Genomic DNA, 288358 nt, shown 5'->3' with positions numbered 1-288358 from the left:
GATAATAAGGAATATTGCTGGCAATAATATATTAGAGATACAGTAGACATATTAGATAGGTTACAGACATCCCAGCTAAGTGAGTAGTAGTATTTTGGCATAGTTCTACGAGTCTTTAGAAAATCTGAATGATGCTAAGTAGAGGTGAGAAAGTACCTGGAAAGATATACAGTTGTTGGAAGTCTTTGATTAGACAATTCATTCTAAATCTATTAAGGGCAAAAGCACGGCTTGTGTATCAGCCTTCAAGATTAACCCTGATATTGATAGTGTTACCTGAACACCAAATGCTTGCTACTGACTTGCAGACTGGAGATGCACAAAGAGCCAGTTCATCAGTTAGTGATGGGATCTGTGGTTTCTTAAAGGCTCCTAGTCAATTAAGGTCGTGTCAAGCCATCCCTCTCGAGGACTAATGCAATATAAACAAATTTGGAAAGCATTTCACTGAATGAGCATGACAGAAAATAGTGATAAGTTTGGTAAACACCCAAGGTTTCATCCAATGAACTCAAATACTCTATTTGTTCATCAGATATCTACCACAGATATCCAGCCTTGGACTCATATAGAAGTAGCAGTCATCTTAAAAATACTGGTCTTCTTGTGAGCCTTGTTGTTACAGAAATCTTGTTTCAATTGATCATTTCCCAAGATAGGGATCTCTACATTGTATAGTCCCTTCCTGACAGTTGGAGCCTGTAAATATCACTTCTGAAAGAGCTCTCCCCATCTCCAATCCTTATTTGACAGAATAACACAAAAATTGTCATTTGGGAGATGGAAGTCATTTCTAGCTTTAAGGACCTGTAGAAAATTAACTTCTGAACTAACTGAATGTTTTTTATATTCATACATCAAAACTCAAGGAAAGGGACATTCAGTAAATGTTAGACATACTATATTTAAACTTATACTAGATAGTCTGTGTGTAATAAATAATAAATTAACTTTACTAACCTATGTAATTTTTTTAGCAATTGCTCACCCAAAAGTGCATTCTTTTTACTGTGTAATTTGAATATATCTAATATGTACCATGTTGTATTTTTGTGGACTTACATGTAGTGAAATGGCTGCTCTAGTGTAAAAAAAAACAGCATATATATTGTTTCACACTGTGAACCTTATTTGTGATAAAACCAAAGAAATACATTTCCAGGAAGCAACAATGTGATTAATATGACTTCCATGTCCTATATTATAGCCTAGCCTCATTTCCTCCTAACAAAACCGGTCTTTTGATGTAAACCACATCTTCCCATTATTTTCCTTTCACCCTATCCATACCTAGAGTAAACGATTTTTTATTGATTTTTATTGAGCTGTCCATTTTTCTCTGTTCCCCACCCGGCCTTCCCCCCTTCAACTTTTCTTTCATGTTTTTTGTATATTTTATCTTTTGTGTTTTTATAATAAAATATACCATGTAAGTGAGATTATGCAGTTTTCTGGCATCGGAATCATTTCATCAGGAATAATGTCCTCCAGATTTCAACTTTATGTGTCTTTCCTAATTTTCTGAGATAGAGTCATACTCAATATGTAATCCAGGTTCTCTTTAAGTTTGCAAGTCTTTCTGAGTCCCCAACTGAAGTGATTACAAGGAAATGGTATCATATCAAGTTCATGGTTTAAAAATTTTTCATATTTTTTTCTTGTGTGTCCATCTCTAGGAATCAACCTCAGAGATGCACCTGCCTTAGACATCCTCTCCTCCACTGAGGCATGACTCCAGCTCCAAAGTCCATCTCTATTGGTACACTTCTTCCCCTATACCAACACAATGGATTCATCAGCAAATACCTTTTTCTTTCTAAAATTCTTGAAATCTCCCCTCATATAATTGCCTCTATATCTTTCACTGTGGACTCCATCACTATCTGAATTGTTGGATCAGACTCATAACTAGTCTCTTCAGCTCTGCTCTGGCATTGTAAAGTCCTATTGCCGACAAAGCTCCAGAATTACACTTTAAAGATGTGAGGCAGGCCGTGGTACTCCCCTGCTGGAAACTTTCCAGTGCTTTTCATATCGCTTCATGACTGCCTCTGAGTCTGTCTGACTGTGTCTCTTGCCTTTCTCCTTGTGTCATTGTCTAGGATTAGGCAACTAGCTGTTCTCAACCTATGAGTCCTGACCTCCTCTGAGGTCACATATCAGATATCTTGCATATCAGATATTTCCATTACAACTCATAACAGTAGCAAAATTACAGTTATGACGTTGAAATGAAAATATTTATGGCTGGAGTCACCATAACATAAGGAACCATGTTAAAGGGGTCACGGCATTAGGAAGGCTGAGAACCAATGGACTAGAGTATTGTATTTTGGGCATCATGTAAACAGAAGCATACATTAGCTGCTATTTTGTGGGGGGGGCTATCTTTTAACCAGTATAGTGATGAAGACATTGGTATATTTCATGATTAGACAGACTGATGTAACAAAAATGAGGTATTGGAATATGCTTACATATACATGAAAGTATACATTCAAAATATGAAAATAGATAAATGGAATATGAAAAATAAGGAGCCTGAAAAAAGTGCTCATGTGTAGAAAAATTGGCACAGGAGATCATAGAGTACATAGCCCCTGCTCAATGCTGGATGAATAATGAAGCAATTTGGAATTACCTTATACAAATATGTTTTACTAAAGAATGCATACAATAGAATTCAGTTTTTACAATGCTCAAAACCCATAGAATGAAATAAAATTTTACACATAAATTTTCATGAAGGTGTACAATGAAATACAAGGATGAGAGCATAAAATTCAAGGTCATACTTAATTCTCTGGTGGGTAGGGTACAAATGAATCTGCGTAGGTACTTAGAAATTTCAGGCATTCAGATAATGGTCTTTCACTCTGGGTTATGGCATGCCTGGATTAATGTATTGTTCTTTGAATTGTATATATTACACTCTTTTATGCCTGGACTCTGTTGAATAGCAATAAGGTAATCATTGATGGTAAAATTTTCCTAGAATTGTGCTGTTCATTATAGTAATCACGACATACATTGGTGTGTGTTTTATTTAATTTTAATTTAAATTATATAAAATTAAATTAAATGCCCACGTTGCATTGTGAAATGATCAGTAACTCTCTATCTTTTATTGCTACCACATCAAACACTACAGATGATTTGAAAGCACGGTTCAAGAGCATTCTTATCTCCTTAGATTACATACTGTTCTAATCCATTTTTTATAAATGCAAGAAATCCAGAGCCTTTCTGTATAAAATATCTATACAATTCTGTCAATATCATTCAGTATGAGATTAAGGCAAAGATTTATTTCCTATGGATTTTTGTTGATCCTCTTTGTTAAAGGAAATGACATTAATAAATTTGTCAGGCTTCATATTTCTGTTCATTTAACTCATCAACTGCCAGCATGAGTCTGCTTATTTTCAGCTTCAGGAAGTTAAAGACAGTTTCCAGGCATGCAAGTTCAGCTTGTTGCCAACAAGGTTGTGAAAAGAATTTCATCTGCTAAAAATATTCATTGTGAAGATTTTTAAAGCTGTATTTCCTCCAAGGTAGAATGCATAAGTGAACAGTGGCCATCCAGAAATGACACACATACTGCAGAGAAATAAAATGTTCTTCTCACCTACTTTCTAGTTTTTTTTTTCTCCAAGTATACATTGCCAGTTTGAATACCTTCAATTCTAGGGCTTCAATGACTGTTTGACCATGTGCTCATGAGTTAAATACATGGGTTATTTTTTCTGTTTCTCTTGCCTCTGTGGAGCAGAGTCTGGCTTTATATTGTGGTTTCCTTTCTTTGTTTTCTACTACATGTATACTCGAATGTTCTAAACACTGCCTTCACGTTTCTAATATGATTGACATCTGAGTAGTGAAAATTTGGAAAGTGGAGTTTGGATTTCAGAACAGAATTAACTGTCCTTTTTGGTTGTTTTGTTTTGTTTTTTCAAGACAGAGTTTTTCTGTAGCTTTGGAGCCTGTTCCTGGAACAGCTCTTGTAGACCAGGAAGGCCTTGGACTCACAGAGTTCTCCCTGTCTTTGCCTCCTGAGTGCTGGAATTAAAGGCATGCACAACACTGCCTACTTGAACCGTCTTTTTTTACTAATGGATCTAAACCATGGCTTTCTGAGCAGTGCCTAGAAATCTTCCATTGGTATTTTAGCTACAAAATTACAAGCGCTGTCTATTGTTGGGTAACTTTAGATAATTTCGAGAAGAAAAGATGTGAGCCTTCAAGAGAAGATTAGATTATATTTTATCCATTGGTCACATTCTGTGAATAGCATTTAAATTATCACAAGAACCCTTAAGAGATATTAGGAAGGATTCAAAGTTAAGTAGCCAGTTACAGAAGGAGCAGTCCTGTGTAGTCCTGTGTTTAGTTACAAGATAGCTCTGGTAGGTTGCTAGCATTCCTGATAAATTAGGTGTTTCCCACACCTGAGTAATTATCATGCCACTGACAGTAGGAGTGGTGGAGTAGGAGGGATAGAGTTGCTTTCTGTCTGAGTCCAGGCCATTTATCATATGTCTATGTTTCTGTCAGTGCTTCATTTCAAAGTTATGATTATTTACTTGATCTGTATTCCTGAACATCTAAAGAGAAAAAAATCTTTTAAAACACTATTTAATAATAAAATTTATTTATCAGGGAGATATTTTTTCTGATGGTTTTACTAGAAGACATTAATTGATGCACAAACAATGAAAATTTTAAATTATTGCAAATTTTCCTAAACAACAATAAGAACATTCACAAAATAATTTCCATTGTATCAACTAAACAACAACGAAGACACATTTTGCTACCATTTGATAGTAAGTACAGGTTTGGTATTCATATTTTGAATTCATCCACTTTTTTCTTTGTTCTCATTCACTTTCAAGTCTGTGCATTATGAATGCACAGGAACTCGAAATATGGAGCATAAAGGACCTTTAATCATTTTCCTCCCCGAGTGTTGTCTGCATGTTCAATAAAGATAATTTCCTGTATATGCTCTGTGAAATTTAGATGTGTGCACATACTGTGATTAATCAACCACAAGGCCATCTAAAAGCTTTTTAAAACATTTACTCAATTTTTGTCCCAGTTCAAGTATTTTCCCCATCAAGGAATCCTAGAAATATAAGTAAAATCATCTGGTGATTTGGAAATTTTTCTGAGGATATAAACAGCTCCTCATACTGCCTCCCATAGCTCATAAGTGTTAGAAAAACCTTGGTTTACATCACGCAGAATTTGGTCCTCTCCCACTACAAATTAATATGTACAAATTCATTATAATATAATTTTTGAGCAACAGGAGTCACCCAGCCCTCATAAGTGACATTCAAGAATCCCTAGAGTCGAACTATGCATGGGTTCTTAACAAATGAAACTGAATTAACCTTTTAAAGCCAAAGAAAACCCCCCTCTGCTTATCTAAATGATTGCTTCCTTCTTGTTCCCGAAAAATACCCGAATTTCTTTCTAAACATAAGGAAATAATAGGACCTAGAGGGAACTCAGGAGATGCTAGACATGTAGTCTCTCATCCAGACTTTATCTTGTACTGATTTTGACTTTCTTACTATTGCTGGAGAGGGGAAGTGCCCAGCTAAGCTTCATCCCTCAGCATCCTCTTCTTTCAAACAGCCCTACTACTCATTTCAGACTACTCATTTTTCTAAGGTTCAAGTTGTAGAAAGATAGGATGTCAGCTTCCATTTCTCCAGAGGCTGCCTGGACAATATGTCAAATATCTCTACAGTTCTGGTTAAATGACCAACTTGAGCTGTTCTTTAGTGAGCTGTGATTGAAGTCTTTGGGAAGTGGAGGAGTGAAGGGAGAGGGGGCCAAAACTGGTGATGCACTCAGGTTTTCAGTCCCAAGATAAGGGATAACATGTGACTACTTATTCCCATATAACAAATTGTTTTCTTGGTGAAATTAATTGGAATATGGGTAAAATCTTATATGTATATTTTTGCTTAAAGTTTAAATGGCAAGCACAGGCAATTTTCCTCAAAATAAACTCAATTTTTTATAACGAACTCCTTTAGCTTGTTTTCATCCCACTGTTTTCACCTTAAATTTTATTTCGTGAGCTTTTTAAAAATGGTGCTGCTCAGAATAACTACGAGGGAAAGTGTAAGTCGGAGTATCTTGTGGCTGGAGGAAACAACAGCCATAACAAATAATACAATGAAAGTCCTGTGGCCTTGATGTTCAATCAGTAGGAACAACTTTGTTTTGTAAAAATAACAAAAACGATAACAACACACACACACACACACAAACACACACACACACACACACACACACACACACACACACACACTGTCCTTGAGCAGTAGCAGAAAATTGGAGAAGAATGGAAGGCAAACATAGGAGAGAGCAGAGCTATCTTTTTTCTATTGCATCTGTGGGTTTTGGTGGACATTTCTAAAGGTTAGCTTATCATACTTCCAAATGGGTATAATGATGGCCAGCTTCAGCCAGCATACTCCACACATAATAAGTACCCAATAAATATTTATTGATGGCAACTGGCCAATTCAAGATCAGTTTAGGAGACTGCTTCTTTTTTTTGTTTGTTTCTTACTTTCCTGCTGGTCTCCCTCTAACCAATTTTAGGTCTCAGAATTCCTTTAACTATGCTCAAGACTGAGATTAGGATCAGAATCACTACAAAACATGCTAATTTAGCATCAGCATTATGATCAGAAAAATGATTTTTTTGCAGAGGGAAACATACCATATTCCAACAACAGTTGTTTATTCCTCATATGTTCAGAATGTTATTTTTAAAAAGAAATTCTCATCTAAATATTATTTTAGCATGTATATTTTCTCTAAAATGACTCAAAAATCACATTTTTCTTTTGCATATTTACCAAAAGGTCTTCAAGTCATTATATTATAGAGATACTTACACATCAATGTTTATTGTAGCATGCTTCACAATAGCTAAGTGCAGGAACCAACCTAGGCATTTACTAACAGGGGATAAATGGAGTGTGATGTGTGTGTGTGTGTGTGTGTGTGTGTGTGTGTGTGTGCACAATGGAATATTTTTAAGTCATGAAGAAGAATGAAACTATGTTAGGAAAATATATACCATCAGAGATAATTATATTAAACAAATTGAATCAGTCTCAAAAGGAGAAATATTACATATTTTCTCTCATGTGTTATCCCTAGATTTTACAAATACGTAAAAATTAGGTACACATATATGGCACAAAAGTAGAAACAGAGGAATGGGACTGAACCAGCTACCTAGGACAGAGTAGCCTGAGGAACAAAGCTCCACTGGAGCAGAAGCCAGGAGCCAATCCGGTCCTGGGAGCCAATCCAGTCCCCTGACATTGTGGATCAGGATTGAGCTAGCAACCTGGTCCAGAGACAGCGATCTTTACCAGAACAGGTACAGGGGAGTAACCACTGAACAAGTAAGCCAGAGCCAGAGACTGTTAAGGGTCCAGACGTGAATCTGGGACCTTCAAAGGAGTAGACCTAAGCCAGGACCCCTGTGGTTCTGAGTGTGAGTCAAGGACCTCCCAGGAACTAGGTCTGAGACAGGACCTCTGCCAGTCTGGGCATGAATCTGGGACGTCCAAAGGAGTAAACAGGAACCAGAGATCTCTGTGGGACCAGGTGTGAGTCTGGGACCTCAGAGGTAGTAGACCTGAATCAGGACCTCTGTGGGTCCAGGCATTGGTCTGGGACATCAAAGGGAATAGGCAGGAACCTGGAACCTCTGAGGGTCTGAGCATGAGTCTGGGATCTCCGAGGGAGTAAGCCTAAGCCAGGTCCCCTGTGGTTCTGGGCACACCAGAGCCTGGGAATTCTGAAGCAGTAAACCAGAGCCAAAAACTTTTGCAGGACCAACTCAAAGCCAGAGACTTCTGCAGGAGGGGATCTAGACCAGGATTTACAGAAACAGATCAAAGCCAGTAGCCTAGGCCAAAGTAGGCCTGAGACAGAAAACTGCATGGGAGCAGAGCAAAGCACAGGACCACCAAAGATAGCTCCAGGAACAGGAATAAACAACAGGGTAACTAGAACTGTGACATTGACTCTACCATGAGGAACAACCATCTGAGCTTTGGGTTCATTGGCACCTAGAAGATTAATCAACAGAATCTCAGACAGGCCCAACCACACTGATTAGAGGAAAGGATGAGTAGAAAAGGTAAGAACACATGCAACAGCACAAAGAGCAACACAACACCAATAAAACCTAAACACCCTACAACAGCAAGACCTGAACAACCAAATATATAAGAAATAGAAGACAATAACCCAAAAGTAACTTCAAGAGAATGTTTGAAACTCATAAAGAAGGAATGAGAAATTCTTTTTAAAAATGGGGGAAAAGACAAACAAAAAATTGGGACACGTCAGCAAATCCCTTAAAGAAAACCAAGAAAAAGAAATCAAACATATGAAAGAAACTATTCAACACTTGAAAACTGAAATACAGACAATAAAGAAAACACAAGCTGAGGGAATTATAGAAACAGAAATCATGAGAAAATGATCAGGAACCACAAATGTAAGCATGAACAGCAGACTATAAGAGATGGAAGAGAGAATACCAAGCGCTTATCATCAGTAGAGTAAGCCGGGTGGTGGTGGCGCACGCCTTTAATCCCAGCACTCGGGAGGCAGAGGCAGGCAGATCTCTGAGTTCGAGACCAGCCTGGTCTACAAGAGCTAGTTCCAGGACAGGCTCTAGAAACTACAGGGAAACCCTGTCTCGAAAAAAAAAAAAAAGATACAGTAGAGTAAATAGACTCATCAACTAAAGAAAACATTAAATCTACCAAAAGCTTAACATAAAATATCCAGGAAATATAGGACACCATGAAAAGGCCAAATCTAAGAATAATAGGTATAGAAGAAAGAGAAGGAGTTCAACTCAAAAGCACAGACAATATATTTAACAAAATCATAGAAGAAAACTTTCCCAACCTAAAGAAAGATATGCCTATGAAGATCCAAGAAGCTTACATAACATCAAATAGACTGGATCAAAAAAAGTCCTCTCGCCACATAATAATCAAAATACTAAACATGTAGCATAAAGAAAGAATATTAAGAGCTGCAAAGGAAAAAGGCCAAGTAACATATAAAGGTAGACCTATCAGAATTACAGCTGACTTCTCATTGGAGACAATGAAATCCAGAAGGTCGTGGTCAAGTGGCATTAAGAGAATATGGATGCCAGTCCAGAATACTATACCCAGCAAAACTTCCAATCACCATAGAATGTCAAAACAAGTATTTCCATGACAAAACTAGATGTTGCCAATACCTAGATACAAACCCAGCCCTACACAAAATACTAGAAGGAAAACTCCAACCCAAGGAAGTTGGCTACACCAACAAAAACACAGACAATTGATGGTCTCATAGCAGCAAACCACAAAGAAGGGAAACATGCACAAATTAACATCACCAACAATGGAAACTAAATTAACAGGAGATATCAATCACTGGTCATTAATATTCCTTAATGTAAATGGACTCAACTTACCTATAAAAAGGCACAGACTAACAGATTGGATAATAAACAGGATCCATCCTTTTTCTGCATATAAGAAACACATCTCAAACTCAAAAACAGACATCTTCTCAGAGTAAAGCATTGGGGAAAATTATACCAATCAAATGGACCTAAGAAATAAGCAGGTGTAGCTATCCTAATATCTAACAAAATAGACTTCAAGCTAGAATCAGTCAAAAGAGACAAAGAAGGTCATATCATATTAGTCACAGGAAAAATCCACCAAAAGGAAATCTTAATACTGAACATCTATGCACCAAATATAATAGCAAAAAGAAACACTTCTAAAGCTTAAATCATACATTAAACCCCATACACTTGTAGTGGGAGACTTTTACACTCCTCTCTCACCACTGGACAGGTCAGTCAGACAAAAAATTAACAAAGAAATAAGAGAAATAACGGATGTTATGACTAAATTGTACTTAACAGACATCTATAGAATATTCCATCCAAACAGAAAAGAACATAACTTCTCAGCACCTCATGGAACCATCTTAAAAATTGACCACATACTCAGTAACAAAACAAACCTCAACAAATATAAAAAAAAATGGAATAACCCAATGTACCTTATCAGATCATCCTGGTTTAAAACTAGAAGTCATCAGCAATACTAATTCCAGAAAACCTCAAACACATGGAAATTAAACAATGCTCACTTGAATCGTCAATGAGTCAAGGAAGAAATAAAGGGAGAAATTAAAGACTTCTGAAAAATCAATGAAAATGACCACACAACATACCCAAATTTATGGGACACAATGAAAGCAGTGTTAAGAGAAAAGTTCATAGCACTAAATGCCTACATAAAGAAGCTGGAAAAATCCCACACTAGTGAATTAACAGAACATTTGAAAACTTTAGAACAAAAAGAAGCAAACTCACCCAACAGAACTAGACAGGAGGAAATAATCAAACTGAGAGCTGAAATCAACAAAATAGAAACAAAGAAAACAATAAAAGAATCAATGAGACGAAAAGTCTGTTCTTCAAGCAAATCAACAAAATAGACAAACCTTTATCCAAACTAACCAAAAGGCAGAGAAAGAAAATCCAAATTAACAAAATCAGAAATGGAAAGGGGGACATAACGACACAGAGGAAGTACAGAGAATCCTCTGGTCATATTTAAAAAACCTTTACTCCACCAAATTGGAAAACTTAAAGGAAATGGACAACTTTTTGAATAAATACCACTTACCAAAATTAAATCAAGTCGAGATAAGCAAATTAAACAGATCTATAACTGCTGAAGAAATAGAAACAATCATCAAAAGTCTCCCCAAAAAAAGAAAAAAGGCCAAGACCAGATGGTTTTAGCTCAGAATTCTACAAGACTTTCAAAGAAGAACTAATACCAATACTCCTCAAATTATTCCACACAATAGAAACAGAAAGAACATTGACAAACGCTTTTTATGAGGCTACAATTACCCTGATACCCAAACCAAAGAAAGACATTACTAAGAAAGAGAATTACAGACCAATCCCACTCATGAACTAAATAAAATACTGGCAAATCAAATCCAAGAACACATCAGAACCATCATCCACCATGATCAAGTTGGCTTCATCCAAGATATGCAGGGATGGTTCAACATATGAAAATCTCTCAATTTAATCCACCATATAAACAAACTGAAAAATAAAAACCACGTGATCATCTCATTAGATGGTCAAAAAGCTTTTGAAAAAATACAACATCCCTTCGTGATAAAGGTCTTGGAAAGAGCAGGGATACAAGGAACATACCTAAACATTATAAAGGCAATATACAGCAAGCCAACAGCCAACATCAAACTATATGAAGAGAAACTTCCAGCGATTGCACTGAAATCAGGAACAAGACAAGGTTGTCCACTCTCTCCATATCGATTTAATATAGTTCTTAAGGTCCTGGCTAGAGCAATAAAACAACAAAATGAGATCAAGGGGAGACAAATTGGAAAAGCAGTCAAACTCTCACTGTTTGGTGATGATATGATAGTTTACATAAGCAATCCCAAAAATTCTACCAAGGAACTTCTATGACTCATAAACAGATTCAGTAATGTAACAGGATACAAGATTAACTAAAAAAAAATATCAGTAGCCCTCTTGTACACAGACGATAAAAGGGCTGGGGAAGAAATCAGAGAATCAACACCATTCACAATAGCCACAAATAACATAAAATATCTCAGAGTAACTCTAACCAAACAAGTGGAAGACTTGTATGACAATAACTTTAAATCTTTAAAGAAAGAAATTGAAGAAGATACCAGAAAGTGGAAAGATCTCCCATGCTCTTGGGTAGGCAGAATTAATATAGTAAAAGTGGCAATCTTGCCAAAAAGCAATCTACAGATTCAATGCAATGCCCAGCAAAATCCCAGCAAAATTCTTCACAGACATCGAAAGAACAGTACTCAACTTCATATGGGAAAAAAAAAACAGGATAGCCAAAACAATCCTGTATAGTAAAAGAACTTCTGGAGGCATCACAATTCCTGACTTCAAACTCTACTACAGAGCTACACTACTGAAAACAGCCTGGTATTGGCATAAAAACAGACATGAGGACCAATGGAACTGAATAGAAGACCCGGATATTAATCCACACTCCTTTGAACTCCTGAATTTTGACAAAGAAGCAAAAAAAATCAAAATGAATAAAGAAAGTATATTTAACAATTGGTGCTGGCATAACTGGATATCAACATGCAGAGGAATTAAAATAGACCCATATCTATCACCGTGCACAAAACTCAAGTCCAAATGGATCAAAGACTTCAACATAAAGCCAGCCACACTGAACCTTATAAAAGAGAAAGTGGGAAGTATTGGCACAGGAGACCACTCCCTAAATATAACCCCAGCAGCACAGACACTGAGAGAAACAATTAATAAATGGGACCTCCTGAAACAGAAAAGCTTCTGTAAAGCAAAGGACACAGTCAACAAGACAAAACAACAGCCTAAAGAATGGGAAAAATATCTTCACTAACCCCACATCAGACAGAAGTCTGATCTCCAAAATATACAAAGAACTCAAGAAACTGGTCATCAAAAGAACACATAGTCTAATTAAAAAAAAATGGAGTACAGACCTAAACAGAGAACTCTCAACAGAGGAATCTAAAATGGCTGAAAGACACTTAAGAAAATGTTCAACATCCTTAATAATCAGAGAAATGCACATCAAAACATCTCTGAGATTCCATCTTACACCTGTAAGAATAGCCAAGATCAAAAACACTGATGACAACTTATGCTGGAGAGGTTGTGGGGTAAAGGGAACACTCCTCCATTACTGGTGGGAATGCAAACTGTTTCCTTTACTGGAGAACTACTGGGTCCAATAAAACTTGATTTCATGCCAGTAAACTATGATGGAAGGGAGAAAGTATTCAGATGAATCCAATTATTTTGTATGACTTGAAGTACCCTAAGCCAAGGGGAACTTGTGAATTTGACCCCCCTGGGAAGCAAAATAGAAAGTCAGCCAACAGTTTGGGGAGAATTTTCAATTAACTCATATATACTCTTTATATATAAATGAGTATAAGCTCATTTATACTCTTCATAAACTTATCCTACAGAAAAGAGGGCTCTCAACAAGTGATTATAAGCACTGAATTACAAAAGAAATGGATCTTGATTGACACTGTGATTAAAAGTGGTATTATTTTCCGGACTTTCTAAGTTTAATGACTCTAAATCAAGCCCTATTTTAAAAAAGAAAAACTGGTAAGCCTGCAACATTCTCCACATCTGGCTGTATTTCTAAGAAGGCTTTTGTTTGTTTTGTTATATTTTTTCAAGACAGGGTCTCTCTGTTTCTCTCAAGCATGTCCTGAAACTACCTCTTCTAGACCAAGTTTGCCCTCGAACTCACAGAGATCCGCCTGCCTCTGCCTCCCAAGTGCTGGGATTAAAGGCGTGTGCCACCACCACCTGGCTTAGAAGGCTTCTTCTTGCTCCCTCCGAGTAGACTGCCCAAGACTAGGGACTTTCACTGTTAAAGGTAGAAAAGTCCTGAACCAATCAAAAGGCAACAGAAGAGACACACTTCTCATTTTAGAGGAGATGAATTCTTTATTTTCCCTCCACTTGCCCCTCCTACTCCTTATTCACTCCTCTGAAAGGGTAAGGCACATTGCTTTGGGAAAGGTCAAAGGCCCTCCCTACTATATCTAGGCTGAGCAAGGTATCCATCCAAAGAGAATGGGTTCCCAAAAAGCCAGTGCAAGCAGTAGGGATAAATCCTGGTGCCACTGACAGTGGCCCCTCAGTCTGCCCCAGCCATGCAACTGTCGCCCACATTCAGAAGGACTAGTTTGGTCCTATGCTTTTTCCTTCCCAGTCCTGCTAGTGTTGGTGAATTCCCATTAACTCAGGTAGTCTGTTTCAGTGGGTCTTGACTTTTTGGCTCATATTCTCATTCTTCCCACTCTTCAGCTAAGCTTTGGGAGCTCAGACCAGTGCTCCGATGAGGTTCTTTGCCTCTGTTTCTAAGACCCTAAACAATAGAGGAGAGGGGGACGGAACTTGAATTGCCCTGTAGTCAGACTGATGAATATCTTAAATATCACCATAGACCCTTCATCCAGCAACTGATGGAAACAGAGGAGGCAAATTCTGAGATCCACATGGTGCGGGAGTTATAGGATATTGGGAATCACTTTCCCCACAGAAACACTCAGATAGGTTTGCTAGAGAAACTGCATGAAACTCTACTACCTGCTGAGAGTTGAGGAAGACAGGGGTGGGGGGAGGTAATAGGTTTGGGTTAGGGAGAGAGAGGGAGAGGGCAAGAGGCTGCAGAGAGAGGGAGGGTCTTTGATTCCTGTCAGAGTGGCGTTGGAAAATTCTGTGAAGACCTGAGGGGATGTGCAGCACAGCTCTTGGCCTGTAAGCAAACCTTCTTTATGATGCCACTTTTCATTGTCTAAGATAAGTGCAGGGACTTGCTTTCCCATGTCACTTCAGAGGGCTGCAATTTCAGCAGTGGCTTCAGGACAAGTGATTAAATCACTTCTTTCACTGGGTCCTTGCTGGCGGATCAGAGTCAGCCAAGGCCCATCACAGGTTTTCCTGCACCGTGCTTCCTAATTCTCAGGGAAAAAAAAAGGCATAAATGGCACAGGACCCCTTGAGAGTTGCAGTGGAAGGTCCTCTCTCTTTGTCCAGTTGTGGCTTCTGATGTTTCCCTTTTACCTTCGCTGTGCACCACTTAAAATTATGCTCAGTACAAGAGCTCAAAACATCCCTGCTTAAGGAAGGATGGACGCGTACACATATCTTTTGTGTGTGTGTGTGTACCTGATATGTATTATGATTTTTTTTATTTTTCCATTCAAAAATTTACACTTCCTCCCCTCCTCCCACTACCCTCCCGCTCCCCCCCTCCCCCTCCTCCCTCCTCCTCCCTGCTTGAGAGAGGGCAGGGAACCCTGCCCTGTGGGAAGTCCAAGGCCCTCCCCCCCTCCATCCAGGCCTAGGAAGGTGTGTATCCAAATAGACTGGGGTCCCAAAAAGCCAGTAAATACCATATACCAAAATTAAATCAAGACCAGGTGTACACATATCTTTGAAGAAATAAGAGACGTCTTTCCCACATTTAATTAATCACACTGTTTGCACTTGTGACTAAATGTAGGATCTCAACATGGGGAAGTTGAGAAGACAAAATAACTGTGTTTTCTAAACAGCATAGAAAACTCTAATGCAAACTTGTCAATGGTATGTGTTACTTTTTGGCAAAGTCTCAACTCAACCCTACCAAAGCTACATATATTTTGTTGGGTATTATAAGATCCTATTTTATCCCCTAGGAGAACTTCTGCAATTTGAATGAGTGGTAGAAAAGAGCTTGAGGGGGAGAGAGCAGAGCAGAGAGAGACAGTGACAGAGACAGAGAGACAGAGTCTAACGAATACACGTGTAATTGAAGACGAAGAATTTATGAAGCTTGGGACTCACTATATATGTGTGTGCACATATGTATCCATGTCCCAGCTGCCCTGCTAGCTTAACCACATAGAAACTACAATAATTAAAACACTGCTTGGCCCATTAGCTCTAACTTCTTATTGGCTAACTTATATTAATTTAACCTATTTCTATTAATTTGTATATCACCATGTAGCAGTGGCTTACCGGCAAAGATTCTAACCGGCTTCTGTCTCAGGCAGAGGATCCATGGCGGCTCCTGACTCTGCTTTCTTCCTCCCAGCATTCCATTTTATTTTTTTCCCCACCTACCTAAGTTCTGCCCTATCAACAGGGCCAAAGCAGTTTCTTGATTAACTAATGAAAACAACACATAGACAGAAGGACCTCCTATACCAGTATGTATATTTCATATATAACCTAAATATATAAAGCTATATATCAATATATCTATATCTATCTATCTATATATATAATCTTTTCAATGAACTTCAGTGTATTTGTATATATTTTGTAAATGAAGATCTACACTAGAGCAAGATGAAGTAGTTCACCTTAAGCCTGTACAGAAAAGAGCAGAGTGAAGATTTGAATGTAGTTATTGTTGCCTAATGATACCTTCAGACTCCATGATAATTGTGAGCCTGGAACATAAAAGTCCATTGTACAAAATTTAACTGGCTCTCTGTTTCGTTTTGCTTTTTCTTAATCTGTATATGTGAGTATGGGCATACGTAGTTAGGGGCCGTCCACCCTGTTTTGAGACGGGGTCTCTTGGTTTTCACTGTCTATATGGCCTGTGCACCTTTGGGACTCTCCTGCATCATCCTATTTATCTCTCCATAGAAGCACTGATACATGTGTGCACTGCTGTGCCTAGCTTTAGATGGAGTCTAGGTATCCAAACTCAAGTCCTTATGCTAGTGTGGCAAGCACTTTTCTAACTAAGCCATCGGGAGTATTCCTTTTCTTACAGTCTAAGACAACCATAAAAAAATGAAACAAACAAGCAAAAAAAAAATACCAGCCACTTGTGAGCTGATAGTTTCAGCTGAAAAGAATTCATTATGTTTTGGGAGCAAGCAGTGGACAGAAAACATGCATAGAGCAAATTTATGAGCCCAACCATAGGGAGGAGAAACAGACATACTCCTGGGCATCATTAGCCTGCAAACTACCCTTCAGTCCAGTGAGAGACCCTATCTCCACAAAAGAAGTGGTGGATAGTACTCAAGGAATGACAATGAAACTTGTACTCCAGTCTCCACACACATTTACACCGGCAAGGACACACACACACACACACACACACACACACACACACACACACACACAGAGAGAGAGAGAGAGAGGAGAGAGAGAGAGAGAGAGAGGAGAGAGAGAGAGAGAGAGAGAGAATATATCTTAGAAAACAGTCATTTATCTGATCCTGATTTCCAAAATTTTCTTCATGTTAGCCCCAAATTATTAAGAATCCTCCATAGTCCCCAAGTACTTTTATTCTAAAAAGTTCATACTCTTTTCTGAGTTCTTCATTAATCCTCACCATATGTGTCCGAGGCACCCACAGCCAAATGCCAGGCCCATTTTATAGATGAAGGATTTGGGCAGCTTAATAGAAGACATGTCAGTAACACCCTCAAAGGAGTGAGGATCCAAACCAACTGTGAGCCCAGACTTGCTGCTTTCCCTGCTGTTGCCCTTTTTATTAAGAAATGTGGTTTCTCTTGGTTTCACTCTGGTGCTTCTCCTTGGATGGTTACTAGGCAACTTGAGCTATCACAGTCTGACAGATTTAAAATACCAGTGAATCAAAGTCTAAGAAAAATGAGAGAGAAAAACCGCTTTCATTGTACACATGTTAAATTTATCCTAATTTGTCACTGCAACCAGGATCAGCTGTGAGATAAAATAAAAACAAAAACAACAGCCACCTCAAAAATCCCTTTTATGAAGCACCAAACACTGTGCATCTGATAGGCTGCATTAACTATAAGCCTATAATTGTTATAGATATCTTAGAGCACATGAGGGAAAAATTACAGGCAGTTTGCTCTATAGAGTTTAGACCCCCAAGGCACTCAAATAAATACTTGTAGCGTGTGGAAGATGATGTAGAGGGTATGATGAGAGGTCAAACAAGAGGAGAGAAATCATACAATAACCAGGGCAACTGGTCCTAGCTTCCCTGGGCTTTCAGGGCAATTTCAAAATAAGAAGGCAAAAAGGTGAAGGGAGAGGGAACAAATCACAGAGTTACTTGTCTCTGAAGTATAGGAAGGAATTCCTTAGAAGAGTCAGCATGGAAAGACTGTTTTATCTCAGATTGTGAATCCATACAGACTTTGCTGTGTGAAGAAAGTTTTGCCCTTGAGGACAGAGAAAGGTACATGATACTGTCCTGGGCTTTCAAACAGGAGTGGATCCCCAAGCCAATAGTACAAAGCTTGGTGACACAATTCTGTAGAAACAGACAGGCTCTGTCTCCCCAGAAGGAACAAGACATGGTCCAGGGAGAATGTTCACTCCGCTCTGTTTGATAATGTGGATATTTGGACCCAAATCTTCATTATACAAAAGGCTCAAATTTGCAGTTTTAAAAATGTGACACTGCCTACTGAAATGTGAATGAGATGATGCTTGTATTGTAAGAGATCTTCTTTGTCCCTTACACCCCCGTCAACTCAAAGAACGGAAAAACTATCCCAAAAGGTCCCTGAAATCCTCGAGTCATTGTTGTTTCTTGTGTTTAAACCCAGCCATATCATCTTGGAACACCATGAAAGATTATGTAATCCACGTAAAATATTTAGCATGCTGTCATATAGTAAATATTGACCAGTAGCTTAGGCTCGATCAAGGACAAGCTATGGCTTTCATTTCTTTAGAGTTCTAGCTAATGAGAGAATCCCTAAAGAATTTAAATAAGCATTGTAAGTCATATTGTCCCAGTATGCAAATAATTTCATGGTTTATATAAACCGAACATAAGACAATTAAATATAAATTATGGTTTTGAAGGCAAAAACCACAATAAGATATTGTTTACCAAAAAAACTATTTTCTTAAACCCACTGAATTGTTACAAAACCAGAGAGGTATAGAAACAAACTGCAAACATACACACTCCATTTTCTAGCAATTAGTGATATTCAAATCAAAACTATTTTGAGATTTCTCCTTACTCCAGTCAGAATGGTGATGGAGGAGTGTCTATGTGTTACTTTCATTATTAATAAAGATACTGCCTTGGCCCTTTAAGAGACAGAAAATTAGGTAGGCGGAGTAGACAGAACAGAATTGTGGGAACAAGGAAGCAGAGTTGGGGAGACGCTTCAGGCATTCGCCATAGTGAGTCTCCATGCTTCTCCTCTCCGAGATGGACGTAGGTTAAGATCTCTCCTGGTAAGCCACACCTCGTGGTGCTACACAGATTACTAAATATGGGTTAAAGGAAGATGTGAGAATTAGCCAATAAGAGGCTGAAACTATGGGCCAGGCAGTGTTTTAAAAGAATACAGTTTCCGTGTAATTATTTCGGATGTAAAGCTAGCCGGCAGCCGGGTGGCGGGACGCAGCCCCGCCGCTTCATTCTACAGAATGGCAAAGATTAACAAAACAGCTGACAGCAATGCTGGAGGAAAAGGGAATCCTCATTCCATTTTGTTAGGATTGCAAACTTGTGCAGTCACTATAAAAACTAGTGTGGAGAATTCTCAAAAAGCTAAAATTAAATCTACCATATGATCCAGCTATGCCACTCTGCAATATGCCCAAAGGACTCAACATCCTACTCCACAGACACTTGCTCAGCCATGGTCATTGCTACTACTTTATCAGTTTCTGGGAAATGGAAACAATCCAAGTGCCCTTCAACTGATAACAGATAATAAAAATGTAGTCCATATATATAATGCAATAGTATTCACCTGGAAAGAAAAACGAAAACGTGAACTTTGCAAGTAAATAGATGGAACCAGAAAAGAAGCATACTGAGTGAGGTGACCCAGACAAATGTCACATGTTCTCTATTATAGGACATGCCTGACTCCAAAGCTTCAGATGAGAGTATAGATCCCAGAGTAACGGAAGAAACCAGTAAAGCAAAATAAATAAATAAGTAAACGGACAAATAAATGCTAAATAATAAATAAACAATTTAGGGAGAAAATATCGTTTAATAAACATTAGAAATAAGTACAATTTTAAAAATAAGATGATTTATAATGAAACCAGACAGAGATGGAAACAAAACTATTCATATATATTCCATTAACAATTGGGACAAAATAACACAATAAACAGTAAAGAAATGCAGTAACAAATATATAAGAGAACGTTTTTGTTTTTTTTTTAAATAGGGTTTCTCTGTGTAATAGTTTGGCTGGAACTTGCTTCATAGACCAGACTGGTCTCGAACTCACAGAGATCTACCTGCCTCTGCCTTCCAAGTTCTGAAATTAAAGGTGTGTGTCACAACTGCCTGGCAAGGGGAGAGAGAGAGAGAGAGAGAGAGAGAGAGAGAGAGAGAGAGAGAGAGAGAGAGAGAGAGAGGAGAGAGAGAGAGAGAGAGAGAGAGAGAGAGAGAGAGAGAGAGAGATATTTTATTAAGGCACATCAGAAAGAAAAAAAGCAGAGACAACCCATGCTCCTTGACAGAAAGCCTGAATATAATACAAATGTTACTCTCTTCCAAATAACAATATATACTTAGTGCAATTTTGTCAATCAAAAATCCGGTGGGATTTCACCAGACGAAATGATTTTTAAATGCATATCAGAAATCTGGACCCATCAACGTCGTCTTATAGATGTGTGGGTGAATTTACAAAACAGAAAGCAAACAATATATGTGAGAAACCAAAGTATGCAAATGTTGCCAAGAATGCTTTAGCAAAAGTAGAAAATAGAGGCTTATTTTCCCAACTATTAATAGCAAAGATTGATATATTCCAGAAGCTTCCTCTCAGCATCTGTTTTGAGGAACTCACTATGACACAGTTATTATGATCTGTTCAGTACTGACTCATATTTCACTAAAGATGTCAGAATTTAAGTGCTTATGAGTCAGATAAAAAAACAGGTAAGGGGAAGTGAGTTTAGCTTCCTACAGCTACAGGTTCTAGTCAGTTGGGTCTCAGATGAGCTCTGGGTCCTGAATGCATTCCTGGGATCACTTCCCTGTTGCTCTCTACTGCTGCCTTTCGCTTTGGAAATATTTCCCATTGTGACCTGGTCCTCCTTCTACTCTGCACACTTTGGCTTGTTTTCCATTCGGTTCCCTTCTTGGCTTGGAAGTCTGCGGTCTGGCACTGCTCCCAGTGTTTTCTTCTGCCTTGGCCACCTTTATGCTCCATTTGGCTTTGACCCAAGATTCAGCAATTTTTTCTCACTTGCTTATCCTTGCCAGTGTCCAGAATTCCAGATTTAGTCACAGCCTCATTTGTAATTATATTGCTCCCTCCCTAGAGAAAAAAAAATGGTCTCTAGTGGATTATGACAAGTAGCTAGACTCCGAGAGATTTGAAGGCTGGGAGCCTGTCTGATTTATCAACCCAGCATCTCAATCATAGTTTTATTTCTTTTGCTCAGGCAGCTGTGGCAAAAGGACTACAGTCTGGGCTTAAACTACAGAAATGTTTTTCCTCAAGCTTCTTCAAGAAAGACATCTGAAATCGAGGTGTCAACAGGGTTAGTTTCCTTTAGATGGCTTTCTCTCCTTCTCTGACTTCCAGATGGTTATCTTCAATCTGTTCCCTTGCATAGTCTTTCTTTAGAGTGTGTCTGTGTCCTAATTTTTTAATAAGGACACTAGTAACATTTGAGCAAGCCTTGCCCACTGACCTCATTTTACCATAATTACTTCCTTAAAATCCCAATGTCTAAATACAGGCACATTCTGACGTACTAGGGGATAAAATTTCAACATAGGAATTTGACTGGGTGAGGGAAAGACCCAGTACTAGCTCAGCCATCTCCATCCAGCCCACATTTCCACCAGCTAAGGAACATGAAGCAAATTCTTTCCTTTAGGACCCACTTACCTTATTTGCAAAATGAAGAAGGTAAATTTTTGTTTAATAGAACTATTGTGAAGAAAAAGAACAATAGATATCAAAAGTGCCTGAACTATAGTTGTTACCCAATAAAATATTATTAGTATTTTTGAGGTCTCAGAACCACCACAGAATCAATAAAAGTATATTAAGAATGCTTATCAACATTAAAAATTCAAAGATACTAATTTCTTTCATAAGTACTAATTGAGCACTGACTTTTCACAACTTCCATTATTTTTGGTAATTATTTTATTTAAAGTTATCCTGAATAGTGCATTATAGAGCAGTGAATCATTGCTCTAAAGGAAACACAGAGTTATCCTCCTGAAAGCCTCTTGCCATATTTTTATCACTTTATCGATACATAACACTATTTTATGTACTTTCACATTTAAAGACACTTTATTTAATATATAACACTGATTTATTGAACTCGTGACCATCAATATGACTGAAGGAAGTTTTTCTGATTCATAATTTTTTCCCATTAAGCACATCTCTTGCACACCTCAGCTTTCTTGCACTTAAGGGTGCTAGATAGTATTTTAGCAGTTCACTTGACAAGCATTTTTAGTTTATTTAACTTATTTTACATGCTAGGCAAGGGTTCCGATATTGAACCCCGCTTTCAGCTCCTGAAACATATTTGAGACAGTGAAATTACCAACCAACGCAGAATACCAAAAATACATAAAGAAAATGAGCCATCAATTTGTCCTCATCCGGATATTTTGTTTTGGTTTGAGAATTGAGATAAGAAGGCAAAATGCCACTTTGCTCAACCTCAGGTGTTAATATGCATGCATATTTGAAGACTACTTTTCTGTGCCTCTGCACATGTTAATGAAGGACTGTGAAAGCGCTCTGAGTAACGATTTTGAAGTCCCATATAAATTTCAGTAGGTAGGTGAATTCACAAATACAGAATCCTGGGATGCTGAAGATTGACAGGATACTGAGCACTATATTAAAATTCTAGGGCACACTGAAAATAAGGTGAGTTTCTTAAGTGATGCTTGCTGTCTAGAAGGTGCCAGGGTGGTAAAGTACCAAGAAAAAAAAAAAGATTAATGAGTGACCTAGTGACTTAAAGGGTTGGCAGGGATGTTCAAATCCCATGCATTCTCTGGATCTGATACCACTTACTGAATCATTCCTTTCTCTTTCTGGGCTGGGGTGGGTGTTACCACCATCAGGGAAAATTCTAGTGAGGTCTAAGCTGAATATTGCAGTTGGTCAGCATGCTGACATGTGTCCTCTAGCTTATAGGAAGTGCTTTCATGTGACTGAGATAGAACTAGCATTGTCCCTTAACTCAAGTGGACTCTGTGAATTCTATTTCTCCTCTTCATTGTGGTGCTAACTCACATTTCAGTACTGTCGGAATGACTGGAGTTCTTCAAGATCAGAGCATATACCTTTTTCTAGGCCCATATGATCATCTTCTATCGCCTATCCTGCTGCTAAATTTTAAAACAGGAATTCTGTGCTGATGAGAGTGTGGAGAAACTGGAGCACTTACACGATTTGTGAGGACTTAAACTCATGGGGCTCCTATGGAAGTTGGTGTAGAGGTTCCTCAAAAAATTAAGGCTCCAAAGTTACAGAGAAAGCTTGTCTTAAAAAAAAAACAAACAAAAAATTAAAACTAAAACTACAACAAGGCCTACATATACCAATAGGTATACCAGTTCTGGGTACTTAATGTCCACATACCACCAAGATGTTTGTATACCCATAATTATTTCACTAGTCACATGAGCCAAGGTATACAACCAGCCTTGATGCTCATCAACAGTTGGATGAATAAAAAAATATATACTACATATATGCAATGGAATTTTATTCAGCTATAAAGAAGAATGAATAATGAGATTTGAAGAAAATGGATGGAAATAGAAATAACTATATTAAAAGAAATAAGCTAATCTTTAAAAAGTGATTGTTGAGGACTAGCAAGATGAGTCAGTGGGTAAAGGTACTTGCTATTAAGCCTGCTAATCTGAGTTCAATCCCAGTGGAAAAGACAACTGGCTACTGTGGTATATACATATCATTCCCTTCCAAGATAGATGGATGGATAGATAGATAGATAGATAGATAGATAGATAGATAGATAGATAGATAGATGGATGGATGGATAGATAGATAGATAGATAGATATTTCACATGTTTGATCTCATGTGTAGAATGTAGAAGGGTGTGTGTGTGTGTGTGTGTGTGTGTGTGTGTGTAGGCATAAAGGTAGAAGAGCTGGGAGGAGAAGAGACACAAAGTGACGCAAGAGTGTAATAGAAAAGAGGTAGGGACTCAAAGAACAGAAGTGGGATGGGAGAACAAATAACAAAGTATAGTGACATATATATGAAAATATCGTAATAAAATCCATTACAAGCCGGGCGGTGGTGGTGCACGCCTTTAATCCCAGCACTCGGGAGGCAGAGGCAGGCGGATCTCTGTGAGTTCGAGACCAGCCTGGTCTACAAGAGCAAGTTCCAGGACAGGCTCCAAAGCCACAGAGAAACCCTGTCTCGAAAAACCAAAAAAAAAAAAAAAAAATCCATTACATTGTATTCTAACTTTTAAAAATTAATTAAAAAATAAAATAACAATTTTGCCTGGCGATCGTGTCTACTCAAATTGGGAACTTGAGGGTTGGGCAAGACTGGGCCAAGGGAAGATGGGGAGAGAAAAGTGTGAAGGGGAGAACGGGGGGAGCTCGGAGGAATGGGGTGCTTGGGATATAGGAAGGGTGGATATGGGAGCAGGGAAGCATATATCTTAATTTAAGGAGCTACCTGAGGGTTGTCAAGAGACTTGACCCTAGAGGGGTTCCCAGGTTTCCAGGGAGACGCCCCCAGTTAGTTCCTTGGGCAGCTGAGGAGAGGGAGCCTGAAAAGGCCAGTTCCTATAGCCATACTGATGAATTTCTTGCATATCACCATAGAACCTCCACCTGACGATAGATGAAGAAAATGACAGAGCCCCACATTGGAGCACCGGAATGAGCTCCCAAGGTCCTGATGAGGAGCAGAAGGAGAGAGAACATGAGAAAGAAAGTCAGGACCGTGAGGGAACCTCCAGCTGGCGACAGATGGGGAAGGTGACTGAGCCCCACATTGGAGCACTGGACTGAGCTCCCAAGGTCCTGATGAGGAGCAGAAGGAGCGAGAACATGAGGGAGAAAGTCAGGAACGAGAGGGGCGCGTTCACTCATGGAGACGGTGGGACAGAACTAATGGGAGATCACCAACTCCAGTTGGAATGGGACTGATGGATCATGCGACCAAACCCGTCTCTCTGAATGTGGCCAACAGCGGGGGCTGACTGAGAAGCAAAGGACATTGGCGCTGGGCTCTGATTCTTCTGCATGGACGGGCTCTGTGGGAGCCTTCTCAGCTTGGTCGATCACCTTCCTGGACCTGGGGGGAGTTGGGAGGACCTTGGTCTTAGCATAGAGTGGGGAACCCTGATGGCTCCTTGGCCTTGAGAGGGAGGGAGGGGAGGTATGGGTGGAGGGAAGGGGAGGGAAGGGGGAGAAGGAGGGGAGGGAAGGGGGAGGAGGAGTGGAGGGAGGGGGGAGGAGGAGGGAAGGAGATGGAAATTTTTAAATATAAAAAAAATAAACCATGAGGAAAAAGAAAAAAAAGAAAAAAAATAAATAAAATAACAAACATCAACACTAACAAGGATTCTGAATTGCAGCTGTACTTGAGAACCACTAGATAGGCTTTAAACAACCACCAAAGTCAGCTTGCGTTCCAGAGCAATCTGACAGGCTTTGGTGGTGGGTTCGTTAATGTTTCCTGAGTAATGAAGCATCACTTTGTTATTTGCCTTTCAATTACAGCACATGCAGAAAAGGATATTGGTGTCTGTTGTGTTCCAAGACATTATGTTATAAATGACAATCCTAAATTTAGTTTAAAACCAGCAATACCATCTCTCTTAAAACATTTCTTCAATTAATATTTATTGTATAATAAATATGGTAATCATATAACTCAATAAGATGTAGGCTCTGTCTGCCTGTCCTATCTTGGAGTAAGAAAATGCAATAAGGATGGAATATCTGTTTAGTAATAGTTGACACAATAAATCTAAGCTAAACTCCTAAGACAAACATCCATTTCATTACCATGGTTTAAGATGAACCCACATTCCTCAGCTGGCCAGAAGATTGGTCTGGCCCCATTGGAATGTTAGGTATGCACCTGGGCTAGAAATTCTGTTCTTTTGAATAGGAAAGGTTGTCTATTAAGAGGCCCTCACTGCTACATTCTGCCTCTCTAAAGATCCTAGAATCAGGCCAGGAGGTGGTGGCACACGCCTTTAGTCCCAGAACTTCGGAGGCAGAGGCAAGTGGATCCCTGTGATTGCAAGGCCAGTCTGATCTACAGAGTGAGTTCCACGATAGCCAGGACTGTTTCAAAGTAAAATCTTGTCTTGAAGAAACAAATAAATAAACAACAACAACAAAAAGAACCTACAATCACTTAAAAATATGATCATAGATCTAAGAGCCCCCAATTGTCAAGGGTTGGGAGAATAAATGTCTGGAAAGAGATTTGAAAATATTCAAGTCAAAGTTCACTGGAAACTCTTAATGAACTCACAAGAGACTCTATTTATTGAGCTTTTTTGATTTACTAAGATCTAAGGCTGATCTCCAGAGTGATGAACCCACAATTGGCTGTCATGCCCTTTGATAGGAGGAGAGATTTATAAGAAATATTAAGTACAGGTCTGTTCTATCACAAACTATAAAGCATGTTTAGAATAATGAATTCAAATACTTTTATATTTTTACATTGTAAGACTTTTATTCAAATATTCCAATTCCCCTCCATACCCAAGAAAATCTTTATTTACACAAGGGCCCCCGATACATTCCAGGAATCCAATGGCCTAAATCAGTGATGCTTTTTCCCTTTTCTTCCTTCATTTCCTACATATCAATTATTTTCAGATTATCTATTTAAATAAGACTGTGAGGTTGAACCCAGCCAATTGGGGAAAGATGCAGTCACCATCTGAGTTAGAATAAAAACGAAGTGCATTTCCTGTTTCTCTGTGTTACCTCTTTCAAGCATACCCTCTTGATCAAGAATATAGTTTTTGCCTTGTCCAGAAAATAAATATGAAATTTAACAGGTTTTTCTTTCCCACAATATCATTGATATCTAAGTATTTACAAATTTGGAAGAAATAAAATGATGTTTTTCCCTTCAAAGAAGCAAAAACAAGAGGCAAAACAAAACTAAACCACAAAAAAAAACCCAATTCACTGTTTACTAAATAAGAGAACAAGCAGTATGATCTCTCACATGATAGTTGGACCTGAATACTTCGTGACAAGAATTTCAATGCCATTTTGTGTCTCTAATCACATCCCTTGAGTACTTTGGTCTATGACTAGAAAGAGCAAGAGAGATATAGATTTGAGCCAAACAGGATCTTTTTCTTTTATTGTTAGTTTTGTTTTTGAAAAAAGGAACATGTCAGGATCTTTGAAAAAAAAAAGAGTTCAGATCAGATTCTAAGAGGTAAGCCTAAAATAGATTTGAGTGGGCAGATGGCCAGAGTAAAGGCCACCAGGCTCTCTCTATATGACCTAATGCTCAGTCAAATGAAAAGAGCACTTTAAGTTCTTCTCAGATGGTATACTGTACTTAAATCACCCAGCAAAGGTCTTCTTAAGATGAATGAAATTTCAAGAATAATTTAGAGATCCTACTTACGGTGGTCCAAAGGTATTTTTTATTTGATAAAGAGAGTTTGATATTATTTTCTGCTGTTCTATTTGGTTGGGATACTCAGTCCATGGGCCTCACAAAGAATAAGATATGTAGCGAACTTCCAGATCCAAGATGTGATGCTGTTTGAAACTTTTGACAGAAAAAAAAAAAAAAAACCTGATAATATGGCAATAGGATCTGGACATTTCTGGCTCCCTCTCCTCAGCTGCCCAAGGAACTAGCTGGGGGCATCTTCATGGACACCTGTTTGGTTGCTCACCTTCCTGGACTTAGGGGGAGTTGGGAGGACCTTGGACTTAACAAAGTGAAGGGAACCCTGATGGCTCTTTGGCCTGGAGAGGGAGGGAGTGGGGGTATGGGTGGAAGGGAGGGGAGGGAAGGGGGAGGAGGAGGGGAGGAGATGGAAATCTTTAATAAAAAATGAGAAGAAAAAAAACTGATAGTGTGAAGAAACTCACATATAAATTTGAATTATAACCTAGGAGCTTCCAGAATGGATTAGAAGTTGAAATCAGGATAGATTAATGATATGGGTGGGTCTTCTATGTGTTAATTTCATTGGTTAATAAAGAAACTGCCTTGGCTTTTTGATAGGGCTGAACTTAGATAGGAGGAGTAGACAGAACAAAATGCTGGGTAGAAGGCAGTGAAGCAGTTACAGATTAGTAAGATAACTAGCAGATATCTCAAACTCACATGGATGACAAGTAAACTTCAATGATATCTGTAAAGACTAGATGTGATCAGTTCCCAGAGGTAAAGAAATGAGAAAAAAAAGCAGATAGGATGGGTCTACACAAAAGTGAATCACAAATTGTGGGCCTAAAGACAGAAACTAGAAAGCCAGTTTTAACTATTGGACTCAAGATTAAATGACTCTGTTAATCAAAAATGTAAAATGAAACACAAGATTTCTTAGTATTCCATTTACTAAAACAGAACTGTCATCAAGGGATGATCTGGCAGTTGGGTACCACCTGGTAGAATAACTAAAAATCCTGATTTTTTTGGAACTTTTGAGTCAAAAAACTCAAAGACCTATAAAATCTCTTAGTTGAAAAATGGGAGTGGTTGATTATCTTAATCCTGGTTGGTCTTGAGCTAAGACAATGCACTTTCTGAGTTAGAGAATAATGTAAAGAAGACTATGAAAGGAGTAGAAAGATTAGAGAACTAAGAATATTTATTAAAGCTTGCACAATGGCCTTGGTATCTTCTGGATATCTGCCATCTCTTGAAACTTGGTTTCTACATCTGCCAAATGATTACATGGTGCTCTAAAAATTACTTTCTTTTCTTTTTTGCTCCCTTTTTAAATTTTTTTTTATTGAAGATCGATTTTTTCACATAATATACTCTCATTATACCTTCCCTCCCACTACTCCTCCAAGTTCCACTCCACATCTCCTTCCATCTCTTGATAGAAAACAGACTCCCAGGGGATAATAATAAAATAAAGTACAATAAGACAAAAACTAACACATTAGAATAGGACAAAAACAAACAGAAGGAAGGAGTCCAAAAGAAAGCAAATAAACAGACAAAAACAGAGACTCACTTATTCACACACTCAGAAATCTCATATAAGCCCTGCATCAGGGAATAAAGAATGGAAAAAACATATTTAAGCAAATGGATCTAAGAAGGAAGCTGGTGTAGCCATTTTAATTTCCGACAAAATAGATTTTAAATCAAAGCAAGTCAGAAGAAATAGGAAAAAACATTACATACTCATCAAAGAAAACCTCTTCCTAGAAGATATTGCAATTTACGTTAAACATGAATGCAACAAACACAAGGGCACCCAAGTTCATAAAAGACACACTATTGCAGCTTACATTACATCTTGACCCTCACATACTGATAATGGAAGTATCACACTCTCTCAAATAGACATGTCATTTAGAGAAGAATTAAACAGACAAATACTGGAGCTAACTGACATTATAAACCAAATGGTCTAACAGATATCTATGGAACATTTTAACCAAGCACAAAAGAACATACCTTCTTCTCAGGACCTCATGAAACTTTCTCGAAAATTGACAACATACTAAGACACAAAGAAAGTCTTAATAGATAGAGGGGTTCCCAGGTTTCCAGGGAGATGTCCCCAGCTAGTTCCTTGGGCAGCTGAGGAGAGGGAGCCGGAAAAGGCCAGATCCTATAGCCATACTGATGAATTTTTGGCATATCACCATAGAACCTTCACCTGGCAATGGATGAAGAAATTGACTGAGACCCACATTGGAGCACCAGACTGAGAGCTCCCAAGGTCCTGATGAGGAGCAGAAGGAGGGAGAACATGAGAAAGAAACTCAGGACCGTGAGGGGTGCATTCACCCATGGAGACGGTGGAACAGAACTAACGGGAGATCACCAACTCTAGTTGGAATGGGACTAATGGAACATGTGACCAAACCGGACTCTCTGAATGTGGCCAACGGTGGAGGCTGACTGAGAAGACAAGGACAATGGCAATGGGCTTGGATTCTACGGCATGGACGGGCTCTGTGTGGGCCTTGTCAGCTTGGTTGATCACCTTCCTGGACCTGGGGGGAGTTGGGAGGACCTTGGACTTAACATAGAGTAGGGAACCCTGATGGCTCCTTGGCCTGGAGAGGGAGAAAGTGGGGGTATGGGTGGAGGGGAGGGGAGGGAAGGGGGAGGAGGAGGGGAGGAGATGGAAATTTTTAATAAAAAGAAAAAAGAAAAAAACAGCTAAACCTTTTGGCTGTTAAATCCAATATATTTTTCTCTTAATTTAAAAAAGAATTTTAATTCACCCTGCCTCTCCTTCATTTTCTTTTTTCAATGAGTATAAAGTATCTCATTGGACTCTTAAAAAAAAAAAGAAAAGCAAAATAACAACCTGCATCCTATCAGACCACCATAGATTGAAGCTGGATTTCAACAACAGCATAAACAACAGAAAGTTTACAAACTCATGGAAACTGCATGACTCACTGCTAAATGAAAAATGGGTTAAGTCAGAAATTAAGAAAAAATTTAGCTGGGTGGTGGTGGCACACACCTTTAATCCCAGCTCTAGGGAGGCAGAGACAGGTGAATCTCTGTGAGTCCGAGGCCAGCCTAGGCTACAAGAGCTAGTTCCAGGACAGACTCCAAAGCTACAGAGAAACGCTGTCTTGAAAAAACAAACAAACAAATAAACAAAAAAGAAAAGATTAAGACTTTCTAGAAACGAGTGAAAATGAATACTCAACATACCCAAACATATGGTATACAATGAAGATCATTCAAAGTCCCAAGTCCATAACACCAAGTGCTTACGTAAATAAATTGGAGAAATTGCATACTAGTAAGTAAAAGCACACCTGAAAGATCTAGAACAAAAAGAAGAAACCACACCCAAAAGAAATATATGGCATGAAATAATTGAAGTTGGGGCTGAAATCAACAAAATAGAACCAAACAAACCAATACAAAGAATCAATGAAACAGAGAGTTGGTTCTTTTAGAAAATCAGCAAGATTGACAAACCTGCATTCAAATTAACAAAAAGGTAGAGAGAGAAGATATGATTAATAAAATTAGAGATGAAAATAAGATAAACAACATATACTGAGGAAAAACAGAGTATCATAAAGATTTTCAAGGAAGAGTTAAAATCAATATTTCTCATATAATTCCACAAAATATAAGCAGAAAGAATATGGCCCAACTTGTTTATGAGGCCACAGTTATCCTTATACCTAAAGCACAAAGAGACCCCCCCAAAAAGTACAGACCAATTTCTCTTATGAACATAGATGCAAAAATTCTCAATAACATGCCTGCAAACTGAATCCAAGAACACATTCAAAAGAATAGCCACATAATTAAGCAGGCTTCATGCCAGAGATTCAGGGATGATTCAACACACACAAATTGATAAATGTAATCCACAACACAAATAAGCTGGAAGAAAAAAAGCACACATGATCATCTTAATAGAATCAGAAAAGGCCTTTGACACAGTTCAATACCCTTCATGAGAAAAGTCCTGGAGAGATTAGGGATACAAGAGACATACCTAAACATGATTAAGGTAGTTTACAGCAAGCTCATAGCAAACAACAATTTACATGGTGAGAAATTAAAAGCAATTCTGCTAAAATCAGTAATAAGAAGAGGTTGCGCACCCTTCTCATATCTGTTCAATATGGTACTTGATGTCTTAGCTAGAGCAATAAGACAACTGAAGGAGATCAAGGCTATATGAATTGGAAAGGGAGTATCTTTATTTGCAGATGATATGATAGTAGCCATAAGTAACCCTAAATATCTCATCAGATAACTCATATTGCTGATAAACACTTTCAGCAAAGTAGCAGGATACAAAATTAACTCACAACTTTGAGAAAATCAACAAAATAGACAAACCCTTTATCCAAACTAACAAAAAGGCAGAAAGAGAATATCCAAATTAATAAAACCAGAAATGAAAAGTGGGCCATAACAACAGACACAGAGGAAATCCAGAGAATTATCAGGTCATACTTCAAAAACCTGTACTCCATAAAGTTGGAAAACTTAAAGGAAATGAACAATTTTCTAGATAAATACCAGTTACCAAAATTAAATCAAGACTAGATGAGCAAATTAAATAGACCTCTAACTGCTATAAAAAATAGAAATAGTCATCAAAAGTCTTTCAAACAAAAAACCCAGGACCAGATGGTTTCAGCTCAGAATTCAAGATTTTCAAAGAAGAACTAATACCAATATTCCTCAAATTGTGCCACACAATAGAAACAGAAGGAAAATTGTAAACTCTTTTTATGAGGCTACAATTACCCTGATACTCAAACCACAGAAAGACATTACTAAGAAAGAGAATTACAGACCAATATCACTCATGAACATGTATGCAAAAATAGTCAATAAAATACTGGCAAACCAAGTTCAAGAACACATTAGAAAAATCATCCACCATGATCAAGTAGGCTTCATCCCAGAGATGCAGGTTTGGTTCAACATATCAAAATCTGTAAACATAATCTACCATATAAACAAACTGAATAAAAAACCCACATGACCATCTCATTAGATCCTGAGAAAGCCTTTGACAAAATACAACATCCCTTCATAATAAAGGTCTTGAAGAGAGAAGGGATACAATGAGCATACCTAAACATAATAAAGGCAATATACAGCAAGCCAATAGCTGACATCAAACTAATGGAGAGAAACTTAAAGTGAGCCCACTGATATCAGGGACAATACAATGTTATCTACTCTCTCCATATCTATTTAATATAGTACTTGAGGTTCTAGCTAGAGCAATAAGACAACAAAAGGAGATCAAAAGGATTCAAATCAGAAAAGAAGTCAAACTCTCACTATTTGCTGATGATATGATAGTTTACATAAGCGACCCCAAAAATTCTACCAGAAAACTTTTACAACTCATAAACACCATCAGTAATGTAGCAGGATACAAGATTAACTAAAACAAAAAAGATCATAGTCCTCCTTTATACAGACAATAAGTGGATTAAGAAAGAAATCAGAGAAACATCACCCTTCACAATAGCCACAAATCACATAAAATATCTTGGAGTAACTCTAATCAAATGAGAGGAAGACCTGTATGACAAGAACTTTAAATCCTTGAAGAAAGAAATTGAAGAAGACACCAGAAAGTTTAAATATCTCCCATGCTCTTGGGTAGGTAGAATTAACAGAGTAAAAATGGCACTCTTACCAAAAACACTCTACAGATTCAATGCAATGCCCAGAAAAATTCTTCACAGATCTTGAAAGAACAATACTCAACTGCCTATGGAAAAGAAAAAAGAAACAGACAGTCAAAACAATCCTATACAATAAAGGAACTTCTGGAGGCATTGCAATCCCTGACTTCAAATTCTAGTACAAAACTATAGTACTGAAAACAACCTGGTATTGGCATAAAAACAGACAGGAGGGCCAATTAAACCAAACTGAAGACCTGGATATCAATCCACATACCTATGATTACCTGATTTTTGACAAAGAAGCAAAAAACACTATATATCAAATGAAAAAAAGAAAACATATTCAACAAATGGTGCTGGCATAACTGGGTATCAACATGCAGAAGAATTAAAACAGATCCATATATACTGGCATGCACAAAACTCAAGTCCAAATGAATCAAAGACCTCAACATAAAACCAACCACACTGAATCTCATAGAAGAGAAAATGGAAAGTACACTTGAACACATTGACACAGAAGACCACTTCCTAAATATAACTCCAGTAGCAAAGACAACGAGAGCAACAATTAATAAATGGGACTTCCTGAAACTGAGAAGCTTCTGTAAAGCAAAGGACATAGTCAATAAGAGAAAACAGCAGCCTACAGAATGGGAAAAGAACTTCACCAACTCCACATTGGACAGAGGACTGATCTCCAAAATATACAAAAAAACCCTCAAAAAATTGGTCATCACAAGAACAAATAATTCAATAAAAATGGGGTGAAGACCTAAACAGAGAACTCTAACAGGCAAATCTAAGATGGCTGAAAAACAGTTATGGAAATATTTAACATCCTTAGTCATCAAAGAAATGCAAATCCAGACAATACTGAGATTCATCTTACACCTGTAAAAACTTACGCTGTCTAGGATGTGGTGTAAGGGAAATGCTCCTCCCTTGCTGATAGGGGGTGAAAAATGGTACATCTGCTTTGGAAATCAGTATGTCGATTTCTCAGAAAATTAGGAAACAACCTACCTCAAGACTCAGCAATTCCACTTTTGTGTATATGCCCAGAGGGTTCTCAATCATATCACAAGGACATGTGCTCAACTATATTCATAGTAGCATTATTTGTCATAGCAAGAACCTGGAAACAACCTAAATGCCCCTTGACCTAAGAATGGATAAAGAAGATATGATAAATTTACACAATTGAGGACGACACAGTGGAAAAAATGACATCTTGAAATATGTGGGCAAATTGATGGATCTAGGAAACATCATATTGAGTGAGGTAACCCAAACCCAGAAAGACAAGTATCATATCTAGTCACTCATAAGTAGCTTTTAGACATAAAGCAAAGAAAAACCAGCCTACATTTCACAATCCTAGAGAACCTTGACAGCAAAGAGCACCCTAAGAGCGACATACATGGATCTAATCTACATGGGAAGCAGAAAAAGACAAGATCTCCTGAGTAAATTGCAAGGGTGAGGATTATGGGAGAGAGTAGAAGGGGAGAGGGAGGAAGAGAAGGAAATGGGGAAAATATAAAGCTCAATAAAAACAATACAAAAGCACTTTCAACAAAGTAGCAGGATACAAAACTATCTCACAGAAATCAGTAAACCTCCTATATACAAATGAAAAATGGACTAGGGAAGAAGTCAGGGGAAACAACACATCTTAGTTAGGGCTTCTATTTTTGTGAGGGGACAACATGATCATGGCAACCTCTTCGTTTTATTTTTTCATTTAATTAACATACTGACCACAGTTCCCCCTCCCTCTCCTCCTGTTCCTTCCCCCACCTCCCTTTCACTCCCTCTATCCACTCCTCCTCCATCTCCATTCAGAAAGGGACAAGCCTCTCATGGGAGTCAAGGCAGCGTGGCATATCAAGTAGAAGCAGGATCCATCTCCTCCCCTTGTATCAAGGTTGGGCAAGGCAACCCTGCTTGGGGATTGGATTCCCAAAAGCCAGCTCAAGTGCCAGGGTCAGATCCTGATCCCACTGCTAAGAGACCCACAAAGAGACCAAGCTACAGAACTATCACACATATGCAGAGGGCCTAGGTCTGTCCCATGCAGACTCCCTAGCTGTGGGTCCAGAGTCAATGAGCTCCCATGAGCTCAGGTCATCTGTTTCTGTGAGTTCTCCCATCAACACCTTGACCTCTCTTCCCCACCCATACCCTGCTTGTGTAGTCCTTTCTCTCTCTTCAACAGAACTCCCCGAGTTCTGCCCAGTGCTAGGTTATGGATCTCTGTACCTGCTTCCATCAGTTACTAGATGAATGCTCTCTGATGACAATTAAGATAGTCACCAACTGACCACGACAACTCTTATAAAGTAAAACATTTATTTGGGGCTGGCTTACAGTTTTGGAAGTTTAGTCCATTTGTTATAGTCATGGTGGGGAATATTACTGCATGCAGGCAGACATGATGCTGGAGAGGGAGTTGAGAGTTCTATATCCCGATCAGCAGGCAGAAGAAAGTAAACTGACTTGAGCTTCTGAGACCTTAAAGCCCACCCCCTACTGATGCACATCCTCCAACAAGGTCACACCTACTCCATGGCCACACCTCCTAATAAAGACACTCCCTATTGTCCTATGGGGATATTTTCTTTCAAACCACCACACAACACCTTTCACAATAGCTTCAAAGAATATAAAATACCTTGGAGTAACTAACAAGCAAGTGTAATATTTGCATGATAAAAGTTCAAGTTTTTGAAAAAAGAAAGTAGATATCAGAAAATATAAAGATCTTTCATGCTCTTGGATCAGTAGGATTAATATTGTAAAAATGACCATCCTACCAAAAGCAATCTATAGATTCAGTGCAACCTCCTTGGAATAATGTACATAAAATATATTCAAATGATCACTATAGGTAGTATAAATATTAAAGGATAATTGTGTGTGTTGTACATGTGAGAGTATATGTGTGTATGTTGGTATATGTCTCTTTGTTCTATGCATTTGAACACATAATGTATTTGGTCTAACCTTGAATTTGGGCATGCTTGGGCCTCATTAACTACATTTGAGGTTAGTAGATTCTATTGACTTTTCCATAGGATGATGTTCTGATGATAAAGAGAAATCAAGTACTTTAATTAGGCAGCCCTGGATGGTACACAATTTTAACTCGCTGGAATCGTAGCCCTGCAAATGAAGTTCGAATTATGCCAAAAATGTATCCTTTGGTTTTCTTAGTACAATAGATAGGTATTGGTGACTATAGACAGATCAGAATCATCAAGTTACATTGGAAACTGAAGGAAGAATCATATGACTGCTCTTGATATGTCAGTTGTCTTGAGAAGAAAGCAACATTGATGTTGTGGTAGTTGTTCATGAGGCATTCTTCATGGGCAGCAGTTAAACCAGTTGACCACTGTTATCTTCAACTTCTTAGTACCTGACCCATACAAAGTTAAGTTCTTCGGGCATTTTATTTCTGGCATAGTTTGTGACTTTGATCTATGAGATTCTGTCCAGTGTCATTCTTTTGTCAAAAACCTATATATTTTAAATTCTATCCAGTCTTGCTGCTTGCTGAGCCCTAACAGATGATAATGAAAAGATATGAGTCTAGAGGCACAGGTCTATCACTACCTAATTGAGTGACTCTCAGCAAATTATCTTAACTATCTAAACCTTGTGTCTTCATATATAAAACATTTTTGTCCTCTTATGATGATTATGAATAGCCAATTATTGTGCTTGCCAAATGCTTGTTATGTTAGTTGTTACTTAAAATGTGATTGTTTTCATGTAGACTGGGTCTGCTCAACAGGAGTTTCATGACAACTGGTTGTTTGTTATTGCTTTTAATGAGGATGGAAGTGTCATAAAATTAAGAGCTAGCAATTATAAATCTTTAGATTTACCATTTTTTGAAAAACAGCTCATATCCACAGATACTTTGACAAGCAGTGATAAAGATGGTACCTTTTTTTGGACCACATAAGCCTTTAATTAACTAAGCAATTTGGGTAGGTTTAAAGCTGTGGCTTTGACAGCTGGATCCAGCCCATTTCTTAGCTATTGAGATTCTAGCCTCATGGCTGAGGTACCAGCTGGAGCCATGTTTATTGCCACAATTCTCTGGCATTTCAAGGTCCCTGCCACCAACAGAAAGCATGCAGTCAGCTTTTCATCAACACCATGTAAGTGTTTTGTGGCAGGACCTCTTTAAAGAGTTGCAAGGTTTTACAGCTAAAGCTAAGTCAGGAAGCCTCTCTTAAATGAGAGCACTGGCCTCTAGCAAGCAGAGCCCATCTAAGAAAATGCTTCTGCCAAGCCATGCTTAACTCTAATTTTTTTTGGTCTAGAATTACTTACCAAGCTCTGTCAGGCTTTATGTGAATGTAGTCACCCCATGTTGGGCACCATTTGCTGTTGGGGTTTCTGTCCTGCCCAGTTCCCGCAATCTTTATGTCCCAAAGAAATCACACAGAGGTTTACATTAGTTATAAACTGATTGGCCCAATAGCTCAGGCTTCTTATTAACTCTTATAACTTATATTAGCCCATTATTTTTGTCTATGTTAACCACGTGGCTCAGTACCTTTTTCAGCAAAGCAGTCACATCTTGCTTCTTCTGTGGATGGGCCAGGACTGCAGAGGAAGGGGTTTCTTCATTCTCAGAAGTCTCCTGTTCTCATTAACCGGCCTCTACTTCCTGTCTGGTTGTCCCTCCTATACTTCCCTCCTGGCTACTGGCCAATCAGCATTTATTTAAAATATAATTGACAGAATACAGACCATGGTCCCACACCAATGTTATCCATTGGTATCTATTAAAGAAACACAAATCAACGTAAGAGATTTGTTCAGAAAAGAGCTCAAAAAATCAGTTTCCAAGGAAAATGGGATGTATTCCAAAGCCAACTGGCATTTCTGATTTGTGTGACTCATGCCATTTCTTAAGGCTGCCCAATGATAATTAAAAGCCAGAGGGGGAAATGTAAATCTTTTCTATTAAGGTATAGTGACTGTAGTAAAAAGAGAGCATTACCATTTTCAGAGGAGGAGAGAAGAGCTTGATTAAATCTAAAGCAAACAATCAATTCTAAGCATATGCTGTGGTCACTTTATCCATTAGCTGCTGGACAAGAGTGGCATTTGGAGTTGACTTTTCAAGGCTTTGGCATTAGGCCATTCCTGAAGCACACAGTCATTATGGAGACATTTAATTAGTGCATTTTGCATGATTGCCTATGGACACAGGAGGAGCAATGTGCCATTTGGCCCTTTTAGGGTCAGTTGATGGCGAAAGAGGATGCCAGCTTACAGAGTCATGCTAAGTCCAATGAGGTTAGGAACTTCCTAATGCTTCTATTTTTAATACCCTTCATTTTTTGAATAGGGCATGGAATGCATTGAACACTCAGTAAAGTATCTGCTGAGATTATAAATGAGCTTTAAGGTTAGCAAATTTAGAATACTTCTTGAAAGTGGATGGTATCACTAGTTCAATTCGGGATACCTGATCCTAGCAAATGGTAAAACCGCTATTTAAATGCAAAGTTTTTCAGTTCTAGAGTTCATGCTTATTATGGTCTGTTGCAAAATTGACATGATAAACAAATACCATGATCTTTATAATTGAAATGGTCTCGCAATTTCTGATTTGGTTACCTATCTCTCAGGCCTCACTGGAGCTGTTACCCATCACTTTTCTCTCTATTTCTTAAAGAGGGATCTGTAATTTTGCCTTTTGCACTCTTACTAGGAAAGTAACACCAGATCCTGTTCTGTGGGCAAAAACGTCCCCGTTTTCTTTATTTTGTATATTGCAGGTATTCTGGCTTTGCCTTCAAAAACCAAGTTGACTCTTGGGAGTCCAAAAGATTGTAGCTTAAATCAAAAATGTAATCTGACTCTAGAAACCCATTTAACCTTACCTTTTTCTTGGTTCCCACAGTCTTGTCTATTATATCACCCTTAAGCAACCATCAGTTGCATATTTTGGAATAGTAATAGAACGAACAGTGTTTAGTTTAAATAAACATGAGAGTGTTTCCAAATAAATTGACCTACTTTTGTGATCAGTCAATAGACAGACAGACAGGCAGACAGACAGACAGACAGACAGACAGCTAGATAGATAGATAGATAGATAGATAGATAGATAGATAGATAGATAGATAGATAGATGACAAATTACATGAATTCTGTGCTATACCCTGTAAAAGTTAGGGGGAACATCCAGACTTTGCCATATTGAAGAAGCAAAGAGTGTTCAGAGCTTGGAATACTTTTATTTATCATTAATAATCTAATTTACTTGTTTTATAAAGGGGGGGGGTCTTGGAACCTGATGGGTTGTAGGAATTGAGACTAGCAAAAAAAATAAGGATAGAGGTAAGCATAGAAAGAAATGCAGAACACTAAGGAAAGAGAAGATGGACGTTAAAATTTCAAATCTAGCGTTCACTGTCTCTCTCATTGGCTTAAAAGCTGTAGGAAATGTTGAGTAAAGTTTCTGCATAATAGTTAAGTGAAAGAAGTCTTCCACCTAACTTAATAGCTATAGGTGAGTTTAAGACATGGTGCAAAGCCATAACAGAACAGAGAACAATGTGCACTCATAATCATGCCTTGTAACAGGACCTTCTCTCCAGGAATCTGCTCTTCCCTCTGTTGCCCCATATCCAGCCACAGAGAGCATCTGAGTGGGATCAATACAGGGGAGGGCTGAGGTGAAGGCAGAGGCAAAGACTCTGATTTTCCATTTGAAAATGGTAATCCTATTCAACCTCCCTTTGTCATTTAAAAATTTTGCAGGATTCCCTTCTAGGCTTTATTTCCTCAACTTTTCTTCCTTCACATCTTTAGTTCAGTCCCTGCTTTTATTTTAATGTAGCATCACAAAGAAGCTATGATTTCATTGACTTGAGTGCAATTTCTGGCCCTTCCTAAGAAGATTTCATTGTTGCTTTTGCCTTGAAACCTATTGCTTCGAAATTAATACTTTATCTTCACTGCTTTTTCTTCCGGGTGTCTTTTCTTTTTTTTCTCATTTTTTTTTATTAATAATTTCCATCTCTTTCCCTCCTCCTCCCCCTCCCTCCCCTCCCTTCCACCCATACCCCCACTCCACCCCTCTCCAAGATAAAGAGCCATCAGGGTTCCCTTCTTTTTCCATGAAATGGTCCTTTACTCTTTTTCTTTCTTTAGATAGTATTGTTAGTAAATATTTTCAGTTTTTATTTGTGTAAATGTTTCTTTCATTTTTTTTACATTTTGTAAAAGAACTTGGCATATTCATAACCTAAATCAGAAGTTATGATCCTTCAGTATATTAAAGAAGCATTTTGCTTTTACAATTTTTGTCTTGGTGGTGTTGCTGATAACTCATCTTTCCAGTTATTGTTGCATAATATTGTTTGAAAAGTCAACTCATCTCAAGGTTTTTAAATGTGACAATATTTCATTCTTCCTGAATCTCACTAAAAGTGCTAATTCTGATGGTTCAAACTTTTCATCAATTCTGAAAAAGCTTTAATCATTTATTGCATCTTAGAAGCCACTTCTTTGGAATTCTATTTCTTTAAAACTCATATTTAACATGTGTGAGATATCCAGTCCCCCGCTACCTTTGATGTATCTCCATCTCTTTTTAATATCTTTGAATACTTTGTGTCTTGTGTACTTGGTGAGGTTTTGTTTAGTCTAGTTCAATAACTGTCTCATTTTTCATATCTAATATGACATTCGAATGATTCACTAGCTTTTAAAAGTTAATTGCTATCTTCTTATTTGGTTGTGTTTTGGATCTGTTATTTCTTACTCATCACTTCTCCTTGTAATTGCTGAGCAGCTTCTATACATTTATTTGAGTTCTGACAATCTTCATCTGTTGTATCTTACACCACTCATTGCTTCTCCTGGCCCATACTTATGAGTTCACTAATATGGGTTCTGGGATTTCTATTGGCATATCATCTCCATGATAGGTTTAGTTGAAGGACAACCTTGAAATATGTGTTTGTTTTCCCTAAGTTAATCATCATTCCTTATACAGAGATACTTGAGATAGCTAACTTTGAGCAATGTTAAATGAATGTTTGGCTTGAAGTGTTTCAATGATAGACCCAGTTTTAATTAGGATCATAAACATTCACAATGTTTTTTCCTACGAGTACAAGTTGTACAGTTTTATGTTATAGTTAATGTCCAGATTCAGGTAAGTGCGTTTTTTTTTTCTTTTTTTTTTTTTTTTTTTAGCTGTATTTTTGTACTACACTGTGTGGCTCACCTCTTAAATAGACTTTCACTTTTCTTGGGTTCTAGACTGTCTTTCATTTTCCCATCTCCCCAAGGTGCCACTAAAGCTTCAGTCACAGGTCTTTGAAATCAAAAGACTCCAAGGCACTGTGCTAAAAGCATTTGGATGCTACTGTGAGCTCATGCTTTGGTGTTTTAGGGCTCTGAAAATTTCCCTTAGCTCATGGCCATTTATCTTTTCTTTTTTTAAAAAAAAGAACCACACACTTCATCCATAAATTTGAGGCATTTTATAGTGAGAGCCTTTGCAATCCATTTAATCTTTATTACTCAGTAAAAAGGCTGACGCACTAATCAACGACTGCTTCCCATTGAACCATGCTCTCTTCCATTTTTAGCAATGCTCCCTTCTATACTGAAACTCAGTGAGATACACACAACTAGTAGAACTCAGAAAAATTGAGGCTGTGTCACTTCCAGGGCTAGATTATAAAAACTCTTATATCACCACCTCTCTAGAATCACTTTGCAGTGTGCATTGTGGGGACCCATTTTTCTCAGAACTCAGCCATTATGGTGTAAGAATTCTAAGCTTTAAGGGGGAAACACACATGTGTCTCCTTGCTAGCTGTCCTGCCTGAACTTTCTTACTCAGAACTCTTCAGACAGTGTAACATTTCCATTATGTAAGCAAGCCATCTTGGAAGACTAGCCCAGTTGAACCTCCAGATTATTAAAGCTGCTGTGCAATAATGTTTTTATGCCCTGTAAAGATTTGTCACTCATATTGGTTTAATAAAATGCTGATTGACCAGGAGCCAAGCAGGAAGTATAGGCGGGGTGATCAGTCTACAAGAATTCTGGGAAGAGGAAAGGCTCAGTCTGCAGTCACCAGCCAGATGTAGAGAAAGCAAGATGAGAATGCCTCACTGAGTAAGGTACCAAGTCACATGGCTAAACATAGATAACAATTATGGGTTAATTTAAGTTGTAAGAGCTATTTAATAATAAGCCCAAGCTAATAGGTCAGATTATAATTAATATAAGCCTCTGTGTGTTTTGATGGGATTGATCATCTGCAGGACCAGGCAGGACAGAAACTTCCATTTACAAAAGCCTTAGTTGCTCTTAATATCAACTGAAGTAACAAGAACAGCAGCAACAGGGCAAAATAATTTGGTTATGAAAAGAAAGGCCAAGACAAAAAGAGGTGAGTATTATTGCTTCTTTTGTATTCCTTTTACCTGGCCTACTACCAGAGGGTGCTGCCCAAATTTGGGATGGGTTTTTCCACATCAATTAAGGGAAACAAGGCAATTCCTCAATTGATGCTCCTCATTTAGGTGAGTCTAAATTGTGATAAGCTAAAATGTAAAAACAACTATAACAACTACTAAATGAGAAGTATGAAGAAACTCTCGAATTGTCATGATTCTACTCTACCACTCCTGAGTATATACTGAAAGGAATCAAAGTCAGAATGCAATAGAAACCTTCATCCTCTTGTGTATCTCAGCATTATTCATACTAGCAAAATTATGAAATCATTCTTATTGCCTGCTAGCAGATGAATGGATAAAGAAAATGTGCTATATGTACAGTAGACTAGAATCAACCATAAAGAGAAAAGAAATCACATTATTTGCATATAATGAACCAAATCAAATAGTATCGTATTAAATGAAATAATCCACATATTCTTAAAGATAAATGTATGTTTTGTTTCATATGTGGAATGTTAATAAAACAGGGGAGATAAGAGAGAGAGAAAAGAAAGAGAGAGAGAACATGAAGGTAGAAAGGAGATAGTAAGAGAGGAGGAAGGGCATTGGGAAAGGAGAGAAAAATAAGGGAGAATAATATGGGATGTGATTAAAATGCCTTGTCAATATGTCTTATCATAATGGAACTGGCAACTTTGTGTATAAGTAAGTCAGGAATTCAAAGAGGAGGCATTTGAGAGACACAGGAAGATTCGGGGTGGTGTAAATGATACAAATGAAGTATACAAATGATGTATAAAATCTTCAAATTAAAAAAGAAAAATCATTGTTTTAAACTAGTATGTTAAAAGACAGTTTACTACAAAACAATGTGTTACTAGAACAAGGGCAGACATCCTATGTTTTTTAAATTTGCCAGTATATATTGTATGATGTTGTCCTAATATTATAGGTCACCTTGATTTTTCAACTCTCAGAAGAGAATAACTTAAATTTCCTATTCATATATGACATATACACACCTGTTAGCCACTATGTGCATATGGAAGTTGCTTTGATAATTAGAACAAATGAGTTATTTTAGATGGTAATTCTAAAAACAGTGAGAGAAAATAAACGGACATGGCCAAAAATATAGGGACACATAACACCTGAATGAAGTATGTTTATTAGCATGATGTGACAAAAAAGAAACACTTGACTATTGATGTAATTTTATTACAAACTTTAAAACAGTTAAACTTAGAAAAGATTCATTAAGTTTACTAATAACATTGCATATATAACAATTATTTTATTATAAGAAAAATTAAAATATGTGCCATAAAGTAAAAAAATAACAACAAACAAATAAAAAGCACCAATTGGGAAAAGATGTATAAGACAAAGGATAAGTGATCACTATAAAATAATGATATAAATAAATATAAATAAATAAATATAAATATAAATAATATATAATAAATAAAAATAAAAATAAATATAAATATAAAATATAAAATAAAATGATCACTATAAAAGAATCAGGGAAAAGAAACAAGTGAATTGAAAGGTTTTTTATCAATAAATGGGTATTTGGAAAGCAAAATCCAGTCAGTAAATTTATTGCAATGACATTTAGCGTTATTAGTAATCAGATAAATGCAAACTAAAATCAGTATGTGATGGCATTTAACAGTCTCCAGATGGCAAACCATTAAGAAATCTGAAAATGCCAAGTATTTGTAAGGATAAAAAGTAATTAGACTTTTTCTGTACTATGGGAAAACTGTAAATATGTAAAATTATATATTAGGTCACAACTTGGTAGCATCTAACTGAACTAGAGCTGTGCACACACTGAGATTTAACAATTCTTCCAAATATGCACCCTAGAGAGACATTGCACATGTGCAACAGAAGAAAGGCTCAAGAACATTATGCAGCATTATTTATTGTAGCAAAAGAAATTCAAACTAGAAGCAACTCCAAATCCCACCAGCAGTGAAACATATAAATCAATTGTGGAGTTCTCATTGAATGGAGAAGCAGAGCATGAAAACGAATGAATTCTTGCTAAGTATGATAACATTATATTGACTCAATACAGAAAAACACAGAAGAACACAATTTATGAACACGTTACAATATGAGTAACTGTATAAGACTTCTGGATGTGCTAAAATAACAAAGTAGAGAGAGGATAATAGGAAAATATTTAGTGCATAAATTAATGAGAAAGAACAGTGGATTAGCACTCAGTGGTTTAAAGAGGTATTGGTACCTTTCTTTGTCTTTTAGATTTTCGTGTGTGTGTGTGTGTGTGTGTGTGTGTGTGTGTGTGTGTGCGCGCGCATGTGCTACAGTGCATGTGTAGAGGTCAAAGGATGACTTTGGAGAAACTAGTTTTCTCCCTGCGCCATGTGTTCCAGGGATGAAACTTAAGTAGTCAGGCTGGTATGCAAATACTTTCAGCACCTGAGTCATCTTGCCATCCATGACTTTTTTTGGCCTATGCCATCTGTGGTTACACAAATATTTGTTTTTTTTTATATTCTTATATACAGGTTATCTACACTCCATATATTTTTAAAAGTATATAATCATCCATAATGTACCATTTTCAAAATGCAAGGAGAATACCAGTTAGCAACAGAGTTGACAAGAAATAGAGCTCAGAGAAAAAGAAGTCTGAGAGATAAAGCAAGTTCCCATGCAATGAATGAGTCATGGACACAAATGACTTTAATACTCACTATTATGGAGCTAGAAATGGGATGACTCCATCAGTTCATTTGATTTGTGCTTACTCAGTGTTTTCACATTTTAATCATAAAGTCACAGTCTATTATTCTAATGTAGTGTTTGTCATAAAGCACTTCAGCATATAACCAGGAAGTTTATGCGCTGGGTTACTTGCTATATTTTCATTCCAGATTATATGTCATGCTCTTTGGTATTATAGAGTTACTATGTCATATTGCTGATTAGTAAAATATTTGGGACACTGACAAGATCATTTTTGTGAACCTGTCAAAGTAATAATTAAAATGTAGACTGAAGAATACACAAAAGAATATTCACTTGTTAAACTTTTGGGCATCAGCAAGTTAATCTCTCCATGTGATACTGTAAAAGTATACTCCCATCGTATTATTTTCATCTTTGCATATGTAAGTCCTTAAACATCACAAACAATACTTCACCTCATTGTCATCAAAGCATATCCAGCACTTCACTTATTATAAGTGTTCATCCGTATTTGTTGGCTGGCTACAAGCGTATTAATTAGTTATATGAATGCCATCACTGATCCTAACATCTCTCCAGCTGCAACTAATTTCCAATGCAAAAGTCTTGCTCTTATTTTAGTTTGAAGCATTTACTTTGTCCAAAATCACTTTTTTTTAAAAAAAAATTGTGAATACAAATCCAGAATAGACATTTCCTGAAGTGAAACTAGATATGAGTGATATGAATGTAAACTCTTGAGATCCCTCCAGAAGAAACTTTTGTTAGGACATTACAAATAAGATGGTAATATGAAAGGTAATTTCAAATCAGACCTAGGAGAATATAAGGCATGTGATCTTGAAGCAGTCCATTTTCTTGTTATTCATTATTTTCATCTCTACAACACAGCAAATGAGGAACTTTCCTAACATAGTAAATTGTCATTGCCTTGATTTTATCCTCTAATTTATTCTCTGCCTTCTTATTATCTGCATTTCTCATTTTAGCCAATAGAATAGCAATCATTTGCCGTGAAACATGGCTGGAAATAGAAATTATTTCAAGTTGGGCACATTTGTGGTCTGTGAGCACTGAACACTAATACGTTGATGAGTTCCAGTTCTAAAATGACTTCCAAGTAATTTAATCCAGAAATACTCTGGACAAATAGTCAGTTGTCTCTTTGGAACCTACGAAAGCTATAATTTTACATTTAGGCCCCCTAGCCTTGATACTTGTGGTTCTGCATGCTGGGTATCTCTGTGCATTCCACAAACCACGGGGGAGAGAAGCAAACAGTATTTCTGAAAACAAAAGAGCATGAATGCAGAGTGACATCAGTCCTTGGCATTCTTGCCCAGTGGGCGATGCTAGCCATTGAAGACCACCTTAGTGTTTCAAAACTAATGTTTGCAGCAGCCTACCCAAATAAACATGCAAAGACTATACTTCCTTCCTCACCTTCCTGCTGTCATTCTTGTCTTCTCAGCAAATGAAATAATGGGGCTTCCAGAATACCTTTCATTTCTGATACAACTATGTAAGGAAATGCAGGACATATGTGTATGTGAGTCACCATGTAAGACAAGAGTTGCCATGACCTCTGCATGGGGTATCTGGGTCTGAGAGACAGACCCTCAATAATGCATTTGTGACAGTTAATTTTTTGTGTCATCTTGATTGGCAAGAAATTCCTTGGAACTGATCAAACATTATTTCTGGTGTGCTATAAGTATATTTATGGAGGAAATTGGTGTGAGTCAGTAGAATGAATGGGGGCCATCTCCCCTGGATACAGGTAAACAATATCTACTTGGCTAGGTATTGTCCTGCTTTGTGATATCAGAACTCCAGAGTTTCAAATCTTAAAATCCAGCACTTAGTGAGTGGTTCTCTGGGTTTTCAAACCTTTGGTCTTGATCTAAATATTAAACCATTGGCTTTTCTCATTCTACAGCTTTCTGACTTTAACAAAGTCATAGTACTGGTATCTCAGGATCGCCAGACTTTAGATGACTTGCTACCTGTTTTAAGCCTTTAAGCTCCTATCATCAAAATAAGTGATCTCACCAATAAATCACCTATGTAACCATTTACATACAAAATTATACATAGTTAAGCAATGGCAATCCCTCATAGGTATCTCATGACTTTAATCTCATGATTTATTAAATATATCAATTAATATGTTAATATTAATACTATCTCAGATTATTTTCACTGTAAAATCTATTCTAATTTAGAGCTATATGATGAGACTTTGTTAAGACATGTGAATCTTTCCCACATTTCAAGAGGATCATTTTATTAAACTAAAGTTAGCTCTATTATTCTTTGTGAAGAAGCAACATCCATCAATTAAAGATTTTATGAAACAACTTGGTGATTTATTAGTTCAAATTTTCCTCAAATACTCAGTGTGTATCAGTTGTTAATGAATATATTCTTTTACAACTCCAACATTTTCTCTTTTTTTCAAATATAATTTTGTTATACATACAATATTATCATTATTTAATTTATTTGTTTTACATACCAACTACAGTTTCCCCTCCCTCCTCTCCTCCTGTTCCCTCCTCCACCTCCTTTTTTAACCTCCATCCACTCTTCTTCTGTCTCTATACAGATGGGATAAGGCCTCCCACGGGAATCAACAAAGCATGGTATACCAAGTTGAGGTAGGACCAAGTTCCTCCCCCTGCATCAAGACTGAACAAGGCATTCCACCACCGGAAATAGATTCCAAAGATCCAGCTCATATATCAGGGACAGGTCCTGGTCTCATTGTTAGGGGTTCCACAAAAGATCATGCTCCACAACCGTCGCCAAGATGCAGAGGGCTTAGGTCTGTCCCATGCTGGCTCCCTAGTGTCGGTCCAGAATCCGTGAGCTTCTACAAGCTAAGATCAGCTGTCTCTGTGGGTTTCCCCATCATGATTATCACTGCCACACACACCATTCATAAAATCCTTCCACCTTGTCTTCAACTGGACTCCCATAGCTTGGCCCAGTTCTTTCCTGTGCGTCTCTGCATCTGCTTCCATCCAGTACTGGATGAAGGTTCTATGATGACAATTAGGGTAGTCACCAATCTGATTACAGGAGAAGGCTGGTTCAGGTACCCTCTCCACTATTACTAGTGATACCATTCTTGGACATATATCCATAGGATGCTCAATCATACCACAAGGACATGTGCTCAACTATGTTCATAGCAGCAATATCTGTAATAGCCAGAATCTGGAAACAACCGAGATACTTCTCAACCAACGAATGGATAAAGAAAATGTGGTATATCTACACAATGGAGTATTACTCAGAGGGGAAAAAAACACTAACTTTATGAAATTTGCAGCCAAATCTTTGGAACTAGAAAAAAATCATCCTGACTGAGGTAACCCAGGCCTAGAATGACAAACATGGTATGTACTCACTCATTAGTAGATAGCAGATGCAAAGCAAAGGATAATCAGGCTACAGTACTCAGCCCGAGAGAAGCTAGGTAACAAGGGGGACCCTAAGAGGGACAAATGAATCTCCCTGGGAAGAGGAAATAGATGAGATATCCTAGGTAAACTGGGGGCCAGAGGAGTAGAGGGGAGGGGACGGGAGATGGGACATGAGGAATCAGCATGGTCAAGTTGTAGATAGGACAAAGGGGGAGAGTAATGAAAGAAATATCTTGATGGAGGGAGCCATTATGGTGTTAGGGAGAAACTTGGTGCCAGGGAAACTCCCAGGAACTCACAAGGATGACTCCAGCCAACTTTCTCTTTTAAAATGGAGGGAACAATGCTCACTTTGAAGATGACTACATAAGAATTGGCTTAGTGTCCTGATGAAGGACATTTATGTATTAGACATATACCTGTCCTTTCATTCAAGAGATTGTCTCTGTGACTCCTAATACTGATTTTCCATGAACAATATTTGTGTGCAAATGTTAATAGAATGGTGATCAAACTGTAGTAACATCAGGATATTTTTATTAAAAATAGTTAGAGGTTTACAATGTGCTTCCAGTGACTTAAAGAATAGTATCAATCACACATGATGAGAAATGATTCTGTTCAATTTGCTAATAACTATAGAAAGTATATTTTTGTCACTTAATCATGAATGGTAGAAAAGTTACACTCTTCTTTGGGAAAAAATGTGGGTATCCGTTATTGTTCTGCCCCCAGAGTGTGAATAGTTTTGAAAACTTTAAAGTATTATTTACCTATTAGACATTTTTAGGACGGGTATTTGTAGAGGATACGGGCATTCATCTAAAATGTTTCTTTTAAATATCTATTTAGAGTATATTTAGATATAGAATGATATGGATTTGTCATCGTGTGTTTATCATTATATCATTATATGGTGCATCAAATATTCTCACTTTTCTGACAAGAAAAGTACAGAGTGAGGATTTCACATGCTGTGACCAGTTGTGATTTGGTGAGTTAGAAGCGTAAGAGGACTAGACTTCAGGATGTTCATTGCTTTACAAATAAGACCTTTTCAAAGCTCTGGAGTCTTACTGTCCTTGAAAGTAGAACTGTCCAAAGAGCAAAGTCAAAACTTAAAATTGAACAGCTAGTAGATGCCAGGAACTGAAAATAAGAGCATTAAACACTTGCTAATCTATAATTATCTGTGAATTTCAAGAGTATTCTACATAAAAATATTTGAAGTGATATTATCTACATGTTACACAATATAAAAATGAGACTCAGAAGGATTATTCGACTTTTCCACAATCCCATAACCAATGAGAACTTGTTTTAAGTAAATTAGATTGGTAGGCTTATAATTGTTTTATATTTCACATTACAGACTTGAGATCTGCTGAACTTGATTTCCTCTCAAATTATCACAATAATCTTAAACATGTGATTTGTAATAAGTAATTTTTAGAATTATTTATGCTTCATATATAATTATGTGTATGGTTTCATTTAGTTGGAATTTCTTTGTATACATTTAAAGTTATACCTTATTTACCACCAGTATTGTTATTATACCTATTGTCATTAGCACTAAATCTATGGGAGTGTAATAACAGATTGAATCTGCTATCTCTGTTCATCTTAAAGCTTATATAAGTGTATCAGTCACTGTGAAAAAATTCTTGGGAGAGTCAACTCAAAGAAGAAAAGGGATTCTTCTTGATTCACTGTTTCAGAAATTTCAGCCAATGGTTTTTGGTCCTATTTCTGGGATCATGTTGAGGTAAAACATCATAGTGTAGAATATATAATACAGTAAATATTCTCACACCATGGAAGAACAGTCAGTGCTCTTAACCTCTGAGCCATCTCTCCAGCCCCCTAGGTTAATTTATTGATGAGATGATCCCCCTCATGATTTAAATTCCAATTGAAGATCACATGATCCTCATGATAGAGTTTCCCACATTCTATCTTTGAACAGCACACTGAAAACCATACTCATATCATTTTATTTAAAATTTGATTGCCATTCCACATCAATGCTTAACACTAGGTAATCAAACTTGTATATTCATGAGATGGTAACATGCTTATAAATCAGACTTTGGAAGTATTAAGATTCGCTACAGAAGGAAGAGCTGATAGAGTTGGGCAGGCTGTGGAAGACCTTCTTAAGGAAGGAATCTTTAAATGTAGTTGAGCATTCCACGAGATTAAACCTTATAGCAAGCATAAGAAACTAAACATGGTTTGAGGGGGAAGGCTGAAAAAGGGACAAGATTAGGGACAAAATAAGTGTAGCCAGATTTATGAGTGATCTTCAGACCATATTAAGTAATTTTCTTGTTTTACCTAAAGGTTAGTGAGGAACCATATCATCAATTAGAGGCTATGTGTGATCAGATTCTAATTTGGATTTTTCATTTTTGTTGCAGCATGCTGCAAGTGCTTGTTGGTTCTAGTGAACTAGTGAGATGACTGAGACAGTACCATAAGGATATCCCAACTGGGGTCAGAGAAAATAAGATACAGAAAAATGGGTAGACTTGAGAAATAGATGGAAGACAAATCAGTGGGGCTTTGTGAAGACTTCCTTTGGAACCCAATGGAAAGGGCATCACAGAGAATTGCTTTGTCCATTGGTTGGTGACAGTGGAGTAGATGCTCTATAAGATCGGAGAAATTTTGAAACAGTTTATTTTAGCATGAGAGGAGTTTGAAGACATTTAGAGATATGAAAAAAATTGCCAAAGAAGCAGATGGATGACTGTGTTTTGGGGGTTTGTGTATAATTTACAGAGAAAGACAATGGTAGTTATAGTACCAACATATTGTCTAATATAGTAGAATATGAGAAGAAGTGAGGTCTTAGAATATAATTTTTAAGAAATCAAACTTTTGTAGGCCATATGTTAGACAATATGCCTGACAAGAAGATGGAAAGGGAGATATCTGGGAGTTCACTGTGTCACAATGGGAAAAACTTTGCAAAACAGGAGACCAATGATATTACATACTATGGAAAGGTCAAGAAAAATAAAGGTAGCTAAATGTTCTTTGACCTCAGATGCAAGTAATACATTGGCAAACTTGATGAGAGTTCTTTCTGTGACTTGAAAAGAATGGAATCCAAATTGGGGAAAGTTGAGATAAAGAGGGTTAACTTGATCCTTTCTAAATTACCGTTCAGATTTAAAATAACGTAGTGTCACAATTTTGTGCTAGGAGCTGAGTGTCTCTGTGTTACAACTCACAATATCTGCCTCCTCCTGGTGCATTGCATGGCTCCGTGTTTTAAAAGAAGGAATTAAACAATGTTTACTCTGGGCATCATTACAATCTTATATTTGTCACAAATCAATTTCTTCTACTTTTATCTCTACTTTACTTTGGAAATGTTCTTAAGCACATATACACACAAGCATCATATATGATTTTTCCATATAGAATAAACTGAAGAGATACATATCTGGGAATTGATTTTAATTTAGCTGAAGTACCAGGCCTGCAGAGACACAGTCAGGTCTAGAGTTTCTATGTGGATAACTTGGAAGGGACTAGATTTGAAGCTGGAGTACAGGGATGTCTCATCAAAACACACATCACACAGTTTTTTTTGTTTAAAATGAGTCAGTTTTTTCTAGGTTTAAGAATTATGAAAACAAATGTGGTGGAATTGATTTTGAATGTAAGCAGAAGGCATAGACACTGCTGCATTTTATCTCAGAAGAAGCCTAGAAAGTTTCACTGTCCGAGTGGCATAAAAATTCTGGTGAAAGTTCATTTGTAGCCTTGCTTCTCAGTGTGTGACTGTGGACCGAAGCTAATCAGCCTTAGCTAATAAGAACTTGTTAGAAATACAGAATCTCAGGTCCTGAGGAAAGCCTGCAGTGTTAGAATCTGCACTTCAGTGGTCTTCCTGTGTTTTACATTAAAAAGAAAAAGGAACTTGGATATTTTAAAATTAAAACCTACCTTCCAAGAAAGCACAGGATTCTTTGTTACTTTACTCTTATATTTAAGTCAATCCAAGGAGAAACTTGCCACTTATGAAATAAATGTAATGACAGCCGTGTATTCTCAAATCAAGCCCTGTGCTTCAGGTACTATATTTCACGGATAAAAAGCAAGTTCCTCACCCAGTTCATGGTAGAACACACATTTCCAAGTGCTACCAGTTACTATTCTTTAACATTTCCCCTTCCTTTCTTTATCAATAGTCTCAGTAAATTCGGTTAGAGATAGCAGGTTACCTGCTATGCTTTTGTACCGGACTTAGAAACTTTCATTATTTTCAGTCTCTTTAGCCAATATGGGAGAAGAAGAGCAACATTTCATTAGTCGACCCTTCCTGATGGTTAATACCTAAATTGGGGAGACGAAACTGAAAGTCTCATTTTTCTTTGCATCCTTTCTATCATGGAGCATTGTTCAAACCTTAAACAGGGCAGGAAAAGATTGCTACTGCCCCCTGCTGGCTCATTGTCTCCCCTTTCGTATTTTATCTGTGTCTTAAGGACGCCCAAAGATTTTAAGTCACTGAACAGTAGAACGAACTTTCCCAAGTAGGGAGATAGACCCTTTGGGAAAAAGAGGCTAAAGTCAAAACAAAATACCCCAAAGCCCAGAAAGGCATAACGTTATTCTAAATTCAATTGCTGATCCCCGTGAACCTCTCTCTCTTTCCTCTTTTTTTCTTACACGAAAGCTTCTCTTTGCCGAGGAAATGGACCCTCCGTGTCAGCACAGGACTCCGCTTTTCTGCTGGCTTCCACTGACCAGATTGACTTCCTGCATCCAATTCTAATATCAGTACTCCAAATCTTGTTCTCAGCTTTCCTAGTTTACTTTTCCGACGCCTAAGCCTCATTCAGGTCTCCTCTGATTCAAACTCCTATCCCGCCTACCTAGAGGCAGACTAACACTTCTAGGAGCTCAAACCCTAGCCCCTCTCACCTTTTCTCTCTACTCGGACCCTAGTCGTCTTCGCACCCCTTTCAGTAGCCCCCTCAACAAAAGATCAGTCACTCTTTGCATTTCAACAGCAGACGCTTCTCCTCTTGAATGCCTCTCTCCGACCCCCGCCCCAAGCTACTGAAAAAGGAAACATGCGCACTTCAGAGCTAGGAGCTGTCCGAGTGCTGAAATTTATAGGCTGGGTAAGATCACGTCTCCGTCTCTTTCTGTAGCCCTCATTCCAGCACAGGATCTCAGTAATTTTTCCCTCTTTCCCCCAAACACTCCAACACAGAGAGTCCTTTCTTCTCCCTCATTTACAACTTCTCTTCAAAAGAGAACATTTCCTAAAGAAAGGGGCTTTGCTGAATAGAAAAGATATAAAACAAAAGCTACAGCAACCCGACTTCCAGCATGGCATTGTCACCAGCCCCCTTTGCATGGTGATGCGATCAAGGTAGCAGCATTTTTATTATTCAGGAAAATGAGCTAGGGGATTCATCAGTTCTGAGGCTTTGTCTCTCCTGAGCTAACTGATGGTCCTGAACCTCGGTTTGACCTGACCATGTTGCTCAGGACTGGCACTTTTTGTTTTTTCTCAGCAAACTGTAAAACCCCAAATCTCTTTTTGATTTTCAAGGAAACTAGATTCCTGCCAGATTTTGATCTGGACAATAAATAGGCACTTTGTCCTGGTCTTCTCTCTGGAATCATTTCGGGATATTTTCCACAAGCATCACAGAACCAGGAATGAACCGGCAGCTAGTGAACATTTTGACAGCCTTGTTTGCATTTTTCTTAGGGACAAGCCACTTCAGGTAGGTGAAATGATTTTGCATGCTGATATTTTGCACATGAAAACTGTTTGAAAGAGAAAGTATGCAGTGTTCTGTTTGTTTGGTCCCTGCATCATACTATTTTAACGTTGTAGAGGAGAGTTTGGTTTCTTTTGTTCATTTAAAAAAGCTTAATTATGGTGGGAGGGAGGCAAATGTTCACAAAAGCAAGTTTTATGTTGCATAGCTGCACTCTGTGCATTTCAATACATATTTTAGAGTAATTGTGATATTAAGATTAGACTAGTGAGTTGTGTGCTCTTTACATTTCTATATATGGTTGATGTCTTTTGCTTTCCAATTCTTCTGGAAGTCATTTAAAGGGATTATTGGGTGCAATGTTCGTTTTTCATATGGTGGAAGTGATTGGATTAATTTCTCAAGAGTATGCTCATTTTATGTAAAATAAATAAGAATCCTGAATCTCAGCCAACTTGGGACTTCTGTTATATTTCACCAACTAGGAGCATACTATGAAATCTATGATTGAGAAAATTTTTCAAGTAGTAAAGATCTTTATACAACTCCATCCCACTGTTCAGTCTATTTGAGAATTGACTGCATACCAAAATTTAATTAAAATGACATCTTTGTATTTATGCCTGTGTGAGAAATGGGGTGTGGATAATTAAAACAAGTGAGAAGTCATTATTTGCATGCTTGCATTTTCAAATAATTTGCTAATTGTGAAATCAATTGATAGTTTGAAATATCAATTTTATTGCCACTGAATGAAATAGCCAGTTAAGGGCATAGAGTAAGACAGCTTAGTCATAAGAAAAATTTATTAAAACAAAAATGTGGGACATTTAATGTTTTACAAGATTTTATGGTATTTTTTCCACAGAACCAAGTGAAATTGAGCACATAGAAATAATGCTATGAGTACTGGGAAACCCCACTATGTTCCTTTCAGATTTACACCTCTTACTATCATTAAGAAAGAGTGTAGGCTGGGTTTTTTATTAAAGTCATCACCATCATCATCACCATCATTACCATCATCATCATTGGCCTCACTCCAACCACCATCATAATAAAATAATACTTGATTAATCAGATGAATCTGCATATGAGAATGTGAGTATTTCTGGATGACTGTACCAATTTTTAACTCCTACCAAATGTTCATATCATCTTCGCACTTATAATTAATGCCTCTGATTTGCTGGCATGAATATGGTGTTATCTTAATGGCAGGATTAATAAATTATTTAAAACACATTCACACACACATGTATATGTAGACAATATGTGCACACGTTAGTGACATTCAATCAACTACCGATGTACTGTGGAAGAATTCAATTTGCTACAAACCAAATATGCCATTTTATATGCTTTTTATGACTTCTAATATGGATATGAATATCTGACGAATTTTCAATTACCCTTTACTTGTTTAGATAATGTAAGAGGTAGACTGGTGTAGAAATGATCTCCCATTAATGCTTTATTGGAGGCTCAACAATTTATATATATTCATATATGATACGAACTGATAAAGTAATTAAACTAACATACTCATTATTGATCTATTCTAAAATGGTGGTGAAATTCCAAGTGGAGGTTATTTTTTTAGACAACACATTGGAAAAGACTAATGCATGTTAGCTGCAATAGAATGGTAGCAAGTGGGAAAATATGCATGCGATAATTAATTTTATTATTCAGTCCATCTTATTATCATATGTTTCTCATAAGGGATATAAAAAACATCTAAAGGTGAAATGCAACAATGTTTATAGTCATAAGGAAATTATTTTACATTATCACATGAATTTCACAACCTGCTTTTAGTTTTCTGATAATTTCTAAAACAAAAAACCTTTTTATAGCCGTAAAATATGGAAACTGAGTCTATATACATTATCTCACCTTAAGTAAAATAGAATTAAAGTTCAGAATCATGGGTGACAGGGAGACTTTACTCAGGATTTATCCTTTTCATCAGTTGAAGTTAACTTTAGAGAATGTGCAGTTCAGAAGTTGATCAAAGACTTCAGATCTTTCTTCTTGTTAGTATATTAAACATTTTTGTAAAAATATGGTTTCAAATGTTCAGAATTAGTTCTCAGAGGTTAAAAGTGTCATTCTTGCTAAAATGTGTTTAGGGAAGGTTTCTGCAAAGACCATGACTCCAGGTCTGGAAAACATCCCTCGCAGACCCTCTCTCCTTCAGATTTCTTGGATAAATTAATGGGAAGGACATCAGGATATGATGCAAGAATCAGGCCAAATTTTAAAGGTAGGTTTCAGTGAAAACTTAATACGACAGCCTTGTGAAATGTTTCAACTGTCACCATACTTTACACTGAGGAACATTTTTAGGCTTATTATAAAAGAGAATTGCCAAGTATGTCATTTGTTTTACTTTGGTATTTTTCAAAATTATCTCTTGATTTAAGGATCTTAAATTAAACTTAGCACTTGGCATGTTCAAAAACTTTCCTTGCGTTTATTCTATTCTACAAGTAACCCTAGTGGCAGAGATTATTGTCACAATTTCTATTTAGTTTTAAGTGGGACTGTGGCTGAAAGCAAGTTCAAGAGCAAATGATAGAGTTTGCTCTATGAGGTAACACACCAAGTTCAAAGGATACACAAAAACACACAGTTGTTTTAAATATTTATATTAAAGTAAAGTTTACATTTCAATATAATACATGATATATTGCATACTATCAGGCCTCTAACTTTTAGACTCTGTAAGAAGAGTCTTTCATTTAATATATCATATATTTTCAGTTCTAAGTTACTTAAATATCCCAATTGCTGATTTGAAATTAATTATCTGAAATTAACAAAAAATTATAGGATTCTAATGTATATCTGTCAGAAATGATAGATACTTTATTTGTTCAATTGAGAGAACAGAAGATTAATTTTGCTCTTGTTTGTTTAACATTACAAAATATAGTTAATAGTCTGTATAAGTGATAGAGTTACCCATTTTCATTTTACTCTGAATCAGGAAAAAAAGCTATATTAAGGAAAAAAACAATTGTTAGAACTGAATTGTTGTAGTGCTTTTGTTTTTAATACATATTTTAAATGTCAAATGTCCTTTCTAAAGTATTGAGTGTAGTATAATGCACTGTGAATTGTTTATGATATTTTATAAAGGGGGAGACTTTTAATCTATTATGTAGTAATTCATGCATCAGTTTGGCTTTGATCATCAATAATTTAATTACATTACTTTCCTTGAGTTTTGATTCCTATCATTGGCAAACATGTGCATGAAAACTAAGTTCCAAATTTACTTCTTCCTTAAATGTAGTGCCTCTGAATATACCCAGGTTTGAGCATTTTCTGTAAATTGTATGTCATAATTCTGGCAAAACAAATATCTTTTTAATTGAAAATGTTGATTAAAAAGACAGCTAAGTTTAGTCTTTTTAAAGAAAACTTTTTAAGTTCATTAAATTATCTACAATTTTGTGGCCACTGCTCAGGAACTCAATATTTAAAAAGAAGGTATATGAGTAACAAGCCAAGAGTCAGCTTTCGATAGAATTGGTCACTCACATATTTAGAGTCTAAATTTATAAGGAAAGTCCTTCTGTATATGTGTTGCTTTTATTGGTTAATGAATAAAGAAATTGATTTGAGCCTATAGCAGGGCAGAACAGAACTAGGTGGGGAAAATAAACTAAATGCTGGGAGAAAGAAGGTGGAGTCAAAGAGATGCTATGTAACCACTGCCAGATGAGCCCGAACCTTGCCAGTAAGCCATAGCCACATGGGGGAGCACGATTAATAGAAAGGGGTTAAATTAAGATGTAAGAGCTAGCCAATAAGAAGATAGAGCTAATAGACTAAGCAGTGATTTAATGAATACAGTTTCTGTGTGGTTATTTTGAGTCTGGGCAGCCAGAAACAAACAAGTGAGGTCCTTACTACACTAAACCATATGCAGAATACTGAGCACTAGGTACTTTGGAAAACTGAGAGATAAAATGGGTATATGTTAAAAAAAATCAATGGGAAAAGAAGATGCTACATGAATAATTATAGAATTTGAAATAAATTAAGCACCATTGGGTAGTATGGATAAAATACCAGAGGGTCCCTTAAAGTGGAGAGATAATTTCCTACTAAACAATTCATAAAAGCCTCATTTCATCCAGAAAAGGAAACTTGTTATCTTTGCCTGATAACAGTAATTTCTTATCACTATAAAATAGTAGTAAAGCAAGCATTTATGTGACCACTTACTATTTTAATATGCACATAGAAAGAGCTATCATTTTCATGAGTTTTTTTTTCTTTTCTGTCTCTGCTGTGGATGTCACTTTTTATAAATGACATTTATGGTTCTAAAAGATAAATGAATGTGGAGGTTGAGATTATCTGTGTAAAACCACCCCTTTGTGATTTGGCAAATATGTAAAGGAAAAATATAGTATTTGAAAAGGATTTATACAAAATAAATAATGAGAATATCACTTTTGAATCTAAAGCAAATGAATGTCACTTAACTTTGTGTTCTCCCTTTAATTCTCCACTACAGTAAACACTATTATTCCTTTACAACCTTATTTACATAGACCATTTATATCAGACCAGGCCAAATACTTGGTATCTCCCAAGGTGCTCTAGAGAGCTTGGTATTTCAATGTGAATGATTCTCTAATATTTCAAAATAAAACAATTTCCTATCCTTGGCACTCTAATGGAACGGCATATGTCTAATAAGATGAGTATGCTTACTTATAGATTGTTAATCTACCTTAAACTGTACTTAAGAGGGCAGAATGGTATTTTGTATCACATATGCATACATGGCCTTTTGGCAATGTAAGGCAAAGAACTCATCCTTTTTAGTAGAATAAGGAAATAAGGAATGGAAGAAGGAAATGCAGATTAAATTGTGCAAATTAATGCTTCTAATTAACTTAGTAGATCTTGAGTATAAAACTTAGGATATCAGTAGACACAGTGACAAATAAAAAATCTTAACTTAGCAGAGAAAAAGAAATTAAAATTGAGATACAGTGGGGAACTTGGAGCATCAAGAACCTAGGAAGAAAACCACAGTACTTATATTTGCTTGTTAATGTATGAGCGAGAAATTTTATATAATATGTAGAAATGAGGATCAATTAAGACAAGCAATGCATCTAGAATAGTGAGTCTCCTTGTAAAGAAAATTGGTTTTGACAATAATAATCATTATGATGATGATGACATTGACAATAGTGATTAGGAAGTAGAAAGACAATTTTTTAACCACAAAAGAACAAATGCCAAACTCAAATATGGTCTACTACGGCATGGAGAATGGCTACTCTATGAGCTTAGGAAATGTTAGGTGATTTCTCTGCCTTACTTGCTGCTCTGCATTGGAAAGAGGAAAACCAAATGCAAATGCATAAGTTTTCCCTACTAGAAAGCTTTGTTCCCCCAGTACTTTCAAGTCAGTAAAATATTGCATGTCCATTCCATGTCCCTGATGGACTCTGAAAGATGTCATAATGTGCAGACATATACAAAAGAAGATAGATGTAAGCTAGGAAAAGAAACCAGAAATAAATGATTCAGTCTTGGGTCCTGTAATTGAGAGACATTCTTAGAAACTACAGGAGAAAATAACTTTTCTGATGTGCTGAGGCACAAGTGTATAAACAAAACCATGAGTCAGAGTTGCCAATTGAATTATATCTGTAAGATCCATAGAAATGCGAATCAGATCCTGTCAAAACTAAAATTTTCAAATTTCCCTGTATAGATGAAAACACAAGTATGCCCATTCACAATTACCTTGTCCTAAGACCGTGGCAAATGTTGATTATATACCAATAGAGATGCTTCTTTCCTCCACTTGGGTGATCTGCCTCATTTTGGTTGATTTATCATGGTGTTGTCCCATCACCCTGTTACATTTGCCTTTGTCACTCTTATTGTACCTTGAAAATGTCACGTTAAACATTAAGCTTTTAATGAAACACTCAAGCATGGATAAAATGCATTAGCTCAGTTTCACTCTTTTTGAAGCGAAGTATTTTAATACAATTTTCTTTGAAATGAAATTAACTTCAAGTTAAATGCTGAATCTTAAGCCAGTGTGAACGAACACATTTCTCTGTAATATTAGGGGATAATGTTCATTCCTCATCCTTGTGCTTGCCATGCAAACTGATATTTCTGATGTCTAGAGATCTATGTTTAAAAGTGTGATGTGTGACATTAACACCTACATTTGCATTCAACATAGCTTTCTGCAGTTTCCAAAGAGTTAGTAGCTAAAGAAATGCTTCATATATAGTTAGAGCTAGACTGATCCTCTTCCATGAAGCCAAAGGTTTTCAAGCTTTGTCCGTTGGAGACTCTGTAACTCAATGCAATTGATGTTCAAATATGAATTTCAATCCTATCCACCTGGGACAGTTGGAAATGCTCTCTCTCTCTCTCTCTCTCTCTCTCTCTCTCTCTCTCTCTCTCTCTCTCTGTTAGGGATGATGTCATTTCTATTAGGAAAAAATTGTTTATCCTTGGCTATATACTGGAAATAGAAGCTAGAAATATGAAGAAACTAGAAGACAACTAAGGAAGAAAAATAAAGAAAATTAAATGACTGCAAATAAGAATACAATAATTTTAGGACAAATTATAAAATCATTTTACAATTTTTTTCATTATATGTATGCATCCCATCCCAACGCACATATAACATGGAGATAAATGCCTATACATATACCATGTTTGTATATGCATGAATAAACATGCAGGTAAACATTGATTATCTCTAATAAGTGGGAGTGGTTGCCAGGGAATCTAGGATACAAAGAAATTTTACTTTTCATCAGCTTATTTCCTGAATGTTGATCATAACACACACTTCCATTTCAAAAGGAGAATTAATTGGTAAACACTTATTGAAAGGTATAACTCAAAGAATAGTCTCTCTTGAACTGTTTAGGCTTTGGTTACAGATCTGACCAATTGTCACCTAGGTTCAGGAACATAAATAATACTCAAATATCCTATCTAGAATTCTATGACTAATGTCCTTCTTAAATTATCTCTCTACTACCATGCCTCATATTACAGTACTGTGGATTTTGTTTTTGCATTAATTTTTCATCACATATTAAAACACATGATGGAACTAACAGTAAGGCTTATCAGTTACTTTCTCTAAAAATTAGAAGGCAGATTGGTTGCAAAAAGAAAGGTATCATCAGGCATGACAGTATAAAAAGTGGTGCACATTATCAAAATACAATACTTATATGCATGAAAATGTCCAGATAAAATTTGTTATTTTGTATAGCTAATATATTATAACAAAATACTAATAAATCACAAGTTGAACTTGTTTTTAAAGGACTGTTATCGACAATGTGAGTTATTAGTACAATTCTCTCATTATTTAACCCAACACTTACCGTGACTGTCAGAACTTGTCCTTCATGACTATATCCTCATGGATGTTGGAGTTTTTTTTAATTAAAAAAGAACAAATTAGAATCATTTCAGCACGTTAGATTCTACTGATAGTGATTGCAAAGTAGATTCCATGTATCACACCTAGTTTTCCTTTCAGTAGCTCAGTGGGAACAGTTTTTATGTGAAAGGGTTATTTGAAATGCCTAACTATGAAGCCAAGAGGGAGCCATTTTATGAAGACATTCTCTTTATCCTTTCAAATACCATCCAGAATTATTATGTTTGGATTTGTCTAAAAGAATAAACCAAATAAAACTGCATAATAAACTTCCCTCAGTCTTTGAAAAGGAGCTCCTGCATTTAACTGAAGCTACTATGGTTTTTGTTCTGATGTATCCTCTTGCCCAGTTACTGCCGTTGCAAGGTTCATTACACAAGCATGTGTAATTGATTTCCAATTTTGCAATAAGTGTTTTAAAGTGAGCATTTGATCTCTATAGCATAGGAGTTTAAAAGCAGAAGAAATAGACCCATCATTTAGTCTTGGAAAAAGCATTGTATAAATCTTTAGATGATGATAAGTAATCCATATTTTTATTTTCTTCACTGAAAAAGTCTAAACATCTTATGCTAAGTTTAAGAGAGATTTGTGTTCCTTTTTATCCTGAAGGACAAGTTAATCTATTTTGCTAATAAATCTAGTTTAATTTTAAGATATGAAAATTAAAAGATAATGACATAAATATCAAAATGTCCTAGTTAATCATTGTTCATTAATCATTGTACAGTATAACAATTCTAGTTGAAGTGGTTAGGTTTAAAGTAAGGAAAGAATAGTTATTGGTTTATTCTTAATGATGCTAAAATATATAAAATATATAAGGGATACTACTTGTATATATGGCCATGATAGATTAACAATACTTCATAATGTATAAATAAACACAAAGAAGTGTTATGTTTATGTGTCCAACACATGTGTACTTTATATGTGTGAGTGATAAGACGAAAACAAGGAGAGACAGAATGGACAAGTGATATGGGAGATTGAAAGTAGAAAATGTTCTTATTGGTAATAGAATAGTTGCCTTTCTGTTAGATTTGGTGGGCTTGCTAATATTAGTGTGGTGGCTCTGCAGCAATTCCGTGATGAGATGTTCTATGAACTCACATTTGGGTACCAGATGTGATGCCAGATCTACTCAGGGAAGTACTTTCAAGATACAGTCTTCTGCTAATGCTCCTTAGTTCTACATATATCTGATAGATCACTAAAGGAAGAGGATGGTTGGGTGTAGGATTCAAAGAGTTTAGAGCAAGCAGTGTGGATTTTCAGGAAATGGTGAAAGCCGGAAAGTGTTGCTTATTTACAGTTCTCTGTTTGATCCAGAGCTACTTATTGTTGCAATTCTGCTCTAGGAGACCTCAGTCACTTTTGCACCAAAAGTTTCCGCCATTTTCAAAACCCAAGTGTGTGTGGAATTTAATATAATCTCTGATCTTCTAATTTGTTTCTATTTAAATATCTTAGTGTTGATTCCTAGGAAGTGCTTAATGTTCAACAAGGGAGTCAAGATTTCTTTTTATTAGATATTCTCTTAGAAAGCGTATTTTTGTCTCCACTTCCCACAAAGGTATTGAGAAATAGGAACTGATTTGTATAGCTTAGAACCTCAAAGTCTTTGTAAAGTATCTCAACTTTTTGGTAAAGCTCACTGTGGCCACTCAAGCTAGATGATATAATCCAGTATAACTTAAAGCTGACCACATGATATTCACAATGGGTTTCTTGTATTCAACTTTTTCCTTTTAATTGACTAATTTTACTACAGGGGCTTAGTCGGGAATATACTAGATAGATGGATTTAGAATTTAATAGTAAAACAAATTAGCAACAAAACAGATGTTTGTGTTAGCGTAACACAATGAGCAAGGAGATGAGCCTGGTTTTTCTTGATTTGAACATCGCAGAATATAGCTGCCTACTGAATTGCCACATGAAATTTCACAAATGCGTGCAACTCTAGTGTGTAAATTCAAGTTTGAAATACATATCCTGTGCTCCACACTTCTTAAGATTTGCCTCTGCTGAATGTCTGGATAGAGGTATCTGAAATATTCAAGAAATCTTCCAGTCTCTGAAGTTTAACAAGTGTAGGGCTAGAATATTTAAAGGATGGTGCTTTCTTTGTAGCATTTTTCTTAAGACATTGTGTGACCATAATGTCTTTACCAAACCAAGGATTGAAATACCATGGAAGGAAAAAGAAACTCTGAGTCTCTTGTGCTATTCTTTTACCAGCAGTTCTGACAGCTGTGGCCTGAAACATGCCCTCTGATTCACAGGCATCATCTGTAAATAACAGACCTAGAGGTCTCTTTAGTTCCCTTCCAACATTTGTGATAGTCTAAATTCATAGATTTCAGCATGTCTTTTTGTAAAGTATTGATTCACCCACAGGAGATCTTAGGTACATCCAATTTTCCTGGAGAATTGGTCTCTTCTCTGGGAAATGATTAATTCTGAGCAGAAATTTTGCAGTAGTCCATATTTTATTTAGTTCCACTTTCAATATTGGTAAGATGGTTATATTTCACCATGAAAACCTGGACATGTACAGTTGAAATTACTAAACAAATCAGCCAAGAACAATTCTTGCCTTGGTTTTTTTGGCTTAGGAATAATAACTTCATATACAAGGTTGTTTTTGGAAAAATAGCTCGTCCATTTATACTTATATTTTTTGAGTTTTGAGAATTTCATACCCCAACTGTCCTCATTTCCACCCAACACTCCCCCTCCAACCTTTATGTCATACTTTTATAACTGAGTCCAGTTAGTGCTGTTCGCGTGTGCATGGGTGAGTAGGGCCAGCCACTGGAACATAGGTAATCTATTAGTGGTCACATCATCAAAAAGAATAATTCTCCCTACTCCAACGACTCTCTGTTGCCAAAAAGCTTCTCAGTCATGGGTAAGATCTGGAGAACAAACTCCTTCTACTCTGGCATTTGGCTGGTTGGCTCTTGCGTAGCTAACCCCGGTTGAAGAGCTCTCATGACCCCATTAGCCATGTCATGGGCAGAAGGCAGCATGTCAGGGTGCTCTCTTCCATTTTGTGTTCTTTTTGCCTCATCTGTTGAAATGTTCCTTGAGCCTTGGTAATTGTGGGTGAGAAATCAGGAGATGAAATGGAGGACTAACCCAAAGGAAAGGATATGAAAATCCATATGGGATTCGATTGTCTTAGGGTTTTTTTTTTCTTTAAACAATCATATTTTACATACCAATTCCAGTTCCATCTCCCTTTCTTCCTCACACCTCCCTACCTTCCCCCACCCTACCCCACATCCACTCCTCAGAGAGTGTGAAGTCTCCCATGGGGAGTCAACAAAGTCTGTCACATCACTTGAGACAGGACCAAGGCCCTCCCCCTGTATCTAGGCTGAGCAAGGAATCCCTCCATAGGGAATGGGCTCCACCTACCAAGATATCCCTTTCCTTGTTCTCCCTCTGTGTCCTTCTACCAACTGGACCTTCATGATCACTCCTGTTCTCCTGCCCTCTCCTCTTCTCCTCTTTTCATTCCCCTTCCCCTCCCCCATGCTTCCAGCTTACTCAGGAGATCTTGTCTTAGGTCTTCCATTGCTGTGATAAACACCATGACCAAAATCAATTTGGGAATAAAAGGGTTTATTTTCAGCATACTGCTTGTGGTCCATCATCCAGGCAAATCAGAACAGGCGCTCATGGCAGGAACCCAGAAGGATGGACTTGTTTGTAGAGGTTGCTGAGTGGAGTAGTGTTACTTACTGGCTTGCTCATGGCTTGCTGAGCCTGCTTTCTTTTCTGGTCCCAGGACTACCCGACCAGGGTTGGCACCACTTACAATAGGTTGTATCCTCTCATGTAAGCCACTAATTAAGAAAATGTGAATATAAATAAAATATATTCTCAGTTGGTTTACTTACAAAGAATCATGGTTTGAGCTGGGGAGATAACTTAGTCAATAAAGTGCTTGCGTTGGAAGCATGAGGACCTGAGCTCAATCTCAGAAGCCATGTGACAAAAGGTCAGACATGGTGGTGTATGCTTGGAATCTCAGCACTACAGAGGAGGAGACATGTGGGTCCCCATATGTGCTGCCAGACAACCCAGCAGAGGTTGAAAGACCAGACCAAATAGAAACCATGTGTCACAAAAGGGTTGACAGTACATGTGGAATGACACATAAGTTGACCTCTGACTTCTACACACATGCATGTACATGTGAAGACACACTCACATGTGTATGTACAATGATATGAACACTTATCGCCTCTCTACAAAGACTATGACTATATAACATTTTTCATATTCATATATATATAATTCATAAAAATTATAAAAATGTTTTCAATAGGATGAATATAGAAGGAGAAATGCCTTCAAAATGTCACTAAATGTCTTCGGAAAGGGATGTCTTTCACACACACGCATATACATATATGTGTATATATATATATATATATACCATACTTCTTAAATATAACATATATTAAGAATATTTATGTATTTTCAAATAGAATATAATTTTACTTTTTGATTATTCGCTTCTCATGCCTTTTCTGAAACTTTCTGTTAAATAAGGAAGCATGAATTTTTTTTTCTTTTTTTCCTCGCCCTCTTCCAAATATATAGGGAGTGGGAAGAAAGTGAAGCTACCTAGATTTAATCCGTGGCTTCTGATCTCTGCTATTTATTTCACACAGTAGATAAAGGTGCATTGGTGATAAAGCCTCTGCACGTTTTGAAGGAAACTAACCCTCTTTTAGAGCATTGCCTAAGATGTCCACAATGACACCATTAACATTGCTACTATCATGCTGTACAATTAACAGATAATGACATCAAGGTTTTTTGGTGATTGAGGGTTGGAAGTGAATGAGTATTAACCATAAGCAATTGATTTGGCTTGTACACCATTTGTCTGCCCTGTCTTCAGCTTTTGTTTTGTGCAGCCTGAGTACCTGACGCAGATTTTTGTTATCACTTCCCTCCAATTTTACAACTGCATCTCCGTTTCCAAGGGGGATATCAGATACTGGACGAGATGGAGATAGTTTGGTTAAATCCATACTTATAGTTGTCATGGAATATGAGCAAGAGGTAACATTTTGTTCAGAATTGTGATACATTTTTCTCCCCAACTGAAGTAAGTAAACAAAGTCTTCTCAAAGTATAACAGTTTTAGAGATTCCTCTGAAAGGAAAGGCTGGGCATGCCCAGGGCTGTGTCTAGTGACCCAGCAACCCTACAGCCACAGTTTTCATCGTTTTAGGAGGTGTTTTAGTCATTAAATGTTGCTCTAAAAGTTGAAGTCACAGCTTACTATTGCCAAGGTTGCTATGGTATGCAGTATTTTCCCCTCAGAAATATCCCTATTCTTTTCCTTGAAACCAATAGCCACTCTGTGATTGGTCCCACACACATATTGGATCAGATTCTTAGCAAACTAATCTCATTCTATTAGCAGACATATTTTCTATAGCTTTTGAAAAATAGGAAGAATTCTTTAGAGTCTGGGATACCTAATTCTTTTCTTTCCCCCAGCCTCTATATTTCCAAGATTAGGGTTTATTTCTCATGCACATCTGCCCCATATTCACAATTCCACTCATTTTTCTCAATAATTATTACCATTTAAAATGCAGCAAGTGAGCTCCTGTTCCATACTTCTGAATGACAACTGAATTTATAACTTATACAGGGTAACTTATGCAGGGCTTCCAGAAAACTGTATGAATATGACACGGGTAAAATACCCTGGAGCCTATTAAATACAAAGTTCCTAAACAGGAAACATATTTGCCCAACAGAAAAAATTCCTAAACTTTTCAGCTGTATTTTGTCAATATCACAAATACACATATGATTTGTTTCCTCTGTCCTTTTGAAACTGCAATTACAAAGGCCTTCCAGGCAAAGAGTATTATACACTACCCCTATCCTTATATTGGATTAATTGAAGAGATACCAATGGATAGTTAAAAGCACTGTAGCTTGGGCTAAGAAATCTTTGTGGATTTCGATGGAAGTAGATAGGTATGTTGAGGCTCCCATTAATTGAATTGTTTCTTTACTGTGGGGCCTTCCTTCTTTCCCCAAAGGTTCAAATATATAGTAATTAGTTAGGAATTTGAAGCCTTGTGCTAACAATATGTGCCAAAATAAACAGTGCATGCATAAAGTCTCAAGTGAGTAGGTATGCTGTCACTGTCCAACTTTTCATATAAATGCCAGAGTAAATTATCTGCTTCAGTGATAAGGCAAAGGACTTGAGGGTATTAACTAAAAGTGTCCATCAGTGATGTTATGCAATATGCCATATAAATTGTAGAATGACACCTTTGTAAAGAATTATTGACTCCTGAGGGGGGATGAGGCAGGTGCAAGATGACATAGAAATATAGAATGGATAATAAATAGCTCCTACAGGAAAGCTAAGACCAGAAATAGCTCTTGTACTCTTTTTAGAAAATCCATAGTGCAGCTGCTCCGGAGGGCCTGATTGGCTGTATCTTTATCTGAAAGCACACAGAAAGGAAACAGAACTGTCAGCCAGCAGTGTGTAGAGTTTCAAAATCTTAGTCTCCTTCATGTTCTTAGACCTCTCATGACTCTTGACATTCTTCTAGGACTTATGCCCACTTCCACACCAATTCCATATACCTGCACATTGGTTTATAATGGTCTTCATGGTTAGGTTTGTGATTTTTATCTGCCTGAGGCTTGTTTTCCCTAAAGTAAAGATTGTGTACAAATGATTTACTATGAATTAGCACCCAAGAACAATGGATATGAGAGTGGAAAAAAATGGACGAGAATAAAAACTAGGAAACTACATCATCTCAGATAAGGTCCAATAGACCATAGCCTCTCCTAGACCCTTTACCAGAAATTGATTGCCTCTGCTGGACCTTTTAAGAGAAATCCACAGCCTTTGTTAGACCCTTTAAGAGAAATCTAGAATGGGAGATACATTCCATAGCTGTTCTGGTTGGAAACAGATCCAAACATTCTCATTTCCTTCTGTGTCAGCTATTGATTAAAGGCTATTCTCAAGTTGCACATAAATGCATACATGGAATATTTCACATAATCCATTTCTTCCCATGGGATCCTAATAAGTTCTAAAATCCCCAATCTCTTCTTGCCTCCAGTACAACATTTGCGCTCTCTCTCTCTCTCTCTCTCTCTCTCTCTCTCTCTCTCTCTCTCTCTCTCTCTCTCATAAACTAACTCTGGAATAATAGGAAGGGTGGGATTGTACATATTTCATTCTCCATGCTACCTCCAGCACTGGCAGTCAGTGAGTGTAGAAGGAGCAGCGGGCTGCATTCCCATCTGGCTCCTGCATAGCTAGCTTAGCTCTGGAAATAACAACACTCAAACTGTATTCATTTAAACATTGTCTGGCCCATTAGTTTCAGCCTCTTATTGGCTAATTCTCATATCTTGCTTTAATCCATATTGGTAATCTGTGTAGCACCACGAAGTGGTGTCTTACCGGGAAGGATCGGTAGCCTGCATCCATCTTGGAGAGGAGAGCTATGGCGTCTGCCTGAGGTGTCTGCCTGACTCTGCCTTCTTTCTCCCACAATTCTGTTCCGTCTACTCCGCCTACCTAATTTTCTGTCCTATTAAAGGGCCAAGGCAGTTTCTTTATTAACCAATGAAAGTAACACATAGACAGATGACTCTCCTCCATCAAGTGAGCATTCAATAAGCATTCTCTAAATAAATAAATAGGTAGATAATACTAATATTTAATCCCAAATTCTGGACTGATCAAACTTGAATATGAGCAACTCAACTAAAATATTCAATCCACCAATATTTGTTTCATTTAAAATTCATGAAGTCTACTCCTATGCATTATCTCTTCTAGCTCTTTACTGCATTTTCTTGGATAAAAAACAGCCAGAAATTTTGTTGAATTCTTGTTTAGAAGATGGAAGAAGTTATTTTTATGACACATAAGCTGGCATCATTTTCTCAGATTTTTAAAGTTTAAGATGGAGAGGGATGTGTGTCATTAAAAACGATGACAGGGCCACTTAGTCTTTATCTACAGTACTTTATTGAATGTATTTTTAAAGCAGCTGTTCACCTTTCTATTAGAGGTTTAATTGAATTTGTCTTTGTAAGCCCAGGTTTCTGTGTCTTTTGAAGAACTAAAGAAATGGTTATGCTAAGTGTGTTCTTGTATCTGTGGACAATTATTAAATATATGCCACACATTTGGCATTATAGCCTGAACCCTTACTATCCCCACTGTTTTAAATATAGCACATTTGGGGGCAAACAGGTTTTATTTCCCATATACATTGCTTAAGAAGCATTTACTGCATGGATATGGTATCTTACTTAACTAAGCTTAATTTACTCACTCTGGCAACTTCTTTCCTAAGCACCCCCAGAATTTAGTAAATAAATACAATGGTACCTGAATAATAGTTACTTAACATTTTATATGCCTGTATTGCCAGGAAGTTCTGCTGAAGTGAGCCTACGTATTGGTAATTGTCCTTACCTCCTTCCTGTCAGTGAGCTTATAAGGCTGAACACAGAAAGGGGAGATTAAAAAACACACAAGAGAGAGGACAACTGCTGGAAAGGGAGTGTCAAAGGAACAGGATGACTCAGTCTTATAGAGTAGATCGAATCCTTCTTATACTGGAGGGAAAAGATTTCTTTACTCTGGTAATAGTTGGGAGTAAAAGGGAAAGTATTCAGTGGAAGTTCATGTCCAATGGCTTCTCTATCTTTGGTGAAGCTGTAGTCTGCCATTTGACACAGCGACATCGCTTAATAGCTTAAATGTCTTCTTGGTGCAGTCATTGTAGTCAACAAAGAGTATGAGACTGTTAATGTGTTGATACTTGTCTGCCTTTTTTCGGGGTGTGCTTATAAGTTTAGAAACACCATAACCTGTGTTTGTACTAAAGTTACTCTCAGGTTGTCTTATTGATCAGGAACATAATTTGTGTATTTTATGTGTTAAATGTGATGACCAAGGAGATGAAGCCTAAAGTGTTATGTACAATTCTCAAATAAAAGAGGAAGAGGTATGAAGGGACTCAGGATCAAAGCTATTAACTGGATTCTTTGCCCTTCATCATTGCACTCCTCCATATATTTTACATCATTTTCATTGAAGAGTCTGATATATTTAATAGGAACATCTTCAGCTTATAACAATTGAATTTTCCTATGCATTAAACCTCTACTGTATTGCATATTAATTCATTTTGTTCTCCCAACAACAATAGTAAAATGCCTGCATGTTATAATTATTTATACAGATCAGGAAAGAGAATGAACATTATATTATATTATTTTACAATTGCTGTGACAACATGCCTCACAAAAATGTCTTAAGGAAGGAACTATTTAATTTGGCTTGTGGAGTGGTGGAGGCAATATGACCATTATGGCAGCTCTGAGGTTTTAATGAGAAGTATCTTGGGTGTAAAAAGCACATATCATTCTATTGTCTCTCTGTTGTGGTTCTTGTCTCAACATATAAGCTCTCATCTACTGCTCCAGCATCATTCCTGCCGGCCTGCCGTCATGCCCTGTGCCCTGATGTCATAGACTTACCCTCTGAAACTATAAACTTCTCCACTAAACTCTTTCTTCTATAAGTTGTCATGGCCATGGTGTCTCCTCACAGCCATAAATAAGACAGCAGGCAAGGCAGAGAAGCTGAAAGGTGACTGGTTTCATTCCTTCTATGGTCAAGGAGCAGAGAGAGATGAATATTGGCTTGCAAATTGTTTTCTAAATGCTTCTTTAGCTCAGGACCCCAGCTCACGCCGTGGTATTGCCCATGTTTAGGATTGGTTCTCCCACACCACTTAACCTGATCCAGACAATCATTTACAAGCACACAAATAGTTTTGGATCCTAGGAACGTGATCCAATCCTAGTATGTTGGCAAGAGAAATTAACCACCAGACTCCCTAAGCAAATAGGAGCACAGAAATAGCTTTGGATCCCAGGCCATCTGTTTTCCTTATTACCATTAGTGGATATGGTGCATTGTACATTGACTTCATGAGTGAGTCTTGTATCCGTTACTTAATTACACAGCCATGTTAAGGGCTTGTGAGTCTACAGGCCTGCAGAGGGCTTTGGAGTGTTTTGCCTCAGGATCTGTTTATTATTCAACATTACATCCTGAGATTTGAGCATATTATTAATCCTTTGTAAATATTTGATGAATAATTAAGTGAACAAGCAAAGCTGATTTATCTCCAAATACCCAACAGCTTTCTCCTTGGGAAGTATCGGAACTAGTTTGTATGTTGGGAGGTGCTGATGACAGGGAACAGTACATGGTTGAGGAAAGGAGTAGGAACACACAGATGCTGCTGCCTTCATGGATTATATACAAATTCTATATACAAGTACATATTACTTTTTACATATATACAGTAAAAATTCTGAGAATGCCATTTTTAATCGTTTATTACATCTTACAGAAAAAAATCATTCTTAAACATTCCAGTAAAATTCTGATGATGGCATGAAGCATGATTTACAATATGGCATTTTTAATCTCCTCCAATGGATTATCTCACAGAATAATTGACTGGGCCCTGGGAATATTTTAATCTCATATTTTTAACCATTAGGACATAGTGGGAGAGGAAGTTCTAAATTATGTCTGAAGTCCATAAATCTGTTGATTTTGTATTATCTTCCATCATTTATGACATAGGCATAAATTCCAGGCTTGCTTAGGAAACAGGGTAGAGGAAGCTCTGAGATTTTGTTGGAGTCCTGTTCTGTCAGAACTAATGAGATTGTGATTGGAAATTGACTTAGTCTTCCATTAAGCAACTATATCACTTGCTGCTTGTATACAAAGTTAAATACACCTTGTAACAAGGTACATATTGACTACAAAAATATTTGGGGGAACGACTATTGAACATTTCTAGAAACTGTAACAGATACTCTGAGTCCTTATAAAAAGGCACAACCTTCCTGAACAGACAAAGGAGCAGATGTAAAACGCTGAGCAATTTAAGCCCTTATTTATAGAATCATGCAACCACAACTACATGTGGAATTCTAGCATGGATATCAGGCATTCCAAGTGGAAATGCAGTAGGGGAAGAAGAGGGAGAAGATTAGGATTTCAGCTAATGAATGGGGTTACAGATGCCGGGCATCATGATAGCTTTTGTCATAGTTACTTTTCTATTGCAGTGATAAAATACATCAAACAAAACCAACTTGAGGAAGGAAGGAAGGAAGGAAGGAAGGAAGGAAGGAAGGAAGGAAGGAAGGAAGGAAGGAAGGAAGGAAGGAAGGAAGGAAGGAAGGGTTTAATTTGCCTCACAGTTCAAGCATTTCTTCCATCATGGTAGGGAAGTCATACCAGTGGCCTCTGGAGAGAGCTGGTCACATTGCAGTTACAGTCAAGGAGCACGTGCTCAGCTTGCTTTCTCCCTTTAAGTCAGCCTAGAATCTCAAACTAGGGAATGGTTCTAACCACACTGGGTGAGTCTTCCTACATCACTAACCAAATCAAAACTATGCCCCACACGCATGCCCTCACAGGTTACAGAGGTCTATCTCAAAGATCATTCTAGACCTCGTCAACTTACCAATTGAGGTCAACAAACTCAGCTGTGTTCTGTGGCCACTTGCATTGATTCTCTGTAAACCCAGTAAGTTCAGTTACCAATCAGTCCCTGCTTCCTAGATCCAGAAACTAATCTGAAGAATTGTGGGGACTGGCACAGTGAACAACTGGTCAACTCCAGGCAGTCTGATGATGGAGGCCCCATACGCAGCCACCATAGAGTTCTTTATGGTGGCCTAGACAAGCTACTAGTAGCAGCTGTTTGCAAGTACATGGCACACTTGACCAAAGATGAATGTTTGATGAAGTGTGTTCTAGCCCAGGCTCATCTCCAAAAAGACTTTATTGGGACATTTATTTAATTTTGGCAGAGCAGACTTCTTATCACCATCACCTGAGGGGATAGGAAATTGGCCTTTTTTTTAAAAAAAAAATAAAGAACATTCACTTCCCTACAGTGATGCATTATTGTGCCTGGTACAATATGCAAAACAGTCTTTTAAAGTCTCAACAAATCTGGTCTCCAGTATGAAAGAACCACAGATACAAACGCCATATTGTTCATTTGGCAAAATATCCAAAGTATCATGCTTTCTAATTATAGACGTCTTGAGTTCAAAGATTTTTCTGGTTATATGAGCCCACAATAGGAACACATCTAGTGAGAGAATAACTTTCTCCACTTAAAGAGTAAATACTATCTAGTGAATGAGAGGTTACTTGACTTCTTCATATTAATGGGAAAGCTCTTTTTGGTTCAGTACCACAGATCACATCATATTGTTTTGGAGATAGAAGTATATCAAATAAGACTTTAGATTCTTTATCACTTTAAACATCTCTATGCAAAATTTAGATATTTCAAATTTAACAGATAATATAAAATAAAGACAATACATATCCAGAGTTCAGTTACTGGTTACATTTGGAGATATATAGATATAGATGTATATAGATACATATATATGTGCGTAAGGAGATATATATAGTCTTCTCCCCTACATACAAAGAGCTATGTTAATCTCCTGAAAGGAATACATCCTCTCCTTTCACACCACATGTTCACTGATTCTTTTGATCTGTTCTTTTCAAATAATGTTCTTATTATCATATTAAATTTAAGTCTGATTCATGCCATCATATTACAAATTATGAGTTAACTGAATGCAGGTGTTGTATCTATTGTGGCAACCTCAGAGCCTTATAGAATACATTTTTAGTATTTCATTCATGTCTCTAATCCCTTACTACATTAATGTGCAGCTTGATGTTCGAAAGCAACTACATTCTTTGCTGTAGGGTAGTGCTTCTCAACTTTCCTAATGCTGTGACCCTTTCTTTAATACAGTTCTTCATGCTATGGTGACCCCTAACCATAAACATATTTTTATTACTACTTCATAACTAATTTTGTTACTGTTATAAAATGTAAAGTAAATATTTTTTGGAGATAGAGGTTTACCAAAGGGGATGCAACCCACAGGTTGAGGGCCACTATTCTAGGGTCTTCTCTGACCTAAGCCACATCCCTGTGTTGGACACGAAGTGAAGATGAATTTAATGACTTTAAAGAGACCTCTCACTCAGTGAGTAATGGGAATTGATGCAAAGTAGCCAAACTACTTCTTCCTTGGGAAGAAGAGTCCAGGAGTATGTCTATAATGGCTTCTATAGTTATCACAGAAAAAAATGACTTTATTTGCTATCAGAGAAAAATGAACATATCACCTCATCTTTCTTTGTCTGCCTGCCTTTTCTACTCAGTCTCACTTATTTTCTATCCAGGTTATTATTTATTATTTCATAATGAACTACTTTCACCTCAATCCGTGACTTAAGGCAAAATAATCACTCTATATAAGAGTCCAGTAAATGTGTGTTTAACTAGACCAAATTACAGGGAAGCAGGGTATAGCATGAGCTAAGACCTGGAAGTGCTATGCTTCCTAAGTGCTGGGGACCCATGAGTCAAAAGTGAGCACTTGTAAACACGGTGACTCCAAGGCAGCAGTCCGAGTTGTTAGGAGAGAAACGTACATATCAGGAATTCTGACTTCTATTTTCAGATTTCCTGCTGACACAGAAAACCTGTTTCCCAACAGTCCAGTCGTGACCTTATCACACTCAGAGACATGGTGCATGATGCCTAAAGAGAAAACAGGTCTCCATTTGTGGAAGCCACGGAGGAACAGAAGAGGGAAATCTGAGCGTAGATCCTGTTCATTGGCAGACATGGTGCTTCATGATTTCTTTTGACAGCTAAATAGGGTGTGTTGCCTAGCAGTGCAACGCTCTCGAACAGAATGTAGGTCTCCAAGCTTCCAAAGCCTGGCTCTGAGCCTCAGCCTCCCAAAGGCGGATAGACTCTGTTTGGAGATTTTACATTCAAAGGCAAATTTACAAAATCATATAAAACCATGACTCTCTTACAAATATAAAATCAAAACATATTTTAAAATTAGTTAATTCGTCAGTTAGTTTAGGAAACCAGAGAGATGGTACAGCCAATTCTAAAGAAATTCCAAAGAGCTGGAGCAAGCAAATGATAGTGAAATGCATGTGGAAAGGAAGGCAAGACCTTACCTCTCCCACGGGCATAGAGAAGTTACTCGAGCATTTACAGAACAGGGTCTGCATGTCCAAGACAAGTTTGCATTCGTGCCAGTGATGTATCTACACAGCAGTACAGTAAAAGGGAAAAGGATATGTGAGAAAGAAAATGCATAGCTCTTCATTGAAGGGCATTTTTTTTCTCAATATTTAGAATGTTAGATATAAATATATAAAATCTACTAGGGGTGGTCAGATGTTTTTTTTTTTTTTCCCACAGTTTATACTCTTTCCAATTCCAGGCCTTTTCATTAACACTGTGAGGAGAAAGGAGGGAAGTCAGAGTGCAGAGCAGAGAAAAGAACTTACTGTCAAATAAAGGGAAAGTCTGCATCTGGACAGGGGGCATTCAGGGTGGAATGACTGTAGCAAGAGAAAACCTCAAAGTTTCTGAAGAAGGTCCTTCTTGGTAGGAGAAGGGATAGGAAGAGAAGTTCTGACACTTCACGCACAAGATTTCGTTCTGTTCTCCCAGCCAATCTGAGAATTTGGTAGAGAGAAGATATTTTAACTTTTAAAACTAAGGAAACTGGAGCTCAGAGTAATTAAATAGCCTCCAAATTAAGTAGTCACACAGCGTATAGTAGAGCCGTGGCATTAAACCCAGCCTTTATGACTTTCGAATGGTATTCCAGGGTATAGTGGTGGAGAGGGAGACAGTCATGAGGTTTGCTAATCCCCACCTCAACCAAAGAAGCTCCATAGAGGCTTCAAAGGAGCACTTTTTCATGTTTCCCATCAGTGATTAGCATGCTTTGCCACAATTTCTTCATTCTGTTGAGTGCTTTGCAGAAACAACATAGAGATCTCCTGTGATCTCACAGGCTCAGATAACATTATCGATTTCAATGAATTACTTGTGGGGAGGAGGGATAGAAATTGAACTCAGGAAACTCCACATATGCCAAGCACTTACTTCACCACTAAGCTCCGTGGATTACCTTTCCAGTGAATTACCCTTTGAAGGTGAAGAGATAAATACAGCCCTTGTTTTCTCACACAAACGCTCATACTTTTTGTCAATAACATACATTATTTAGTGCTAATATGTGATCAAAACATACTGAACACTCTGGGGAGCATACCAATAAGTCAGATTCAAGCCATGACCTGTATAGACCACACTACAGAAGTATTAGAGAAATATAAGATAAAATAGAGAATAGCACAACTTGGAAAAGCACCTAGGATTTTGGAAGTGCCAAGAAAGATGATACTCACATCGAATAATAAAAAAAATAATTAAGAAAGTATCAAGATTTAAAAGAATGAGAGCATCAAACACAGAAGAAAATGTTTATTTCATATCCACGAATGATTATTATAAGCATACTTTCTTCCTTACAAATTATTAATATCAAAATTCTATTTTCAATTTGCTAAGACCTAACAAGTTGATGAACTTGCTATTCATTTTGCAAAGTACTAGAAAATTCAATTAACAAAAGAAAGTGGTGTTTAATTCTATCAGTGTAACTTCCTAAAATGAAGGGAAATGTGTTATTTGAGTTCATGTGAAATTCTCAGGTCCACTTATTTCTACACTGCTTTCAAGCGGCATTTAAAATTGCCTATTTTCAGGGCAAATGGATCTTCATTTCTTATCTTAAGTAATCCCAAGACAGTAGGAACCTTATGTTTTTTAACTCTTCTCTATCAGATGACATTTTATTATGACATAAAGAGAAATATATAGTGATTACAGCTACTAATTAAGCCTAAAGGTCCCATTTGTTTCTGAGCTCTTAAAAACAAGAAATGGACCTTGTACAACAACAAACAAAGCACTCTGAATCTCCCCAACCACTAATAGCCACTTTATGGTCACTGTGGTCTTGCAATAAACAAAAGGGAAACAGTTTACTCATAGGAGAAACATCACTTGGAAATGCTCGGTTTGGAGTATGCTTTTTCCTTGTTTCAGCTGACATTTCTAACAGAATGATTCAAGAGAGTTTCTGCAAATTGTTTTGCCTCATCATTAATGCTTGAGTTTCTCATATTTAGTTCCCCAGTTCACCACCTAATTATGAATGAGAACTAGAAGATCAAAAACCATGATATATAATGGGCACTCAGTAAACACTTGATGCTCTGAGGGACTGGAGGTGTCTAAGAATAAAGTACATCAATTTCAACAAATGTCTGCCAATTTAATTTAGAATCTAAATTTACAATGAGCAAACACAACATGTGAGGTTTATGACACTGCTTTGTTTTTTAACAGTTACCTTTATCGAAAATACTTTTTCTCACGCAATGTATTGTCATCACCCCCAATCTCCTCCCAGATCCTACTAACTTCCCCATGCACCCAGTCCTACCATTTTCCCCCTTTTCTCTCTCTTTTATTCCCTTTTTAATATTATTATTATTACAAATTTTCACCTCCTCCCCTCCTCCCATTTCCCTTCCCCTCCCCACACTCCCCTTCCCCCCCCCCTCCAGTTCAAAGAGCTGTCAGGGACAAATACGCGTGTGCACGCGCACACACACACATATCATAGAAGCACAAAATCAAAATCTATAGCACAGAAGTAAAAGACCATTAAGACAAAAATTACCCAAACAAAGCAAAAAAGGACAATTATCTGTCAAAATACATTGAGTTGATTTTGTGTTGGCCGTCCATGCTGGACATGGGGACTATCCTTAAGTGCGGTTTCCATACCCAATGAGACTCCATAGGAGAAAACGCAGTTCCCTTGTACAGCATATGCCAATTGGAGATAATTTCTCGGTTAGGAATGTGAGTTTGTGTCCACTTCCGTTTCCCAACACTTTGAGCCTGCCTAGCTTGAATCCATGCAGGCCCTTTGTGTGCTTCCACAGTCTCTGTGAGCTCATATGTGTGTCATTCCTGCTGTGTCTGGAAGACACTGTTCTCTTCGTCTCTTGGTTCTCTGTCGTCCGTTCTCTCTTGCACTTAGAATGTTTCTGCCCCTTTCCCCTCATAGTTCTCTGAACACTCGGAGGGGTTTACTAACTATTCTGTCTCTCATTTCATTAGTACATAGCACATGATCCTTGAATACATACTTCACTCATGTTACTATAATTACCTCTATTTTTATAATTTAGTGGTTCTCAACTGGGGGAGAGTTTGTCCTGGGGGAGCATATGTAAATACCATTTACATATTTCTTCTAGAAATAAGGTACTTCTGGTACCTAGTTTCTTCTAGTAGTAAGGTACTTCTGGTACCAAATACCATATTTCCTCTAGTAGTAAGGTGCTTCTGGTACCTAGTCAATTGAGACTAGGGATTATGACAAACATTCTATAATGACCAGCAAAACTCCCCACAACTAAGAATGATCTATACCCACATGTCAATGATACCAAGGTTGACACATATTATTTAAAAATAGTAAGTCAACAACAATCATTTCTAAAGCATGCTGGCAACATAGATTCTCTAGACACAACATTTATTCACAATTCTAGGAGCAAGAAAGTTGTAGAGAGTGGTAGGCTCTTGCCAAAAAGGTCTGTAAAGCTAAAAATATCTGAATTGCCAGAGAAAAGAGAAAAAATTGACAAGATTAGCAACATTTCAGAGGCTGTTAAATTATAGTACAATCTCAATTTATACTAAAATGACTTACGGGTGGGGAAGAAAGACTAGAGAGATATCCCTGTCATTAAGAAAACATTATTTTTTCAGTGGACCCAGGTTCAATTCCCAGCACCTATAAGGTTGCCCACAACCATTCATAACTTCAGTTCCAAGGTATCCAATGACCTCTTCTGTCCTCTGAGGGTACCTGGCATGTGTGTGATGCACAGATATATATATATATATATATATATATATATATATATATATATATATATATATATATGAAAAACACTCATATACATAAAAATAAAAAATAAAAGTAATGATTTGAGTGGTATACTTCCTCAATAAATAAAGGAGTAGTAACAGTGAGATTAGTATAATGATCATTTCTATTATCAACAGCAGCAACTATTTATTGAACAAATATGTACTCACTACACAATACTACTAAATCTCACAATTCCTATCACTAATCCTATGATCAAGAAGAGTTAGCAAATCAGAAAGTTTCTGTCATCTATTTAATCAACAGCTGGTAATAATCAGAACTCGCACTGAAGACAAGACAAATGTATAACCACCATACTTCAAATCTACTTTTGATTAAAATGATTCAAAGTCTGCCTTTAAGACAGAATCAGTTTATACTTGATGCTCTCTTGCATTATTAATACACTTTCCTTCTTTAGAGAGCTCATCTTTAAGTCAGGCATGGTGTTTCATGCTTGTAACTGAAAGGCAGAGACAGAAGGTTGCTTGGTTTGGGGGCTACCTTGGGCTATATATCAAGGCTACGTAGAAGGACTCACAACAAAAATAACAAAAAGCAGCCACCCAACATGAAATGGTGTACTCCATCCTATTCTTCTTCTTCAAAACATGGAGAAATCCATAGGGTTCAATGATAGCAATTTTTATTAGATTTAAAAAAAAAACAATCCAAATTCCCACTCTCTTCCCTCCTCCCATTCCCTCCACACATCCTCTCACTCCACCCCCTTTAATCCTCAGAGAGAATAGGGCGCCTTGCCCTGTGGAAGGTCCAAGCCCCCCCCACTACATCTAGGCTGAGAAAGGTATACATCCAAAGAGAATAGGATCCCAAAAATCCAGCACATGCAGCAGAGAGAAATCCCAGTGCCACCTCCAGTGGCCCCTCAGTCTGCCCCAGCCATACAACTATCAACCACATTCAGAGGGACTAGCTTGGTCCTATGCTTGTACCTCCCCAGTCCCACTGGAGTTGGTGAGCTCCCAGTAATTTTCCAAAATTTTCAAATTCTCTGAGATCCGTCAAAGTCATGTGCCTCTTCGTCAATAGCTTTGTATAGAATCAATTGATAACTGGTAGCCATCTGTGAGAAAAACATACATGCTCATATGAGTTAATTTGTTACAATGCATAGAAATTTCCTCATTTCTATTAATATAGCTAATCTGAAACTAATGTTTATGAATTAATAAGGCTATTCTTTACCTCTGAAAAATTTGTCCTTCATGAAAGTATAGAAAGAATAGCCAATGGTATATCATTAATTCAAGGTGAATTATAATAATTATTATAATTGCTTAGATTATTTCTAAAGTATGATAATGACATTTTCAATTTTACTTTTTTTCAAATTATATGCTTTAAATATCTCATCACTAAGTGATTTCCACTATGACAAGACATTCCCCCTTGCAGTCCAGCTATTTTCCAAGACCCTTTTTTCACAAGCATCAACACACCATGTAACATTAAAAAATCATAATAAGTAGTGCTTATTTGTGTCCAGATATTAAAGTTCTAACTCTTATATCTACATATTTTTAAATCATCTGTGGATTAGTTTTTTTAATCTCTTGAGCTAACAGCAATGATTAGTCTGTTAGACGAAAATATCTTATTCCACAGGAAATTTAGCTTCTATATACAGCATTTAATTTTCCATTTCCGTGCAAAGGACTCATACCAAAGCAATTGTGATACTTGAAGACATGTTAAATTATTTGCAAGAAATAAAATGAAAAATGAAAATGTCATACTTGTCTATTTGTGACAAAAAAGGAAAAACATGACATTTTCATCTTGGAATTCAAAGGCTGTTCTTTTCTTGCAAGTAATCTTTCAACAAAAATTGATGTTGGAAAATATCTGGGACAAAACTAAACATTAGTGACTAATTGTCTTGATGTCTTGCAAGGTCCTTTCTTGATGCTTACTTTTAAATAAAATATAGCATAGATATTTTAAAGTTACATAATGTTTCTTGTTAGCTTAGAAAGCTCTGATGAAGATAAATATACTTTATATTACACATATAATTTTATATAAATAAGACTATTTGAAGTTGACTATGAATAATACAGGAATATTTGAAGAGAACATGATGTATGTTCACAAAATGGTCATTTCACCAAGAAGACAGAACAATTCCAAATATATGCAATTCTATATCTGATTATTAATTTTTCAACAAATATTCCTTAATTTTCCATTCACTCTTATTCATGTGCATGTGTGTATATGTGATGTGCATGTGATCACAGTGATCACAGAGGATGGAAATTTACAGCTACTTGTAACTTCTAGAGCTGAAGTTACAGGTAGCTGACCTGAACCCATGCCCTCTGCAAGAACATCAAGGGCTCTTAACTGAGTAGCCATTTCTCTAGTCCCTCTACAAATTTTCTTAATCATAGCATTTACCATCACTAAACTGATTCTTTTCAAAACCCTCTTTGAAACAATACTAATACTAATCTCAACTCCAAAAGTAAACAAAATAGAATGATTAAATACAGGTTTTTAGTTCATAGTCTATATATTGATTGTCTCATTACCTCTATTGTTAGCATTATTTTATATCTAAAAACACACAGGCCTGTTGAACTTTTTAATAGCATACACAAGAATTCCAACCTAGATGAAACATATACCAATAGGCTTGATAGAAGAAACAAATATTTCTATATAATATCTCAATGCACCATTTTCAGTATAGAAAATAGTATCCACAGAGAGATCAGTAAGGAAATAGAGGACATGAAAAAAATTTTAAACCAACTCGATATAATGGACATACACAAAGCATTCTACTAACAGCTATACTTTTCTTTTTTTTTTTTCCTTTTTTTTTTTTCGAGACAGGGTTTCTCTGTGGCTTTGGAGCCTGTCCTGGAACTAGCTCTTGTAGACCAGGCTGGTCTCGAACTCACAGAGATCCGCCTGCCTCTGCCTCCCGAGTGCTGGGATTAAAGGCGTGCGCCACCACCGCCCGGCTTTTCTTTTTTTCTTAGGTTTTTTGAGACAGGGTTTCTCTGTAGCTTTAGAGCCTGTCCTGGAACTGGATATTGTAGACCAGGCTGGCCTCAAACTCACAGAGATCCGCCTGTCTCTGCTCCCAAGTACTACGATTAAAGGCATGTGCCACTGCCGCCCGGTTTTTCTCAATTACACCTTAATGCTATGATTAAGAATATTTTTTCAGAGATGTAAAGTAAGTTTCAATAAATTGTTGATGTTTGAAATCATTAAAAGTATCTTTTCCAACCAAGGTTGGTGGGAACACCAAGGATCAGTAATAAACAGAAAACTGCAAATTTCACAAGGTTTTAGAAATAAACACATTCTTAAACAACCCATGAATCTAAATAAAAAAAGAGATGAACCAAAAAAACCCATAATATAACAAATTACATAGTACAAGAAAGTCAGAGTTTAGAGAACAAACTATAATGTAAATGTCCATATTAAAAATAAAAAAATCTCAAATTAAATAAGCTATATTTATATTTCAATGATTAGAAAAAGAAGGAAAAACTAAATCCAAACCCTTAAAAGGAATTTAAATATTAGAGTAGAGTACAAAAAGCATAGAATAGAAAAATGTTTGAAGGATAACAAAACCAAAATTTGGTCTTTCATAATTCAACAGAAGCAAAAAAGCAGCAAATATCTAGCTAGGCTGAGAAAGGAAAGAAATTGAGATAATTCAAATAAAGAATATCAGAATAAAATAGAATCATTGTTGGTTTTGTAGAAAGAGAAGGTATTTTAAAGATTAGAAACAATTTATATAGATATGTGAAATTTAAAAATACCTAGAATACACTAATTACCTAATAGACTCAGGATTGACTAGAAAGTCCCAACAGACATACAATTAAAAAGATTGAAACACTAATCAAAACTCTCTCAACAAAGGAAACTTCAGAACCAAGTGGCTTGTCTTTTGAGTTCTATTAAATATTTAGAGAGTTGACATCAAATCTTTTTCAGTTCTTCCAAAGAATAGAAAATGAATGACCCAACATAAAAACTCAAAGTAATATGTATTAATGGACTGAGGGAAAAAAGTCTCATGATAATTTCAGCTGATGCAGAAAAGGCATTTGTAGAATTCAAAATCATTTATGGATTAAAAATCAATGAGGAAGTCCGGACAGAAGGAGACTTCGTCGACTTGGTGAAGAGCATTTATGAAAACCTACAGTTAGCAACATGATCTAAATGTAAGCTTTCCCTAAGGAAATACTGAAAGACATTATGCCATAATCAAGAAAAAGAGAATTTTCTATTTCATACCTGCTAGTCAGCATGGTGGTGGAGGTCTTATCAATAGCAACATAATGAGAAAAATAGAAATATGGTATCCAAGCTCAAAATGAAGAAACAGAATTATTTCCATTTACAAAGGATAGCATCAGATGTATAGAAAAACTTCCAAGCATCTGAATGAAAGCTACTAGAACTAATGCATTCAGCAAAATTGCAACATAAGGATCACCACACAATGCACAAAAATCGATTCAATATTCTGTAGAATTCTGTGAAAATATTTAAATAGGAAAGTAAGAAAAAAGCAGGGGAGTGTGTAACTCACTCAGTTGGTAACATGCTGGTCTTGCTAGTATAAGGACTTAAATTCTGGGTCCCAGACCTAGTGTAAAGTCATGTACAGTTGCATGCATAGTTAAAATCCCTGGTATGCATGAACATGGAATTTCAGCAATACTGAGATGGGAGACAGAGATGGGTGAACTCCTGGTAGCTTTTTGGCCATTTAGTCTAGCCTTATCTGGTAAAAATTCAGGCCAAGGAAAGAACCCAAATCCAATAATAAGAGAAAATTGTGTAAGGAATGACACCTAAGGCTAGTCTCTGGCCTATACACTTGAATGCTTTCACCTGTATACACATTTACACCCTACCCACAAAGGTTCATTTTCAGTAAAATTCATACGTATATGTTAAATCAAGATGGATGTTTGTACACAGGAAAATACAAAACATTAATGATATAAATTAATGAATGCCTAAATAAATGGAATGGTATCTCATGTACACGAGTAGGCAAATTTAATATTCCAACAGAGCCTATTTACGGAGTAAAGGCAGATTGCTGAATCTCACAGGAAAAAGAGAAAAGAGTAAAGGAGGAGTGCAAGTGAGATAAAAGGAGGGAGTTAAGAAGAGACAATGAGGACTGGCAAGGCGGCTCAGCTGTTAAAAGGCTAGGTGTTACCCACATGTAGGGTTGGTCTTCGCACAACAATTAATGTAGTCAAAAAAAAAAAATCCGTCACAGACATGCTGACAGGTCCACCTGATGGAGACAGGCTTTCACTGTGGCCCTCTTCGCAGGTGATTCTAGGTTGGGTCAACCTAGAATTGTGTCAACCTAGGTTAATGCTCACCATCACAGGGAACTGCTTTTACGGCTCAGCTTTTCTCATCTGTAAAGTGCAAGGCAGAGTATTACCTCCCCACTGAGGGATGACATACGAAGCTCACAGACACACAGCAAGATTTTAATGTGTCAGGTTTTACCACATGTCTGTGTTAATCCCTTACCTTTACAATAGCTCACTGTCCCCAGGTTTTTCTTTCCAAGTTTTTGTGTGTAAATATGAATGTAACTTCAAACAAAATGCCCAGGACTGAAAATGTCGGATACTAAGGAGCAAGAAAATCTCTTATGGGGATTAAGGCAAACAATGTGTTTGTACATGTTTACGTATGTAGCTACACATGCATGCGTTTGTATGTATCTTAAGGACAGAGGACAACCTCGGTGTTGTTCTTTACGTCCGCTATTGTTGAGACAGGGTGTCTCAGTGACATGCAATTCCCAAAGTAGGTTAGCGTTGTTTGGTCAGGGATTCCCAAGGTTTTGCTTATCTTCAATTCCTTCATGCCAGGGTTACAAGCATGAGCCAATGCACCTGGCTTTTGGAAAACGCGCTTTCCGGGGTTTGAACTGGAGTCCTTGGACACACACAGGAAAGTACTTTACCTATTAAGTTGTGTCAGCAGGCTTCCAAACTTGACGATGTTAATGTGCTGGGTGGAGTGGGGGTATGGGTGGAAGGGAGGGGAGGGAAGGGGGAGGAGAAGGGGAGATGGAAATCTTGAATAAAAAAATGAGAAAAAAATTATTTTAGGTTGCAAAAACACATCCACACTGTCAGTTAGTAGGAAGAAAACAAATGATCGTATGGTTCAACTTTCTGAAGGTTTCTATGACATTTGGGGAGACCAGACAAAGAGGTAATTTATTACACTTTCATAACCAAGGTTTGAAATTTTAAGTTCCTGTTTAAAATGTTATAATAGTGTAAAGTGAGTTTGAAGCACATTTTGTAATGGCTTTACGCCTTTTACGCTCCTGTTCTCTCATTTGCTTTCTATTTTGCTTCATAAAACTTCATAAAAATGTACTCAATAAGCTGATCTAAACGTAAGTATTTCTTTGTGGTGAGAGGAGAAAAATTATGGTGGGGGGGGGGGGGAAAGCAAACACATACAAATTCTCATGTCATGCCCCTCATTGTCTATTTCTTCCTAGCAGAAAATAGATCTGTGATAGAATTGTATGGCTAAGAAAAAGAAAGACTAATTTTTTTCCTACGAGCTTTTGAAGAAGGCTTCATGCCAAACTCCTCTTCATTCAGAGCTTACAGGCTGATTAGGTACAGAGCCAACTAGGGTGTCGCTCGGACTCAACTCATAAAATTTGTCAAGTAAAGAGGGATGCATTTCTGCAGGAAAAAAAGCAATGTGTGGATAGATGGATTGCAACAGGATTTTTCTATCTCATTAAGTATTCAAAGAAATGCCCACAGAGGCAATAAGCATATTCCCCCAGAAAAACATAAAGGAAGGAACCATCAGACAGTAACTTACCTGTTGACAAAAGGCAAGAAGAAAAGATGGTTAGTGGGAGTCTAGTCTCACCCCTCTGAAGATAAGGGTAGACAATGTGGAAATCAATCGCTTAACACCAGATCTACCCTGGCAAGAATACAGATATTCAATGACATTTCTGCATGTGTTTATGTCTTAATGTAAGTTCCTTTTGTTTGTTTTGTATTTCTGTACACTTTTTTTTTCACATCAGAGGGTATATAGAAGAAAGGGGGTAAATTCGGAGGCATTATAAGAATCAAAGTAACACATTGATTAAGACATGATCCAGGTCCACCTGGACCCCTAAATTCAGCCCTGTGTTGATGCAGGTTATTTCATTACCATTGGCAATATCGAAAACATTGATGATCTAAAGAGTGAAGAAAAGTAGTCAACCAGATGACTATTGTCACATAAAGTCATGCTGATAATGTCAACCAAATAATTTTAACGTATATTTTCCAAATTCAAAACTCTTTGGAGGTAAGTTGCCGCCTCTTAATTGTCATTATTCAAAGCACCAGTGGGAAGTTATGATGCACTTCTGAGTAATTTTTTTTTGCTTTACAGTCTCATCATCAATTTCATTTTATTTACATCTTTAACCACAGATGTTGATGGAGCTGTAATATTGCCTCAATGTCTATTGCAATATTTTTATTGCATTCCGCAGGTCCTCCAGTAAACGTTACTTGCAATATTTTTATCAACAGTTTTGGATCAGTCACGGAAACCACCATGGTAAGTGCTACAGCGCCACTGGCAAGAGAAAAACGTGACTCAGTTATGCTATGAACACAACCTGTCAAATTTTCTATTGTTCAACTTACAGGGCCTCCTGTAAATGTTACCTGCAACATATTTATCAACAGCTTTGGGTCAATAGCAGAAACTACAATGGTGAGTGGGACTGAGCATTGAAGCCATCGTGTGAAGGACTGGGATATGGGATCACAGCACTGTTGCATATGTATGTGACATTTACTGAGTGCCAATTTCTAACATCACTACCCTCTAAAAACAGACATTTATAACCTTCATTTCAGAAAGCCGTTTGTCAAGGAGCTACAACATAAAACTCAATGATATTTTACCCATTACCCCAGAGTAATTTTGTAAACATATAATTTTTGTTGAGTTGGTCTAATGAGTAGCAATAAACATAATGTGTATTTAACAGTACTAAAATATGTACATTTCCAAAGTTTCATGAGTATGAATTTTAAAGTTTGACACATGCTTGGTATTTCCAGTCTTTTACTTTTCCTGAAAGCTGGGATATCATCAAGCTTGTTTGTTGCACACTTATGATATCACATAAGAGCATGCATATACATTCCCATGTTTACATATGCACACGTAATTTTGTTAGCAGTAGAAAGTAGTATTAAGATCACAGCAATTACAAAAGCATGAGCACCTTTGAAAAAAATAAGCACATTAAGATACTCATAAAAATATGTGATCCAAGCATAATTCTCACAGAAATTGTTTCAGACACTATATAGTGTGCTACAATGGCATGTTGCCAGTGACTCATACCACTAGATCATTAACTAAACCCCACATAGCTCTAGGTTAGAGTCTGGAGATTACATATGGGGTAAGGAATTTCCCGGTATCCACATGGTTTCTTTAAAGCTCTTAGTCAGTTGCTTGCTTTTAATTTAAATGGTTATTCAATCATATAGGCATTTTATTGAATGAGACCAAAGTGGAATAGTAGTTGAATTTGATCAAATATTCTAATAGCTGAGTCCTACAAAACTCAAGAGGTAAAAAAATAAATGAACATACGATGCCATTGAGAAGTAAAACCAAATGTGGATTTTCTCTTTTCGGCTTCTAAGATCAAGTTTAATGAACTCCTGCAGTCCGAGGTGTTTTTGATACTAGGAAGAAACAATTTACCTTTATTAGTCATTTTTATTGGCAAAACGTTAAATATAATGTGTATCTAGTACCCATTTAAACATTACTCCAAAACAGCATTCCAGATGTAAGATTCTAGCAAGATATGTAGTGCATTAAGAATTTTACCTAGATAAGATAGTTTTGATACAGCTATAAATGACTCATAAGAAACACGAAGCACGGAAATAGCAACCCAACGCTGGACTTGACACTCAGTTTCTGTCTCTTCTATTGCTTTTATCTTTAAAAGAGGGACAACGTTTCCAGTAGCCCACTGTCACCAGCTTTACACGATGGCATTCAATGACCATATTTGCACGACCTAATGCTGATTGCATTAATTAGACTCCTAAGTTGCCTTGATTAAATCTCCCCATTGCATTTTACTCTCAGTCAAAGATGTAAATATGCACCTTTTCAGTGTTCATTAATACAAGAAGCTAAACATTTAAAGGGATGAAAATGGAAGCTATGGAGACCCAATTTTCCTCGGTCTTTAAAACTTACAGGGTTGTTTAGCAAACTGGCTGCTTCGGTGCTTCTTGCCCACGTAGTAAGTGTCCTTTGTCATGTTTCCTATGAAAAGCGGGAACTGGTGCTCCAAGGTAATGTCAAAAGCCTGCTAGCTGCTGTGTAAGATAGATCAAATTGCATGTTACAAGAGTGTTGCATAGTGTGCTTCGTTTATTTCACTTATTGGATTTGGATGTAATGATAGGCTCCCTTTGGTTTTGAAACTACCTAGGTATTGTTTTCTCGTGGCTTTGATGTGAAACTCAAACAGAAGTTCTTACAAAATGTTTATCCTGTTAATGTCCAAGAAGAAATTATCATGTTACCTAGGGTAAGAATTGGCAAATGCTTCCTGCAAAGAAGCATACCTACGACCACGGGAGCCAGGTGATCTCTCGGATGCCTTCTCAACTCTGCCCTTTGGTGGAGGGCAGATACTACTACTAGTATTGGCCAAATAGATGTCATCACATCCAATCAAACTTCACTTGCAAAACCAGACTGGGTCAAATTAGTATTTAAATTGATATTTCATTTTTTTAAATAATGGTGTGACAATTGCTCTATTGTAAAAGAGAGTTCTCGCTTCCAAGATGCCTGAAGCTTTGCCTGGGTGTCTACTTGATGCAACCTGTCTTAATTGGGTCAGGCTGCAAAGGAGCACAAACTGGACAGCTTACAAACTATAGAAATTCTTTCTCTCGTATTGGAGGCTGGAAGGGCAAGAGTAAGGCCAGCACACTCAAGTATTGACCAGGGATCTAGTAAAGACACAGATGGCTGACTTGTATCTTCTCCTTCTAGAAAGTTCTCTTAACATCTTAAATGCATTGTCTCTCAATAATATCATGTTGGGGGTTAGAATTTTAAAAACAAGTTTTGAGAGGTTATAAATATTTAGCCTATTACATACTTGCACACACTTCCTTTATCAAAACTCGAAGATTCTACAATCTGATACTTACTCCAAATTTGACTCACAAAATTTGGTTAACCATGAAATGGAGCATCAACTAAAATTATAGCTGAAGTCAAAAAAATTATGCATATTAATAAAATACTAGAGGCCATGAATTAGCACTGTTTTCTTGGCATAATAGTTTTGCTTTCTCTGAATTTTTTTCCAAGAATGCTTCTAAACTGAGTTTCTGAATATGTTTATTATATTCTCTTGCTTTCCATATCATTCTCTTACAGTGACTGAAGTAGCATTATTGAAAGACTTAGTTTTGGTTGATCATTTCTAAAGAAGGGGTAATGATTATCTGTTTTAAGAACTCAAATTTCTTTTGATACTATACAATTAAACACTCCATGATTACTGAAATCACACTAATTTATTGTTAATGCTGCCTGTTAACAAAGTAATGACTTACAGATTCAATACAAATGTTCCCTTCTTTGATACAAGTATTGGAGATGTGTGTTCATAGGACACCATATTGTTGTTTTTTAAGGAACAGTTTTATGGGTCATCACTATGATGTAAGTTATTAAATTCAATATTATACATATTTGTTCACTAAGAATTTATTGGTATTTGACCCTTGTAGTATGATTATTCAGAAGATATAATCTTGTATTGTTTTAAATATTTAAGAGACTTGGAAGGAATATATACTGAGACAGGTTATATTATATAGTTTTGATATGTTAGTTTTTCCTTCCTTCTTTCTTTCTCCTTTTCTTTCGTTGCTGATAACAATTAAATTTACAGGATAAGGAATACATTTACCACCCCCTCTTTATTAATTTTGAGGCAGAAATAGAAAATATTGGCAACATAAGTAACAGTCAAGGGTATTTCATACCAGCGGTGTGCCACTCTCCCAAAGACTGGAACATCAGAAAATGGGGGTGAGAAGCTTTATTCCCAGTTTTAAGTGGCTGTCTGGAGAGAAGGTAGTGGATTCTGTACAATCTGGGCCTTATAAGTGCTATTATACTACTCATGCCTCAGCAGTCGCTTTTAAGTGTTCACACATTTAACAGATATGAGGGATAGCTAAATGTATATAAATGTATTTGCCAGTTACTGCTGCACTTCAAGGAGTTACTTTGCCACTGATCTGAAATTGCATTGCTCAGGAACTTAGAGAAGAACGTAGACCAAAGCTGACATGATGACTTATTGTGTTATAACCATTGAAAGAGCATGAAAGTTTCCTTTCATGGAATGGTTGAATGAGTGTATCACAAGAAGATGCTAACTGACAAGAGACAGCGTATTATTATGTCAATTATTTCTGACATCTTAAAGAATAATCAATACATTTCCATAAATCTTATATTCTGTTAAGCTGATGCAGAAGATGAACTTGCTCCCTAAATTATCAGTGAAATATTAAAGCCCACATTCATCATAATCAACTGCCTACCACCATAATTTAAAATACAAGTTCTCCCATTAAAACTAAAACAGTTTTGAGATTATGGAAAATATTTTTAGAGTGTTGACAGGTTTAAAAACCGAAGTGTGACATAAAAATTATGGACAAATAAATATACCTTCAATATATTTATAATTATATTAAAACATGCAAATATAAGCAATAAGACATAATGATAATGTTTGATATGAGTATTTATGAGATAAAGTGATCATCTTTATGTACAAATGCAGAGCTATGTATAATAGTGCAAAATAATTCAGCTTAAGGAAGCAATGTTTATGAAGTAGGCATAGCTTTACAAGGTGTCAGAAAAGAAACTTGAAAAATACTAAATTTGACATAAAGGATTATTGTGGAATGTAGGTACTCATATTACCAGTATTAAGGTTGTAATAAAGATTATGCAGTTTATACATGGACTTTGTTTTTAACGTGAAATACATGCATATATAATATAAATGTTTCTATTACCTTAGCCAATGCTCAGAGAGTCAATAATATAGAAACAAATTATAGCACAAAGAAATATGCCATTTATTTCGAGTAGAATCTGTCCTTAGAGAGTGCAACGTAAAAGAGAATATAGTCTTTATTTAAACATGTTTCTCAGTATTTACTTTCCCTTTAATATTTTATTGAGCCTGGAAGCAGCAGAAAGTCAAAGAAAGACTACAAAATCATATAACTACTCTATTATTATTTGTGTTATTATTAGATCATAAATTTATTTCCAAAAAAACCAGAAATGATACATTGACAATTTACATGTTCTTAATGTTTATTATATATTGAAAACTATAAAGAACTACAAGAATTGCACAGGCATGGCTGCAAAACATTTTCTTTGGCTGTCTACTTCCTCTATATTCTTGGGGTTCCCTGTCTGTTCTTAAATACTTTTAAGGGTTGTTATTTATTTTAAAATGGTATATCTCATAACAAACCTAATCATGGATAAATATTAATAACTAAACATTCAAAGTAATAGATACTCATAAACCAAAACTCTGGTATATAACTGTTGGATATAAATATATTTCCCCTTCTACTTAGCATTATTTATAAATAGTGTAAATAATTAATTTTAAATGATCCTTATACATTTAAAAATTGAAGTGAGATATAATTGTCTCATTCTTTTGAAAATTCTTACATTACAAAGAAGTTTATTTCACAATTTTCTTGCTATAAAATTCAAAATAGAAAACCAGGAAACACTGGAGAACACCTATGGGAATTTTTTTTATGAAAATCTATGTTGCGATATTTTTCTTAAATGTCATCACTTTTATATACTGAGTCACTAATTTAATATTCTCTAGGGTAGGTCAATAGGCAAGTTTAACTCATTCTCAGGGGCACAGGAGGATCACAAGGGAGTTATGTTTGTGATTTTGTTGTCCACTGATTTCTAGCTAGGTTCTAATGGTCTTTTGCACTCCAAAATCCTTTCTGGTGAAGAGACTGCTGTTCTCCCAATAGTCTGATATTTAACCCTTTCACTTTTGTTATGTTCAGCTGCTCCCACTTCCTGGACTTAGAGGATCTCTAGATAAGGCTAGAGGAGGAGAGCCTCTTCTTTCCTATTTCCAGCTGAAACAAGGATGGACCTCTCCTTACCCTCAAGAATTCTGTTAATAATGGATTCTCACTCTAGCAACCTAGAAGGAAATGGGCACCAGAAACTGAAGAGGCCTCATTTCCTTTCTTGGGAAATCTTTTTTTATAAAAAATTAATTATCTTTCTTCATTTTACATAACAATCCCTGTTCCCACTCCCTCTCCTCCTCCTGCTCCCTCCACTCACCCCCTATCAACACCTCAGAGAGGGTAAAGCTTCCCATGGGGTGTCAACAAAGTCTGACACAGAACTTTGAGGCAAGACCAAGCATTCCCCCTATATTTAGGCTGAGCAAGGTATCCCTCCAAAAAGAATGGGCTCCAGAAAGTCGGCCCAGTGGAAATCTTTTTTTTTTTTTTTGGTTTTTAGAGACAGGGTTTCTCTGCAGCTTTAGAACCTGTCCTGGAGCTAGCTCTTGTAGACCAGGCTGGTCTCAAACTCACAGAGATCCGTCTGCCTCTGCCTCCCGAGTGCTGGGATTAAAGGAGTGCTCCACCACCGTCAGGCCCCAGTGGAAACTTAAGGGCATCTCATATAAACCAACATGTATATGAGCATGGGGTTGTTTCATTTTTAATTTTATCTTCTTTAATTTTTACAAATCAGACTTTCTTACTCATTATTTGTAAAAAATCTCTGATGATTCAGTAACACACTTTCACAAAGAGACACCGATCTGCTAATAATCTCTTTCTGACTGCAATCCCTTGGCTTCTTTGAACAACTCTGAGAATATTGAGATCCTGTCATTCTCTTCATAACTCACCAGGACAGCCAGTTGGGGTAGATGCTGAGCTAAGCCCACAAACCACACGCACTCTGATTTGAGAATTTGCTGTGCAAAAAATCTAAATAAATGCTGCCTGCTAAGCTTTTTCAAATTACAGTGTTCATATTATACAATAGAAAACCTGAAGTAATTAGTTTTAATAATGCAGGCTTCCTAAAAGATCAAGGGTTTTATCACTGATTTACAATAATTTGGAACTATTTGATTATCAGCTTTTTCCAGTCTACTTTAAGCATCTTTCCCAAGAACAATGACATTCGAAATATTCTATGAGGTTGGTCACAAGTAATGTGCCCCTTAAAAAGTGCCATAGAAATTTTAATAGTTTAGTACAAAATTATCTCTAAAACTTTCTTTTTCTTTTGACTATGAGGGAATTAATCAAAATATGTCATCCCTTAGTGGTTTCCATGGTACCTGGCAAAGTGAATAATCACATTTGTTTGTTTAGGAATATGGGTATTGTGAGACGTTAGGAACCTAAATTAGAAAGTTTTCAAGTAGACTAAGACAACTTAATCACTGCTTAAGAAAAACAAAGACCTCAGTGTGCAACTAGATGCCAAGGATGTGAAGATGACGTCAACAGAGCTTAAGCAAAAGGTGAGGAAACTAAAAAATAAATAAATAAACAAACAAACAAACAAACAAATAAATAAATAAAAGATATCCATCACCTTTAATAGCCACACATGACAAGAAGCTCTGAAGCACTGATTGCAGTCCTGAAGGACTGGGGACTGTTGACGATGTCTCAGTCAGAGTCTAGACCATGAAGTTAGCCAAGGCTTCCATGAACCTAAAAGTCTTTGAATCCAAGTCCTCTGGAGAGTAGTCATAGTAACAGGCTGGATTCATTAGCACAGAAGGAAATACCCAGATCATGTGAGAATGGCGGGGCTGTACCAGAGGCCCCCACTAGGGAGAAAACCTTTGTCAGATAGTACTCATATTAGAAACAACAAGAAAATTGTCTGTTTGACTGAAGCATCAAGCTGCCTAATGCAAAGATAACACACTGAGAGAATTCAATAAAATATTCAAGATTTTTGAAAGTAAGTAGTTGCGAAGGAATCATTTTGTCAACAGGAAGCATCTTAATGTTGTTAAGATTTTAAGAATATTGGTCTATCCTAACATGGCTATATAAGATTTTCCCTCTCAAATTGCAGAGTGGGTTTCCTTCCATACAGAGCATCTAAGCAAAAGGAGATTAGGAATCATGTCATTTCTGCTTTAGAAAATGAATTGGGTTTATTTGGTAATCTGCCATGACAGTCTGACTTCTCTACTCATTATTGCCTTTTTCTACGGAACGATCATCTTAAATTAATATTATTTCAACCCAAAATTAATAATTGAAGTATAAAAAAAATCAAAAAAGTCAGCCTGTTTGATTGGTGTTCTGTTCTTTCTTTGTCCTGTCCACCTCAAATTCTAGTAGAACTGAGTGCTTTATTCTGACCAAGGTGTACTGAGATTTGTTTGACCAGACAAAATCACTATATCAAATCAGAATGAAAGTGAAAAGTAAAGTAGATATATTTCTTAAGCCGGGTTGGACAATAAGCAGCTCTTGTATATGACATTTCTATAGGACTATCGAGTGAACATTTTTCTGAGACAACAGTGGAATGATTCACGGCTGGCATATAGTGAATACCCGGATGATTCCCTGGATTTGGATCCATCTATGTTGGATTCCATTTGGAAACCAGATTTGTTCTTTGCCAATGAGAAAGGTGCCAATTTTCATGATGTCACCACTGACAACAAGTTGCTGCGGATTTCCAAAAATGGCAAAGTGCTCTACAGTATCAGGTAAGCCTTTGCTGCTTAGAGCTCTTCGGTTCTTTTGAGCTTAGAGATACCTGACTCTTCAGGACTGGATGTGGATGAATGTATGACTTTGTGGTCCTTTGTTTATTATTTTAAATTTAAAGTAGGTAAAACATTTCAGAAGTTTTCATGATTATATAAGCGTGATTCTTAACAACAAAATGTACCTAGTAGGTTTATGGCCAGTTGATGGTATTGTATGAAAATCTAAGCATATATATTTAATAAAGAAATTAAAGGAATTTCAGTTTAATTACCTTGGACCATGATATATGAATTCCAGTTTCAATAGTTCTCTCATTAACCAAAGACAAAATCTTCAATGGATCAACTTGGTCATCAACAGCATACTCTGGGTTGAATACGTAGGGGCTTTATCTTAACCTCATTTGTGCTTCTCAGTAAACGTATGACCTTGAGAGCTTGATCTATTAATTTTTTATTGAATTTTAACTTGGAACAGAAATTTTCTTAGACTCTTTTTGTTCTGTAATAGGATCCCTGACTCAGGTTGGTCTTCAACTCCATATGTAGCAGAATAAGACCTTGAACTTCTGAGCCTCCCAACTCTAATTCCTGGGTGCTCAGGTTACAGGCATGAGCTATAAATCTCAGTGTGTGGGGGACTGGAGATTGAAGCCAGGACCTCATCCATGCAAAGCAATCACTCTACCAAGGGAACTACATTGCTAGGCCCTCATTTCAAAATATTACATTCAAATATGTCCTTCAGAATCTTTAACTCTCCGGACTCAGAAAATTTTCCTCTTATTCTTAATACTAATAATCATTTTTCCTGGGGCTCTGTAAGGTTCTTATTTGTTATGCCTTGTATTTTAGTGACTACAATACATGAGTGATGCTTAAGAACAAGAATTTTTTGAATCATAGGATTTGTTGCAATCATATGGATTTAGAGTCAAATTAGTTTTGGCACTTACCAAGTTCGAGGATCTACAAAATTCAAGGATCGATCTGTGGATACATTCTTGTGAAAATTAAGTATGTAGACATCAGAAAATATTTTAAAGGTCCACATTGCTGTCATTTAAACCATGCAGACTAAATGACCACTATGTGTGTGATTTAGTTCAAAATCAACTATAGAAGGCAAACAGTATTCCGATAATGCAGGGAAATGCTGCTACACTAGAGCCCTTTCTGTGGCTATGGCTGGTCATGCCTTCTCAGAGACAATGTAAAACTATTTGCCGTGGAGTTCGTGCTTGATAAATAAAGCCTGAATCTTAAAAAGAATGCTCTGTTTCAATAATAAGCTACATTCAGTCATCTTTTAGCTCTTCTGAAAGACTGGGAGAGTGTACTCTACAAAAGAGACTTAGTACACTGAATAACTATTGACATTTCAATGGTCTTTATAAAGTACCCCATTACTCTCTTACTTTATTACCATCCCCCAAAAGCGAGTAATTAGTATTTTTGTAAATACTTTTCACAAGTTTGCAGACTCACCATCCTTTAAGAACCCATTATGTATTTTGATTCTTTTCTGCATATTCCATTTGTATGCCTAATAAGTTCAGATCTGGCTTTTGGTTTACTGTCTAGTGTCTTAAGGCATGTAGGAGGCTGCTCATTTGGGAAATACAGCAATACTGCTGCTTTCAGAAAGAACCAGATAAATTCCCTCGATGCCCATTGCATTGTTAAGGAAACAGTATTCTGCATGATAATCCATTTGTCTGGTGTAAGATGCACTGTTGGGCATGACCTAAGTTGATGTGACCTGATAGAAAGGGACATATGTAGAACATGACGCTGGAAAGGAGAGTTATAAAAAGTAACACAGTGTATCAGCTGCTTTGGCTAGTCCTTTGGGCCTTGGGTGGTGTTTGTGCTGGTAAATACCTAGCATTGTGCACTGCTGAAAAAAAAATCAGGTTTCTGTCACTTCTTTTTGTACTGTGAAGATTTCTCTGTTCTATATCAATGAAGAATATATGCCACCCCAACATAGATCCAGAGGTAATTGTTTTATTACTGGTTCTGAAATGCAACACATTACTCTCTGCTTAGAAACTGAAGAGTTTGTTCATTGGTAGGTTGTGGATGGTCTCTGAAATCTGAGGGGGAAAATCATTGGCAAAGAAGAACTACAGATGCCACATTCAAGAAACACAAGCTATTGGCAAATTTGAACTACAGAAGTCTAATTATTTTCCTAAAAAGGTTTTCAGTGAGCCAGACAATATCTTGGGCTTAAACTATACAGAGCTGAGTAAGATGTGGTCCTTTCCATAAAATGCATTGTTATTATTGAAGCATGTGAACTCATAATCAATTAAGAAATAATAAGTAGGAGCAAGGAAAAGAAAAGCAATCATAACCTTACAAATAGTGTTCTTAAAATGTTGATAGAATTTGGGGTTGGTGCCTATAGACAGAGACTGCTTGCTTGTTTCCCAGGAGCCTAACCTAAATAATCACACAAAACTATACTAATTAAAGTTGGAAGTGAAGCAGGCTATAGTTGTGGATTCCTAAAAGGTCCTTAAAAATAAAACACAAGGTAGAAGAGGAGAGGGAAGGGCAAGAGGTTATCAGAAAAGCAAAGCAACCAAACCATTAGTGAGCTTTTTCCTCTAAGAAATCCTCAGACTGAAAGAGGACAAGTTCCTGTCTCGTCTTGGTATATATTCCTCTCTAGGGCTGGAATTAAAGGCATGCACCACTACTGCCTGGCTTCTATGGCCAATTAGTGTAGCTACTGAGATGAAAGTTGTGTGCCACAACTGACTGGTCTGTAAGTCTGACAAGTGTGACTTTTTTACTCTCTGGTCTTCAGACAAGCTTTATTTATTAAGATACAAATGAAAAATCACTACATTTCCTCTTTTTGTCTAAAATAAAAAAAGACTATAACTAATATAAGAAAACTATATACAATAAGTACAATAACTATATACAATATATAGGTAATAAGTATATCAACAATGTCTAGTCCATTTGCATTTGACAACGTCAAAGAAAGTATTACATGTCTATCCAGTCTTGGCGAGTTCAAAGGCTTGGACCTAATTTACTTTCTATCACAACTTGCATTGCTATCCAAAACTATTTTTTGATATCTCTCAACCTTATGTACTTTACATTTATTAAGTGAAATTCTTTTCTGAGTCTTGTAAACAGTGAAAACTACAAATATCCAGTCTTCAACTATCTCAGAGACTCATGAAGGAAATAATATTAACTGAGTAAGCAAGAAATGTGAGCAAAAGACTTCTGAAAATTGTGAGAAATGACAGAAGAAACTGATTGACCGGACAGTCACCCAAAGTTTACCCGTAACATTGGGACATTTATTTTTACCCTACAAGCCTAGAATGTCTGACAGACTTTTATATGCAGCAGGGTTTTTGAAGAACTGTCCTGCCTTGTCTAGGCAAGTTTTGGTAGTCACTCTCTTTTGTGTCCTGCTTGTCCCATTCGGATAGCATACTGTCAGCAGGCAAGGCAAGGGCAGTTTCTTGCCGAGTGCTTCATTTTGCCACAAAGAAAGCAAACTCCATGTTTCAAACCTGAAATCATGTACAGGAAGGTATATGAAATCTTTTTCTAGGATTAGTTAGTATTTTATATGACCATTAACATCAGGACAAAAAGTTTATATATAAATCTTCTACCTTAAGAAAAGCTGTAAATGGTCAATATAAAAACAAAGGATTATGAGATTAGTAGCAATAAATTAGTGCTTAAATATTTGTTTTCCTTCTGTCCCATATCAGGTGGCTCTTCTGACATGAGACAGAGATTTTTGGATTGAAGGGGCGTGGTTGATCGGCAATTATGATTAACCAGGCTACCTTTAATATATAATATTCAGCTTTAATAAAGGAAAGAAAAGGGAACTTACAAAAGCCAATGTTCCAGCGAGGAGTGCAGGGAAACAAAGAGAGTAAAAACAAACACGGACCTTTTAAAGGTATTTAGAGTCCAGGAGGGGTCATGCCCCTCAGCTTTCCCATGATTGGATTTCACTTTAATAAGCATGCTTGGTTACCTTGTCCATCAGAGTCATCCAGCAATGGCTAATACCAGAGATACCTAGAAATTGGTAGTTGTTCTATCTGGGTACCTTAGCAGCACAAATCTGGTGCGAAAGGTTGAGAGGGTTCCTGAAGAGCCATTGTTCCTCTGTCAATTTCAGAAGCCCAGAAAAGCTTTTTCTAATATAAGTGAAGGACTCGGTGGCCACAAGAGCAGGAGCAGCAGGAGCACCAGTGTAAATAAATTAACTCGGTGGCAAGAATTTTCGCCAAGTGACGAAAATTAAATAGTCTTCCTTTGTTCATGACTCCCCTTTTTATTTGGGTTGCTACAAGAATGTGTCACCCACGTTTTCAGTGGGCCTTCCATGCCAATTAAGACAAGTCCTCCATTGAGACTCCCTACTCAGATTTTAAGTTGTGGCAAATTGACATTTAAAACTGTCACACCCTCTCAAACCATCAATAATTATAGAGTTTGCTTCTGCACAAAACATTCCCTGTTACCAAAGCTTCTGCTTGTCTCATCATTAACCTTTGCATGAGCTTAAACCTGCCATTTTATGGCACTACAAGTAAGATATCCATAAATCCTTTTTGGTTCAGTTCCCAGGTATAGGTCTTGATGATTCAGTCTCCCAGCTTCCTCATACTGCTTGAGTTGTAATATAAAACCTATGGGGACTGATATTCCTGTCCCTCTACTGATCCATTGCAGGTACCACTGAGAGTGTTTAGAGTGTAGGTTTCTAGACAGACACCCAACTGTGGCCCGTAAACAAGCCTGTCTAATGATCAAATCCATCCACACATAAAAGACCAGTTTTTCCCACATTGCCTCTGATTCTTGACTCATACTGGAGCTTGTTGCAAGCACTTCAAAGAATTCTAACTCTTTTTATAGAATGATTTTTAATAGAATAAGATAAAAACATTCTTAATTTAGATGCCAGGACTGAAAATGAAATGTACACCGAACTGAGACTTACCTAAATGTTATCATGATGATTCTTTTGGTTATTTTACTTGTGGTTTTGATGAGCCCCAGAAACACATATTTGTTAGTTATAAAAAGCTGTGATCCCTTCTCTAAATGCACAACTAGACTATGTATCTTTATATACTATAATCCAGGAAAATTATATGCTCATTTTGTAATCGTGTATCCAAATATTCATTAGTTTTGTGATGACTTAATGCAGTAATTAATGACTATAACATAAGCACACACATCAGAATTGAGCACTAAATCAGGGAAGTGCTGGAAAATATAATGCAAGCCACATGATCCAATTCTTCTCAGAGATAAAGAAGGTTCTAGAGTGGGAAGAGCTGGCATGCACAATAGTGGTGGATGAAGCAGGAACTGAGCTAAGTGGTTTTATGGAGAGGGTAGATTTGGAGAAGGGCCTTCAAAAAGGGACCAGCTGGGGGTAAAATTATGAAGGTATCAAGAGTGTATTGTGTACATAAAAAATTCTCATAATTTCTGGAAAGCTCTGTTGGGTTTCTACATGAGTTCATAAAAACAATATGCAATGAATTGGCTCAGATGAAACACAGTTGGGACCTTCTTATGCATGTTTTAAGAAAAGGATAAAATTGCTCAACAAAATATATGGAAACTGAACAACTACTTGTCTTAGAGTTTCTTTTTCTGTGAAGAGACACCATGACCATGGCAACTCTTATAAAGGAAAACATTTAATTTGGGCTGGCTTATAGTTTCAGAGGTTTAGTTCATTATCTTCATGGTTGGGCCTGGCAGCACGCAGGCAGACATGGTGCTGGAGAAGGAGCTGAGAGTTTTACATACTGATCTGCAGGCAGCAGAAACAGCTGTGTCCCACACTAGACATAACTTGAACATATATAAGGCATCAAAGCCCATACCCACACTTCATTCAACAAGGCCACACATCCTAATAGTAACACTCTCTATGGGCCAAGTGTTCAAACACATGAGTCTATGGGGGCCATACCTGTTCAAACTACCACACTACTCGTCTTTGACTTCATCTGACTAAACTAGCAATAGATAGATTTATCTCCTTTTGGAAGTAACATTCTACTGCATTAACATGAATCAGTTTGTTCTCCAAGTAATGAAGAGACAGAATAACAAGTAGATATCTTGAGAACCACACTTCCTTCTTTCATTTAATCTGTACTCTTAAGATCGCAAAACAGGCCTCTGTAACCTTACCAGCTCATCATTCTGACTCGGTTTCCTCTCTAAAATAGACCTTAACCAGGAAAACAGGGGCCCTTCTAGCTCTGTAGCAACTTTTCTCTTCGTCCCCAGCCACAAAGCTCTTTCTTGATGAATTAAAATGTTTCCTCATGTTCTGTAAAACTTGAGAACAAGAGGAAATTCTTCATTCCGAAGTGCCTGCTTCAAACTGCTTTTAGATCTCAGACCCATTCCCTCCTAAAGTAAATATGCAACCACAAAAGTGGGAAAACTGATTTTGATGTAGTATAGGGAAGTTTAAGAGGTGGCTTTAAAACCAGCAATGATAGTCTGCACTGTGACAAATGCTGAGAAAATTTCACAATCCCAATCCCAACCATTTTGGCATCTGTGAGCAGGAGAAACTGTAGGGCATTTTCAGAACGCTATAACTTATATAACTTATAACTTATAGACAATTATACAGAGATGATTGGCTGGTTCAACATTTGACTAGATATATAGGTGATTCTGATCCCAATGTAGGTTTGAACCAGCAGAGTTTAAAGGCCAGTCTGTTGTTACTCATTACCTAAATCTTATTTCAGGAAGCCAAAGCCAAAGAAAAAGCCAGAGGTTCTGGTGAAGTTGACTTATGTTGACAAGGGCTTCTTCTTGGTCCATACTGCTGCTTTTCAAAAAAAATCCCTGTATGGCATGAATACTTAGTGAAATAAACATAATGTGATTGTGGTTCTTTCTAAAACATACATATTACTAAAGTACATTCCCCTAGTTTAGAGTCTAGAGCAGGGGTTCTCAATCTTCCTAATCTTAAAATTATTTCATTGTTACTTCGTAACTGTGATTTTGCTATTGTTATGAATTGTAATGTAACTATTTCTTGAAGACAGAGGTTTGTCAAAGGGTCCCGACCCACAAGGGTGAGAACCCATTGTTCTAAAGGAAAGACCATTTTAAAAGAAGAAAGTTTTACAATTTGCAAAGTTTGACAGTCTCTCTACAAGATTTGCCATGTTTGTATCATGTAAAACTACAAACAAACATCTGTACTAAGGAGGTGTGATGGTGATCACTGGCAGTAATTAAAAGACAGATAATTAGGTGCATAGCTAATTACGGAAGTTCTCATACTTCTGGAGCAAAGCCAGATAATGGAGTTACTTCAGAAAACAATGAAATAACAACAAAAGATACCTCATTTCAGTAGGGTTATCGAGCAGTCAGATGAAAGATGTAAAGCAGAAGGTGGGCTAGGCCATTAATGATAAAATGCTATGGAAGTAGATGGCAATTCTGAGAGCCACAAAGACGTAGATTCAGATCCAATGTTACTAAGTGACTATAAGAAGTCATTTAACATTTCTCAGAACTGTAGTATCTTTTAGTTCCTCAGTCACACTACATATTGAATGAATCTCTTAGAAGATAAAGTGGAAAGAAAGCAGATATTCAGTTTTCCCTACCGTCCATCCTAATTTATAGATTACGTATTTCCTGTTATGCACCTACGCCGTCCAAATGCCACTCACTTTCCATACTTAGTACAAAGTAGATACTCTCCTGGCCTTGTGTTTCATCCTTTAGGGAAGCAAATGCCTAATAATGGGAGTGATAATTGTATGTCTTTTCAGATAATAATTAGGCTGGTTCTGAATCTCTGATTTTAGCTATTTATTACAAGTAAACAATGGCTGTGCTTGATTTTCTGTGGGACTTTCTCTGAGGAGAAACGAACACACATTTATCTATTTACCTCACATCTGTCATTGATAACAGACCCCAGGGGAAAAAAAGGAATCTACTCAAATGTAGGTTGGTGAATCAATGAATTCATCCATGGGTAAATGAGTAACTTACAGGAACAAAGGTTATCAGCTGAACTACTGGCAAGTCCCATTTGAAATTTGGGTAGTGGTTTATGAAGGCTGCATTACTGAAGTTCCCCGCTCAACTTGTAGGTCACTCCAATAGGGTCTCCTCTCGCCCAGAAACATTTTATTTTTTTTCTATAACCTTAAAGAGGAGCCTCGCAAGCCTAACAACTTTCACTAGCTTCTTGAGGCATAAGGCCCTCCCTTCTCCATCCAAGACTGAATGCTTCAATTTAAAGTAGCTATACATCACTGTTCCACCAAGGACAAATCATCTTTCTTGGGTGTGGTGATGCACACCTTTAATCCCAGCACTCCAGAGGCAGCAGTAGGACATCACTGTGAGTTCAAGGCCAGCCTGCTCTACATAGTAAACTCTAGACGAGCCAGGGCCACATAGTAAAATCCCGTCTCAAAAGAAATCATCTTACCATCTACCCTCAAATCCACTCTCTTACCAGTCTTTGCCACCATAAGAGCAGTTAACAATCCTCCTGTAGTTGCCACACTAGAACTCTTCATACTGTGATGTGCTAGTGGATTAGCAGCAAAATTATGTCCCCATCTGTGTCAGTAGACAAAGTTACTTTGGTTTGCTCAAAACTTTATCTGCATTTCTTAGAATGCTGTCACTTGTTCTGGAGACCTTTTTTTTTTTCAAAAGTAAGATGATCCCAAACAAAATGTTAAGGTTATTGCTATCTAGGACTATTTATCTCTCTCCACCTCACTGAGGCTCCTAAGAGCTGTACCATGGGATATAGAGGGACAAGAATCAAATCACTTCTTATTATTTTAATGCACTGGCTAGTAGCAGTTTATCTTTAAAACTGCTTGAATGTGTAATTAAACACTAGACATGAAATGAAAGTTTATTTAAATCTGCTGTTCGGAGCTCTTTTTTCTGGTGTTTAGTTTAGTCCTCTCCTTAGTCGACACCTTCCAAACATTTTTATCCCAGAGAAAGCATTTGCAAATTTCAACTACAGACTTATGCATCGCTCTCCAAGTGGAATTCAATCCAGATTTGGACTTAATTAACATGATCCAACCATATGTGTTCATATTTTTCTGAAAGGACCACACACAGATGGGAAGAGTTATTATATTTTTGTCCCTGCTAGCTGGTATTGCTCAATGCATATGGGTATTTCCTATAAGGCCTTTTTAGTGTTTGGTAAACATGGACCTTTCTACTCAAGCATTATAATTTGAGGCAGGGAAGAGGAACAGAACAGTTGAGGACCCAGACAATGTTGACTTTCGTTTCCTCCACATCCCAAGTTCAAAAGAAACAAAACATCAGGGATGTTTATTTGGAATCAACTGGGAGGAAAGTGTAATCTCTCGACTTTGGGCTTTGGCCTAACCTGTAGATTTGGGTCAATCTTCTACAATAATGAAACATAATGTGTCTCTGCGGCCCATCCACACTCCTCTAAGGCCTGTGTCATTGTTGCTTTAATTGTATCTAGTTTCACACCTCCTTATAAGAGTATTGGAGTCTGCTCTTTAAAATGTAAATATCAGACCCAAGAATCTATCCACGAGTTTACACAAAGACAGACATGATTATTCATACTTGAACCATCTTCCTAGTTTTGCATTGTCGTATTCATAAGAACCTGCGGTTAAATGTTTATTAGTTGATTACAATTAACAGCCGGGAATTGGTAGGATTTGAGCAAAAGGGCAGATTGAGGTCATTCTAGAGCTCAACACCTCATGATTTATCCAGTGTTTATGTGAAGGGTCTTACCAGATACCTGTGCTTGTCCAAGGGATCAGAGAAACAAACGAGGCATGGAACGAACAGCATGTTCTCCATAATGTATGTGATGAGTGAATTCAAAGCAGCAATTTCACTGCACTCTTTCTATAAGAATAATTTAAAATTTGTTCTTCTTTCCTTGTCTGGCCATTGGGCTAATAATTATGTTTGCGATGTTATAAAGCTCCTTTTGTGTATACCTTTGGTTTCCAGTTATGAAACAACAACTGGTTAGTTCAAGTGCCCTCCTCTGGATTTAGAACATTATTCAGTATGGGTGCTTACCTAGGTTCCAGAGGTAGGCACATTCTGTTTAGAGGTATGGTTTACATAATCCATAAAAAGACAGTTTAGGTCATGGCAAACAAGACTCTTTAAATGGAGAATTGGGAAAAAACAACTTTTTAAAGTTAAAGAATACTGACTGTAGTGTGAATACCTTTAATACCAGCACTTGGGGGCAAAGGCAGGCAGATCTTTGTGAGTTTGAGAGTAGTCTGGTCAGCATGGTGAGCTCTTGGTCAGTCAAAACTACACAGTGATTTCCTGCCTCAAAAGAGTTGAAGAAGTCAGGTGGTAGTGGCGCACACCTTTAATCCCAACACTCATAAGGCAGAGACAGGAAGGTCTCTGTGAGTTTAAGACCAACCTGGTCTACAAAGTAAGTTCCAGGACAGGCTTCAAAGCTACAGAGAAGACCTGTCTCAAAAACCAAATAAAAACATTGAAGAATAAACTCTCAAACTCTCAAGTATTAAATGTTCCCATGTTAAAGTGCAAATTTGTCCTTGAAGAAATTTTTATTTCAAATGTTTCACATAAAATGCCCCCAAATATTGCCAAACTATCGCTAGACAAAGTTGTAGCCTAGGTGGAGTCTTGCCTAACATCTCCTCTTCATAACAGATTTGTTCCTCTTGCTACACTCATGATATTATTGGTTGCGAGTAAACTAATCTTGGCTTCATTGTGCTGACTCTGCCAATGTGCTCTCTAGGATGACCTTGATTCTCTCCCTCTTGTCTCGTTGTCCTAATACAATCACATAGCAGCCTACCTGGAGCTATGTGCCCCACCCTGATGCAAAAATGAAAGTAATATTTTCCCCAAACAAAGGTAATGCTTCTGAAAAGTTACAGATTCCCTTCTCAAGTATTTCTTGTTTACTTTATTAACCCTTCTCCTTCTACTTTATTATTTGATGGTGAGGTCATTTTTTGGAATGTGTGAGGTAGTGTTTCTTAAAATAACCCTAAGGATGCCATTAGTCTTACAAAGACTTCTCATTAAAAATACCTGAGAGTGTGAATTATCACAAAAGCCTCTCAGGTGCTGCTCATATCGATCAAAGACTAAAATTCAAAATATGTAGGACAACCAGCCTATCAGAACCTTCCCTATCTCTTATTTCATTCCTTTCTTAGTGTGCGAGTTTTATTAATGTTGTACTTTAAAAGGAAGTCGTTTATTTTATTTTATGTTTATGGATATTTTGTCTGCATGCATTTTGAGTTGTGAGCTGCCATGTGGGTGCTAGAAATCAAACCCTGGTCCTCTGGAAGAAAAGTTACTCTTTTTGAAACATCTCCCTAGATTCGAATGATGCAATTTTAAGTTGACTTCTATCTTGCCCCTGGGATACTTCTACTTTTAGATTCTAGATGGATTATGATGACAGTCTTGTTCAATTTTCATTGTATCCTGTCAAATCATTCCAGTAATAGACTGTCACAAGTTTCAGAACTTGTAAGATACTCAGAGGGAGAATTTAACAGATCTAAACCTTATGTTAAGGCCATCATCAAGGAAAGAGTGAATTATATTCTAGAATGTTGGACAATAAAGCTATTTTAGTGTTCCTATTGCTGTGATAAAAGACTATAACCAAAAGTAATGTGGGGAGGAAAACAGTTTATTTGTCATACAATTTGTAGCCCATCATCCAGCAAAGGCAGGAACTCAAGGCAGGAACCTGGAATTGGGAACCTGGAAGCAGGAACCTGGAGGCAGGAACTGCTGCAGGGACATGAAGGCGTGCCACTTTCTAACTTGCTCCTTATGGGTTGCTCAGTCTACTTTCTCATGGAACTCAGGATCACCAGCCATGGTTGTTACCACCATATTAATCTGAGCCTTTCTGCATTAATCATCAAACAATAAAATGTCCTATAGACTTAGCTACATGAAAATCCTATCAAGGCATTTTTTCTATTGGGAATCCTTCTTTCTAAATGACCCTAGCTTAGGTCACATTGGCATAAAAACTAGCCAGCACATAGTCCAGTGGAGGTGCAATAGCTTTAAAACCTGTATGTCACACTGGCCAGGATGTTCCTATGTTTTTAAATAAAATGCAATTACTTGTTCTTTACGTTTTCATCAGTTTCTAGAGGACACACACAGCTACAAAAGGAAAACCTTAATTCTAGTCACCCTTAATTACAGTTCAGGAACACAGAAATATCAAGCAGCACAGGCAGGAAGGTAAGCAAGGAAGCCAGGAGATTCAGTGACTAGTTCTTTACGAGTACACTGCATCTACCACCATGTCTCCAAAGTCATACTAGTCCTGATGTCTGAGAAAATACGAAGCCAGTGTCCTTAAAGAAATACAAGACAACTAAGAAGTCTGACCAACTCCGTTGGCTTCAAAAGCAAAGTTTGTTAATGGCTCCCTTTCTGAAAGACGAGACGTGGTAGATGAGAAGTCATTAGACTTTGGTATCAGTGTAAGTGGGGCTTCTATGAGCTTTAATTTGGTTATCACAAAACCAGAGATAATTCTATATTTCTTTCTCACTTGCATGATGCTTCTCCATGATTGTACGTGAATGAGAGCTCTTGGCTTACAGCATTCATCCAGAGACAATGTGATTCTGTCCATCATCATCACAGTCCACTGTTTTTATCATTCTTCAGCACTTTGATACTAAAAGAATACCACATGTTGTGCCCTCTCTGATGTAGCCATGTGTCACTGTTTGCTTCGCAGAAAATGTGGCCTCCAACAGATGAACACCAATATTCAGAGAGCTGCTTTTCCCTCCCCAAAATAGAAAGATCTTCTGCCCTCCCTTTTTAAACAAGATAGATTATTGCAACCATTAAAAGTAACTCCCTCAAAATAGGACATTGCAATTATTTGCTTTATGGCAAGTAATTATCCATTAAAATGTATATTTCTATCTGAAAGTCTACTTCCTCTTCCATTGGTATTTTCTCTTCAAAATTCTTACTGGAATAGATCCCCAATTTAACACATAGCTTCCTTTAAGTCTTAATTGTCTTAAGACTCAAGAAACCTTCTCTTTGCCACCATGAAGTTCTTTTAAATTTTTGATTTCCCTTGTTCACATAGTGCAGTACCAGCTTCGGTTATCGACCTAGCTGCATAACTGTGACTCAAAGACAGACAGTGCATTTTGGCACTTGACTTTGAGTTTATTCAGTTGATTTCTAATAAAAAAAATTGCTATCAACTAACAAAAGGGCTCAGGCAGGCTTTCCTGGATTCTTTTGATAGTCCTTTAATTTAGTTACACTCTGTGGTCTCTGATAACCAGCCTACATTCTTGAAAAGCCTCGGCCATTTCCTAGTCCTATAGAATGAAAGTCTGAAAATTTCCTCACACGGTTCCAGGATGCTGATGCATTCATTTGCTCAACAAATATTTATTTGGTGTCTAATTCATGCAAGGAAAGGTTTTTAGACTGTGTAAGAAAAAAATGCCAGCTTTTATGAACTTGCATTTTAGTAAAGGAGAAAAGTCACAGAAAATTTAAAAACACAAAATAATACTTTATTTAAAAACATGATAAAGATAATTTATTTATAATCCCAGTATCTACCAACAACTTAAGATTTAAGCAAAAATATAAACCCCAAGAGTTGGCTGTATGAGCAAGGTGAACTGAATAGATGAGAAGGAAAGGGAAGGCATGGAATGTGGGGAAACAGATTTCCTGTATTTTGGTTCATTCCTTTACCTTTAGAGTCTAAATGCTTGTTCAGCCTTCTTATTCTCAGAAAAGATCTATGACCTCTGGGAATTTTGTTCCTTTTTTGTGCAAAAAGGAATGGGGGTTTCCTCTGAATATGTATGTGTGTGTGTGTGTGTATGTATGCATTGACTGGGAAAATGAACGATAATGCTTTAGGAAATGAGTTCTTTGAATCAAAAGGAAGCAGGCAGCCCCAAGATCATTGGCTTTAGGTGCAGTGGCCTTAATATTTCAGGCTGTGGAGAAGAAACAAATTTGGCATGGTGTGTGAAGTCTGAATTTCAGAAAAATCGAAAAATGCTTGAATTTTAAATAAAATACTTAACTCTGTGAGATCCACCAAAATTTATCATGTTTTATGATTTAGTTTTTCACATCAAGTATATAGCACAGTTTCTGTATCTTGGTACAAAGTAATATAGCGTTTGTTGTTTGTTTTTTTATTTAAATCGCATTTAGTCTTTATTATAACAATGAGGTGAGAGTTATTTTGGGAGGTTCTGGTCTGGGGGTGACATGAGTGTTGCAAGTCTGCATGAGAATGTTTATTACTAGGGTAGATATAGCTCTAAAAAGTCATCAAACTGCAATTTTAGGATTCTAGCATTTTTCTCTGTTTAGTGTATATCAAAGGAAAAGGGGGAAAAGAACAAAATAAACCTTTGTGAGGCTTCCAGATGTATGTTATACCAGACATCATAAATTTGAAACTCTGCAATTCATGCAGGACCAATTAGATTTTATAGTCCCTTCTCATTTGCTCGCCCAATGACATGATTTAACAAAGTGTACAGCTGCGAGCCCTCTGGTTGATGATTGGTGTCCATTGCGTTCTAAATGTAAAATTTGTCTTAAAAGAAATATAGGTAAGCAAGGGGAAGAAAATGATCCAGTGAGCTCTCATGGAAAACAGAACGCAGGAATCGTTTCATGTTTGTGGGGAAATGTCCTCCGTGTGTTCAATCATCTGGGCTGTTAATAAAATTCTGTGTCCCTGTGGGATTGTTAGATCAGACACAAAGGCAGCAGTAATTGCGTGAGAGTTTCTCTGCTCCCTGAACAAATGGGGACAGTTCACTTTGCAAAGGAAGCCAGTGCTGTGAGCATATGGTGACGAATAGCAGAGCTGGGGTGTCACAGTAGCAACTGCACAGTCCTTAAACTACACCCACTTCCATAACCGTTATTTTCTCATTACTCTTATAACGAACTTTCCAGATTTTCTGGTGTTGATAAACTTTAATTATCAATACTATCTGAATATTGTGAACTGCCAAATATTGTAGTTCTTCTTTGTTTGTATTTTAAATTGAAAAGTTATAACTAGCTATGCATATATTTGTGGGGCAAAAGCGATGTTATTACTTGTGAATACAACATGGAGTTATTAGATGAAGCTAGTTAATTTATTCATCAACTTCAAATGCTTATTTTTGTGGCAAGAACATTTGGAATTTACACTCAGTAATTTTGAAATATATAACACATAACTTATTAAATTCAAAATATTGTACAATGTCTCACAGACAACCACCTCCTCCTTCCTAATTAAGGCTTTGTACTTGTTAATAGCAATATTTACAAGAAAAAGTCAGAGAAAAACCTATTATTGCATGGTGAAAATATTACCCCTTTTAAAATGAAAAAGAAAAACATTCATTTTCATCCCGTGGATCTTTTTGAGTTACCACTACTCCATGTTTTAAAAATTAGGTATTTATTTATTAGCTAGAGATGTTATTTGCTTTTTCTTTGTCCTTATTATAAAAGGTTTATGGTATAAATAACAGAAAATGCATTTTTAAAAAAACCAGCCTTTACTCAGGTGAAATCTGTAGATATCCATATATTTATATCTACAAATGAACTCCAAAAGTGATCATTATTCTTTTTTATATCTAAAAATGGTATTTAAAACCAGGTCTTTAAAACTCAAAACCATCTTTTCGTTGAAGCCATGGAATTCGAATTCTCGGATGCCCTCAAAAAGACAGCTTATTCATTTTGTAATGAGGTGCAACACTGGATCTGATATTCATATTACAATAGAAAATATGGAATAAAATAGAATTTTCTAATTTTACCTTTCAGCTTTATTTTGAAAAAAAAACTTTTTATTTCCTGAAGATGAGAAAGCTGATAATGGATGTTATTAACATTTTAAACAGCTTATACTTGTCAACACAGATACTTCAAAATAAAGAAAAAAAACAAACAAAAATTACTATGAATACTTCCAACAACTAGAAATATCTGCTTTTAACTTAGGGGTGCATTTGTTTCTAAGATTGAATACATTTTTTCTGTAATTGTTGCTTTGTATTATGCTTGTTCCAATCACTGCTGTATTTTAATGCCTTTGGCAACCGTCAACATGGACTCCCTATTCTCACTTCAAACCTTAAGTCTTTCCTTTTTAAAAAATGTGTGCTATAATTTGTTTGGGCTGGAAAAGAACACAAAATGAACCACCAAAAACAAAGAGAAGCAAATCAGGAGGTGAGTTGAGGCTGAGCATAATGGTAAAGTAACTTTTGGGTAATATTGTAACATGAGTCTTTGGATATGAAAAATCATGGCTATACAACAAGGAAAACATGGAGTCATGAAGTATTAGCATCAGAAGGGAATAAAAATCATATATCCTACTTCCTACTTTGATCAATGAAAGCCAAATGTTTAGCAAGTTTTAGTTTCTTGCTTTGAATCCAATGTGGGTAGTATTGGGAAGGAAACTTAGTTCTGTTGATTATCAGTTCTAATTGGTTTCCTTGAATCTTAAAAGTACAAAGAATTTCAGGGCGAAAGTTAAGCACCATTGTGATGAGAAATCAGAAGAAAAAATGCTAAAAAACAGATGGTAGCTCAGTGAATATCCTGAGTGAAGGCCCAATGTGGACAAGGCTGGAGCTCAGAAAAGTTCAAGGAGGAAAGAGATCAAAGTCACCTCATAGGGAGTAGAGAGATGAAGACTGTACAACCCACTATCTTGAAGTGGGTTTTCCTCACTCAAGGATTACTTGCTCTATAACTGGAATCCTAGAATGCATGCCAAAATAGTTCGTTCATGTGGATTAGTAAATGAAAAGTTTGTGAAACCAAGTATTTGCCCATTTGATGGAAGGAGAATTGTTTCATATCCATTTGCATCATGGTACATATATCTAGAATATAATTCTTTTCTCTTTCTTTCTTTCTTTCTTTCTTTCTTTCTTTCTTTCTTTCTTTCTTTCCTTCATTCCTTCTTCCCTCCCTCCCTCCCTTCTTTCTTTCTTTCTTTCTTTCTTTCTTTCTTTCTTTCTTTCTTTCTTTCTTTCTTTCTTTCTCTTTCTTTCTTTCCTTGCTTTTTGAGACAGAGTTTCTCTGTGTAGTTTTGGAACCTGTCTTGGAACTCTTTCTGTAGACAAGGCTGACCTCCAACTCACAGAGATCCACCTGCCTCTGCCTTCAAGTGCTGGTATTAAAGGAATGCAGCACCACTGCCCAGCATAATTTTTAAACATCATAACCTTATGTTTTTGTTCACCATTGTGGCTAAGAGCCCATTGTTCATATGACAACATTTTATCTTGAGAGTGAGCATCATTGTTGGAGAGAATCAGAATCTAGAAGTGAGAAATACTCAGAATCTGGAGGTTGAAAATAGAGTAGGGTTTGTAATGAAGTAGTAAAATATTTTGCAAAGTTATCAACAGTTATTCTTCATTAAAACAAAGTATTGCCTTGAAAGCTTAGGTTTCAATATTTGAATCATTATATTTTGCTAATGATAAATGAATTTTGTCTCTCAAGGATGACATTTCACAGATTTTAAAGTAGGTTTTACTTTTTTTCTTTGCTAAGGCTCACCTTGACTTTATCTTGTCCCATGGACCTGAAGAACTTTCCAATGGATGTCCAGACCTGTACAATGCAGCTGGAGAGTTGTAAGTCATCATCATTAAATGACAACTTGTTTGTTGTAACCACCATTGGCATGTCTCTTTTAGTGTGCCAATAAGGAATAAATATTTGTAAGACTAATTCTCTACACATTTCCCAACACCAAAGGTCTTAATGGAGGATGGGTGTATAACAGGAGAAGCTTATTATCAGTACAGCAAGAAAAAACTTTTAGCTCAAAGTGTTAAATAAATTTCCTTTCCTTAAGTTGTTTTTTTAAGTCTGATTTAGCAATATTTTCTGTGAAATGAAAATTTTTCCTTTGATAATTGCGACTATATCTTGCCTTGATAAATAATCACTAATCAGAAAATTGTGTTTATTTGGGTGTTACACTCATATAGACCAAAGTAGCCAAAAAGATACTGGAAGGAAGAGTGATTGACTGAGAACAAGACACAAGGCCCTTAGCCATAAGAGGGTTCAAAAAGGACAGGCAGGAGGACTGAAGCTTAACAGGAATATTCTCACCTAAAATTCCCAAGGCCCTGGATTTGATCCTTGGCAATACCAAAGAACATAAACAAATAAATAAAATGACAAAGGGCATAAATTGACATGGAATAAGAGCTGGTTTCTTTCTTAAATAAGCAATAAATACACTAAGACATAATGAAGTAAATAGGGAAATATTATTTACTTTGTCCCCTTTATACTCTGACTTTGCTGCCACAGAAATCTCTGACACATGCCATAAGTTGCCCCTGCCTCCAAGGTAGTGGGATTTTCAGTTAAGATACATGAAATTTCCTCTGGCTTGCTGTTTTCAGTTTCTCTGTTCACAGAGTCCAAAGACATGTTAAGTGCTATTGACTTAAGGGGATATTAGGAGACTTAATGAGGCAGGGCCAAGGAGATACTTTTAACTTCTTAGCTTATGAAAGTAGTAAGTGTAAGAAGACATACTAACCATCATTTTAAAAGAAACAATGATGGGCATCTTTCTGATCATTTAAACTCTTTCCAGAGTTCCCTTGAAACTTCTTATAGAAATAAATAAAACAACAAAAATCTTTGTTTTTTTTAGATGCTGTCATAGAAAAAATGAGAGTATTTGTTTATAATGTATTTATTGATTCCATGTTGTCCCTTCTCTTGAGAAGAAAGTTGAGAAAAACATTTCTATCCATAAAGAGTGTCTCCTCTACTATTCTAAATCTCCCAAGCCTTGGCCCAATCATTTATTTTCTCTGGAAAGCAGTACCCAAATCTATGAAATGGAGCTCACCTAAGACTTAAAAAGATTCAATCAGTAGATTTGCTTTTTCCCATTAAGTATTTGTTGTTGGATATATTCATACAGATTGGTGATGGGCGAGATAGGTTAGCCATTGCTTTTCTGGACCATCAATGTTTAAACAGAATCCACACTCCAGTTGGCTACTTTCTATAATTTTATTTCTTGCCTTTAAGATTCTCAAAAGAATGTAGACACAAATAAATATGCCATTGATTTCTGGTAAGGGTTGGTGAGTTGCTATTTGTAGTATTAGAATAAGAATTTATAAACTTAATAGATATGCTATAGTTATTAGCCATTGCAATCTTCATAGAATACGTGTTTTCTCACTAGTCTGCTTTCCACAGTTCAAATATTAAGAAAAAAGTAAGGAGGGCAGAGAAATAATGAGTAAAAAATATTGTCATTTATAGGACAGAGAAATATGTAGACATATTGATAAATAATTATCCAATTATTTATACTTTATAAATACTTTATGCAATTTCTTTCTTCTTCTTCTTTTTTTTTTTTTGTTTTTTTGCGATAGGGTTTCTCTGCAGCTTTTTTAGAGCCTGTCCTGGAACTAGTCTTGTAGACCAGGCTGGCCTCAAACTCACAGAGACCCATCTGCCTCTGCCTCCCGAGTGCTGGGATTAAAGGTGTGAGCTACCACTCCCCCACCTCCAGCCCCCAGCTCCTCTCCACGATGTCTATGATTCTAGTCATATAACAATTGGACCTTACAAAATAGGGAACCTGTTTTACTTCATGAGAGTAATGAGTGGGGCAATTTAGCAAGGCATATATAACTGTTCTTGTGGAATTTGTTTTTTTTTTTTTTTTTTTTTTTTTTTTGAGATAGTGTCTCATGCAGCCTCATCTGGCCTTGAACTAACTGTGCTGTCAAGGGTGACCTTGAACTTTTGTTATTTCTGCTTCCATCTCTCAAGTTCCGAGTCTATGTGCTACGACTTGCTGTTTTATGTGGTGCTGGGGATTGAACCCAGGACCTTATCAATGCTAGGGAAGAACTGTATCAACAGGGCTACTCACCCATCTCCTGTGTCACTGCTGTTGGTTTTTGTATCCTACAAGGTCCTCTTAAAATGACTGAGAATTTACTCTCAGTAATTAATGGAAGTTTCCTACAAGTAAAGCTAACACTCCAGAATGGGCCAAGTGTGCACTGGTAATACTCGCAGGCAGGCCTGTAATGAATTCATTCTCATTAAAACTTTCAAAAGGAATGGTTTCATTTGAAATACTAAGACCGGCACCATGAATTGGATTGTCTTATTGAACTGCCACAGACACGACTCTTTCAAGCGAAGAAAATCTTCAAAGGATTTGGTGTTTGTTTACTTGTTTGTTCTTCAGAGAGAGTTAGTGACTAAAGAGGCAGGAGATAAAAGATTCTCTAGATTCCTTCCTCTCATTATATACACATGCAAAAATATATTAATCAGAAATCCCTTGCAGCATGCATTTTGTCTATATCTGATGCCATGTAGCTATTGTGATGACTGGAGTTCTCAAGACTGTACTTGAAATGATTTCCCTGCTTGTCCACTTCTGTCTATAGACTTAGCAGTCTCCTAAAAAGGGTACATTGTTTGTTACTACTTCTTTCTTCCAGTTGGGTACACTATGAATGACCTGATATTTGAGTGGTTAAGTGATGGTCCGGTACAAGTCGCTGAAGGACTCACCCTGCCCCAGTTTATTCTGAAAGAAGAGAAGGAGCTTGGCTACTGCACGAAGCATTACAACACTGGTAAGCTTTTCTTTTCCTTGCTAACCCCAAATGCTCCCTATTTGCTTATCAACTTAGCTATCCTATTATGTTAGGAGTTGCCCATTCAGGAAGCACACAGAGGTTAAGAGAACCCTAAACATTTTGAGGCTCTGACCCTGTGGAATAGGCCTGTGGGTGCAGCAGCTCCTCTGCCTCATATGCTGAAGAGAGATTTAGAAGTCTTTGGCTCTTCTTTTACTGAGAGTTTGCTGTCGAATGAGTCTGAGGAAAGGTGTAGAAGACCTAGTAAGTTGTGCAGAAAACATAAATCTTGGCTGTTCCTTGCAGCCACTCTTCACATTGCACCCTCAGGTCAATTTGCACTCCTAGCCTTAGTGGAAGAAAGTGATAACGACATAAGTCTGGGAAGCCCAGAAATAGAGATGTTCTTTCTCTGCAGTCCTGGAGAGCACAACGAGTATGGATGAGCATCATCTGGAGAGAATTCGGCTGGCTCTAAAGTCAGGTGCTATTTTTAGCAATGAAAGGCATATGTGGTGGGCAAGGTTGAAGTAGTGGCAACACGTGGGCATCTGTTGTTACCTGGAAGATTATACTTGCCCAGGAAAGCTGATGTCTTGTATTTCAAATGCTCTGGCCAGTTCATTACAATGGGTCTCTTTGTGAGCCAGCCCAGTACAGCCAACAGCAGATTCTTATAAGTAACTTAAGCCCGATTCCAACGTATTCCTCCCAATCTCTATTCTTCAAGGGAAATAATACAAATAACCTTGCGGGGTCTAACTCAAAGCCAATAAAGAAGAGAAAAATGTGGAAAGAGACCAGCACATCTACCTCTTAATAATAATATTAAAAGTTGCAGTATCTTCCTATGCACTTATTATTATAGATGAAATAACACTTCAAACTGTTTCTAGGAATGAATGAATACTCTAAGGGTCTCTGAGCAATTCCCAAAAGGGTAGAAAGTTTTCACAATGAACAGGGTGTATGCATACTCTGTAAATGTACCTATGCTTAGTTTTTTACCATTAAGAATACAAAGATAAACAATTTTTCCAAGACTCAGGATGTTCTTACCACTTAGAAGCTGTTGAGGGCTGGGGACTTAGTCAGTAAAGTGCTAGTCATGCAAGCCTTTGAAGCTGAGTTCAATCCCTAGCACACAGGGAATGGTGGTACATAATTGTAACTCCAGCACTGGGGAGGTGGACACACATAGTTAGCCTACTCTAATTTGAGAGTCCCAGGTTCCAGTGAAAAACCAAGGTGAAAGGCACTTGAAATATAATACCTGAGGTTGGCCTCTGCTTCCCCAAGCAGCAACACACACTTGAACCCCAGCACAAACACACACACACACACACACACACACACACACACACGGGATTGGTTTCAATTGTACCAAATTACATGGTATATGTGAACTATTACATTGTATATAGCACATGTTAATGGTTACACATTATGTGCTGTATAGTACTTGCAACACAAACATTTTTAAATCTTTTGTCAGTCTTACCAATGCCAAAGTCCTATCTAAAATAATCTGCCACAGATCCACATCATATGTTTACACTATTATTTAAATTACTGGAAGAATTGGAAAATTCAAACTGATTGTGTAAGGTGAGCATTAATTTGTCTACAATCTTCCCAATCTGCTTACAATGTGGATTGATTTTTCAGAATCAAATAGGAGAGTAGAATTGGGGAAATGAGTTCAAGTAAGATTTCAAATGATCCTTTTCTGCTTCCAGGCAAGTTTACCTGCATTGAGGTCAAATTTCACCTGGAACGCCAGATGGGCTATTACTTAATCCAGATGTACATCCCCAGCCTGTTGATCGTCATTTTGTCCTGGGTCTCCTTTTGGATAAACATGGATGCAGCTCCTGCCAGGGTTGCCCTTGGCATCACAACAGTCCTGACAATGACTACCCAGAGTTCAGGTTCCAGGGCATCTCTGCCAAAGGTAAGAAATATCCTCACTTGGCAACAAGTGACTTGAGGGGCTCTCCAAAGGTCTTATCATGGACCAGACAATTCTGGGAGGACAGAAATTTTGCCATTACATTATACTGCAGGACAGGCAAACACATTAAGAAAATATGCTGAGTTTGAGAGTATCAAGACTCTGATGATATGGGAGACCCTCAAAATCCTATCCTATTTTATGTAACGCAGGTTTTATATTATAACAAATGCTGGTTAAATAATGGATGGTATCCTTCTTACAAAATGCCCCAGCCCCCTAGAGCTGCTCATATATGTGTGTTTTCCCATTTTGAAGAATACATTGAGCTGTTGGCTTCAGTTTGCGGAGAGTGTGAGTTTGTTTTAGTATTCAGCATACTCAGTCTCATGCTGTTTGGATGGTTTCTCCAAACTCCAGTTCCAGCAAAGAATTGAGATGTAATCCCTTTGGCTTGAGCGTATGTTCAGTTGTGTTACATTTAATGTGATGAGAAGTGTTAGAGCATGTAGCCTCTTATCTCTGGTGTCTGCAAAATAAGATCACAATACAGAGGAGACTTGGCACTATGACATAGATGGAATAAATACCAAGGAAATAATTTTACAAATTAATTTAGTTTCATACTTCCAAAAGACAAATATGAAATTTCTATACTCAAATGGAAGCAGGTGACCTATCTCTGACACCTTTTAACATTTTGTGGAATAACAAACAGAATAATGTATTCATGCAACATACTTACTGAAATACAGATGTCAGAAATACCCATGGCTTTTTTCAACTATATAGTTGCTGATCCCTTTTAGTTACTAGAAATTCTAATCTACTCAATGCCCTCATGCCAAAGAGATTCATTTGCTTATTTCTCTCTAGCTATTACTTACCACCGTCAATGCATGTCATTACACTGCAGGATAAACAAACACACATTTTACCATTTAATGGACAGCTAAAGTGTTGGTGACAAATTGTGAGCAGATAATGTCAAAACATAAGACATTTAACTTACAGCTGTCCCTTGCAATGAAGAGTCATTACTTATTTGCAAAATGAGATTTTCAGGTTTGTAAATGTGTTGTTATTCATTCTATGGAACCATTATGATTCTGTATCAATAGGCAAACTATTGTTAGGTAAATGGTCACTAATTAGTGATATTTTTCTGTAGAAACAGTTGGGAATTCAGATAGATAAATGAAGAGGGTATAATTTAAAATAATTTTATACTTGGCTTTGAACACATAGTGGTTAACCTTCTACCACCAGCAGATTTCTCTTCCTACATGTTTTTTAAACCATTATTAAACAAAGTCAAATCCCAACTGAACCGTGAAGAGATGCGACTCATATGTATAATGGAGAGAAAGCAGGATTAAGCCATGAGTCATGGAAATTGAAAAATCCTGACCATATACTTACTTATACAGATACATAAATATTCATGAATTTATAAACACTACAGTTCCTGAACAGATGGGCCATTGTGTTAGCAGTCCAGCTGCTCCAGAGCCTGCTCTGACACCCTGTACCAAGTACACATGTATTTTGCATGTTCGTGGAAAGATAGAAACATCATTTATGTTCACTCTGCAGTGCATAACTGTTGTTAAGAAATATATGCTCGTCACCTTTATTTCTGTTTACATCTATGAACAAACCCCCTTATTGGTATGCATAGAGAATTGAGATCCAATTTTTATGTCATCCTATGCTATGTCATTTCTCAGAGCCTTAAAAATATATTATGAACATATCTTATTTGCAGTGATGCAGACTGAATCTAATCTTACACACGTTAGGCAAGCACTCTACCACTGATGCATATCCTCATTCCATAAGCACTCTCCAATGACTTCATAATAGTCAGTCTGATGTATCAGTCATTTATTTTGCTATTTACCTATTGAAGGGCTTCTTTTCTGCTTTTACAAATATGATAATTATAAATATATTTACATATGACTGTGTTGAAGGTTTTTGAATAGAGTGAATGGCGAAAATATATGGGAAGGTACCCAACAGGATGTACATACCATGTATGCAGGCACTTTATCAACATAATTGTATTAAGCTTATCATTTAAAATATATGTGACTGAAATTAGAAGATTAATGAGTCTTCACTGATGACAAATAAATCAATGAACAGTCGTGATCCTATCACATGAGACCATGCATAAAACAGACCTGTGTAGTGAGGAGCTGCGGGCAGGCCTGCTTTTCATCCCGTCCGGCTCCGGGCTGCCTGGCTAGCTTGTGCCCAGAAATAACAACACACAAACTGTATTCATTTAAACACTGCCTGTCCCATTAGTTTCAGCCTCTTACTCACATCTTGACTAACCCATATCTAATAATCTGTGTAGCACCCCAAAGTGGTGTCTTACCGGGAAGATTCTAGCATACGTCCATCTTGGGCCGGAGCTTCATTGCGTCTGACCCAGAGAGGAGAGGCATACTAACTTCCCTTCTTCCCAGCATTCTATTCTGTCTACTCCACCCACTTAAGGGCTGGCCTGTCAAATGGGCCAAGGCAGTTTCTTTATTAGCCAATGAAATCAACTCAAACAGAAGACCCTCCCACATCAGACCTGGAGTAGAATCCAACCATAAGATTTTACAGAAAACTTTAGAGATCTTTTTTGCTTTATTTATTTTTTGACAATTCCATGTCTCCACATAATAAAGTTTGGTCATTGTTTCTTCCCAGGATCCTCCTTCAGCATCCTCCTTTCCTCATGAAACTAGGTTCCCCCCCCCCAACAAACCTGACTCCTACTTTGATGTTGTTATTTTTGTGTGACTCACTGAGTTTAATTGGGGTTGTGTAGTGAGGATCTGTGGGCCGCTTCCCGCCACCCGGCTCTCAGCCGCCTGGCTAGTTTATGCCCTGAAATAACATCACACAAACTGTATTCTTTTAAACACTGCTTGGCCCATTAGTTTCAGCCTCTTACTCACATCTTGACTAACCTATATCTAATAATCTGTGTAACACCACAAAGTGGTGTCTTACCGGGAAAGAGTCAGCATGTCTGACCTGGTAGCCAGCTTCATCGCGACTGCCTCCCTGAGGTGAGGCATGGCAGTCTGGCTCAGAGAGCAGAGGCATGGTGATTTATTAACTTCCCTTCCCAGCATTCTGTTCTGTCTACTCCACCCACCTAAGGTCTGGCAATCAAATGGGCCAGGCAGTTTCTTCATTAACCAATGAAATCAACTCAAACAGAAGACCCTCCCACATCAGGGTTGCTTGCATGAGCATGGGCTGGGAGAATTTCATGGAGGCGGTGAGTTCATGCATGTAATGGCTAGAGTTTTCATATGAGGGAAATGTTGTAGTAATATGGTATGTACCGTAAAAAAATGTAATTTGTCTAATATCATAGATTTCCTGTTTCCTAGAGTTTTCCAGTAGACTCCAGAAAGTTTAGAATACATGTATAACAATATACTGTATATGATGATATACTGTGTACAACGATTTACTGTATATAATGATATACTGTGAAATGTAGGAAAACCTGGATTTTAATCTTGACGCTTTCATTCCTCCCTACTTCTCTAAGCCTTTTTACTCATTTCTAAAATAAGAACATCTTGAGTTACCCTTTTCAAATATTAAATGAATACAACATGAAGCACTCCCTGAATAAATTGTTTATACCAGTTTATACAGGGTAGGCACAGAACTCTCTCCAGTCAGTGCTATTGTTACTTTTTCTACTGTAGTAGAAATGACTTCCCACTAAGATGCTAGATTATATTAGAAGATTCACAAATAACCTTATGAACAGAAGTACCAAAGTTTTAGATGACCCATTAATTAGGTCTAGTCATGTTGCCAATAAGACAAGCCAAGGTTTATCATACATATTATATAGAAAGCATATATCTGAAAATATGCACATGCCTGTATTTCCTATAATCTTATTAATGAATTAAGATCACTAGGGTCTAAATAAACAATGACCTGGTTGTTGGGCAATCACTGCCATTGAACATACTCATTTGGCTCTGTGTTCCCTGCCCTTGGAGAACACCTGAGGATTCCATAGATTCTCAGTAATGGCACACCATGCCATGAGACACACATGCGCATGCATGCTCACACACTTTATAAATGAACAGTTAAATCAATGTCGATGTATACATTAAAATATTCCTTTATAAAATTTAAAATATGATCATTGTGTAACAAAGCCTGTCTCATAGCCAATTCAACATTCTTCTTTTCTTTTTAAATTGTTTTTATTGAGCTAAAAATTTTTCTCCATTCCCTTCCCTTCCTCCCTCCTCCCCTTCTACTCTCTCTCCTGACCCCCATGCTCCCAAATTACTCTAGAAATTTTGTTGAGAGTTCTATGTTTAGGTCTGTACTCCATATTTTATGGATTATTTGTTCTCTTGATGCCCAGTTTCTTGAGTTTTTTGTATATTTTGGAGATCAGCCCTCTGTCTGATGTGGGGTTGGTGAAGATCCTTTCCCATTCTGTAGGCTGCTGTTTTGTATTGGTGACCATGTTCTTTGCTTTACAGAAGATCCTCAGTTTCAGGAGAGCCATTTATTAATTGTTTCTCTTAGTGTCTGTACTACTGAGGTTATATTTAGGAAGTGGTCTCCTGTGCTAATGCATTTAAGTGTCCTGTCCAGTTTCTCTTCTATGAGATTTAGTGTGGTTGGTTTTATATTGATTGAAGTCTTTGATCCATTTAGACTTGAGTTTTGTGCATAGTAATGGATATGGGTCTATTTTCATTCTTCTACATGGTGACATCCAGTTATGACAGCACCATTTGTTGAATATGCTTTTCTTTCTCCGCTTTATATTTTTTTCTTCTTTGTCAAAAATCAGATGTTCTTAAGTGTGTAGATTAATACCCAGGTCTTTGATTCAGTTCCATTGGTCCTCCTGTCTGTTTTTATGCCAATACCAGGTGTTTTCAGTACTCTAGTTTTGCAGTAGAATTCAAAGTCAAGGATTGCGATGCCTCCAGAAGTTCATGTTTTTTTTGTACAGGATTGTTTTGGCTATCCTGGGTTTTTTGCTCTTCCATATGAAGTTGAGTATTGTTCTTTCAAGGTCTGTGAAGAATTTTTCTGGGGTTTTGCTGGGCATTGCATTGAATCTATAGACTGATTTGGTAAGATTGCCATTTTTCCTATGTTAATTCTATCTACCCAAGAGCAGAAGCGATCTTTCCATTTTCTTTTTCTTCAAAGATTTAAAGTTCTTTCCATACAGGTCTTCCACTTGTTTGGTTAGAGTTATTCAAAGATATTCTATGTTATTTGTTACTATTGTGAAGGGTGACATTTCTCTGATTTCTTTTTTAGTCGTTTTATCATCTGTATAAAGGAGAGCTACTAATTTTTTTAAGTTAATCTTGTATCCTGCTACACTACCTAAGGTCAACATTCTTTTCTTTTCTTTTTGCTCAGCCTCACCTTTACCTTAAACATGTGCAGCAATATAAAACACTTTTTTTCACAGTTCATCCACTGTGTTTTGAACTCCCCAACTCCTGTGATTGATTTGGTCATCAGTGAAGGCTGGAGGTTTAGGGTTAGAGAGTTTCATATGACTGAACAGTGTATTTTAGTTACAGGTGCTCTTAATAGCTAAACTGTAAGCAAGCACTGGTATGCTTGACTTGAACTTAAATTCCTCAAAGATTCTAAGTGCTGCCACATCTGACATAATTCCAGGTGAATAATGAACTCTTCTGAAATGTCTTACCATTCATTTTCCCTTAGTCATCACCTTTAGCAGAATATCCCATGCCGTTTCTTATTCCTAGGACTCCCATAATTAAGAAGACATACTGTCTGACATGCTGCCAAGTTGACTCATATTTGGCCATCTTCCCCACCATTTTAATTTGACCGATTAAGGACTATGATATTCTTGTCGTGCTAAATGAAATTTAGCAACTGCTAACCTTTCTGCTTTCACCCCATGTTGGGTACTCTAACTAACCTACTATCTTCATATAAATCCCAAACTACTGAAGACACAAGAGAGGTTCTCAGAAAATTCTTCCTTTCTCAACCTTGGAAACATTGTAATTTCAGCAACTTGGTAAATACATGGCATTTGAAAAAGGTATCAGTCTCTTTTATCACAAGAGTTGGGGTGAAAGAACCTTTTCCTATCTTTAGAATAGGATGGATGCCACAGCGCTAATATCACCCCAAATTCCATTTTGTTCAATTAATTCTTTTCAACATTCTTAAATTTTTTATTTTAGTTTTGAAATTATAGTATAGTTACATCATTTCTCCCTTAGCTTTCCTCCCTGCAAGCCCTCTAATATTGTCTTCCTTCCTCTCTTTCAAATATGTGACCTATTTCTTCATTAACTGTACATACATTTAATCTTAAATATAACCTGTTCAGTCTATATGATGCTGCTCATATGTATGTTCTCAGGGCCAACCATTTGGTATTAGATAACCAATTAGTATGTTCTTCCCTATAGAAGACTATTTTTTCCTGCTAGCAACATCCCTTTTTTTGCCTGTAGTTCTTTGTTTAATGTTTATATCTCTTAGGTTTTTCCCCACTTACTTTAGCATAACTCTTGGTGACATTCTTGGTATAGAGTAGTAGGCATAATTGACCTTAGGCAGTATTTGCTCTTTATAGAAAAACCTACCCCTTCCCAGATAGAAACAGTAATCTTGTAATATATCACCTTAGAAATTCTGAGGCAACATATAAGTTTCTGTTGCTATGGAATCATACCTAAAAATAAGCATTCTTAATTTTATACTTTATCCCTTGTATTGCAAGAACTTCGTTGACTTGGCCCATGTCCATGTATCTACAACTTGGCAAAATATCTGATTTGTAGTAGGCGATTAGTAAAGAGTCAGTTAGTAAATTAATGAACAGTATTAAAATTAGGCAAGTCATATTCTTGGCATCATTTAAGTGGTGATTCATTCATCAGTTCCCTTATTTGATTAATGCTTATTGAATGATTTCTTTGGGTCATGCATTATGCTAGGTATCAAAGAAAGCAAAATACAGTTTTAACCTCAGGGGCATATAATCTCACATGGCAGACATAATCATTTGGAATGCTGGTGATTTAAACAATAGAGAATATAATAGTGCATCAAAGATCTAAGATAGCAAATGGCAGTGAGGGACAGAGAAGGGAAGGAAAGCAGAGAAAGGGAGCAAGGCAAATATTGGACAAATGACCTGAAGGCAGAGGAGGAGCCTCAGCTGAGTCTGTGAAGCACATAAAGTAGGAGCAGAAAGCAGAGCTCATTCCAGGCAATGAGGACCTTTAAGTCATGACATTTTGGCATCACACAAAATAGGGATGTTTGTTTGTTTGTTTAGGATACAAGAGATGGTCTGGGCAATTTTAGGTATGCTTTACAAATTTCAAACTCATTTCAATTAAAAAAAACTTGTGTTTATTGATATCAAGTTATTTCTCTGCCTTCCCACCAACAGAAGGGTTATTTTTAAGTTTTGGTATTTAGTTTTGTTTGTTTGTTGTTGTTTTAGGTTTTCAGAAGTTCAGTCCCTCTCCTTAATACCCGAAAAATCAAATAACATAGGTACCTTCTCATTTGAAGTTACTCAGTTGGTTTTGAGACATACATCTCTGCCAAGATCTGAGAAATAGTTTCACTGACGATGTTCTCAGCATTTCAAGCATGAAAGCCCTGCAGGCTGACTACAGGCTGGGTGGATTGTTTGCTTTCCAACCCACAGGAAAATAGCAGGGTGAATTGAATAGAAGGCTGGGAGATGTCAGGCAGACTTGATATCCAGTCCAGGTTAAATAATTATTTTCCTTTGTCTCATGTTTGTGATTATAGCAGGGCGATTTGAAGCTATGACTAACAGCTTCTTGAATTGTCATTTGTGACTATAGTCCAGAGACTACAGAGATTAACTCACACATCAGTAGGGAACAGATGTGGTGACCCAGGTGACCGGGTCTGACAGGTCCATTACTATTTCTTTGGTGCAAGGATGCAAATGCATTGTCTTCAGCCATTACTAACTAGGGTGCTCCATTTTCTACACAAGTACATTTCCCCCCTTAGTTTTCAGCCATCTGGGCCAACTAAGGCCAGATGGACCATTTCGAGCAGCTGCCCAACTCAGGACAAGTTTCGAATTTAAAACAAAAGAGATCGTAGTCTTGCCCTGCTTGATTTTGCTTTACTCACCCATCAGAATTCTTCTAACTAGAGACTGCAGTTAGAGCAGCTGAAAGCAGTTAACAGTGGTACAGCAGTTTTAAATAAGATTTGACTGCATATCTGTATTAGAGGCAGGAATACGCTAAGCTATTTAGAATAACCAGGGTTAGGTCATGCTAGTATCTTAAAGAGGGATTGGAAACAGGTTTGTTTTCTAAGTACTCAATACTTTGAAGTTCTTGGTTAAAATTTTAAATGGGGAGAAAGCTAAGTTTTGCCGAAGTGATCTGTGGGTCTTGCCTGATTTAACCAGATGTCTGCATATATGGGAGAGTTCATCAACTTTCCCTTTTGCCGTTTCTCAAGCCACAGCAAATTGAAGAATCATTGATGTGGTAAAAATATGCAAGGAGATGACGTGTGTGAATTCTCTGGGGACAGAGCTGGAGTGCCACCGGCACTTTAGTTTAAGAATGTCGCTGACAGCCTTTGCAGGGAATCTGACAGTGGGAGAAGTTTCCCAGGTGGTGCTTCTTTATCAACTTCTGCTAAGACTCATATGGTTGACTTTCATTTTTTAGTGGGGGGATACTGAGGCTCAGGATTCTTTTGAAATCTTTCTCATTATATTTTACTAAAATGAGTAACTCTGATTCGGAAACTACAAATGTCTTTGGTTCTTCTTTAAAGCACATGGAAATAATCAACTATTGTGGTGCATTATATTGAATGCTCAGGGTATTGAAAAGGAGGAGCAAAGATTCTCTCTTCAACAATGGCATGAAAGACATTGAGGCAGACATTTCTCAAAAAAAAATGTCATTGGGGACATACACTTTAATCTCAGCACGTAGGAAGCATAGGCAGATGAATTCTTGTGAGTTTGTGGGTTTGAGGCTAGATTGGTCGACATAGTAAGTTCCAGAAGATCCGGGGATACATATAGAGACTCAGTCTCAAAACAAAACAAAAAAAAGATTGTAGTCATTGCCATCCTATAAGTAAATCCTTGAGTAATAACATCCTTTTATTTAAATTGTAGCTTTGGTCATATAAATTGCCTTGGAAAACAGACAATGCTCAATGAAGCCTTGAAATAAAGGTTTTAGTTGGGTCTGACTCTCTCCTAGGCATTTTAGAATTCTCGTGGCCATTCTTGATGAAGAAAGCTATGCTACCCATTTGAAAGATGAAACAGTTATTTTAGTCACCAAGGTGACAGCACCAGAGAACTGACACCATCTATCGTCAATAGACTGCAAATAAATAAATGTGTCAACCTACCACTCTGTGAAATAGAGTTCATTCAGCCTAGCTGACTCTGGCCCAAATTATTCACCCATATATGCAAATAGACCGACAACTGTTGTCTATAGCCACTAAATCTTTGCAGAGCTTGTGGCCGGGGCAAAGTTAACTGTTACAGCCATTAATGAAGTTTGATACTTAAAGAAGGATCCTTGGCCTAGTTTGTGACTTTTTAGAAGAAGGAGCATAAAGAAGAAAGACTTGAACTAAATTTCCTTGAAAATCAATGAAGATTTTTCTTTGTAAACACATTTCTTACCACCGTTCTGGTACTCTGGTTACTCAAGAAAATGACCAATACTAGTTTCAGTGTTTATAGAAAAAGTCTGCAATACTCTACACATAGTCTTTTGTTCTAATTTTCAAATCACTCTTAATATTCTATCTCTTTCAGGTAACTTAGTAAAGAACTTTGGAAAAGTTTCTTCGTGGTTTTTCAAAAGAAGCTCCAATTAGGCCATTCTTGAGTGCCTACCTCTGCATATGAAATGTCTGTCACTACCCAAAAAGCAGCAGGATGTTGCTAATAAGCATAGCAATTTGATCCCTCACTAGCAACTGGGTAGATTTTCCTTTTTAGTACATCTATTTGTAATAAGTATACATCTTTCTCAGAGAAAAATCCTGCCCTGGTATGTAGGCACTGTAATGTATTCATTTATCTAAAGGTCATTATAATTATAAACTAAAAGAAATGTTGGTAATATACAATATAGTAGATAATATTAGCAAAACTGATCCATTAATTTTCTATTGCTGTGTAACCAAAAACAGAAGTTGGAACCTCATTTATTAGGCCATAGTTCTGTCGGTCCGATGTTTGGTATTGCACGTTTGGGTTGTCTGCTCATGTGCTTACAAAGCTAAAACCCAAACCAGAAAAAGCACGCTTAGCCTTCTCTGTTGAATGTCCTTCTGTAAATCCCCATCTTACTCAGAGAAAACACAGTGACCTTGGGAAGGGGAGAAAGGGCATCTGTAATGATTCATTTATTATCTCTGGATCTGACCTCTCATTAGCCTATACCCTTGTTCATTGCTCTAGCCACACAGGCCTACTTGCTATTTCCTGGCAAAGGCTCTTTCTGACATCTCTGAGACATTATAATAGCCACGTGTGACTTTAATAATGTACCCTCAAAACTTCATATCACTAATTTTTTTCTGCCTTTTTCTAGACCGTTATTGAAACCTTCTTCCTCAATGAAGACTCCTCTATTACCCTCACTTGGCAGGTCTTCATCACCACCCTGATGTGGTTCAACTTTGCAGGGTATAATTATTTCTCTATCATCACACAGATCTTCTGATGAACATAATGGAATTTATATTAAAGAGTATCCTGGATTGTGTGTTTTATACACACTCTAGTTTCCTTGATAGGAATCATACTTTATCTGGCTCACTCCCTATAGCAGAACTTAGCTTCTAGTGTATGTTCAGTAGGTCTTGGTTAAACACATGAGCACGCCTATGCTTCTTTATGCTTTTGTCATTGAGCACTGTCCAGTTGAGCTTTTCTACGACACAGAACAAGTAAAGGAGAACCCACATGAGCAGGGGCACTGTCTTTGTTTAACAGGCTGTTCTTTATCACAGACAATCATCCCTGTGTAGATTGTCCTCTATAATAATGCTTTTATATGCTTTTACTTCTCTGATAATGAGAAGGCGTTTTATATTCAGTTTTCTTTGGAAGATAGTCCTTACACCGTTTTCTAACCTAGGAAATAATTAAATAATGGTGTAGATAAGAGAACATCCAGACAGACTATTTTTACCCCAGCTTTGCTTCCTCGGCACTGTCATAAATAATTTGGAGGTTGCTTGGTGTGCTGACTCGAGTACCCATTATCATTTCTCACTTGTCCAGTTTGTTTGGATACAAGCTTATACTTTACCTTCTGATAAGATATCCAGAAGCCTCCTTATCTGAGCTTTCTACAGTAGCTCTCATCCAAAGGCATACTCTTTCAAAAGAATTCAAATCCCAGATAATTAGATCCCTGTTTATCCCTGTTTATCCAATTTTATTGTAATAATTATTAGTAGTATTCTCTCTCTCTCTCTCTTTCTCTCTCTCTCTCTATCTATCTATCTCTATCTCTCCCTTCCTTCCTCTCCCCTCTCTTTTTTCTTTGTGTAGATATATATGCAACTCCAATCTATCAGTAAAAATACCTGAAACATAAAGAAAATAAGCAGTTTTCTGTGGTCATGTTTCTAGCAAGTAAAAAAAAAAACCAAGATTGAAATCACTTGTCAATACTAAATACAGTTTAAAAAAAGAAGAGGAAGACCTAGAATTTTCATTTCCATCCCAGTGTATGTACCATGATAACTATTAATGAAAATTCTGGGCTGCAAAATAAAGTTCTTTGCTAGTTTCCAATATTCCTCAGTCTTTGGGCTGTGCACAGTACATTGCATATTGTCATATATTATATGCAGCTGACATATTATTAGAAATTTTGATGAAGAGACAATATTAACAAGGTTGCCATTTCTCTTTCATATTAAGCATACAAATTTCAGGAGATTTCCATTGCAGTTATCACTTCTTGACAAAAATATTCCTCCTCAGCATAGTTCCTAACTAAATCCTGTTGGTACTTATTTCCTCCACTGCAGCCACATGTGATCTGTTGCCCCCGCCCCCCGACCAAGTATAGGATACTGTCTATCATTTAGTGGTGACTGAAAATCATAAAGGAAAGGAAACTGGTACATCATCAACAAGAACATTGTTAAACAGACTGTGGCCTATTCATATAATGAAATGCAAGATAGTTTGAACTGCACTCACAAATACCAAGAATGAATCTTTCATAACTAATATTAAAGATACCAAGCATCAAAGGATATCTTTATGTGACTTTGTGATCTCAAACACTTTTAAGAAGAAAAAATAATCCGTATTGCTCAAGTCATAATTATACTGATCTTATAGTAGTTAGGCTAATTTATATCCCCACTAACAGTGCATGAGAATTTGTTCTCCCTAAACATCCTACCCATCATTTTTTTCTTCTATGTTTTCTTTCTCATGGCCATTCACTGGGACAAAGAAGTCTTAATTTGAGATACCTCAAAATATACCGATACTTAACATTTTGTGTAAATTAATTGACCATTTGTTTGTACCTCTCTTGAAAAGTCTTGAGTTTGTTGACCTGGATTGTTATTTCAGTTTTTGAACTCAGGTCTTTTGATATTTCCACCATTTGTCTTTCTGCTGAGAATTGCATCAGATATTGTAAGCTGTTTTTTGCTTTCATATGATATTCAGAATTGCTTTTCTACTTATGTGAAAAATGTTACTGGAATTTTGATGTGGACTATATTGTTTCCATATTGCTTTCATAATATAGATCTTTTCACCCCATGAATTCAGAAAATCCATAATCATAAAAGGTATTTCTATCTTTTAGTGTCTTCAACTCTTTTAGTGCCCTCAGTGTTCTCATTGCACCATTCTTTCATACTCTTGTTTAGGTTTATTTCAAGAATATTTATATTTTGATACTGTTGTGACTGAGTCCTTTTGTTTCCTGATTTCTCACCAAGTTTATTGTTGCATTATAGAAAGGCTACTCATTTGGGGTAATACATTGACATTCTAAAAATCATTTCTTTTATTTTTTGAGATTATAATTAAATCATTTCCTCTGTCCCTTTCCTCCTTCCAAACCCTCCCATTTATCTCTCCTTCTTTTCTTTCAAATTGATATCCTCTTTTTCATTAATTTCTGTTTTGTATATACATGTATATCTATATACATGCATATTTGTAATATGATGGTGCAGCAGGTTCCGTCCCACCGCCTGGCTAGCTTAGCCCCTGAAATAATGACATAGAAATTGTATTAACTTAAATACTGCCTGGACCATTATATCCAGCCCCTTATTGGCTAACTTTCATATATTAGTTTAACCCATTTCTAATTATCTGTATCACCACTTGACTGTGGCTTACCGTCATGAGTCTAACCAGTGTCTGTCTCGGAGAGGAGAGCCATGGTGTCTGCCACACTTCCCTTCTTCCCAGCATTCTGTTCTCTCTACTCTACCCACCTAAGGGCTGGCCTATCAAAAGGCCTAGGCAGCTTCTTTATTCAACCAATGAAATCAACACAAATACAGAAGGACCTCCTACACCACATATTTCTAAATATAACATGCTTGAACTGTGTAATGTTACTTGTAGCTTTATTTTCTTTGCTAACCTATTGATATTAGATAACCAATTGTTGTGCTCTTCCTTGGGGAAGACTTTCTCCTGCTCTCAACATTCCTTAGTTCCCTATAGTTCTCTTCTAGGATTGAGGCATCATGAACTTTCCTCCATCTGCTTTGTCATGTTTCTTGTTGTTCTCCTTGTTCAGCTCACATTTTGGCAGTTGTGTTAGTAAGACTTTATGGCTGTAGGTTAGGAAACACAATTTCACATGAAAACTCCGTGATCCTCTGATTTTTACACTGTTTCTGGCACCTCTTAGGCAAACATCTTTGAGTCGCAAACATCTTTGAGTCTTAGGTGAAGGCGTTGTTTTGTAGATGTATCCCTTGGGACAGGGCTCCACAGCTCTGCATAATAATTGTCATAGGTTTTTGTAATGGTCTCCATCTATTACAAAAGAAAAATGATAACTCTGACCCCTGTTATTCTATCTTGACAAGAAATAGAAGTCACTTCCATAGTGTCCTTGATGTGGGTTGAAGACTACACTTATCTGTGGGCATAAGAATAAATAGTGAAGTTGGATATTATGCTAGTTTAATAAATTGGTGATTGTAGGTTCTTCTCTGAGACCCATGGCTTCACTAGCACCAGGTAGTTGGCTAGGCTCCCAGGACAGGAAATGATTTCATACCTATTGAGTGAATCTTAAGTCCAATTAAAAATCTACTGGTTACCTCCAAAATATGGGCACCACTATTGTACCTTTAAGGTTATTGCACTTTGCTGGTCATCATTGTGGCTCATAGCCACCGCAGCTGGATAAGACTCTTGGTTGTTTCTCTAGCTTGATCACTTGCAAAGCACCTTCTGGTAGTATGAAATCTAGTCTTCAGAGAGGTGGGATTTAAGTAACATCCTGGGACTTCTGGGTCTTGTATCTGAAGTGTATTGTGTCTCTGGGAGACAAACAAGAGCAATAGCATATAATAACCCATATTGTTCTGAGAGTATATTGGATTCCACTGACAAACAATTTCAATGGGGATTTCTCATGCCTGGTATTGAATTTTTGTTAGATAATCTATGGCTTTGGGGGGAATATTGTCTGCACAAGTAATATAGCTTCATTTAACCTATATGTTTATATAGATACACATAGACAAATGTAATTTTAAGTAAATAAACAGTCATATGATTCCTCATAGGTTTTTCAGATGTCCTTAGTGTTATTCTTTTCCTTTTTCCTTCCTCTCCTTCTGTATTGACTTCCCTTGCCCTCTGTAATTAAAATATCTCCTCCCCATTATACCCATTTACCTTTTGAAATTTAAACCCATCGCAATGAATTTGTGATGCCCAAATAGTATTGGATGTGTGGTCTTCCACTGGATCATGATTGCCTTACTATGGGCTGAACTATTAGAGAAAACTCTTTCCTGATTCTATCAGCTTATAATTACCAATAGCTTCATGTTAGTGGTGGAATTGTATGTATAGCTCTGATCTATATGCTCAGATTTTGTGTGGCTTTGGCTTTCACAGGCTTTGTTCATGCTGTCACAACCACTGAGAGTTCATATGTGCAGCTGCCCTGCCATGGCATGAGACACTATTTCCTTGTAGTCAATCATCCACTGGCTTTGGCCCTTACCTTCTTTCCTTCTCCTTTTCTACAATGAGCCTTGGAAGTTTGATGTGTGATATAGATGTTCCATTTAATGCAGAACATTCTGACTTTTTTATTCTCTGTGCCTTTGCTGGTTGTGGGTCTCTGTGTTAAACAACATCCACGGAAACCAGCAGCTTCTCAGATGAGGGTTGAGAGATGGTGTGTTTTTATGAGTATAATTTTAAGTCATAAATAGTAATACTCTATATTTGGCAGAACAATAGTTAGCATTGTCTCTCTTAAAGTCTATAATATGTCTATCCATAGGTTCTTGGCAGAGTAATGGGTGACAGCTATGTGTTTTCTCATGGAGTGGGACTTAAATCTAATTAGAAAAATGGTTGGTTACTCCAATGATGTTTGTGCTATTATTATGCCAGTGGGTATGTTTTTCCAGGCCAGTCATTAAGATAGCTCTCAGGATTCATAGCATGATTGATAATTACTTTTTTCTTCCAGTAATGTGCATACCACCTTCAGAAATATGAAAATTAATCAGTGGAGATGAAGTTTCCAAATGAAGAATTAGAATTGGATTGAACTAGTAAACTTAAGAAATTATAAAGTAAGAAGATGTATCGTAAATGTAGATAGAGAACAAACACAGAAGTAGCCAAGTCAAAAGCCTTTCTCATTATGAACATATAATGCAATTTGATATTTGATCATCTTGTCTTGTTATCAATATTTGTCTGTTAAATAATACCCTTGTGATAAACTCTAACACCCCATGACTTACTGTACTATCCTAATTTTTGTTTGTTTTTTTCTTTACATTAGTTATTTTTTCCTACTTCCATGCTTCTTATTAGCTGAATGCTCTATAGAAACCCTGTGTAAATTTCTGAAGTTTTCCCGCACCTCAAAATTTTCCATTCTAATACCCTGACACAGAACTACAGTTTTTGTGAGCTCCCAAGCCATTCTCTCACTTCTGAGATTAAACTTTGTTTAAATGCTCCCTCAGGATATCATGGCCTGAAAACTCTCTGAAGACAGAAAAGTTGGAGCATCAGTAGGAATAGCCTCAGTGTTTTCCTTGTTTCAAGAATCATTGTCTTTTTCTGATAGCTAGTATTTTAAAAATAATTTTTAGTGCATTCAAGATTTGTTTTGATTCAGGATAAAGGGTACTATTTACATTTGTGGTATAGTGGTGAACCTAGCTGCCTTCCAGGATAAATGGTAACTCTGAACCCTGTTATTCTATCTTGACAAGAAATAGAAGTCACTACCATAGTTCTGAATGCTTTATTTAGTTATGAGATCTGACACATTAATAGAATATAAGTAAATTGGCTATGACAATTTAGATAATTGAAATAATTATTAGAAATAGCATGAGCTTGTAAATGTTTTAAAAAATGATTGTTTTAATCGATGGAGACTGAATTTATTAAATACATAATCTTTCAGCTCTATGTCTGAGAACAAATTTTTATGAAGGGATTGATAATTGGCATGCATAGACATGAATATTTATATCCTGAAGGAAAAATCAATTTTGCTCTAAAAATGCTTCACCAAATAATCTGTTTCAAAGTAACATATTCGAATGTGTTTAGACTTATAATTGCTTCAAATTACTTTTGTAAACCTCATGTTCACTGCTTTGTAGAAAGCAGTGTGTGTCTCCTGTCCAGCAGCTGCAGTTTACATGTCAAACTTTCATACCTGGTCCTGTAGATGCTGTCAGACATTACGAGTTACACTTCAGTCAACAGTCAAGGTACACCAACCATGTTAGTCAAATGTGGTGGTTTGAATGTAATTGGCCCCTAATAAGTTCACAGGGAGTGGCACTAGTAGGAGGTGTGATCTTGATGGAGTAGGTGTGACCTTGTTGGAGGAAGTGTACCACTGTGTGAGGTGGGCTTTGAAGTCTTATATGCTCAAGTCATGCCAAGTGTTCCAGTTTACTTCCATTTGCCTGCAGATCAAGATGGAGAACCCTCAGCTCGTTCTCCAAAACCATGTCTGCCTACACGCTGCCATGTCCCACCATGATGATAATGGAATAAACCTCTGAATTGTAAGCCACCCCAATTATAAGAGTTGCCATGGTCATGGTATCTCTTCATAGCAATAAAAACCCTAACTAAGGTAGAGTAATGTATAAAAAAATGAGGTAGTTTCTTAATCGGAATGGATGGATGGATGTCAAATTACACAAGTCAGCAAACAGCAGCTGCAAAGGGCCAGAAAGAAAATAGTTTAGGTTTAAAAGCCATATGATGCTTGCTATAACTACTAATCTCTGTAGTTATTGCTTAAAGGTAGTTATAGACAATAGGTAAGCAAATAATATATTCCAGCAAAACTGATCGTACAAGAAACATAAACAGGACAATAGTAGTGTCATAAAGGTGAGAAGAAACGTTATGCACTATCAAAAAGAAGAGATTTGTGTTTCAATACTTGGTTTGTAAAATTACAGTATTGCAGTATTTGAGTAGACATATTAATAGTAGGATTTCAGTAACCAGAAATGAGGGGATAAAACCTGAAATAAATAAGAGATAGGTAAGCACTAAAGATTTAGGGAAGAAAGGGGAGTCATCTGTTAAGTTATAGGGTTGATTATATCAAGTGGTAAAGTAGAAAAATAAAGAAAGGTAAACTCCTCACATCAACCCTGAAGGAGGTAATGACATCCTGTTGATCTGCTAATCTCCGTTTTGATCCTCTGTCCCATTCTCCTTTCTCTTCTATTTGTCTTTATGTTTGTCTTGCTCCCCTACTCGATAGCACTTACATTTTAGACAGTTATTATGTACTAGTTACATTTGGGTCCTCATTGTTCCTACCACAGAGAAGGAACCTAGTAGCAGAGGAAAACTGCATATAGGGTTAATAAATAAAACTACACACTTCAGCCCAATCCATTGTAATTTTCCAGATAAATGCTTAAAACATAAAATGGTTTGAAGATCAGCCTACTGACAAGGAGTAGAAATGTTCACTACTTATAAAATTAACAACTTTGTTTTTCATCAAGGCTTTGGTAAAATATCTTGTAATTATGCATAGGTTAATTCCTTTAATTCTTCCATCATTTAGATTTGATCATAATTACTAGTCACTTGAAATACATCTTCTAAGTTGCAATTCTCTGCAGTCTACTCAGAAGAAAATCCATATAGGTAAGTACTGGGGTCTTATTTTTAATCAAAAGGTTAATTAAATGAATTAATCTTTGTGTTTGAATACATCTTGCATGGAATTTGGAATAAATAAATGAGTTCAAATCAAATCAGTGTGATATTAAATGAATATTAAAGTTTAGGAAGTCAGTTAAATGCTCATATTCTATTAATTATGTAGCAAATATAATCTGAGAACATCCATTGACAAAATGAATAAAGACAACCAAATGACAGGCAAATATGGATTCTTACTGTGTGCATATGGCAGATAGTAGGGTCAAAGTCCTTAAAGGGAGAGCTTCTAGAAGAATCAAAAAGTGACACCATCCATTACCAGGATCTGTTTAGACAACCCTCGTGTGTCTGTGACATTGTGTAGATGCTAGTTTATGAGCAATATTGTTCTTTTGTTAATAAATGTCAGGAAATACATTCAAAAATGTAAGAGCCAAAGAGTATGTCACTATATAAAATCAAATATGCTATATATAAGGTTGCTGTGGTAGCTGCTTCTGATCCTTCAGCCAATAACCTTTAAGATATGGTACTGTGGGAGCTCCTTCTGCTCATTCAGCCAATAGACTTTAAGATGCCAGCCCACTTCGGTATGGTATCTTATACTATAAATGCAGCTTTAAAGCATGCACTCTCTCTCTCTTGCTTCCTGCTGCTAGAATTGTTTTAGGCAGTTTGTCTCCCATTCCCAAACCATGGGGACCAAACACCGATGTTTGAATTGCAATGAACAATAACAAAATGTGATAGTGATTTGCATGACAAAGGCTCATTGGACTCATCTGAATAAACTCCCATTGACCAAAGCTGGAAATATTCAAGAAACAAAGTTGTATTGGATTACAAGATATATAGTAAATTATGTATCTGTGAACCTAGGCTGATCATATATTGCATATTAATTATTGCATACTATATTGTAAATGTTACATAAAGAGACTAGAAACAAGTATTGCATGCAGATGAATGTCAAATAATTTCTGTAGACATTATGTCCCAAAGGAGTAAATCCTACCTCCTGATTGAGTGAAGGTTTCCCATAATAATTTCATTCCAGCCAGGAACAGTGATATACACCTTTAATTCCAGCACTCAGTCAGCAGAAGCTGTCCTAGCTCTGTAAATTGGTAGCCAGCCTGGTCTACATAATGAGTTCTAGGCCAATTGGTGCTGCTTAGTGATATTCTGTATCAAAAACATTTTGTTAGAAAGAGCAAATAATATATAGCATGATTAATAAAAACCCAGAGACAGATATTGGGGTTCAGCATGAAGATTACAAAAGCAAAACAGCCAGTGACTGGTTCTTACTTCTACCTCAGTCCAAAATGGTGATCCTTTCTTCTGGAATCTCAGAATGAGACTGTGCCTGAGAGCTGTCTCCTCCCATTTTATAATCCACTCTAGGGCTGAGAGTAAAGGCGTGGACCACTGGGATTAAAGTCATACATGCCCAGTTTCTATGACAAACTAATGTGGCTACTGGGATTAAAAATGTGTGTCACCACTCCCTGGTCTGAAGCTGACCAGTGCTGGTGTTTTCCTCTCTGATCTTCAGGCAAACTGTACTTATTAAAAACACAAGTGAAATATCACTACATATACAAAGGAGAAAATTACAGAATGGAAAGACTGGATAAGTACTTCCTGTGCTAGTGAAAAGCCATGTTGATAAGCTGTGATATGACGTGTTGTGGTGTGATGAGAATGGCACTTACCTCTGTCGTCTTCCCATCGGTCCATAATCTTGGTTTAGACACGAGAAAAAAAATTCTCTAACTCTAAATTGAGGAACATTCTAAAAGATTTTTGGACAAAACTCCTCAAAATTATCAAAGTCATCCAAAAAGGAATGTTTAGAAGAGAAAAGTAAAGTCTAAGAAGCTCATGAAAAAAAAAGGCAGCCTAAAAATAGATAATAATGAAACATCATGTAGTATCCTAGATGGAATCCCTGATTAACTGAATCTTAAGTTAAACTTAGGTCCTGTATTCACCCCAAAAATTGTTCTCAAGGGAGCAAAGTCAAACACACACACACACACACACACACACACACACACACACACACACACACACACTACACTTGACTGCCTAGAGATCCACCGTATAGTTAATGGGGCAGTAGACCAAGGAAAAAGAAAAGCTATCTCCTAGAGTGACAAACAGGATAGATTAGCACCTACCCGTTAGAGGTATGGGAATACTGTCATAAAATATCTAAAGTTGAGGTGGGATACAGACTTAATTTGACACAAATAATTAGTACTTTTGAAAATGTGCAAGTCCAAAATCCCTTATTTAAGCTTCTAAAATCTCCCAAATTCTGAAAAGCAAAGGGTTTCCTGCAACTCATTTCATAGCAAAGCCTGTTGAAAACTAATTGGAGACTAATTATATCCTTCTCCACATATTGCATTTAGTGTGAATATTCATACAGTTTTCCAAAGAAATATTAATGTATTTGATTACAGGGTCTTCTCCAAGCCCCACTAGGATTAAGCAATGTGTAATACATTTTATGTACTAAAGTATTACCTTAAAAACTCTGAGTTGCAGTGCATAATTTCTCTCCTGAGGTTCACAAGGGATAAGTTTATAATAGTAAACATACTGAAGTACATAGATGTATATTCCTACATAATTCTGAGAGCAAGAGCTACAAAAATAAAATAACAGGAGAAACCAAGAAAAAATCCTTGAAACACTGGAAGAAAAACACATAATGACTCTGCTCTGGAAATGATATAGACTAACCTCATTAATACTACTTTATTTTTATATAATGTATATACTCTTCAAATATCCATTGCATTCTTTATTATTTTAACCATTAATATAAATCTTGACAATAAGCAGTGTAAGGAGAGTTATAATTGTTTCACAGAAAACAGGAGTAACCAGAGAAAAATTACTAGACAAAGAATAGGGTCTTACTACCAGTAGCTCTGATGGGAGACAGTTTTTTCAATTGGCATTTTCAAGACAAAAATATAACAAAAGCTACTTCACCTGCAGTTTCTTTGGTCTTTGGGGGACTTTATGAAAGACAGACTTTAGAAATCTCTATGAATGTTGTGGTAAGAATAATAGAGTCAAAAAATGTCCAATGTAACTATATTCTACTTTTTGACAGATCTTTAGTGTTTGAAGATATTTTCTTAATTTGCTTTGCCTTTACAATTTACACCTTCCATTAAACAGATTTTGGTCTTCCCTTTTTATGTATATGGAAGCCAAGTTTCAAAGTGTTATATGCCATCAAATAAACATATAAGCATTAACTAATAAGAAGTTTTATTTAATTTTTTACTTTCTACTTGTAATGATTTGTATCCTTTTTTAACATAAAGATATTCCTTTTAATACCAAATGTGCCTCTCACCAAGGGGAAAGTAATTATATATTTAGTATCAACTTATAGAAAATATAGTTTCAGACTCATAAATTTATTGTATATTAATATGTGGTCATGCCAACTTTTATATGCACTTTATAATTAAAATATAAAATAGAAAGCATAATATTTATTAATTCCACCGAAAATACTTGGTATAAATATGGGTTTCCAGAAATGTCTACGGTCCTCCCATCTGCTGTAGTATATTTTTATTTAGACTAACAATATTTACTGATAGTAATAATCAAATTAGAAAGATAGATTTTATATATAAGTGGAAGACCCTAATCACAATATGCTTAGAACAGTGATTCTCAAACAATCCTAATGCTGCAGACCTTTAATACAGTTCCTCATGGTGTGCTGACCCCCAACCATATATGTTCACTGCTACTGTGTGCTGTAATTTTGCTACTGTTAAGAAACATACTGCAAATAGCTGTGTTTTCCGATGGTTTTAGGCGACCCCTGGAAAAGGGTCATCTGACCCCCAAAGGGCTTACAACCCACAGGTTGAGAACCACTGGCTTAGGATAATACCCCTTGCAACACAGGTACTCACTGAGCATTTGTCCTAACATTTCAGTGAGGCAATCTTTCAGGGAGGAAAAGTCCAAGGTTAAAACTATCCTTGGATCGCAGTCTCTTACTGACTTTATGAGTCCATGACCAAGCCAGTTGTTATATTAACGATCTCTAGTGTTACTGTGGAGTCTAGAATATTTTTTTATACATCAAGCTTTCTACAGCATGTATTGTAAAGGTAATTCCTTTCTTCATCCTTTAAACTTCTGCCAATCTTCCTCAGGGAATCACCCAATTTTTCTTTCCCAGGTGCATTTAATGATAACCATGACCCCGCCGCTGAGAAATATCAAACTATAAACCATAAATCCCATGGAGGCAGGGAGACATTATGTTCTTAGTATAGCACAGAGCTTGACATTAAACAGATGTTCAATGTATATGTATCAAAGAAAAACTAGAGGAATTAGAGGAGAACGGACAGTTTCCCACTGAGGGAAATCCCACATCAGTGGAAAAGAAATCTTCAACATTCGAATATTTCAATTATACCCTGTATACCTTAGAACTTATTTTCTCTTGTAAGGAAGTTGTTTGTGTCCCTCTGGACACAGTGACAATGTTTTGCTATTTTAGGTTTTAGTATGGGAGACCTAGTCCAAGTTAACCCTTCAGTTCTGGCCCTCTGTGTCTCTGCGCCTTCTACCCCTCAAACACTATCTATTCTTAGCCATTGCAAGTCTTCTGTTATTTTGTAAGATTCCAAACTCTTAAGATTCTTGGGAAATCCAACCACAAGGACTGTTTTATGTAAGCAGGAGGGAAGCTCAATATTATTTAAGTGAATTGATTGACTTCATTTGTTCGTTTTACCTTTAATGTGAATGCTTTCGTGTATCTTTAATTACATTGCTTGACATAACTGTTGCAATAATAAAAAAGTCTCATAAAATATGTGAAAATATTCATAGTAAAAACAGTTGTCAAATTATGATTTGTCCAGAACATGTTTCAGTTTTGGTTTGGTTTGGTTTGGTTTTGCGAGATAGGGCTTTTCTGTGTATCTCTGGCTGACGTGGCACTCACCCTGTAGACCAGACCTGGAACTCACAGAGATCTGCCTGCCTCTGCCGCCTTGAGTGCTGGGATTAACCACCTGCAACACCACCACCTTGTTTAGAACACATGCCTCAGAAGGGAGCTTTACATGTTTAGCTCTCCCATTGGTCTCCTTAGTAGGAGGATTACTTTGTAACTGTTTCTCCACCAATGCACTACTTGCCCTTTTCATTTTCCTGAGATAGTAACAACCAACCCACAGGAAGCAGAGACACATTTTAGTGCCTGTAACTTTTACTTTGTTTCAGCTGAAAACTTAGCTTACAAAGTAGCAACTTTCCTTGCGCTATTTTTGCATACAGTTTCTCATGATGACCCCTATACTTTCCTTCCACTATTTGCTTGCCTTCAACATTTGTGTTGGAGGTAATAAAAGAATGCTGTTCTCGAATTTCCTATTTCTTTACTGAGAGGTAAGAGGTACATAGCAGATGTGCATAGGAAAGGAAGTAGGCAATGGCTTGCCGTAGTTGTCTGGAAGGTACCAAACACTGTGTGATAATCTCACAAGGCAAATACTTACTGAGGAAATGCATTGTTTGCACCATGTGGAAGGAATAGGATGTTCTGTTCTATGACATAGAATACATTTTCCGAGAATCCCCTCCTTTTCCTTTTTCCTGGAAAAATATATTCAGGTATAAATGAAAATGCACAGATACCTTAAAAGTTGCATACAATTCATATGTGCACATTATAGAAGAGGATACAAAGCATTTTCAGTACCCCCTGTAGGTTCTATTTCCCATTCAGATCAACAGGTCCCCTCAGAGGCACTCATATTTCTTATTTAACATTTGGTTTATTTTTCTCTTCTTAAATTACCTTGAGTAGCGTTTTTATAGTCTGTGTTCTCTCAGGCCTGGCTGCTTACAGGAAACCTCTTCCTCTGAGATGCAGTCATGGGATTTGTGTATTTACCTCTATTTTCCCTTCCTTGTTCCTTCTCTTGTCAATCCACATCTTTGCTAGTTGTAGGCCATCTTCTCTTGTATCCTCTATCAAAAGTTGGTATGTGATTTCATGGAAATATGCACGCATTCATCTTGAGAAGATAGCTATAAACCAAAAGGTTGGACAATAGACTATGAATATGCTTAATTCCAGTGTATGTTAAAGATTTTCTTAAGTAGTTCAAACAATTTGCTCTTTCAGCAATATCCTACAATTCCTAATAAAATGGATATCATTATTTTCAGGAATTTTTTGTTCAAGTACTCAAAAGTTTCTCTGGTAGCTCATCATAGTTTTACCTGGCATGTCTCTAATGTCTAATGATACAGAGAAAACATTCTTTTTGTGTGTTATGTCCCTTTAGTTATCATTTATGAAGTGCTTGTTCTGTTTGTGTCCATTATTTTAGTATGAAAGTACAATTCAATTAGAATTGTTATATCCAACACACTGTTGAGTTCTACATGATTTACCTAAAGGAGTCAAATTAGCTTTGTCATGGGGAATGATTTTTGCCTTTTTAGAAGTTCTTTGGGATAACTTTAGAACAGTGGTTTTTAAAAGGATCAGTTCCTTCGTGATTAGAATTCTACATTGTAAACTTTCTTTCCTGCATATATTATCACATGTGTAACAAATTCCACAGTTTAGTGAATAAAATAAAACACATGAATGAAAATGGCATAATGAAATCCATTATTTTGTATGCTAATTTATCTGAGTTTGAGGATTCTCATGCCTTGTATCTAAAGTAGGGATTATAACAGGACTTGCCTCATTTTTTTTTTGTACTGATCACTGGAACTGCGGAAAGTTCTTCAAGTGATACCCCATTTAGAACCAATCACGAATGGGCATTGGCTATTGATACTATTCTGGAGGTTTCAGATCAGGTTCTTACTGTATCTACTCAAGTTTAGAACATTACCCAACAAATGTGGAAATAATTCACCTATTGATGTACTGATTAGCCTACTGACTAGACACTATCTGTGAGCTGAAGTCTAAAATTCTAGGCCTGGCTGTATGGAATGAGCACTGAAATGATCTCTGAAGCCTGTTGTAAGTGTTCATTCAGGTACATTTGGTTTTGAGGATACAGAATACACCTAATGGTTCCATTAGTATATGAGTTAGGAGCATCCAGACACATTATAGTTATTCATGACTAGCAAATTTTCATTCGGGTTCTGAGGAGAAACTAAAACAATTAGGAGCAAATGAGTTGTTTCTTTTCCAAGCAGCCTTGAACACAGGAATCTTTTAATAGTCTAGGAACTTAGGTTCTATAAGAATTATTTTGTGAAACCTCTAGAATATTCCATAAAAGTTACAGATTGAAGGGCATCTTAATGGCTAGAAAAAGCAAGTCCAAAGTGGTAGGGGAAGAAACCACCTAAAAGAATTCTCTCTGCCAGTAACTTACAGGAAGCCATGAGCTTTTTCTCTCATTAGGTCCATCTGCCTGGGCCAGGTGCCTGGCAGTTCTTCTGCTAATGAGAATCTGCTCTTCTTAATACTGAAAGAAATAAGTCTTCATCTCTACCCTTTTGCATGTGCCAGTTGCATGTCAGAAACAATTTTTCCAGAAACAGTCACTTTTGGTCACAGCCAGGAAGGCTCATTCAGTGTTCCAGCTCCTTGCACAGTGGATGCAATGAGGACAGAAAAACATCCCAACTGCCTGTCTTTCTTCTGCTGGCTTGCTAGATTTAGAAAAGAATCATACAATACATATCCTTTATCACAAAATATCATTAAGATATTGGCTTCCCATAAATGTTCATATAAGAATATGTGATTTGTACTTTTTTCATAATGCATCCTGTTACAGATATGTGGATTTCTTGGTACTGGTATTAAATATCCATACAACACTTATTTTTTTAGCTTTTCTTAAATTTCATATTTTTAAAAAAATAACTTTCTACTACATGTTTTATAAGAAACTCATCGTTGGGAGTCAGTTGTTTTAAAGAAAGGCACACCTGGGTGTTTTGTTTTACATATTCTTATTTGGGCAGTGTAGGCAGTTCAAAAAAAATTCTGCTTACACCTGTGTGATATTTTTCTTTAGAACTTACAGTCTGATGAGGTAACATGTGCCACTGTATGTGGTACAATTGAGTCTAGAAGAAGGAGACTATCTGGGTAGGCCAGTCCAATCAACTGAGACCCGTTAAACAAATAGAGAACTCTAACTGGTATGGAAAACAATCAGAAAGGTCCAGGGACTAGAGATATAGCTCAGGTGGTATTGTTTGCCTAACATTTATACCCTAGGTTGGATTCCAGAACCTTATGAAATATATGTATGGTATTACCCTCTAGAGATGGAGGTAGAAAGATCAGGAGTTCAAGGTCATCCTTCACTATATAGTTAGGTTACCCTGAGCTAAATGAAAGCCCACCAAAGAAAGACCCCAGAGAATTTCAAAGCACAAGGGAAATACAGCTTAGATGCAAGAAGCTATAAGAGACACATGGACAACTTTAATCATAAAGAACTGAGAGAGGATCTCGGCTCTCGGAGATCAACAAATTAGGTATCTCTCTCCCACAAGAAATTGTGTCCTGCCAATAACTGGGATGAGGGGAGAAGAAGACTGAAGTTTCCAATGAGAACACAGCTGTCTGAGACATTGATTTCAACATTGTGACTCTAAACACGGCAGTAAAACATACTCTGGCAGGCTTTCAACCCAGAGAAATGAGCTGATAAGTGTGAGTTGTTAAAGCCACTAAACTCATGACCCATTTCAAATCTATTACATAGCAACCGAAGACTAATATACCCCAGTTTTTACTCACCGTGTTCTCTTAAATGGCAATGAATGAGGACGGGATAGAAAAACTAAAATGGTCCGATAAACACTCAAAGATTAGGTCAGGTTGTTCAAGGTCATCGCACTAGAAAGCGACTCCACTTACCATCTTGATAGCAATTGTCATAATTGTCATTAGGCCAGGGAACACCGAGTACTGAGCATATCAGTGAGAGGCTAATGGTTCACTAGATGCCATGCTTACCAATCATTCCCACTTAAATGTGAATTCTAGCAAAATGTGCTTTTGCTTTCTGTTTTCTTCTTAGCTAATGGAGCCCTTTACCAATTCTGTAACAAGAAGACTGAAGTCTAGGCAAACCATAATAGCTCTCTCTCTCTGTGGAATGGAAAGAGGCTTATAACATATATCTTTGCCACAAAATGTACTCTGAAAACACAGGCAAGCTCTTACAAAAAGTGAGAGGTAGGAAGTGGAGATAACCTATTAAGCCATTAATAGGTTATCTTCAAATCCAGGGAAATAAAATAAGGGGACAGAAGAAAAAAATCTCTTAAGAGAAAGAAGATGGGTTCTGAGTCCTTTTTGTTGGTAGTATCATTTGAATGTGAAATGGTCCCCAAATGTTCATCAGCTAAATGTTTGGTCTTTAACCTACAGCACTAACAAAAAATGGCGGGGCCTAGTTAAGTGATGGGGGTCATACTTTTGAAGAACATTTGGGGTTTTTTTTGCCTCTTCTCTCTATCTCTGCTTAGAAAACAAGCTACTTCAACCATATTATTCTACCATGGTGTACTTTGCCAAGACAGTCCCCAAGAAAACCGGGTCAAATGACCATTGTCTAAAACCTCCGAAATTATTAGCTAAAATAGCCCTCTTTCCCTCTTCCCGGGGAAATGGAGTTTGCTGGGCTAGGCAAGCCCTTTTCAACGGAGATGTAGCTCCAGATTTTTGCCTCTTCTTAAGTTGGTTTACCTCCAGTATTCTTTAAAACAATGAAACAATACAGCTGACATAAAGAGAGTTCATTTGTGGTTATTCCACATTTTTCAAAAAAAAATATGCATCAAAACGAGCGTTTTGCCTCAAAGAAGAGTCAAATTATGTCATCAGTGAGAAAAATAGATGCAACTGGAGACAGTTTTGGTAAGCAAATTAATCTGGTCTGAAAATACTGCTGTGCGGATTTTTAAATTTGTCATTCAGGTATTGTACATAGATACATAAACCACATGCATGTATTTATGCATGTCTAAACCACATGCATGTATTTATGCATGTCTAACATGAAAGTAAAAGCAAAACTGTCCAGGACAACAACAACAACAGAACAGTAATAGGGAGAGGGGGAATAAGGGGGTCTGAGAAGGAATATAAAATTTATAAAAAAGTATAAAATTTATGTATGAAATGTCTTTATATAACACCATGTACAATAAATATATAGAATGAAAAATTTTAAAACAATAAAATTTAATTCAGATAGTACGTTGTATACCATAAATATCTCCATTAATAATTTGTCAATATATCCAATAAACAAATACATAAATAAAGATGTAGAGACAGAGGACTATACTTGTCTACCTCCTGGATACCTTGGGAACAGCTCTGCAAGTCGTTTTCCATTGTGTGGCTCACAGCCAAGGAGCTCTACTTGCCTAACTGTGTCAGCAATCTTTCCAATAGTTTTTACTTTCTTTTTCTCTTCTGTAGCGAATAGTAAAGCCTTTCTTGTTCTTTGGACAAAATCTTTTTCAGAGAGCATCTCTTGTAATAGTACTTTACTTTTAGCATTCTTGAATCTTTTCCTTTACCAGTACTTGCATCTCCTTCTTTTTTTGATGGAAAATTATGAAGACTAGTAAAACAAAGGAATAAAATGATTAAGTAATTTTTGTGTATAAGGAAATTGGGGGTCCTCTATTTTCATGAACTAATGATATGAAGTGGATGTTTAGAAAGTTCTTATTTCCAAGACTTCTCTAAGCCGGGCGGTGGTGGTGCACGCCTTTAATCCCAGCACTCGGGAGGCAGAGGCAGGCGGATCTCTATGAGTTCGAGGCCAGCCTGGTCTACAAGAGCTAGTTCCAGGACAGGCTCTAGAAACTACAGGGAAACCCTGTCTCGAAAAACCAAAAAAAAAAAAAAAGACTTCTCTAATACTTTTGAATGATAAACAATATTTCAACGTTTTATTTGACAATATTCATTATATATGACACTGAAATTCATAGGAAAACATTATATTTAGTTTGTACTTTGAGCATATTGAGAGATCATCACCTCTTATCCTCCTCTTCCTCCTCCATTCCAGCCCCATGAGTCCCGTTTCCCGGATAGTTCTGTATGTAAATTTATGCTATAGATATATAAATATTTCTCATTTGTAGTTTATTTCTCAATTGCTGCTTCTCACTCCATGTATTCATGGTTTGTGTCTCTCTATGAAATGGTCTGCAAGTTAAAGAAAACATACAATACCACTTTGGGGTATATATCCAAAGGATGCTCCATCATGCCACAAGGATATGTGCTCAACTATGTTCATAGCATCTTTGTTTGTCATAGCCAGAACCTGGAAACAACCTAAATGCCCCTTGACTGAAGAATGGATAAGGAAAATGTGGTACATTTACACAATGGAGTACTGCACAGCAGAAAAAAATAGTAACATCTCGAATTTTGCAGGAAAGTTAATGGAGCTAGAAAACATTATTTTAAGTGAGGTAACCCAGACAAAGAAAGACAATTATCACATGTACTCACCCATACATGATTTTAAAACATAAAGCAAAGAAAACCAGCCTACAAACCACAATCCCACAAAACTTAGACAACAATGAGGGCACTAAGAGAGACTTACATAGATCTAATCTGCTTGGGAAGTAGAAAAAGACAAGATCTCCAGAGTAACTTGGGAACATGGGGATCTTGGGGGAGGCTTGAAAGGGGAAGGGGAGAGCCAGGGAGGGGAAAAGAGAAAAATGTAGAGCTCAATAAAAATCAATAATAAATAAGTAATAAAAAAGACTAATATGCTTAATATGACTATTTTCAGTAGCACCCATTATCCTGCAACTATCACAGCATCATTGTTTATGGCTGAAATGTTTTCCATTATGTGTATATGCCACATATTCTTTATGTGTTCCTCTATTCACGGACACTTAGGCTCACTCTACAATTTATCTACTCTGAATAAAGGTAAGCAAATACTGTGCAGGCATCTCTGTGCTATATTTACTTATAGTCCTTCAGGTAAATACCCCAAAGTAGTATAACTGGGTTATATGGTAAATCTATCTTTGGTTTTGGGGGAATCTTCATAAGTATCTCCAAGGCATCATAGTAGTTGGACTAGTTGACATTCCTATCAACATTGCATAAGGGTTTTCTTTTCTCCATGTTCTCACCAGTCTTTGCTGTGGTTAGATTTCTTAATGACTATGATTCTGCCTTGGGTGAAATGGAAACACAATGTAGTTTTATGTTTTGGGTTGCTTTGCTTTGGTTTTTGGTATTGGGCAGGGGAGAGGAGTTGGTGCTGGAGACAGAACCCAGAGTCTTGTGTTTGCTTGTTGAGGTAGGTGGCTTGGATGAAAACAGTCCCTGTAGATCATACATTTGATTACTTGGTGCCCAGCTGTTGGTACTTTGGGGGAAGGATTAGGAAGTGTAGCCTTACTGGAGGAAGAATGTCACTAGTAGCAAGTGTCTCTCTCTCTCTCTCTCTCTCTCTCTCTCTCTCTCTCTCTCTCTCTCTCTGTGTGTGTGTGTGTGTGTGTGTGTGTGTTTCTCTCTCCATTTCTCTCTGTGTGTTTCTCTCTCTGTTTCTCTCTCTGTTTCTCTGTGTTTCTCTCTCTTTCTCTCTGTGTGTTCCCTTCTCTGTTTCTCTCTCTCTCCATTTCTCTCTGTGTTCTCTTTCCGTGTTTCTCTCTGTGTTTCTCTCTCTCTCTCTCTCTCTCTCTCTCTCTCTCTCTCTCTCTCTCTCTCTCTCTCTCTCTCTCTCTCTCTCTCTCTCTCCTGAATCAAGATGTAAATCAAGATGTAAGTTTTCAACTACAGCTCTAGCACCATCACTTCCTGTCTGCTGTCATGTTCCCTGTAATTATAGTCATGGATTCTCCCTCTGAAATTGTAAGTCTCCAATGATAAACCTTGAGCCTTATCATAGCAATAGAAAGGTAACCAAGACACTTGCTAAGCAAATGATCTACCATTGAGCTAAATTCCCAAACCTTTGGTGAAGTTTTAGTTTGTATTTCTTTAATGATTAGTGAAGTTCAGCTTCTTTTTTTCATGTCTTTTTGAACCATTTGTAGTTCATTACTTGATGACTTCCTCGCTCTATTTATTGAATGGGTTGATTTCCTGATTTATTTTAGTTTTTTGTATATTCTAAATATTAAGCCTTTGTCAACTGTAAAGTTAGTAAGGATTTCCCCCATAATATGGGCTGTCTCTGCACATGGTTGTTTCCTTTACTGTGCAAAGCTTTTGAATTTGCTGAACCTCATTTGGATAATATGTAATTTTTGGGGAGAGTAAAAAGTGTAGTTGTAATGACCTGGTAAATAAAGCATTGTGAATACCTGTGCCATTGTCTCCAGGAAAAACCTAAAAAAGAAAATGCCCAGAGCCTCAAAACAGGATAATTCATTTTATTATCCTAACTTATGGTATTTCCTCTGCTAAGATTTCAGACGATGGGTTTTATTTATCTTTTTAATTACTGTACCTTTACAAATTGGAATGCTTGTATTACCTAGCAGTAAATTTCACTTCCTACTTGAATGATTCTAAATAGTCTAAAGTATTGCTCTAGTCTTAAACCTTCTTGCTAGTCAAATTATAATAATTTGAAGGAAAAGAATAAGCAGAAGATAATTCAGTTCATTATTGGGTTTTGGATTTATGTTTTGAAATAAGCAATTGGTTTCTACTTTCTACCCGTCTAATGTTAAACTGTAGTACCCATAACAATACTTAAGGAATGCCATAAATAGCATTCAATATTAATTCATGTAAAGAAGAATTTTGATGATGACACAAGTAAAACTGCATCTGGCACGGTTTTATTATATGAAAATTAATGAGAAATATTGATGTTTAAACCACTGATGTGACTTTATGAACCACATGAATTACACACATGGGTAATGATGATTAGGAAAGCCTTTTATCTATTCTATTTGCTATGCCTATGGCTTGATTTACATACTTGAATAGAAAAAAAAAGATAACTGGAATAGATAATATATTTTAATTTGAGCCTCAGATTCTCCATAAATGTCAAAGTATGTAAGAAGTATTCCTCCTTATCTGGCAAAGGTAAACATTTGCCTGATACTTTTACTGTCCCTGGTTCTCACCATAATGGCTATTTATACTTCATATTATTATCAGAATATATTTCTCATTCTGTCTCTCTGAGAAAAAATGTAAACAGTTACATCAAATCCTTTTTGGTCTCTTCCTCTTTGACCCCACAACTTTATACTGTACACAAATATGCATGCAAATGGAAAAGTCATTTTCCCAAGCAAGCATTTTGAAGATAGATACAAACAAAACATAACTCTCAACATATTCTCTTGCATCTTTGTAATTAATCTAAGAAAAAACTAGAACAAGAACACGGAGTTTTTGGAATAGTACGCCTGGACTTCATAGACTTGATGCATTATTATTAGATTGTTGGTTTTCCCATAGAGTGCGATGGGCATCCTTTGGAAAATCATTAAAGAGCGTTCATATATTGTGTTGACACTGTCCATTTGTTGGTGTGTGTTGCTCAAACTTTGTTGTCTTTTTTCCACAATATCACCATTGATCATTTGTTAATTAAGAAGTATCACAAATCTAGTGTATGAAAAATTACTTCTACCATCTAACCTGACTTTTCTATTGCACCATTAAAACTCTTCCTCTCAAAGAAGTGAATACAGTTGATAGCACTGGAAAACCAGGATGAACTAACTCATCAGGAAGAGTAATTACAACAGCCTATAGAAAACTAACCAATTTAATGGTGTACCTAATATCAAAACCTTCTTAAATGTGATATATCTGTCACATTATTTAATGTAAATGTATGTGTTTTTATATATTGGATGTGGCACATATAAATATAGATATATGAATATATATTTGATATAAATATAGATATAAATAATTTAAATATACAGATATAGATATCACATTTAAGACACATACACATTTACATATGTTATGTAATATTTAATACAGTGATCTATATTAAGGATACTATTTATAGATGATAGAATTCAAACATATATGTGTATACATATTATATATATATATATATATATATATACACACACACACACACACACACACACACATTATCTAGACTGAATTTACATGGATGGCCAGTAAGTAGCAGAGGCCAAATGAGAATTTAGAAATTTCCGAGTACAAATCTATGTACTTATGGTCATTTCTAGGGCATATAAACTCTTAATTTGGCACAAAGTATCATATTGACTAGCATGTTTGTTCCTTTGGGACTCTTTCTGAATTTCCTAGGCAATTAATTTAATATTTGTATTTATTCATCTCACGATGGAATAAGTAGAGATTCTGGCTCACCTAATTATATCATTGTATAATTTTATAAACTGAGGTAAGGAGAATTTCCATGACTTGCAATCTTTAGAAAGGGATTACGGCAAGAATAGAATTTGAATTTGAATTCAGAAAAATGATGCTCTACAAACCTCACTTTCAACTACAGCCTCTCCTTTTATCCCCACATAGCTTGTTAAAAACCTTTGCATTGAGAAAAAGTAGAGAAGGTTAATTTAATATAGAGGACCAGAGTTAGTCTTTGATGAGTATAAAGTGTTTAAGAGACAGTTACTGGGATGTGTAAAAGGTTTTCTGGTAGAATAAGTAAGGATGATAGAACACAGAAAGGAGGTTTGGCAAAGATGGAGAGAGTTCATTAGCAGGGAAGAGTGGGCATCCTAGTTGTAATAACACACAGCTTTGCCTAGGTGGGAATGAGCCCTTAATGATATTGAAGGTATTAAGTAACCGTTTATGCTAAACTTCAATTATCCCTTCCCTTCCTCCAACCTATGTCCCACGACTTTGTAAAATACTTAAGAAACACCACCTATAGGTCAGGGTTTTATATGCAAAAACCTGAGTAAATCAAGCAAAATAGGTCATTGTTCACTTTCGCCTTTGCTGAACAGAACCTGACATGGTGAAGCATGAACAGATGTTGGACACTGTACGAAGGGATTCATCTAATTAAAGCCAAAGCAAAAGGCAAAAAGGAGAAGGAGCTAGGTGAAGAGAGAGTAAAAGAGATAGTAAGGGACTACTTCAGGAATTGCTTTAGCCAGACATGGGAGTCAAAAACCATTTTGTAGACTGTCAAAAATACACCTATTCCACAATACTTGTAATATCTGGTAGAGCCACAACTGAAACCTCTCAAAACTCTCATCCCGAGGATGCTGAAAGGACAATTTGGAAGTAAAGGAAACAAACAGTGTGAATTTGCTAATAAAGAACATGCCATAAGTCAGGAAACATGAACTGTTGAAGGAACGGAGGGTCTGTTTCCTGCCACCCGGCTAGCTTTACCCAAAATAATTACACGGAAACTGTATTCTTTTAAAACACTGCTTGGCCCATAGTTTCAGCCTCTTATTGGCTAATTCTCACATCTTCCTTTAACCCATATTTGGTAATCTGTGTAGCACCACGAGGTGTGGCTTACCAGGAGAGATCTTAACCTGCGTCCATCTCAGAGAGGAGAAGCATGGCGACTCTCTATGGCGACTGCCTGAAGCGTCTCCCCAACTCTTTCCCAGAATTCTGTTCTGTCTACTCCGCCTACCTAATTTTCTGTTCTCTTAAAGGGTCATGGCAGTATCTTTATTAATAGTGAAATTAACACATAGACACTCCTCCATCACATGAACGAGGAGAAAACAGATGGGAATCTAAGCATAGACATTCTTTCATTTGCGGTGAGTGGATGGGAGTTTGTGGATTTGTGGGTAAAGGAGTACTCACATTTATAGTCATTTCTCTTTTTAAAAAAATGAAAATAGATTCTTCTCTCATACAACATATCCCAAACACAGTCTCCTTTCCTTCCACACCTCCCAGCTGCTCCCTCTCCATTTCCCTTCACAAAGGAGCCTGGCTCCAGGAGACAACAACCAAACCCAACAAAACAAGATACAGTAAAAAAAGACCAAAGCCCTTACACTGGGGCTGGGAAAAGCAACCCAGCAGTAGTGTAAGAGTCCCAAGAGCAGACAAGAGTCAGAGAAATAAGCCCCCTCCCACTGTTGGGAATTCCACAAAACACCAAACTAATAGCCACAACATATTCGCAGAGGACCTGGTGCAGACACATGCACTTGCTGCTTCAGTTCTGTGAGCCCTTATGAAGCCTGCTTAGGGGATTTGGGGGGGGGGCATGTTCGGCATGTTCTCTTTGTGTCCTCCATCCTCTCTGGCTCCTACAATCTTTCCTCTCCCTCTGGATTCCCTAAGCTCTGAGGGCAGGGACCTGATAGAGATCTCAAATGTAGACTCTCTCTCTCTGCAGAGGAAGCATCTGAGGAATGGACAAGGAATAATCAATGAGTATAGCAGAATATCATTAAGAACCACTTCATTGATTTTTTTTAGATAAATCATGTCTCATGACATGGGTCTCAAATTAAAGCAGACACTGGTTGGCCAATACCACAAGTTCTGTGCCACCATTGCCCCAGCACATCTTTAAGAAAGGACAGGTTGTAGGTCGAGGGTTTTGTGCTGGGTTGGTACCCAGATTTCTCTATCCTACAGAGTATTTTCTTGCACCAAAGAGACTAGAACATAGGAATGAAGGTTCCATGCAGGCACCAGCTTGACCTCTCTACTACCTTCAATGAGCCTTGTGAATAAGATTATAGGAATGCACATAAAACCTGTGTTTTGAGATGGATAATATAAGTTTACAAAGAAATGAAGTAGGGGAATTTTAATAAGAAAAACAATTTAAATGGATATGAACAGGAAAAATTAAGAGCAGAGATGAAAAATAATGAAATTTTTAGATCAACTGTTACATTGGATACATGAAGGGTAATATGAAATAAAGCTAGCAAGTACAGCATATAATATCAGAGACACCTTTGGATGGCAAACTACATGGTTGGATCTTAACTTTTCAGGTTTTAAAAAGCTAATGATAGTTTGTAAACACAGAAGGAAGACAAAGTCTACTTCACAAGTTCCTTATGAGCTATTAATGAAATAGTAGTGTAGAAATGGTTCATAAAATATTGAAGGAATTTATATTATAATGATTTTCAATTATTCATTCACTCAACAAAATTTTAATGAAGGCCTTTTATGTATTAGATACAGTGTTGGCACTTGGCATTCATAAAAAATAATGTTTATCACTATGAATTAAAAATAACCTCCTGGTGGGGAAGTGAACATTAAAACAAATATAATCAAATATTCTAAGGTGAAGGTACATATGGCGTTATGAAAGTACACAGGAAGGCCTGAATGAATTCTTCCTAGAAGAATCACAGGAGAAATTATACTTGAATAGACTATTAATTCAGTAAAGATTTACACAGAAGGGCTAGAATTACTAATCTTTTTAAAAAGAAAATATTGGAGAGGTTGTGGATATAGCTCATGTGGTATGACAGTGGTAACATGTTCTCAACATACATGAGGTCCTGTACTCAATCTTCAGAAAACCCCAAAGACACACACATCATATGCATACACACACACACAATAAAACTGACAAAGAACCACATTGGCTTAGACAAAGTTTCTTGACTGATCATAAAAATCACAACTCAGAAAATTAAGAAATGAGGAAAGTAGTGACTATTAAAACAAAATTTATATTTAAGATAAAATACTTGGAGAACATAATTATAAGACACATAACCGAAGCAAAATAAAAACAGTTATTATAATTAAATAGCAACAATACCAAAACACCCACAAAACAATAGGCCAAATGTTTCAGCAGTTACTGTAAAAGAGGATATATAGATGGTCAATATAAATAAGAGAAATGTGCAACATTCATCAGCAGGTGAATCTTATAGACCAACTAGAATGACTAAAGTTAAAAAGACTTTTGATATCTTACCCTGTTGTGGGAAGACTCATGGACAGTTTTTTTTTTTTTTTGATTTTTTGAGACAGGGTTTCTCTGTGGCTTTGGAGCCTGTCCTGGAACTAGCTCTTGTAGACCAGGCTGGTCTCGAACTCACAGAGATCCGCCTGCCTCTGCCTCCCGAGTGCTGGGATTAAAGGCGTGCGCCACCGCCGCCCGGCTGGACAGTTGGTTTTGATGAGGAAGGAGAGACATTTTCTTCAGTAGTGTAGCCAATGATAGTGAGCATATGCTCCTGTAAGCAGACTGTCAGCCATCCTCCTGTAACAATCCTCAAAGAAACTCACTGAGTTATGTAAAAAAGAAGAAAGAAAATAATAATGAATGTAGAAGGGCAAAGTGATCAGCTGGAAGTGGGAAGTGGACAAGAAAGAGTGACAAAGTTGGGTGACTGTGATTTAAATATATTGTTTACATATATGGAAATGTCAGAGGAAAACCCATTATGCATAGTTAATGTACGCCCGTTAAAATTGTTGCAATCAAATGGCTAAATATAGAGTCCCTGGAAGAATCTCCCAGTTGGTTTTCCACTACAGACTAAGAAATTCTGAGACCAAGAAAAAATGGTGTTCTGAGTTCTTTGCACTTTTCTTGGTTGTGGTTTTCTGTGATAGTTTCTGCCTGATGCAAAGAGAAGTTTCTTTGGTGAGGGATGACGCCTATACTTATTTGTGGGTATAAGGACAAATATTAGAATGTAGCTATGGATTATGTTGGTTCAGTATAGTGACTGTAGGTTCTCCTCCATAACTTCAGGAACCCTGGCTAAGTTTCCAATTTTAGGCAAGATTTCCCTCTTGTTGAGCACTCCATAGTACAAATAGAGAGATGTTGTCAAGACAAGTTATGCCAGTAGCTCACCATTAGGGATATTGTGCCACGATGGTGATTATGATAGTTCATAGATGTCTTTTTAAAATTTATTTATTTATTATGTATACAATATTCTGTCTGTATGTCTGCAGGCCAGAAGAGGGCACCAGACCTCATTACAGATGGTTGTGAGCCACCATGTGGTTGCTGGGAATTGAACTCAGGACCTTTGGAAAGTTCATAGATGTCTTAACTGAATCAGACTATTGTTTGCTTTTGTTGGAAGCTTGCATGACAACCCCTGGCACCATGAAAGCTACTCCTCAGGAAGGAGGCTTTCAGGTCAGATCCAGCTGCAATCCTCCTTCTTCTGGGTCCTTGTATCTGAAGAACATACATCAAAAGAGACTTACCTTTAGCTTCTGGGAGGCAACCAACAGAAACAGCAATAGCCTAGAAGGATTTAGATAATTTCTTAGACATTCTCAACCAAAAACATCTCAAAAGGATTGCCTCAAGCTTGATGTTGGGGTTTTTGTTAGACAATAGCTCTTGAGAGAGCATTATCAGTCCAGATGGAAAATTTCCATTTAAACCATGTGTGGATACGTATGCACCAATTATATGTATTATATGTAACTTTAGCTACGTGCATAATAATTCCTTATAGCCTTTTCAAACATCCTTACTGTAATTTTGCCCTCCCTCCTTCTTTTGTATTTAGCTTCCTCCCTTCTGCTTAATTAAAACCCCACCTTATCATTTTTTCCATTTCTCTCTTTGTAACTTGAATTACTTGCACCCTGATTCTCTCTCTCTAATGCTCCTCCATGTCTCATGATTCTTTTTTAATTTTCTGGTTTCTGTGGTTACTACAGGTTGTATAATCACATTCAATGATGTATAGCTAGGAAGCTAAGATGAGAAAGAACATGCAATGCTTGTCATTCTGGGTCTGGATCACTTTACTCAGTATGATCTTTGCTAGTTCCATCCCATTTACCTTCAAAGTTCACAATTCCACTTTTCTGAACAACAGAGTAGAATCCCATTGTAAATATGCACCACATTTTCATTTTCCTTTCATCAGCTAGGACATTTAGGTTGCTTGCATTTCCAAGCTATTGTTAAAATACAGCACTGTGCATGGCTGAGCAAGTATCTATAGACTGGAGTGTTGAGAACGTTGGGCGTATGCCAAGAATTAGTATAACTGGGTCATATGGTGCATTTATTTTTAGGTTTTTGAGAATTCTCCATAGTGATTTCCATTGATTTGACTTTTTTGAGAGTTTTCCATACTGATTTCCAGAGTGGCTAAAGCAGTTTGCTGAAACAGCCACAGTGAGCAAGAGTTATTTTCCACCACATCCTTTCCAGCATTTGCTGTCATTTGTTTGGGGCCATTCTATTGGAAGTTAAATCAAATCTCAAATTTGTTTTAACATGTGCTTTCTAATTGCTAAAGATGATGAACATTTTGGGGTATATTTCTTAGTGATTTTTTTTCTTCATTTGTGAACTCCCTGATCAAGTCCCAGGCCCATTTTAAATTGATTGTTTCTTTTTGTTTGATGGATTTCTGTTTTATGATTCTTTGTTCCGTGAGTTCTTTATCCATAGAATTTTGTATCATTAATTCTCTGTCAGATGTATAGCTGACAAAGATTCTGTCCCATTTGGACAGCTTCCTTTTTACCTGCTAGATTGTGCCTTTAGCTATGTAGAAATGTTTTCGTTTTCTGAGATCCTTCTTGCCAATTATGTGCCTCAATTCCTGGATAAATGGAGCCCAGCTCCTAAAGACCTTTCCCACACCTATACTACTGCTTGTTTTCTTCTCACAGGTTCACTGACTCACATTTAGCTCTCTGATCCATTTTGACATAGTTGTTTTTTATGGGGGCTGTATACAGGTCAAATTTCATTCTTCTTCTTCGTGTGGACAATTCTATTTACCTAGCATCATTTGTTGAAGATGCTTTGCCTTCTATAGCTTATGTTTTTAATATTTTTGTCATATGTTAGATTTTTTTTAGTTATCTCTAGTCATTTTTTGGTCAACAATTTTGTTCCACGGGTCTACATATCTGTTTCGTATTAATATTATATCTTTTTTATTATAATAACTCTGGGATATATCTTAAGACCTGGAATTATAATATGTCCAGAATTGTTATTGTTGATAAGAATTGCTTTGGCTATCCCGGGTCTTTGGTAATCCATATGGATTTTTTGATAGTTCTTTCTATTTAAGTGAAGAATGAGATGGGGATTTTGGTTGTGATTGCACTGAATCGATAAATAACTTAAGGACAATGGTCATTTTCATAATGTTAACTCTATGAATCCACAATCATGAGGAGCCTTTTCATTTTCTAGTGTCTTTTTAATCTCTTTATTCAGAGATTTAAAGCTTTATTGTAGACGTCCTTCATTACCTGGATTAGGTTTATTCCTAAAATTTTACTTTCTTTGAGGCTATTGTGTATATGAGTGTGTCGATGATCTCTTTCTCTGTCACAATGCTGAAACTGTTTGTTCCTGAGTGTTTGGGAGAAAAATTTTTAGAATCTTTTATATACTCTAACATCTCATCTGAAAACAGGGATAGTATGAGTTAACTTTTTTCTATTTGTATCCTTTGGTTTTGTTCTCTTGCCTTTTTCTTCCAGTTAGTGCTTCAAGAACAATAATGAGAGGAAGTGGGGATGCTGGGTAGCCCGGTCTCATTCCTTATTTCAGTGGGTTGGCTTCAAGTTTTTCTCCATTTAGAATGAAGTTGCCTGTGGTTTCTCATATACAGCTTTTATTATGTTCCATCTACTGCCCCTCTCTCTATGGTTTTTATCATGAAGGCTTTCTCTGCTTCTATTGAGATCATGTGATTTTTGTCTTTAAGTCCATTTATGTGTGTGCTTTGTTTTGTTTTGTTACTTTTATTGACTTCTGTATGATGAACCATGCCTGCATTTCCCATACAAAAATAACTTGGGCATGGTGATGTATTTCTGTATTCTGCTTGTAAGTATTTTATTGGGGGAATTTTGAATGTATGCTCATCAGTAATATTCACCTGTAGTTTTCTGTGTTGTTGTATCTTTACCTGGTTTTCATATTATAATGATAATGGCTTAAAGGAAGGGGCTTGGGGGGTGCTCCTTCTGTTTCTATTTCTGAAATAGTTTAGGAAAAAATCTGTTTTAGATATTCTTTGAAAAATCTGGTAAAATTCTGGTGTGAATCCATCTGGGTCCAGATTTTTTTTTTTTTTAGTTAAAAGGAGTTTTATTACTGTTGCAGTGTTCTCATTTGTCTGCAAAGATTGTGAACATTCTGTTTATTTTTGGTGGTTTGACTGAATCTAAAAATTTGTTCATTTTTTTTTAGATTTTCCAACTGGATGAAATACAGGTTTTTACATTATTGCTTTATAATATTCTCAATTCTTTTGTCTCTGTTGTAATATTTTTCTGTACATTTCTGTTTCTGTTAACTTGGGTCCTTCCTTTCTTCCTCTCTCCTTCCCTCCCTCCCTCCTCCCTTCCTTCCTTTCTTCCTTTCCTTCTGCCAGTTGGTACAAGGTACAATAGCCTGTTGATCATGTTTATCTTCTCAAAGAACCATCTCTTAGATGCACTGATATTTTATATTGTTTTTGTTTATGTTTGTTCTGGTTTATTAATTTCTACTGGGTTTTTTCTTGCTTCTAGTGGTATGGGGGTTTGGTTTGTTCTTGTTTTTCAAATTGTTGAGTTGCATCATTAATTCATTTATGTGTGCTCCTTCTGGTTTCTAGTGTGCGTATATACAGCTATAAGTTTATCTCATAAGACTCCTTGTAATGTTTACCAGAGATTTCTGTGATGTGTTTTCATTCTTATTTACTTAGTTCCACATTTTTTTAAAAATTTCTTTCTTGGTTTCTTCTTTACATACTCCTCATTCAGTAATAAGTTGTTTAATCTCCATGATTTGTCTATTGACTAGAGATTTATTTACTGTAAGTTTCAAGTTTTATTGCTTCGTGATCAGACAGGATACAAGAAATGATTCAAGTCATTTTGAATCTGTAAAGATTTGCCTTGTGTCCCAGATGTGCTCTGTACTGCTGAGTTCAATGTGTATTCTTTGGTTTGTATAGAATTTTCTATAGATATCTGTCAAGTACATTTTATATATGATGTCAACTAAATCTTATTACTCCCTTTTTTTGTATGGAAAATGGGGTACTGAACTCAACTAGTTTTCATGGCTTCATGATAACTTGTGTCTTTAATTCCAGTAGTACAAGTTTTATTGGTGTCCCAAAATGAATTTGGGTGTCCCAGAGTTCGATCCATACGTCTTCAGGATAATAACGTCTTCTTGGTTAATTGGTCTCTTGGTTAGAATGGAGTATCCTTCTTTATTTCTTCTCATTAGGTTTAGTTCTGTCTACTTTAACTGATATTTGCATAGCAAAGCTTTCTTGTTTCTTGTGTCTATCTGCTTGAAGGACTCTTGTTTATACTTTTGCCTACCTTTAAAGCTAATATTTTTGTAGAAAAATAAAGACACAGACAACACAAACACAGATAACAAAGAGATGGATTGTTTTCTAATCCATTCAGCAACCCTCTGCATTTTTACTAGAGTATTGATACAAATGATATCTAAGGCTATTATTGAAAGGTATGTGCTGATTTTAGTCATTGTGTTATTGATCTCTGTTGTTATTTGTGTTCTCAATGTCACTTGGTGTTTTAATAGTTACAGTTTCATTTACTTTCTTCCTGCAGACTTTTGCTTTTACTTATTCTTCTCTGCAGCCCAATGTGTTGCTCCCTATGTTTTCTCTAGGTTTGATCCTTTGGATCTAATTTTTTAGGGCTATTTATATAATGGAAAGTTAAATTTGGGGACTCTGCATGAATGGATGGTCAGAGTAGTCAAGAAACTGGATGCAGAACCTGAACTAGATTTGGGGAGGTTGAGGAAGGTGCGGGGTTAGGGGGAAGATCAGGTGGACTCACCAAGGCCAACCCTAGAAAAATATGGGTGGCATCTGGTTTGGTATAGAGATTACTTCCTTAATTTTTATTTTTTCTTATATCTGCATAATTTAATACCAAATATATTCTTGGTAAAATCTTATTCCCTTTTTCTCATCAAGAATATGTGAATCTCTGATGAGTCCTCTAAAATAATGACGAAAATGTTGAGCAGATATAAAGAATAAATTTCTAAAAATTGATCTTTAAAATTCATTATTACTTTAATTTGTCCCATTAACAGCTAACTATACAATGATTTTTAGATGCAATACTTAAGCCAAAGCAATACAACAATTTGTAAACTCATATCAAATATAATATTCCAGTCTAGGTGATACTATGTTACATGTATTAAAACATAACAAGGGTATTTTAGTTTCTAATTTTTACATGACCACTGTGCTAATCACATTCAAGAACTAATAAAACATTGGAGTAAGAGAACAAAATCTACACATATCATAATTACTATGGAGACATCTTTGATAAAATTTTATTGTATATAATAAATGATAATTTTAAAGCTTTTTCAAACTGCTTTAATCACTTTTGTCTGCATTAAGCTGCTAAGTTAATTAGATAGGCAAACCAACGTGAGGCAAGGTAATTGATTTTCTACATAGGACACTCTCAACAGAGTAATAGACATAAAAAAGGATCAGTTCTTCTCCATGATGTGAAAATTAAGCTGTATTCAGAAAAAAATAATAAAAATCCCATTCTCTTGTGTCCTGCTGTTCCTTTGTTCTTTGATGACAAGTTAATCAAGTTCATATGGCAAAGGGGGGAGTACATCAGAACGTTCCTTCTCCCTTTCTTCTTCAGCAAGGCTTCTGTCTCATTAGAGTGAGTCGCAGCTAGTCTTTTCAGCATCTTCCCTAATGAAACCAGTGGTCTGAAATATAGTGAGTGGATCCCAGCCACTTTCTACCCAGTCAGGGAATTCCCAGTGCAAGTTCTTTAACATAGACTCAAAGGAGAAAATAAAATTTCATGTCTCTTATTATTCCCGTCACTATTATTACATTTTCATTATACTGATACCATTTCTTTATCTTTTGTTTTATCATAATCTTCCCATCTCATGCCCTGCTTAGCAATGTGTAAGACACTCATTTCATGTACACCCTAACAAAGAAATTAGAAGACACTCCACACACACTTGTAAAGCTGAAGACAACCAGAGCTGTCACACAGAGAAGCCTTGTCTAAAAAAAAAAAATAACCTAAATTTTTCATCAACATCCACTTACCTTCTTAAATGAGTAAAGGACTGCAGCTTCTGAACTTAACACTCCAACACATCCTCCTGTGTATTTTGACACTCAGAATTGTGTTCATGGTGGAAATTGCCCATATTACCTACACTGATTAAAGGCAAATGTGCTTTGATTTGCACCTAATGGATTGACTTCTTAGAGATTTCACAGTTTTACTGTACCTGATTTTGTATTGTAGTATGTATATTGGATTTGAGCTCTATGCCACGGATCCATCTGTGTTGTATTGTGGGTTTTGTTTGTCTGTAGTTTTTGCTTGTTTGATTGATTGTTTTTATTTTTTGAGACAAGGGCTCTCTACATAGCCCTGGCTGTCCCAGAATTTACTATTTTGGACCTCACTGGCTTTGATCTCACAGAAATCTACCTGCCTCTGCATCCCTGGTGCTGGGATTAAAAGTATGTGTAAATATGTCTGGCTTTTCTTGTGCCTCTTGTGTACTCATTGCATAACCATAAAAAGTCATCGCTATCCAATACAGATATCTTCTTGCGTTCTGGGTCCTTCATACTCAAATGTGATTCAGGAGCAAGCAGCATTGGCAGCACATGTGAAGTTATAAGAAATGCAAAATCTCTGGCCTGCCTCCAGACCTACTTCATTACATTCTTTAAATAGCAAGATGCACATTCCTATTACAATTTGAAATACACTAGGCTAATGCACTTGATTTGAAGTTTTTATTTTATTGTAGTTTTTGCCCTTCCCCATAACTCCTCCCAGATCTTCCCTGCCTCCATACCTAGACAATTTAATTCTCTCTCTCTCTCTCTCTCTCTCTCTCTCTCTTTCTCTCTCTCTCATAGAAATTGACATAAAATCAAAAGACAAATTTTTAAAAAGGAAAACTCAATACGTCAAAAGTACCAAAACTCACAAAAAGCACACACAAAAAGCACACACACACACACACACACACACACACACACACACACACACACACACTGGAGTCTTTTTTGTTTGTTTGGACACTTACTCCTGGGCATGGAGCCTGCCCTAGAGTGTGTTCGATGTACCCAATGACCCTCCTTTGGAGAAACATGATGTTCTCTTTCCCAAAAACTATCAGTTGCAAATAACTTCTTAGTGGAAGTTAGAGGTGGAACTTTGTATCCACTTCCACTTCCCCTTTCTCAGTTTTGTGAGTTTGTCTGGTTTGAACCTATGCAAGTCTTGTGCACAATGTTATAGTCTCTGTAAGTTCATATGTGTGTCATCCCTGTTGTGTCTGGAAGACACAATTTCCTTGGACTCATCCAACACCTCTAGCAAATCTTTCCAACTCCTCTTGTACATAAATCCATGAGCCTTGAGGGAAGACATCCTATTTAAGGCTGAGTGAGCCTAAGACTCACACTCTCTGAATATTGTTCAGTTGTGGGTCTCTATATTCATTTCCAATCTACTGCATAAGGAAATGTCTCTGATGATGGCTAAATGAGTTTCTGATCTGTGGGTGTAGCAGGATGTCATTATAAGAAAGTCATTTTATTGATATGTTCTTTTTAGCAGAATGATAGTATTGAATTTTACCCCTAGGCCCAAGGACTATGTAGTCTCAGGTTCCTAGGCACTTTAGCATTGTTAAGCATTTTTCTTGATATAATAATTATACATACTTCTGGGACACAATGTCAAATATGTATGGATACTGTGTAATGATCAAATCTTCTAATCTTTATAAATATATAATGAATTATGAACCATAGTCAGCCACTAGGCTGAAGAACACTGGAACTGAGTCCTCTTATCTAAATACTTTGGAATATTCTCTAAACCTTCTTTAATCACCGTGGTATCTATTCTTCTACCAATCCTCTAGTGACCACCATTCTAGTCCCCAATTTTATGAAATCAATACCTTTACTTTTAAAATACAAGTAAGAACATGAGGCAGTGTGTTTCTGTAGAGCATTCTTTTTACTTTTTGTTAAGTTAGTTCTACTTCCATCACATTCAAAAGTTTTGACCTAAAGGGTGAGTTCCTCTTCACAACTTATGGCAAAAACCCATTGCTGAAGACAGCATCTGTACAACTCATGGAAGCACAGCTTCCATGGAACAGTTACCCATATGTTTCAGCATCTTTGGTACAGGAAGGAACTCTGCAAGCTATCAGAAGAGAAATGTAAACACCAAGCCAGCCATAAACGCTTTGATCTCCAAAGGTGTCCTGCCTGAAAGATATGCTAGTGCAAGCGTGACCCAAAGCAAGTGGGAGTAACCAATTAATGTACGACTTGACTTAAGGCCTACTCCAGGAGATGGAACCTGACACCACTTGCGTAACTAAGAGTCTGAGACTAAATAGCTTAGGGACCTAGGGCAAAAACCAAATAATACTTCTCTAAGAAAAAGTACTGTGTGTGTGTGTGTGTGTGTGTGTGTGTGTGTGTGTGTGTGTATAGTGATTAAATGACCCCCCAAAATATGCTCATATCCCAGTTCCAACCATCATCAGAGATGCTTTCTCTTGGAGTAGATGGGAACATGTGTAGAGACCCACAGGGAGACATTACACAGACAGTGAGAGGCCTTGAAACATTCATTCCTAAATGTTATATCTCCATCAAATCCCTCTCCTCAGCTATCACAGAATCACACAAGAAATAGAAATAGTATAAGAGCCAGAGGGAATAGAGAACACAAAGACAACAAAGCCCTCTAAATCAACATGAGCAAATCTCATATGAACTCACAGATTCTGAAGCATCATGTATGGACCCTATAGGTCCTCTGAATAACTATTCTGTATAATCTATAATATATCTTATATAAGATTCTCTGTTGATGACTGAAAAGGCAACTGATCTATAAATATAGCAGACTATCATTAGGGGTCATTTAATCACTATATATATTTCTTTTTAAACCAGTAAATATATTAATATTATATAATTGTAATTAATTATATATAACATAATTAATAATATAATAAATATATAACTGGTATATATTAATATTATATATATATATTAACACTAACTTGCTTCTAGGTTAGTGTTTCTATGGGATTCCTGAGTATGCAAATGGTGGGTTTCTAATTCTTGTGCCTTCTTTTGGGTTCTTTCCATTCTGTTGGTTTAGATTATACAACTTTGATGTGATCATTTTTGTTTTATTTAGTTATATATTTTATATTTAGTTATATATATTTAGTTATATATAAAATTATTATATTTTATTTAGTTATACTTTTAAAAATGAATGAATGAAAAACTAGGCACTAGAGTAAAGGTTAACAACTCATCTATCACTCATACATTCTGGGAGAAGGAAAAGCCAGTGTCCTCCAATGGAGTGACACTAGGTATATCAATCACTCCAGAGTGAGCATCATGCTTGGGAGTAGTTGACCAACATATAACAGACTCCACTGTTTGTGTGTGTGTGTATGTCTCTGTGTGTGTGTTCTTCTATTTGATTACAGTTTGGTGGGGGGTTTGTTTTGTTTTACTTTTGGATTGCTGTTTTATTTTGTTTCCTTGGTTTTGGGGGGTTTCATTGTATTGGGTGTTTGTTCATTTGATTGAAAAAGAACTTAATGTTGGGTGGAGGGAATTTGGAAGGACTTGGAGGGGAAGAATATGATCACAATATCTTTAAATTTTAAAAATGTTTTAAATCACAAAAATATAATAAGAAAAATTTCCAATGATAAAGATCATCCTCCTAAAGACTGTGATAGAACTGGTTTGAAGAAGAACCCTAATATGGGTGTTATTCTTAAGTACCATATTTTTTAATCTCTACACAGATTTTATTTTATAGTAGAGACACAGTTCTGTATGATAATCAATATTGGTAATCATGTATAACATCTGTAATGTATAGTTCATTTTATATTGCAAATTCCTTGAGATTCGACTTGCAACCTATTTTCACACAGTCCTCAAATTGTCTTTGGTATGGTGTTTAATGTTCAGTGATTGTTCAATGACATATTCATAGCTGATAGGGTACTACGTCAGAAGGGAGGTAATGAGCTATTAGAGTTTTCATATTCTGATTCTGTAAACCATAATCTTTTTGTTTTTAGATACACCATTGAACCTCTTGGTAAGTTGTCTTACCGAGAAAACTTGTCTGTTAAATATGAATGAATTTCTACTCTAGTTGCTATTTAGACATATATCCATTTAACATGTATGTGTAATATGAATGGTATGTAATCTGTTTTGGACTTGAGGCTATAATAGTAACTCCAAGAGAATAGTACTTGTCTTCATAAATTTATAATGAAATATAAATAATAAAATATAAAGCAGAGTAGAATCATGGGTAATAATAAACAACAGAAAGGAAAATACATATACAGTGATATGTTGGAAAGTGAGTGGTAGTGTTGGTCAAGGTGTGATTTTTAATCAGTTGTGTTATCAAGGAATAACTCTCTGAAGAGGGAACAGTTGAGCATATTTGCATGATGTAAGAAGTGACCCAAACTTTATAATTCAAAAGCTTTTAATAATAAAATTCTCATGGTAAGAACAAATACAGATTCACCTTATTATTTAGCTTCTCTAGGATCATGGACTATCACTGGGATTTGTGTCTATTGCATGTACTGTGTTTTGGGGATCCTATTCTCTTTGGATGTATACCTTCCTCAACCTAGATGTAGTAGGGAGGGCCTTGGACTTGTCACAGGGACAGGTGCCTTGTCCTCTTTTAGGATTGGAGGGGGAGGGTGAGAGGGTGTGTGGAGGGAGTGGGAGGGAGTGGGAATTTGGATTGGCATTTTTTAAAGTAATAAAATAATAATAATAAAATTTAAAAAGAACAAATAAGAAATAAAGAAGAGAGTCCAGTTTGGTCCCCTGTTCCATCAGTCCCATTCCAACTGGAGGAGGACTGAGAAACCAAGGACAACGGCAATGAACATGAACTCTACAGCATGGACGGGCTCACTGTGAGCCTTGTCAGTTTGGTTGCTCACCTTCCTGGACTTAGGGGGAGCTGGGAGGACCTTGGACTTAACATAGTGAAGGGAACCCTGATGGCTCTTTGTCTTGGAGAGGGGTGGAGTGGGGGTATGGGTGGAAGGGAGGGGAGGGAAGGGGGAGGAGGAGGGAAGGAGATGGAAATCTTTAATAAAAAAATGAGGAAAAAAATAAAAATAAAATAAAATAAAATAAAAATAAAGAAATAAAGAAGACCTGGCTAGATGATAGGAGTACTTAAAGCAGTATTCAAGAGAATTCTTTTAAATATTGAATTTATCCAAAGTTTAGAGTACTTAAGTGAAATCTGAATTACACAGAGGCAAAACTATCCAATATTTGATACCACCAAAAGGAACCAATATTCAGAGTGACATTACCCTTGGCTCAACTTTTCTACTTGTCAATGTAATTTTACTTTGAGATTTATATGTATGACTCTAGCAAATAGAGAGAAAGCATGCGGGACTCCAGGCCATACCTTGATTGGACCATATTTACTCCTGCCCTCTTGTGTTAAGAAAAGATGCATATAGACACACTCCCCTGTTTCTCTTTCTTTCTTTTGAATTTACTCTATCTAAAGCAATACATGATTTATCAGAAAAAAACACAATCAGAAGAAAAAGCAACTTTCTGGGTCTTGGTTACTGGTTGATGGTTCAGATTCCAAACTATGCGCTAAAACTAAATAGTTTTGATATTGTTGCTGCCTGGCTTCTAAAGCCTCTATTTTAGAAAATATGTCATAGCATTTTTTTTCTACAATTTAGTTACTGGAGTCCATCTAGGACTCATAGATTTGTGTCCCCATTATAGAAATCTTAATTGTAAAACCTTAGAATGTTAGCTCCTAAAGGAGCTTAAAACTATGATTCATAGTGTTGATACTAATAAATGTGACATGATAAGTCTACTGTTTTTCACATGTTTGGTTAAATAGTTACACTATAAACAACACTGGCTAATATAAAGTGACATTAATTTCATTTCATATCTATTTTAAATGCTTTATTACCGTCAAATTTAGTGCTCCTTATACATTGAGTATTGTCTTTCTTATTAATGGGAAAGTATATGAGACAAAGTTTGTGGAATTTCCCAAAGTCAATCAACTAGCCCTTAAACTCTCGCTCTTCTGACTCTATCATCTGAGCTCACAGTGACACCGCTTCTGTCTAATGAAACACCTCCTTATCCTACAAAATTCTGATTAAGAGTCTACTTTTTATGAACCTTTTTTCTTATATCCCCTCATCAGGCTATATAGTTACTATTTTGAGTTCTTATTCTGTCTTAAGTTCTGTGCTCATTGACCTTACATAACTCCCATAAAATTAGACTGCCTACAGGCCAAGCAATAAAATAGTTTTATTCAAAGTCCTACACTGCGAAGTTAAATTGTACCTTTAGTCTTTATTACATTCCCTCTAAAAGTTCTAGGAGAATTGCACTCATAACACAGAGTAGTGCTCCTTGGGAGCCTTCCCTATCTATCCACATCTCTCCAGCCAGCCTCCAAAAGCAATGTTTGAGAGTTGGATCTAATCTCACTTCTTGAAAACTTTGAAAATCTTGCCCTAGAACTGATTCAAGGATGGATCTTCTCATCTTTTTTTTATTTGCCTTAGCTCCCTTTCTGCTTTGTGAATTACCTTCTTTCACTTTAGAGTAGTTTTATATTGTTTCTGATGTAAATAATTCTCCTCTGTTTTGGGCTTCTTCATCTTGAAAATCCTATATAGACAGCAGGGCAAAAGCTGAATTCACTGATTGCATGGAAGAGGCTGGCTACCATAATGAAACAGAAATCTCTTTCTTAGAGAGAAGAAAGCGGGAGTCACTGACATTGTATTTGCTGTATTGTGTATGTTTCTTAGTTTATATATTTGCTATATATTGGGTATGTTTCATAGTTTGCCATCTCCCCTCTGAAATGCAGTTAGATTTCTGTCACTTTAAGATGAGAGAGTAATCAAAGATAGAAAGTGGTTAACTCCTTTATACAGTTGAATAGGGCAAATAAAAACAAATCCAGAATTTGAATCTAGTATTAGCAAAAAAGATCTCCACACAGCCAGGCCTGTCATTCAGTATGTTACCTAATTCTGTCAGTGTCCCTTAAGAACCCATGCCTTTTCTACAGCTTGGGTCAGAAAACTATGGCCCAAGAACCCAATCAATTACATTATTTTTGAAAATAAAATTTTTTGAATCATAATTATATTCACTCATTTGCATATGTCTATGACTGTTTTTTCTTACAAAGAGATGATTGTGTGGTTACAAAAAAGGCTGCATGCCCGACAAAGTCTAAAATATTTACTGTGTGTCCCTTTATTGAAACTGTTTACTGGCTCCGACTCTACAAGAGCTTCATAACACCTGTAACAGTTAAGCAGAAACAAGACAATTCATCACAAACTCACGATTAGGTTATTGGCAGTACCTTTGTTATAGTTACCAACCCACTAAACATATATTCCCTTCAGTGTTTTGATATTGCTCCAAGCAATTTTGTCATAAAATATAGTTTCAACAACTTTTGGATCATTCTGCAAAGGTTTACATTGTTAGGTTCTTAGTTTATCTTCTAATTGATATGTCATTATAATTTAGGTTTTCATTACCCTTGGTCCCTACTGAAGTAGCTGGAGGGTCTATGGGAGAAAAGGGGGATAGTGAGCCTGAGGAAGAATAGAGAGTGCACTTAAATAACAGTCTGGGATTCCATCTCTTTTTGATAAGTCTATGAGGAAGAAAAAGACAAAATGCACTGCTAGAGGATACCCTGAAACTAGGGAAGTAGAAGACAGCACAGGCAGCTGGGTTCCTAGCTCTTGGCAGCAGTAATGAGTCCTACCATCCCACTGAATGCTAATTATTGTCAACCCATAAAAAGCCTTTAAATGACTGATACTTTTTAAATATTATTTCTAATTTTATTTTATTACATCTGTGTGAGTGTTTTGCCTGAATATATATCTGTACCCCACATGTGTGCAGTGTCCATGGAGGCCAAAAGGAGGCCTAGAACTAGAATTAGACAGTTATGAACTGGGACTCAAACCCAGTCTTCTGGAAGGTAAACCAGGGCTCTTAATTGCTAAGCCACCACTCCAGCCCCAAGATTGATACGCTTATACACATACTATATATGATAAATTGAGAATTTGTTAAATTTAGTTGTAAACTAGATTCTGGAAATACAGTATCAGCCTACAAATTAATTATGAAATGTTTATGAGCTACTTACCATGTGGCACATACCTTTGGGATTTATCAGTGAGAAGAAGAAAAATAAAAGAACCCTGAACCCTTATAAGCTACATCCAAATAGAATGTACCAGATAATAAACAACATATACAACCAATGAATCCAACTATAAGGTATCTTACTAAAAAAATAAATGGAATGGGGAAAAAACTTGACAAAGTAAGGGAACTTGAGAATTTCATGGGATAATTGGTATAGTTTTAACAGTGTGATCAAGGAAGTCTCATTAAGAAGAAATTTGAGCAAAAAGTAGGTAAAAATGAGAAATGCACATATAGAAAATTTGGATAGCATGTTTCAGGCACAAGGAACAGCCAATGGGAAAACCCTAAGGTGAAAACAGCAAAGGGGATAATGTGTCTGGAGAAGAACATGGAAGAGAGATTAGCAGATGAGAACAAAATCATTTTCTGATACAAACCATGTAGATGCTTGTTGAACATTGGGAGGATTATAACTAATACTCTAAGTGAAATGAGAGATGTGGAATGTTTTGAACAGAGAACTCATACAATATGTTTTATGTTTTTGAAAGGTTTCTGCTGCTACTTTGTGGATGACAGACTCGGAGAGCAAGGGGAGGGGTAGAGGGATAGCAATTAGTAGACTATTGAAATGATCAAAGTGAAGCATTGTGGATTCTGACCCCAGAGGCTGATCTTGAAGTGGTGACAAAGGTTGGGATTCTGCTGCATATATACAGAAGTATAATCAGTATGTCTTCCTGACACACTGCATGTAGGATTTGAAGAAAATAGTTACTTTTGTTGTAGCAACTGCAGTGTTGCTGTTACTAGCCAACATGAGGAACAGTAGAGGAGAACAGGATAGTCTAAAAATTCATGAGACATTGGAATTTCCAGGAAACTGGTTCTATGAATATGACATTAATAGCAGCCCTTCAGTATACAGACTAATATCTCTGACTGAATATCGCTCTTACAGCGAGAGGTCAAAATGCAGAGAAACACAATCCCTATATCCTAGCTCAGGAAACACCATGGAATAGGGGGAAGAAAAATGGTAAGAACCAGAGGACCAGGAAAACTTCTGCGACTTTATGTCCACTACACACAGCAGGGAAGATGCACCCATGAAATGTCAAAAATAAGGATGCCTAAACAAGATTTGAAGAATGACAATACCAATTGGCACAGCTAAGTGGATGGGGACAATTTCACAAGTCTCCACTGATAGATGCAGAGCTATAGGCAATTAGTAGGTGCTGAGGAAGAATAGGTTTTTTTAAACTGTCAAGCATCCTAATATGTTATCTAATCTTGAGCATTTAACTCCAACTACATTCATATGTACAACACTAAATACATTCAGCAAGTTGTAAGTGTAAATTTATATGTGTGTATGTGTATATGTATATATAAAACAATAATAATTAAAGAAAAACATCCATGAATAAAAATATAGCTTTTCTTTATAAATTATTTAATAACAAGACCAAATCTTATTTATGCTTTTATCCCTATCTCCAGTCTCAAGATATAATAGACAATACCGTATTTTACTAATCTTCAGTGGTGTTATTTGAATGAATGATCCCATGATTTCATGAGGCTAATTAATATACTTTAAGCAAGAAGTATTTTGCCCTTATAAAAGACCTCAGGTTATTCAACTTTAAAGGTATTTAAATGTGTTTAGAAAGCTTCCATGTTCTGTTGTAGGGAGGGAGCTGCTTGTTTGTCCCAGCCTCCCAGCTAGCTTACACCTGAAATAACCACACAGAAACTGTATTAATTAAAACACTGCTTGGCCATTAGCTCTAACTTCTTATTGGCTAACTCTTATATATTCGTAACCCATCTCCATTAATCTGTATATCGCCGTGTGACAGTGGCTTACCAGCAAGATTCTAATGGGTGTCTGTCTCAGGCAGAGGATTCATGACTTTTCCCTGACTCTGCGTTCTTCCTCCCAGAATTCAGTTCTGTCTTCTCTGCCTACCTAAGTACTGCCCTATCAGGGGCCCAGAACAGTTTCTTTATTAACCAATGAAAGAAATACAAAGACAGAAGGACATCCTACACCAATGTTCTACCAAGCATCAATCAGATTAAAGAACCAACTATGGCCTAAGACTCTTGGCACTGTGCCAGCCTTTTCCATAGTTTTAGCTGTACAAACTTGTTGTGGTTACACTTGCTTTAAGAGAATGACTCATAGGGATCAGAGCTATCAGCTTCTTAAAAAGCTCAGCAACCAGATAAATGGTATCCAAAAGAAAATACACAGGGGTGTTCTTCCACCTGGGAAAAAGTCTACAGTTGTCAGAGAGAGTTAACATAAATTAATAAAGTCTAAGGACTAAATAACTTTGTCAAAAATTAATTAAAAAGTGAGAAAGATTTGTCAGTATCATCCACAATCTAAGAATTCTCTATTTTTTTAGAGATTATGAATACTTTCAAAGATTATTGCCCTAAAATTGTGGTTGATTAAAACTAGCTGCTTTGTTCAAATAAAGGTAATACTTATATAAATATTTTATCACTTCTAATTTTCAGCACATATTTAAGCAAGTGGAATAATTAGGCAAATACAATTAAACTGTAAGAACACCTGACTATTCCCCAGTTTGTCACTACAATTTCTTCTGTTGATTCATGATATATAAAAATTAATTATACATTCCAATATCTCTCTTTTTGAATTTATTAAGTAGAACAAAACACATACACTCATGCGGACCCACATACAGGTAAGATCTACTAATGAGAATTCAACATCAATGAGTTATTTTTATTTAAAAGAGGAAGCACTTTGTTTTCAAAATCCAGAAATCTGAGTTGCTATTTTTTCCTTCACTTCAGATTGTCTATTATTGCACAGAAAGACAAGCAGCACAATTCACTTAAGCTAACTCATTTTTAATACTGCATTTCAGATGTGAATAGCAATAGAAAAATAAGTTACCCTGGTAAAAATTTCAGCCCCTGCTCCCAAAAATATTAATGTTCAGATTTTGGAATTTTCATTGCACAATTATAAAAATATTTATTTACTTTTACATATGGGCAATACACTAATGCGAATGTCCATATAATGTATTTTTAGTCTTCCTAAACTACATATTTTATAGGCAGAGTTTCTAAGGGCATCACTCTCAACAAGTAAACATTTTATAAATTGATTACAAACACATTAGAGCAATATTAACCTACAAAAGGATTAACACTTCTGATGTTAGACTTTCTCATGTCCAAACACGAACCACCTTTTGATTTGTTAAAACCATCCTTAATGTGCTTATACATTTCCTGTTAATTCAATTATTTTACTAGTTTTACATTGCTATTGTTATTAATTTACTATTTATAATATTTTACATAAATGAAAGTTGATTCCTATATATTAATTTGGTACTTTTGCTGGATTTTCTTAATACTTTTAGTAAATATTTCATTTGGTTCTCTTGATTTTTCTGGATCAGTTGCTACAATGATTGTAATATTATCTTTTGTTTTCTAAATTCTGTCTTTAGTAAAGTTGGTTTGTCTAACTGACTGAATAGCTGCCTCAGTTACAGCAAAAGCATTATTCCTGATATTAGTTGTAATTGCATGAGTCTTTCTACATTAAACAAAAGTCCAATAGTCCAATTCCTGTGAACATCATAAATTTACCTCGAATTAATATTTTTGAACATTTTTATCAAGAATGTAAGTTAAATTTGACAAGAATTTAGCATATTATGATATTATCACATAATGTTTTTATTAGATTGCAGACCAAGATGATTTCATAGCTGACTTCTATCTTAAAAGAACAGATCATTTTAATTTGTGTCTCACTTAAGAAAATGGGCTCAAAACACTATGTCACAAACCAAGATTTTCTGTCTCATCCCAGACCGAGAATTATTATTGACCAGGACCAGGAAGACAAAATGGTACCTATGACTAGGATTTTGCCTCAAGTCTCATGAAGATTTGAACCTTTGAATGGCGTTCAAATTGTTGAGACTTTAAGGACTCGTAAGATGAACTAAATGTGTTTTGCATTATAAGATAGTCAGGAGCTTGAGGAAGAACAAGGGTAGAAGGTTGCTGTTGAATATAAAATACTATCTGCAGGCCCCTGTGTTAAGCACTTGGTCCCAGCTGGCAGTGCTATTTGGGTCCTATGACCTAGCTGGTTATTGGGAGGTGATGAGAATTTTAAGATATGGGATCCAGTTGGAGAAAACAGGTCACTGATAACATGATTTTGAAAGTTATTCTTGGTTTACAGTCTCTTCTTCTACATGCTCCTACTACCCTGATAATCTGCTCACTACAGGAGCTAGAAGCAACAAAGGTGAGGGCTGTAGACTGAAATATCTGAAGCATCTATTATCAGTCCTTATATATTAGTGTACAACTAGACTGTGAACCAAATGAGGGAAAGAGCTTCCTAGGGATGAAGCTTTCTTCTCAAAATTCTTGTGTTCAAGCCCTAGCTCCCCCAATACAGCTTTCTTTAGAGGTAGAGGCTTTGTAGATGAGATGTAATTAACATTTATTGATGTCAAATGGTGTGACAGCCTTATAGGACAAGCAAGAGACACCCAAAGTTCACATCCTCTGCGTATGCACAAACAGGTCACATGAAGTCAAAGTGAAGAGGAAGAAGTGCCAAGAAGAACTTCATAGAAAATGAATCCTGTCATCATCTTGCCTTCATACTTAAAACCTTTAAAAAAAAAACACAAGAAAACAAATATCTGTTGTTAAGTCACTTAACTAGGGCGCTTCAATATGATACCACAATATGGCTAATATAAAGACCTACCTGATCTCCTTTAAATCTCCCACCGTATCTATAATAGTGCCTGGCATAGAGAAAATCTTCAGAGAATGTGTACTGCACTGAATTACAATACTCAGTTGAATGAGCAGTAGAAGAGCCTGCTTGGGTACTGGGCACAGAATCCCCAACATCCCCCAAGGCCAGTGTTAATCCACACACAGTGGAGAAGATCTTAGGCAGAACATGCTTCACCTACAACTTCAAAATTCAAACTGTTCAGAGACAAGAAAGTTAAAGAACAGACATTATTTGGTAGCAAAGCTTGAGCCCAACAGGAATAGAGCTCTTAAAAATTACGTCACCAAATTTTTGTTTTTTAGGATTGTGGTGTTTTAATAACTGGGTACTTCCCCAGCTCTGACTAGGATCCATCTTATAAAATCTATAGCTTAAACACCATACTGCCTTGTATATAATCCAGAAAATTCAGAAGTCCAAAGTGCATCTTGCCATAACAGATTTGGATAGAAAATTGCGGACCTGTACTATTTTTTAATTTCATTTTGTATTCCAACCCCAGTTCTGCCTCCCACCCCACCTCCTGCTTCCTCTTGCCTTCCGCATAGCTCACCCAGCATCCACTACTCCCAGAGCATGAGGCCTCCCATGGGGAGTCAACAAAGCCTGGTCCATTAAGTTGAGGCAGAACCAGGCCCCTCCCCTCTGCACTGAGGCTGAGCAGGGCATCCCACCATAGGGAATGGGCTCCAACAAGCTAGCACATGCACTAGGGTTAGATCCTGATAGGATCTGCACTATTTAAGAGATCAATAACAACTTCCCAGCTATCCCGTCAAGAAAAACCAAGGAAAGCATCAATTATCTGGTTTGTAAGTAAATTGGAAATGCTACATGACAAAATGGGAAATAAACTTGGGAGGATCATGATGGGAAATATTATGTATTTATTGATAAAATGTTATATAGCAAACAATTCAACAAAGCATTTAAAGTAAAATAAACTATGAATAGGTGGAATTTAATTAATAGTGCTAGGATAATTTGTTATAAGAACATATATTATTACAATACTTATTAGTTTATCTAAGGAAACAATATTAATTTATCTAAGGAAATAATAGTGCAACTATATTCTGAAGCAAAATAACCTTTGAAGAAATGTCATTGGTTCTTCTAAGAAATTATCTTGCATTTTTATCCAATTGTTCATTTTTATGTTTATCCTACTGAGATTTTTATATTAGTACATATTAATTATATAAAAAATGAGTTTCATTATGATATTTCTATATATAAATATAATACACTTTAACTGTATCCACCCTTTCTATTAGCCTTTTAGCTCCCTTCCATCCTTTACATTTTCTTTTTTATTATTTTTTTCGTTATTTTCTTTTTTATTTTAAATTATTTTTTAATTTCATTTTACATTCTATCCACAGTTCTCTCTCCCACTCCTCCTCCTGCCTTTTCATCTGCCCGCTACCCACTCTTCATTCACTCCTCCCGATGGGTAAGGGTTCTTATGGAAGTCAACAAACTATGGCACATTAAATTGAGGCAAGACCAAGCCCCTCCCAACTGCATTAGGCTGAACATGGCATCCCACCATAGGGAATGGGCTTAAAAAAACTAGCTCATGCACCAGGAATAGATTCTGGTCCTGCTGCCAGGGCTCCCTACAGATAGTCCAAGCTTTACTACTGTCTCTCATATATGGAGAGCCTGGTTCGGTACAATGGAGGCTCCACAGCTGTCGGTCTAGAGTTCATGGGTTTCCATGAGCTTGGGTCAGTTGTCTCTGTAGATTTATCTATCACAGTCTTGACCTGTCTTGCTCATATACTTCCTCCTCCCTCTCTTCAATTGGATTCCTGGAGCTCGGCCTGGCGCTTGGTTGTGGATCTCTGCATCTGGTTCCATCAGTTCCAGTAACTCTATGATAACAGTTAGGGTAGTCACCAGTCTGATTATAGTAAAAGGCCAGTTCGGGCTCCCTCTCCACTATTGCTAGGAGTCTTAGTTGTGGATTCTTGGGAATTTCCCTAGCACCAGGTTTCTCCCAAAGCTCATAGTGGCTCCCTCTATCAAGATCTCTCTTTCATTGCTCTCCTACTCCATCCTTTTTGTTCCCTCATGTTCTCATCTCCAATCCCTACCCCTTTACTACTTCCCTTGCCCCCAGTTTACCCAGCAGATCTCATCTAATTCTCCTTCCCAGGGAGATCCATGTGCCCCTCTTAGCGTTTTCTTTGTTACCTAGCTTCTCTAGAGCTGGGGATTATAGTCTGGTTATTCTTTGCTTTACAGCTAGTATCCACTTACGCGTGAGCATATACCGTGTTTGTCTTTCTGAGTCTGGGTTACCTCATTCAGGACGGTTGTTTTTTTTTTCAAGTTCCATCCATTTTGCCTTCAAATTTCATGATGTCATTGGTTTTTAGAGCTCAGTAATACTCCATTGTATAAATGTACCACTTTTTCTTTATCCATTCTTCAGTTAAGGAGTTGTTTTCATGTTCTGGCTATGACAAATAATGCTGCTAGAACATTGTTGAGCAAGTGTCCTTGTGGATGATTGAGTATCCTTTGGGCATATGCCCAGGAGTGTTATCGCTGGGTCTTGAGGTAGATTGATTTCCGATTTTCTGAGAAACCGGCATACTGGGTTCCAAAGAGGCTGTACAAGTTTGCACTCCAGCAAACCGGCAGTGGAGGAGAGACTCCCTGACTCCACATCCTCTGCAACATAAGCTGTCCTCAGTGCTTTTGCTCATAGCCATTCTTACACATGTAAGATGGTATCTCAGAGTCGTTTTAATTTGCATTTCCCTGATGATTAAGGATGTTGAGCAATTCCTTAAATTTGTTCCAGCCATTTGAGATCCTTCTGCTGAGGATTCTCTGTTTAGTTCTCTACCCCACTTTTTTTTATTTTATTGAGCTCTACATTTTTCTCTGCTCCCCTCCCTGCCTACTCCCTCCCCTTTAACCCTCTCCCATGGTCCCCATGTTCCCAATTTACTCAGGAAATCTTGTCTTTTCCTACTTCCCATGTAGGTTAGATCCATGTATGTCTCTCTTAGGATCCCCTTTGTTGTCTAGGTTCTCTGGGATTGTGAATTGTAGACTGGTTTTCTTTGCTTTATGTCTAAAAGCCACTTATGAGTGAGTACATGTGATATTTGTCTTTCTAGGTCAGGGTTATCTCACTCAATATAATGTTTTCTAGATACATCCAATTGCCTGCAAATTTCAAGATGTCATTTTTTTCCTGCTGAGTAGTACTCCATTGTGTAAATGTACCACATTTTCCTTATCCATTCTTCAGTTGAGGGGCATTTAGGTTGTTTCCAGGTTCTGGCTATGACAAGCAATGCTGCTATAAACATAGTTGAAGCCAGGCGGTGGTGGCGCACGCCTTTAATCCCAGCACTCGGGAGGCAGAGGCAGGCGGATCTCTGTGACTTCGAGACCAGCCTGGTCTACAAGAGCTAGCTCCAGGACAGGCTCTAAAGCTGCAGAGAAACCCTGTCTCGAAAAACCAAAAAAAAAAAAAAAAAAAAAAAAAACCATAGTTGAAGCCCATGTCCTTGTCGTATGATAAACCATCCTTTGTGTATATACCCAAAAGTTTTACCCCATTTTAACTGGATTATTTTGTATTTTTTCTCATTTTTTTATTAAAGATTTCCATCTCCTCCCCTCCTCCTCCCCCTTCCCTCCCCTCCCTTCCACCTATACCCCCACTCCACCCCTCTCCAAAGACAAAGAGCCATCAGGGTTCCCTTCACTATGTTAAGTCCAAGGTCCTCCCAGCTCCCCCTAAGTCCAGGAAGGTGAGCAACCAAACTGACAAGGCTCACAGTGAGCCCGTCCATGCTGTAGAGTTCATGTTCATTGCCATTGTCCTTGGTTTCTCAGTCCTCCTCCACCGTCAGCCATATTCAGAGAGTCCGGTTTGGTCCCCTGTTCCATCAGTCCCATTCCGACTGTACTTGGTGGTCTCCCGTTAGATCTGTTCCACCGTCTCAATGGGTAAAAGCACTCCTCGCGGTCCTGGCTTCCTTGCTCATGATCTCCCTCCTTTTGCTCCTCATCGTATTTTTATGTCTAAGTTTCTTGAGTTCTTTGTATATTTTGGAGTTTAGCCTTCTGTCAAATGTGAGGTTGCTGAAGATCTTTTCCCATTCTGTAGGCTGTCATTTTTTTTATTATTTACTGTGTCCTTTGCCTTACAGAAGCTTCTCAGTTTCAGAAGGTCCCATTTATTGATTGTTCCTCTCACTGTCTGTGCTACTAGGGTATATTTAGGAAGGGGTCTCCCGTACCTAGGCATTCAGGGCTACTTCCCACTTTCTCTTCTATAACATTCAATATTCCTGGATTTATGTAGAGGTCCTTATCCATTTGGACTTGAGTTTTGTGCATGATGATAGATATGGGTATATTTGCAATCTTCTACATGTTGATATCCATTATGCCAGCACCACTTGTTAAATATGCTTTCTTTTTCCCTGGTACCATTTTGGCTTCTTTGTCAAAAAAGCAGGTATTCATAGGTATGTGGATTAATGTCAGGGCCTTCAATTCAATTCCATTGGTCCACGTGTCTGTTTTTATGGCAATATCACTATATTTATTACTATGGCTTTATAGTAGAATTTGAAGTCAGGGATTGTGATGCCTCCAGAAGTTCCTTTATTGTACAGGATTGTTTTAGCTATTCTCATCCTTTGCATATTCAACTAATTCCACCCATTTGCCTGCACATTAGATAATGTCATTCTTAATGACTGAATAAAAACATCATAATTCCTTTATCTATTCTTCTGTTGATTGACGCCTAAGCCAATTGATTCCATAACTTGCTATTGTGGATTGTGCTGGAACATTCATAGATTTTCAACTCTCTATAGTAAGCAGATTTTTATTCTTCCAAATATGTACTCAGAAATGTATAACTGGATTACATACAAGTTCCATTTTCAACTTTTTGAGGCATTTTCAGGATGATTCCTATAATGACTCAACTAATTTCCTTTTAAAAAATCTTTTCTGAGATAAGTTCTTATAAATTGTGTTTTTCTAGAAAACTGCCAATTTCAGCCAAGTTCACAAATGTTTATGTAAAAGAATTGTGTTATGTGGCTCTTCCATTTGCTCTAAATTTGTTTACTTAGTTTACTAGATAGATTTGGAAGACATTTCTTTTTCAAATCTTGAACAGCCCAAAGCCTATCAAGCTCCCTTCCTCTCTGCTTCTCTGACACCTGTACTTCCTGGTGTTTTCAATTGTTGTACCAGATTATCACTGCATATTTACTTGGCCCATTTATATAAGGCTCTTAAGAACCGGGACTATGTCTTAGATACTGTCACATCCTCAGAACAGGTTCTGAGGTCCTAGGTTCCAGCTCCTAGGAGGACATCGGAATCATTTTCTGAATGGCTAGATAAATATTTCCTTTGTTTTCCTACTTTAGGATTTCCCATAGTAAAGATAGCTGATCAGAGAGAGAAAATGGATAGAAACATTAAGGACCGGCTGGAGATACTTGTCGGAGACTGACAGTCTACACTGCTGGTAGTCAAATGTGAGTCAGGTGTACAGCATCAGGCCAGGTGCAACAGGAAAGATGGCAAAGAGTTGATTCCCAGCATTCCCTACACACCTTTGCCCCACTTCAGTACCCTAAGTCTGACGGCACCAGTAATTTCATATTACTCCTCTGGGTCCAATGTAGAGACGTCTTTAGTTATCTCTTTTTTGTCTCTTCACAGTGAAAATTCCAACTGACTAGGTGGATCACAATTGAATATTGGTTTTGTGAAAGCAATTATCAATGAACTGTGACTATCAGTTAAATTTTTCAGAACATATACCCCAAAGGGAACCTATTTGCCTAAATAAATCTTCCAAGCACCTCCTACACTTCCGTGCCTAGTTGTGCTTTGGGAATATAAGCAATCAGTTTATAGCAGGCAACCAAACTCAGTCACGAGTTTTCCTTTTCCTTCCTTCATCTAAAGAAATACGTTCCGTTAGCTGATGTAGATGTGCCTCAGCTCTGGAGCTATATAATTGCTGTTTTATTAGTTAACTTTAAATAACCCAAATCACCATAGGGGAATTAGTGGGAATGAGCAAAGTAGATATCAAACTCATAGTGAATCTATATTGAGGGATTTCTCCAGCATCAAAGAAGCTAGTAAAAGCTAAGCTAGTGTGGAACTGAACTCAGCCTTATTCCTACTGTGAGAGCATGTTCCTACCCCTTGTCCTGTAAATTGCAATCATTTCCGCTCAGCACCTTACAACCTATTTACTATGAGTTTGATATCTACTATCTGCACAATCATATGTGTAAGTTAAATGAAGGATACATTTAGAAATTTGAAAAATCAGTATACTCTATGCAACCTATAATAACAATTATTCATAGTGTCAATGTGCTTCCTAATGTTAGAGTATATTCGTTAAAATTATAAAAACAATATTTACATGTTATTCATTATTGGTTGCATGCCTTCCATTTCACCCACTTTACTTATACACATAGAGAAAGAAAGCTTGAGTTTTTAGCAAAGATCAAAATTAATTATGAATTGTAAAATCATTTATCTACTTCTAATAAAGCTTGAGAGAATCTAAATTGGAATGTATACCAGATATATTTAAAATTCCTAAGGCATGATGTCATTCATTCAGTTGTTTTGAAAATTGATAGTCTGACATTTAAAGGTAAAATCCAGCTGTTCAGGCCAAAGGGTAATTTTAAAATAAGAATCTTTGAAGGAAAATTATCCATCTGCTGCCCGACACTGACAACATTGACTTCAAGACTGAACAGTTGCACCTAAATCTCCTCAGTGCTTCTATCCAGGAGAAAGTCACCGGAGACTGACTCTCACATTTAACTTTAATGAAGATCTTAAATTGGATGAAACTATTAATTAATCTTCCTAATTTGCAGTACTCAAGGCATTGACTCTAATGATATTATAGAAATGTAAGTGGCCCATTTCACCACGATGATGAGAATTACCATGCTTGAGCACTTAAAAGATACCAGGCCTAGTTCTAAGTTCTGCCTACTTGTTATTCCAAGTATGCTTAAGCTCTTACCGCAAATCTATTAGGGGGGCTCCACTTATTTTCCTTATTTTTCATGTGATAAATATGAGACGCAGAGTCATTGAGTGTCCTGTCAAGTTATCCATCTGGGAAGAAGTAAGGCAGGATTAGGACACCCAAAATGTAACACTTAGAATCTGTTTTATCCCTCTGCCTCCTTGTCATAGAAAGACTTACTATGGTATTATGTGTGTTTTGTTTTGTTTTGTTTGTTTTGAGAAGTGCAATTTGCTCCTAAACAAGTTCTACCCTGAAAGTGTTAAGAAGGCAGAGAGGAGGAAGGTCAGGTCCTATCATATTGATATTGGAACTCCACCCTACTATTTTACTTGGTTTCCTCTCCCTTCAGTTTTTTTTCTTTGCCTCCCAAGATCTTGCAAAGAAGAATCCCAGAAAGAGGAAAGTGGGGTCAAAGGAGAAGGAATGTTGTGACTAAGTTTGCAAACTCTATCAGTGACTGATCCAAGACCCACATTCCTGGCCTCTTCTCACTGCCGCCTCCTTCATAACTCTGCTGCCTTCTCTTAGTTTCTGTAATACTACACGACTAATTTCTACCAAGACACTCAAATTGATTTGCACTCTCTCAATCAGATACATGCAAGTGATATATTAGAAATTGTGTGCTCAATGAGCCCAACACAAATCTTTTCACACCACCAATTTATCTTTCAACTATGTGGTGTACGCCCATACTGTCAAAATAATGATCATACCACCTGATAGCATGGCCTTTTTTATTTCTTCACAAAGTGTACACATTTATTCATGTCATTTTATTCAAGAAGCCTGCAGATTTTTTTAATTACCAATAGAGGCTCCCCCAGGCTAGTGTCTATTGCAAATATGCATCTAATTATTAATGAGTGCTCTGTGCTTTTGTTTTGTTTTTTGGGTTTTTTTTTAATATTGTTGTTGTTGGTAGTGGTGGTGGTAGGTTTTTTGTTGCGGTTTTTGCGTTTTGTGAGGTAAGCAGGAAAATATGGAGCCGAGTTGCATCAAAATGCTGCGTAGCTGCAGGAAATGGAAGCAGCTGAAACATGAGTTTAGGTGACTTATACTAATAAAAATTAAGGTCACCAACATGGCCAGGGGCTTTCGTTGCACATTAATTCCCAATCTCTGATTGACCTTTCATGTTTTCTTTTTCTCTCCACGTGGAACTTGAAGCTCGGTGGGGCTCTGGAATCTTTCCATTTCAGCTTCACTTTGGCAAGCACGAAATAGCAAGTAGCTGGTTCGTTTCAAGAGCTTTAGGTTAGAAGACACTAGCTTTGAAGGCACATTTTCTGTCAAGTTGGCTCCCTTGGAGATATCCTTACTGGCCTCAAGCTTCCACCATAAGTTCACATTGAAATATAGTGCTGATGGTAAACTAGGCCACAGGAAAGAGACTAGATAGTAAAGCTTCTTTGCTACCACTGACACTGCTATCCAACTGAAATAGTATGTGTACCATGGTCTCATATGCTAAATGCTCTTTAAAGATGCAACTATAGGAGACCTTGTCCTTATCTTCAGGCTGCTACATCCCACTGGTAAAAGGCCTCAAGTGCATTGTTAAGAATCTTGTTACAAAGAGAGGACTTATTGTCCCCCAGAGTTAATATATAAGAGTCAAGACATTCTTTAGGAAATGACCATTTTTTTTTATCACCTTAGGTGAAACTGGGCTTCTAAGACAGCCATGGATTACAGCCCACAATCTTGCATTGGATGACAGCCCATAGTCCTTCATTCTCTGCATTTGCTATAGCTTACCCATCGGTCATCTCAAAAATCAGCTTGAGTTTTGTCTTAGTTACTCTTCTATTGATGTGACAAAATGCCAGGATCAAGGCAACTGATAAAGAAAATATTTAAATTATGTGTATGGTTTCAGAGGGTTAAAGTCTATGATGGTGGAGCAAAGGCAAGGCATCCAGGAAGAGATGAGAGTGCACACCTCGGTCTGCAAGAAGGAAGCAGAGAAAAGCCCACTAGAAATGATCTTTTGAACCCTCACAGTCTGCCTCCAGTGACATGCCTCCTAAATTCTTCCCAAACAGTTCCATCAATTGAGGACTCAATACCCAAATATATGAGCCTATGTGGCCCATGGTCATTCAGACCACCAAACATTGAGAGCACACTCTCACCGTAGGGTGATGGAGAGCTTGTATATGCTCACTTAGCACTTGCCCATTTAACCCACTCTAATTAGGTTCTGAGTTTCAGAACTAATCACGAATGAGAAGTGTAGTCAGGGACACCGTCCTGATATGGCCTCAGTCATCCTAGGAGTGAATAACTGGCTGATACACCTGAATCAGTAAGCACACTTCAGGAAATGGCGGCTTCTCAGTTCTTTCGTACTTTTCCTTCTATCTAGCTCCAGGTCTACGGACTATAAGATGGAAAACATTTGTTCTCAGCATAAAGCTAATGCAGCCCCCTAAAAATATTTCATTTAGTATAATCTAAAGAACAGGAGTGGATATTTTGGGATAGAATCCCTTAAATTCCTGACCCTCTTGTATCCACCACCTGATTTAGGCAATTATAAGAACCAGCTACCACACCTGGCTTTAGCGATGAGGCCAGGACTCAGGATCATATCTGGGGCCTTGTGTACAGTAAGCAAGCATCCTGCCGACCCATATTACCAACTGCCAAGGAGAATTTCTAAAATTAATGTTCCCTTTTTTGCTTCTCCCTTGCTTGTAAGTGTAAAGCCAGAACCTAGGTTAAGGTGAAGTTTGTAAAATAATAAATAAATAGATAAATGGGAACAATATCCCAAGGACACATGGCATGAACTGCTGAGAGAGCATGTTATCTCTGTGCTCATCTTTGAACATTCATAATCTTCTGTGGCTGAAAGGTAACAATTCTTCTCCTTCTTACATACCTATGCCATTGCATCAACTTTCTCACCTTTTGTTCACTGTAGATGGTGTCACTGAATGAAACCACAGTCTATGAGCAATTCCAGATTCACCCCCAGAGAGACAGAAGTTCCCCCAGAGGTCAATGAACTAGCAAAGCAGAGTTTGAGGTCAATCCAGGTTAATTGTGAATTGAAGCTCAAATATTGGCTGCATGATTTTGGTAAAGTTAAAGAGTAAACTCGCTTATCATTATAGTAAGAGATAAATAAATCAGAGTTGTGAGGCAAAAGTTCTTTATTGATGATAATGATCATTCCATTTCTTTGTACCAGGACATCAGGTTTTATGACGTACAGGATGTTTACTACAATGAGATTCCCCTCTACATGAACTTAGATTATATGAATTTTAAATAGGATGAAAGAAAAATATTAATAAAGTCTTAATGGATGCATAGAACATGAAATGCAACAGATTCTACTTTACATTCATTGCCTTGGGGAACATTGTCTTGAATTATGCAAGTTTTAAATTATTCAATGTCGTCAGAAGGCCATCTCTTGCAACCCAATGAGACTGAGCATCTACACAGGGCCAAATGAGTGTTGATTTGCAAACAGCGCCTTATTCAATCTTTCACTGACCACATTGACCTGAAATCCATGGACCCCTGCCTCAATGTGAAGAAATTGAGGATCCAAAAGGTTAAGCCCTTTTTCCCATGTTCATTGATCATTCAGCCAGGAATAAAATATTAGTTTGCCAAACCTTCATAAGCTTTCTCTCCCCACCCCCACCCCCACGGGCTGAATGGATATCTCTGTAAGAGAGCACCATCTTGTCATTCCTTAATGTCATTCTTCTAATATTGACACAAGATAACTAACTCTTTTCTTCAATTTCCCCTTTGTTTTTCTAATAGCGGCTAATGAGCTACCAATCTCCCTCTTACTTCTCATTCCTGTCCAATTAGAGAAGAAACATGCATCACATTTTGCATCTGAAGATGCAGTCATAGGAAGCAAGTGGTGGTGGTGTTCTCATTAGCTGAGAATGTAATGAAATGGGGCAGACACAAGCAAAGGGAAGGTTTTCTTGAGTCCTGCTTCTTTCCCTTTCCCTAGATGCAAATAGCCTCCTTATTTTGGCTTTCCCAGATGCCTTATTTGCAGAAAACTTAAGGGAGCATTTCTGCCGGGTGACACTATGGTACAGTGAGTATTGTCTGTTATTGCTTTCATATTTGGGGGGTAAGCAGTTGTATTCTTCTAGTCCCCCTTCCCTCTTCAAAACTCACGTGGATATATGGTTTTGTTAAGGCACTTCAAACAGTTTTCTGGCTTCTATAATGGAGAGAAACATACTCATAAATAATATCAGCTAACTAGACCTGTATAGCACCCAATGCCAAACCAAAAAAAAAAAATTGATCTCCAAAGGCTTTTCAGAATCGTCGATTGCTGGTTGGTTCATTCAGATGCCAGGTTAGAAGGTACTGCCACCCAATGGCTATTTATGCAAACCACATTTTCATAAGAATTGTATTGTTCAAATTAGTTTGCCCAGACTCCAACAAGACTATCAGATATAAAGAGAAAATGCATGAGGGTTGGAATGTTGGCATAAACCAGCTAGACAGCTCTGCCACTATACGTCTTTGCCAAGGAAATCTGATTTTCCTGCTTTAAACAGCAGGTGTAAGCTGTTTTAATTAGGCAATAAAAATCACAACCTGGCTCTGAAATTATAAAGACAGAATTGTGCAACATCATGAATCTTTGGCACCACAGTTAATGCAAATGTCTATTTCTTGATGATAAAATGGTTGAGTATAGATAAGAGACAAAAGCAAAAAGAAAACCCAGAATTTTTCTTTCCATGTCTGTTGATTTCTGGCATTATATGATTTTACTATGCATTTAATAAACTCAGTTTCCATTTATGAAATTATGATGGAGATAGAACTGGTATACTTCATAATACCAAACAAAACATGAATTGATTAGCACACCAAGTCTCCTACTCCATACAATGGGAGCATATCTCAAGCTCCTCTGGCCAACAGGTAGCCTCCATTTCAACAAGCATTAATCAAATTTCATTTCAAAATTTTATCTTCGAAGTTAGATAAAATAAATTTTTTCTGGGCAGAACAGAAATGCTTCTTTTTTGCTTTGGCATCAGTTTGTTGCATAGCTTGAGAATAATTAAAAATACAAACCAAGCAGGAGGTTGCGAAGGATATTTGTTCAGAAAGAAAAATAGTGCTGGGGAGAGGGTTCAGTGGATGAGTTTACTTGCTGTGAAGACAGAAGCTCCATAGTTGAAATAAATCACTAGTAACCATAAAAAAACAAGTTTGGCCATGTACATCTGCAATCCCAGTGTCAGAAGACAGACACTTAGATACTGGGATCTTGCTGGCCAGCCACTATTCTAGGTAAAATGGTGAACTTCGGGTTCATTGAAAGACTTCCTTTCAGAATAAGGTGGAACGTGATAGAGGAAGACCCTTGACTTCCTTCTCTGACCTCCAGATATGTGCATATAGGTATGTGCATTTCTCCTTCACACAAGCACCCTCTGTCTCCATGCATAAAGAAAACTAACTAGGAGTATTTAGATTGTCCTATAAATTCCATTTTGTTTCTTTTCTATTAAAACTAATGCTTGATTGATCATAGTCACTTGTGAATCTTCTCCACTACAGGAAGCTTCTTTCTGTACGTGTTAATAAAAAATACTTTTTATTGGCTTCTGGAGGAATGTCACAGCTCTCTGGGGTCAGTCTAGTGACAGGAATGCACTTTAATTGGGACATTAATTGGCACACTGTCCTATGGGAATGCTTGCCTGAGGAACAGAGAATAGTCCCTGTAAAATGATTACCCATAATTCTATCCTGGGGATCAGTGTGGGATAGAAAATGTCTTAATCATAAACAAAGGACCTCTTGTCTTGGGAATTGCTGTCACATCTTAGTACAAAAAACAAATTGTAGGATGCAAGCAAATACACTCATGACTTGCTTTTCTACTTTGAAATTGAGTTGAGTCTGCAATCAATAAGACACTGACTCTAAAAAACTTTCTCGAGTTTTCAAAAACATCAAGAGCATTGAGAAACCATCAGTGAGAATTACCTCTAAAGAATGTTGACATGGGGCCTAAACAACAGTAAGTACATCAGATAGGTGCTTACCTAGAGCCAAGAAAACCTAAACCACGCAGTTGGCTCTACTTTTCCACCAGTTTGACTTGTAAACTATATGAGCTATAAAGCTATAAAAACATAATCAATCTTCATTCCCTTAGTGAAAATAGGTCCAGAGTAACATGAACACCTATAAAGCTATAAAAACATAATAAATCTTCATTCCCTTAGTGAAAATAGGTCCAGAGTAACATGAACACCATTAGCTAGCATCCCTAAACCACATGACCTACTGAGCAGTTCAAGGGGTTTGATCTTCTCCCATTTCCATTATGGGCTGGCTCACCCCTCCTGAAGCTACCTGGAGGTCTCCTGCTCTACGTCGTCGATGCTTGGTGGGTAGAGTACACTACAGCCTAGTGCTGATACTTGGTGGACCTAACACACTACAACCCAGAACTCCTGGACTCGAGTGATCTCCCTGCCTTAGACTCCTGAGTAACTAGGGGTGGCATGGTTCTAAAATAATAATAGTAGTTTTTAAAATGATATATTTTTCTTCCATTTAGTTACCTATTGTAGTTGACTCTTCATAGAAAATAGTGATTTTGAACAAAATTTGTACTTCTTGGAAATTGTGTTAATCAAATGTGATTTATGGGGCACTTGCTAACAGTTGAAAGCTTTGTCCTCAGTGGCATAGATAGAAAAGTATTGCCGTTCTATCCTGAGAATATTCCATACTTCAGTTGTGCAGATAAAACACATATGCACGAACACTAAACGGGGTCAACTAACTATAAATACATTATAAAACCTTCAGATGAGTGAGAGCACTGTGAACAGAGAAAGCATCATATCAAAGAGAGAATGTGGCCTACTCCTTAAGTAATTATCTGAAAATAAATAGAAAAGAAGTGATAATTTACACAGTGGAAAAAAATTCAGAGGAATTTCTGAATTCAATAACAGAACTCACATTTTTCACAAGATAACTCCTTGATCTGCATTCTCCACTTCAGCCTTAGATGCTCTGGTGGCCTTGAGAGGAACAGCACCATGAACTGGAACTCACTGGTACGCCGTGGGTGCTAGGAGGTTGGGAGCATTTTGTTTTCTTTCCTAACATTGGGGTTTTCCATCTCAAAATTGCCAGCATTTGGACTGAAAAACTTATGGCAGGGGCAATCCTGGGCATGATAGCATGTCCACCAGCATTCCTAACCCATACTAATAGCACCTCCCAGTGGTATTACAAGGAAAAGTATCTGCAGCTATTACCAGGTTTCCCCTGAGGTTCAAAATCACCCGCTCAATTTGGAAACTGCTGGTATAAACGAGTCACAACAGGAATGGAGCTGGCTTCCTCGGGGGTAAGTCGAATTGCTTAAACAACGTGCAAAGTTTGTGTTAGGAAAGAGTAGGGTGAAGTTAAATAACTAGGAAAGGGAGACATTCTGTACAGTATCTCAAATATCAAAGCACGCAAAAGGCACCCATAGTAATGCTTAAGCACACGTTTCCAAATGATTTTTTTTTTTTTTTGGAAATTCATCCTATAGAAGCGAAAGGACAAAGTGATACTAGAAGATACTGACCGCACAGGGACCAATTGCTACAATAGCCAGATCTACCAGCTAATAGCTGAGCTTTAATGCCATCTTTGGAATGAAAAGTAAACACTGGTACTTTGCCGCTAGAAATGTGAAGTCTATACAACAGACTGAATATTAGAGCGAGGGCAAGGAAATAATGGTAAAAGCAGAGTTGCTAGTGAGAGGACTCTAACGAAATGGATGGATGAGGGGATATTCAATTAAATTGACTGCGCAGATAATAACTGTAGATATTATAGAATTAGCACAAGCATATGGGAGATGTCATGGCTGAGGGATGGCTTTGGAAACACAAAAAATATGAAATCTGTGGATGAGTGCAAAGAAAGAGGTTTTTCTCGTTCATTTTACACTCTACTCTGGAGCAAGCGGTCCTGCGTTTTTGAGAGATCCTGGCCTCTTCGGCGTAAGATATCGCTGTCTTAAAATAGATCCAAGGTAGATGTAGAAAGGTTAAGTCCTAAGGGATATTTTGCGGGCCCTCAAATAGCATGCACCATTTTTTTTCCACATTCCATTGTGTAGTCAACTGGTCTAGAACATCTAGTTTGACTGGTGCAAGAAATGAGATTCTCAGGAAGTCTCGCCTCTTGGGCATACAACAGTGGCGGTGGCAGCAGTGGTAGCATTTCTACCATCCTGCAATGCACAGAAAGAAAAAAAATCTATAAAAGTGGGTGGATTTATTGAGGGTGTGAATATAGAGTAGAAATTAAAGCAGAAAGAGTTAAAGAGACACAAGACGTGGAAGAAGATGTCTCATAGAAGAATCATATATGGTCAAAGACTCTGAAAGGGAACCAGGCCTGTGTAGAAGCTGAAAGCGTCACGAGGAGAGATAGTAGAGATAGTCCCGTGAGGAAGGAGAATGTAGGCTTCTGATAAGATCTTTGCTTTTGCACATAAGGAATTGTCTGGGAAATATGCTAAGCCTTGTATGCCTAGACCTCATTTGGAAATGAGCAGTAGAACATTTTTTCATTAGAATATTTTTATGAGGTTGTAGAGACCTTGATTCTATCTGCTTGCCTTCAGGGCCTTCTCTGCCTGGAATGTACTCCTCTCTACCTGTTATCACGCCCTCATTCCGAAAATGCACCACACGAACAAAACACCAGATTCCCCTCCATCTTCTGTGTTTGGGGCTTTGCCTTTACAGTTTCTTTTAGCCATTAAACTCCTGAAGGTTAGGGACTAGCAAACATTTTCAGTAAATAAGCACTTAGTGTTTTAGGTTCTGCAGGCCGTTTGATTTTCAGCATAGCTACTCAACTGTGCCGTTTTAATATAAGTGTAGCCATAAGCAATATGTAACTAAGCAAGTATAACTGTGTTTCCATAAATATTTGGCAGATATTCAGTGAGTCAGATCCGACTCTTGGACTGTGATTTACTGCTCCCAGTCTACTGTGAACCAAGTCCCCACAAGTGTAATCAGAGAACTTCTAGGAAGAATCAGCAAGCATCTTGGTCATCTTGCTTTTTGAGGTTTACCTTTCCCAGCGCCTACCACAACGCTTTTTATAGAACACTAGGCTATGAAGGGCTGTCATGTTTTATATTTCTTAATATTGTTTTTGAAACTGTATGCTTCAAAACTATTATTATCATTATTATTGGTGTGTGTGTGTGTGTGTGTGAGAGAGAGAGAGAGAGAGAGAGAGAGAGAGAGAGAGAGAATGTGTACTGACCTGTAGAGGTGGAGGTCAGAGGACAATTTTAGGAGAGAATTTTGTGAGTTGGATCACTCCTCCTACTATGGAGTTGGAGTAGTATCTAAGGGAGGCCATGGGGCTTGCTCAGTAGATAGCTGTACCTGCTGAGACAGCTTGCTAGCTAGTTAAATATTCTTAAAAGGAGACTTGCCATGGTGGCATATATTCCTATAATCCCAATGTTTTGAAAGCCAAGATGAGAAGATGGTGAGTTCCAGGAAAGCCTGACCTATATAGCAAGGCCTTGCTCAAAAACTTCAAGCTAAAATTAAATTTAAAAAAATAAAAATACCTCTAAAGAATCCAAGTCAGTGAATCATAGCAGCATTTTGAGAGCTTAATTACCGTTGAAAAACTATCCTGCAAGTTGGTTGTAAGTAGTTCAGGAAGGGATCACGTAAGCTCAAGAATCATAAAAAGAATGTGACAGGAAAAGATGTGAACTAAAAACTTCTAAGGATTAGCAGCCAAAGGGAGAGATTCTGACGTTAGAGCTGGTTAAAAGGAAGAAAAAGGAATTTCAATCCTGAGAGAGGAACACCAAGGGACATCGCATTGTATGTAATAGACATCTCCCAACACCCTCTAACTCCATGTGAATAATGCATTCAATGCCAGCACTGTAATACTGGAACGAGGTTCCTAATTTGAAGGAAACTGAGAGACCAACCAAAATGATTAAGATAGTGAAAGAATTCATTTATAAGCAGCTATAAAAGAAGCCAAATACATGCTGAGCCTGCAGACAGTCAGGAGGAGATAGGAAAGGGGTTTAGAAATTCCTGTGAGCACTAGGAATAAGAGAAATATGGTCGGCTCTTCTGGACTTCGTTCTGTGTATGAGTATATCTCAGGCAGTGACAAATTCTCTTCATTATGAGATCTTAAAATATTTACAGGAAATCTGAATAATATATAACAGGGAATATTGTGATTAGTAACATTTTATTATCATAGAATAGAGTTGCTTCAGATGAACAAGTATAAAAGCAATTATTGCTTACTAAGGAAGAACATTCATTCTGGAATTCTAGGTATTCCAACTTATAAGCATCTAACATATGAAGGATATATGTGGATGTTATTGTTTAAGATTATCTGATTTAATGTAAAACATGCAAAATGGCTAGAATATTCCTTCTTTTCATCCACTTAATCATTCATCTATCCATCTATACATGCACCCCACATTATTTTTTCTTTCTTGTTTTTATTTTTGAGATTGCAATATAGTACATTTCTCCCTTCCCTTTCCTCCCTCCAAACCCTCTCACAAACATCTCCCCACTCTCCTTGAAATTTCTTTACTCTTTCCCACTAATTTTTGTTGAATACATATATGTATAGACATAATTTATTCTTACCCAAGATTTGTCAGGTTCTGTACTGGTAATGCAAAGAGCAATTCTGCCCAGGTTCATTCCTCTAAAAACAACCAACTTACCCAAGCACAGACCTATAAAACCAGCTTGCAATCTATTAATAGAGCTAGAGAAACAGGTGACTAGGAAACAATAAATTTGGTAGCGTTCAGTAAGAGAATTAAAAAAAATGTCACCTAATCCAGATGGGAGAAAGGAGAAAGACTTAAGGAAGCTTCCTAGGAGAGTTGGCATTTCTGACAGATTTTGAGAGATTCTGAAAAGCCTCGGTCAGACAAACTATGAATACCCATCCCAGGTAGAAATAATGATACATTCCTAAGAAGAGGATGGCAAACTGGGCCACCTTGAAACAATGTAAGTGGGACTGGCAAGTAGTTCCAACTGTCTGATATAGCATAAAGCAGATAGCAATCTTTTTTTTCATGGTTTTTTTTATTTAAAAAATTTCCATCTCCTCCCCTCCTCCTCTCCCTTCCCTCCCATCCCCTCCACCCATACTCCCCTCCCTCCCTCTCCGGGCCAAGGAGCCATCAGGGTTCCCTACTCTATGTTAAGTGTACTACCATGACATCTGCCATAATACGGTATCTTCCAGACATGATAGGGAAGCAGTACTTTTAAAATCTCAGCAGTATGGTTGACCTAAAGAATACCTGCACCAGATCCACAGCCAAACTTCAGGCCGAGCTCTGGGAGTCCAGTCAGACAGGTAGGAGGGATTATATGAGCAAGAGGGGTCAAGATTATGAGGAGGAAATCCACAGACACAGCTGAATCGAACTCTTGGGAACTCACGAACTCTAGACCTGCATGGGAACCTGCATGGGACCCATGGAACTAGGCCCTCAGCAAGTTGAGTAGCTTGGTCTGTTTGAGGACGCCATCACAGTGGGACCAGGATCCGTCCCTGGCTTTTTGAACCCCCTTCCCTAAGGTGGTATGCCTAACTCAGCCTTGATGAAGGGGGGAGTGGCTTGGTTCTGCCTCAACTTAATATGTCAGCCTTTGTTGTCTTAACTTTTACAAGATAAATATTTTCAGATTCCATATAAGTGAGATCATTGTTTCACTTAAGATGGTGTCCTCCAGTTTCATCCATGTGTGTTTGTTGTATTAGATCACACACACACACACACACACACACACACACAAACACACGTGCGTGTAACTTCTTTGGTTAGTCTCCTATTGGTAAACATTTGTCGCAACATGAGGCACAGTAGATTTCTAAAGACTAGAAACACTTGACCATTACTTGGGCCATTCATATAATGTAGAACTGGATTTTCTGGCAAGCCTTCACAGCTTCCGTCTTCTTCTCTCACCTCATCCTGTTCCTCAGGTCTCCTATGTGAAGGCGATTGACATTTGGATGGCAGTGTGTCTTCTGTTTGTGTTTGCTGCCTTACTGGAATACGCAGCAGTGAACTTTGTCTCCAGGCAGCATAAGGAGTTCCTGCGTCTCCGGAAACGACAGAAAAAGCAGAATAAGGTAGGCTTGTCGCTCAGTAGAGAATCACACAGACCTTGAGGTTGTTAACCAAGCAATGTAACTAAAAAAAAAAAAAAGTTAGAACACATAATGAAGAAGAAAATGAACTTAATTTTGGTTCTAATAAATTGTTGCTCAAACTAGTCTTTTAAAATGGTGGATAAGGTTAGCAGGTTTAGTCAATATAATTACAAGTCACACGGCTAAGCATGATTTCCAGGTAAATATATTATAATATAATTATATCTCAAATGATGCATGGTATATAATTATATTGAAATTATTTCCTGTTTATCTGAAATTCAAATCTTCTTGGGCTTTCCGATTTTTATGCAACAACTCTAACTAGGCATATAGATTCACTGACAGTTCTTTTAAAACCCTGGTTGAATATTGACAATTTGTCTGTATGTGACTGTGTGTACATAACTGATTTGATGTTTTTCATCAGTGGATCTGCCTTCATGTCAGTGGTTCTCAACCCTACTAATGCTGTGATCTTTTAATACAGTTCCTCATGTTGTGGTGACCCCATCCATAAAATTATTTGATTGCTACTTCATAACTGCACATTTTACTCTTCTGACTCATAATGGAAATATCTGATATGTAGGATCTCTGATATGTGATCCTTGTGGAAATGTCATTCGATCCCCAAAGGGGTATTGATCCTCAGCTTAAGAATCACTTGTTTGTAAGTTCTCTACCCTACATGTGCGCTCTGCATGTTGGTACTTTCAATTAGGCTGATATCACCGTCTTGACTTTAGCACAGAAACCTTGTTTTTCCTTACTTAGAGGTTTAGATTTCAACTTTGCAGCTCAATAACTCCTATGTAGTAGGTTTCAAACTTGCCTGAACATTAGAATCATCTAGACACTCTTCAAACCTCCAAGCCTTGGCAGCACCCCACCACCAATTAAATCCCCTTTTCAGGATAAGGCTCAGTATTTCTTCAGCTCCCAAGCAATGGCGTGTGAGGGCATGTTTGGAAAGCAAGCCCTGTTTATATCTTAGCCCCATGAAGGATAACAGAAACATTGTGTCTTGCTTGCACTTCTGACTGGAAGAGAAATATGTCTATTGATATAGAGAGTGTTACCTTCTATAACAATACCACTAAAAATTCAAGTAAAAAATTAATGTAGATTATATGAGCTATTTTTTCAAAATCTACCCCCCAAGATTCCATAAACCTGCTGGTGAAGCTAAAGCAAAACTCTGAAGCATATGCTATTATGTTGGAATTATTTTTAACAAAAAGGGGGTGTCAATTTTGCTGCTTATAAATACATAGGTATCAAACTGAGTCATTGTTAGTTTACTTTGAGGTGTTTGTGTATGTATGAGCTCCCTGAGTCCTGGCTGCATTTACCAAAGGTTTTTAAAGCATATACTACTGGCTGGCCAGTCTCTTATGCTTAGCTCCATTTCAAGAATATTTTATCTCTCCAGCCTAGGGACACTGACACACACACACACACACACACACACACACACACACACACACACATCTTTTCTCATACTTTGCCTTTTTACACCAAGCTTATATAAATTATAAATTATATCTCTGTGGAACCTAGTTATTTCTTCAGAGAAGTCCAGTGTGGTGGCCCAAGTTCAGAATCACTTGTTCTGCCCAGGAAATAATATTGAATTGTGATGGTGTTTCAGCTCATAAACACTGCAGTTTGCACCATGAACGTTACAATGATGTTATTGTCTATGCGTGGCTTAAGTCACTCAAAAAGCTCTTTTAAGAGCTAATACTGCCAAGGCTCCCCCAAATTTTACCTTATCATAGTGGGATTCATCTAAGATTTTTAAAGGAAATGCTGATTCTCAGTGAAATTTGCTGAAGACACTTTGACTCATAAGGCTCGGAGGGAGAAATGAGAATGTGCACAATTAATAAACACCCCAGATGATTGTGGTAATGAGAAAGTTTAAAAAACAACTTTTAGTTTCCTTCCAAAATCTGAATAATTGGTAAGATATTTTTGAAAAGCCGTGCAAAAAAAAAAATCTTAGACTGAATCTGAGCTCTATTGGAATGGATTCTGTGATTTCTGGACAATACTGGCATAATAGAATAATAGCCATTAAAGACTAGCACATTTTTTTAAAACAAGAACAGAAGAAAGGAAAACACAGGGTAAAAGAAAAGTAGAAATGGAGAACAAGAATGATAAAGCAAATCAAATGGCAAAGTGCTCAATCAACCCCAAATGCATCGACAAATAATACAAAAAATAGCCAAATTAAAATTAAAAAGATTGTCCGATGAAATAAGAACCCAAATAAAATCCAATTCCTTCTTTCCTATCGTACATATAGTTATAAGGGCGATACAGATGCTTAAAATTAATAGTAGATAGAGAGCATGAAAATGTTAACCAAATAAAGCCAATTCAGTACCTTTAATATTTAATATTTGAGAAAAATGTGCTGCTAAATCCAGGCATGTAAACTCACAAATGTAATTTCAAAACTCAGGAGGCTCAGACAGGAGATTTTTGTAAGCTATACAGCAAGCTTGAACTATCTAGTGAATTCTAGGCCGGTGGTAACTTGCATATAAAAACAAAAGCAAATACACGAAATTATTACTTATATTAAACTGATATCATGGTCTTGGATATGCAATGATTAAATTAACAAATAAAAAAGCAAATAAAGTAACAATCATAATGAACAAATTTAACATACATCTTTCAATAATTGATGGGAAAACAGTCAATTAAAAGATCATTAAGGATGTAAATTTAGCAACAGGATTAATAAACTCACTGTACCTAAAACTGAAGAAAAAGCATATTTTTCAAATGCAGAAGGAACATTTTGTTAAGTTTACCATGAGCTGAACTATAAAATAGGTCACAACAAATACCCAGTGTTTTAACGTGTTTTTCTGTTGCTATAATGAATACATTGACGAAAGCAACTTTGTGGAAGAAAAGGTTTATTTGCCTTACACTTCCAGGTCGTAATCCATTACTGAGGGAAGACAGGATAGGAATCTAAGCAAGAACTCAAAGCAGAATTTATGGAGGTATAATAGCCAGCTTATGCTCATCAGCGCCTGACTATACATGGTGCCACCCACAATGGGATGCCCCCACCCCCCACCCCCCACTCCCAAAATGCCTATCATCAGTCAAGACATGTTCAAAGGTCAATCCAATGGAGATAATTCTTTAATAGAGTGTCCCTCTTGCCAGGTGAGTCTAGGTTTTGTCAAGTAGGTAACAGGAACTACGAATCACATCAAAGGACTGAAACCTGTTACAAATTAAGTACTGAATATGTGCTCCAATCAAGTGAATTTGGGCTAAATAACAAAAATAAAATGATGACTACAAAAATTTTCTTATGTTTGAAAATTAAAACATACTGTAAGAATAATCTGAGCCTTAAAATAATTCACAAGGAGCATTGTGAAATACTTTAATTGAAGATAAGTTATGCATATCAAAATGCATTATCTTAAATAAAGCCAGGTTTTTGGAAAATATCTATTTCAAAAGATTATCTTATAAAGGCAGATTTGCCAATCAACTATCTAAGCAACTATCTCATGAATATGGAATAACAAATGGGAAGTCTTTGAATGTATACCTTGCTCAGCCTAGATGTAGTAGGTAGGGTCTTGGACCTTCCACAAAGCAAAGTGCCTTACCCTCTCTTAGGATTAGAGGTGGGGTGGGAGTGTGTGTGGAGGGAATGGGAGGAGGGGAGTGAGTGGGAATTTGGATTGGTATTTTTTAAAAAAGAATCTAATAAATAAAAAAGGAAAAAACACAAAGTATGTGTAGGACAAAATTTAATTAACTGCAAGAATGCTCTATTGAGTTTACTACCTAGAAGAATACTTTCAATCCAGTATTTAGAGAGATACTAGATTGCATTAGCTGGTAAGTGAGAATGTTGAGAAACCAACAGTAGATTATGTAGAAGGAGCAGCGGGCAGGCCTGCTTTTCATCAAGCCCGGCTCCTGGCCGCCTGGCTAGCTTTACCCAAAATAATTACACAGAAACTGTATTCATTTAAACACTGCCTGGCCCATTAGTTTCAGCCTCTTATTGGCTAATTCTCATATCTTGCTTGAACCCATATTTAGTAATCTGTGTAGCACCACGAGGTGGTGTCTTACCCGGAAGGATCTTAGCCTGTGTCCATCTCAGAGAGGAGAGCTATAGCATCTGCCTCCCTTCCCTTCTTCCCAGCATTCTGTTCTTTCTACTCCACCCACCTATGTTCTGACCTATCAGGCCAAGCAGTTTTCTTTATTAATTAACCAATGAAACAACAGATAGATAGAAGACCCACTTACATCAAGATTACTGAATAATTTAGCATTCAATGGAAGAGCTAGGGTAAAACAAAGTTCCTATGCTTTTACTCCTTGACATCATCAGACTACTCCCCTGCCGTGTCTTCTTTCATTAGTTTGTCAAAACTAAGTCAGGGAATGTGGCGTTTCCATGGAGAATGAGAGAAAAGAAGCAGTAAATGAAATTGGAGAAATAGGTAGATACTTTTCAGAGCAGTGGACAAGATTTCACTTTATGCTAATGGACTGGAATCCAAAGGGTGGTCTTAAATTTACAAATAGGCTATCGAGATAAGGAATGGATATGAAGAGGGGTAGTAGCACACCAGTTAGAAAAAAAACTGTATGCAAAAGATGATGGTGATTTAGACTATCATGTTTGTGCTTAGAATGAAGGGAAGTAGTCAGATTTAATACTCAAGCATCCATTCATTCACAAATATTTATTTGTTACATACTATGCACTGAACACTATCTAGATCTTTAGACTTCATTATACAACAGGACAGACAAAGTATAATTCTTTGATAAAGCTCACATTCTAGTGGTCATAACTTGGAGGCAAAGCCAATGATTCATGATGCTTTTATATGAGAAGCTGAGCAAAAGAAAGGAATTGAATATTATGTAAATGTTTGGATTAGGCAACTGTGTCATTAGAACTGGGTAGTTATTGTATTAAAATTGAGCTTATTGTAATAGAATCAAATTTAGAGTTAAATTGCAGAGTACTATTTAATATGATCAAGTTTAGATTCTTATGGAACAGTTCAGTTGAGCTGGTGAGTCATTAGATGGGTTCATGAGAGGAAGAAAACCTGGACATACAATTGGAAGTGACCAGGAAACAGATAATGTCTGAACTCAGGAAAAGTGGGTGAAATCACCCACCAAAGGAATAGAAATGAAAATGCCCTGAAAATGGAACACTCCATCACTTAGAGAGTGTGTCTAGATGAGGTTGAACTGAAAAATGAATGAAGGAAATGGTGGCAGATTTTAACTAGCACTTGCAATTGCCTTTGTCATGCAGGGAAGCGTAGGAGCTAGAATGGAAGAAAATGTGTTCATAAAAGGAATTTCCCCAAAAATAGAAGATAAAAGAATATATTTGACAAAGGGAATACTCAAATGAAAAGGAAGATATTAACACCACGCTGAACAGAAAGCATAAATTCAAGAACAAATGTCTTAAGATTTTTCTTTAAAAAAGAATTGTAGAATATCCAGAGCAAAGGAGTTAGCTTTATATAGAAATATATATTTCATTTTATCCATGATTTCATTCATCACCAACTTACTGAATAAGATATTAAAGGACAGAAAAGTTGATTTCTCGATATTCATGCCCCAAGTAATGAATGACCTAGCAGAATCTTAGTTAAAATTCTATCTCCTAAAACTCTGTGTCTCACCATTATACAGAGGAAATGGGACAATAGCTATAATTGTGACTCAGTTAGTAGGTTCACTGGTGGTAAGATGAAAGTTCCTAATTCTGCCCATAAATTCTGAGGTTCATGACTGGCTCAAAGTGAGATGAAAAGAAGAAATGTAGATACATTGAGAAAGATGGTAAAAGTGTTCAGTAGCAATTTGAGAGAGTGGAAAGGCCAGTCAGTATTCAAAGGCAAGAGAGGAAAGTAGGAGGCCAAAGCAGAGACAGTATGTATTCATATAAGAATCTGTGATAGTCAATAAGCAGGTGTATGGTTTTACCCAGGAAGCTTCCAGGCTCAGGTCCAGCCCCCGAGAAGACAGATGCTTGAGTATAGATACAATTATAGCTCCAGATGAGTACCAGTAGGTAGAACATGAAGAAAGTATGACAGGAGAGTTGGAGGAAGAAAAGGAGGAAAGAAGAAAGAAAGATAGGAGGAAAAATGGAGGAGTTTAGAGTACTTGGGAGAGAGTAGTTGTAGCAATGTGCCAGACTAAGGTAGATAGCATAGGGAGAAAATGAAAGAGACACTGGCTATTCACGTGAAGTAGCTGGGTTTAAGGAAAGGTTTGTATAGATCGTGTACTGGGAAGCAAGATGCTACTTGAGTTTAAAGAAAGACATCTCTTTAAATATTTTAAAATTCTTCATACTTCTTTGAGAATTCCTTACAAGCATGCAATGTATTTTAATTGTATTCACTCCACGCTCCTCTGCCCAACACCTCCCAGACCCATTCCCCACACCCTAGCTGTTCCCAACTTCATGTGTTAGATTTTATTTTATAGCCCGACTAGTCCAATTCATGCTGTCCATACACTCATGGTTCTGGGGCTATCCACTAGAGAATGGTCAACCTACCAGAGACTACATATTTTAAACATGCTACTCTCCCTTTCCTAGAAGCCATCAACTGTCAATGGGCCCTCAGCTAGGGGTCAAGGTTTGCCATCTTCTTCCCCATCTATGCAAGGATGGTGATTGGCTAGATACCATGTAGGTCTTGTGCTGGTGACCACTGCTGCCATGAGATCTTGGGTGCCACAGTTATAGCATAAGCAGAAGGTGCTAACTCACCTGTCATCGCTAGCCTTTCCAATTTTTCTACCCCCTCTTCCCTGAGGCTTTCTAATCTTTGAGGGAAACAGGTGTGAGATATGCTAAGAGAGAGTTACAATTGCTTTATAAAATGTAGTGCATGTTTTCAAAATGGAAGCTGTGTGCTTTCCATGAAAATATTCTGAAGTCTATACAGCTAAACAGGAATTAGAAGCAAAATCAAAATCGAGAAGCAAAATACCCCCACAAAATAGAAAAAAAATCAGATAAACAGTCAAAGTACTGACTTTTTCCAATATTTTTGAATCTGATAAGAAAAAAGGTGTCATCAGTTGCTAGCATTCACTGAGGGCTTGCTCAATGTCAAGTATTACTCTTAACTCGTTTGCATTTAATAATTCATTCAATCCTCATTGCAAATGTGAAATAGTGTAATCATATAATTCAACTCATTTTGAAGTCCTGATTTAAGCCTGTTATCCAAGTGCCTTGTATGATTTAGTATTTGTTCAAAATTGATAATTTTATAGAAAATATTTTATTAGTATCTGAATTAAATGGAAGTGCCTTTTAAACTTCTATTCTGTGCAGGTAATTTAAGCAAATTATAACTTTAACACATGGTGGAAGCTAAAAACAAAAACAACAAAAAGAAGGCCTCTTTCATGACATTTTTCATTTGCAATGTCATAATTAACATTCCCTTCCTAGTATAGTTTGCTCAGCACTCCCTCATCAAATGAAGTGCACTCAGACACAAGAGGCTGGCAGCAGGCCAATCTCTTGGTCTCTGGCAGAAACAAAACACTTCTTCCCCTACTGGCCACTTACAATACCGGCATGCAAGATTTGTGGAGCCACCGTGCCAACACTTGACAACAGAAGTAGTAAACAAGAAAAATCAGAGGTTCCATGAACAGACAAAAAGCATAAAAGAGCCCGCGAAGTCCTGTTTTGCAGACTTTGAATGCTTAGGATTGAGTAGTTCCAACTTTCCATCATCAAGAGTGCCCTTATCTGAATCAACTGTTCATTCTACCAGTAATGAAGTTAGTGCTTTATCCTATTTTACAGATGAGAAGCCCAAACCAAAAGAGATAAAATAGTATCCCCAAAGTCACAATGCAGTCTCTGCCACTTCTATTCTATTGTTGGTAGTTTAAATACCTTAGTTTAAGATTGAATGCAGCACACACACACACACACACACACACACACATACATTTAAATATTTTAATGTGCTGTATGATTTTCTATGCTTTTAAAAGGTAGAATCAAGACTGTGATGGGGTAAGCAAAGCAAATCACAAAAATGCAGAATTACATCCTGATTTTTATATTTTACCTTTTTTCACTGTAGATTTTTGCATCAATGACTTTAAATGTTGCATGAAAATCCCACTTATCTTAAATCCCAAAGTTCTGTCCATCTCCTTCCTTCCGTTTTGCACACAGAACTTTCCTTGCTTCTTCTCTCTTCAGGCTAAGCTAGTCAAATGCCACCAAACTAATTTCCACAAGCCCTAGTCAACTATAACCCAATTTAAGAGAGAAAACAAACAAAAATCCACCATTCTCAAATGTTTAACATTCCAGACACAAAGTCATCTCTTTAATTTCTCACTGAGGAACTGCCTTCTGAAAAATAATACTGGTTGATTCCTTTGTAGGTCTTAGGGGGAAAAAAGCAGGAACATTACTACAAAGACACAAAGGCTTTCGGATTCATTCCTTGTCAATGGAGATAGTTCTCGAGATTACACTGGAGTGTGTGGAAAGGGTTGCCTGGTGTTGACTCACTGTCAGATTATGAAATGGGGTCACCCTCAAGAAGGGGCCACACAACATACAGCTAGGTGTGTTTACTTTAATAGTCTTTCCCGTGTTTTGCAAAGTACCTACTGTCACTTTTATCAAAGTAGAGTATCTCCGAATCCAACACATCTAGAGTTTCACTGACAGAACTGGCAGAACTCGGTCTGTTAGAAATTGACACCATAGATATATGTGACAACCCCATTTTTATGTTATCGAATCTTGGTAGCCATAGAATATGAGTGCTCTAACGACTTCACTCCATGAACTTTAAAGCTTCAACTGCATTTACCTGCTCTTTTCCCTGATGTCAGATATTCTCCAGTCTCAGATTCGCCTGATTTCTTTAATCTCTGTGATCAAGCATGAATAACGTGGCTGCTTGAGAATACAGTTATTGCTTGCATGTTAATGACAAGCTGACTATTTAGACTGTATATTCTCTATACCCAGCCCCATGAAAATATGTGCCAGTAAAATGGCATAGTGCATAAAGGCACTTGCCACACAAACCTGACAAACTTGATCTCAATTCCCAAAACTCATAGTAGAAAGAGAGACAAACCCACCGCCCCGCCCAAAATTCTGATCACTCCGCTGATACACTATGGCACCTGCACCCTGTACTCATACACCACACACACACAAGCACACACTCTGATGATGATGATAGACAGATAATTACAATTTTTTTTTTAAAAAAATGCCAAACCTCATAACTTGAATAGAATAAGTTAACAATATTGGGCCCTAATCAGAATGTCTCAAATGATAGTAATTCAGAAAAGGGAGATTTCAGTACTCAAGTTTGTTTGAGATTTTTCTCCTAATATTTACCCATCATTTAGTATTAGCTATGCTGCTAACTCCTCAAAAGGCCATTTCCCGGTTCTATGGGACTGAAAGTGTGTCCCTCTTTTAAACAGCCGATTTGCTCGCTTTACTAGCAACTGTCACTTTGGAATGTCAAATGGAAATGATACTAAGTCATAGTCTTTTGGATATTTTACCTAAAAATATCTTAGTTATTCTCTCACCCCAAAATATTCTAATTAATTCACTAGAGAGAACTAAACATACAAATACAATGAACTGTATTTAATTTTTATAAACCTTTAGCTGCAAATCCTTCAGTGCTCTAGGCCAGTGAACAATACTTAAAATCCTGGGCCTCTTTTCCTCACCTTTAACATGAAACTCAAATTATTCACACCATAGGATTGTGATAAATATTAAATGAGTTTCCTTGGGTAAAATTCATGAAACAGTCAAGGAAGATGGCTCAGTAGATAAAGGACTTGATATGCAAGCATGAAGACCCAAGTTTAGATCCCCAGAAACCATGTAAAGCCAGACTCAGTAATGCAAGGTCTGTTACCCCAGCACTCCCCCAAGTGATGGGGGATAGAGAGAAGAAAATCCCAAAAGTTCCTGGTTAGCTAGTCTGTACGCAATAGTGAACAAGAAGAGACTGTATTTCAAGCACGGTGGGAAGCTGGGACTGGCAGTCGAGATGGCCCTCAGACTCCTACAGGCATGCTGTGGCATGAATATGCTTGTACTCACATGCACATACACATGTAAGCATACAGACACACAAGTGATAGAAAGAATTCCTCAGCACCCCCTAACATGTGGAAAGCAACATACCACTCCTGTATTTTTATTCCTTTTGTGTGCGTTCCATCAAAATGGACTACATAGAAAACTGTGATCTAAATCCATCATACAAATGAAATCATGAGTTTGTACTTTGTATAAGAACAAGGGCACCAGTAAGACTCAGGAGGAAACTCAGTTCTCTGGCTTTACTTTCCCTTGATACCTACTGTCGCTAAACTAGGCCGTAAGTAGAAGGGAACTTTCCCCACATTTAGGTCCTTCAAACCCAATTGGAATGCTGACTGACTTCGAAAGAAGGGCTGCTGGAATGCAGATGCCTCTACCACTAGTTCTAGTCTAACCAAACCTCAGCAAACGAAGAGCTCATTAAACTGTAATCAGAATAGGATCATCTTGGAAATTCCTGCTAAAATTCTCACCTTTTTCTTGTTTGATGGTCAGTCATTGGAGACAAGGTAGTTGCATCATCTAGAATATAGTGATCAGTTCTCACGATGTACAGGACAGTTTCCCACAGCAAAGAAATGCCTAGCCTTAAATGTTGCCGGTGTTTGCAGTGGAAAAACCCAGGGTTACAACATTCGAGGAATATATTTCTCTATATGCAACAGGTTATGTTGTTTTCAGCTTTCATTCAAACAGAATACATCATCTGCCTATCTAGAGAACATTTTCAGTACTGTTAACCGAAAATGAATTTCTGAAAAATTTGCACATATAAAGGTATTCCTTGGGTTATGGCTAGTTGTCTTTGCCTCACATCAGCAAAAGACAAACTGTCCAACAACCTGTATTTGAAAATTGATTTTATCTAAACACACACTCACCTGAATATGAAAGAAAGCTCTCTCAGATTGGTTTCACTTACTAAGAAAAGACACCAATTATGTGGATCCAAATGCTACAAGTACTAAGAAAGAAGGCTTAGGATGCTATGAACATCTTTATGTATAAAGTCAGGTAGAACTCATCTCTGAAAAGTATTGGAGCAGATTTGAATAAATACCCACACTTCATGAGATAGACAGGTTTGCATGGTGGGAAGCAAAAACTCAAATTCTTCATCACACACATTTAAGAAAAGTTCATCAGTCGAATGGCTCACAATTAAAGTACACATTTGAAATTAGGCCATTAAAGTTTTCATATATCTAGACACTGTATGTTGAGCTAAGAATGAACATCTAAAAAATGGGTATGGATGAATATATATAGTGATGTTTAATATAAGAGAGAATGGGAATGTAGTGGATTATTATTAGTCTATTGTTGTTTCATCTATTCTACAAATCCAGTGGGAACTTTTAAAACTGTTTTATTACTAATATTGTTTGTGGGAAGCTCATGCTTAGAATAGCAATAAGCATAAGGATTAGCAATCGCCTGTCATAAGCATAGCTGTCCATTTGCTGGCCACACCAAAGAGTTCCCAGACTGCTACTGATACGCAGAGGGGACCTTGAGCAAACTGCTCTAGGCCATACTTCTCAAACTTACATGTGTATGAGGATCACCCAAAGGCCAAGGGAAAGGACAAATACCTGCTGTCCAGTCTAAGAAATTTGATTTTAGTCGGTCAGGACAAAACCAATAATTCCACTTTCTAACAAGTATCCAGTCAATAGTGACAGGCCACAGCATCACAACATGCCATTTCAGTAACAGCAGTGCTGCCATTAACTCCTGACTGGGCTATTTACATGGCCATGTCAAAGCATTAAACCCCAGAAACCGGTCCCAAGTTGGGAAACAAATCATTGAAAAATTAACAAATAAGAAATATGTAAGGCATATTTAGATTTGAAATCACTGTACGTCTCTTTAACCTTGTCTTTGGAATGGAAATTCCTTAACTGTAATTCTTAATTCTCTTTCCTTTCAAGAAGATATAGTCAAATGGTTTACATTCCCCTTTATAATTGTCATTTTTTCACATTCTTCCACGTTTTTAAAGGTGTTTAAAGAGGATTTCATAGATTCTTAAGTTAACAGCGACTTCTTTAGCAAGTATGTTGTTGGAAGCTTATAACTGTTCCTCGGAACAAAAGGCCCATTTGTTTTTGACCTGAACTACCGAAGATGATAGATGAGGCTTCAACAGACCTGCATAGATGAGAAACTTAGACTTATTTGCAGAAGACATCCAAAATAACTGTCACATTACTATGTAATTCTCTATATTATCAGGGTACAGAGCTCGTAGTTGGCAGGAACATAGTGACCTTTTACACTGGAAGGAATTTTGCTCTGTGCTTTCTCCATTTTGTTAGACATTATGACAGACTTATGATATTGTACAGCCTACAATAAGGAACTCCTCTATACGTGACGCAAGTGATTTGCAGAATCAGACTCACAGAAGAAATTCCTGCCCTTTTAATGTCTCCTTCCACTTATTTCTTGCATCTCGGGTTGTGATTTGCTATCTCTCCTTTCTTTACTACTCACCTTCCTACTTAAACAGAGTTTATTTTTTGTCTAGTTTTCTATTCTTCAAAATTCTCTTTCCCTTATCTTTCACATTTAAAATTTATTTATATACTCAGTATAAATGTATCACTTAAAGTCCAATGACATTTTTAGGATGCTCACGGTCCATTGAAAGCTAGATTAATAAGCACAAACATTTTCCATGCAGATATGACACATTCATGACAAAGGATATGGAAGTACAGTAATTACCATGGAAATGCATTGGAGAGTCCCTGTGACAGAAGTTGTTGATATCACACTCATTATCACTGTGATGCTCCTTTATATATGTTCATGTAGCTTCTTACTACATCCTATACCTTGATTTGATTTAAGAAGAGAGATTGTGGCTTACTCAGATCCTAGCAGCATGTTCACATTTTGTAAGGCAAGCTGAAAATGCAGAGGACTTACACTTGAAGAACCTTCCACTAATAACTGTTGGGGACTAAGGATGCATATTCTAGTTTGCTTCTCCCATACTGGCTTCCAGTGATTCCTATCGGACTGAACTTGAGATGTGCGTAATAAGCTTGCTTATCAGTACACTATGAGTTGGTGCTTTGTCTTTCCCAAGTAGAAAGGTGGTTATTTCACCACCCCGCTACTAGTTTCCTGATATTACCTCTCAGTCACTTGCATTCACATACTTATGTTAGGTCCTCTAGAAAAAACAAATAACTAAAACAAATACCAAGCTAGTGCGTGGGCTCCCTCAAATATGCCTAACAAAAGAGGAGGCTGGAATAGTGAAGATTTATCGTGCAAGGAAAGGTTCTGTATCATGCCAAAAAGATTTAGTTTCCTCCTGAAGGTGATAGGGAGACATGAAGGGTATTTAAACAGGACAGCAGCTCAGTAAGATTTGAATTATAGAAAAAGTATTTCAGCTGATAACTTGGGAGTATTCTTCAAGGAGAGAAGGACTGGATACATAAGAACTTTAGAAGGTCCTTTTTATAATCAAAACTAGAATGAAAGGTGGCAAAAAAGTTAAGTAAAAGTGAAAAAACAAAGAAAGCAAAATTAATTGTCATATATTGACTCAACATACAAAATGTCAAGAAAAAGTTTAAGGTGACTTTGAGAAGTAGAACTTTAACAAGAGAGGGATTTGGTGTTACAAGGTAGAGACCAAAGGTCTCATGTATGAGTTTTGTATATAGTAAGTAAAATTAGAGTAGTCCATGAAGCAATAGTCCATCATGAAGAAGAGAGAACAGGGCTGGATGGACATGCTAGAAAATGAGCAGAATGTAGATGGGCAAAAGCTATTGGCATGGATGAGAACTGAAGAGGAATTTACAAAATGAGAAGAGAAGAGACAGAAAAGAAGACAGGGGCAAGAAAAATGAAAGAATAGGAAAATAAATGACAGGGAAGGATCAGGAAGGAGAAGGAAGAGGGGAAGAGGAAGGAAAGTACAGGAGAGAAAGGAAGGGGAGAGGAGAAGAGAGGAGAGGAGAGGAGAGGAGAGGAGAGGAGAGGAGAGGAGAGGAGAGGAGAGGAGAGGAGAGGAGAGGAGAGGAGAGGAGAGGAGAGATGATCGAGGGCAGTGCCCAGGGAGTAGCAAGCAGCATGTCAGAAAGAAACAGAGGAAAAGAAGCCTACAAGACAAATACAAACAATGTGGTGCTTTCACTATAACACAAAGATCTGGGTCCAGAAAAGTGCTGAGAACATAGCACATGAAGGGCAGGAAGACTTTAATTACTCATGAAATAGAATCTTCTGGAAGGCTTTAGGGATGAATCTATAAATTAGAATTATAGAACTCAAGGCCAAGGAGCCATCAGGGTTCCCCAAGAAGGAGGGAGGGGAGGTATGGGTGGAGGGGAGGGGAGGGAAGGGGGAGAAGGAGGGGAGGGAAGGGGGAGGAGGAGGGGAGGGAGGGGGTAGGAGGAGGGAAGGAGATGGAAATTTTTAAATATAAAAAAAAATAAACCATGAAAAAAAATTAAAAATAGAATTATAGAACTATCCTTCACATTGGAAGGGTCAGATTGGAACAGGGCACAATATCAGGAAAGCACTGCAGTATTTTTACATTCTTAATTGCACCATTAATTTGAACATAGCTACAAGGCGCTCTGTGAAAGCACAAATCCTTATATATTCACATTAGTTTGCCTTTTGTAATGTTGCTGGAACTAGCTTTCCAAATCAGGGACACTTACTACAAGCTTAGCAAAGCTTGTCTTAAACAAGTAGAAATATGAAAATGAAGTTGTGGCTTGAAATATTAGAGTAGCAAGTATTGCCCATCATTGTCATAACAAATCAACAGAAACTTAGTGGCTCAGAGCAAGATAAACACTATCTATAACTCCAGAAGTCAGACCCCTAAGCCATATCTCATTGGACTTCCAAGAACGTGTTGGGAGGGCCATGCTGCTTCCAGAAGTCTGTGAAGAAGATTGGCAGATGTGGTGGCTCATCAGAGGAAAAGAGAGAACTAAGCAGGTGCCATATAGAGTAACTTAATTTGACAATATTTGTCAAATTACCTGGGAGAGCAGACCCTTCTGAGCATGAAGTCATCTTAAAGAAAGGGGTCCTCATGATGCAGAAGGAGGGAAGACAAGGAGATTTGCAAGGGCTGGAGAGGTCAGAAGAGGGGGAACTCAATTGTGTAGTTGACAGTGAGGAGTCTTTGGCCTTCAAAGAGCAGCAGCAACTTGTGGCCTTAAAATCACAAAACTCTGATTAATGGTCAAAAATGCTTTGCAGAGTTTCATAGATACATGAAGAAATTAGCTGCATGTAATCAAAAAACATTTTAAGGGATTTTTTTTATGACTGATGTTTGTTTTAGGTAGGCTTTTAAGCTAATACGTATCAGTATGGAGTGAAAAAGTAACTTCAGGTGCCAATATGCCAGGGCTATTTGTGTTACTTTTTGTGTCACTATGACCAAAATACATGGCTGAACAACTTAAAAGAGAGCTGTATTTATTTTGGTTCAGGGTCTAGTCCATCATGACAGGAAAGGAATATGGCAAAGCAGAATAGTTCAGGTTCTGGTGGACCAAGATACACAGAGGGGGTGGTGACAGGAAATAGACATGGATGCGACACATTAAAGGACTGGTATCCAATGATCCTAAACCCCTCTGGCTAAGCCCCACCTCCAAAATCTTTCAAGATAGCACTAAGCATCCAAAGAATGAATGTATAAGAAACATTTCAGGTTCAAACCATAATGCCATCTTTGTTCCATTTATATGTCTAGAGGAGAATTTGATTTTTTACTTTTTCCAGTGTCTAGAGTCTACTCACATTGCTTGGCTCATGACTTTCTTTCTCTGGTTTTAAAGCAAAAACATTGCATCTCCCTGATACTTCTCCCATGGTTATGTCTACTTCTGACAACATCTAGGAAAGAGTCCATTTTAAAATCTTTTTGATGAAATTGGGCCTGTCATCTGTATACTAACTCAACTTCTCCACCTTAATCACACCAAGAAAACCCCTTCGCTCTTTAAGGTCAGAAATTCATAGTTTTCAAATTATTCTACCATCCACACATATCAATAATTTTCTGCAACTCTGAGAATATACCCCATGCATACTCAGTGTAGGCTATAAATGCTATGAAGAAAATGCGAGAAGGGTCCACAACTAAAGAAAGCGTTTGGCTGAAGGCTAAATAGCCAGCATGTCAACTCTTGCAAGGCCAAATGCAAGTCTCAGAGGTTTAAGATCAGTTTATGACATGATAACCCATTGATCATCAACACACCCTTTATTGATATTCCACCACTTTCCCATTCCTTCACCGCAACTCTTACATTGTCTTCTAAAAATACCTTTTTTTTCATGCAATTCCTCATCTTGAAATTAGATTGTAGAAAACCAAAGCAAACTCTTGAAATTGTATAAAGACTGTGATGGACGGCCTCAGTCTTCCTTTACTGTCTGGCGCCTAATTGATCTAACATATTTTGTGGTAACTCAAACGGCAGTTATTTCAACATGACCAGATTAGCATGAAGAAACTGAACTGAATGAAGAGCAACACTCCTTTGTCTTCTATCAATGCTATTCTCCTTGACAACAAACTCAAATGAGGATGACGAAACACTTAGGAGAATCTGGAGTTGCTTTCTACATGTTTGATAAAGTAGCATCTGACATAATCAAATCTATTTAGAAAAATGAATGTGGCTCTGTGTAAGAGAGAGTTGGAGAAAATGGTCCCCATCTTAAGCTCTCTCTTTAAGCTGATGGACAACCCTCAAATTTGTTGACTAAACAGATAATTTTGAAAGTTTCCTTTATATTGTTCTTTATTAGAAAAGGCAAGATGCTGTAAAAACTGCCTGAAGCATGTATTCATGCAACTTTAGGGGTTAACAAGAAGAAAAAGACAATTGCAGAAAATCTCTAATGCAGCCTAGTTCTTTCGGAGGGAATTCCTGGAAATATAGGGTGTTCTGGGCTCTTAGATAAAGCTTATTCTCTAGAAAGAAGCAATGTTTGTATTTATTTTGTGTTAAAGCATTAATAGTAAACCACTGTGTGTTGGTCTTAGTTCCGTGAATAAGTAAACCCGGACTAAATAATTAAATGGATAGTGGAAACTACACTCTCAGAGGTGGCATTTGCAGCTCATCAGAAAATGGCCTCATCTCACCTTGCTGTTAGAAATCACATCTACATCATAGGAACCTGGAGAGCATCCCATACCTTGAACTTCAGAAGAAAGTGAGAGTCGGTATCACAGACATCTCCTTTGATCTAAACCAGACAGGAGCTATGTTTTCCCTGGCCCAGGGGATATTTGGCATCATCTAGAGCCATTTTAGTTTACAACTTTGAGAGCAGATGCTGAATGTGCTGCAGTAATCCAGCAGTTAGTCCTGAAACCTGCTAAAGCATCTTGTGGTTCGTGGGCAAAGAATTATCCATGTACCAAGAATGGGAGAGCTAAGAAAGGTGCAGTGTAAGGACCATATGTGCTGCACACACAGAAGACTGAGATTTTTGAGAGAAATTTGCTTGCGAACAAAGAAGTCACTTCTGTCATGATAACAACAACACATATGACCAAAGAGACAGATGACAAATTTCTTTAAATTAGAACACCCTCTATCAGAGAAAGATTTCACTCTTTATGGGGTTCTTTTATGTACACCAGATGGCAAATACAGGATCCAGATGCTATTTCTTAGCACACCTGTAACACTCATCAACTATTCCCATGTTCATTCCTTCTCCTGGTTTTCAGAAAGGCATTGGAAAAATAGCATTAGAGTTGTTTTGAACAGCAAAAAAAAGGTGCCTGTCACAGTGCCTGGTCCATACTCTGTGCTTCTGTTTAATGATTTCCTAGATTTTATGCAGTGCTTCATAGCTCAGGGATCTGAAAGTAGAAATCCAGCCATGTCATTTCTTAGATGGAACATTTGAAATGTGCACGGCTATGTGTGCTTAAGAATCCAGAATACTGGAGTACAACTCCAAGTCCAAGTAAGTCTGGAGAAAATGGACAACTGCCTAGAACAGTACAGTTGAATTCATTATATAAACTTGTTCTCTCATGCTCATATGAAATGCCCTCTGGCTCTTTAATTAAAACTATCTTACATATTATTTTGATGAACATTATTGCTGTTTTGTGCATAAGGGACTCACAACTACATTATTAAAAATCTGACATAATAAATGCAAGCATTTAGAAAAGAATAGAAAACAGGACCTATGGTTGTTGCATAACAGAGGTGGGTACTTCCTGTACGAAACTCTAATTTGACTAAAAGCAAACAACAAAAGACAAAAAGAATTAGTGAAAAGAAAAAATAACATGGAACTGTTTGGAAAGCTAGGAAAGTTTAAGCCATCAATAAAACCAAAAATAGCAAAAACATGAACGTACAATGAAAATTGCAAAATGAAGCTTCTATATTCCAATAAGGCCTGATCATAAAGTTTATTCTCATTGGTGCCTGTGTGATCTGTAATTTTTATCATGGAGGCATGCAACTACTTAATAAATTAAGTAAAAAAGAGAATTCTGCAACCTTAAATACTAGATTTTATAAAAGAGATTCTTCTCTAAGAAGCCATTGAGGACATATTAAATACACGCTATACATCACTAAAATCTGCAAGAAGTGAGGTACAAATAGTGTGTAGGATACAACAGTGAGTGTCAGGGTCTATACGAGGTATGACACATAGAGTGGAGACACTACAGACTCTTGTGAAATCTTAGTAACTTGTCCAGCATGGTAGGAAGCAATTGCAATGAATTTAAGCATAATTTAATTGGCCTTTTAGTTTACATCAGAACTCTGAAAGGCATTTGGAAGCTGCTCTTTTAGATTTCCCTATGAATAGTATATTCATATCATATGGTAGATGCTCAGAAAATATTTAATGAATGAATGCTAACAGCAAAAAACCTGGGGCTCTAAATCTATAATGCAATATATTCTGAAGTCTGAAAAGTACTTGAAGTCAGTTCAGTGGTTCTCCAGCAATGTTTTTTTTTTCCAAAAATAATGAAAATTAGTGCATAGACTAGAAAATTTTATGGTGAATCCTAGTTTGAAAAAGTAAATACTGCTTAGTTTGGTGTTTATTATGTAAGATATATTAATGAATGAGAGAGCATGTATGTGTTGGGCCACAGAAAAAAGATTTCGGTACATGTGTGTTTCGCATCCAACATTGGGTTATTTTCCTTATGACTTTTTCAACTTTGTTCACGTATAACTTACAAAATTACTTTTTTTTTCTTTTTCTCATTTTTTTATTAAAAATTTCCATCTCCTCCCCTCCTCCTCCCCCTTCCCTCCCCTCCCTTCCACCCATACCCCCACTCCACCCCTCTCCAAGACAAAGAGCCATCAAAATTACATGTTATTTATAAAATAGAGCTTGTGATGTATATGCATATTTAATATAATAAGCACCGTAATCACACCAAGTAGCACATTCATTGTATCACATGATTGCCATTTGATACGTCTTTTTCCTTTTCTCTTTCTTTGTCATAAGAATACTTAAGCTTGGGCTGGACAGATGGCTCAGCTGTTAAAGGCTGGGCTACAACCAAAACTAGAAAAGAATACTCAAGCTCTACTCTCTCAGCAAATCTCAAGTGTATGTACGGTACAGTGTTTCAACCTGTACTTACATTACTGTGCATTAGATCCCTACAAGTTATTTATCTGCCATTACCAAGGCATTTGAACCTTTGACTAGCATCCCGCACTTTTCTTCCTCTCGGTCTAGCAACCACGTTATTCTGTTTTGATGAATTTGATTATCTTGGACACCACAAAAGTATGATCATGTGGTATCACATCACAAATATGTTTTGAAAGCCAGGTAAACAAACCCACTGGGGTTTCTCTCTCTTAAGCCTTCTCAGACACATTTAAGATGCAGGTCTAGATCCAGAAGGAAGGGTCCTGGGATTCTCTTGCTACAACGGCAATGATAGAACCTCTTTCTTGTACCATTGTACCTCACAAAACTCATTAAGCCTCATCATCCTGTATCCCCAGCTGTGGACTTTGATGCCCACAACCCAGTGGGCTCATCACATGGTGACCTGTTCTTTTAGTGTTGAAGCTGTGTCATATTCAGCTGGGTATATTTGTTTTATTACAAGGCACACAATTGGTGGGAAGGAATTAACTTCAGCCTAGTCATTCAGACGATTGTCTGTGAAAATCGGTGTTCCCAGACCCACAGGAGCTATTCTTTATGTTGCCCATAAATCTATTGCACTAACAGTTTTGGAAAGGGTTAGAGACAATGCCTAAGTTCTTTGCTACATGCCTTCGTGCACATTTACTTATACAGGAGCTCAGTTGGCCAACAATTAAATCAACAGATACTGGAGTTATTTTCACCTTGTGATCAATCTCTGTCTTCTATGGTTTACTGCAATCAATCTTCCCTGGGGGCCTAGAGACAGGTTATATTGCTGAAGTCTTAAATCTGGTAACCATAGTAATGAACCATAAAGGGAGATGCACTCCAGATATTTTCTCTTAAAACAAGGTTATCTATTATTTTCTATTTTCCTTTTTTATGAAAGGTGCTTATATGAAGTTAGAGCTGAGGCGCTAATTTATAAAAAGGTCACAGGAAAGGTGGAAGAGAGCTGGAACACAGATGACTTGCAAAACTAAACAATAAGTAGAATTATCCAATGTGGATTGTTTCTAGTTCATTCTGCTCCTTTGAGTGTCCTTGGGAGAAGCCACAGGAAAGTACCTCCTGATGGTTTATAGTATTCACCTGCATCAGTAACTGCTGATTTAAAAACAGAACTTCAGCCCCTATTCACTTGGAAAAAAAAGAAGCTGGCTTAAGAGGATTATGCAAATAATTTAGAGGTATACGAGATTGGTCAGAGCTGGTGGGATGTTGTTTTTGCACCTGATTTCACATGTATATTCCGCAGGTGTGGAAAGCAATGCCAGCCCATAGGTGCCTACTGCTCAAAACCTCATAAGTCTTTTCCAAGCCATATGTGGGTAATTGCAGCCCTAACTTAACCGATCTTTTCCAAGTTGGTAGAAAGCCATCCAAGGCAAGACAAAATACAGACTTGATCTTATTGATCAAGTTCTCAGTTCCTGAGTTATTGATTCCCTGCTGAAACAAACAAATAGACTTTGACTATTAACAGTATTGACTTCTCTCCTTCTGAGCAACTGCTAGCAGAAATTAAGCAGAAGAAGGAAAAACCTGGCTATTAGGAAGGTTGTATTGTTGTTTCTAGCCTATAGGTTTCTATGTATTTGGTTTGTTAGACTCTCGGAGTGCATCCAATTCAATGAATCATTTTCTTTACTTAATGCAAGATTGTAGGAGATTTTTAAGTTTTCATGCCTTATATCTTAAATATTTGATATTAGATACTTCACAAAAGTTATACCACAACTAAACTATTGTTATTGGCTCAACTATATTGGAGCATGTTTATCAAAACTGAATCAAAATAATCAGAAAATTCTGGGAGTTAATACATGTATATAGCTTAGCGAAAATGTCTTTCATAAATGTCAGTCTTCACCTTCAGTATGGCTTGCTCCCTTAAACTTATTACTTTAATAATTTCTACATACAGTCAGTGTTCTATGAATGGGAGATAACTAATTATATCGTCCCTTAAACCACTCAGTATTTCCAGCAAATTAATTAAACACTTGCCTATCTGTAACATCCAGGAATTCATGATCTTTCAACATGGTAAATTCCATATTCAATTGTACAGTTTTGATGGTTCATTTCCATTTTGAGTTTAATTCTGGTTCCTCCTAATGTCAACAATTATTTTTTATTTGTTCCCTTGAAACCATTAGTATAAATATAAATCCAAATTCATAACGTCTCTCTGCTCTTTAGAAAATAGCTCTCATATGATCCAGTTTTATTTCATCTCATGCCCAACATTTCTTGTCCCTTCTATAGTTCCTCATAGGGTATACATTCAGGAATATTCAGTACCGTGAAAGCATCTCTTCACCCTTCACCACACTCTTAATGTGTCCTTTATCTTATGAACCTCTCCTTTTTCCTATTCACTGACTTATAGACAGTGGTCTATAAGCTAGTATATCAATGAGAAACCTTTGAAAACTTAAACAAAAGGGTCCTGATACACTAACAATTATAGAAGGACTCGAATCAATTTCGATAGTATTGAAGCTGATGAGTGCAGGTTAGAACACACAAGAAAAGGAATCAAATAAGACAAAAGCAGAAATAATCAAGAATAATGGCTAGTCTTATTTGATGACTTGCTCATTGGAGTAACCAAATGAACTGTTCATGTTCTCAATAATAATAATATCATACTGACTTCAATTGAGCATGTCTTATAAACAAAGAGCTACTATAAGCCCTTAAAGATAGTTCTTTCAGTGAATACTCTCAAAAACCTTAAGTGGGTTTCAAAGAATGAGTCACTCACTCCATTTTACCACACAGGAGACTGAGCTACATAGAGTATCTTGCCTAGCTCTCATATTGTTTAGTGGTGGCAGAAACAAGATTCAAAGAATCCAGTCTTCTGATCATATAGTTCACTAATTCCCTATTTCTGGAGACTTGGGGCATTATCTCACAATGATTTTCCCAAAACCATCTGTGGTAGTTTGAAAGAAAATGCCCCCAAAGGGAGTCACACAATTAGGAGGTGTGGCTTTGTTGGAGTGATGTGGCTTTTTGGAGGAAGTGTGTCACTGTGGGGGTGGGTTTTGAGGTCTCATTTTTGGTTAAGATACCACCCAGTATCACAGATCACTACCTGTTGCCCGCAAGATGAAGGGCCCTCAGCTGTTTCTCCCGTACCATGACTGCCTGCACATTACCTTGTCCCACCATGATGATAATGGACTGAACCTCTGAACTGCAACTGAGCCATCCCATTTAAATGTTTTCCTTATAAGAATTGCCATGGTTATGGTGCCTCTTCACAGCAATGGAAACCCTAGCTAAGATACCATCCCTTGAAAACACTTTCCCATTCATTTAAGCTAGCAGAACTGCGTTTCTGTGCTTTGCAACTAATCTTCCCTAATTTGTTGCATTTTGTAGCCATTGGGTGCCTTGAGCACAGCAGATACCAATTTACATTGCAGCAATGTGTGTGTGTGTGTGTGTGTGTGTGTGTGTGTGTGTGTGTGTGTTTCAGAGTTTAACAGCCTCATGTGCATTTGTGTGTTTCAGAGTTTAACAACCTCAATAATGCATGTTTTGTTGTGGAAGTATTTTCATGCACAGTGGGATGAATAGCCATATTTGGGATTCTACCCAGTAGATACAAGCCACAAGTTCCTCTGTAGACATTTCCAAATATTCTCTAAAAGGAAACATTAAACCTAGCCACAAACTACTGTTATATTATACATATTGCATATTCAAGAAAATAGCTCTGTCTTCTTCATCTTTGTTTCTCTCCGATTCTTACTACATTACCATGATCAAAAAATACTAATTGAAGAATGCTATAATAATTTTCATCAAATCATTGTTTTGTAGTTAAAATACTGGAGTAAAAACTATTTCTCTCCATTATGTTTAGTCAGGAAAATACAGTAAAATTTTATCAAAATAAGAAATTTTACAAACTAAGTAGGATTTAAATAAATGTGCAAGTGACCAAAAGAAGCAGCAATGAAAGGGAGGGGATTCACCTGAAGCTCTAGATAGTAAGCCAAATGGTCACAGAAAAATCTTTAGAAGCCAACATATCTAGCCATCAAAGTGGAATGAGAATGTAGGACACCAAAAAATTCTGATATCCAAGGACTCCCAGCAATAGTAACCCTTGCTTACCTTCCATCTTCCAAATACCTAAAGATTGTATCCTGACAAATTTCAACCCCAAACCAATACAGAGGTGAATTCTTGGAAATGTAGTTTTTCACGACCTTCTACAGGAGCTTCTACAGTTATGGTGGTGCTAGAGAGAAACACACACACACACACACACAGAGAGAGAGAGAGAGAGAGAGAGAGAGAGAGAGAGAGAGAGAGAGAGAGAGAGAGAGAGACTAATAGTCTGGAGAATTTAACCAACAGGATCATCCAATTTAGACATCAACAAGTGCTTAGTGTGGTTTGCCATTGGTGCTATTGTTGCAAGTATTTTGAATTTAGTAGTAGGAGCATCCCCTGATTACCTGTGTCCTGCATTCTCAGTGTTCACATTGTACCTAGAACAGATGGCAAATGATGTTAATAACTGAACAGCTCATAGACCAGATGGAAGATGTTCACCTTTATGCTTCTTTGAATTTAGTGTGTCTTCTGAGTCTTCTAGAGTAAAACTGACAGAAACTACTAGGAAAGAATTTCCATATGCAAGGCATAGTTACTCCCTTGAGGAATCGAGACACCTCACCGATGTTATTGATTTCTCCATTACTCTCTAAGACTACAGACAACATTAAGTGAAAACAGTTTTTAGTTTATAGATTTTTGAGCAGAAAGCAAATGATTAAGCGATCACACCCAGTTCATTAAAAATATGGTGCTGTAGGTGTTGTGCACCTACAAGTAGAGTGAAATGGATTTATTTTAGAAAATTAGAATAAAAATATATGAACTCAAAATATGTGGTATTCAGAGTTTGCATGGCTCTTGGAATAAAAAAAATGATTTCTATTTACCAGGTATCTAAACATTTACAGTAGGTATTTGCTGATCTATGGGCTAGCATGAGAGCAGCAACAGTTGAGGATTGAAAGCGAAGAGATTACAAAATAAAAAATGAAGTGAGAGTTATTGGAGAATTTTGAGGTAAAAAGACCTGACTTGACTAACATTGTAGCAGTTTCTCTCAAGGTGAAATATTGAGAATGGGCATTATTGTTGAAAGCAAGGGTTTTGGAGCCACAGGACCATGTTAGAAAACTATACAATATAATAATCATAGTAGGAATGATTTCCATGAGCCATAATGGGGTGACTCAGACAAGCGTGTAGTGCTAGAGGAATATGAGATTGAATTCTATCTTGAATCTTGCATTAGTTTGAATCTTATACTTGATGAGTTTCAGTCTTACACAGGTGCGAAGGAGACTAGAAAGTATACGTTTTCTTTGTGCATGTATGTGAACAGCTGACCAAAACCATTTTGGGGGATTCGTTTACTCTCCTAAGAAATAACTGGAAAATGTAGACACACTTGTTTGTCATAACTAAGGAAAGATTGGTGCTACTGGCATCTATCAAGTAGAGGTCAGGTATGTTACTAAACGTCATTAAAGGAAAAGGTCATTTCCTAATAATAAGTATGTGGATTTAAATTTCCAAGGAGCTGTTGTTCAGCAACTGAGACCTAAATGATGATCCACTAGTAAAAGAAAAAAATGAATGGGTTTGTTGATTAAGTAGGAGTCTTAACCATTTTAATCCCATGTGTCTTTACCTTTGCCATTAGTAGCTGTAGTAACATTCATGTCTTAGTTTCTTTTCTTGCTGATGTGATAAAAAATGTCCCTATAAAAACAGTTTAAGAGTAAAAGGACTTATTTGGGCTTGCAGATTAAAGATAGGGTCCATCATAGCAGGGAAGGCACAGCAGCGAGAGAATGAGTTTTCATCCACTCTCAGAAAGGAAATAGCAAAAAAATTGTTTGCACCCAGTTTACTCTCTCCTTACAATGTTCAGAACCCTAGCCTCTGGAATAGTGACACTTTTAATACAGCTTTATTCACTTCAATAAACCTACTTCTCATAATCCCTCACAAGAACACAAATAAACTAAATAATCCCTCAAAGATGTACCTAGAGATTTAACTCCTCCATGATTCCAGATCCTGTCAAGTTGTCAATTAACATGAAGCACAACAATAACTCTACCGATTCTTGCTTTTGATGGCTAATCTTCTTCATTGTGAACTTGAATGGGTATGGAATCACCTGGAAGATGGTGAGGCACACCTCTGGAGACTAACTAGAAGAAATACCCATTCAGAATGTGGAGGGTACTCTCCCATGAGGTGGGAGGTCTCAGACTGAATAGAAAGAGGAAAAAGAGAGATCCAGAAGAATGGGTGGCATTCCCTCCCTTTTTTTCACTTCTTCTTGTATGCCATAATGTGAGCTTTTCCAGGCCCTCCTCATCATGATGACCTGAATTCTCTGAAATCACAAGATAAAAGTAAATCCTTCCTCCATTAAAGTATGCTTGGGAAACTTGATCACAATGACACAAGAATAATTAATATATTGCTTGTACTACAACTGTGTTCTTTGTCCTCCCTTGTTCACATATTTTTCCTTGTTATTGGGAATGAGTAAGAGGCCCTGATGAATTTTTTGCATACAGAATCTCATAAAAATAACATGTATGATCTAGGCAATGGAAGAGACTTTGTATAACGACAGCTAAAAGATAAAGTTTTGCCATGAAGGTATTATTGAAAGATAGTTCTATCAACCAAAATTTTAAGACTCAGAACACATGTTTGACAATAATCAGGTTTATAAAGGTTCCCCTTTCTTTGCTTAACTCAAATACATGACACATGAGTTCAATTACTCTAATGTTATATAAATACTCCCTAGTGTCTGCTGTTGGTAATAACAGAGAAAGTCTAACCTACGTAGATAAATATTTGCATAAATCTAGCACATATTGACTTTTCATTGGCTTAGCTTTAGTATTTTAGTTTAAAAGCGATTCATGTGCAAAACATTTATCTTCTGAAATACATTTCTCACGCATTTTGTTTTACAAAATGTGCATTTTCTTCTTAGATTAAAATAGAGCAGATAAAATTTTCATATATTTGGGTGCTCACTAGCCTAACACTGTGCCAACAAGATACAGATCAAAAATAACATTGTTCTTGATTGACAGTGCTGCTGAGTTTAATTAAGTTTTCCCTAATTTCATGTAAATCAAATATATATAAATAAGCCACATGAAAAAAAACAAGTAAGAAGATGGTTTTCCATATTGAAAGCACCTTTTTTCCCCTACAACTCATTTGATAAGCACCTGCTTTATATGTATTCAGCGTAAGAAGGCTTAGTTCAGTGTTATTCTGGGTTACAGGGATATTAGGATGTGGAAAACTGAGGGTTTTTTTTTGAGAGATTCACTAATTTCTTCCAACATTTTAATTGTCTTTTCCTCCATTTCTTTAAGGGAGATTTTCACTTCCTCTTTAAAGTTCTCCATCATCTTCATAAAGTTAACATTTAAAATCGTTTTCTTCTACTTCTTCTGAGTTATGATAATCAAGTCTTTCTGTTGTATGATCAACATGTTACCATGTTAGTTTTTAGGTTGTTGGCTAAATTCTTGCATTGGCACCTACCCGTCTCTTTCTTCAATTGATGCTGGCAGTGTATTTGTAGCTTGGTCCAATCCTTGTAGTGGCTGTCTGTGTCTTGGGAACTGTTCTTGGTCTGCTCTATACTGTCACTGTCTGTGTCTCAGGGAACCACTGAGGTCTCTCTTGGCCTGGTCTCTTTGTCTGCTCTCTTGGTCCACTCGCTTAGTCCACAGCTTGTGCTTCAGAGTACCTCTCCCTCTCCCTCTCTTAGCTCTCTCTCTCCCTCTCTTAGCTCTCCCTCTCCCTCTCCCTCTCCCTTTCCCTCTCCCTCTCCCTCTCTTAGCTCTCCCTCTCCCTCTCCCTCTCCCTCTCTTAGCTCTCCCTCTCCCCCTCCCCCTCCTCCTCTCCCTCTCTCGGTCCTCTCTGTGTAATTGCCGCTCGTGTTTCAACATTCCCCTTAGGTTGAGGGGGGATTGAAGGGTTTGGTGGCAGAGTGGGACTTGGAGCTTTCAGGGTCCGATGGATGGGACTGGGGTTTTGGAGCGGCCTACCTACAGGAAATTCTACTGCTGGCTGGCTGGAGAAGCTGAGGGGGGTGGGGGAGGAGCCCAGGGTTTTGTCCTGGTATGGAGGGCCTAGAGAGTTGGGTGTCCTGCTGAGTGACTGGTCACTCACCTCTTGGTCCTCTCTATGTAATAGCAGGCTATACTTCAGAGTTTCACTGAAGTTTAAGGGGGGATAGGAGGGTTTGAGGGCAGGGTGGGACTTGTAGCTTACACAGTCTGATGGATGGAATGGGGGGGGGTATTAGATCAGCCTACCTGCAGGAAACTCTCCTGTTGGCTGACTGGAGAAGCCAAGGCAGGTGGGGGAGGGGCTTGGGGTTTGCCCCGGTATGGAGGGCCTAGAGAGTTGGGTGTCCTGCTGAGTGACTGGTCACCCACCTCTTGGTCCTCTCTGTGTAGTGTCAGGCTGCCTTTCAGAGTTTCACTGAGGTTGCAGAGGGTAGGAGAGTTTGGGGGCAGGGCGGGACTTGTAGCTTACACAGTCTGATGGATGAGATGGGGGTGTTGGAGCAGCCCTCTGGGTCCTCTCTGTGTAGTAGCAGGCTGTGTTTCAGAGTTCCATTGAGGTTGCAGGAAGGATAGGTGAGTTTGGGGCTGGGATGGGACTTGTAGCTTGCAGGGTTCAATGAATGGGATGGGGGTACTCCAGCAGCCTACCTGCAGGAAACTCTCCTGCTGTCTGACTAAAGAAGCCAAGGTGCTTACTCTATTTGTAATAGATTTTTAGATTTGTAATGGTAATTTGTATATTTGTCAATTGTATTTGTAAGAGATTTGTAATTGATTCTGTGGACTGTGCTTTTGAGGTGTCCTCGACTTTCATGAATTTTTTTCCTTTAAAAAAATACTGTTTATTGATAAATAGAATGGTTCTGTTCTGCTGTCCGCCAAGTGGCTACCTGGCCACTATGAAGGTTTCAGTGAACCAATACAAAGGAAGAAGTCACTCATGCCTAAGAGATACTTCCTATTTCTCTCCCTTTTGCCCCTTTGACAAGTTCTTTAGTCCACTACCTTGTCTTGATTCTTAGAGCCATGGCAAGTTTTATCTATCACTGATAATTTTATATTGAAATAACTAGGGCATTTTAAGAACGTAGTCAGTTTCTTTCTGTTTATATTCTTTTGCAAACTTTACCTGTCTGTAAGTCTGCCGTAATCTTTATTTGTACATATTTTATTTTATCGTTTAGACTATCTCATCATAGAATTTTAAAATAGTGATCATGTTTGACTATATAGAACACAGACATCAAAAAAGGTTGACTATAAATCACTTTATATGGGTCAAATCTGGAATTACATGAGCTAGGGTTTTGTAGCTAATGGAAGGTCTGTCTATAAAGTGAAAAAAAATCCACCAGGCAATCAAGAAGGACTTACCAAGGATTTATCAAGCATGTATTAGAAACCCAGTTTTGAATCCAATATCAAAGAGATTACACACCACTTTATCTCTTTTGTATAACTCTGATATGTAGTTCATAAAGAAATAAACTTGTGCTTCATTTTATAACAGAGATTGATAAGTAAATGTGATTCTTAGAAATTGTTACCTTGAGAATGTCATCAGGTTATGACATTGGTATCCTTCTGTGGCATCATTATGGAGGTGAAGCAAGAAGTTTATTTTCTGAACAGGAGATAACATCCCCTATCAACAAATCATTACAGTACTTATAGTTCTTCATTAGTATAATTCATTTAACTGGATAAATATTGGTGGCCCCCTAGGCAATAATGCTGCATCTCACTTAGCTAAGAAAACATACAGGTAGCTCATTTCAGAGAGGTAGATTACCTGGCATGGCTTAGGAAATAGTTTCCACCAATGTCATGTTTCGATTGGCATTTTAGAAAAGATTTGTTTATTTTATGCATACATGTGTTGTGTGTGCATGCATGTGTGTTTGTGTGCACCACATGCATGTGGGTGACCATAGAGGCTTCTGGACATGTGATTCCCTGGAACTGGAGTTATAAGCAGTTGTGAACCACCTGATATGGGTGGTGTTGGGATTTGGCACTGGGCCATATAGAGCAGTAAGCACTCTTAACTGCTATCCATCTATCCAGTCCCCTGGATTGCTATTTTATGTTCATTTTAGGTGTTTTTATATTTTTATTTTTAGGATTATAATATAATTGCATTTCTCCCTTCCCTTTCTCCCTTCCAAACCTTCCCATATTCCCCTCCCCACTCTTCTTCAAATTCATGGCTTCTTTTTCACTAATTATTATTGAATATATATGTATATGCATATATATGCATATTCCTTGATATAAGGTTCTCGATCTGTATAATATTACTTATATGTATGCTTTCAGGGCTGGCCATCTGGCATGGGACAATCAACTTCCCTTTTCTTTATTAAAAATAGATTCTTCTCTTATACAACAAGTCCCAACCACAGTTTCCTATCCCTCAACACCTCCCAGCTGCCTCCCACCTCCCCTTTCCCACATATCCACTACCTCTCCACTTCCTTTCACAAAGGAGCAGGTCTCCAAGAGACAACAAGCAAACCCAACAAAACAAGATACAAGACAAGGTGAAAGCCCTCCATTCAAAACTGGACAAGGCAACCCAAGAGGAGGAAAGGAGTCTTAAGAGCAGACACCTGCTCACACTGTTAGGCGTCCCACAAGAACACCAAACTATACAATCGTAATGCATATGCAGAGGAACTAGCACAGACCCATTACAGGCTCTGTGATTGTTGCTTCAATCTCCATGAGCCCATGGGAGCTCTGTGGGCCATGTTCTCCGGTGTCCTCCGCCCCTTCTGACTCCTACAAAATCGACTCTTCCATTGGAGAAGAAAGATAGCATTTACTTGGGAGCACATTAGCACATTCAAGCCTATATTTTCATAATATTTCTAATTTTATTTTATGCGAAGACTTCTAGTTTGAGTACTAGCCATAAAAACCAGAAAATTTGGCACAATGACTCAAACAGCCTGTTCCAGTTACTGGGTATTATAAATCACTTCAATGCAATGGCACAAACAACTGCCATGGTGTCGGGCTCAGGAATTTGGAAGGAGCAGAGCAAGGATGACTTTTCACTGCTACATGATTTCTGGAATCTCGGCTGGAAGACTCAAAGGTTGTCTCCTCATTGACAAGTGGGAATTGGGCATCTGTACCTTATAAACTCACATGTCAGGTGATTGGGAGCTCCTGAGACTCGGGCTGCTAATTGGAGTGCCCATGTATGATCTTTCATGTGGCTTAGCTTCAACAGAGCAGCTGCAGGATATTGGAATTTTTTATAGGGCAGCTCCTGAATCCAAACGCATATGAGCCACGAAACAGGGCAGACTCTCTGTCTCCTATTGTAAATGATCATGGGAATTCACAAATTGTCATTTTATTGCATTCTTTTAGTGACAAGCAAGTCACCGGCTTTCCCGACCAATATGTGAGAATATAGATCCCTAGCTCTCAGAAGCAGGAGTTCCAAAATCTCATCAAAGAAAACATGGGGATGGGAGATGTGATAGAGGTCATTTTTGATAAATACATTCTGCCCCAATACTCTATTTCTCTTGTGTACTCAAGTCATGCTTGTATTTACTCTCAAAACCAAGTAAATGCACATCTATATGAATAGTAAGCTAGAAAGCTGCTTTTTTCTTCTTTTTTTGCTAATGTTATTTTTCTACATAAGGAGAACAAATTAATAACTTATAAAAAAAAGCGTCGCAGATGAAAGTGAGTGCAATTATAGAATTAAAACACATTTCAAACCTCGGGATCTCACTATTGACCTCAGACAAGACACCTCCGGTTGCGCTCTGTGAGCAGGGTTTCCTATGAAACCTTCTGAAATAACATCTCGAATAGAAAATATGAAGATACGAGTACTGCCACAGACATTGCTCTTTGACATTAGTGGAAATGAGTGATGCGCAGCCATCAGCGGTTAACAGGAATATTCTAGAATGTGGAAAAGTTTGGATTGTCAGATCCTTGGCCGTGGATACATCCATGGAAGTTGTTTTCTGGGTGCTTATTCTGTTATTTGAGTAGGGTTTCTTCCTAAGACATGACATTTGTTGGTAACTAAGTAACTCTTGTAATCTCTTTTCCCCACCAGAGAAGACTAAGGGCTCTAAAAATCCAATTTTCATCATGTACTGTCTTTGTTGCTTTCAAGCTAACCAGGTTCGATTCCCTTTTCTGTTGGAGCTCTGGGGATATCAATTTATAATTCATGTCATTAGACAGAAGTCATAGCCACAAATCTCTTCGAGATAAGCATAGTATCCATTTGACAAGAACATTTTAGAGATCTACTTCACAGCATGCTTAAGTTAATAATAATGTGTTATATATTTCAAAACTGCTAAGAGAACCATGTAGGTGCTGTTACCCAAAAAAAATGATAACCGATAAATGCAAGATGATTTAGCTTGGTATAAACATAACAAACAATACCTTTTCAAAACCTTACATTATTCTCCATAAATGTGTAGTTATTATTTGCCAATTGAAAATAAACCTTTCCTGAGGCAGACATAGTGGTGCCCAACTGTATTCCCTGCACAGCAGTGACTGGGGCAAGCAGATTGTGGGTTTGTGGACAACTTGGATTACTTGGTGAGACCTTAACTCAAAAACAGAAAAAAAAACTGACTTTCTTGACCCAAGGCTCCTTCTAAGGCTTCTGTGACACAAATTTTTAGCAGTTTGCTGTTTGAAGGAGATGAATTGCCAGGCATGCTCTTACAATCCTAGCAAGACTTGCTGTCACTTCAATGAGCTCTCAAGGCATTCATTTAGATAGTTTTCAAGTTTTAGCAAAGAAATCTTACAGACCCACTCTGGATATGGTCTTTCTCTTGAGGCCTGTTACTATTTACGGACCTTTTAAAAGTTCAAAAAAATGACTGAATCCTTTATATTTCTTCTAACATCTAGTAGTATTTTAATACCCACACAATTCTTTCTGGAAATCTTTTTAGCTAGATCATCAGATTTATAACATATATATTCTATTTTCATATTGCCATAGGATAGTGGATGAACTTCCCACTTTCTAGATTGCAACAAATGCTTCCTTCCTTTTTCAGTCTTGAAATCATCTCCTTGAAATACTCCCAGTTTCTTCTGGTGCCTGGTCCCAGAGACAATGCTACAATATTTAGGTATTGGGGATACTATCTATTATGAACATGGCTGTATATTACTTCATGATGAATTACCCCAAATCTTAGTGGCCTAAAATAATGATAATCAGTTCTTTATCTCTCACAGTTGCCACGTGGGAAGACTTTGGGTTTTTCAGGTTAGGGTTTAACCCTGGATGCAGCTAAACAGCAGAAGGAACTGAAATACTTAGCAGCTGAGCACATATCATTCTCTTTTCTCTTAGGCTCAGAGCTTATTCATTTGCTCTCTCCACATGGGCTCATTATTATATTTTTTTTGCACTTTAATTTTCTCCAAGAAGTCAGACAACTGGCATAGGTCTAAAAGTACATCCTAGCAAGTCACAATGAAACGCCAGTGCTTATTCTGACCAAGCTTCTGAAATTAACTAGTGTCAGTTTAACCATGTTCTGTTGAGTAGAAGCAAGACAACGGCTCGTTCAAGAACATATTTAGACTCCCATGCAGTTTGAGAATGGTCTCCAGGGTACGTTTATGAGATCCCACCCAAAGATCCAAAGGACAGCTACTCTATAAAGCTTTGGAATGTTCGGCTGACATCAGCATCAATTTATCTTCAGCATCATAATGGACTTATTCTGAATCCATGATCATTTGCAAAAGTTGCTCTGTCTAAAAGAAAAAAAATGAAAACAAAAACTGAAGAAATATTTACAATTTGAACTTTAAGAGTCTTGGTTAAAGGTTGACTATTACCATAAGTTGTCTTTAGGACTTCTGTCTTGAAAAGAGTTTTAAGTAGAAAGGTGACCAGTCATGAGTTAACATGTAACCAAGTATATACCTCCAGGTGAGATGGCGCCAAGCATTTCCATCTCAATTATATTTTTCATTAGCCAAAAAAATGATCTGCTGTACTGTCTTCCTTCCAATTGACTGGCACTATTATCCATCTAGTGATTTACATTGGAAGTTGACCTCGATGATTTGAAATCCATTTTAGAAATATTCATGTGAATGTTTGTGTGTATATGTAGATGTATGTAATATGTGTCTGTGTATCTTTTGTTAACTACTGTTTTTTCCAAAAAAATGCAAACATTTAAAAAAATCAGATTTTTGTCTTCTTACTGTCCTCTCTCTACCATCTATCTTGCACTTAATGAAAATTCAATAAATTTTGGTTGAAATGTAAGTATATGAATGCCAGGTAATTCATAAATAAAACTCAGAAATTCTTTCTTCAAAAATCAATGATAGGTGGTCCTAGCAGGTATGTAATTTCAGCATTTGGTGGACTGAGTCAGGAGACTCTGAAGTTAAAGACCAGTCTAGATTACAAAGTATGACTGTTTAATAAACCCAGTGATGCCAATATTCTCTCTTGAAAAAATCATTGCTGGTGTGAATTTTCTGTGAAAAATGTTTTTTTTTTTCCGTAACCGATTTAAAAGGCTGAAAATATTGATTTATTTCACCACCTGTCATTAACTAACAAGGGATTCTGGTCCCTTTTATTAATTTTAACTTTATCCAGAAAATCTTAGTCAGACGCATCATCCATAATTGGGAAAGGAAACCATTTGAGGCTTGATATAGATAAACATTCACAAATGTCAAAGACTTCTAGTGTCTTCCACATCATATAACTTGTATTCAGACCAACTTGGTCTTGAATCCCAGCTTTAAGATTTGATAATAATACATCATTACAAAACCCTGTATCATCCCTTGACCTCAGTTTCTCTTGTGATTTACAAGGTTGATCTCCTAATGAAATTGACTACATGTATAAGTACATAATATGTAGTCATAAACAATACATTGTACTTATCTAGTATTCATATATATAATATTAATTCATATATATATATATATATATATATATATATATATATATGAACTTTCAGTATGGAGAAAGGAATCAAGGCCCCCAGTATTGAGGAAAATCCCTTAAGGAAATAGAAATGGCCAGGCTTATAATTAAGCCTCATCTAATCATCATTTCTTTGGAGGATTTTGTCACTAAAATTTTATTGTGTTTGGACTCACACTATTTCTTAAGGAGGGCTAGGGACTCCATTGTGGCCTTGTGTTGACTGAGGCACACTATCTTTGATTTCCAATTGAGCGATTTCCAGTTACAGCAGAAAGGGCACTAGATCCGATCAAAGAGTCTTGGTGTGGAATGTGAGGGAAAAAGATACTTTCCTTACCCCCAGCATTTAGAAATTCTCTACTTCCTCTTTTCTATTGCATAAATGTTCAAGACATGGGGCTTGTTAAGTATCTTATTTCTTAAGTACTGTGTTCTTTAATTACATTTAAATCATTCTCTTCCAAGTTCACTGTGTTGCAATTCTGGACAGCTTTGCATTCAATGTATGGCAAATGCAATGACAAGTACATCTAATGGCAGGTAAAACAGATACGCAAAATAAACAAAGAGTAACAATAAATCTGTAATAATTTTAAGTGCTAAAGCAATACTTTCTATGGTAGACAAAATTTGAGCTATTATGAGAGGATATAGAAATTGAATGCATTGAACCTTTAACCAGATGAGTCAGTTTCTATAGAAATTTTACAAATCAGAACATAACCAAACAGAGTGACTGGAGATATATGCCGTTCAGTGATTGAAAAAAAAGATGCTGGATTGACAGCAATAGTTAACAGTTCCCAGTAGTTTCGAAAAATAAAAAATAACAAGAATGGAGCTAAGCCAAAAATTCTTTCCTAACTGGGAGCATCTGATTTACAATAGTTGGCATGTTCACAGGTCACATATACAGATTGTTCTACATTTTAACTTCACTTTATTTTTAACTCAGTCTCATCTCCATTTTGCCGCCACATAGGAATCTTGCCATATTGCCATAACATTTTATTCTGAACCTACTAGAAAGTGAATTAATCATTCAGAGTAACAACACCAAAAAATCCAGATCGGTTGCAGTTAGGTTTTTCAAAATCAAAACTGTATTCTTTGATTGAATAATTTATGTCTGTATTTAGTTTAAAAAGCACTGAGCAAGTCATTAAGGTAAATAAGAAGACCCTTAACGTTGCCTTAATCTTGCCTGAATATCAGGAATTGAGTAGATAATTCCGTACTACAACAGATTGAATTTTTGTGGAAGAGAATTTTAAAGAACTGATTTAATTAACTATAACTATGCTCATAAAGCATATTCAAAATACTGTAGAATGAATGAGGAAATGGTTTTCAAGCATATGGGAACCCTCTTGAAATTCCACATTACTCATTATTCACCAAACAGCTATTAAATGCCCACAGTTTGCATGACAATGTGTAAAATAATGATATTCAAACCTGATATCCTTCTATTCTCCCTCTGGTACTAAACTGAGTGAGTTATTCTCTTCAGCTGTCCATTCACAGTGTGCGGTGAAAGGCTAGAGAAAGGGCATGAATGGGGCAGTCTGAAAAGAAACATGGAAGTTCATATTTGATACTTTTTTATGTGCTGAAAACAGGTTACTAGCTAGCCATCCCTTTTATTTTCTTTCAGAACTTGGGAACTTAAATGAATACTATCTCACTCAAGCAGTGGTATATGCTTAATCATAAATTTCTAAATGGTTCTTGAAAGAGAGAATGGGAATTTGTGAGATTCTGCAGTCATGGAAAAAAGAGAAGTACATTAAGTTAAGGCAGATAAAGAGAAACAGATAGTAAAGGGTTACTTTCATTTGGAAATTATTTTTAGACTGATAATATGGAATTTGCTGTATATTATACAGACAGACAGTAGAACTCATCAAAGCCAGCAGTTTCAAACATGTTACATTGGAATCACTGGATGTTAAAACCTGCAGTTCCTAAATTCTCACTCCCAGAGTACCTGACTCCTCTGGTCTTGAATGGAATGGGATGAGAAGCAGACACAGTATATTTGAAAAGTTCTCCAGGAGCCACAGCAGAGAGCCATAGATCTAGTGCAATCTTCACGCTTTTGGCACGAGAAAACCTTTAATTGAAAAATCAGATAATAATGGCATTGCCTGAAACAACACAGTTTATAAGCCTCCACCTTAAATCTAGGACCCAAGTATTCTAATCCCTCATCTGAGTCTCTACACATGTTGGTTAATGGTAGTTAGCTACATCTGAGTGGAGACCATTTCCCTGCTCAGTAGCCGACTCTCATTCTAGGGAGTGCTTTCCCTGTCTTAATAAACTGTCTCCATTTTCCCTCCCTTAAAAAATAGTAGTTAGAAAGTCTGAGGTTGTCTGTCACTAATATGAGGAGTAAGTTTCCATCTCCTAAGAAACTGTGTGCTCCCTTTTTTGAATGAAATAAGTATTCAGAGAATTATGTCTGCACTGTGATGGTTAGCACATCTGTTTATTCTATATTTAAGAACATTTATTTGAAACATTAAATCAATTAAATCATTCACATATTTTTTAACATAGCACTTTCTTCAAATGAGGTACCCATTTCTTCTACCTTGTCTTCAACAAGTAAGAGTCTTTCTTCTATGTCTTGTAGAAAAGGTGAGGATTACCTCTGAATTTTTGTTTGACATCCTAAATTTTTCATATTCAGCTTCATTTTACTCATAATTTTTTATTGATCCTATTTCTTTGTTAAATTCTGCTTTAATGTCTTGACCTGCTTTTATTATTTCATTCAACTCTGTTTTTATGGACTTCATTAGGGAATTTACTTGTAACATCCTCTTTAACATTCTTGAACATCATCATAACTGCTATTTTGAAGACCTTTTCTTGTATTTCAGCTATATTGAATTTCTCAGGACTTATTGCAATGGATATACATATGTCTGATTGAGCCTTTGCTGTTCATGTTTGTGTTTTTGCACTGGGGTCTACGCATTTGAAGTTATAATGTTTGAGGTGTTTTTATGGTGTTGATATCTAGTCTTGTATTTGTTGGGTGAGTGGTCCATTCTTTGGTTACTGTTGCCTACTCTGGATCCTAGACAAATGTAGTGACGCTGGAGTCCCTGGTATAGAGGTCTTCTTCCGCTTAGTGAGTGACAGAAGGGAATAGAGATGGGCTAGGATGAAAGACTGAGAGGGGCCGCTGAAAAAGCTAAGGGTCTGCACCAAGAGGTAAAGCTCCCAGCGAATGAAAGTGGGGTGGGAGAAGGGCCTCCTGCAGGCAGGCTACTATAGGACTAAGTCTGGAGAAAAAAGAATAGAGGACAGAGAGGATTATAAAAATCTTCTACTTGGCCGGGCGGTGGTGGCGCACACCTTTAATCCCAGCACTTGGGAGGCAGAGGCAGGCGGATCTCTGTGAGTTTGAGGCCAGCCTGGTCTACAAGAGCTAGTTCCAGGACAGGCTCTAGAAACTACAGGGAAACCATGTCTCGAAAAACCAAAAAAAAAAAAAAATCTTCTACTTGAATCCCAGCCTAATGGGGCTACTGGGGATCCTTGTAAAAGTTATTTCAGGGGTTTTGTGACTGAGGAAGGAATAGAGATTGGCTAGAAGTATGAGAGGGGAGGAGCTAAATTGTGTCTTCATCAAAAGTCAGAGTCCCCAGGGAATGGAGGTAGGATGAGAAGAAGGGATCCTGCAAGCAGGTGGTTACAGGAATATGAATGACTCTAAAAATCATTCACATTTTAAGGAAAAGAAATATGATGTAATATTTCAATCTGAACTTGTTTAACCATTTATTATTGAGTTTGTGCAGCTGTGCACATGGGATCATTCAGATGTCAGAGCAAATATTCTTTACCAAATTCCTTGCATGATAATATCTTTAGGTTATCTCTCCAATTAAATTCTGAAAGTCTATACAAGTAGAGTTTTTCCCCCAAGTACATTAACTGTCTCATGTCATGACAGAAAATCAACACTCAACAGTTAACTGATGAATAAAAACATTTTTATTAGCTTCCAGTAAGCAATGGGACATTGGTCACTGAACCATCTTGTAAAGGACAATCTAACCTGAATCAGAGTATTGAGGGATAGTTTTATAAGTAGTAGTTTTGCCAAGCGGTCATGGCACATACCTTTAATGCTAGTAATCGGAGGAGGCAGAGGCAGGTGGATCTCAGTGAGTTTGAGACCAGCCTGGTCTCTAGAGAGAACTCCAGGACAGCCAGGACTGTTACACAGAGAAACCTTGTCTCAAAAAACCCGATAGATAGATAGATAGATAGATAGATAGATAGATAGATAGATAGGGATGGATGGATGGATGGATGGATGGATGGATGGATGGATGGATGGGTGTGTGGGTGGGTGGATGGAAGGATGGATGGATGGATGGATGGATGGATGGATGGATGGATGGGTGTGGGTGGGTGGATGGAAGGATGGATGGATGGATGGATGGATGGATGGATGGATGGATAGATGGGTGGATGGACGAAGTAGCAGTTTCACAATAACTTTCTACAAGAGTTTTGGTCTGATTCATTGTGCTTATAAAGGGGCTGATTAAAGGTTACAATTAATGTCTTTTTTGGTTGTACTACAGTCATTGGTTAATAAGAATAATGAAGAATGCATGCCTAGTACTGTAAACACAGGCAGCTAGCCATGTCTGGTAAATTCATGAATGCTAGAGGAGAGCCCACTGCCATCACTTCCCTAAGGCAGCATAATTCCCAACCACACTCTAAATACTTCTCCTTATACTCACAGATAAATGGAGCTTTCACTCCTCGTCAAAGAAGCTTCATTTCGCAGCAAATAGAGAACATTGCACAACAGGTCAAATGCAGAGAGCAAATGTCTGTGGGGAGCCTATCTCCAACTGATACATCTGCAACACAACCCCCATTTCTAAGGCTCAGGGAACATCACACAAGAGGGGTAAAATGATTCAATGAGTCGGAGGACCAGGACATCTGCTGTGTAATATTATCTTCTATATATGACAGGGAGCTGCACCCATAAGAATCTTAAAACTGTGGCCTCCTGAACAAAACTACACAATGACAACCCTGGTCGACCTGAATAAGGAAAATCTCCCAAGGCCCCACCCCTAGATGAAGAGTTACAGGCAATCAGTGGCTGCTAAGAAAGGGAGAATCAGTCGTCTCCATGGATGCCTCCTGGTAATTTTTCCAATCCCAAATGGTCATCCTTAAACATATACACATGAGAAGCATTAGACGGAATCAGCAAGCATTATTTCCATAAGCACACACGTAACAATTGTAAATAAAGAAGAAGAGGTCATGAAATTGAGAGGGGTTTGTGGGAGAAGTTAGAGTTGGAAAATATAAGATGAAAATACAGGGTTCATGTGTTAAATTCTGAAACAATAATACAATAAACATAAATATCAATCAAATAAACAGTGAATAACTAATGTATCAAATGAATGAGCCATTAATTTCCCAGTCTGGTTTTCCTGGAGATCAAATATATATATATATGGAAAACAGTGGCATGGTGTGTTTAACTCACACCTCCTATCTCTCCAGCTCAAATTCTAAGTCATTGCCAGGCTGCAATCCAATATTCAGTCATGTTTACAGATGTCCTCACCAGGGGCACTTTAGCACAATGGGCAGTGTTTGATAAACCAAGGCTGTAAAGACTTTATTAAACTCTAGTATTCATTTTCAAGCAGCATGTATTTCTCACAGAGGGAAGTAGCATGTGGGTACTAATCTGGTAAGTAAGCCACATGGAAGCCAATCTGCTCCCCTTCCTGGGTTTTGCAATGGCCCATCTGAATGCATGAACTATAATTTACCCTAACCATTCTGCAATGCTGGCACGGCTCTTTAATCCATTCACTGTTGTCTCTCTTCTCATTATGTACACAATGAAGTAGACTAAAATACCTACTCTTGCCTTTCTTTACCTATCCAGGTCCTCCTGTGACTTTAAAACCTCATTTGAATGTACTAGGTACAATCTGCCTGCCTTACTTCATTTCGGATACAGATGAGCTTACATTTATATCATGTTCAAAGTTCTCTATTTGGCATACTTTTTATATGTGACTAAAGGTACTACAGACATAGACTTAACAATGATGAGGTAATATTAATACCAAGTTGTCTTGTATTTTGGGAAAAATACCACTATCATTATCAGATAAACTAAAAAGTTCAGTGGAAGATTACATACCATAATAAGAAGCAGTGAGCTAGCTAAACCAGAAGATAATTTGATCAGTGGCTATTTAGAGACATGCTGCTATCAAGCAAGTCATTTAAATCTCAGCTTTTAAACTCTACCCCTTGACATTTGACTCTACATTTGATCTCTACATTCGACTCAGTTATATACTCAGATTTTATTGGTCTCTAAGGTGATTTGCCTTTCACACAAAGTAATAAAAGGTATTTTCTGTCTTGCATCTAATTTATAGAGAAATAATCAACATAAAGCATCACTGTCATCGAATAAAATGGTGTGTTTGAATACGGGAAAGATTCTTACTGGCCAAAGACTCAGTGTTAAAAATCAGTACTGGAAATACTATCTTGCTACAGATATACATGCCAAACGATGAATATTTAATCTCTAATATACAGCTAAAATGAACCAGAGGGCCAGAGGGAAAACAGTTTATAAGAGATTTATCTTAAATTGAATGTTAATGAAAGAACAGAGCCATGAATGGGTCATAATAAAAGTCCCTAACAAGTAAAAGTAAAGGTGTTTTTGGAAAAAGAAATGGATGAATGTCACTTTTCATAGATTTATAATACTGGAGTTTTGGGAACTGGTTTTAAAACAGTCTGATCAAATCTATAGATTAGTAAACAAGATTTGAGAAAGTCAATTTGGGAAACTGAATATAGCATAGGTGTTTCTTTTTGTATTTAATTTCTCTGCCTTAAAAGTTGATGAATTGTATCTGCACTATGAATAATTGAATTGAACTCAAAAGAGTACTCCCTATTCCAAGAACCTCCTACACCAACAGTTAACTATGATTTATCCTTTTAATTCTAAAGAATTTTAAGAAGCTTCCATCAAATTTAACTGACAGTCTGTGCTTCCTGTCTCTATTCTCCCAGGAAGAAGAAGTGACTCGTGAAAGTCGTTTTAACTTCAGTGGTTATGGAATGGGTCACTGCCTGCAAGTGAAGGATGGCACGACTGTCAAGGCTACACCTGCCAATCAGCTTCCACAACCCCCAAAAGATGCAGATGCCATCAAGAAGAAGTTTGTGGATCGGGCAAAAAGAATTGACACCATATCGCGAGCTGCCTTCCCACTGGCCTTTCTCATTTTCAACATCTTTTACTGGATCACATACAAGATAATTCGGCATGAAGATGTCCACAAGAAATAGATGTACCGTATTAACCCTGGGACCTTCTTGCCTAAGTGTTGTGCTTGTAAATACACAGTAATATTGTCTTTATATCACTTTGACAGTGAAGAACATTGAGGGAGGGGGAGGGAGATCATGAGGGTGGGGTTTCTGGCACCTACATGAAAAAATAGATAAGTTCTATGGGCAATGAAGAAAACTGTACAAAATTAAGGTGTTGCAGAATCACATGAGCATAACTCCCATCCATAGTCTTTAGCATTGTTCTTTCAGATGACACATCATTCAGACATGATGTGCAAAATCAAGTTCTTGAGGGCTGATTATCTAATGGTTTGATTTGGTTTTGATGAATTCTGGTACTGAAAAGTTAGTTTAGTGCACACACACACACACACACACACACACACACACACAGAAAAACGCTTACCATCTGACCATAGTGACTAGTCTATAGTAAATTGAGGACCAAACTTTTTCAGGAAAATGCTGCCTCGTTTTTAAAAACAAGCCTCCTGAGCTATGATCTTTACAATGTCTGTAATTAGTGTTCCACCCAAGAAATCCTTTTGTGGGTTGTAAATTCTTTCTACTTATCCAGAAAACAACAACAAAATAAACACAATTGACAAAGAACAGATTTCTACTCTACTGTCTGTGTAGGTGTGCACTTTGATAATATTTTTTGTTCTTGGGTGTAAACTGGGGGTTTCATTGTGTATTGTGAAATTGGTTTGCCAGTATATTCTCTTAAAACAAATGCTAATTTTGTGTTAGATGAAGTTAGCCTACTATGTATATTTTTTTCACGTTGGCTATATTTATGTGTGATTTAAGTGCCCAAGTGTAACTTAGCTATTGCAGCTGCTCAGCCACAGTATTTATGGAGGTGGTGTGTTCTGAATGGTGGAGCTCAGATTAGCTTGAACTTACCGTTTCTGCTCTCGTTGTAGCTGTAACTACTGTTCTAATGTTGACTGAACTATCATTTCTACTTTCAATCCGAGTGAATATTGTTTTAAATATCTTTGATTAACTTAAAAAATTAAAACTGTACTGTGATTTTCACAACCCGGTGCCTTTTTGGTACCAGAGCTATGTGGTTTGAATCCTGGCTGTGTGCTTTAAGTAAGAAAAAAAAAGATGTATTTTTGCTTACTCAACAGACAACCTGTAAAAATATATGGAAAGAATTACATTTTACATGTGCTGTAAAAGGGATTATTTTAAAAAAGCATTTGTTCAATTTCAATAAAGATAAGTGTGCCATTAAGTTTCTCAGTGTCTTTGAATTTTTATACTATAATGTAAATCATTTGTGTGGCAATAATAACTTAGATATTCATAAGTGATTTTCCTCATGAACTTGAATCACTTAAATACCTATTGTGTTATTTTTCTTTATTATATTTTTATTCTTGAGGATTTCATACATGTACACAATGAAATATGATAACATGCACCCTTCAGTTCCTTCCTCACTCTTATTAGCAATCCACCCCCAAGGCTCACAGAACATTATGGAGGAAGAAGCATAAAGAATATAAGAATTAGATGATAAGGAGGAATGCTGTGAATTACTGTCTGCTGAACATGACAGAGTGATAGCTCTTATATTTTTGATGTTTGGAGTAGTCAGGATAATTTTCTCATCGTAAATATAGAAATGGATCAGGCGAGAGAGGCAGAGACCAGGTTATCATGTGTCCAAGGCCAGCATGTCCTGCATGACAAGTTCCAGGAGAGCTATGTGATAAAATTCTCCTACAAAATGAGAGAGTGACAGAAAGAACAACAGTAGTACTAACCAATGTGAACAAAATTTAAAACTGGGCACATTATGTGAGACATTAAAAATTCCAAGCCACCCAAGAACAATAAAATATGACAGTGAAATGAAACTTAAAAGATCTGGCTGGGTGGTGGCGCACGCCTTTAATCCCAGCACTCGGGAGGCAGAGGCAGGCACATCTCCGTGAGTTCGAGGCCAGCCTGGTCTACAAGAGCTAGTTCCAGGACAGGCTCCAAAGCTACAGAGAAACCCGGTCTCAAAAAAAAACCTCACTGACTCCATTAATATTAAATAGAAATGTTCTAAAGAAAACACAAAACAAAATTCAATATTAACAGCTTTGGGAATATATTTTTAAGGATTTATTCATTTCCCAGTTTAAGCATGAAGCCAGTTTGCCTTCTGAATCTAAATTTTATGTCTGCCCGATATTCTTTTTGATTATTTCGACCTGTGCCTCAAATATTTTCTTATTGTCACCAATTCGTATTTTAAATATATAATTTGAATGAGCCAAACATTTGTTTGCAGCAATCACAAAATAAAATAACAAAAAGTCACAACACAACTACTTATTCATTATAGTTCTCTGAAAATGTTATATAAATTAGTGTGTAATTTTATTTGAACCTATCTACACTATCCAAGTTGGCATATTCACAAACGCTAAATATACACCCTTTGATCATACAACCCCAAAAGCTTTATGGATTAAGAGCTCTGGATCAAATTATTTCTCATATTAAAGGTTGAATATATACAACAATTTCTCTCTTAATGCTTTAACCTTCATAATGTCACAGTAACTAAACTACCTAAGAAAAGTAAGACTTGGGAAGTAAATAAATGGTAAGTGACCCTCCCTCATGGATAATCAGATAAATTGGGAAAGAGGACAAAGAGTACAATATTCACAATGGAAATGCCTAAGAGAAATGGCTCAAAATTGTGTATGTAGCACAAATACCATCCCCAAAGTGACTGCAAGGTCTTGTGTGACTGAATGGCCCCAAAGATATTCAGCTTGGAATCAAGACCAGGAGAATGTAATTTAAATGGTGTATATTTCCATTTTGACGGATGAAAAATGACCATGGTTTTGTCACATATGTTCTCATATGAGAAAAGACACATTCTGCCCGCTCCCGTGCAAATGCATTTCTAAAATCATAGGTAATGTGTTTCCCTAAAACTAAAGGCTGTGTACATTGGATATTTATAAGTTGATGAGCCAGCATATGACACACACAATTCTGAAATGAGTGAATGTACAAAGTTTTGGGATGCCTTTTGTGTAATATGTTGAATGCTGACCTTCTTATGGAAGATCTCAGAACTCTTTGTGTAATCTGAGGATCTGGGGCCAGGGTGAAGCTGCAGAGTGAAGACTGTAGCTTTACCCTGACTCCAGGTCCTCAGAGTTCATGGAACCAAGGGCCATTTATATGCAAGGATCAGAAGTAACCCAGAGTTAAATTCAGTAGCTTATGCTTCTTGAGAAGAAAGATTGAGGGTTACAAAGAAGATGAAATAAAGAGAGGAGAGTACACTGGAATTCCATTTTAAGACAAAAATCAAATCACACCACTCTGCTTTGACCTCTGTTGGATTTCTGTCCTCCTCCAAGAACAAGCCAGAGAGCTCACTGTGATGTGATCAAGCCTACTTTTCTACCATGCCCTCCTGTTTTTTGCCCATCAACATAAGCACCTTGCTTATGTTCTTAAATTGACAAGCTGCTCTTCACAGGGCATTTACCTTTACTATGGCACACTCTTTTCCTATCTCAGTGATTGACAAAGCCTTTTCTGTATGGACTTGACAATGGAGGGTGTAAGGTATGAAAGTCTCATTTCTTTGTGCAAGTGTTCTTCTCTACCATTGCAACAAAGAATAGTCACAAACAATGAAGAAACAAATACATGGGGCTGTTCTCCGTTAAATTAACATTTTACTCAGAAAGGAAAGCAAATAGATTTGGCCTGGAAGCAATCTGTTACTATTGACCAGTGACCCTCCTTCTGTCTCTCCCTCTTGCCCCCCCCCCCACACACAATGTGGGAAGTCCTTCTGTATATGTGTTGCTTTTAATGGTTAATAAATAAAGCTGTTATGGCCAGTGGCTTAGTAGAATAGAGCAAGGAGGGAATTCCAAGCAGATAGAGGAGTAAAGAAGGCAGAGTCAAGGAGATGCCATGTAGCCTCCATAGGAGACAGATGCCAGACACCAGATGCCAGATGGAAACTTACCTGTAGGCCATAACCATGTGGTGATATACAGATTAATAGAAATGGATTTATTTAAGATAAAAGAGCTAGCCAATAAAAAGTGTGATCTAATAGGCCAAGGAGTATTGTAATAATGCAAGTTCTGTGTGATTATTTCAGGTCTATATGGCTGGAAAATGAACAAGCAGAGTCCAACTACAGACTGGTTCACCAACGTGGAGCTGACTATATCTACACAAAACCTGATAAAGCTTGAAATAGAAATTCTAGACACAAAAAAACAGAGTTTAGTGCAGTTTCTTTGTAGCTACATTTTTTTCAGATTGAATCCTTTAAAAGAGGTCTTCCTGATTCAGCAATAGCAGCAAAAAGCAGTGCAGTTTCTAAAGAGCAGCTTCCTGGTGTGCACTAGTTTCACGAACAACTCTGGCCCATTCAAGAGGCCAAGCATTTAAATGGGGTCTGTGAGCAGCATGTTACAAATTGCTTAATGGTGACACAAACCCACTGTAACCCTATAGCTAGGACAATGTATATGGATCTCAGAGGCAGTGACCATGCCTCCTGATATGTAGTCTTGGCAGAGCCAAGAAGCAATACCATGGAGTTGGTCCTAGCCATGCCCACATTGCATTTAAAGGAAAAAAAAGTACTCCTAGTCAAAAATAATTAGAAATACACACCCAATAAAGACAAATCCAGATGGAAAAGACCTCTAAATAAGTCACAGTGTTGGATAAATTTATATAGGCTTGGGAAAGAGAAGAAATAGCTATAAAAAGAAGTAAGGAATTTTTTAAAAAGTAAAGTCTTTAAAGAGACAGAATACAGATGGACATAGATGGAAGGAGTAAAGACATTAAAATAAATATTAAGCTTGTAGAAAATGTAAGCGAGTAAGAAAAAAAGTCCTGTAAATATGGAAAATACACAGAGTCTGGATTCTGTATATTATTATGTTTTCTTTGAATTTTTGACTGTGAATAAGCTAAGTACAGAGAGACATTTCATTGTGTGAGCTGCTAAGCTAAACCAATATATATATTTTAAAGGTATCTTGATTTTAAAATTTGAGTCTAAGGATATGTTGTTTTGAAAAAGAGGTTCTTCTTTTGTTTCCACAGAAGATGAGAACCTGTGGATTCCTCCATGATCAATGAGGTTTGATGGACCAAAACCCACTGAAAGTTCTCCATAACCCCAAAAATTACTTTTCCCAACAAAAAGCAAAAATCAGTTTGGAGAGAACTATTTCCAAATTGCCAAATATTGTTTATAAATGTTTGTTTACATTTAAAGGGGAATATGTTACATAGATGAATACTTTGCACTGGTATGTATTATGGTCTATTGATAACAAATTTAAGGTCAATTTTGTTATATGTTTATTTCTGCTCTTGATTAAGGTATTGTGTTTGTTCAGCTGATTTAAAAATGTAATATATAATTAAGAAATATAGGTTACTAGATAGTCATCTATAAGTCAAGCTTATAGTCATGTTAGGTTTTCTAGATGTACAAAGATGTATTTCAGATGGATAGTTATTATTCAAACCTTTAAAAGACTAACAGAATATGGAATTTAAAATGTTTTAAGAACTTAGAACTTTTCATGACAATGAGACACATATGCTCCTAGCAGCACCAATTACTTCTAGAGAAAGATGGTCATCTAAGAGGCTCCTTATGGAGTTTGCTAGCCATTTGGGCAAGAAACTGCTCTTACCTGAACTGCTTGATGCAATGCTGTATGAACTGGACATGCAGGGCCCACAGAAAAATGACTGCTAAACTTGCCCAAAGGTGAGAAAGCCCTTCAGGATTTCTACTTCATGAAAGAGTCTTCCAGACATTCTGCAGGATGCAGAAGAAAGTGAAAGACAAACTGCCAATATGGGTAAAACTGTCTTTGAAATTTCCTGCTTTATGGAAAAGTCTGCCAGATCCTATGAGCCTGTAGGCTCAAGATTGGTGACTCTCCAGGCAGCAAGATGTCTCTGTCAATTATAGAATTTTGGAAGTTGCTTACAATGTACTTCCTGTTTAATTAGGTAATATTAGATCCTCCTGGAGTCTTTGATGGAGTTGAAGAATAGTTATATTTATAGTTTTCCTTAGTTATGATAAAAGATAAGTAGATATAAATATTGTAACTATAATTCTTGCTTGATAATTATTTGTTATATATAATTTTGCTATGTTAAAGTTATAACCTTCCTTTTTATTTAAACAGAAAAGGGGTAGTGGTGTGGGAAATCCTTTTATATATATTTTGCTTTTATTGGTTAATGTTTTGGCCATTGGCTTAGTAGAATAGAGCAAGATGAGAATTCCAATCAGATAGGAAAGAAAAGGCGGAGTCAAGGAGATGCCATGTAGCCACCAGAGGAGACCTTGCCAGTAAATTACAAGCCTCATTGTAATACACACAATAGTAAAAATAGGTTAATTTAAGATATAAGAGCTACCTAGAAATAGACTTAAGCTATTGACCACACAGTATTAAAATTAATATAGTTTCTGTGTGATTATTTTGGGTCTGGGTGGCCAGGAACAAATGGGCAGCTCTGGGTACACACACACACACACACACACACACACACACACACATACATACACATACACACACACAAATGGTAGCTTCAGATTACAAAGCAAAAACGTGTTTGTGATATTTTCAAGGTCTATATTTGTGCCTGGCACTCAATAGCTGTCTAATTGATATAGCATTTTTCAGTGAATCATAGTTCACATTTACCAAGGAGCTAATTTAGTGTTGGAACAGGAGGTTTAGAGAACAAACTAGAGAACCTTTTAGTGCTTCATTAGATAAAATTTGGAGGTAAAAAAGTCACCAGATTTTAAATCTGTTTTTTAAAAAGACAGATTTGTGCTAGACACACATTTTCAAAAGTTCACTTTGAAAATTCCTCAGAGGTCTGTTAGCAGTCCCACATGGATTGGATTCTTATGGTTTCCCATAGACTGAATATTAGGGGCATTTTCCTAGTTTAGACACAGAACCACAGAACACACTGATGCCCAGATGATGTAATATGAAACTTGGCACAACACTGAGGCACAATCTATGAAAAATTGCTGCCTAGTTCCAGGACTCAGACAAGTGTTTCCTTTTCAGCTTTCTTGGGGCCCTGGGATGCCTGGCTTTTCTTTACTAAGAGGGAAGCCAAGGTCTCACTCATACCAAGAAAGTATACTCTAGTACCCAGAAGTCTCTCCAGATGGATAATTTCTCTGAAAAGCAAAACTCAATTGTAATAGTTAACTATTATGTGGCACCAGTGTCATTTCTTATGCTATCGAAGCCCAGAGAGTTAAAGCAACATATGGATGTATATTTGGGCTTAGAATCAAAATCTGCTGATTTCATAACATGATATCCCTTTATACTCCAGGAAGAGAAAGTTATGGGGTGCAGTTCTTTTAAATTATTGTAATTTTACATGATTATTTGTCCATGTTGCGGGAAGGCAGCTGTCATGGTCATAAAGACATAGTTTGTGGAGTCACATCTGAGTTCAAAGTCTTCCTTTTATTTGCAGTGCTCTGATATAAAGTCTTTGTGTTTCAGGACTTAATATATCACCAAATATTTCAATATTTACTTAATACAATTGCAGGTGGAATTAACCCATTAAGTACTTGCACAGTTAAAGACTACAGAATAGGCAGTTTGAGTTCATTCCCTGTTTAGCTTTAGTAAATGATTTTTCCTTTGTGAATTTGATTTACCCTATTTTAATAGTGTATATTATATAAAATAACTGGCTGCATCATGGTCTTTTATATAAATATACCATGAACTTTAAGGTATTCATACCCCATTACCCTCTCTTATTCCTTCTACTTGTGTAGATTTTATACATGAAAGAAAATATGCAATATTTATATATCTATATCTGGCTTATTTCACTTAACACAGTTATTTCCAATTTTATCTAAGTTACTAAAAACAACATAATTTTTTCTACTTTATAGCTGAATAAAACTCTAATGTATATATATAAAATTGTTTCTTTAACCATTTATCTATTGATAGACATCTTGTCTGATTCCATATTTTGACTTTTTGTGACATAGTGACATTGATGTCTAACTATCCTTGTCCTATCCTGACTCCCATATACTCAGGAGTATGGAAACTCCTGTCTTTCAGTAAAGTCTGCTGTTGCTTGCTTTGCCGTAACTACTATCAATTGCAATCATAATCTAAACATCATAAAAGCTAGTTGATCTTGTTTAGCTCATGTTAAGTCAATCACGTTGGTGAAACTTGAAAGCCCACAGTCTTCAACCTTATACAAATAAATATAGACAACTAAGATATGCTGAGAAATATAAAAATAGTCTTCCCATGGGAAAACACACTAATTGGTAGTACAATACCAAATGGTTAGCTCTGGAACATTATGCAGATTGATAGATAGATAGATAGATAGATAGATAGATAGATAGATAGATAGATAGATATACATTAATAAATTAATGAAATAAAAGTTGTGGACTTGAAGGAGAGTGGGGAGGGTTAGGAGAGAGGAAGGGGAAGGAAGAAGGAAGAATGCAGTAATTACAATATTGAAATGCAGAAGCAATAATCTTTGAAATGCTAGCTGAAAATAAAATATCATATGTAGAAAAAGTATGAACAAACTTCTTTGGTAACAGTTTTACTTTTATCTAATTTAGAAAGAAAAAGTTATGTCCGAATATAATAAATGTTTATTGGCTTTTCTTTTTAATGCCTCCTCTCTGAGGGCTACAGTGGAAACTTCCAAAGAAGGGAAGTAACCAGCAGTCCTCAAATAGCATGACATGATAATGTTAAGGTTGCAGTATTCTGCAATGATGCAACCAATAGTTCTCTAGCCTGGCTTAAGGACCATTCAACAAAGGAAAAACCATGCATGTTACTACTAGAAGCATAGCCACCTTATTAAAGGCTAGTGAAGAACAATATTTTGTTTTGTTTTGTTTTGTTTTAAGTCAGCATGACTAGGCAAGTGGGAGAAGTTATCAGAAGGGATAATATATATCATACATATGATATATTACCAATAAAGTTTACAAATAGTATTAGCATAAATTCTGTAAAATCATCCTGTGAGCCCAGTGATACCAATGTTGTCCCAATTTCATTTAAGGTCTCACTTTATCCTCATATCAAATACAGAAGCAAAGTAGTTTTACATCAAAGGACCTAGCATGGAGAAGATCTTCACTACACGATATCCATCAGAATTTCAGCACCATAATTATTATCAACACCATCATCATTTCATACATAAGAAAACCTTAGTATACCATGGCTAACAGATGGCCCATAGTCCAGAAGGTAGCTCCTACTATCAGGTACTAGCCATTATGGCTTCTGACAATGCCTATAAAACATAAACAATGATATCTGCTCCATCTCCCTACCTTTCAAGGAAGCTGTGAGAATTTTAAATGTGAAATCAAAAGTCTCTGAAAAATAGCTTCATAGGTAAGGACACTAGAGGAAAGACAGGTTAAACAATGACTGAGCCCCACATTGGAGCACTGGACTGAGCTCCCAAGGTCCTGATGAAGAGCAGAAGGAGAGAGAACATGAGAAAGAAAGTCAGGAATATGAGGGGTGCGTTCACTCATGGAGACAGTGGGACAGAGCTAATGGGAGATCACCAACTCTAGTTGGAATGGGACTGATGGATCATGCGACCAAACCCATCTCTCTGAATGTGGCCAACAGTGGGGGCTGACTGAGAAGCAAAGGACAATGGCGCTGGGCTCTGATTCTTCTGCATGGACGGGCTCTGTGGGAGCCTTCTCAGCTTGGTCGATCACCTTCCTGGACCTGGGGGGAGTTGGGAGGACCTTGGTCTTAGCATAGAGTGGGGAACCCTGATGGCTCCTTGGCCTTGAGAGGGAGGGAGGGGAGGTATGAGTGGAGGGGAGGGGAGGGAAGGGGGAGAAGGAGGGGAGGGAAGGGGGAGGAGGAGGGGAGGGAGGGGGGAGGAGGAGGGGATGAGATGGAAATTTTTAAATATAAAAAAATAAACCATGAAAAAAAAGAAACACAAAAAAACAATTTGTCAATAACATTTCACTCATAAATGTCACACCCAAGATTCAACTACAGACAGTATTTCAGCACAGTTCACATTCTTAATTACCACTTTGTATTGATTCTTTGGTAAAATTATGTTGGAAGAGATGCCACCAATTCCTGTAAGATTTCTGGGTAACATTTTGAATATTTTTGTAGATATTATCATTTCCGTATTGTAACTCTTTTTTTCTGGTCGCAATGTGCCCATTGCTGTCTGAGTCATAGGAATTCAGATTCCCTGCAGAAAGAGACCCTGAAGAAATCAAGTTCATTAACAATCCTTGATGGAGGGTGGCAGAAGATTGCAGGGCTCATGACGAGCTTGTGGTGTAAGGAACTCATGGGGAGAATGAGACTTTAAGAGATTCACAGTCTTTCCCCTCTCTGGGGCAATATAAAAGGTAAATAATTTCTGTGAGTGAGATTGATCAGTGCTACAGGTTTTTGATGAGGGTAGGACTTCGCAATGGTGGTTCATCTCTAAGTCGTTTAAGGAACTTCCCAATAGTGTATTTGTCTTTAAAACCAATAGCTCATTGGTTCAAAGGCTGGACTTTGAATTCTTTCTTTGGTCTATTTGTACCTTCCCCTTGCTTGCAATACAGAAAAAAAAAGACATTTCTTTAAGTCTCTTAGGAAAAATCAAAGGTTTCCTTTATTTCTCTACCATCATGCTATGAAATTTCAAAGGCTGCTATACAAACAGAATGGCATAAAACAGCAGAAATTTATTATCTTACAATTTTGGATCTTAGATACATAAATCAAGGTATGAATGTGGGCATGCTTCCTCTAAAATCTCTAGAAAGATTCTCTTTGCTTCTTCCTGCCTTCTAGTGGCTGCTGGTAGGAGGGTCTTTGCCTTGTAACCCTACCATCCCAACTTTTGCTTCTGTCTTTGCATAGCCATTTTCACTTACTATGTGGAATCTCCTGTTCCTTTTATTGTTTGTAGTGTGTGTGTGTGTGTGTGTGTGTGTGTGTGTGTGTGTGTGTGCATACATGTGAGTTTTCAGGTTCATATGTAGGGTACATGCCTGTGTGCGCATGTGTGTGGAGGCCAGATGGATAACCTTAGGTGTTGTTCCTCAGGCACCATCTATCTTTTTTTCTTCTCTTTCCTTTTCTTTCCATTTATTTCTAGGCAGAGTTTTTAATTGGCCTAGAACTCTCCAAATAGGCAAGACTTGCCAACCAGTAAGACCCAAAGATCTGCCTTGTCTCCACTTTCCTGGTGCTGGGATTACAAGAATATGCTACCATACCCAACATTTTTTAAAACACGGACTTTGGGGCTCAAACTCAGATCCTCACCTTTGCAAAGCAAAAACTACCTGGGCCATATTCCCAACCCTCTCTTTCCTGATGAGAACACTTTGAAGTGCCTATCCTAATCTAGTGTGATGTCATCTTAATTCATTGTACCTTCAAAATCTCTTTTCCAAATCAGGATACATTCTGAGGTTCTGAGTGGATATTAGTTTCAATAGAGAATCTATTCAACCTAGTACCAGTGCACATGAACTATGTCTTTCTGGTACCTAGCCCAGTGTAAGATACATACATCTTCTGCTATATATAGCTTAGTGGATAAACACACAGGAACTGGAGTAAGATTGCCTGGAATCAAATGGTCTTTCTGCCTCCAACATCTGTGAGCTTTTGGGCAATGGTCCTCAAAGCTTTATGCCTCAGCGTCTTGATGATTAAAATGATCCCAATTTCTCAGGGTTCTAATGAGTTTTAAATTAGTTCATTCAAGTCAAGTGTTTAGAACAGTAACTAGCCCATAACAATAATAATCAACAAAGATTATGAAAATTATTTTTAGACGACAAATACAAATTTGCTAAATAAACTAATGAAAGCAAGAAATGCCAGAAAGCACTAAAAGGAGCCAGTATTCATGCTGTTAATATTATAAAATATTTTCCCATCAGCTCTTTTTCTGCGCATCAATGAACTTTCAATTTAAAAGAGGAAAGGCTATAAGAGCAAGAAAGGTAAAAGGAAAAGGCTTTCCTTTCCTTCCCCCTTGGGGCAAAGAAGAAAAAAAAAAGAGCCATGGAGAAGTAGTATTATTTCTACCATGCTAGGAAAATGGAATTGCTTTTCAGAAAGTAGAAGATTAATACCTGGAGGGTCTAAAATGTAATTATGGTATTGATCTCAGAAAAACCTTGGGTGGGTCTAGCTATTTTTTTCTTTCATTTTTGCTGTCTAGTATCATTAAAATGGGCTCACACATCAGGATCCACAGACTGCAAAGTGTCTGAACAGCATACATCAAGACCTGCAAAAGAACACTGTTAATCAGTCCCAAAAGGGATCTCTCAAGGTAACATCCATAGCATGCCAGCATGACTCCCTTTCATCAGGCAATTTTCCTAATGGCTTTAGGAACTGATTTAACAAGCAGTTAAGTGCCAAGGCAAACTTTTGCTTGCAAATCAACCCAAAGGTTCTGTGCCCTATCTTCATCCATCCTGTGGGGAGACTGTAAGAACAGAACTGAAAATGAATTCAAGAGTATCTAACATCTTTCTTGCGTCCGCTCTGAGGAGATGACCTTTTTTTTTTCAAGTTCAAACTGTACCTTGTGTGGAAAGATAGCTGAGGTCATTGAAGTTTTTTTTTTTTTTTTTTTTTTTTTGGTTTTTCGAGACAGGTGTTTACAAATAGGCCCTAGGAAACCACAAGCCCTTTGGATTCTGCTGAAGTGGGGAAAGGCAAAGGAATTTGCTCTCCTTTTGCATATGCCCAGGGCCTTGGAGCCATCAAAATCGAATGGCCCCTCACTTGGCAAATATAAGTCCTTTGCTTCTGTCCCTTCCAATTAGCAGAGAATTTTGTACCCACTGCCTTTCTCATTTGGCTGGGCAAAAGCACAGTCCAGCACTTTAGAATTTCTTTTCTGGTTCTTTTCTTTTCTATTTATTTATCTTTTTATTCCTGCACTAAATATTTTACTTTAATTTTTAAAAACAATCTTTTCCCATTTTACATACCAATCTCAGTTTTCTCTCCCTCCCCTCCTCTTGCTCCATTCACTTTTATGCACCCCATGCCCCATCCACTCCTCAGAGAGGGTAAGGCTTCTCAGCAAAGCCTAGTGCATTGCATTGCTTTGAGTCAGGAACAAGTGCCCCCCCACGCCCTTTATCTAGGCTGAGCAAGTTATCCCTCCAAAGAGAATGAGCTCCAAAAAGCCAGATCATGTACTAGGGATAAATCCTCCTTCCACTGCCCTTGGCCCCACCGACTGCTCCATCCACACAACTTTCATCCACATTAAGAGGGCTGAGTTTGGGCCTATGCTGGTTCCCCAGCTGTCAGTCTGGGGTCAGTGGGCTCCCACTAGCTCAGGTGAGCTGTGTCTGTGGATATCCTCATCATGGTAATATTATGACCCTTTTGCTGATATTTTTCAGTCCCCCCCGCCCGTGACTGTACTCTGAAAGCTCAGCCCAGAAACAAGACATCAAAATACCAAATAATCCAATTAAAAATGGGGTACAGATCTAAACAGAGAATTCTCAACAGAAGAATCTCAAATGACCAAAAGACACTTAAGGAATTGCTCAACATTCTTAACCATCAGGGAAATACAAATCAAAACTCTGAGATACCATCTTACACCAGTCAGAATGCCTAAGATTAACAACACAAATGATAGCTTATGCTGGACAGGATGTGTAGCAAGGGGAACATTCCTCCATTGTTGGTGGGAATGCAAACTTGTACAACCACTCTGGAAATCAGTATGACAGTATCTCAGAAAATTGGGAATCAACCTCCATCAGGACCCAGCATATACTCCTGGGCATATACCTAAAGGATGCACACTCATACCACAAGGACATTTGCTCAACCCTGCACATAGAAGCATTGTTCCTAATAGCCAGAACCTGGAGACAACCTAGATGCCCCTCAGCTGAAGAATGGATAAAGAAAGTGTGGCATATTTAGACAATGGAGTACTACTCAGCTATAAAAAAAAAACAATGACATCTTGAAATTTGCAGGCAAATGGATAGAACTAGAAAAAAACACATCCTGAGTGAGGAAACCCAGATCTAGAAAGAGAAACATGGTATATACTCATAAGTAGACCTAAAGCAAAGAATAACCAACCTGTAGTCCACGACTCCAGATTAGCTAGTCAACAAGGAGAACCCAAAGAGAGACATACATGGATCCCCCTGGGAAGGGGAAATAGGCTAAATCTCCTGAGAAAATTGGGAGGGGGAGAAGGAAGGGCAGAAGGGGAGGGGGAGTGAAGAAGGAAAGTGGGGAAGAGAATATGAAGGAACTAGATGGTTGAGATGGGTGAAGGGCAGAGAGGGAGAACAAGGTGTAGAAGGAGTGGCGGGGCTGCATCCCACTACCCTGCTAGCTTTACACCCAAAATAATTACATGGAAACTGTATTCTTTTAAACACTGCCTGACCCATTAGTTTCAGCCTCTTATTTAATTCTCACATCTTGCTTTAACCCATATTTAGTAATCTGTGTAGCACCATGAGGGGTGGCTTAGCAGGAGAGATCTTAACCTGTGTCCGTCTTGGAGAGGAGAGGTATGAAGACTGTCTGAAGCATCTGCCTCACTCCCAGCATCCTGTTCTGTCTACTCCACCCACCTATGTTCTGACCTATTGGGCCAAGCAGTTTATTTATTAATTAACCAATGAAAGTCCTCCATCAACAAGGGAAAGAGGTATCTTGACTGAGGGAGCCATTATGGGGCTAGTAAGAAAACTGGCACTAGAGAAATTCCCAGGATTCCACAAGCATGACCCCAGCTAAGACCCTAAGCAATAGTGAAGAGGGCACCTGAATTGGCCTTCCCTATAATCAGATTGATGACTACTCTAATTGTCATCATAGAAACTTCATCCAGCAACTGATGGAAGCAGAGGCGGAGATCCACAGTACTTTAGGATTTTTGTTGGCCTCTAAATCCAATGAGAGAGATTAATGACTTGGAGGTGCTGGATGTTAAGAAAATGCCTTAGCCATAGTTCATCCTGAATGTATTAGCAGCCCTCCAGGGAAAATGATGGAGAACAAGTTTAAGTTCTGCTTTGGTTTTTCTCTTCCTTTTATTGAAAATAGATTTTTCCCTTACATGAATTCTCCTCCCTCTACTTCTCTTAGTTCCTCCTTGCCTCCCCTCCCAGCCAATCGACTAACTTTCTGTCTCTCATTAGAAAACTAACAGGTTTCTAAGGAATGGTATGAAAATATAAAATAAAGCAAAAACTAACACATCAGAATTAGACCAAACAAACAAACTGAAGGAAAATAGCCAAAGAGAAGGCACAAAATCAGAGTCCTACTTGCTTACACACTCAGAAATCCCATCAACACACTAAAGTGAAAGCCATAACATACACAGAAGCCTGGTATGGATCTGCATAGGCCTCGAGCATGCTCCTTCAGTTGCTTTGAGTTCATATGAACTTTGATTATGTTGATTTAGAGATCCTTGTTCTCCCAGTGCCCTCCATCCCCTCTGGCTCTTACACCCTTTCTGCCTCCTCTTCTTCGGGGCTCCCTGAGCACTGAGGGGGAGGGATTTGATGGAAACATCCCCTTTAAGGCTGAGGTCTCTCATTCTCTGGATGATGTCTGGCTCTGAGTTTCTGTGTTTGTTCCCATCTGCTGTATGATGATGAGTCTCTGATTATAGCTGAGCAAGGCACTGATCTATGGGCATAGCTAAATATTATTAGGAGTCATTTTATTGCTATGGGTTTTGTTTGTTTGTTATTTTGCAGTATCATTTGGCTTTACCCTAGGGTCCTGAGTTATCTAGTCTCAGGTTCATGGTCATCCAAGTAGTGCTAGGTGTGGGTTCCATCTCATGAAGTAGGCCTTATGTCAAATCAGTTATCAGTTGGTTACTCCCACAAGCTTGATGCCACCATCGCTCTAGCGTATCTTGCATGCTGGCCACCATTGCCAATTCAAGGCTTTGTGCTTACATTTCTCTTTTGCTAGCATGCAGAGTATCTTCCTGTACAACAGATGCTGGAACATAGGGGTGAAGGCTCTATATAGACATCAGCTTGACTTCTTCATGCTCAATGGGTTGTGTAGGTGTTGTCTTCAGCAATGGGGCCCTGCTGTCAGCTTGTGATGAACAACCTATAGTCTTGGAAGTAGCCCGTGTTGCTTGGGATTTTCTTGGGATCCCTTAAGCACACAGCTCAATTATATCAAATCTTATTCCAAGACTGGGAGTTTCATTTGGGAACAAGAGATGGATAATTGGAATTCTGTCTCCCCCGTTATTTGTCAATTACTTTTAGATCACCTTCATATATGAGTATTTTTGGCATCTTCTACTATTTAAGGTTTCCCTGCTACCCCTCAAGTGTATTTTAATTTTAGCTCTCTCTCTTCATATTCCTTCCCTTGTTCCCCTTTCTTCCTCATTTTCATTGGATCCTCCTATTATATGCCCCCATCCACCTATAACTATTCTATTTCCCTTTCCTAGGGAGATCTCTCTGTCCATCCTGGTCCCTTATTCTATGCCTACTCTCTGTGGTTCTACAGATTATAACTTGTTTATCAATGGCTAAACAATTGATAGCCACATATCAACGAATACATACCATATTTATCTTTCTGTGTATGAGTTACCTTGCTCATTTTATAGTCCCATTCTTTTACCTGTGATTTCACGATTTCATATTTCTTAATGAGTGAGTAGTACCCTATTGTGCAAATGTGTCATATTTTCTTTATCCATTCTTCTGTTGAGACATCTAGGTTGTTTCTAATTTCTTTCTCTTTTTTGTTGTTGTTTACAAGACAGGGTTTCTCTGTGTGTTCCTGGCTGTCCTGGAACTTGTTCTGTAGACCAGACTGGCCTTGAACTCAGAGACCAACCTGCCTATGCCTCCGACATTCTGGGATTAAAGGTATGTACCACCACCACCCGGCTTGGTTGTTTTCAATTTCTCACTATTAGGGCTAGATCAACAATGACCACAGTTGACCAAGTGTCCCTGTGGTAGGATGAAGTGTCCTTTGGGTATATACGCCTGAGTGATACAGCTGGATTTTATGGTTAAGGTCTTTGGGGGACCAGTTATTTTACAGTAAGATTTCTATTAAATTTTTAAGTCAAAATATTTAGTATTTTGTGTTCTTTTTAAAGAGAAATTACAGGAGCTACAGTTAATCTAAAATGGTTGGAATTTATTCTCCAGAATGAAAATGAGAAACAAAAAGAAAAAGAAAAGCAGAGATGGACATACAAAGCCACATGCTTATTTAAAGATCTTGGGTTTATTTTGTAAATAAAAGGATAATTATATAAGATGCTATGCAGGGAAAAATATGATTAGTTTTTGATTTATGCATGTAACTTTCTATACAGCATGAAACTTGAAAAAAAATCTGTCTATTGCCAGACATCAATCATTTGAACAAAGGAGAATGTCTTATCTAGATAAAGACTAATAAAATGCACTCTAGAAGCTTGGATAAAACAGCCCCGCAGTTGAAAAATCTGTGAAGATTTACCATGCTACCCATTAGAAATTCAGTAATACTGCCCTTTTATTTACATCTGAGGATTAGTAACCAGTACGATTGCATTGTAGCTAAATGTGCAGGTTCTGGTATTAGGTGGACTTAGGTTCCAGTTACAAATGCTCTTAAATTCTCTTCAGTTGTGGTCCTATCCATTTGATATGTTGCTTAACACCTCAGATTCTCCATTCTCCCATCTCAATGGCAACAAAGACAGGAGCACCCAATTTACAAGGCTATTGTGAGTTCCACACATCTCCAGGGTTGGAATTTGCATAGCCAGATCTGTGGTTGGAGTCAAACTGTCCCTCTTGGCCTCTCCTAGACCCTCTCCAGAAGGGTTAAAGGACCCTAAGGAATTTCAAGACTTTTTTCTGTACCCCTTCTTCTCCTTTTGGGGAAACACCCTCTGAAATGGTATGCTGTACCTTGTCTTGCATAACAACCCACACAATGGAGGTGTTTTCTATGGAGAAAAGAGAAAGCGTAAGGTTCTCCAGTATATTTATGATTCAACAGAAAGGCCTTGCTAACTCTAGAGAACAGATTTTTAGAGTTCACTAGCCTGCACATGTGGAATATATTTTCAACAATTACAGTTTTTAAAATAAGCGAGACACAAATCTACCATGCAGAGTGCATTCTTAGTTAATTATTTCATGGTATAATTTTCCTTGTTTTTTAATACTCAAACTTCAACTAAGTACTTTGCAGTGGATTAGATGCTGTATTTAAAAAATACATTTATGTCCGAAAGTCAACACAATCAAATGAGTGTGTGTGTGTGTGTGTGTGTGTGTGTGAAACTTCTCAAATTTCATCCCAAATCCAGCTGATATTTAGAGTGAATTAGTTTAGATAGATAAACAGCATACTTAGACATTTTAAGATCAGAGAGGTTCTGTGGCTAGAGGTTGCTGGCACTTAGAAAGATATTACTACTTACTAAAACTGTGTCGTTTAACACCAATGATACAACATTTTCAGTAGTTCTAAGATGCTAAGAAAACAATGTTTTATTTAAGTATTAATATGGTCATATGACAGTTTGCTGTTTACATATAGACATTTTAATGTTATATTGTCCTGCATAATACGAGGGAACTACGGCTCTAGGTCATCAGGCAACAACACAATGTTGAAAGAGGAGGCCACATATTTGGAGAATAGGCAACCATTTCTGCCTCACTGGAGATAGAGCAAGCATGTATCTGTACCTTTGTACACTTAGGCATGCCTTATGCTGGCATGTCTAAGCAATGCACACAGAGGAAGATTTATACCTAGAAACATTATCAATAAATGAAACAGGATTGCTTAGCAAGCCACTGACATCATATTAAATCATATGTAAATGGTCCTGCAAGAGAGCTTAGAAGCCAGTTGGAAGGCATGAAAACACAAGGCTTATACAGGTACAGTGGTGAATGCCTGTAATTCTTACACATGGTTGAAATTAGAGGATTGTTGGTTCAATACCAACCTGGCCAATATAGAAACATCCCCTCTCCAAACAAAGAAAGAAACCAATAAAAGAATGGCAAATAAGACCCATGTAAAGCAATGTCCTTGTGGTACCTTCTGAAGTTGAACATACTTCTCCTATGGCACAACAACTCTTCTCTCGGGTACACAAACAATGCATACGTATCTTTGTCAAAAACTCAGTAGCAGAAAGTTTTACGTCGCACTACTCATAATGGCTGTCCTAGTCAGTGTTCTGTTGCTATGAAGAGACACCATGGCCACACCAAGTGTTATTTTTTAAAAAAGAAAGAGCATTTAATCAGGAATTGATCCCAGATTCAGAAATTCAGTTCATTATCAACATAAAGGAAAGTATGGCAGCACACAGACATGATGCTCGAAGTAACTGGGAGTTCTACATCTGGAAGGAGAGAGAGAGAGAGAGAGAGAGAGAGAGAGAGAGAGAGAGAGAGGGGAGAGAGAGGAGAGAGAGAGGATAGGAGAGAGGAAACTCTCATATAGACGAGACGCGCTGTGCATATCTCTTTCTCCTCTCTCTCCCTCTACTCCCTGCTCTCCTCTTTCTCGCTCAAAGCTCCTCTCTCTCGCGGCTCGCGCTGCTCGCTCTCGTTCTCTCTCTCGCGCTCGATCGCAACCGCTTCTGGGGGTGTTCGCCCCGCGCCTCCTTGAGAGACTTTCTCTTAGCTTGAGCATTTGAGACCTCAAAGCCCACCCCCAGTGACACACTTCCCCTAACAAGGCCATACCTGCTCCAACAAGGCCACACCTGATACCTCTAAAATAGGGTCCCTCCCTGATGACTAAGCATTCAAATATATGAGCCTCTGGAGCCCATTCTTCTTCAAACCACCACAATGGCTGAAAGTCAGAAACTATACTAATGCCCACTAAAATGGGCAAGCACTTCTCTATTTATTTTGTACATATTACTTTAGAAAGATAAACATGAAAATTATGCCTTTTTACCTACATGGGTGGATCTTACAAGTTCATACGAAGCAAAAATATAATGGAATACCAGCTTTGTGGTTCCCTTTATTTAAAGAGTGACACAAATAAAATGAATAGGTCCTGACAGAAGTATCACTACCCTTAAAAGGAACTGATGAATGGGAATAGATGTGAGAATAGTTTGTGGGCTGCAGGAAATAGCATCTTTTTAGAGGGGGATACTACAACCATAAAAGCTTTCTAAACTGGTGACTCCTGTAGGACCTCTAAAGTGCTTAGTCTCACAAATCATACCACATTTTAGAAGGGAAAAAAGAAGAGACAGAAACAAGAGGGAAGAAAGATAAAAGTAAGCCATAAAAAAAGAAATGATGGCAAGAACATAGGGTAAAATTATTGGGTACTAGGGACTGAGATAGCTACCACTCTTCTAAGCCATGCCTCTGTTAGATACTTCAAAATCCTAGTAATTAAAAAAAGGTCCAGAACACTTTTTATACAATGACAATGGCATTTTTATTTAGATAAGTTTAAATAATGCTTAACATATAAATCTTCCCTATGGCTATGTGTATGACTTCCAGACTATAATGTACCTTCTGTTTTAAATGCTATTCTGTCATTTCTGTCAATGTTATTATCCTTTCTTTGGTCACTTTGGTACCATGAAGAAGTGTGTGTGTGTGTGTGTGTGTGTGTGTGTGTGTGTGTGTGTGTGTGGTGTGTGTATACACATGTACACCGGTAGGAATGATCCTTATTAATCCCAATCCTTGTAATTTTATATCATTTTATCTATCATTTTGTTTGATCAAGAATGAAGGTTCCAAAATTAAAATGTAAAATTCATCCTCTACTAATGTAATTCCCAGATAATTGAGCTTCTTCAGGATCTATCACATATTAACTCCAGCCTATACCCACTGTGTTTCTCCTTCTTAAACAAAATGCCTATAAAACCTTATTTGCAGTTATTACATATAGCAAATGGTCAGTACAATGAAAATTATAAAAACTATTAATCATCACATGTTGTTTCTTTTTAGTGATTTTATAAATATTGGCATCCATAGAAACTGTAAGTAATTACCTTCTCATGTAAACTTAGAAGAAAACTGACTTCTACAGAGTTGGCTAATTTGCTTAAGAATACAAAGAAAGTTGTAGCAAATGCAAGTGAAAGCGCAAGCTTTTTGAATCCTCGCTCTAGCATCTTTTCCAGTGCCTCACACCTTGGAAAAGCTTTTACTTCTTATCACACATAGTTAACATTAAATGAACATGATTCCAACATTGTTCACTTCCTGTTGTAATCAAAAGCCTCAAGACACAATGTCCACAGCAGCAAGTCATTTGGTTTTTATTGCAAACACATATATGGATATAATATTGTTAAGCAATATGTTTCATAGTTCATTGGTTACTAAGGTTTATTTTCACTTTATTTTGAAATATATTTTCAATATTTAAAACTTAAATGATAAAGAATAATAAAAAGAACTCCTATACAACCTTATCCAAACTGATGATGCTTTTAAGATTTTGCCAGTTTTATATGCTCCCATGCTCTCCCCCCTACCTTTTCCTCTCACACCCACAAGTAAGCTTTCTCGATAATATAGTTGCATTTTTTGTTAATACCATCATTGTTCCTTGAGATATTTCAGTGTGTTTTATATCTGTATAATGTATACATACATGTATGCTTGTTCAAATGCGTATTATTGTGTGTGTGTGTGTGTGTGTGTGTGTGTGTGTGTGTGTGTGGAGTCCCAAGGTTGATATCAGGAATCTTTCTTTATTTCCTCCACCTTATTTGCTGAAACAGTGTATCTCACATGAACCCAGGCTTACCAATATGGCTACTTTAGATAAGCAACTTGCCCCAGGGATTCTGTCTCCACCTGTAAAGCTCTGAGCCTACAGTTATGCCACTATAGCATCAGACAGTTAGGCACAGCAAACATTTTGAGTAATGAGCCATCTTCCCAGCCTTCAATGTGTATTTTCTAAGAACAGAACACTTTCCTTTATAAGAATTCTCATAATAAAATTCTCAAATTCAAAGACATTTCTGTTACCATATTACTTGCACCTACGCTAAAATGCACATTATAATTTTGTCAAATTATTTGAACAATGTCCTTTGAAGAAATTTTCCCCATTCAGTCTAATATTCCATCCAGTAAGAAGTTTTTTTTTTCTTTCTCATGGTTTATTTTTTTTTATATTTAAAAATTTCCATCTCCTTCCCTCCTCCTCCCCCTCCCTCCGCTCCTCCTCCCCCTCCCTCCGCTCCTCCTCCCCATTCCTGCCCCTCCTTCTCCCCCTTCCCTCCCCTTCCCTCCACCCATACCTCCCCTCCCTCCCTCTCAAGGCCAAGGAGCCATCAGGGTTCCCCACTCTATGCTAAGTCCAAGGTCCTCCCAACTCCCCCCAGGTCCAGGAAGGTGATCGACCAAGCTGAGAAGGCTCCCACAGAGCCCGTCCATGCAGAAGAATCAGAGCCCAGCGCCAATGTCCTTTGCTTCTCAGTCAGCCCCCGCTGTTGGCCACATTCAGAGAGACGGGTTTGGTCGCATGATCCATCAGTCCCATTCCAACTGGAGTTGGTGATCTCCCTTTAGTTCTGTCCCACCGTCTCCATGAGTGAACGCACCCCTCACGTTCCTGACTTTCTCCCTCATGTTCTCGCTCCTTCTGCTCCTCATCAGGACCTTGGGAGCTCAGTCCAGTGCTCCAATGTGGGGTTCAGTCACCTTCCCCATCTGTCGCCAGCTGGAGGTTCCCTCACGGTCCTGACTTTCTTTCTCATGTTCTCCCTCCTTCTGCTCCTCATCAGGACCTTGGGAGCTCAGTCCGGTGCTCCAATGTGGGGCTCTGTCATTTTCTTCATCTATCGTCAGATGGAGGTTCTATGGTGATATGCAAGAAATTCATCAGTATGGCTATAGGAACTGGCCTTTTCAGGCTCCCTCTCCTCAGCTGCCCAAGGAACTAACTGGGGGCATCTCCCTGGAAACCTGGGAACCCCTCTAGGGTCAAGTCTCTTGACAACCCTCAGGTAGCTCCTTAAATTAAGATATATGCTTCCCTGCTCCCATATCCACCCTTCCTATATCCCGAGCATCCCATTCCTCCGAGCTCCCCCCATTCTCCCCTTCACATTTTTCTCTCCCCATCTTCCCTTGGCCCAGTCTCGCCCAACCCTCAAGTTCCCAAATTTGCCTGGCGATCGTGTCTACTTCCAATATCCAGGAGGATTACTATATCTTTTTTTGGGAGTTCACCTTCTTATTATCTTCTCAAGGATCCCAAATTTATAGGCTCAATGTCCTTTAATTATGGCTAGAAACCGATTATGAGTGAGTACATCCCATGTTCATCTTTATGGGTCTGGGTTACCTCACTCAGAATAGTGTTTTCTATTTCCATCCATTTGCCTGCAAAATTCAAGATGTCATTGTTTTTTTACCGCTGAGTAGTATTCTAGCATGTATATATTCCACAGTTTCTTCATCCATTCTTCCACTGAAGGGCATCTAGGTTGTTTCCAGGATCTGGCTATTACAAATAATGCTGCTATGAACATAGATGAGCATATGCTTTTGTTGTATGATTGGGCATCTCTTGGGTAGATTCCCAATAGTGGAATTGCTGGGTCCTGGCGTAGGTTGATCCCGAATTTCCTGAGAAACCGCCACACTGCTTTCCAAAGTGGTTGCACAAGTGTGCATTCCCACCAGCAATGGATGAGTGTACCCCTTACCCCACAACCTCTCCAGCAAAGGTTATTATTGGTGTTTTGGATTTTAGCCAATCTGACAGGTGTAAGATGATATCTCAAAGTTGTTTTGATTTGCATTTCCCTGATAGCTAGGGAGGTTGAGCATGACCTTAAGTGTCTTTTGGCCATTCGAACTTCTTCTGTTGAGAAGAAGTTTATATTTGATTTTCCTCCTTCTTTAATCTCACACAACATGAAACAATTCTTTGGTCTTTTTTTTTTTTTTTTTTTTTTTTGCTTATGCCATCAATGTTACTGAAAACAAAGCATTTTGCTAAAATATAACTTTTAAAAATTTAGAGTGTATTGGTTGGCTTTTGATATATAATAAATCACTCCCAAAGTGAGTGATTTGGTAGGCTAAATGAATAAATAAATAAATAAAATGTTTTTTTTTTTAAAAAAATCCTATTTCTTATTATTCAGTTAGCCAGCTCAATGGTTCTGTTTTATTTAGCCAAGCTTGGCTGAAGTGGGATGGTCTATCAGTAATGTCCATCCGACCTGTGGCCTGAAAAGCGCATACATTCTAGGATAGCTGTGAATGCAGTCCAACATGTCTGTAGATGAAAATCTCATATTACAGAATTAGAAGGTTGGACACCGCAGGCAGATGAACTTACTCCCATGGCTGGCAGTCGCCTGAGTAACAGTTGTCGTGTTAAGGGTGGCTTGGCTCTGGGTCTCCTATCATACATCAGACTATCCTGAATTCATAGTATTATATACAGAGTTACTATGCTTAGCAAGAGTAAGCCCCAGTACACAAACACTTTTTATATCTTTGAATCATGTTAATAACACCTTATTGGTTAAAGAAAATCATAAGTCCAGCTTAGCGTCTGAAAGAACAATACCATCAAATATAGACCACAATTGAATTATTTGCAGATACTTTATGTTTCCACATAGCACCTAAAAATCTGTGATAAAATATTTTTCATGAGGCAAACAGCACGCTAGTAATGAAAGAATGAGGAGGACCACTTACCCTCCAAGAAATGAGACCATTACCACTTTAATCTATAGCCTTGGAAGAATCAGTATTCAGGATATCATACCAACGAGAGGAAACAGACTTCTCATATTAGCTAATTAGTGAAGGGTTTTCCAATCTGCTGTTTCTTTGTTGGTAAAGGGATTAACTTTAAGAACCAAAGTGAACTCTAATGTTCCTCTATATTATAATCCTTATAATTATAATTACCTCGTAAATAGCATACACAACTAGATGACAAATAATTGTGAACAAGTTCCTATTATAAGAAAAACAATAGGCAAAGGATGTTTCTAGAGGGAACTAGAAGATCTGTCTCCCTGTTGGGGAACTACAGGAAGTTTTGAAGCATTCCTAATGGAGACTGCCTGCGCTGTCTTTAAGGGCAGTTGTAACAATTCTTTCACTACTGGTCAGTGCTGTGGTACAGCAATGGAAAACCCAGGATTTCTTTTTTTTTTAATCAAAATCAATGACAACCTAGCATTAAGTGTAAAACTTGCAGACTTCTAAATGCTGCTTTAAGCATTTTGAAGAGAACATTCACAAACTGAACTGAGCCTAAGCACTATGAATTTGAAAACCCAACTTATTTAAAATTCAAAACACATTACAAGAACAAAATGCATTTAAAAGCTGAATAATTAAAATGTCCATCTAATCCAGTTTAAAACACAATAACCTTCCTAATTTGTGTTTATTTAAAATACACCTTTAAATTTAGTTTCATGTGTATCATATAAATTATACAGAATTGGAATTCATAATATTGGCATATACAGCTATTCAAGTGGTGATAAAATAACACAATATAAGAATGTGTATTATAAACATTGTCTACCACCAAGCTATACTCTCCAGCCCAACATCACACAATTTTTTCTATTTTTTTATTTAAAAGTTTTTTTTCATTTTACATTCCAACCACAATTCCCCCTCAGTCCCCTCCTCCCCCTTTCCTCCCCCCCCCCCCCCAACCACAAATGCACTCTTAAGGGGAGTCAACAAAGTCTGGCATATCAAGTTGAGACAGGATCAAGCCCCCTCCACTGCTGTATTGAGGCTGAGCAAGGTATCCTTCCATAGGGAATGGGCTCCAAAAAGCCAGCTCTTTGCACTAGGGATAAATGCTGGACCCATTGCCAGTGGCCCCACAGCCTGCCCAAGTCACAGAACCATCACTCACATTCAGAGGACCTAGTTTGGTCCTATGCAGGTTTCCTAGCTGTCAGTCTAGAAGATCACACAATTTTAGATATTAAAAAATCTGTATTTCTCTTTTAATTTGGTTGTTGGCCAAAGGGGTTCCACAGGAAAGCACCTAACAACCCACGCTATTTTTAAAGACTAGGGTGCTGCCACGGACTGGCTCAGGGGAGCCACTCAGACCATGGGAGAAGCAGGGTCTTGGTAACAGGAAGGCACAAGTTCGGCAAATGACAGACAGACACAACACACAAGAGAGTGCTTGGAATCTGCTGCAATTTTACTGAATTCATGTTTTCATTATATAGTATTCAAACAAAGAACAAATCAGAAGGTCATGTATCATTGGTTGCCACAGTATGAAAGCTTCTTTTAGTCACATCAGCGATATTTAAGAAAAGCATATTATCAGGAACAGGTGTTAGACATAAAGCAACCTTGGAAGAGGAAATCTTGTCCTTGGGAACATAACCTCAGACAAGTGGCTTCATCTTAAGAATAGAAAGTTTCTGTCTCATTATCGCTATCATGGCCTTTCCTCTTTCTAACCCTTTATTTATCTCATCTAGTGACCAAATATGCCTAATCAGTTCTCTGCACCTGTTGAAATATACTTTTTAGTACCTTCTTATGCAGCAGACACCATGGGAGTTGGGATCTTGCAAGCCTATTCATAAAGTTCAAAGTATAACAGTCTTTGTCCATCAACATTAACCCATTTATTCCCTTGCTCATCATACACCCTGTGTATGACAAGGGTTCTGCTGTAGTCTTATACATTCCCATACTGTGCTTCCCTATCCCAGAGCTGTTCCTGAAGAGATAATCCTGGTCTTATAGATACATAGAATATCATTATAAAAGAGACTGTGCAAAGCCCATATATCGCATAGCCAGCTAATTGAGAAACTCGTCTATGCCTCAGCGGTGGCTAATACCGGGCCGTCTGCCATTGACCTCCAGGAAGCCTAGTCCCATAGGACACATAGCTTCCTTCTGGAATAATGACATATGTCATGTCACACAGATGACAATGGAGTTGGTGTGGCAGGGTGCTTTCCTCAAAGTGACAACAAGACCCCAATGCTGAAAACAATACCTATACAACTCATTTAACATGAAGAAATTGAGTTGATACCTACATAGAGCCTTTACCCTCTATTTTCTGGTGGCTTTGGTTCAGGTTTTGGTTGTGCATGCTATCAAAAGAGAAACATTAACACCAAACCTGCCACAAATCCTTTGATCTGCATTGCTGTCCTGCCTGCAAAATATGCTGGGGCAACGAGGGCACGAAGCTTGCAGGAGTGACCAATCAATGTCTGATTTGACTTAAGGCTCATGGCATGAGATGGACCCCATACCTCAGACTCCTTGAATGACTAAGAATGTGAGCCTGAATAGCCCAGGGACCTAGAACAAAACCAAATACTACTGTTCTAAAGAAACAAACATAACCCGTAGCAACAAAATGACTCCTAATCCCATTCTGTTTTACTAATAGATAGATCAGTGTCATGCTCAGCCATTATCAGAAAAAGCTAACTACTATAGCAGATGGGAGCAAATGCAGAGACTAGTCAGACATTATGCAGAGAGTGAGAGACCTTCAAACACACAGATCCAAATGGGATGTCTCCATCAAATCTCTCCCGTCCAAACTCAGATAACCCAACAGCAGAGGAGGCACAGAGAGTGTAAAAGCCGGAGGAAAAGGAGGACACCAAGAAAACAAGACCTTCTGAAGCAGCATGACCAAAGCTCATATGAACTAACAGAGACTGAAGCAGCATGCAGAGGGCTTTCTCAGGTCTGTACCGTGTGTGTGTGTGTGTGTGTGTGTGTGTGTGTGTGTGTGTGTGTGTGTGTATTACTAATTTAGTTTTCTTGGGCTCTTTTTCTTTTGTTTGCTTGTTTGTCTGATTCCTATGTGTTAACTTTTGCTCTATCTTATTTTATTTTATTATTACCACTTAAAATTCTGTTTCCTAGCCGGGCGGTGGTGGCGCACGCCTTTAATCCCAGCACTCGGGAGGCAGAGGCAGGCGGATCTCTGAGTTCGAGGCCAGCCTGGTCTACAAGAGCTAGTTCCAGGACAGGCTCTAGAAACTACAGGGAAACCCTGTCTCGAAAAACCAAAAAAAAAAAAAAATCTGTTTCCTAATGAGAGACAGAAAGTAAGTGGATCAGAATGTGAGGGAAGATGGAGGGTTTAGGGAGGGGAACTGTAATCAAGATATATTATGTGAAGAAAAATTCTATTTTCAATAAAAAGCAAAAATAGTAAAAAATAAAACATGATCCCAAACCTCAGAATCACAGAGGACATATACAGGTATGTTATGTGCATATGAAATGTGTACATGTATATATAGATAACATTAATATAATATGTACACATTTTGCTTGTATATAGAAATGTACATGCAAGCATATAGGTATGTATATATCTATATGTATGTATGTATATACATATACACTAGATGCACATTTATGTGCCTAAGGGTGAATATACAATACATATAATATAAATTTTATATATGAAAAAAATCATTATTTCTTAAATAATAGCCTATCAAAATGACATGAATTTGGGAGAGGGATTGTTGGGAGGGATATGAGGTAAGTTTGAAGGAGAAAGCAGAGGTAGGTATGATCACCTTTCACTGTATACCTCTTTGACATTCTCAAAAATATAGAAAAAAGACAAATAGACACGAGAGTCTCTTCAGAGCAATACAAACTCAGGTGGGAGCCACTGTAACCATCATGTAATGCACTGTGAGCTCATTAACATCTGGGGGAGGCTCTTCTATGATGTCATTGATGTCCAAGCAGAAAGTCAGAGTCATTTTTCATCTCAACCTAAGGAAGTTTTCGTATGTAGCTTGGTTATTCTTGCTCCTCTGAAGGGTGATGTTCCATCCTTCTTGAACCACAACTGCAAGTTTAAAAATGGTACTTCCTCAATAGCTTCAGCTACATGAATACCCTTAGGAAAAAAGAGGAGATTAAGAGAAAATGTGTTATGCTGGAAAGAAAAAAAAAGAAAACCACGTATGGAGAATCTTGAATCTTAATGTAACTATGTATGTAATCACAGACCTGATTAAAATTCAGGAAGCTAGATAATATACATTGTTTCTATGCTCCAACAAAAGTTCTTTTTAAATATTTTTATATTATTTGTGGATTTCTGCATCTGATCCCATCAGCTACTGGATGAAGGCTCTAGGATGATAGTTAGGGTTGTCACCAATTTGATTACAAATGAAGGCCAGCTAAATTTTGTTTATGTGGGTGACTGTTCTGCCTGCATGTATGCCTATGCACCACAGGCATCATACCCCTTAGAACTGGATCCATAGAAGGTTGTGAGCCACTGTGTGTGTGTGTGTGTGTGTGTGTGTGTGTGTGTGTGTGTGTGTTGGGAAGCAAAATCAGGTCCTCTGTAAGGGCAAAAAGTGATCTGAACCACTGAAAAATCTTTATAGCCCTATAAAAGAGCTTTTGACTCCTAGGACTAAGTGCCACCATTAAAAGTACCTCCTTAGCTTTAAATAATATAAGATACAGAACATTTCTCTAGAAATGTGAATAATGTGTTAGATATTGTGTGAAATTCCTCTCTCCTGATATATGTAAAAAGAGTTGTGGGCAGCCCTGAGAAAACTGGAAAGTCTCCAAAAATGGCTCACAGGGAGTAGGTATATATGAGAATTGTTCTTGGTGTTCAATGCCAAATGACAGTAGCATGTGTTTCAATTGATTTTACATTTATCTGATTCTTGCATTGAGAAATCTATCTCCTCTTCCCACAAAACCCATAGGATGCAAGGAAAGGCTTTGAAACTATGTGACAAGAGAATGTGTTGTCTCTCATGATTGCTCATTCATACACTGACTTTACAAACATACCGAACGTTTAGTAAAGAAATGGGCTTCAGAGGAAAACAAAATTTTTCTTTGTGCTCAAATCACTGCAATCTTAAGAGAAGAAAAACATGCAAACTAAATGTGCCTATAGAGTTACTACAGACATAAGATTTGTCCTGACAGAGGGAAGTATTTGAGTAAGCAAAATTTCCTGTTTTCTTGGTTTTTATTACTTTATATAATAACGTTTCATTATGATATTTCTATACATGTGCATAATGTGGTTGTGGTAATATTCACCCTATCATTAGCCTCTCTTGTTCTCTTGTCCTCCTCCCACTCCCACTGATCCCGTTTCTCGTCCCAACTCTTCCTCTTTCCCCTTTCATGCCTGTTTTTTTTTTCTTTTGGATGACCAAATGAGTTTAATTAGGATTGCATAAAGGAGCATGGGACACTTATCACTGACTACACACCACTAAAGAAAATGTCTCCCTGTCCTGGCCCAAGCTGCTGCCAAGAGCTATATCTTGGTCCATAGTCCATAGTCTGTGATGATGTCCGTGCCCCATGTTAGCAAAGGGGGTTATTGGAAGCATGCTGTGCTGAGCCACTCGCTGGATAATACAGCAGGTGAGCTGGTCCTATCCCTCAGGGGAGAGCTCACCTTCCTGCACTCAGGAAAGATGAGCCCACCTCTCACAACAGGCATGCAACTCACCTGGGCATGCAACTCATTAGACCTGACCTTGAGACCAGGATGCAGGTTATCCAGCCCTGAGGGTCTGAGAGCGACAGAGTTGACCCCACCCACCCCTTGTCATGGGTGAGGGAAAGATGAAATCTGCTCACTCTCCCCTCCTTGCTACCTGTGGCAGTTGAGAGAGCTGGTTGGGGGGAGGGAGGGAGAGAGAGAGAGAGAGAGAGAGAGAGAGAGAGAGAGAGAGAGAGAGCTCCGCCCCTCACCAGCCACAGGACACAGGAGAATGAGCTTTGCACCCTACCTGAACAGCACACTAGAACTGTTAATAAATAGCCAGTTCAGTTTTGTACGGTTCAAAGTGTCTGTTTGTATATCACAATCTAACAAAGGCAACACACTGCCATTGTTGTTCACCCTCCTAAAGCAAGAATGGATAGTAGCTGGGTATTTGTAGTTGACTGAAGACACTTGGAATTTCTTTTTCATAAAACCGAGTTGACTCTGTTGTCAGGGCCACAAGTGAGCCAGCCCTGAGGGTATGAGAGCAGAACTGATTTTGCAACCCCCCCCCCCCATATTCCCCCTGCAGCAATCTAAAGAGAGGGTCCTGCGATTGCCTGGCAAAACAGTAGAGCTCCTGACCCTGGTGATCTGAGTGTGGGGGATCCAGTAATGAGGACCCGAGAACAGGAGACCTGGCCCCACTCTTGCTGCAGGCTGCCTTGGGTTAGCTAGCTGAAGCAGTGCTGGAGAGCTGGTCCAGGTAGTGAAGATGAGGAAAACAGGGTGGACTGACCAAACCAGCTACCAAGGCCCAGAGCCAGGGCTATGAGTTGGCCAATCCCAACATCTACCTCATCTATGAACTGTTAGAGAATATGAAAGGGATGAACCTACATATCTGATGGAGGAGAGTTATCTGTCTATGTTACTTTCATTGGTTAATTAATAAAGAAACTGCCTTGGCCCTTTAAGAGGACAGAAAATTAGGTAGGCGGAGTAGACAGAACAGAATTGTGGGAGAAAGGAAGCAGAGTTGGGGAGACACTTCAGGCAGTCGCCATATGCAGTCACCATGCTTCTCCTCTCTGAGATGGACGCAGGTTAAGATCTCTCTTGGTAAGCCACACCTCGTGGTGCGACACAGATTACTAAATATGGGTTAAAGGAAGATGTGAGAATTAGCCAGTAAGAGGCTGAAACTATGGGCCAGGCAGTGTTTTAAAAGAATACAGTTTCTGTGTAATTATTTTGGGTAAAGCTAGCTGGGTGGCGGGACACAGCCTGCCATTCCTTCTACACAAATCAGAAACAGCAGGATCCCCAAAACACAGGACAACAACTGTATATGCAAGAGCAGCCCCAGTGAGAGCCCATTATCAGCAGTGTGGCAGAAACCAGGGGCCTGAAGCCAGACCAATGACTCAGGCAAGGAACGCTTGCAAGTGAAGATGAACAAACTCAAGGGTAAACTGTGGGACTCAGTGGGCCACACCACAGCTTCAACAACAAGATTCTTCTCTTTTTTTGTTGTTTATGTTTGTTTGTTTGTTTTTATTATGTTTCTTTGTTTTGCTCTGTTCTGGGTTTTTCTTTGAAATTTGGTTTTGTTTTGGGGGAATGTTGCGAGAGCTGACAGAGGATGTAAGGGAATGGGAAGACTGGAATAGATGCTGTGAAATCCACAAAAAATCAATAAAAGGTAAAAAAAAAATAATGCCTCTCTCCTTCAGCAACTATTAACTTTGCATCGATTGTCAGGAAGAGACGGGACCTTCTGAGTCTCCACTCTAAGCAACTGTTTACTGTCTATAAATTCTCAGAGAGGGGCGGAGCTTCATGAGCCACTCCCTGTCCCATAACAGAACAGCAGAATATTGATAAGCCTATTTAGTGCAGGTCTTGTGCATGTAAAAACAGGTACTGTGAGCTGGTGAGGGTAATGGCCACTTTATGCCCAGAACCTGGCATTCAAAACTCTGTGGGTACTGAAGATACACTGTGGTAACTGAATGAGATCAGGAAGAAAAAGTTTTATCACATAAAAAAAATTCATTAGATGTTTACTTTGAGCAAACCACAAGATGAAGGTTCATGGTAGAGTACCAAAACTTAAAAAATAGGTCTGGCTTTAGAGTTAAAAATTGATTCTTAGACATATCACTTACAAATAGCAAAACTAAAAATTTGTAATTTGAAATTCTTCAAAACAAAAATGCACAACAAACAGTACGAAAAATGAAAGGCAAAACTTATAAGAAAGGAGAATGGACAAATTTTTAAAAGTCAGTTACCTGGTAAATGTCTCATATTTAGGATGTATGGGAAACTTGTACAGCACAACAACATAAAAGAACAATGTTCTAATTAAAGAATGACTAAAAGTCTTAATATACATGTCTCCAAAAATACATATGTGATAGCTAATACGCTCATGAAAAGATACTCTGCATCATTTACTATTAGAGAAATCCATGTTAAGGCCACAAGGGAATATTTCTTCATGTCATAGGATGCTGTATTAGTTATTTGTCCTATACCTGATGCTGTGATAAAATATCCAACAAAAGCAACACAAGGAAGGGTTTATTTTGCCTCACAGTTCAAAGGTAAGGCAGTCTCAGCTGCAAAAGCTGGTCTTGCTTCATGTATAGGCAATGAGCAAAGATAAATGAATGTCTGTAAAGCTCAGTCAGCATCCTCCTTTTATGCAGTCCCTGAGGCAAGCTCAGGGAAAGCTGACACTCATGTTTAGGGTAGATATGGAAAGGAAGATCAACTGAGGCTTTCCCTGACCCTGACGTAAAGGGAAGCAATGCACCTCTTTCTCTAAAACCAGGAATATGCTTAGCAGAGTGGTAATGTCCTGGGATCGTGGCTTTTATGAAGCAGTGGCTTTCACATCTTAAGAACCCAACACTTTCCACCCTAAGAGACTGTGGTTAGCAACGGGGCATGAATTCATAGAAAAGACCACAAAGCCTCCAAAATTCTAAGAATGAAACTTAATCTTGGTTGAGATGGAAAAAAGGGATTAACAATGTGTTCTCACATGATGGAAGAGATGGAAAAGGAACACATTCTCCAAGTCTCGTTTAGAAGGGCCATCAAACATCCATGAGAGCTCTTCTATCATTATTTAATCTCCTTTTCAAGGACATCAACTCTTAATACACTGGTGTTTACATTTCAACCTATAAATTCAGGCAGATAAATTGAGACCATATGATGCTCATTTACTTGTGAGTAATTCAAGATATGCAGAGAGCCTAAAGTATCAGGGTAACAAGTCAATTTGCAACCATGGAAACGAAATGCTAGCCATGGGAGTATCTCAGAATATTTGGGATTTTGGTGGATTTCCATCACTGGGTAAGAAGGTGACCAGGCTGGGAAAAATGAGTGGAGGGTTAAGAATAAGTGATAGAACTGTGGCGATAGATGAGAAATGAGTTTCAGGAAGAATCTGTTGGAGGAGAAAAAGAACATATACCCAGTCTTCCATATTTATGCATTCCACATCTTCAGATTAAACAACCTCCAGAGTAGTACCAGAAAAAAAAACATTGTATCTGCACTAAACACATAAAGACATTTCAAAAACCATAGCATTTTCTAAAGCAACTTGAGGCTTTCTAGTTTATGTGTCATAGGTTTTTTTTTCTTTCTTACTTTGAAATGTGTAAGTTTTGATTAAAGTTTACTCCAATGTGTTCGTGATGTAGTCAAATATTTATTGAAAGGCAAAATAGAGTATTTTAATGTTATACCTGCCATTTTTCAAGAATATTCTTTGCATCTAACTGCCAGTGCCATTGTCAAACTTGTTTTCAAAATTGTATTTTTTTATTAAACAAAGTGCTTAATTTTAAAGTATTATGTTGCCATTATATAGTGTATAAAATGTATAACTGCCAATTCATTGTAACTTATTTATCTTTAAACAAAAGTATAAGAATACTTTTTGAGTAAAGAAATTTGTTATTGAATTGTTTCCTCATTTCTGGTGTAGCATAAAAACTTCTGAGTTTTACTGTCGATAGATGACCAGCCACAAGTGAACCTCTTCTCAGTTGCCAGTCTTTGCTCATAGCAAAACACGTTACAAATGTGTAGTTTTGTATCTAATCTCTGACTGTTAAAATGTTTATAAAGTTTATTTTTACCAAAGAGATGCAATTTGTTATGATAAGTTGCAGAGTAAATGTCGTTTTGTAACAAAAAAAAAGACATTTTTCTCTTGTCATTCATTAAACACTACAATATGGCAAATGTTTATATAGCACTTATGTTGTATTTGGTATCATACATAATCTAGCAATGATATAGAGTACACGGAAAAATAATAATACACGATTTATATGCAGCTACTATGCTACTTTATACAGTAAACTTGAGAATCTATAGATTTTGATATCTATAGGGGGTACTGGAACCCATGCCCTGTGGATGTCAAGATCTGATTACCTTTCTAGATATCTCTATTTCTCTAACAGGAACGAAAAAGAAAAAGTGCTGTGAATAGATACATTGTCTAGACATGTGGGGAAACTGACATAGAGATTAATAAAGAAGGCATAATAAGACAGTTTGGAAGCATGGACCCATAAGGAGAAAGCCTTGCTAGAACATGGGAAGAAGGTCAAGTAAGTTGGCCAACAGCCACAGTTTTGTAAAAACTCAAAAGTAAATCCTACCCATTCCTGGAAGACATAATGCAACGATGAAGACGCCTTAGCTCAAAAAAAAAAAATGTCAACACCACTTTAAATAAACTCTTCAGTCAAATGTTGGCCAGAAGTAATGATTCCTGTCTGCAGTCTCAGCGCTTGGGAGACTGGGGAAGAACGTCCTGAGTTTAAGAGCAGCCAGGGCTATGTAATGGAACCCTATTAAAAGCCAATCAAATCGTTGTGTTATTTTCTATTATTTTAATAGTTTCTTTCTGTGTGTTAGGCTTGCTTCCTTTCAGTTCAATCTGTAAACTTTAGACAGAAAGATGTATTGTAAAAGAAATTTGATTTTTCATTTCACTAACTCTTTAATAGTTTTCAAAATATGAAGTCTGAATGATAATGTGGCACACAGCACAGTGAGCTCTCTAGCACTGGCCTATCTCTCTGTATTTACACCACTGTCCTCTCTGTGTATGTGTACTTCAGAGAGTGATCCAAATTGAGCTTATACAAGTAGGACAATGCAAATTGTTGAGCACTCTATAAACTATGTCTGGGGGGTCTCTCCCTGATTTAGAGGCCAGTATCTTTATCCTATGATCCAATTGTAGTCTGTAGTGAGAAGGCGAACAGCTCTGCTTTTCATCCCGCCCAGCTCCTGCATGGCTAGCTTACCCCCAGAATAATTACATGGAAACTGTATTCATTTAAACACTGCCTGACCCATTATTTCTAGCCTCTTATTGGCTAACTCTCACATCTTGATTAACTCATTTCTAATAATCTTTGCAGCACCACGAAGTGGTGGCTTACAGGGAAGATTCTATCCACCGTCTGTCTTGGGTAGGAGAAGCATGGCATCTGCCTGTCTCTGCTTTCTTCCTCCTACAATTCTGTTCTGTCTTCCCTGCCTACCTATGTTCTGACCTATCAGGCCAAGTAGTTTTCTTTATTAATTAACCAATGAAAGCAACAGATAGATAGAAGACCCACCTGCAGCAGTAGTCTTTGATATCTATTTTATGTTATAGTCATAAACAAGGTGGTTGGTTCATTGCTATTGTCATAAATGGAACCCAAACCAGATCATCCAAAATAAATTATATTCTAAAAGGTATCACTATAAAACCACAAAACAAACAACTATAACTCTATGTATCAGCATGAATGGATCTAACAAACACTGGGAATGTTGGTTAAAGAAGAGTACACTAGAAATTACAGAAATAGAAGGGAAAAAACACTGTAACTATCAAATCAGAACAGGCTTATCCTTGCAAAGACTGAGGGTATGTTCTGCTGAAATGGGATGCAGAGAACTTGTAGGAGTCAACTAATATTTCGCTTTTACATATATACATATTCAATTTTTGTAGTTTTATTATATATGCACCTATAGCCTAAGTAGAGCACACTTGTTGACTATGGGAGCTTTGGTATTGCTTTTCTATTGATTTGGAAATGCAGTACCTCTTGATTAGATTTCCATTTTTGTTTTTAACAAATTCATACATGTATATGTTGTTTTATGATCATATTCATTCCCTTTACCTTCTCTTATCCCCTCTCACTTCCTCTAGACCCTGTCTTCTCAATAAGCGTCTTTCTTGCTTTCACATCTTTATTTTTAAATTACCCACTGAGATTAATTAGGGTTGCTTGCCAGTGAAGAAAAATAACACTCCATCACTCCACAGCTGTAGCTACTCAGGAATGGGGCCCCTGAGTCATGCCTTTATCCACTCTGGAATTTTAATGGGCTCCGTCTTTTACAGGTTTTGTGCAGGACGTCTCAGTTACTGTTACTCTACGGACAATGTGATGGGCATGGCATGTCCAAAAGACAGTATTTCATATTCTTCCGAACTTACATTCTTTCTGCCTCCTCTTCTGAAATGTTACTAAGTCTTGGAGGTGAAGGGAAGGGAAAGTCCATATGTTCTTTAGGGCTGAACACTCAATAGTCACTTATTCTCAGTACTTTGGACATTAATCATTGCCCACTGAAGAAGCTTCTTTGATCAAGGAGACAAGCATTAATCTATGAATATAAACATAAATATTTAGAAAGCAAAGCAATGGTAGTAGATTTCCTTCACTTAAACCTATAGACTTCAGTCATGGATTTTTTTCTTCTTTCTTTCTTTCTTTCTTTCTCTCTCTCTCTCTCTCTCTCTCTTTCTTTCTTTCTTTTTTTGTTTTTTGTTTGTTTGTTTGTTTTGTTTTGTTTTTCAAGACAGGGGTTCTCTGTGTGTAGCTTTGAGGCCTGTCCTGGACCTAGCTCTTGTAGACCAGGCTGTCCTCACACTCACAGAGATCTGCCTGCCTCTGCCTCCCAAATGCTGGGATTAAAGGTGTGGATTTTCTAAAACCAGATTTACAGTACTATATATGAATTCTCTCCTATAGAGTGTGCCTTGAATCCAAGCAGAAAGCTCAATTACAGTCATGTTACAGTTGTGCTAGTGGGCACATGTTGTCTGGGTAAACAGAATCAGAAGGTTACAGCTGGTAATACTGTTGATGTCTTTTTCTCCTTCAGCAACCTGTGTAGCTCCTTCCATGATTATGAAAGCTAGTGGGTAGGGAGGCAGCTCCCAATTCAGTTCCAGCATGATGTCTCTATATCATTCAAGCAAGGTGTGTAGTATCTTTAGGAAGAGAATCTTATTCATACAATTCTTGTGGGTAACCAGCAGCAACAGCAATAGGCAATTCACTTATGACAACTCATAGGGAAATACCTCACACTTAGCACGGGGATTTGCATTTACTAACATATGGCTTCTGGGACCTCATTATTCACCCATTGAGGTCCATTCAAACTCCCTTTTCAATTAGATTTTAATTAGCTGTCAAAGTAGTGTTTCTATAAGGCTTTTTGCTTTTTAATTATTCCTAAAGTTTTCTTTATTTTTTTAGTTTTCTTTATTGTTATTTTATAACTGTGTATTAGCCTGTGCATATGTATATATGCTACATGTGCTCCTGGTGCATGCGGATGCCAGAAGAGGGTGTTGGATTCCCTGCAAATGGAGTTACAGGCTGTTATAAGCCACCATGAGCTTGATGGGACGCAAGCTCAGGTCCTTTACAAGAGCAGATAGTGCTCTTAACCACTGAGACCAAACGCTGTTTTATTGATCCTGAATTTTGGTTAACTCTATCGTCCATCCATTCTGCTCCCCTACCCCACATCCTCAACCCCACTTAAACCTTCTCTACCCCCAATTATTCCCCCACCTCTTCCTCATCACATGTGTTCTACTCTCCCTTGCCCTTCTTCAAGCCTATGCAACCCGATTTCATAGGCCCTTTCTAGCTTCCTGGTCTCTACAGACATTCTAAATTAAGCATACAAATGTAACATTCCGAAGCTAGGATAGACATAGGAGAAAGAACATGTGCTGTATGCCTTTCTGAAGCTGGGACACCACACTCACAAATTTTCCAGATTCATCATTTTTCTGGAAATTTCGTTATTTCATTTTTCTTTATGGCTGAAAGAAATTCTATTTTTCCATATTAAATATCAATTTTCATTATACAGTCATTATGCATCCATGCAGTATACATGGATGGTCACCTAGGCTGACTTGATCTGAGAATATAAATATGGAGTTTACTTACTGAAAATTCATCAAGCTGAATACTTATGTGCATTTTTCCTGGGTGTCGTACCACAATAGCTCACACTGTTTAAATTCTGTCTTTATTATCTCACCTTTGCCAAGCTAATTATCATTATTCAAACTTTCACTATCATGTGTTCGAGAAGTGAGTTCCTGGATTCTTAGACTATTTTAGCTCATCATGCTGTGTGCTCAAAGTCCCCCAGTGTTCACCTGTCTTCACAATTCTTTGCATTTAATTATAACTACTTGTTAAATCAAGTTTTTCAAGCTGGCTTTACATATCCTTTCAAGCTCATTTTGCAAGTATATAAACTTTAATATAGAACATGTGAAGGAAGACAGTAATATTCCACATTCACCCTGATATTTTGCTGTGCCAAAGAACGGGTGAACTACTTATCAATTACTGTATCACAAATTACTGCAAACTTAGGAATTGAAAACAACATTCATTTATTCTCTCCCAGTCTTTGCGCATCAAAAGTCCAAGTCAGCATGGATCATCTGGATCTCACAACCTAGGCTCCAGCCACGGTGTCACTAGGGCTATATGGCTATACTCAACTCCCAGAGCTCTCTCTATATCTCACATGGTTGTGACTGTGAATCAAATTGAGTTCTTTGTCACCCATGGATTGAAATTCCTACCTTCTTGCTGTCAGCTGACAACTACTGTACGTTCCTAGAGTTTGCCCACATTCCTTAAAGCAGGCTCCCTTGTGGGCCTTTTCAGCGTGGCAATGTCTTTAAAGTCAGAAAGAAAGAGTCTTTTGCCATAGTCATCAAAGAGGAACTCATGGAACATAACAGAATTAAGAAAATGACATCTTACTATCTTTGTCTTATAACATAAGCCGATCAAAGGTTTTTAATGTTTAGATATATTTTAAATGTATCTCATTACATTTGTCATAATCTACCAAATAGAAGCAAGCCCCAGATTCTTCCTATATAAAAAAAGAACTCTGTGTGTATATGTGTGTGTGTGTGTGTGTGTGTGTGTGTGTGAGAGAGAGAGAGAGAGAGAGAGAGAGAGAGAGAGAGAGAGAGAGAGAGAAAGATTGTCTTTGAATTTTGTCTACCACAAAATGAAACTCTTTGGAGCCCAGGTAGATTTTCCCAGAAGCACTTTAGTGTTGTGGCATAGATATAGAAGGTAGCCTTTAAGATAGAACCCAGTGTGCATGTATAATATTATTACATATTGTATCAGGCTTTTTCTGTGTAACCTATGGAATATGACAAAAGTAGTATTGTGATTTCTGAGGCTAAATTATATTTTTTTTAAAAAAATCAATGCAGATCCCATCTGTCTGTTTTTCATTCTCAGGGAAGCTACTTCCATGTCATAAGGGCAATCAAACAGTCCTGTAGAGAGGTTTTAGTGCCAAAAACCTCTGAGATTTACTGCCAATTAGACTACAAGTTAAAACCCAAGATGCTAGTACAGTTCAAATTTCAGATAAACAATGAAGAACGGTTCAGTGTAAGAAGGAGACATACTGCCAAATTATTATTAATCTAAAATTCAAATGAAACTTGGCACCTTGGATTTTGTTTTTGCATGGTTTTTCTTAAATCTAGTAACCTTATCTTTCACCAGCTACAAGAGTGATCCATATTCCTCAGCTTAGTTAGCTTTGGTTTGGTCGTCTCACTAAAGCTGGAACTAGCATATTAATTGTAACTTCATGTGAGACCCCAAGCTATAACTTCCCTTGGAAGCAGCTCCCAGATATCTACGTCACAGAAATTCCGACAGTTTATGCTTGCCACCTAATGATAATAAATTTGAGGAGTACTGTAATCCAACATGTGACTCGAGGGCTTAATACAAAATGGGCAACTGCTACCCACGCTCTTGGCTGGCCAGTGTACTTCTTTTAAAACATGCAACTATCAAGGATGGGTCTCTAATTTGACAAGCAAGTTCTCTTCTCTGGTTGAAGATTAAGATGATGGCTCAACAATATCAGTTAAGGACAGATACTTAGGATGCCATAAGGGATTATACGGTTTAGCAAAGTGGTAGCTGTATGTTCTCTTCCAAGATCTGTGATCTCACTTGCCCTCGGTAGCTGGCTACATTTCCAGTAGCAGGCATGACTTCCCCATTGTTAAGTGGATCTTAAGGCCAGCTAGAGAATTGTTAGTAATTTACTAGTTATGTGTGCCACTATCATACATGTAATAACACATAGTGGATTAAGAGGCCATGAATTTGAAAGAGAGTAAGGAAGGTTGTATGGGAGGGTCTGAAGGGAGAAAAGGGGAATGGGGAAATGGTGCAATTATATTACAATCTCAAAAAATAAAAGAAGCAATAAAATCAGTTAAATTACTATAGAAGCTTTCTAAAACACATACACATATGAAAAGTTTAAATGGAGCTACCATATATTGCGGGGGGGGGGGAGACAATACCCCTAACTAGACACCATACACTACCAAGAAAAATTCTTGAGTACTTGGAATGATGACAATAGGTCCCATACAATCGCACGAGCACTGCAGGCCAACTGCAATGCTATTGCTTATCTTTCAGAAAACTCAATAGCAAATCCCTATTGCTGAACATACTACATGAATCATAGGACATGGAGAAGTCTAGCTGGTACTAAACTAGAAGCTTCATCCCTATATGCATAATGTTGAAAGGTGCCATGCATGCTACCAGAGGAGGTGGAAAGATTGCAAGAGACAGGAGTGGTAAATGACTGAAAGAAACTACATTTCAGTCACAACAGGGCAATGTGAATTCACAGTGATTGAGACAGCAAGCACAAGACCTGCGGTAAGCTTAAGGCAGAGAAAATCCCAGCATGGAGGAGGAGAGAGGAGGACAAAGACTAACCCCTACCAAGGTGACTACTGACATTTGATTGCTGGTAGGAGAAGAACAGTCAGGTTTCTTTGATGGTGTGTTACCTGCTATATGCAGCATTTCCCAGGGCAGGTCAACAATTGGTATTGTTGACCAATAAACTAGACCGGGTAGTTTTAGGGAGAGTGGAAGAGGCAGAGGGAGAAACATGAAGCTGGGTGAGTTAGAGATGATCCGGGAGGAGAGGTGAATTGGATCAAAATACATTGTTTGAAATTTTTGAGGAATTAATAAAAACATTATTTTTTAAATCTGTTAAGCTGGCCGTGAGTCGTAGGTGCCTGGCATAACGGCATCGTAGCTGAGCCCCGCTCCGAGGAGCGTCCACGTGACCATGAAGGAAGAGAAAAATCACAGGCCTAAGAAGAAGCAAGTGACCCTCTTAACGCCTCAGGGTGCCACGGGTAGCAGCGCCAAAGGGGACGATAAGCAAGATCGCAACAGGGAGAAGAAAGAAGCTTTAAGCAAGGTGGTAATTCGAAGATTACCTCCCACGTTGACCAAGGAGCGGCTTCAGGAACATCTTCATCCTATGCCTGAGCATGATTAATTTGAGTTTTTTTTCCAATGATACTAGTCTGTATCCTCATCTGTATGCCAGAGCCTATATCAACTTTAAAAACAAAGAGGAGATTAGTTTATTCAGGGACCGATTCGATGGCTATGTATTCCTTGACAATAAAGGCCAGGAATATCATGCTATAGTAGAATTTGCCCCTTTTCAAAAAGCTGCAGCCGGGCGGTGGTGGCACACGCCTTTAATCCCAGCACTCGGGAGGCAGAGGCAGGCGGATCTCTGTGAGTTCGAGGCCAGCCTGGTCTACAAGAGCTAGTTCCAGGACAGGCTCTAAAAAAGCTGCAGAGAAACCCTGTCTCAAAAAACCAAAAAAAAAAAAAAGCTGCAAAAAAGAAGGTGAAGAAAAGAGATACAAAAGTTGGGACTATCGATGATGATCTAGAATACAGAAAATTTCTGGAGAGTTATGCCACAGACAATGAAAAAATGATGTCTACTCCAGAGACATTGCTGGAGGAAATAGAAGCCAAAAATTAATAGCTAAAAGGACAACCCCACTTTGGAGCTTCCTGAAGAACAAACAAAGAAAGAGAGAAGAAAGAGAGAAGAAAGGGGGAGACGAGAAAAAGAAAGGAAATGACAATGAGAGGAAGAGAGAAGAAAATGGAAAGAAGAGGAGAAACGAAAAAGGAAAGATATAGAAAAGCTAAAGAAGATAGAGTTCCAGAAAGGGAAAAAAAATAAAGGATGAACCAAAGATTAAGGTACACAGGTTTCTGTTACAAACTGCGAATCAGAAAAATCTGCTCAGGAAACCAGAAAAAGAAGATGAAAAAGAACTTGATAAAAAGAGACAAAGCCAAGAAACTGAACAAAGAGAATGTACATGAAGAAAGAGCCTGTGGGGCAAAGTTGCACTCTCCCCAGGCGTTTTGATGTTGACCTGAAAGATGAAAAGCCAAAGAAACTTGATGATGAGAATGGCAGAGATTACAGGGATCGGGATTACGAAAGAGATCAGGAGCGCATGATCCGAGAACGCGAGAGGATAAAGCGGCAAAAGAAGAAGAACGCTGGAGGCAGCAGCAGAAGGAGCGCTATGAGAAAGAGAAGGCTTTCAAACGAAAGGAACAGGAACTGAAGAGAGAAAAAGAAGCACTTCGAGATAAAGGGAAGAAGAGTGAGATACAGAATCAATATGCACCTTGGAAAAAGCTGAAAAGATCGAGGAAGTGGTAAAGAGAGACCGCATAAGGAACAAGGATCGTCCAGCAATGCAGCTGTACCAACCAGTCGTCCGAAAGCCGAAAGCGACTCTGTCTCCCTGATGGCAACATCAAGTCTGGCGATTCCCCAGTGGACAGAAAGCAGGAAAATGGTATTAGCCATAGAAAAGAAGGAGGAGAGGAGTGAGAAGATTCAATGGTCATAGGTGTCCTGACTGTCCAGGAAGCCAAAGAGCCTGTATTATGTTATCCAGAAGTGCCTTCAGGGCAAAGGAACAGAGAACAAGGAAAGGGGTCGCTGTGCTGGTGGGATGCACTACAGAGGAGTGTAGTGTGTCTAAGCAGGAATAAGATAGCAGGCTCAGAATCGGAAGTACAATTTCATTGTTTTTTGCAGTTTTCACAAGTTAATTTTAATGTCTCAGACAAAGACGGTAGCAAGAACATTGCAAATGCAAAGTAAGGACTTAACTTGGTATGGCACAAGCGAAAAGGGTGCAGGGGCTAAAATCAACAGGTGTTCTTAATCCTGGCTTAGAGCGGCTTAGCTTGAGTGGAGCAGAAGCACACGAAGTTTTGCATTGTTGGTGATAACTGTTGACTCTGTAGTGTAGAAGCAACAAGCATGCAATTGTAGCACAAGTAGAGTGGAAGAGAGATTATGGCTGATGGAAAAGATTTAAATAGTCATGTTACATCTATATTCTGTGTCTGAAGTTTTTGTAATTATAGCTTGTTTCGTTTACTTCTGTGAACTTAGCATCAAAAAACTTTGTAAATGTCTCATTTTGCCTTTAGCAATTTTTTTCCTATTAATAGGTAAAGTGTAGTCTTTGGTTAGCTGCTGACAATCTAAGTCTTTGTTCTATCTTAGGTCAGATAACTTGAGTGCACACCCTCTCCGGGAAGAAAACTACACCGACAGATCTGTTCCTGTTAAATGGCAGCTTTCCGTCTTAGCTTGCTTTGTATTGCAGTCAATAAATTTTGACTTCATTAAAAAAAAATCTGTTAAGCTCATCATTTGTTAATGGAATGCCACCGTATTGGTTTGATTAAATTAAAGTCAAACAGGACCCTTTGTTAGAGAAATGGAAGGGCATTTTTTAATGTTGTCCTTGCTTACTGAAGCTGGCAACAGTAGCTTCAACATAACAGGGCCTGACAGGTTGGTTCAGTCTGAAAATGCTGCTGACACTCAAATGATGTATATTGTAATTAGGATGTCTCACACAAATGGCAAACGCGTGCTACAAAACTAAGACATTAAGTAGTGTCCATTCTTCTTCTAGAGGAATAGAGAGACGTTTACAAGGATTTATGAGGTGTCAAGATAGCTCAAGAATTAAAAGCATTTGTCCCCAAGTCTGATGACCTGAGTTCGATCCCAGGGACCCACACAGTGGAAGGAGAGAATTGGCTCTCGCATGCTGTCCTGTCCTCTGACTTCCATCTGCACCATTCATTGCATGTGTGCACATTCAAGCATGCACACACAAATAAAATGCAGTAAAAATTGAAAATTGTTTACACAATCTTAAACACATAGCTAGAAAGAAGAGAGGAAATGGGAAACTCCAGAATTTAAAAAATAGTGAGTCTCCACCAAGGGCTGCTCAACTCCGACTTAGGATATTTGTGAACATCTAGAAAAATTGTGGCTGTAACAACTGGGCATGGTAGCTATTTGAAATCTAGTGGATGCTCACCAGGGCAACTACTGAATGTCTTCTGATTCACAAAGCAGCCCCCATTAAAAAGAGTCATCACTGCCAAGGTTGAGACGCCCTGATTCAGAGAGGCATAAATAGACTGTTACACACTGGCAACTCATATTGCTGCAATCCTCTAATATTCAGGATATTTCTACTCTTAAAACATTTAGTTCCTTGATCCAGTCTGCACTAGTATATTCATTTTTTTCATTCAATTGTATTGAGCTCTTCAATGTGACAGGTATATTGGGAAAAACTAACATGTATAAGAAATTAATTTTGTTATCAAAGAAATTAGCATGCAACTGCAACTAATATGGGAAATGAGTCAAATGTGTGTTATATCCTCAAAAAAATCAAAATTTGAGTTAATACTAAATGCACATAGAGGGGAGAAAGAAAATAAAATGAACCTCATAATTTTATTAAAAATATTCATGTATTCTTCTCTTCTGTATTATATCTGGACTTCAGTTTTCATTCCCTCCTCTCATCCAAGTCCCCATCTTCCCTCTCCCCCAGATCCACATCTCCTCCATTTCCCTTCAGAAAAGAGCAGGCCTCCCAAGGACATGAACCAAACATGGAATAAGAAGTTACAAGGTTACCTAGGTACATTCTCATATAAAGGTCTGGCCTAGGTCCTTGACATATATGTTCTGGTTGTGTAGCTTGATGTTTTTGTGGGACTCCTAACAGTGGGAGCAAGGGCTGTCTCTGACTCTTTGCCTGCTTTTGGGACCCTTTTCCTCCTACTGCGTTGCCTTATCAAACCTTGATATGAGGGTATGAACGTCTTAACTTTCTAAGCTTAATGAGCAAAGCTTGGTACAAGTGTAACAGCGGGTAGTTTTCTTAAAGAAAACATTTGAATAACAGTTGTCACAACACTGTAGGCTAAACAATGTGTGAAACTAGATGAACATGTGTTTTAATTGATTTGCTTTCATTTCTCTTTCCTCTACTACAACAGATGAAGGCGTAAGTCGAAAACAATCCCACACCAGTTTGGAATTATGATTAATAGAATGGTTATTTATTTAAGGGGGAAAACTTACAGATCACAGTTCCACACAACAGCCCTCTGCGCAATCAGGAAGGGAGACTAGTCTCCGGAAGAGGAGTCGGAAGTCAGAGAGAGAGCAAGCGGAGGGCAGTAGCAGCTTTTTTAAAGAGAGACCACGTCCTTAATGGGCTGGTATCTCAGCAGCTATTGGCTGAAGGAGCAGAAGGAGCTCCCGCAACAAACAGACAGCAATTTGTAAAAAGAATGAAAAATAGTGTTTGTGAGAAATCATGATAGGGTCATAGATAAAACCTAATGAAGGGTAGAGAATTGGTTTTAGGATGCTGAATGCCTTGAACACACACACACACAAAAAATGAACCTTGGAGGAAAGACTGAAGAAACATTTTGAGTTAGTAATGCAAGGGTCTGTGAGGATTCTGAACATACCTCTTAGAAGTGCCAGTGCTGTTGGCATCGAAAAACGGGAAGATCTGGTTATTTCAAGAGTGGTTTCAAAGTCTAGCAAGGGGAAGGTACAGTAAAAGGGAGGCCTGGCTGCTCTGTGGGGGTGTTAGTGGGAAATGGAGAGAGAAGAGAGAGAGTGGATGGAGAAAAGAACCATGGCTGGGAGGCTTGGGGTATAGAACAGTGACAGACCACTTGCTCAGTCTGCGCACGCCTCTGGGTTCACTCCCTGGAACAAAAGAGACATAAACATTTAAAAAGAAGGAAAATTGCAAAAAACACCATGGGTTGTGCTGCTACCAGGGGCCATGTTGACGTGACTGGCCTGTGCAGTCACTTGAGTCCATGTTGATGTCTGTGGTCCATGGTGCCTCCGAGAGCCGTGTCTGGGTTCCTGATCCTACCGCAGCTGGGGCTTGTGTCAATGTCTATAGTCCGTATTGCCACCGAAGGCCATGTAGAGGTCTGTAGTCGGTACTGCCGCCTGAAGCCATGTTGAAATCTGTGATCTGTACTGCCATATTGAGGTCCGTGGCATAAGCGGAAGCCAGAGACCATGTGGAAGATCATGACCCATGCTACACCTGGCAGTAAAGGACGAGGAAGTTACTTTTGCCGTGGTATTGATGACTACAGACTCAAAGTTGAGAAAGAGGGATATAGAAGGCCTATATGATAGCCCCTACCCTCACCCCTCAAAAAAGTAGCAGCCTAGACAGAAAGCCATTGAAGAGAACTCTTCAGAATTGTGATAAGGGTGGCTTCTGGCGGGGTACAGATGGGGAAGGACTCATTTTTTCCTTATTAACTTCCTTTATATTTAATTTTTGTGTCTTTCATGTCATTCATTTCCCCGTTCCTTCATATCCACCCTCTACCCTTGCAACCTCCAAAATGATATAAAATAAAATTTAAGAATAAAAGAAAATGAAAGGAAAAAAATCTCATCATCGAAGCTATAGTGTGACAGTCAGTCACACAGATGGATTTATCCCCATATCTTTACTTGCAAGTGTTCATTGCACAGAGTCATTGGTCTGGTTCAAGGTCTCTGGTTCCTGCCTCACTATTGATGCTGAGTTCTCACTGGGGCTCCCCCTAGATATCCATTGTCACCCTGTGTTGTGGAGATCCTGTAGCTTTGGGTCTGCAGGGCCTGCCCCTTCACGGGCTCTAGGAGATCAAAAATGGGGTGGGCCTGAGTAAATGCAGGGTTGCTCAGCTTGCCAGCTTTCTTCTGTACTCACAAGCAGGGTGAGATCTCCAGCATTTCCCTGGCTAGTTCATCCCTTACAGCAACGTGCAAAGGGTGGGGCCAGTTCTATTTTCGCACCCTCAGAGTTGGCTCTCCCACACTTAGACCATCAGAACCAGCCCTACTGTGTTGTCCTTGTGAGGCGCAGGGGGTCTCTCTCCTGAATACTGCTGCTGGTGAAGGGCAGGGACAACTCTCCTACTCTTCTGAACTCAGAGCCAGGTCTCCCACCTGCCAAAAGCAGTGAGAGACGGGCAGAGGGCATCTCTCCTCCGCCCACACCAGCACATGGCAGATGAGAGACGGGACCAGATCTTCCATGCTCACACTCCCACAGCTAATTCTTCCACACCACGGTCAATATGGTCAGTTCGACTGTGTTGCCCAGGCAAGGTGCAGAGCCCGTTTTTCCCAAGTGCTAAAGTTGGTAAAGGGGAAGTCTTCTCCCTTGCCCACCTCAGGTGACAGAGGCAAGGGGAGGGAGGACATCCTTCCCTCAGCATCACCACCACAGACCAAGGGCCTGTGGCTAGCTATCCCACTCTTACACACTCAGGGCTACCTCGCCCGTGCCTCCATCAACAAGGTCATCTCTACTGTGCTGCCCAGGCAAGGAGCATGGCCTGCTTTCCTGAATGCGGCAGCTGGTCAAGGGTAGGGTCAACTCCCTTGTCTATCACAAGTGGCAAGGGGTGGGCAAAGGGGTGAGGGGACTCATCTCTTCCCCCATTCACATAGCAGCATGACAGAAAAGTAGTGGGGACAGCTTTCCCATGCTCACAACTTCAGGGCTGGCTCACCCACAACTCGGCCAACAGGGTGGGCTCTACTGAGTTGCCCAAGTGGGTCCAGGGCCTGCTCTCCAGAGTGTTGCAGCTGGTGAGGGGAAGGAGCAACTCTCTTGCTCTGATGACCTCAGGACCAGCTCCTCCACCCACCTCAGGCATAAGAGGGGTGGGGGCATCTATTCCCCCACCCATGCCTCCACACGGCAGATGTGGGGCTGGCCCAGATCTTTCATGCTCACATTCCCGGGGCCAGGTCATCCCGTGCCTGCATCAACAAGATTAGCTTCACTCCGCTGCCCAGATGAGTCTTGAGGCCCCTCTTTCCTGAGTGTTTGCCACTAGTAAAGAGGAGGACCAGCTCCCTCTCCAGCTGGAGGCAGTAGGAGGGAGTGGAGAGGGCTTCATTTCCTTGCCCTCCCCACTACACCATAGATGATGGAGACAGTACCAGTCTTGCCTCGCTCATGCCCTCAGGGCTAGGTCACCTGTGCCCCTGTCTAAAGGGTCAACTCTACTGTGCTACCCAGGTGAAGGTCAGGGCCTATTCTCCCAAGTGCTACACCGGATGAGGGGTTGGGCCTGGTCCCCCACCTGCTGCAGTCGGTGAGATGGGGGGGGGGAGGACATCTTTCCAGCACCCACACCACCACATGGCAGATGAGAAGGGTGCACCTGCTTTCCCATTCTCGTGCCCTCAGGACCAGCTGCACCGTGCCCCTGTGAACAGGGCCAGCTCTATTATGCAGTCCATTTGAGGTATAGGACCCGTTCCCCTGTGGGCTTCAACCCATGAGGGAAAAGACCAGTCCTCCCTACTGCTGTACCCAGTGAATGGTGGGGCTAACTCTGTCCCGTCCTATCCTCTCAGTCTTTGCTGATATCAGGAACCATGGAAATCAACAGAGACTGTGACTGCATCAGGGCCATGAACCCAGACAGGGCCTCAGCAGCAAGCCAGACCCATACATCACTATGGCACCTCAGTCTGCTCCTTGCCACTTTCCCCTCCTCAGATATGCCTCTGCCCACAAGACATGAAATAGTCTGTCTTTCTCTCTCCCATACCAAAAGATATATTTGCTCACCACAATAGTGCCCATCTGCCCTTGCAGGGCCAAGCAGGCCTGTGCAGGTCTATGTTTTCTCCTCAGAGCCTGGAGTGGAATGCCCCAGGCCTGCATGTGGGTCTCCTTGCCTGGCTCAAGTCCATCATGGTACTAGGCAGGACCATGTTTCCTCCTCAGAGCTGGGATCAGTCCCACAGTCAGTTTTCTCTAAGGGGCTGGCCACCAGGAATTCGACCATGTCCAGTAAGCATATAAGCATATGGGCAATACAAACTGTACTTGCTTCCTTTCTTCTTTGTCTTCCCGTTTCTTCTTCTCCCTATTTCTTCTTCTTCTTCTTCTTCTTCTTCTTCTTCTCCTTCTCCTTCTCCTTCTCCTTCT

General features: G+C 37.6%; 1 protein-coding gene and 1 pseudogene across 2 annotated transcripts; both read left to right on the top strand.

The window, feature by feature from the left end:
- Positions 1-54341: 54341 nt before the first annotated feature.
- Positions 54342-238072, top strand: Glra2 (glycine receptor alpha 2). 2 transcript variants are annotated; one of them, XM_038316725.1, is made up of 9 exons: positions 54342-54409; positions 56542-56675; positions 87646-87713; positions 95642-95865; positions 113575-113657; positions 116532-116669; positions 118412-118626; positions 195448-195597; positions 237794-238072. In XM_038316725.1, exons 1-9 carry the CDS (start codon positions 54342-54344, stop codon positions 238070-238072), a joined length of 1359 nt encoding a protein of 452 aa, XP_038172653.1. The 2 variants fall into 2 exon arrangements, with proteins under 2 accessions (XP_038172653.1, XP_038172652.1); XM_038316724.1 differs by lacking the exon at positions 87646-87713 and adding an exon at positions 87487-87554.
- Positions 238073-280269: 42197 nt separating this feature from the next.
- On the top strand, positions 280270-281865 carry LOC119805426 (annotated as a pseudogene).
- Positions 281866-288358: the final 6493 nt, after the last annotated feature.

The sequence above is a fragment of the Arvicola amphibius genome, chromosome X (genome assembly GCF_903992535.2).
Source record: "Arvicola amphibius chromosome X, mArvAmp1.2, whole genome shotgun sequence".
Lineage (NCBI taxonomy): Eukaryota > Metazoa > Chordata > Mammalia > Rodentia > Cricetidae > Arvicola > Arvicola amphibius.
The sequence above is the reverse complement of the archived record's forward strand: the minus strand, read 5'-3'. Positions and strand labels throughout refer to the sequence as shown.

Coding starts and splice junctions, on each gene's coding strand:
- Glra2 (XM_038316725.1), top strand. CDS start 54,342: ATGAACCGGCAGCTAGTGAACATTTTGACAGCCTTGTTTGCATTTTTC. Junction 56,676..87,645: donor AATCAGGCCAAATTTTAAAG/GTAGGTTTCAGT, acceptor TTCAACTTACAG/GGCCTCCTGTAAATGTTACC. Junction 87,714..95,641: donor CAATAGCAGAAACTACAATG/GTGAGTGGGACT, acceptor ACATTTCTATAG/GACTATCGAGTGAACATTTT.